The sequence below is a fragment of the Meleagris gallopavo genome, chromosome 8, assembly GCF_905368555.1.
Source record: "Meleagris gallopavo chromosome 8, MGAL_WU_HG_1.1, whole genome shotgun sequence".
NCBI classification, from domain to species: Eukaryota; Metazoa; Chordata; class Aves; order Galliformes; family Phasianidae; genus Meleagris; species Meleagris gallopavo.
The window spans coordinates 25,716,184-26,004,541 of NC_139411.1; the positions used below are offsets into that span (position 1 = coordinate 25,716,184).

The 288,358-nt window shown below is 38.5% G+C and overlaps 1 protein-coding gene and 2 long non-coding RNA genes across 12 annotated transcripts in view; 1 reads left to right on the plus strand and 2 right to left on the minus strand.

Moving 5' to 3' along the window:
• The window catches only part of LOC109368851 (uncharacterized), a 4,285-nt gene extending 584 nt beyond the window's left edge, over positions 1-3,701 (plus strand). The window contains exons 2-3 of the long non-coding RNA XR_004160582.2: positions 2,716-2,798; positions 3,445-3,701. This is a non-coding gene — a long non-coding RNA (uncharacterized LOC109368851). The remainder of the gene's footprint in view (positions 1-2,715; positions 2,799-3,444) is intronic.
• A 3,919-nt stretch (positions 3,702-7,620) lies between these two features.
• Positions 7,621-232,677, minus strand: LOC109368854 (uncharacterized). 3 transcript variants are annotated; one of them, XR_014884714.1, is made up of 13 exons: positions 232,150-232,677; positions 230,180-230,251; positions 226,337-226,548; positions 219,035-219,145; positions 88,804-88,901; positions 73,210-73,480; positions 73,005-73,088; positions 69,673-69,776; positions 23,666-23,775; positions 21,449-21,677; positions 19,566-20,134; positions 18,510-18,701; positions 7,621-12,928 (listed from the first exon to the last, which is right to left on the minus strand). It is a non-coding gene; the product is annotated as an uncharacterized LOC109368854 (long non-coding RNA). The 3 variants fall into 3 exon arrangements; XR_014884716.1 differs by lacking the exons at positions 219,035-219,145; positions 226,337-226,548; positions 230,180-230,251; positions 232,150-232,677 and adding an exon at positions 203,076-203,211 and having other exon boundaries at positions 7,622-12,928; positions 73,210-73,388; XR_014884715.1 differs by lacking the exons at positions 219,035-219,145; positions 226,337-226,548; positions 230,180-230,251; positions 232,150-232,677 and adding an exon at positions 203,076-203,211 and having other exon boundaries at positions 7,622-12,928.
• A 4,248-nt stretch (positions 232,678-236,925) lies between these two features.
• GPAM (glycerol-3-phosphate acyltransferase, mitochondrial) lies at positions 236,926-267,555 on the minus strand. Of its 8 annotated transcripts, none has more exons than XM_010714764.3 (22): positions 267,087-267,410; positions 266,823-266,911; positions 265,643-265,772; positions 263,316-263,435; positions 260,366-260,439; positions 257,969-258,082; positions 256,596-256,745; positions 255,726-255,822; positions 254,697-254,833; positions 253,617-253,716; positions 252,686-252,898; positions 252,180-252,293; positions 250,611-250,696; positions 249,525-249,640; positions 248,596-248,666; positions 247,228-247,492; positions 246,583-246,725; positions 245,207-245,284; positions 242,226-242,366; positions 241,369-241,558; positions 241,197-241,255; positions 236,926-240,228 (listed from the first exon to the last, which is right to left on the minus strand). In XM_010714764.3, the coding sequence occupies exons 3-22, from the start codon at positions 265,742-265,744 to the stop codon at positions 240,112-240,114; spliced, it is 2,487 nt and encodes an 828-aa protein (XP_010713066.1). In that variant the 5' UTR covers positions 265,745-265,772; positions 266,823-266,911; positions 267,087-267,410; the 3' UTR covers positions 236,926-240,111. The 8 variants fall into 8 exon arrangements, with proteins under 8 accessions (XP_010713066.1, XP_010713065.1, XP_085085380.1 ...); XM_010714763.3 differs by having other exon boundaries at positions 266,823-266,916; XM_085229254.1 differs by having other exon boundaries at positions 266,823-266,916; positions 267,305-267,341.
• Between the last annotated feature and the right edge of the window lie 20,803 nt (positions 267,556-288,358).

Consider the following 288,358-nt stretch of genomic DNA (forward strand, 5'->3'; position numbering starts at 1 on the left):
TGTTCTTGAATAGCAGTGACAAATTCTGATGCCGTGTAAATTCTGCTTTTGAAAGCTCCTTCCCTCTCCCACAGTTAAGCTCCTTAGTCTGAAGGAAAAGCTCAGCACAGGAGATGTGTTTTCTAGAAGACAGCTATTATTATTTCAGAAATAACTCCTGACTCAAACTTCATCTTTACACTATATCTAAACTACCGGGTAAAAGAGAAAGAAAAATACTCCTCTCCAATATACCTGTTCCCTTACCCTTTGTTGAATAAATGAACAAATAAACAAATAAATAAATAAATACAGCTGTTCTGTTATTGGGCTCAGCTGTAAAGATTCACAGGTCATCTCCCTTATCTTCCCCCTGCATTTGCTATCCCCCCGCATCTTCATTAAAGCTCTTTGGCCCTAAGTTTAATGTATATTTCCTATTATTATTTGCAAGCCATGTTGAAGAAAACACTACTAGAAATTTCTGATAATGCCACACATTTCTTTTTCTTTAGGAAAAGAAATCTGATAGGATAAAAATTTTCCAAAGAGGTTCCTGCACTAACTGCTTATTGAAGGGCAGAGATTTTTGAAAAGCTGAACTACAAATCTCTACCTGGAGCTTAGCTGTGAATGTCAGCCCACAGATGATTGTATCCTCTAGGAGAATGTGTCTAGTAATGAGTCTTAGATCAATGTATAACCAAGTTTTGGTAATAACTAAAGAATGGATAATATGTTGTTTAAGAATTGAACTGTGCTTTCTTTTTCCCCTCTGTGATTTCAATACTGACAAAGACAAGATTGTCATTTACATTTGTGTAACAAAATGACTAAAATGACCTTCATCTATTGAATATTGCTTTCAAATCCTCTAGGACCAGAGAAATTTGTATTTAGGGAAACAAACTGCTCTTTCAGAAAATAGACATTTGATGTTGCTTCTGACTCTGAAGCACAAACAGAAGTCTAAGCTATGGTTGAGATGAGCTTTGTTCTCTGCAAATGTGACATTTTCCAAATGGCATGTCTCACAAGAGGTAATTTGTGAGTTTCCAAAGAGTTTGGGGGCTGATTTTTTTTTTTAGCATCTGCTGATGGAATAGTAGCCAAAAAAATTGTATGACCATGGGTTATGACTTTGTAATGATTATCTCAGGTACCATTGTGAGATGGTGGTAAATAGAAAGTGTAAACTAACAGATGAGAAAGAACCAGGACCTATCTTTTTCCAATAAAGTTCATGTAAAAAGCCAAGCAATGCTACCAAAGTTCAAGCTGTCAAGCTGAGAAACCAGCAGAGTTCTGAATGGAGAACTGCATAGCTGATTGGTGCTGAATGATGGAGACTTGCCATTAATCTATAAAGAGAACTTCCGTTAATAGTCTGAATAGGAATGCCCAGGAAATGACTAAGAGGACATTGACTCTCCTTCATGCAAATGCTGCCTTCTTATAATAGAGCTCTCATTCCTCCTCCTCTGTCAAAAGGATTCATATAAATCTGTCATTATGGGTTAGACTAGGCAGCTGAGACTGATTTTGTGGTTTTATCTTTCTATTTTCAATAGTCCTGAAGAATTTGCTTAGGGGAAAAAGAAGAGGAGTAATTACATTATCATTGAAAACAAATATCTATTAGAAAGTAGTGTTCATTAGATCTCGCCAATCTGACAAAAGTTATTTAAACCACAAGAGCAGACAATAGAGTAGCATATCTCTATTGTTATATCTTTTCTTATTTTACTCTCTGTGTCCATACATACACATTTATATATGTATATCTTTATATATATATTTACAGAAACGCTTTCTGTAAGAAGACATGTGCATACACAGTAACACATTTAATTTTGATTCCTTGGCAAAGCAGGCTAAAACATATTCATCCTTTTCTGAAGTATTGTGAAGTAGCAACACTGACCACTGTGTTTTCAGGATAAACACAAGTTTATTAGAAATAGGAATAGATTTTTCATTACAATCTTGTCAACTGACACTGGGGAGAATATTTTGGCCAGTGAGGACTCATAATGATACCACTGCTAGTACAAACTCCAGAAATATTTTCTGCTCTCTCCCAGACACAGGCATGTATCAGCTCAGGGGAGAGTGTTTTCCCCTCATGCCATCTTCCCTGTGAAAATAAAGTGTTTTGACACACACTCAGGAAGTGGTTTGGAAATGCTGCATGGTGCTGATGGGTTTTCCCAAATCCCTTGCCTGGAGACACGCCAGGAGGGGATTGCTGTTTGCTTAGATTCTCTGTGCACAGCTGAGGGCCTGCTGAAGCTGTAATATTCCTAATGAGATCATGGGCAACGTGCTTGTCTCACTCTGCAGAACATCAAAGCAAGCTGGAAAGGTTTATTAACCAGCAAAGGAGACTCATGTTCTTATCAGTATTACAGTATATAAAAGGGTTCAGAACAGTCAAGTTAGAGAAGGGTCTGGATGTTTAGCAGCTTCTGTTCCATGCGTTAAAGTATTTTGTGAATGCAGACCTGAGAAAACAGGAAACTGAGGGGAAGAAGAAGGGGAAGAGGAAAGGTGGAGGTGAGGTTTAAATGTCTAGGCTCAAGATCACTTGATGGTTTCCAGAAAAATTTGTGCAAAACAGAATGGATTTCAATTACATACCTATAGAGTGGGATAAGACAGTAAGTACTCCTTTCATTTTTTTCTGTCGAGGATTTCATAACATTCTTTTTTTTTTTCTTTTTTTTTTCCCCTCAGTGTTCCAGTTGTCCAGATAAACAGTGTCCAAACCCTGCAGTCCTTGAAAGATTTCTGTCCTTGTCCATGGCTTTTCTGAAGAGGTGTGCAATCAAATGTAACTTCTTCTCTGAGCTTGTGTTCTGTGGTTTGAGCTCTTTCTGAACTTTACGTTTCAACTTTATCTTCCTCAATAAAGATTTGCTTTCACTTTTCATCAAATTTTCTTCTGGATTTTTTTTTTTTTCCATTAAAATTAATATCCCAGAAGCTTAGGAAGAATGTATGTTTACATATACCTGCAAAGTAGTGTTGTAGTGCAAAAATGTTCTAGCGAACGTATTTTGACCAGTCTGAAAAAAAAGACACTGACGCATGCTGTGATAAAGAATAATAAGGAAAACTATTCATACCATCACATTCTAAATGAGGTACCTAAATGAAGATTTTAATAGTAGCAGTAATAGACTTCTATTGAGTTAATGGAGCGAACTGGGATCTTGCAGAGAACTATTTATGAGAGCTGGATGTCTCTCTGCTAATGTGTGCAGTGGGAAGTTCATGAGTCCTCTCTTCCATGGAATTCCCATTCTTGGTGTTACAGAGTGGAGATAAGTACGCAATACTATTTCTTAGAAAACAGAAAAGACTTTATTCCAGAAGTTGACATCATCTGGGAATTAAGTTACTTGTAAGGATTCTATAGATGCTTAATTTTGATTTTCTCAAATGTTTTTCATTCTCTTCCAGATTCCAGTCTCTGCAGTGCCTATGCAGAGACTGCACTTGTGACTGTGATGGGACATGCCACTGGCCAATATCCAAAACGTAGTTTGTGGCACACCATGTATTCCTCAACTTCAGGCCCCAACACCCTCTCTGAATTTTGAAGAAGACAACTTATTTTCATATCCATGGTACCATATGTGTTGATGAGTGTCTGATTATAGCAACATGGATGTCTGTATGAATGAACTTACCCAATAAAGACATGACACCAAGTAATTTCAGCCATCAAAGTACTTAATTTGGCAGCTATCTGGGATGAAGATAGCTCATAACTTTAAAATGATTTAACAGGATAAGTGCCTAAAAATTCTCCTTGTTGCTGCATCATTGAGTAATGGGACAGAGAAATACATCGCTGATAAAATATAAATGACATTCTCCACCTTCAAACTCTGCTGGAATCTCTCCTGATTGTCAAAAGGATGAATTACCTTGCTGCTCAGCCTTGGTGCAATGCTGTATATGCTGGATCTGATCCAAGCTAGAATGTATCCTGAAAATCTCCTCAGAAAAGTCCATCTAATTTATTTCCCTTCTGGGATCAAGAAAATCAAAATGGTCACATTTTGCATGGTGGTTTCCAGCACACAGATATTGGTATTCCGCCCACAACATGGAGACAAAATTAAAGTTGCCATGGATTTATTAGAGGTACAATTTTATGTGGCATACTATGACCTACCTTGTCTTTATTTCAAAGTAAAGGCTTGCTAACAATCTAGAGCATCCCCTGGAATTCTTTCCGGAAAGAACCATCAGCATGTTTCAGTCACTATCTCTGTTCTTCTCAAATTGTTTGAGATAGGATCATAGAATCATTTGAGTTGGAAGAGACCTTTAAAGGCCATTTGGTCCAGCAACTCTGCAATGAACAGGGTCACCTACAGCTTGATCAGATTGCTCAGCACCCTGTCCTGCCTAACCTTAGATGCCTCCAGAGATGGGAAACTGCCACATTATTAGGCAACCTGTACCAGTACTTCACTACCCTTACTGTAAAGTACTTTTTTCCTTATATCCAGTCTAAACTTCCCTTCTTTTAGTTTGAAGCCATTTTCCTTTTTCCTATCACAACAGATTCTGCTAAAGAGTCTGTCCCCTTCTTTTTTACAGCCCCCTTTAGATACTGAAAGGCTTCTCTCAGGTCTCCCTGGAGCCTTCTCTTCTCCAGGCTCTCAGTCTCAGCCCCAGCTCTCTCAGTCTGTCCTTGTAGGCTGTAGGTCCCTTGGGTAATTTTTGCTTACTTCTGCCCTTCAGAAAAGATGAGACTTAGTCAGTAGGATGGTGAGCTCCTACTGCCTGTTAACCCTCATCTAATTTTTTAGGTCTTTTTTAGCCAGATTCTCCTTGAACCATAGGCTGATGTATCCCACCTCATTAGAAAGAACATTGCACGAAGCATGTAGTAGCTGAAGAAGGGTGAAGAGCAGCAGTGTGTCAGCGTGGGGCTGGCTATAATTATACACCTGAGCACTGTTAGAATGTGAGGGGTGAGTTAATGTTTTAACAATAGTGCATGAATCACCACCAGCACATGCTGGCTTCACTTAGAGAACTGTGAGCTGCACTGAGATAGTATTGATTTGTCTGTGTTAATGCAGAAGACTATTGGATATGGTGTTTGCTATGCCTTGTGTGAGGGCTAGAAGTTGCTTCTTGTCATCATATGAACAACGACTACAAAAACAATGAGGTCCCAGGGAGTCTGCTGCCAGCCTGAGGGAGTATCGCTGGACTCCTTTGCTTTGTTTTGTAATTAGTTTTGAATGTGCTCTGCAGAATTAATTTTAACTGGCTGAAATACAGCCCAGAAGAGCAGCCAGTGGTCTGGAAGACAGAAGTGCCAGAGTTTTTGATTTCTATCTGCTTATGTAAATATGAATGTACATGCAGATCTTACAAATGTATGTTTCTCATATTCTTAAGGATTCTTATGGCTAGCCTGCAAATAGCTAGAAAAAGTATTACTCTCTACATATTGTTTTCCCTGTAGGGGAAAAATGGGGGACAGAAGTGTGATTTTCTTTGGGTCGTAAAGCAGGTTCAAGGCTCAGGCTGGTCCTGAGCTGCATTGCCTCAGTCATCAAGTCCCTGGGAGAACATATTTGCCTGAAAAACATCATGTTTTATGATTGAAAGTCCTCTTCTAATGACCGATATCTCCTATAAAGACACAAGTCATCCCAAAATGTCAAAATTTTAAAGAAATAAAAATCTCTAAATTGGTTGCTATGAAGAACGATTTTTTATTAGGCTGACTTCTCTAATTAGAAGTTACTGGGGCTTTATCAGACCAGTACTAAAGTGTTTACTAGGGACACTGAATAAAACACAGCCTTCTGCTAATGGTGAATGTCTCCCATTATGAGTGCTAGTGTCAATGTCTCCCAGTAGTACTCTGTTATCCATGGATTTGCTACTGATTGCAGGCGTTGTTCCTGAGAGTGCAAAGATAAAGGGATCTTTCATTTATGATTTTTTTTTATTTTAGCTGAAGGAAATATATGTGGCACAGAACTATCACAGGTATGTGTATTAGTTCTCCATATAAAGGGGAGAAATCTGTGGTGTATTTGGGAGCTCTCATGATCCCAGCACATATTTATTAATACCGGCTGGAGTGCAAATCAGAAATGTTGCCTCTTAAAAGCTCAAAACAGAAATTGTAATAAAAAGAACAGCAAACAAATCAAAACCTCACACGATCCTTTCCGATCTGCATTGAGCTCTCTGTAGAAGGTTTGCCAGAACAATTTCCCTACAAATCTGCTTCTGTGCTGTTAGCTTATCTTCCAGGAGACAAAAATGTGATGACTTCACATCTGTTAGACCATTATTTTTTCATGTGTGGGGGTGACATTGCCATTCGCTGATGCACTGTAATGATGCATAATGACTTGGTGATGCAAGTGGGCTGGCACTGCTCTCTGCCACCGGGAGTCTGCAGCTGTGGCTCTGTTGGGTGGGAGAGATGCAGCTTTTTCTCTTCAGGTTTCAGTATGACATAGCAGTGGGATAATTTTAAGTGCAAGCGGGGTGTCGAGATGTCATCATCTCCTTGTGGGGCAGTGAAGACGATTTGAGAGCATGAAGGGCATATAGGAACTTGCTAATGTTGACTGAAACTATCAACCAACCAAATAAGATGTGTGCTTCAAAACAAAGACTGATGTTTCTAGTCCTGTATGTGGAAGAGAAATGGCCAAGCTTGATCTCGGTACGAGAAAGGAAAGACTTAGGAATTATTTTTAACTGTTAGTACTTGAGTGCTGCATACAAATTCAAAAGAGGGAAACAACATATTGAATAATAAACCTATTAGTCTTCTTATTGGAAGATTATGGGGATCCAAGATCATCTCACTTCTAGTCTTATGCTAAGTTCTTTAATTTCCCTCAAATTTTGCCCCACATCCTTTATGTCACTGAGCTAAGAGCAAACTGATCTACAAATTTCTCTTATGTGATTCCTACGTCTTCTAAAATATCGCTCCATCTTTCCTCTAACCTACGAAAATGAAACTGCGTACTGTCCTATGTGAGCCCATGTGAGCCATTTATATCAGTGCCTATATCTCTGAATTACTATTGCAGCTGCTGATATTACAGATATCTTAATGCTGTATGTATTAGTCAATATCTTCAATCATCATATAATCTGTGTCACAATAACAGTTGCTTTACTTCTGGGGCCAATTCCTCTCCTTCCATACTATCCTCAACTCCTCTAATGGCTGCTGAATAGAGAATACTGTCTCCTTTTGCAGCAGATGTGGTTTCCAAGGCCCTGATGGGTGACAGCTCCTTCCAAACTCATTGGCTCCTTGTTGTTTCCCTGCCTGTTTCTTAATGCAGCTCTTCTTGCCACGTCATTGCAGGCACAGAATGCACAGCTTTGCTTTTGTCTGCCCATTTACAGAGCTGCACGTGAGCACTCAATTCTCATCCCAGAGCATTCTGATACCAGTGGTTTAACAGGAATGCCGTTTGTGACTGTGTAGTATCCAGTAGTATCTCTTTTGTACTGCTTATGAGCTCTTCTATTTAAAAGTTACTGCATCTGTTTCCTCCTCTGCTCCTACATGAGTAGCCTTTATGAACATAATCTCATCCCAAATAAGATTTATTAAAAAGAAAAAGAAAAGGAAATTGAAAAAAGGAAAGAAAATGTTTATTTAACATTTAACATAAATTTATTTACATTCCTCATAATCTAAGTAGATAAAACATTTCAGCTATGTGATAAAAGAAAAATAAGAAATGCAAATAATTCACCTTCCATGAAAATCAATCTTCTGTTTATTTAAATCCTCTCTTATCATGAACTGGTAGTGTGTGCTACCATTTTCCCTGGAGAAAACTGTAGTGAGAAACACAGATCAGAGGGAGAGTTCATCACCTGCTCTGACAGGTGGCTCATCGGGTCGTTATCTTACCCATCATTAACAGCCGCTTTTCAAATGCTCAATTACCTCTTTCACAAATTGTCTTCCTCAGGTTGTAACGTCTCAGCAGAGCACATGCTATCTGGACGTCAGCTTTATCACATCTTCTTGTACATCAATTTTCCCTTTGAGTCAATTCTTCCTGCACTAAAAATATGAACTATGGGCAGATCCCTGGACTCAGCTTATCATTTGTCTGAGCTCTGAGTCTTCTAATAAGGTTTTGATTGTGTTTACAGGAGGCAGGTCAGAATTGGAAACCCTGAGCTGACTGCATCAAACTTTCTGATATTTGAAATCTGGAATCAATCTGAGGTATGAAGTACCTCTACCATCAAGAAATAACATGTAAAGTGCAATTACTCTTTGTCACTCTAGCAGAATGTAACTTGTTCTTAGTAGTCCAAAAATGCTAGAAATAAAGAAAAAAGTCTGTAAGCAGACACATAACCAGGGTAAGCTAATGGCATGACAATCTGAGCTGCATGGGATGTGTGTGTCTGAGAGCACTCTTCTGCCACTGCCTTCTAAATCGAGTGTGAAGGCAGTGGATGGCTAAAATGAAGACACTTGACTTAATGGTGCTACCTTGTTCTAGCCTGCCACAGAATAACAAGGTAATTAGGTGAGGCTGTGTCTGAGTAATAAGTAGATTGTCACTGTGGGCTATAGGAAAGAAGGCTTGTCTCACCGCTTCTCAGAAAATAGGAGGAGTTCTTACGTGGGGCTGAGCTGTACAATGCAGTGTCCCCAAGAAAGCTGGACAGGAGGAGAAGGGTCTTTACCAAGACTTCTCCTGAGATGAGCTGTTGGAATGATGGTGGTGCTGTGCTGGGCTCAGCCTTATTATCACAAATGTGCAACCAGACCAGCCTTGCACATAGGCTCATGGAGAAACCCACATCAAATATTCCTTAATGTCCGTGAGGGATGTTGCAGTCCTGATCCTAGCTTGATGAGCCACATAGGTGTGACTCTAAGTAGGCAACAGTAGCATTTCTTTTCTTTTGGCTACTATGAGGCATGCCATTCCCACAAATTGCTCCAGCAAATGTCTTTGACGTGGGAAGGGTTTAAAGCTGAAAATAAAGCACTCTGTTTTCCTAAAGGATCAGAGGGACCAGGACTTTCTGTGGATCTTTTAATGCAGTTCTATTGCCTTTACCAAAGCTAGATTTGGCAGCTATTATTATGGAGAAAGCTGTACAGCTTGCACAGTATTTTAGATTTTCAAAGCAGTCTAGGGGATTTCAGACACATATCTTCCATTTGCTTTAATATATCCTCACTTTAATGAAAGATACGTGTCTGAATCCCCCCAGCTGCTTTGGAAACCTTAGCTATAGAGTCTGATTTAAAGCCCCCTGAGATCAGGTCTCTCCACTGACGTCAATGGGCTTTGGACAGTCCCAATGTGAAGGAGTTTTCATTACTGGATGTATCTGTAAAAGGCCGAATCTAAGCCAGTTCATATTGTCACATTCTTAATTTCAGGAAGACCTTGCTTGTCACCACTAATGGCCAGTGTCACAGAGCAGTAGAGCAATACCATTTTCCAGGTGATGAACGATTAAACAGCTGCAGACACAGTGAAGTGTTTAATGCGATCATTGTTAGAAATGGATCAGGGCAGGGGTTAATGTTGCCTGAGGGACATTCATTGTGATTACAAGAGTCACACAGGATGCCCAGAAACAAGGGAAAGATTTTGAGATGGTAGCATAAAATGAAAGTAAAGGCCAGAAACATGTTTCACACTCTCTTTGTGTAATGCTTGGCTGTTTTTCTGTTTCTCTTCATCTTTTTTTTCCTGAAACATCCAAGATAAGTTTCAACTGGAAAGAGGGGGTAGGAGGTACCGGTGTTCTCTGTGATGCAGATAAGCCTTTCTGGGACCTGTTTGCTTTCTCTTTCAAGAATTTAATTTAAGCTATGTGTAGGGAAAGATTTTTCCCCTATATCAGAACAGCAGGGACTGTTTTCATTTGAAAGTAGGAAGGAGGCAAAATGAAGAAGTTTACGGTAAACACAGATTGTGTGTTCTCTGTTGTCCCCTCTCTTAGGTCCCTCAAAGATTTCCTTTCTTTTTCTGGGGCCGCAGGGCAGTGGCAATGCTGCCTGTCTCTTTTGTGGGCAGGAGCACGTAGCTTTGATTTCCATGAGCATCCAAACTTTTATTATAAGCTCCAGAAGGTTCCTGCACCTCAGAGAAAGTAGATTTGGTTATGTTGAACTCCCTGCCAGTCCTTAGAAAAAGCCAAGATTAGTAGAGATAACAGTTGTGTATTGTCAGAAGCGCAGATAAAACCTCCTACATTATATTTTAGATTTTAAGTTGTCATTTTTCCCATGAGTTTTCCCATTCTGACCCATAAGCCACACTCATCTAATGGAAATAACTGCAAGTGAGACTGGGGCATCATTATCTATGCTGAGGACTTGTGAATTTGAACAACTACAGTTCAATAGTTTTGGATCTCTTATCATCTTTGGAAACATCTATCAGCAGGAAATTCCAGGAATCGTGTCATGTCGCTGTGCACAATACAGAACAAGAACTCATATTAATTTGGAAAGATGATATTTTGAACAATTCTTATGTTTTCAGCTGTTCCAGAGACTCAAATCAAGAACCTGTACCTCCTTGCACCTCCTTGACCTATAAGCATCCCTTCCAACTCAGATGATTCCATGATTCTATGATTTGATGTTATGTTCTTTAGCTTGATTTATTAAAAGAAATATGAATCATGGAAACGGCACAAAGTAAATAAGTGAATCTTTCTGAAACTGGTGTTGTTCCTTTTCTAAAACGAATGCAAAGTCCATTCAAACAAGCAGTTCATTTCTCAGCAATGTGGTATCACTTATAGAGCATCATTTGTGGTCACAGCATAAAAGGAGTTTTCCACAAAGCTGAGAAACGATGTGCATCTCAGGAGAAATATCTCATCTTGTGCTGCTTGAGTCTGTGTGATTGTATTTCTAACGATTCACAGGCAGATATTTTGGATCTGTGAGTCTGTCTACGTACACATACGTATGTGCTTACATCTATACTTATAGTCATCTCCCCCACACTCTTATTTCAGAATACGATTCCAATGTGTGACTGCAAAAAAGCCCTCACATTTCATGTAAAGCAGTGGTAAGCTGTTAGAAAATGGTGTCATAGATTGTTATGACAGGTTAGTCAGAAAACTGACAGGTTAGAGAGAAGTAATGTATCCATCTGAAAATGCTGAAGAACTGACAAGAATGTAGTTACACATACTGTTTAGAAGTATATAGGCATATGAGAGCCCACTATAAAGCTGCTGTCTGCATTACAGTTTCTCTGTATATCTGCACTATGGTTATGTACCAGTCTCATGTATATTCTCTGGACTAGCTGTAACTTGATAAAAACTGTTTCTGTTCTGTTGGCTTATAACATGGTTATCCAAATTCATAGCAGCTGATTATTTGATGTGCTGAATGTACAAACTATCACCAAAGCCCATCTTGTTTCTGAGAGACTTACTTATTTTATCATTTGAACTAGCTTAAAAGTCTCAGGGGAGGTGTCAGATTCCCTGATTTTTCTGAGTTGTCTTTAGTGTAAGTAAGATATTTACATGTACATCTGTGCAATGTAATTTGGACCATAGCTGTGATGCCATAGCATCAAAAACTTGACTCTATCTGAATATGCTGATTTAGACGGTTCAGAAAATTGCTCATAATCTATATGTATTTTGTCCGTAGACTGAAAAACATGCTGTTAGTAATCAAAGGCAATTGCTACCCACGTTTCGTGCTGATAGCTGGTTTTTAGGTTTGGAGCCTTCTCCATAGGCCTATATATACATCTCTGAAATCAGTATGCTTCATTTTTCACTTAGCTTCACCAGAGTAGATTTGCAACTTTAGTGTTAGAAGATAGTGTCATTGCCTTTCTCACCATATTTATCTCCTAGGAAAAAAATAATAATTTTTTTTTGTGGCTGCTTGGTCTAAACGGACACACAGAAAGAAAGCAATAACATGGATATCAACTGCAGGGGAAAGAAAATACCCACTCATCAATGCTCCCTCATATTACTTTTGCTGGGTTTAATTTCAGACTATCTGATTTTTATCCCAAGTCAAATATCTCATTTCAGCTGAAGTTTGGATGGTATTAACAGAAAGAATAGCCAGAATCTAACATTTATAGACAGACTCATAGCCTTTCTTTCTCATACTTGTTTTTGTTTTTGTTAATACCCTTCCCATTTTTGGAGAAGCAGAGCCCTTTCTCAAACAGTACTGCAGAGAACAACTGCTTGGGACTGAGTCACGTGTCAGCATCTGTGCCAAGTTCCTGGTAGGATAGGGAGCACTTGAGCCATCCCATTGCTAATCAAACAATCTGGCAACATCCTGCCAATCCTGTCTTTGTCATCTGCTGCTCCCTCTGCACGCACATTCGATTAGCTTGGCATCAGTCTTCCTGCTGCACACCCAGTTTCTTTTTCCTTGCTACTAGCCAAAGGAGGCAGGGATGGACTGGTTTAAAAATCTTGGCTCATCTTAGCTGGCTTATGACAAATATATTCTCAAATTAGTCCTGCAAGTCAGTTTTTCCTAGCTAGAAATAATTTTTTTACAATAGGCTGTGACATACTTTATTTTATTTTATATCTTTCCAGCCTTTTGGTCTGATCTTTTTGTCATTTTCCCAGCCACATTCTTAGGTTTAGATTCTGAAAAGTGGGGAGAGTTTCCCTTTGAAAACGTAGAGCAGATAGGCAGATAAACCTATCTTGTTGCTTTCAGACCACAGTCACCTGTGTTCTTAAACATATATCTAAGTACTGGTAATGCATGGTAACACAGATGAGACCCAAGACTACTAATAGAAGTATATCAGTTTTCCTGAACACAGAGCGTTGTTGTGTCCTCCTCTGTGCTCCCAGAGGTTTGGCTGACTCCCCACCTCCTTGCTCTAGGGTTGTTGTTTCCTTCTTCAATCTCCTCCTTGCCAAAAAAAAAAAAAAAAAAAAAAAAAAAAAAAAAAAAGCAGGAAGAGGGTTACGAAAGCAGAAATCCCCTCGGACAATTCAAATCAAGGATGAAGAACTGTTACTCATAAAACATGGCTAGAGTTGCTCCCACATGCCAGGAAAGGTCAGTGAGAGTGAATGCCTGTGGAGAGTTTGTCCGTAGGGGTGGATAATTTTCAGTGACAGAAGATTTCCCAACAGTACACAGCAAAAGGAAAAGGGCTTTGAAAACAAGCAGCTCGTTTTCTCTTGGGCTAAGGCCACCCTGTAAAGTTTTGAGAGCACAAACAGGGCTAAAAATAAATATAAAGCTCCTTATTACATTACATTAGAAACAGGCCACACAGGTACTTAATCTCATGAGGCTGGACATCAGGCATCCAAATATCCCTATAGAAGCGAACAACAGACATCAGATCAAACCTCTGCAGCTGTGTATTTACAATCTAAAAAATGATTAGTTTTCAAAACATAAGAATGGGGTGAATCTTAGAGGTTAAGCCTTCATAGTAAATAAGAGGATTATGTATTCTTAGGGATTGTGGAGTTAGGCTGCTTTTCCTACTCCTGATGCTACCTCAGGTAATGTAATATGAAGTGACTCAGCTCATATCAGCATGTACCAATTATTTGCACCAGAGTGAATATGAGTGAAGTATGTGTAACACCAGCCCTTTGAAATTCATATTAGCAGAGATTTTGCTATCATTTACTAGGAATAGAATTTCCTTCCTGATCAGCTCTGTGCTGCACTGGCTGTCATCATCATTACCAGAATGAAGTGCTGATGGTGAAGAGCTGGATGGTGACAGACAAGAGTGAAGTTCTTGAGAGTCAAACACTGATTTGTAACCAAAAATCCTATTTGTGGAGTGGTTTGTCTGCATCCCCCTTTGAGCACCTGCTTCTTGTTGGTTATCCACAAACTGGCACCCATTCTACCATCGGTTGTAGCTAACCCTACTGTGTAAGCATGTCTCTGGCACAGGTACTGATTCCACACTACAGCTGCTTGGGCAGCTGGTCAGTTAGTGACTTCCCACCTTAATTCCTTTGCTACAGTTGCTCTGTAATGGCTCTTTAAATTGGATCATTTCATACAGTTGTCATTACAGAGATGTGCAGCCCGTGGAACTGTGACTGGCACATGGCACAGGGAGGGACGAAGAACTTTTGAAGCAGGAAAGTTTTCAGGCAGGGAGCAGTCCCAGGGAAGTCACTGGTGTGCAATGGCCACAAAAGGAAAAAAAAAGAAAGGATGCCTCACTTTAACTACGTCTGCAAAAGCAGAAACAACTTCTGTAAGGCTGTTTAATGATATAGTTCTTCACACTTGTGATATACTGGATCTCAGTTATGAGCCATTTTACAGTCTTCAAAAACCTCTATACCCAAAATACTTTTTAGAGTTCAACATGAACCAGGCAAAATAGAAAAAAACCCAATCATTGCGACTAAACAACAACGTGCATCCAAGCTGGAAATCTGCTGAGACACAGGACACAGATATAGTGGAATATTTTTATCTGGAGACTCTACTGTGATCTAAAGAAGCAGTTTTTAATTTGCATGAAAATAGTTAGGGGGTTGGCTTCATAATTAATTTCTGTGTAAGATATTGTGCTTATTATCTCTGCAGGTACACTGTACAATCTCTTAACAGTATAGTTGATTTCCAAGCATTACATTAAAGTCCTTTCAGATATTATAATATGGCAACATGTCCCTGACTCCCAGTGAATCTGGATCTATGACTGTGTTCTCCTGGACTGGGAAAACATTTTGTATTTTTTCATTATTCTTGCAAGCAGAAATTGCAAATATCTTTTGTGAAAAATGAATGTTACACAAAGGAAGCTGGCAGAGAACTGGGCTTGGAATCAGTTCTTGAATTGGGAGTCAGTTTAGTTGGCTAACTCTTGTCTCAGGGCAAGTGCATTTCCATTATAAAGAAAATATGCTGCCTTGTTTTCTTTGCCTATAGTGTGCTATTTCCCTGGCAAAAGACAATGCACTGAATACATTAAGCAGCCTTATAAATTCATTTTTTGGTAGCTTAAATTTGTTGTAACTTGGTACATTAAGCAATTCTCCACGTAGCATTGTACTAAAAGAAAAGGCATTAAAAGGCTATCAAAGTTGCTGATACAACATTTATTATCTGAAAATAATGACCGTCACTGAAAACAGATCTATTGGATTTGAGCAAACTAATCTTATGACCATCAATGAAGGCCATATTTTCTGAGGATCTATGACTTGTTATATAGACTTTTATGACTTGTTATATAGAAGTAAATTAATCTTTGAATTTCAAACTTGCAATGTGGGGTGAACTTGCAATGTAAAAGGCCAACATTCCACCTACACAGGATGTTGTTTCTATGGAAGAGTAAAATAAAGAAAATGCAACATAATATTTTCCCAGTCTGGGGAAGACTGCTTTCTCAACCATCAGTTGCTTTGAGTTTGTTTATTTGTGGAGTTAGTGATGACCATAGCTCCCAAGGGACATCTCTATGATGCATTTGTCTAGTTCCTTTTTGAAGCGATACTGCCCACTAAACACATATCCTGCAGCAAGGAGGTCCAGAACTCTTCATTGTGTGAAGTATATACTTTCCTTTGTTTTAAACCTGCCTCTGTTACGAAACTATGTCTCTTAGTTATTTTTTTTGCCAGAAGCAAGACATTTCCACACCACACAAGATTTAGCAGACTTCTATCATACAACACCTCCCCCCCGATTCATCTCTTTTCCAGACCAGTCATCAAACCTACATTCTTTTTCTTCATGCGTATGCTATTCTGTACCTCTATAAAAATGTTGAAATCCCATGAAATTACCCAGATCAGGGTGAATTCAGTGATAACCTAGACACCAATGACTTGCCCAGTACTCCAGAGTCCATAGGCTAATGAACAATGAGAGCTAACCAGCTCCTCCTGTCATAGAGCCCGGATGAACCTTCCTGGTCATAACAGGGCTTTTCTTTCCCAGAGCTGGAGCTACCCTTGCCTGCTAACATTTCACCTTTTACTGGCTGCCACTTTACATCCAAGTTTGCCTTTGAGTTTTTCACCTTCTTGAAATGTTTATTCTCGAGTCCTCCCTTATAGCAGATCTAGCATCAGGGAGCAAACACTCCTCAGTCTCTGAGCCAAAGCTTGGGCTGATAAGAGGATTCAACTCTGAATCCCTTCAGTATAAAACAAAAATGTGAAATTGAAATGTAAAAGGACTGGCTTCTAGCGAGAGGCTATGCCTTGCAGCTGTATGCTCAACACTTCAGTACTAGCAACTGCAATGAGCCTGTTGTGGAGCAGGGAGAGAGTCCTGCTCAGCGCCTCTCTGAACCAGAGCAGGTGCGATGAAAAGGCAATTTAGAAACAACGAGACAAACCCTCATCACCGGGAATGGTGAGCTGCAGTGCTTTTTATAGCAGCTGAAAAGAGAACTTTAAACCTTGCTGAGCCTGTGCCCGTCTCAGGGAGTGAACATTTAATCTGTGTGATATTTGACATTCTTTATGTAAACATGTGAAGGATCAGTCAGATGCTTTTGAGGCTGGAACTTAAAATTCCAGGGAGTTTAGACCAGGTGTTCATCCCTGCTAGCTATTGTCTGTTAGTGCACAGACAGCAGAAGTTCACTTTTTTACTCTCCCAGCAAGTACACTATCAACAGGAAGAAACTTTCTACTTCTTACACTTGCCCTGAAAAATTAGGAGCAGAGCAGGATGGGCTCCTGTCTGGATATTACAGAAAGCCACAATAAACTTTCAGATGCATTTTTTATGGTTTGAGCATCACAAGAAAGCTCTCTTCTGTAAATCCCATCTCTGTATATGGATAATTCTGTCTCTGGTGTTCATTCTTACTTTACATATTTTTATAAGAGATGGTCTCTAGATGTACAAATTTCATCTGTGACTCAAAGCAAGTATTGTATAAACACTGTAGATTAAACAGCACTGATTTAATTGGAAAGCAGCTTAGGTTTTACTGAGCAGCTGCGGAACTGAAAATCTGGCAGAAGCACACAGATGGATCTAACTGTCTCAAGACAGCACCTAGATTGCAGCTATTGTGTGGATCGTGAAATGAAGACAGTAAATGCATTGCATCCATCATTCGGTTGGGAAGAGTATGGGTTCAATGTCTTATGAAGAAGAAAAAAGCTGCAACAAATACCCTGCAGAGAAGGAACATTTTCCCAAAGAGATTTTGGTAGAAAAATGTCCCCTTTCAAGCTTACCTCATATAAAGTAGCATTTTTGCCTTCGGAAAATAAAGGATAAAGTGAAACGTTTCCTACTTTCTTTAATTGTAGAACACTTCCTTAATAAAGCTTAAAAACAGTCAGAAAATGAATGACAATTTACTTTCTTTTTGAAGGTAGTGTCTTCATTTGTTACACCAAAGGAGAGAGTGGTGCTTAAAATGAGAAAGGTAGCACTTGAAAGTGCTACTCTCAGTTATTATGTGATACAGGTTTTATGAAGACTTTAATGTGAAAAAATAATGAAAAAATGACATTTTGAAAATCAGAATATCAAAATAGTAATGTTTGGAGAGAGAAAACAACATCTTTTTTGTAGGAACAAACACAACAAGTAATTACAACACCTCAAGCAGACATAATGCTAGTAACAATATGTTGGATATTTGGAATACTTAGTCATATTTTAGACTTTTTTTTTTTACTTGGAATATTTTGTCAGAAGAGAATCTAGTTACTTTACATTATGAATGTGATCACTGCTGATCATTAAAGAAGTTCTGCCTGAAAAAATTGCACTAAGTGTAGACTTTGATTCTCTATTTTTACATGAATCAGCACTATAGAAACATGAAGGCAAACCTGCTCAAAGATCCAGTTTAAAGCCCATTAAAAATCAATAAAATCATTGCAATGAGCTTCTAGTTTGGGTTAACTCCCCACTGACTGTAAATTAAGTTCATCTGTCAGGCAGCAATAATACAGTGATGTAATTAACTGGCTTAGAATACAATCACTCCAACTTTCATTAAAAGTGACGAGTTTCTTTCAATTACCTTGCCAAGATGCATTTTGTTGCTGTTTGCTTTTTTGGTGTTGAAGGAAAAAAAAACCACAACTATTTGGTTAATTACCCTCTGGTCTGGTGATTGTTGCTATAATGGAGTCTGACTTCCAGGGTCAGGTTTGCAAATGCAGTGACAAAAGGGACATCTGTGGAGGGGGGGCAATCACAGCCATTTTCATAGCAGAGCCAGGAGCATGCACATCTCACCCAGAAGTTAATGAGAACTCAGTGCGGCATTGATTCTGCCTCAGCAGCTGTGTGGATAGTGAATGAGTATTGCAATAAACGACAACACACATTTCCAAACAGGGACAGACAGGTAAGGTGAAAATGCAGACCTTGGAGCATCTTAGAGTCTGGGTAAACCATTTCTTGTGACCTCTTTGTTCTGAAAAATCCCCTGAAAGACACACTGCTGCCTTGTACTTCAGGATTTCACTTGTCCCTACTCTAGGGGCAAAAGCTAGGACTGAGTGACAATCACCTCCTCTGCTGTGGAACATCCCTTCTCAGCAGACTCCCAGGCCATCTTCAAGTGAGCCTTCCATTCTTCCTTGTCTAAATCTTGTGTCTGAGCAGGATGACAGAGAGATGGAGAGATTTTCTCTTCTCTTAACTCTGCAATACTTCTCATCCCTGCATCTTCATGGAAGCTGCAGAGAGGAGCTGCACCAAACTGCAGTAGGGAAGAGAACAGCATTAAATAAAAATAAGACCAAACTGAGCAGAGCTACGAGGAACTTGACAGAACAGATTCCCATGGGTTCACATGAGCATCTTCAGCTGCGATCCACTGAACACCCGCCAACAGCACAGCAGCCACAGGGGCTGCTTCAGCCTGGGCTGCAGGAGGGCACACCAACTGCAGTATGAATTTTCCCTGCATTTGCTCCCCGCCACAGCTGTACACATGTTAAGGTTTACATCCCTCTCTCCTTTCATTCCCCTTTCAATCTCTTTTTTGAAAGAGTTGGAAAGCTGACAAAACTTGAAAAGAAAATCCCGTTTTCAGTTGCAGGCATAGCTATGGGGAAAGTAAGAGTCTGTTTTCAGCTGGACTGCTTTTGACCTAGCAAACTAACCACAGCTATTTCTTTATTCTTTGGAAGTCTGAGGCAGAGGATGTTTGAAAGCATGAGGGTCGCAAAGGAGAGTCACAGCACAGTGTCAGCACTGTGATATCAGCAGTTGGAAAAAGCTCTGGATACACCTTTAAGCACAGGCTTAGAGCTAAATAAATCATGGTCTAGTAATGGACAGACAAGAGGTAAGGGAAGGATTTTGTTTGAGTTGACCTGGAAGAATCTGGAGAAATGGAGCAAAGAAAAAAAAGGATACGTGTATACATTTTTAATCTATGTGAACTTATTCTGTTTTCACATTATTTAACACCTGCTTTAATATTAAAATCTACTTTAATTTTAATGAGGTAAAAATGCCATTTAGAAAGCAAAGAAACAAAACAGAATGGTTGCAGTTTGAGAACGACATAAGAATTGTCTGTGTCCTTTCTGGTTGTCCCTTCTCACCCGTTACCCACCTGCAAAAAGTCCATGTGACACACCAGCCAGCTTGTCAGTTTTTTTTCGAAATCCATTTTTATGTGAATTTTTTATTCATCTGAGAGGACTCGCTGAGATCCCCTGGAACAGTATTTGATGTATGGATTCTGATTTGTCTGTCTTAAATAGGAAGGTCTTTATGTTGTAGATAAGTTCTCCAGTGCAATACCAGCCCCTGAACTTTCCTTCAGAGGCATGAAGAAGTCTCCTTTGCTTGGCAAGATATGCTCTGGCTGGCACCTGCAGACTGCTGAGCACAGAAAAGGAGCAGACTTGGAACATCCATCCATTTCTGCAGGTGTGGAGGAGCAGAGAGGGTACCAGTGTGTATCAGGAGAAAAGATGAGGCAGTGTTTTTCTCCTAAAAAGTCAAAAAGTCTTTGCAGCTTTCACTTTTCAGCTTCAGCCTTCTGCTTGCAAGAATCCTCATTTGCAAATCCTATTCAATAGCAATTTGTTTTGATTATTTCTGTACTTTGGTTTGTGCTTACTTTGAGTCCAATCCAGAAGAAGGCATCCATTTAGCTGTCCAGGTCTGCAGTGACACCTATTAAAAGTGGGATAATAAACATTTTACCAGTTGGAAGAATTAAGCAGAAGCTGGGTTGAGTAGGCAATAACATTTTTCTGCCTGAGTAGATACCTGTAAGCAGGGCAAATAATACAATTTAGCCTTTAAACTCTTATTTATGTCTCTCTGCTTAGGATTTTCATTGTTCATTCTGTCCCATCTTTAACGTAGATGGTGATTGGGAAGGAAATGCCCTGTCAAATCTGGCTTTGCATCCAGCAAATATCCAAAGGGCTAAATGATACTCTAATTAAAATCTATTTGCTTTGAACTTCCTCTGTACTCATCACAGCTTTCTTCTGTGACCGCAGTGTATCTCTTGACTTTATCTCAGCTGTTACCTACACTGTTCCTCCTGCTGTGGGTGGATTGGTTACAGCTCAGTAGATTGGTGTGGAGTTTGCAGAGAGCAGCAGAATTTTGCATTCTGAGCTCTCTTAGCCTACAGGCTCAGTAAACACAGGGCTTTTCACCACTGAGCTCAGAGTCACAAGTGCAAACAGTGCCGGGCTGGCAGCCTGGGGAGAGGTAACCAGAGGACAAGAGGTGAAATATGCTGTGATTATTCTGTTCCAGAGCAAAGCCAATCCCATGGTAAAGCTGTGAGCTGAAGGACTATGAAGCCCTCTGCACCGGGATGCTTCCTGTGAAGTAGTGAGGGACATGTTAGATGGCATGGTGGTGGTGGGTTGGCTGTTAGACTAGATGATCTTAGTGGTCTTTCTATGAATCTAAGTGTGCTTAAGGTTATGATACTGGATGCAGGTTTGGTTAATAGAGTTACAGGACGGGCACACTGGACAGAGATGGTGGTGGTGGTGGTGAGACCCTGGAACAGGTTGTCCAATGAGGATGTGAATGCCCCCTCCTTGGGCTGTATGGGGCTGGGAGCAACGTGGTCTAGAGGGAGGTATCCCTGCCTATAGCAGGGGGGTTGGAACCAGGTGATCTTAAAGGTCCCTTCCAACACAAATTAGTCTATGATTCTATGATAAATAAGTTTTATGTGGATTCTCAGTATAAACTGAATGCAAGTAAGATCAGCATCCTTCCTCAGAGCCATCTGTGATCCAATCTTTACTTCCAAACCTTTACTGCAATATCTCCACAAAGCAGAAAACTCCTAGCAAGCTCCTGCCCCTCAGAACATGACAGTGTCATGCCCTAAAAGCTGAAACTATGCCATGCCCTACTGTAGAGACAGAGGCATTGCTCTCCCCGCTCCCCAGCATGTCCTTGTATCTGATTTCTCTCATACTTGCATGCAGAAGTGTAAGGGGCTGAGCTCACCTTCTTGCTAATTGGCTGGTGTGGGCTGGTGTAGATGAGCATGGATTGTCAGTGTGTGGTCAGTCACCCAGTGGATAATGGAGGACACGAGGAGGCAGGAACAGCTCTCACTCCCAGCCTCAGATTAATGTCAGGCAGGACTGTATGGTCACAGCCTTCAAGTCATCAGCACTTGTCAGCTCTCATGGGCAGTGAAAGCTGAGTTGCCCTCCTGGTGCTTGGAGGCCTTCTGAAAAAGAAGCTCAGAAATGTAATCCTTTGCTTGAAAACCTTCTTCTCCACCAATTGATTCACACTGTATTATAAAACATAGGATGTCATAAAAAGAATCCAACTGACATGAAGTCTTTAGCCCAAGCGCTAAAATTAATTAACAAAGTAAACATTTCAAAAGTGGAAGGCATATTGTTTCCTCCTAAGGCATTTATCTGGAAGTTGTGTTAATTCACCTTTCAGTTTCCCCCGTGTAGGATGACCTGAGGGATCTCTTCCCCTGGATAAGTTACAGATTGAAATTTAAAATTCTTGAAAAGAAAGGAAGTAAATTCCTGTCAGCACACCCAGAATACATTGGCTTTCTCCTGTTGTTATTTGCACACATAAATTACTCCATTTCCTAGGACTGGTAGATGAGCAGAAAATTGCACAGCTTAGGCACTGCTGAAAACCAATAAATGAGGTTAGTGCCTAGTTTCCTTCTGGGAAAATCCATGCAAATTTTCACACCGCATTTTGCAGTTGAATGGCCATCTGCATGAGCAGTGCTTCTACAGGGCTCACTCCAGGTGCCCCGTGTTTCTGTCAGCTCTTGCAGTGAGTCCATCCCTGCAGAGCCCTCCCTTTGCCAGAGCGGAAATTTCATTTTTCCGGTCAGCTTTATTTTCTGCACAATTATTTTTTACATTTGTCTCAGATTTTTTTTTTTTTTTTTAACAATAACAGAAGAAATGTTTCAATCCCTTCCATGTTTCCCTTTTTAGCCCTGTCCTGCTATGATTTACTGGATGCTGTTAAACAGAGATCTCTGGCTGGAAAACCCAAGGCTGGACAGTGAGCAGATGACAGTGGTGGCTGAGATTTATCGGAAAGGAGACATTCTTGTTATGGTGCACCTCATACTTTACGAGTGCTTGCCACCTTCTGGTTTGAGAAAGGATTACAATCGTTAAACTACTGGGAACCGAGAGGAAATCGACTGTAAAAACTCTGGTCCTGTTCCTTCCTAATCCCCCTAAAAGAACTGATGGATTTGCAAAATGCCATAATGCCTGTCAGAGAATTTTGAAATGAAAGGATGGATGACGCTATCGATATCCTTGAAGAATGCCCTTTAACCACTGTGTAAAATATTCAGGGAAAATACTGAGAGCAGGAGCAATGGAAAATTAATCTTAAAAGTGAAATAGGTGCAAAGCTTTCAAAAGGAAAAGAATTTTGAAATCGTGAACTTTTTTTCTCACAAAGACTTTTGCAGATTTTGACCAACCTGCGACACTTCCACTCAATTTTGTCAGCTGTAATTTGTTTTCCCAGCTTCAATGATGCCGCTTAAAATTATTATATCTGCCCTTCGTGCAAGAGGACGATGCACAGTGTCTGAAAAAAGCCACTTTATAGTCATGCTTACTCAAATAATAGGAATAGCACTAAAAAAAGTCAGAATTACCTTATTCAGTCATTTTCAATTTAGCCAGATGAGTATTTTCACAACATACATGTACTTCATGAAGGCTAGAAAATGCTTTTTCTAATGGATATCACATTTGTCTGGCTTCATGTAATTCAAACTTCATTTCAGATGTCACAGTTTAGTCTTTAAAAACCATTTATATTTAATTTACAGTGAACTTAATAGAAGGCACCAGAGTATCTGAACACATTCCAGCAGTGTATAAAGCAATATGACTAACATATGCCATTTGTTTGTTCAATTTGTTCCTTCCCAGCATGGGACAAATGGGCAGTGAAGCACTTCTTTCTGTGTGTTTTTACAATATGCACAAAGAACTATGTTTGTATTGGAAATGGCAGGTCAGAACCAATGTCCCTCACACACAGAGAGAAAAGCAGTGAGGTTTTGATGCTCCTCAGTTCTTATCAGGTCACATAAGGATTTTGGCTGGCACTCCAAAAAATGGTTGGTTGATTTCTTGGATATAACTTGACCTTGTTGATCTTCTCACTGTAGAGTACAAGCATGGCAGAGTCCCTGCTTACCTTTGCTAATCAGAGCCGATTTGCTGTATCCCTCCACTGGGTCTGTATGATGACTGTGGCTGCAGCAAGATGAGCAGCAGTCATTTGCCCACTTTCATTCCCTAAGAAGGCTGGGGAAGAAAAGCTGAAAATTAGAGGAGAGCTGCCAGGTATGGATCAATGGGATGATGTGCTGTAGAATGCCTTGCTGAGAACACATCTTTTTGGATACTAGCACAGGAAAAGACAGGGAAGAAATTAAAGAAAATGAAGCCATGACTTTTGTCAGGGCTCAGAATTGCTTCTATGCAGTAAAGAGCTGGAGGAAAAAGCTCTGCTAATTCTTTCTGTCCAGACAAGAAGGCGAGTTAGGGTCAGAGCTAGCAGGAACAAAGATAAAAATAAAAGAACAAGAAGTCTCTGAGACACCAAGAAATATTTTTACACTTTCTACACTTTGCAGCCTAAGTTCACTCCCTGCCTATCTTTCCCCAGGGCAGTGTTTGCTGCTACAGCCATTTCTGAGGGCGAAGAGCCATCCTCAGGTTTGCCCTGACCCCTCAAGAGCAGACCCATGTCCACTTTGAGGCTGTGAGGTTTTGAGAGTCAGACACAGCCTGGCAGCTTGCTCTGACTTTGCTGCATTCATTGTTATCTCTTAAGCAACATTCATCTGCATATCTCACAGTAATTTTTTTCTGGTTTTTTTTTTTTTTCTTTTTTTTTTTTTTTTGGTCATCCTTAGGATCAGTGTACTGTTTTCTTAGATTTGTTCTTGTGAATCACTTCTGCTTAGAAGATCGCTTTATAACCACTTTGAGAACACTGTGCAATCAAAATTTCATTGCTGTGACTGTTCACTTAAATGATACAATATGTATCTGCTCGTTATGGGGTTGAATGGTATCCAGATTTCCCATTGCATGCATCTGCGGACAATGTATTTAAAATTCCCACTTGGCAAATGTTTTTCAATAATGTCTTAAATAAACTAGTTTCCATGGACGTTCTTGCCAATACATTTATTAGTTCTGATCTTTGTGTTTTATCCAAATTAACCAATCATTTGTCATTCGAAATGTACAGATGCAAGGGGTCGTGCCATGAAAAAAGAAATTTTAGATTCCAGTTCTTTCCACATTTGTGGTGGTGTGGTGCTTTTCATTTTGAACATGGGACATTTTCAGAAGGCAAATCTTGAAACTGCTGTAGTATCTGTTGCCTTTCTGAGCACATGTGAGGCTCCATGAGAGTAGGTAACAGCATGGTGAAATACCATTCCCATCGCAGGAACAAACGAAGCTGAATTTATCTTGCCATGGCATTCACAACTGAAATGAGTAAAGACCTACAGGACTGTGTGCCATTGGATGGTGCCAAATACAACCTTACCTGAGCTCCCTGCTATCAGAAGGCTCCTGCTGCTTGCTGTAGCTCATCACCAGGCAAACAGATGATTTAGCGTGTGCGAGCGTAGCCATAAACTAAAAGCTTCCAGATGAAATAGTGCTCTCTCTCACTCTCAACAGAAGCAATTACAATGTAGCTGTCTGTACTGCATTTAACACTGCTACTAAAAGGCTGAGCTACTCTCAAGCGCGCAGTGATGGAGCTGAGTTTCTCTGGCTAAGAGTAGTTTTTGCACCTGCTGAACACATCCTAAAGCCTTGGGAACCTTACAGGAAGCCAGCCTCACAGAGCGTGTGTTTTGGATGTGAATACATAACTTGCATATAAAATATATACGCATTCCTTCCTTTATACACACATATGCACATATGGAGAGGAAGCAATGTCTTATTTTGCTATATTTCTAAAATAAATCACTACTTTCATGGAATATTTAAAGATTATGCTCGTAGTTCTTCTAGTATGGACTTAGAATGAATTTTAATGAGAAATATCTTATTTTCTCCACAAAACATATTCAGAATAGATAGAGTTTTCAGGAGCAAGTAAAAAATATTCAGTTTTCCCTCACTTTAATCCAAATATTTTTTGGTGTTTCAAAAGTTTGACAATACTCCCCTTCCCCCTCCCCCCCCCCCCAAAAAAAAAAAAAAAAAAAAAGAGCATTTCTCTACCAGCTCTACTGGTTGCCTCAAAGCATTCAAGTGCTTTGTGCAACTTAAAGATCAAATTCTTCATGAGATGAGATGACATCTAGAAATCAATGCCATACACATTGCACTGCCTTTGCCATGAAGCATTGTGTACTGCCTGCCCTCCTCTCCTTGACCCAAAGAGCTTTGGAATGCATAGAGGCTGAGGGATCAGCCTGTGAAACACAAGCAAATCGATGCTGGGAGCTCAGACTGAAAAGAGCTGTATGCAGTCCATATTTATGGCCAGAAGGGTGTACTAGCCAAGTCTTCCCAATCAGAGGTATGCCAGAGGTCTTAGCATTGCTCAATAAGTCAGTATCAGCCTCATAATTTGATTTTGAGACCTCGAGATGTAAGGAGGTCACCACGTCTCTAAGCAATTCATTATGTGATTAATTAACTTCAAAGCTTAACAAAATACTGCCCTTTATTTCTCACTTGACTATGTCTGGTTTGATATACTTCTCCAGATTAAAGACTTTCCCAGTATACTTCTGTACTTTAACTGTAAAAATACTTCTCTGAGATTGTCTCCTATAGACAGGACTTCTTTGTTGTTTCTGGGACTTGATGTTGTGACTCTGTAAAATGTTTTGATGTGTGATCTGAATCTGCAGGTAAGATAAGTTCAGGACACTGTTGAACAGCACAAATCCATTTTCTGTACAAAACACAGGATTAAATTCACCATGCTAGAAGTGCTGAGCTTACATACTGTAAAAGCATTTCCTGTTTTCTGAACTCTATTCTGTTTATAGAAGCCAAGAATCACAGAAAAGGATAAGTGGGTTTCAAGTAGTTCTTTTCACATTACTTTCGGATGTAACCTATGTAATTCCAAAGGCATTTGTAAAATTCATCCTTAAAGAAGCTTCCCATAATCAGATCACCCTATTGAGCAGTTATACTAATTTGTTTCCTGATTTCTAAACCCTTTTTCAGAATCCTTGTTTTCCATGTACAACATACCATTTTGCTGCTGGAAGTCTTGAAGCCATTTGTATAGGCCAAATAACCAAATGATTCATCCACAATCAGAAAAGACTTCATACTTCCCTGCTACCCCTAGATGAAATATGTATGACAATGTAGCCCCAAAGTAAAATCACTTCCAGAATACCTACTTGAGAGTTACACCTTTGCTAATGATTTTCTAGATATTGTTTAGGATTCGCTAGTTAATTCTTTGTCCATATTCTGTATTTATGATTGTTTTAGACGTTTAATGAAACTTTGAGGCAATTCCATTTGAAACACCTCAAAGAATTGTAACATAATAGATTAAAAGAAAGTATAGCTTGGGGAAATAAAAGCATAACCAGTTCTGTCCCATACCCAAGGCAGGACTGGTTGTATCTATATCTCATTCTAAGAACATTACAGTTTCAGAGACACTTTCATCATCCAATCTTGCAACCTTGTCAAAGAAAAAATTAAATTTTGTGTGACAAGGGCTTTTTTTTTTCCACGGAACAATGTTGATTGACATTAATTACAACCTTTTTTTTTATTATTATTATTTTTATTTATTTTATTTCCTAACTCATTACATTTAAAAACATCTCAAGAATCTCTATTTTGCAGTACAAGGAATTTAATCTACCCCTAGTTAGATATCATCAGGCTTCTCATCTCAAACCAAAATTATAGCTTGATTCAAACATCATTAAAAAGAGTAGAAGTACTTGCAATTATTTAATAAGCCAGGTCTTTTCTACTCTTTAAAAAGGTTAAAATATTTGTCAGCTTCTTAATCTAAAGAGAAGTTCCAAATTGGTAGATTTCATTTTATAGAAACAAAACACAACTTGGGAAATCAGGGAGCAGTTGTCTGCTTCTTGGAGGATTAGACCCTTCTTATAGTAACAGCCCACAAAACACTCCTGGCTGCTGGAAAGTGAGACATGAACAGAAAGTAAAGTCTGTTGGTAAGGAGACCAAAGCCTCAGACAGACAGAGAGCACATGAGACTACAGTACGCCTAAGATCTTGCTTTTATTATGCAAGTGTAGTGTCCTAGAGATACTTGGGTAGCCTAAAGACACTGGATTGTTTCTGAACATTTCACGTACTAGCTCTGAAACAACTTTCTGAAAACATATTTGTGTTAGAAGCCGAATGTTTTCCTCTCCCCTCTCACAATATATACTTTTATGTTTTAGTCCTCACTATTCATTACACATGTCGTACCATAAACTAGAAAACATCTAATATATTTTTGTTTGTTTGCTCTCGTGATTCAGATTGTATTTTCATGGGCAGTTTAATATCAAATTATTTTTCAAGTCCCCAAAGTGACAAACATACATTATTGTCAATTTTCAGCTTTCATATACGGCCTTCAAGACGGATAGGTGACTTAATATATTAAAAAAAAAAAAAAAAAAAAAAAGCAACAAAAAAAAAACCAGAATGTAAATTAAGTTTCTTACAAGGGAAAAGCACTAATTTCTGAGAAGGCAATTCCAGAAGTGACCACGCATCAACACAGCCAGCTCAAGGCATTTGCTGCTCCAGGGTCACAACTTGCTACTGCAGATGGTGACCCAAATGCTGACCAGGATGAAGCTAGTGTGCAGAGGAAAGAGAACAGAGTGAAAGAATGGTTCAAATTCTGTCTGTCCACAAAAAGTACCTTTCTAGATTGATATTTCTGCTGTCCAAAGGAGAATTATCAGTAGTTGCTATCAACCCACACAACCAAACCTACCCAAGTCAGCTACAGATAGGTTTAGTTGATCCTCACACTGAAAGTCACAAAGTAGGTAATAGGACCATAGTCACATAGTAGGTGGTAGGTTACAACTCTGTCCACAGCCTCAGAGTCCTGCTATGCAGGATGTGGTGTAAACGTAAAAAGGGAGATTATATTTGCAAAACAAACAAACAAAAAGATAGGACTGATGGGTAGTTCTTCCATAAAGACAAAAAATATTCTTGTTTTAGGAGTAAAATCATATCATAGAATCATAAAATGGCCTGAGTTGAAAAGGACCACAATGATCACGTAGTTTCAACCCCCCTGCTATGTGCAGGGTCGCCAACCACCAGACCAGGCTGCCCAGAGCCACATCCAGCCTGGCCTTGAATGCCTCCAGGGATGAGGCATCCACAGCCTCTTTGGGCAACCTGTTCCAGTGGATGAATTAGAATGAATTATACTCTATATTGCGTATCTTTCAATTCAATTTCCAACTGAATCCAAGCTAATTAAAATTGTTTAAAATTTATTTAGATGAATGTCAAGAGAAAATTTTAAACTGTTATTTAACTGCTCAAGCTCTGAATTTTCTGTTGAACAAAAGAATCACACTTTCTTAATGGATATGACCACATACACTGGTCTATTAAAATAAACACATTGCAATGCCTATCACATTCAAAATAAGTTCTTTAGTACTATAAACTTAATAATGAATACAACTCTATATTGCATATCTTTCAAACAAGAGGAAAAGTATGTGAATTACAGAAAGTTAGGTGGATCAAAAACCATGTAGCAGATGCATGCAGCATTGTTGTTCAGAAGTACCATGGAATTACATGTAAATACCAGAGAAATAAGATTTTTGTTCAATCATTCCTAAAATAACAAAAACTGAGTTGGAATCAAAGACAGAGAAAGCCTTGAATTATGAGGCTCCCACTGGCTGTATTGATCTTCACTGAAGGTCTCATCTCTTTTATCTCTTCAACCATAAGATCAGGATAATCTCATGTCTACATCTTTGGTGACATGAGAAGTGTTCTGATAGGAGCATTCTAACTAACACATGGAAAGGGCAAACAAAGCTTTTTCTTATCCCTGAGGAGGCCTGTCTAACTAAACAAAGACAAATCAATATATAACATAAATATCCTAACTTGTTAAATCATTCCTGAATATCCTTATAATAATTCTAATACGTATGTATTTACATGTATTTATATTATATATATTATAATAATTCTAATACATATATTTCCTAAATTTCATTACTTGTTTGCTATTCCTAACTTTGTGCTGCCTTATAAGTACATATAGATTTCTTTCTGAACTTATGGTTGACTTATAAAAACACATTTAAAATTTCAACCTTACCCAATTATTAAATTAGTTTAATACTGTAATTTCAGAGTTTGCAGTATTCCTTTCCATAATGTTTCACTATTCCCACCTCATTCCAACCCTCACTGACTCCAGGTAAAATCCAAGATATACGTGTTGATTTCCTCTGAGCATTTCTGACCATCTATATGTCTCATTCAGTTACAGCTCACATCTTAGAAATACCTCTCTTGGCCAACTGTAGTTGTGCTTACGCTATTCTGTTTCTGATAGTCCTGATGGTGATTGGTGAGACCACAGCAGAACTGGACAGACAATTGTAATCCCCAAACCAGCCAAGTGGCAACTGATTGCTATGCTCCTTCTGAAATTCACACAGTATCCATGGAAGTATAGAAAGGGGATGACCTTATTATACTCAATTGAATGTCTTGGTTATTTTAATTCTTTAAAAACCCCTGTAAGAATATATTCCATGTCTTCCCATAACTCAGTGAGTAAGCCTTGGCACTGCTGACAAAACCATGGAGGGCTATTAAATGCAGAAATACACCTCTGGTACAGGATGTCTCTCATTGACAATTTCCCAGAGGATATGAGAGTATTTTGAGACAATTTCATTGTACAGTCATCTTATTTTAAATTCTCCAAGAGGCATCTGCTATTGGCCCGTGCTGTAACCAAGAGACTGAAGTAGGTGAATGTATCACTAACATCAAATCTACTGTTCTTACATAATGAAGCTGAAAGGAGTTATTACTGAGCACCTCAGTGAGTAAAAACTTCTGTCATTGTTTTCACAATGGCATAATTTCATTACTTAAGTATAAGTTCTCCCCTCTAAACACATCAGGGTATCAGTGTTGGTACTCAGATTTATGTTGTTATACCTAGGCTGCTTCCAGTACTTAAATCACTCATACAAAGATAGCTTGGATATCTTTATAATAAAATGAAGATTTTCTACATAAACCAGTCCTGTTATATGGAGATTTCCCTAAACTGATCAGTTATGGCAAATATAATCCCAGATTTGCCAGTGTTGTTGGATTTGTAGGAAGCACTTCTTGTGCAAAATGGTCTCCTTTTGTTTAGAGATGGCACTGGTGCATCTTTTCTCTGTAGTTAGAATTCACCTACCTTAAGAACTAAGAAAGGAAGAAGAACATGCAGCTTTGGGAATGGAAAGGAGAATTAAAGGGCTTCCAGTTTCTCATAGGACCTGTCCAGACAGAATTGCAAAGAAAGAGTTTTCCAAGAGATATGGGACAACAAAGGATATTCCTGGGGTGGAAGGACAGCTGATAAAGAATTTGTGTGTGGACAAGATGTTTAAAATCTGTTTAATAACAGATATCTTTGGAGTGTAATTTTTGAAATTAATTGTATTTATTTTACCCATGTGGGAGAGATTATGCTAGAGGAATAGTGGATGTAGAATAGCAGGATCATGAATGTATTTTGATGAGTGCACTTGGAAAGAGACCTCCTCCTCTAATTTATACAGAGTTGACACTTCCTGATCAAATTTTAAACTTGCAAAGTCCAATATTATCTGAAATGACTGGGATGATGTAGAGCTGTTTCTGTTGCAATGCTCATGGCAATAATGGTGATTAAAAATTCAGACGTTTATGAATCTTAAGCAGTTGAGTAATTTTACTGAAAGAAAACCCAAATATCAGGCAACAGATTAAAAGTGCTGCTCTGCTCATGTTTTGCATTTTTTCCATTTGCCCATTGTTCCATGTTGTCACACAACGCATAAAACTCTCCAGGGAGTTTTTCACCATCCATAAAACAAGCTAGATTTTGAAGGGTATTATTGTTTAAAGAGGTGCTTGATATACGTCTCTGTTTTCCATTTCCAGAGGTAAATAAACTGTCAGTACTCCTGGAATATGGTTTTCAATATGATTCCTCTTTGGACTGTAAGAGTAAAACTGGGAAAGCAAACTTATTTTTACCAAAAAAGCTGCCTCTTTCTTCAATGTGTGAAACACTCAGACACAGATGAAGAAAAAAAATAAAGGTCTATTGCTATAAACAATTGTACAAGACCTGATCCTCCCATATAGCTTTCTTTTTTCTTTTTCTTTTTTTTTTCCCATGGGATCTGATGTTTATGTCTTTCCAAAGCAGACATGCATCTGTTACTTGAGTAGAATCCTTAAATTTATGGAAATTTATTATTGACCTCAAATGGAAGATGGCTGGGCCCAAAGTTATTATGACAGACACAACAAATCACCTGCAGTTCAATCTTAAAAAAAAAAAATAAATAAATAAAATCCTAGAAATGCACATAACAGCACTAAGGTTCAGGAACAGAAGCAATGACCACTTTCTGAGGTAGATACTTGGCTGATATAAATGTTGGCAGGAAGACCTCAAAGATAGTCTTAGAAACTGGTGATGTGAGGAGACAGAATTTCTTGTGGCAGTTTGGACATCACCTTTGTACCAAAATTGTATTTGCTACTGGATATATTGAGAAGAATCCAAAATATTTACACAAAGACCTGAGGTGCTGAAGTGTTTGGTTATCCAACAGTAAATATTTAGTATTGCTCAGCTTACTTTGGTCAGTTCAAAACATCATTTCTGTTCCCATGTCTGCCACAAACTATTGCTCTGTCTCTATCATGACTCCCACACAGCCCAGATTTCTGGTTTCAATGTCCCTGAGTTGGTCACACTGTCATATCTCTCCTTCCATCACCAATCCCTGGTCATGACCTGTTTTTCACTGACCTGAGTTAGACTTAGACCTTAGGAGACCTTATACCTTAATCTCCTTTTCTGCAGTCATCATTAATGCCTGTTTACGATCCAGGCTTGACTGTATATTAATGCTAAATAACTTGATTGTTATTCACCTATTGGGAACTCCAGTTGTGCTTGTTTATTGCCCAACTTGCCAAATCCAGTGTTGCTTTTAGATTTCAACTTCATACAAGACCATATTATTTGCACAGCATAAAGCAATAAGCGAGAAATCATAATGTCCACAGCAGTATACTGATTGGTCTACATTTTATCTTATGTGTTTGCATGACAGTAATTCACAAAGAAAAAACAACAACAAAAAACAAACGAGCATTTATCAGTCTCCTATTCACAGCTTCACATACCCCTCTCTGAGATCTCTGGGTACGAAACAGACTATGTGAGAGTTAACAGCCTTCCTTAGTGTGTATGTTGCCCATGATTCTCCACTTTCTATACACCTGTTTGCCCTTTAAATATTCCATGGAATGAATTCCTCTCCTACGATCCTAAATCCGAATTAGGACAGAAATCTTCAAACACGTGATTTAGCTTTAAGCTGTTTCGCTAAATGTTGAAATGGAGCTGAGCATGGATTGAGACAAATTGCTTACTTCTCTTGAAGAAAAAAACAGATACTTCCATACAATTTTTTTTTTCTAGCAGAATTGCCATAAATTTCACATAGTTAATATTGAAGCAATGCTGCAAAGTGATTACAAGAACTGGTATGACTTTTCAGGGACCTTTCATATTAATTGCGCACTGTACACAGAGAAAATAACCAGGCCCTGGTCCAGTCCACCTTATACTCCACTGAGGACACAAGGTTGGCTCATGTGTCGGTGTGCTTTGGGTAGAATAGTCTATAGAGCCTGAACTCACTGACTCTGTGACTAAAATTCTAACTATCTCTGACTGGAGCTAAAATCACTAGGCTCATTCTCACAGACAGTAAGAGCCCTCTCAAACTACCCTGCACTTCAGCCAGTGGGAAGCAAGAATTAAAACAGCTGGAAGAACATCATAGCAGGTGCAACCTGGGGTAGAGTCTTCGATCAGATTTTCCTGAGATATAAATATCACCTGTCCTTTTCACCCTGTAGTCATCACTGAAATCAGAGATTCTCTTTGACAGGCACTATTTAACTCAGCACGTGTTTTTTTGTTGTTTTTTTTTTTTTCTTAATTCACTCAAGCCCGCATCTCATGCAAGCCTGTATGTTTCCCTTTAAACCAAAATGAAACAATTCATTTCAGAGAGAGAAAGAGACAGAGTAGGGAGTATGGGATCCTGTGTTAAGGATCAACTGAAAATTAAAATTGTCACAAAAAACTTAGGAGACACACTAGCTGCTAAACAAAGGTGGGATAAACTCTAAGGGAATGGGAGAAAACACAGTTGTTTATAGATATATCTCTCACAATGGTGATAGAAAGTTCTGGGTAAAAATGTTCACCTTTAAAAGTAGTGTCAACAGACATAGAATGGCTTAGATTGGAGAAGTACATAGAGATCATCTAGTTCCAACCCATTGCCATGGACAAGGTTAACCAAGTTGAAATGGATGATTCAGCGCTAGGGTGAGATTCGTATCTGAAATTTGGATTTTTTTTTTTTCTGCCAGAATTTTTCATCCAGGCTTTCTCTCTGTGTAGCAGGTTAAGCCCCACAGGGCCATGCTCAGTTCCCTTCTACAATGGGATCCCGGCCTTTCACACTTCACCATGTTGCACCTCTCAGTAATAACTTCAATTGACACCTCTAAAAGGGATGGGTAGGAGCTGTTGTTGTTTCTAACTTGGTTCAATCTGAACATCATAGTTCTTGCAAGGCAGCACGAGAGGTCTGCATTGTGTTTACTTGAAAAAGATCTCTTCAGCACTAGGGACTTGATATCCCTCTACCCTGAAATCTCAGGTGACACAATCACATTTTCTGAGCTGGGAGATGGAAGATTTAAGTTGCTCTCTAGCAACCGTTCCCTGGAGTGGGAAGTGATTTCTGAAAGCAAACGCTCATGGAAGTAACCAAAGTCCTTTGTAGTCAAGTCTTTGCATGGTATTACAACAAAGAATTGGTGTTAAAACATTATGCTAAGCTAATGACTTTGCTTTGCTCATCTCTGTGGTGGCTAATGAAACATTAAGAATGCGAAGCAAATAGTGTGTTCACACTAGTTCAGGATCATACAGCATCTGAATATGCCGCATGAATTATTCACACTGTTTTTCTTCACCAGTTCCATCTATACCCCATCACAGCAAAGCTCCTTTTCTGGCCTTACCAGACTTCTCTAAAGCTGTTTCTGTTAAGCTGAGGAAAGTTTTGTTTCTAATGTGTCAAAAACATGTGAGCCAGGTCACCAAGTAAACGAGAAGTGATAGAATATTAATATGCTCAAGAAAGAAGGGAGGGAAAGGAAGAGTTGACAAGGGGTGAAAGTCTCCTTTCTCCTTTTTTATTTTTTTAGCAAAGTATCCCAAGTGTTCTGCAATTTTCTGTACCGTTGTCCTACCCAGAACTCCTTCTTCCCTTTTAATTTATAAATGAGCACCTTCTTGTCCTCTCAAAAACTCCACATAGACTATGGTACTCTCTATAGACATTCAGCACAGCACAGAGGACGCAGCATAGGAACACATCATCTCTGTCTATAGGTACGATGGGCAGAAGATCAGAGCCCAGATAACTGGAGAGCCTGTACTAAACTCGAAGCAGACACTACCTGCCTGACACAAATAAAATTTCTTCATTAATTATACTTTATATATATAATATATAAATTACACTTTATATATATATATAATATAAATTATAACAAATATACTTTGTTCAGGAGTTAGTTCTATCCCAGCAAACGTTTTGTCCAATCTCAGCTCCCTAAATTACTGTGATAATTATTATTTGACCTCCCTGAATCTTATTTCTACTTTTTTCATCCAGAAAACAAGAGGTATTCAATTTTGAGTTCAAAACCAACACGATCTGTTTCTCAGCATTGACCTGCTGTTTGTTTGTCACCAGGAGGCAAATATTTGCTGTGATTTGGTAGGTACATAGAAAGAGGATTGATAGAGAGCCAATCAGCATGCCAAATACTTTCCTATTTACTTTCATGAAAGGCTGGTGAACCTGCTTTATTTACTTTTGTGTGTTGTTTTTTTTTCATTTGTTCCCCTTTGTTTGCCTCACCTACAGGAGAGCTGATCAATTTGTCAGCATCTCATTTTAGTTGCCATTACTCCAATGAAAAAAGTGTCTCTAATTGCTTATTTTTAAAACTTCCAGGGTTTGCAGCATTAAACACGTACCAAGTCTGACAAGCTAGCATATACAGGGTGTCACAGAAAAGATACAAGTATGGGAAAAGCTACATATAAGATGCAAGTCAACATATTCATTGCCTGTGAATTACTTGAGCATTTAAGGGAAGAAATAAGAACTGCGTATGCTGAGAGGTGGAGTGATAGGGTCTTACCCTTCTACTCCCCAATAAGTCAGCTGATCCAAAGGCTTTGCTCTAAGAGAGGCTGTAAAGCCTAAATCGCTCCTTCTTGACTCCTGGAAATCAAAGACCTTGTAATGGTGGCTATAGGAATGGGAAGTAAATCTTGAGTGACAAAAAAAAAAGGCAAAGTTTTCGCTCTTTTCCTGCTGGGGGAAGTAACTGAGCATATATCACCCTGACATGGACTTTCCTGAGAACTCCAATGATGTTTTGCACCCATGTAACTTCACACTTGGCCAGCATAGGAACTAGCACACAATTAACAGTATCTCATGCAGGTCTTATTGGGTCAGTTGTTCCGTAATATATCCTTCTGATATCCTTCCTTCTCCTGAAGTCCCCAGCTCAGTCACATACCCCAAAATACCTTAATTTAAAGACTGAGATCTCTGTGGGAAAAAATCCCACCCAAGTTTGGTAAATGGAACCCAGAACCATAACAGTCTGCTTAGCCAGAACCATGTGATAGTGATTCTTAATTAAAGTCCACAGATTTTCCTTCTTTGAAACCTTTGGAATATTTTTTTGTTATCTGTACATGGAAAATAGTTCCATAAATTTGTGTGTCAGCTTCCCACTAGCCCAGTGACAACCAAACTCTGCCTAACAGTGTGTCAAGGAACACTTTTAACTTTCTGGATCGGTTTGTCCCAGCTCTCTCCTAGCTTTCCATCAAAGCAACTCACAGGTATTCACCAGCTCCAGCATTATCCTGATTTCCTCAGGTAATGCTGCCTGTAGCTTCTTTCAGAGAGTCTTAAAATAAGTGTTACGTCCCTCCATAGCTTACAGACCCTCCCCTGCATGAGAGAGACAAGCAGTGCTGGTTGTAAGATGGAACCTGTTCCAATGAAAGTTTCAGCTACTGTGGTCATACTGTCAAAATTCATATTTTGATGACGAAGAGTCTGTTTTTTGTTACAACCTTCAAAGCAGGTCTCAAAGCTAGGACCAAGGCACAAAGGGCAGGATAGCCAGCACTTCTACCTGTAGCTTTCTGCTGCATCTCTTGTTTTGGGGACGTTTCTGTGAAGTTCAAAATACAAAAACTGAGCAGATGGACCTGGAAAAAGGGAAAATAATCTGCCCTGCTGATCCTTCTTTTCCCTAGATTACGCAGTTACTGCATTATTCCTTATTACTGTACCAAGCTTCAGAATAGAGCCAGAGAGCCCAGTAAGCAGCATGCAATTATCTACTCCAGGTGTTTCCATTCCTGCCCTTTGTCAGCTATTATTCTTCCTCACCAGAGGCAGCAAGAAAGAAAGTGACATCTTTATTAGCTCATATTCAACAATTTTGATTGATAGCTACACAGTAGTGAAAGAGCTCTTTGCAACCATTCTATTTTGATGAAGGACATGATTTTAATTGTCATAGTTGGTCTTTTTTCAAACATTCGTACATTGCTGAAGAACCCAGAAGTTACTGCAGGATTAATGAACAGCGCGTTCTGTTTACACAAAATTGATGCTAGGTTAAATGGCTACATACTTAAAGAGAATCTTGGCTAATAATTGGCTAAAAACTGAAAGGAAGGGAACCAAAATTGCAAGCATCCAGGGACTCTCTTAGAAGAAAAGCTCCTTTTAGGTAGGAAATGTTTTACTGCTTTGAAAGTCGTGATCATAATAGATGGTGTTCCCATGTTTTTATGAGGACATATAATAGTGATGGTGCTTTTATACATTTTCAATGAGTAATTAAGGTATTGGACAGGGTTTTAAGCATGAGTAGGTTAATTTTCCAGATCTGCCACAGACATTTTATACAATTCAGTAGAATTCAATATTCTTTGAAGTCAAGAGGATATTTTCTATCAAATTATGTGCTGTGAGATAAGATCTGAAACCTTCACATTCAACTCCTCATTCTCTTCTTTTAGTTGCTCTGGTGCTAAGGTAGGCAGGCAGAAATAAAGGACAAAAACAGGCCAACAATGCTTGAGTATATGTGATCAAAATAAATGAGCAAATGATAATCTTCCAGTATTCACCAGGTATGTATTTAGAATAGAAATAAGATATTTCACAATTATTTAAAATAAACATTATCATTGGATTCTGGCCAATATAATGTGTACCAGTCCTATGTGATGCTACCATATATGATGGAGAATGATCCATGGCAGAATTTACACAAAACTGGGTGAAGCTTATAGTTCTAAAACTTCATTCCCTGTAAAATGACACTAGCTGGAAAGATAGATGTAGGAATACACGGAAAAGGCCAGGTTTTAATGCTGTTAATGCATTTTTTTTTCCTATATTAAAACTTAATACTTATTAAGTATAACTCTTAAACACAATTATTCTTTTGTGATAAATGTTTTAGGAGAATGGTACTAAGATTCACGAGCAGAAATTCACAAAGAACAAAAAATTTAACTTCCTGAGATGGTTTTTCAGGGAACAGTTAAATCTGAAGCAATGTTTCAAGCAATGCTTCAGTAAAGATCCTCAGCCACTGGTCAGAATTGATAACTGAAGTCAGTGAATAAAAGATCTGATGGAGCCTAATGTGAGATTCTTCACCTCCAACAAGACCAGAGAGGCAGAGACAAGCTGGTCAATGAATTTCAGCCTGGAAAAGAGAAGGCTGTGGGGTGACCTCATTGCAGCCTTCCAATATTTAAGGGGAGTTTATAAACATGAGGATAATCAACTTTTTACATGGATAGATAGTGATAGGACAAAGGGGAATGGTTTTAAACTAAAGGGAGAAAGATTTAGATCAGATTTCAGGGGAAAGCTTTTCACTGAGAGAGTGGTGAGGCATTGGAACAGGCTGCCCAGAGAGGTTGTGGATGACCCATCCTTCGTGATGTTTAAGGACAGGATGGATGAGGCTCTGGGCAATCTGATCTAGAACTTGATCTAGCAGCTGGCAGCCCTGCCTTTGGCAGAGGGATTGGAACTTGATGATCCTTGAGGTCCCTTCCAACCCAAGCTATTCCATGATGATACTTTTCTGTGTTAACTACTGCTATCTATAGCTGTTAGTAATATAAATAGTATCTATATTCATGTATAGCTTTGTTCCCCAAAAGAAGGGGCTGGGAGCTCACTGAGTGTTCCTGGGAGTCCCAAGCGAAGGAAAAATGTGGCTTAAAGAGTGTGGGCTTGCAGCTTACTAAAGCCAATTTTCAAGGAGAGATCCAAATCTGGACTTTTTTTTATTTCTGTGAAAGAGAACCGAGAGTTTCAGAGATAGAGAGAAAAGGATCAGCCTGAATAAATTTGGGGGACCAACCTGTAAAGACTGAAAAGTCATTGGAGCCACAGCCTGAGCTGTGAATATTCCCAAAATGTGAGATAACTATTTAATCTGATCGTACGTATTTCACAGACCACTTCCATCTCTCCCCTGTTATCTCCCTGTTTCTGACATTTTAGAGTGAAGTGACAAGTTAGAGTACCCCTGAACTCATAAGGATTTGAATTTGAAAGTTGATGGATTGCTGTTATTGAGCCCCAGTTATACCAAAAATGAGAAAGATAAACATGATGAAGGTTCCCAGACACTAATGTTGCCTGCTTCTAAGACAGATTGCTGATTAACATTTATTTTTGCCCAATGGCTTGCTATTGATCCAAATACTAGTCAGGATTAGGTTTAGATGCTTATCATCAGTAAAGTAAATAATTTCCTTATTCGTGCAAACACACATTAGGACTAAGCTCGTAAATACTAATTGATCCCATCAAGTCACCTACTAAATGTGTGTGTGTGTGTGTGTGTGTGTGTGTGTATACATATAAAAGCACTTCTGGAGTTGATTAAAGTTTAATTATTTCACACCCACTCAAAAAGGAGAAAATAACTATTAATGAGGAAGGAATCTTATCTAGAAAGTAATTTAGACATCACCACTACTGTTGTTAAATTCTGTTTCCCTCTCTGGTGATGCATTAGTGTCTTAATGAATCAGTCCTGTGAAATTCTAATCAGTGGTTCTCACCTAAGAAAAAGCACTTAAGCATTTGCTTAACTTTAAGTCTGTCAATACTCCTGGCAGATGTCCTAAAATATGGCTAGCATGAAAACTGAGTATTCAGCAGCTAAAAGTTACCGTCCTACTTAATGACTGTTATTTAAGCAAGAAACAGACATGAAATTCATTGCAAAATATTACCAAAAGGAACTAGAGATAATTAATTCCTGTAACACAGCCATTAATAGCATTAATCCTAGGGGAAAAAAACATTTGGCAGGGGAGAATATGCATTATGTAAGCCCACTGCATCTTATGAATAAACGCTCATTTTGGTCTTATGTAATTATCTATCAAGGGAGTCCTCAACACTCACTTAACACATCTCAGACACCTGAGGAAAGCTGGGGAAGAGCTAGCTGGGGGCTGGTGGAGCTTAAGAGTAGGAGGAGGCATGGGCTCAGAAATGTCTGTTTGCCCTAGAAGAAATCTTCATCTCATTGTCCACTTTTTTGTGTGGAGCAGTACGATCGGCCACACACTAAAGACAAAACTGTTGCCTGGTTTGCCTGTGGCCTTGAGTTGATTCTGGTATTTATGGAAAGGGACTCACAGGATGCTTTGCTTGCATGTGCAATTCACACAGATTATGACTGAACTAATAGACTGCAGTGAACTCTCAGAAGCCAACATGTGACGCTAACTCGTGTCCAATTTGAATTTGTACTTGGCTGATTAGCAGAGCCATACGTATGACATGCTTCTGTTGGTGGTGAAAGTCAGTGTATGCTGTGATGGGAGAATGTCAGCAGGCTTATGGTAGTGAGAAAGGCAGAGGTTGAAGTTCAGTGTTATTGTCTGTAAATCATAAAATAGAAGTATTGTCTTTGCTAATCTGAAAGCCTGGAAATTAGCATTTGTTGGAATACTCTAGTAAATAGACACCTGACAAAAAAAGAGCACTTTAAAAATGACCTGTTAAAACGAGGATGTTTAAAGTCACCTAGCCGGGTTTTGCTGACATTTGGCAAGTGCAGTGTTCAAAACTAACTGACTTAATCAGCAAATACTTCGTTGGATAACGGCATGTTTTTTTTTTTTGCTTAAGCTTACACGTCTCCACTGGAATGGCGCTGACCATTATCTTTCATCTTGGAAGTAAAAGAACATACCCATTACATTTATTTCTCTCTACGTCCAAACAAACATTAGTCTCCACAGAGGAGAACACAAGTGCATTAATTTCATTTAAAAGAATCTCACTTTCCTGTTCTTTACTAGCTGAAATGCTAGTGTATCTGTGAGGGTGAGCAGGGTCAATGGATGCAAGAAAGACAGCTCCATACATTTTCGTAGTCTATTCACATTCCTCAATCTCAATCTTCCTGTGAAAGCTAGCAATCAGCTTGAAAGCCATCACATTAAATGTTCAGCAGAAAAAAAGATGTAACAAATCAATACATTTGGTTATTTATTTAGCAGGCATTTCATAAACGAGAAGTCAAAGGAGGAAAGACAACATCAGTCTCCATTTGTCAGTCATTCACTATGAGCAAGAGAGCCTTCCTTCAGTATTTTCATGGCAAGAGCTCACTAGTGAGAGGAGTACGTAAAAACCTGCAAGCTGCTATTGCTGCTTTTCAGCTGTTCTAATTCAAGCCAACTCCTGAAAAAACAGTCGGTTCTCAAAAATAACTGCAGCAACAGCAACAAATGTCTTAAACTGAGACATTTGAAAATAATCTTCACTTCACTATGTGTGAAAATCTCTACCTCCTCATCTCTTCCCCCAGTTGTTTCTTCTGTTTCTGCCATACGCGTTATCATAGGAGGAAAAAAACCTACTAACATGTCCAAATTAATGCAACACTGTGCCTTGATTTTGAATATCACAGTTTGCACACAGTGACAACAAGCCAGAACTCCCCCAGGAAACAGTTGTTTTTCCTCTACCTCCAAGCTGCATCCAGGAAGAAGGGAAGGATGCAATTACTATGGGAATACAACACCACCTATTTAATATGATTATTGGGTACAGGCTGTAGGATCAAAAAAGATTTGTACTGTAGGAGGGTATGAGATATTTCCCACCGTTGATATAAGGAATTGCATGTACATGCAGCTGGGGCTTTCTACATACACTGTCTTCCTTAAATGCCACCTGTGATCAATTTCTGCTTATATTTCTGGAAAAATGAAAGGAACAAAACAGATCAGGATACCCACTATTGCTGTTCTACTAACAAACAGATGTGGATTTGAAACATTTTATACATTCGTAATTACACAAAGTAGAGTAAATTAACAAATTCATATGTTAAGAAGCCAGACATGTGGTGTGATCATTCAGCCTATACTCTGTAGATCAGAGTGCAAAGGATCTGAATTAATTTCTGTTTGAACTAGAACAGTTTTGTCGGTGCATTTGAAGCTCAGCTGTACTTACAACACACATCATCTCTCCAGTTTCCATACACGAGTGTTCCGATTTCATAGTAATAAATAAACTGATGACAGATTAAATCTGTAAAGGGATTTGATGTCACTCTCACTCTTTTAAATCAGCTGAATAACAAACATATTTTACAGGATTTTCAATTTCTTTGTCAAGCTCATAGTGCATGGTTTGGGGAGAAAGCTGGAAAGCTAAGTCAGAACTTAAGTACTTCTGAAACTAGCAATTTACCTTCACCACAGAAAACCCAATCATCCTAAGGGTTTCTACAATAGAGAATTTGTGCCTTCAAACCAGACAGAGTAGGACATTTATAAAAATTGAAAGGTATGATTAAATCACTTTTCTTGGACTATTTTTTTCTTACCAAAAACAGTTGTAAATTTCTCATATATGAGAACGGCACAGCCTGACTGCCTCTATAGAATACTTTTTGACTTCTTTACTTCTTTCTTTCTTTCCCTGAGTAAAATCCCACAATATTTGACACTATTTCTAAAAACATTGCTGGGATAAATAATTCCTAGGTGCAGGCTTTTACAGCTTCTTTATAGAATCTAAAAAGTTTACTTTCTGTAAGAAGGAATGCACCAATATTGGGAGAAAGAAATGTTAAATGTATAGAAGTTCACTCCCCAAAAAACAGCTAAAGAACTGCTACCTCATAGCTATCAGTTAAATCCCTAGTGACAGCTGAAGCAAGGATGGTAATCATCACATCCCCTTGATGTATGACAAGTTTTCTATGTTAACCAAAGGAGCAGAAACTTCAGGCTGTTTGTGAGACCCGTCCTTCTTCTATAGAAAGAAGAAAGAAGCCAGTATTTCACCAATATCCTTTTCTTTGAGCTATTTCTTTATTATATAATCTATTTCTCAAAGAAGCTGCAGTGATTCACACCAAAGATCCATCTACCACAGAGCCTAATATAAATCATCCTTACAAATCACAAGTCAAGCGACCTTACGGTTCCACTATTTGAAAAGAGTTTTAAAAAGATTGGCTATGTAAGGCAGTGAACAGGAAATATAATTCCCTGTTCTAACAGTTGTTCATCTTCATTTCCCTGTACAATCTCAGATTTCCCTGAACTTCATCCTTTCATGCATTCAGGGAATTCAGAATGGCTTGCTCTTCAATTATTGCCTAAATCTTAAACTATTCTTAACATTGCACTGTATCAAATAATCCTAATAATGTTTGCACTCTGCCGATGAAGGGTGATGCCAGAATTCACTTTCCTGTATTAGATACTCCCACAGCACTCCATTGTGCTACACGTCTGACTCTGATGAGGCAAGAAACATGCTAGACTGCTAATTTCAAGCAGAAATTATTTGTCAGAAAAGGACAAAAAGAACAAGAAAGAAGTGAGGACAAAAAAGTTCTAGCAATTGGCTGATAGAAAGAAGGAATAAGTGTAGCTTTTGTTTTAAAGCGAGCCCAGGTGCTAAAAACAGAATTGCACTGTAGTTCATAATTCTATGTATGATGATGAATGTGTACAGCAGATGCTATCCACACAAACACAGTGTACATTGAATGTGTATACCTTTTCTTTTCCTACCTTTATAGCACAACCACAGAACATCTCTGTATTTTGAGTTGTTCAGGGTTCCCTTGAACCTTGTATATTACCTTTTGAAAACTTGCGGATGTGAAGTAGCATATGGCTGCATAACTCTTTCTCCCAAAGAAAACTTGGTTGAAAGTGCTAAATAAAGATCTTTGTAACTGCTCTTTGTTTGAAACTTGACTTTAAATATCACAAAGATTTTCATAAAAAATAAATTAAATCTCTGCATGGTGAAATGTGTGAGGTTTTTTTTTAGCTTTTTAAATTTCGAATATTACCAGGTTGTTACTTTTCTGAAAATCTAGTGGAAAATAAGAGAGAAAGAAATATTTGAAGCAACCACAGAAATGATGTTTATAAAATATTTTCAAGGAGAAATACATATTGCTCAATCAGTTTTATAATCACCTCATCATCTATAATCAAAACATGACTGATTATAACCAATCTTTCCCCCACAACTAGAAGTCTAGCCAGTAGGCTGCACATAACACTGCTTTTCTTCAGACTTCTCTTATGTGAACCCAATATCACTAGAACTAACTGATATATGTCTAGGTCCATGTTTTTGTGTGCACTCATTCTATATACATCTTTATAACAAGGTCAGAATTTGCAATTGAATCACAAATTATGAAACAGCTACAGGATAATGCTTGGTTCAAAAGAGAAGTTTATCTCCAAACCGATAATAAATTGTGTCTCTAGTTTTCTCTCTTGCTAAAGAGAATTAGGAATCCAGACTTCAGCTTCTTCAAGAAATCATTGCATAGGACATCATCAAAAAATTCTTCAACCACATGTAGTTGTCTGACCCAGTTGGAAGGTTTTTCTAGAAAAGCACATCTCTGCTGGAAGAAAACATTTTTATAACTTCCAATATACATGATATATATATGAATTTATAGCCAGCTTTTTCTCACTCATCACTTCCCACACGCATCTCATTTTAGGACTTTTCTCTTAGCTTTACTATCTATTTTACTTGGTATTCACTTCAGTCTCTAGTGCACTGACAATAATCATCTAACTCTTTTCAATCTCCACTTTGCTTGGCTAGACAAGCCAAAATGTTACAGTCTTTTGAGACAGTCTACTCATCTTTCTAGAAAGAGCTACTAGGAACTGTTTTACTTTGAATGCATCTTCATGAAACCAAGTGTCTGGGATGTATGCTGCATCTCATTCGAAATTTTGGAATTTTCTGTCCACTGATACCTGCAATCAAAGCATAGTCTGTTCTGGAACATCCAGTGATGGACAGTGCTGATACAACTTTGAATTTTTTGAAATTCTAATTTTTTTATTTATCAGCTTTTCTCAAAAAAGTAGCTGCCTGCAGGGTAACCATAACATTTCTACACAACCACACCAGCTGCTAAGATACATGGCATGACTGGCTAATTTCAATTATATTCTTACACCACATTTGCAACACACAAAGCTTGCATGTTTGTTTAAGAAATTAATGTGTCCTAAGCCTGTGTATGATTCTGAGCCAGATATATCTTCATAGCAGTGATAGAATGTCTCATGACCCAGTTCCCAGCTCTAATTATAGAATGACTTGAGTTGGAAGGGACCCCAAGGATCATCAAGTTCCAACCCTGCTGCCATAGGCAGGGCCAATCAAAAAGGTGAAGTATTTTGCCACCTTCACAGACATGTTGTATACATGTTCCATAGTACCTCGAGAAGGAGCTGTCCCTAACCATCAGATAATTTATTTATATAAGTACACACCATAGAGTTCCTTTATGATATAGAAAAAAGTCCAGACATCCCAACCAAGATTAAGGAGATCAGTATGAGCATAATGTTTCCCAGTGGAGGAGACCCAAGAAGCAGAAAGGAAGCTAGGACAATTCTCTTTTGTAACTTTGGATGATATACCCTGAGGAACATGGAAAATGGTGTTTGGGAATAGCTAGAACTTATGCGGTAGGTCAAGATCTGACGAGTTCCAATAAATTTACTCCCACAGATTGTTGCCTAGCAGCCTATGCAGAGTTCTACTTCTTTCCCTTACGACAATGTTTTCTTTCTTTTCAGTGGTAAAAATGAGAATATATATTTTTTATAGTTCTTTTTTTTTCTTCTTTCTTTCCTCCTTCTCAGCAACAGATTGAGAAAGATAGTTCCCTGCAGAAAAGAGAATGAAATGTTACCCCTACAAAACCTTTGAAGAAAATGGCTTTTAGAAAGGCCACATTCCACACTCTAATTGTCTAATATTATCTCAAGGTCTAGCAAAGGGCTTGGATCAATAATAAGTTGCATGCACCATGCTAGACAGGTTAAGTAGAGTTAGAACACTTGTCAAAATACATGACGTTAATTAACATTATGAAAGCAAGTAATAATAATGCCCCATAAAAACTGCATTAGAAAGAAAGTAGAATAGCACAGGTCATGTTAACTTACAGCATAAGGGAAAGAAGGCAGCAACATTTTTCCTTTTTTCACAGGAGACTATGTAATCAGAGGCTAAAAAAGGACCTCAAGTATTTTAGGTCAGAATACCCAAGGCAATTCTATGTAAGCAAACTTGTGGACTCAAGTGAAGATCCACTATAAGTGATCGAATGCTACATGGATGTTAGGTTCACTTGGACTAAATCCTGTTGCAGTGGTTAGATTTTGAAGCTTGGGAAAAAAAAAAAAAACAACAGGGAAGTAAGGCAAAAAGAAAGGGAAAGAAGGGGAGGGAAGGAAAGAGGGAAAGAAGAGATGCATTCAACATTCTTCCTTCCACCAGTAATGAATTGTGAGCCACCTGGAAGAAAGGGAACAAAGAGGGAAGGAAAAAGAGGGAGAGACCACACCTTCAGAGTCAATGGTCTTTTTGGTGCTGTGCACACTACCCTCAGTGCCACTGATATCTGGAGTACTCAGTTCCACACTGAGCAAAACCAGAAGTAACAAAAGTAACCCATGTCCATACCAGAGTAAAATCCTGTTTATGCTAGACTGACCTGTTCTGTGACCTGCTGCTACAACCTTGCTGCTGATTTATAGCTTCTTGCCTGAAACAGCACATGAAGTCATAAAAAGAGGTGGAATTCTTTTTTTCTTTTTTTTTTTTTATTTATTCCATACTGCTGCCATTTATAGCTTCTTCTTGAATGTGTGTGCAGGCTTGTGATACAAAATAACACTAAGAACTTGACCCTTACATTATTTTCTCTTCCACTACTACTTTGTGCCACGTAGGACCCATAAAGAAATAAATAAACAACAACAACAGAAACCAACAAACTCTCCTGCCAGTTCATGATGGGCTCAAAAGTATGTTTTTGTAGAAGTTTAGCGTTAATGACCACCAATTACTCTTGGAAATCACCATAAAATTCATGAAAAGGCTGATATTGTACATTTGATAACCTCTGGAGGCCATCTACAAGGTAGAAGTGCAGTTTTAAGAGAGGCATAAACAAATTCTGTTTTTGAGAGGATGATAATCTCTGAGTATGTGCTGCTTTAGTGGGTTGGGCATGCACCATATTTACGGGTCATTACTTGTCTTTGAGAGGATGGAACTGGCATCCTTCTCTTAAAAAAGTCACTTGATTGGAAAGGAGTCCTCAAAATGGCCACCGTAAAATAATTCCTGAATGTTGAATATCACCATTAAACGTCTAAGAAGCTAATCAGCCTTTCTTTATCTAGTGTTCAGTCATACAGTCAAGGAATCCATGCAGAAAACTATTAGAGCAGCATAACATGAAAGAAAAGGGATGTATAAATGATCAATAGCCCTGTGGAGCAGTAATAATAATAATAATAATAATACTATCTCAGTGAGCATCATTTCTAGGTGGTAATTTGAACAACAGTGAAGGTGAGACTTTTCAGCATTGTAAGAACATGCTGTGATGCTGTTATTTATTGAATGATCCCATAAACATAGGATAGCAAATTGCAGTAATATGGTATCTCCTGGTCAAACATTTACAGAACTTTAAGAATATATATATTTTTAAATTTAATTATGAATTGCAGTTATCACAGAAAGTACACAAATATTCAAATAACAGATAACACAAGTTTTTTTTCAGTCACTATTGGTATCTGAGGTGGATTGTAGCTATGTGAGTACAACTCTGACTACTGTTGCTCTTGGGAGAAAAAAGTCAACAGTTTCATTGATCTGTAGGTCAGCCCCACAGTTGAGCAGATTAGTGTGTTTGATTTCTATTTATTATTACAATGCCTTGGCAAGTGAAAATTTTCGCCCTGTATTACAAATGACATCCAAAAACTCAGAGAACATGAATATTAATAACAAGGCAGGTATCATGCTGGAAGATGTAGTAAATACACAGACAAACTTCACCTTGGTATGCAAGCATTTATGTAATGACAGTTTGTTCCCCCAAAATCTGTCAGATATTCTCTCTTTTGACTCAATTGTCAGCAGTGCTTTCAGGCATTAAATGGGTTTGTTGGGAATCAGGAGAGCTGCCTGACTTCCAGCAGTCAGGTTGTTCTCCTTTTTCTGGAGGGGTTGGAGTATTGTATTTTTTCAGGTAAGCTCAGCCCTCAGGTAAAACACACAGGACAGGAGACCACAGGCAGCTCCCACTACTCAGTTATACTTATTCCACAATAACAGGATGTAAAGGATGAATTCAAGAACAACTAAGTGAGTTCAAGAAGAAAATCATTGAAGGTAACTGTAATTATAAAAACTATGTTTGATTCATGAAGGCTTAGAAATGGAAACTTTAGAAATTAGAAGAAAACTGAGGGAAAATTTCATATATTTTCTAATCTATATTCTTCTTCTCTTCTTAATGTTCCCTGAGCATTCCTGTTTGGGCAGTGCTAAAGATAGGCTGCGTGGTCATTTCTTCTTTCACAACATAGCCAAGAAGTCTAATATGTTTAGAAGTTCTTGATAAACAACTGCATTCCTCACCATGCTCCCCTGGCAGCAACGTGTCTCATAAGAGAAACAAGGCATGGAATTTCTTGTTTGTGGATGTAACAAGCTTCTATGATCAGAAGAGGAAATAACTTTTCCTATAAGGTCATGGCAGATCTCGCTGGCTTTTAGCTGTTCTGGATCATCAGTCACAGAATATGAACAACCTCAAAAAGTGGTAATTCCAGGAAGACATTGAGAGATTTTGCTCACTGCACGTTGCCCCGCATGTTTCATGGTATCAGAATGGATTTTCTGAAAAACAATTCTTAAAAAATATATATATATATATATATATATATATATATATATATATATATATATATATATATAGTATAAACAAGGATTAGTTACTGAAATCTTGTTCTGTTCTGCTTTAGAGAGATACAACGAGGAGTACAAATGATGGTCACTCAATAGGATTTAAAATATCTTTCCTTGTTGATATGTCCAACATAGGGTGTGAAAAATAACACCCTTTGTGTCAGCAAGTGCTGCGTGGGATACTGAAAGCCTGCCAGCCCTCTGCCTCTCTCTTAATTAGTGGTGAAAAGCCTCATCCCAGCCTGTCCTCACACACTGTGCTGTTCTTAACACTCAGAGCCAGGCTACCATTTCAGGCAGTGTGCTAATACATATGTCAAGTTTCGCTCTAGTTCAATATCTCTGAACCTTTTATCGATAGAAAAGTGAGATTTTTCAGAGAAGCTGGTGAGTCACTTTGAGAAACATGTTATTTATGGAGAGTTCTGCTGGGAGTTTTTCCTGTTAGCTGTTTCTCTTCTCTTCACAAAGCCATTTTGTTTGTTAACTATTAAGACCTGGACAAAAGTTTCCTGTTGTTTTTTTGTTTGTTTGTTTTAAGAAACAATACAAAACCACAGAAAATCCTAACAGAAACCCTTCCTAGAGAATCTATCACTGTCATCTGGCTTTATCTTAATTTGTAAGATTTCAGGTCAGCCTGAACTACCAGTTGAATCACTCCTGTATCAGTCATATTGGAAGAATTCTTGAAGTGATTGAGCCTGAATCTGCACTGGAACAGCTGCAAGTTGGGAAAAAATATCTGAGCTATCTTTAACTTGCTAAAACTACTAGAGACATAAAATCTAGCACAAAGCATAAGAATCAACAGGGAATTGATACTGCAACCACTAATTTTGGGTGAACTTAAGGATATATAAGGGAAAGAGAACACGGTATCTTATCTGCATAACATGAGATAGGCAGGTGTTAATCCTCTTGTTTTAAAGTTGGAAAACTAAGGTCACTGTCACCTTAACCTCTTATGAAAAAGCACAAACATCACCTAACCTTTAACAAACATACTCCTTGCTGGGGCAGCCTTCCAGCAGAAGTCCCATGCTTAATTCCAAGTGCCAGAGTAAACCTGGGCAGACAGAACATGCGGGCAGTAAGGGTGAACTGTGGAGTTGTTCTAGGAGGAGGGGTTTCCTTTGCCCCCAGTGCAGTCCCCCATGAGTCATTTGGAAGATATTAACAGTCACTTAGGCCAACCAAAAAATAATATTTATATCTCTTGTTTAAAATAGTGACATTTAATTATAAAAGAGAAATGTAAATAACTTTGAAACATCTCTAGCTCCAAATAGCTCCTTTAGTGTCCAGAATTAGCTGCCAGCTTTGTCAAATAATATATCAAATAATCACTTTTCTCCAAAGAGAGAAGTAGTAAACAGTGAATTTCTGACCTAAGCACTGCCAGACACAGGAATATTGTGTGAAAAGACAGGATACCCAGCCATGTAGTTACCAAAATCCAGCTATATGCTCTGCAGAAGGTTGTGTTTGCACACTTCTGCACCAAAACAAATTTTCTTTTGGCTTTCTTGTCTAATCTTCACATCAAAAAGACTTTGTCAGGAGAATGCAATCCTTCCCACTACCCTGAGGATCTCTCCTGTTGTATACTGCTGTGTATCTCTAACACCATACTCTGGGGCATATATTTTGTAAGTATTAACTGCTATGATACTGAGGGAACGGTAGATACGCACCCCCAGATTTAAGTTTTGTAGTTCCTGCCTGGCTGTTTTTTAAAGTTGTACTCTTATAGGAGTAATTCAGACTGCGCCTCCAGCCAACTCTGTCTTGCCCTCTCCTGGTGCTAATACTTTAAAGCACACAAAAAGGGATGTTATGTGCTACACTGGGATGTTAGGTACTTTTCATATCAGCAGACATTGGGGTAGCTGCAAGAGAGGTTTCAACACAGATTGTGACTGTAGAGTTCAGTAATTTATATAATGAAAACTAGAGCTCGAAATGGAATCAGTGGGAGATCGTCATTATCCACTGGGGACAGAGATTCAGACTAGGACTTGTTATATTTACTTCTATTTGTAATATCCTTCACAAAGATTATAATCGTATATTCAATTTTGAATATATGTGGTCTGTGGAAAAACAAACATTTCAGATTACACAATTAACTTGTTTCTTTGTAAGGAAAGACTAATTTGCAGAGCACAGGCTCAAAGTTATTTGTGCTGTTGTTTCTTAATTTTGAATTCCACATGAGATCCTATTCTACACAATGGATTTGATTGTAATCTGTCTGGGTTTGTGTCGAATCCTTCTTCATATTCATTGCTCTCCATAATGCCACAACTATGACAATGGTATTATTACAAGGTGATGAGATTGAGTGTCCCATAACGAATGAATGGCAGGAAAGCAGACAAATAGTAGGTAGGGATTAATATTTTAAACCCAAGTATAATCCTGATATTAGGACTGTTAAATGTTTGGAAGCGCAGGAGATTGGATTCTTCAGGTTTAGCATTAGACCTCATACAGTTTTTAAGTGTGGCTTCTGGAATATCATCCTTCATGGTCAGACTCAATTATTTCTACTGATTTAAAAAAAAAAACAACAAAAAAAACAATAAAACTTATTCCTATTTTCTTAGGCCACAGATTTTCTCTCTCTCTGATTAGGGCTTGCAAAACTTTGTGATTTTGTGAAAGAAACAAAATTTCCAACTTCAGACAAGAAATGTGCTATGACTTCAGTAATCTTTGGTTTTCGCACAAAATAAGGAAAAATGTCCCCTCTATGATTTCTTCTCCCTTAACACTTCTGTAAAAATCTTAAAAGTTCTCTCTTTCACACATATTCTAGCTCTTACTGAAACAATCTACGAGAAGCAATAGTGTTCCAGAAAGGTTTATTTAATAGAATGTGTGTTTTTGTTTTGTTTTTTCAAATACAAACAGTGTATGGAACAAGGGCATTAAAATGATTTGGGAGCAGAGGGGAATAGATACTGGAGCTAATACACTTTACGAAAATGGATACCACACGCAGTGTAACAGCAGTTTTGTACCCTGCAGTTGAAATCAGACAATGAATAGGAAATTGAGATTGATAGATTTGTGAAAAGAGTTGTGGGCAAGTCTTCAGTCACTTCCATCTTAATGAAACTACTCGAAAGGCTATTTTGGCTGTACTCTAGCTTTATTAAAACACATCTGCTCTTCTCTCTTTGCTACTTGAGGCTAAATGCTCACACATTAGTGAAACCACTTCCAAGACTGGTAAAAATTAGCTGCTTCAGTGAGAATATTGGTAATGGGACTCACAGATCTCAATTTGGCAAAGATTTCAGAAGCTTTTGGTGTGCTTGATGCCAAATGTTGAGTTGAATGCCTAAAAGGGAGTAAAAGCCCTTGAAATCCTAATTTCAGTAGGGTGGAAGTGATGAGCTGGAGAGTAGCCTTTCTAGGCACTTCAAAACTTGCCCTTCTGCTGTCAGGACTAAGCATGTTCAGCAGTAATCGAACCATTCTGGTACTAGAGCTGTCAAATCAGAACCTCTCATAAGAACTGAAGCAACACGCACCAAAGTAAAATATCACACGTAGAGACATACACAAAGTTTTTTCCTCTCTTGCCCTTGACACATTTCATCAACTCTCTTTCAGGCTAAAGAAAAATTGCCATTCATTTCTTGCAGCCTAGACGATGACACCTCACAGCTTCCTGCTAAGCTGTACAACTCACAGTACTAAGTAATGTTTTATCACCATTTGACAGTTGTAAGCTCAAGGAGCTTAGATCTTTAAACTCGCTTCTCAACTCCAGCTACCCTCTGCTCTTTGCCAAGCTTCTTGTACACGTGCTGACATGCTTGGCTTCTGCCCTAGACAGGCAGGATCTGGTCTGCTCTCTCAGAAATAAGCTCTCTAACTGTAGGAAAATACTGGATTTTGCCATATATTCGGTCTGGCTAGCACTAGCAATTCCTAGTTCTTTCATTTTCTGACTTCTGTAGCTCTTCTTGTTTTGGGCTCTATTTATCAATTTTTAAACTTTATGTCATTTATTCTAATTAGAGGAGAGAAATATAGCTGAAATGACAGGTAACAAAAGCTCATAAAAAACTTTTAGGTTTGTATCTTTTTGATCATCACTTCAGACTTTTCCCAAAAATTTGTTTCTTCAGAACCTATTAAGAATATCAGTGTTATTGAAGAATAGTACTGGGACAGACAGAAACCTTTTTTTTCTTCCAAAAATTAAGTGGAAAAAAAACAACAAAATAAGATCTGGTGTATTAACTGTTACAAAATGGAGAAAAATAATGACTGATCAAGCCCATCAATTCTTGGCAGGCTGATCATCCAGACAAGAGATTCAGATTCAGCCTGGGATACAGAGGACACTGAAACCCTTCTTTTATTTCCCTCCATAAAGGAGGAAATGGAAATTATCACATTTCTATCACAACCTAGAAATAGAGCACATCCAGTCATAGAATCACAAAAGGCAGGTCCTGCTTGATCAGCCTGTTACTTTTTGTGATTCTAGAACTACATCAGTGGACAAAAGAACTGGTGTCCTTGTTCACTAAAGAGGGGTTGGACCCGATGACCTTTAAGGGACCCTTCCAACTCAATTCTATGATTATATGAAATAGAAGATTCATGAAGAAAGCAGTTTTAGTGTTTGATCTAGAACTAGCATCAGCTGTGACAGGAAGAAGCAAAATTTGTCTAAATTTGTAGATCAGGCTTTCAAAGCTGTTTGTGCTGAACATCTCCATTACAAATATCACCAAATAGCATAAATACTAATAAATTCCCAGGAAAAACAGATTGTGCACCAAACCCTTCTGTACCCTGACTGGCCTCCCCTCAGAATATGTATTTGGGTAAACATATTGTTTGACTACTACTTAAAGCTATGAAAGTTAGTTTGTTTGTTTTTTCCTTTTTCATTTCATAGGTCAAGCTTGTGATGACCTCCTGAGCAAGCGTGATATTAACTTTAAGCCTTTATATAAACCATTTTTCTCCAATAGAACAAACACAGCCAACACAGTAACAAAAATACTCGAATGTTAAATTCAATAACCCAGTGTGCATATTTAGGGATATTTTATGTTGTTGACCAACACAGACACTGGAATGAGATCAGAGCAATTTTTAAAAACGTAATGTCCAATCAACAAAGACTTCTAGTTGTTGCCGACCTTACATGAATGTAAAGCCACAATTAGGAGACACATAGGCTCTGAGCCTTTATAGTTCCCTCCATGTATCCAGATTCCAACCAGGACCATTTATATCTGCCTTGTTTACTCTTCGTTATTTCTATAACTGAAGTGCAAATCAAATACCTAGTCTCTCAGACACCAAAGGGAAAAAACTTTGATTTTCTTCTGATAACAAGCAGTCAACAAAAGAAATTAAGTGAACAATACAGTCACAGGTGGGTAAACATGTAAAACTGAATATTTCTCCAGTAAGGTATAAATTCTAAACGAACTTTGTAAACGAAAAAATCTGGTGTGAGCTGTGGCAATTTTGTAGAGGGATTGAAAGGAAGAAGAGCTCTTCATAGATTGGCTAATTTTTAGAGTCAGATTATAAGCAGCCATAAATATCCTACCTGGAAGAAGCAAAAATCTCAAGATCTTTTCCGGCAAGATTAAATGGCTGACAACTGCAAGCTTGAGATTCCTGAAAGAAGTTCACAAGTCTTTACACATATGTAAGTGCAATCTGAAAAATTACATTGGCTAAACTAACGGTGTTTCGGATGTGAGAGTTCAAATACAGAAGATAAAAACCAAAGTATTTGAATTTAAAACAGAAATTCAATATTAAATTTGGAACACGTTTAAAAAGATAGATCAGAATTGTGCTTTGAATACAGTAAAAAAAAAAAACTTCCAGGGCTGGATTGTTTGTCTCTGAAATCCTCCTCTAAGCACCACATGCCATTTGAAAAGATAAACTTTTGCAAAATTGAGTCTACTAGTCTCAACAGGAGCAATAGGAAAAGAAATTGATGGCCCTTGTTTTCTAAACTTCAAAACCGTAAGACCTGCTGATTCTCTGATCTATTCAATTACATGTGGTTCAGCTGTAGTACTGAATGAAAGAGGTTTGGTGCTTTATCTATTTATTTTCCTTTTGTAGGAGAGAGTAGTTACAAACTCCAAGGCTATTATTAGTGATTTCTCAGTACAAAGATTGTAATGACCATAGACTGGTGCCATAGTTCTGCAGTAATGCTCAAAGATTCTTTGTAGACAGAGATGTTTAAAAAGGACTTTGCTCTCCACCTGTCAGTTTTCTTCTCATTTACTTGTCTAAATTCTACCGTCCTGCAGCAAATACCTCTGGTTGTGCCATTATTAGGAGCTAAGCCAATAAATGTCAATATCACTGGATACTACTTCAGTAACCTGTAGATCCAAGAAGTAAAAAGAGCCTAACAATGAAATACAATCAGCAGCCCACTGGTCTCTGTTTCTAGCTGTACCTACATTACAGCTCTCCTCAACAAACCTTATCAAGTTCTGACTTTGTTTACCTACTTCTGCAATGTGAAATACACTCTGTTCTTTGACATGCACCTTAGAATTCTCCCAAGTTAAAAAAAAAAAAAAAAAGCAGCAAAGAAAAAGGCTCCTTAAGAGTTTACTATGATTCATTATCTGACATCCAAGATGTGAAGCACCAGACTGGAAATAAGTGTTACACAAGACATTCAATGTTCAATAAAAGAGTTTTGGAAAATTTCATTTACTGGCTGAAAACAAAAATGATAAATTTTAATCTCTAATCTTAATAAAGGCATAGAGAAAAGGCTCTGAACCAATCAACAATCTCTGTCAGCATCTGTCACTTAGGAAGGAGTATTTACTTTTGCCTTGTTTTTCTGCTTTTTGGGAATGATGCAGCTAGCGTCCAAGGTATTCCATATGACAGATTCCAGCCTAACTGGCAGAAATGTGAAGAGGGTCTCTACATAGCAGTCCCTTCTCTTCTAACTGTGCAATCTCAAGACAAGTCTCTTCATAAACGGCCCATTTATTACATTTACAAGCCCATCATCTCGTAGGAAAGATCCTCTAAAGCCCTCTATTCACAGCAAAAAAACCTCTGCTAGCTGGCCTGAAGGTAATTACTTCCTAATGTTTACCTCTCCTCGAGAGGCAGCAGAGCAAATAAACCAATGTCTAGAAATGGAGGAAACCTTATCATGAAATGGAGGGAAAAAGAAAAAAAAAAAATCAAGAGAAGGAAAAAGAGCTTCAGAGCTGAGGTAGAGACAGTCGCAGTACGTTATCCTTAGCTGCAAGCAGCATGTGTGCCAAGGAAAGCACTAGTAAGGATATAATCTGTGATATAATCAATCACTTTTCTTTTTCAAGTGACAACATAAGAGACAGACTCTTACAACACTCTGACATTCCTGTTTAATTATGAATGCCTTTTGTCAGGGAGGAGGTGTTGCAGGAATGTATGGGAAGCTGGTGATGGAATCAGGGAAGCAGCATGCCCACTTTGCCTCTGACTTTTTCTAAGTCCTTGTAGCCATCATAATCCATTAAGATGGAATTACATCCCTTCCTGGCCCAAACTGCAGCATGAACTAGATCAACATGCATCTCACTGGCAAGCTGTTCAGATCCTTCAGCAAAATAAAAGACTGCTTTTCACTCCTCTCCACAAATCAAAGCCCTACAATAGCTGTGCCAGCACCTGCAACACCTTCTCCACATGGAATAGAAATTAAGGACTTCTAATTGACATAAGTTACTTAGAATCATCATCAGACTTCAAAGAAAAAAAAAAAAAAAAGACTCCACTGACAGCAAGAGATGGTGAAATATTAGGAAAAATCAGGTCCCTGGTGAGCCTTCTTCCCCAGGGATCTCAATGAAATAGGACAAACTGTTTTGTTTTTTCCTTAAGATCCTATTTCTTATAAACTTCAGCAGAGGATATGTTGCAGCCTGGGAAGGCTGCAGTAGCCACTGCCATGGTTACTGTGTGCCCACTAACCCCTCTCTGTGGGATAGGGAGTTACTTTCACACAGGTTCATACTGTTGCTACTGACACCACCCCGGAGCTGCCTAAATCCTCCTCCCACCTTGCAAGTGCCCTGAGGTATGAGTACAACAGTGCTGAGAGGGCAAGATCCACACTTCCCCTGGACACCCCAGCCTGGTGGGGCTGAACCAAAGCATCTCCTCTTTCCTTTGAGATGATCACCTATGTCCCTTTTCTCCCATCACATCTTTATGAGCTCACACAAAGACTCTTCCCATGTCTGTGCTTCCTTCTTTAAGCAGCCTTCCACAGAAAGCCCACCTGAGAGACCCTTGTGTCCATCCCAAGCACTCTACTCTGCCTTCCTCAAGCACATTCTATGCCAGCCTCTGCCCTCTGCCAGCCTCTCCTTCCCCACCCCAGCTGGAACTTTAACAAAACTCTTTCCTATCAAAATACCAGATTGTGATCACATTTCTAGGAAGCTGCAGGTCTATTAGGGGTCCACATAGCCCTATTACTGCTTTCTTTCATCCTTTATTGCTGCCTGAAATGTCTCACCCAAAGGTGAATAACTTTATGGCTCCACATACCGGTTGATCAGTGTCAGAAAAGCAAGCAGGGAAATGTTAGCAAGGTTGCCAGAATTAAGCAGGAAAACACACAGCTTTGGACTTCTAGATCTAGATTTGTTCCAGTTGTCCCCCCCCACTAATCTCCAAGTATTCAGCGAAAGCTTAATGAAGAAACCGAGGCTTGGAAGTTAAAACCTCTGACCAAACTTTGCATGAATGTCTGTATTAAGGTTTTGCCATTATCTTCTGAATTGTGCATATTTTGATAATTTCTATGGATTATCCTTTGAAGCACACGTTGATTGTGCAAACTTAATCCAAGAAAACAAAGTCAGTGTTCCATAACTGGAACATTTAAAGAAGGAAGGAAGAGAAGAATCAATTCCCTGAGGGAGTTGGGGTCTTTTTCTAATTACATTGTTTATGTAATGATGATATTTCCTACATCTCTTTTGCCAGGAAACTTGTTTGCTTGCTGGATTTGTAACTTTTTGGCCAGCTGCTTTGAAATGAAAAGGCAGATTAAAATCAGCCCACTTTTCAACATGAAAAAAATGACAGGTAAAGCATGGCTAACATGAAATCAGATATAACAATAATGTTACGGCATGCTGGAACTTGAAGTCCAACACTGTTAGGAGTCATGGCCAGAGGAAATGAAGCCATACGGTATCTGCCACGTTCCGTATCTGGAACGTGAAGAATTATTGTTCCTAGCCATACAGCTCTCTGAAACTTGGCAGATGGAAGGAGCAATACACATGCCAGCATATCTAATTAGCTCAGGGACTTCATTTCTCTGTTGTTTTTAAAAGTGTCACTTCTTCAAAGTCTGATCCAACATCCATAGAAGTGAAAGGAGGGATATTTTATTTGACTACAGTAAATGCTGACCCCAAACCTGCAACAGATTAAAGAAATATCTGGCTGCTGGCCATTTGCAGGACACAGACAAGAAAAAGGAGTGGATCAAAAGAAAGGTGGAGACTGAGCTACTTCTGACCAGTAGGTTTAAGAAACTTCTGCCCCAGGTCAGCACTAGCCACATTAACTGTGCCAGACCATTCTGGACTGGGAAGGGGTTCCAATGTGTTTGTACTTGTTGAGGGGGCCAATCTGGTAGCTGCCAAGACAGACTTTATACAGCCCAGTGTAATCAGTCACACATTTGGCTTTAACCAACTGTACTCAGGACTGCCTGCAACTAATTGATGGAGAAGGGTTAGTGACTAACCTCTGACTTGCGGCTGGATTAAACTTCTCCTGAAATGAGATTGCGTCAGCTGAGCAGAAGCATCATTTCCACTTTCATTTCTTACATACGGACATACAGGTATGTGGGAGATTACATGACTCAGAAAGTGTGACACAGGAAGTTTGTGGCAAGATGTGCTTATTTAGTTTTTATATTGCCTTCAAAAACTGCTTTTCTCCCAAGGAAAAAAAAACAACACTTAACCGGGATATTACTCAGTTATTAAATGTAGTGTCTCAGAAGGAAAAGTTATTCCTTTCTGTCCCCAGAAGGAATGCTTATCCTTTCAAGAATGATGGTAAATACCCCAGAGCTTGAATTCTGAATGGCAGTGTTAAATCTACAGCTTTGCAAGTCAGTACAGAATTCCTACTTTTAAGAAAACCCAAAATTTTGTGTTGAGATGTTGATTGGCAAAAATACCCAAGGAAGAAAAAGTATTTTGAAGAGCAGAACCATCTCACCAGAGGACTGAGAAGATATTTTTCTTTTGTTTTCCAGTTAGAAAGTTACCTAGATCAGTTGCTATCAAAATAAATAATTTAGAGATATTTTTGAATTGTTTGATTCAGGTAGAATATAGGATTCAGATGGATTTTGTTATAGAGCACAGAGCATTCTCTGTGTCTTTGTATGAGCTCCGACACAGGTGCAAGCAGGTTTGCAGAACACCCACACCAGAGAGCCTCCAAGCTGCAGTGCTGCTGCCCACCCAACCTTCTGAGAAATTCTAGAGCACTACTTAACTACAGAACAGATGAAGCAAGATCAGTTTCTTACTTGAACTGAAAATTACCTGTGCTTCTGAGATTGAGTTTATCAGCATTTGTACCAAGGTGTGTGGCTCATTCTCACTGAAATACAGCAGAAAACATTCTGAAAATCTGTCACATAGCAAACAAACAGCTGTGCCTGGCAAAATGATTATGAGAAAAAAAATAGAAAAGCTTCATCCTAACTGCACATTATCAAAAGATTGAACCATGAGTACTTACTAACAACCTGCAGCTATTTTGTAGCATCTTGATCTTTGAGATGATGTTTAGAATGTATTATAGCCTCCCATTTCAGTTAACATACTACTCTTCCACTGATGAAACTGCTGAGGAGATGTTTAATATCAAAAAGCAAAAGCAATATTTTACTGCCAGAGTTTCTTGAAAACCAGCAGAGGAAGTTAATTATCTGTTGGTTAGGAGAATTCAAGTCTTTAAGATATCCCTCAAGCACCAGTTCCAGGAATCTCGCTCCATTCCTTTGGCAGTAAAGCAGCGATATCTCATTCATAGGAAAAATGAATTATAGAAGCAATCAATACAGTGCGGCCCTGCAGTGGCCAAAGACCAGAACATAAAGTTCTATGGACAAGGCAGAAGTGAGGTCATCAGTGCTCAGTAGTGGGATGTTTGATATTTTGATGCTACTTTGAAAAGTTTAGTTTATATTTATAGAACTTTGTACTAATCAAATGTGAACAGCATCTGAATATATCAGACAACATCAAGGGTGGTGATCTGTAAGTCACAGCAGCAGCCAGGATAACTGAGTTGGTGCAATGAAAGATGGCATATATGCTGAGGGAGGACATATTTTTAGATGTCACCTTCTCAGGAAAGGGCCTCAAACAGCACAAATCAGACAAGAAATTTTGTCTCAGCTTATCAACTTGAGTGATTAATGGTGAACTGTGGACAGAAGCGTATTGTGAGAAAGTGCTGGTCTGGAGAAGTTCTATTAGTGCTATCAAGTTCTGGGACCTTCTAGAAGCAGGGGCAAAGGGAACATGTCTAACAGACAGCTTGCCACTCCAGACCTACCTTGTGTGCCTGTAAATCACAGGCTACAATCCACATCTCTGCCAGTGTTGAAACTGAGTTACCACATCAATCTGAAACTCAGAGGCTTAGGAGTTATTAACCCAGGCATACCAGTACAGTAACATGGCTACAGGCACCTGAACATCTATCTGGTCAGATGAGAATGTAAGTGAAGATATGGCAGCATTTGACATGAAAGCGCAGCCACAGAACATTGGATAGACAGCTCCCACTGTTGTCTACAACGTTCATCGCTTTTGTGAATGTGTCCATCTCCATTCCCTCTTCTCAGCACCAACAGTACTGCTGCTATCATAGCATATGTTATGACCTCAGTTAAAGAGAAATTGCACACTGAACTGTTTACATAAAGTAGAGTAGAAATGGCTATGCAGGACTGTTTGTTGCTCTAAAAACAAACAAACAAAAAAACAAAAACACAACTGAAAGGACTCAAAGAATCAAGATATCATCGTGGGGACCTGAACTAATATCTATACTCCAGATAGAAGCGACATTATACAGTTCTATGGCATAGAATTGAAATATACTGAAAATGAAAAGAAAACTTCAGCTTTGAAATCCTCAAACATCTTCTCATTCTGGGACACTGAGTGGGGGAGGAAATGTTTTCAACATAATGTGCAGCGTGGTGCAACAGAAATTGCCTTGGATTGTAGGAAACACTCTTCAAGAAAGAAATGGAATTTGAAATATTAAAGCATGAAGAGGAAAAAACCAACAATAAAAAACAAAGCAGAGTCTTAATTATAAATTTTGAATAAGACAGCTCTCTGGCTGCTTTTGTTTTAATGTAATTTTAAAGCAAAGTCCTTCAAGTACTGTGAAGAGAATGTAAATGATAAATCAGATGACTCCTTAACTGCTGTAATTCAAAGACATTTTACATTTTCTGCTCAGAACATCTTCTAGTTCCTTATGTATGTATGCACTGATTAACCTCTGCAGGGATAGTGGAAAGAGCCTAACGAATAAACCCAATTAAGTATGACAAAAGCATTTATCAGTCCAACAGTACATCATTTCTCTTTCCTTGGGCAGTATATATTTGATTACTGCAGGATGGAACCATTCAGAAAACAAAACAAACAAAACCAACAAAAAACAAAACCCAGCAGGGCAGTAGGGTTTCAGAGCCACTTGATTATTAGGCAGACTGGTTCATCTGTACAACAGGGCTCATCTGATGTCTTTACAGTTAAGCTGTGACCTATAGTACCAGTTCTCCCAAAGGCTCTCTTATTCTTTGTTCTTTAGAAGAGTTAAAAGCTTGGTTTTCTACATTAAGTATATGCATGGAGTACCACAATTACTGCCCATCTGTAACAACATCCTATTGCATGGAACAAAGCATATGAGATTGAGGAAAAGAATTCTGACACTATTCTTATCACTGTTTGGAGATGTGATATCTTTTTCCTCTTTATAGTATTCCCTTGGACCTAGCAATTTTTTTTTCTCCCTAAAAGACAAGAAGAAGAAAGAAGGAATAGATAAATCCAAGTAGAGAGCACTACATATGCAAAGATTAGCACCAAAGTAAGACTCAGCTTCCAGAAAATCCCTAAGGTTTCACAATGAAGACTTCCAGTGAGGATTGCAGGTTAAATTTCATGACAGAGGAGCATAAAACAGTAATAATGAGGATAAAGTCTCCTGATATATGAAATAACTGAGAACTAAATAAAACATCCAACTCCTTTAAGTTTGCTTAAATATCAGCATTTAAGAAATTGGACAGCAGATGGTAGAACTCCTTGTGCGCTTCCAGCCAAGGATATGCAGGTGGTCCTAAAGGGACTGGATCACATACAGGGAAAAGCAATGCAGTTAACAGGAAAATTTGCAAGCTACAGGAGTTCCTCTACCAAGTCCTAGGGAGAAAATCTAAATCTTCTCTGCCTTAAGCTGTCTCCTACATCTGTGCTGAGAGGCTGAGTCATGAGTTCATTAAGTCAGAGCAGAAGTGACTGGTGTGATCAAACAGCCCAATTGATTTTCATGACGTTATGTTTTTGCTTTAGGAATGACTGTACTGAAGCCTGGAACTTCTGATTTAAGTTTGGATGCTTTGGAAGGCCTGGCAGAAAATTAACAACTAATGTGGGTGGCTACAGCTGCTAAAGAAGCTGTCCTGACCACAGTGACTGCACCATCTTCCTCTGTCTTTAGATATCTTGAAATCCCTTCAGGAACTGTGGAATTTGCATATTTTAAACACTTCATACAAGCAGAATCTGAGTTGGCCCTTAAGTCACATTCACAGTCTAAGCAAAGATAACGCATCTTGCTTCTGCCTATAGGAGATTCAGGGAATGTCTTTTTTCTACAGGATGCTCCACTGTGTGACCAGATGGTAAAACTTCTGTGAAGGAGAGTATTTAGGACTACTCCCAAAGCATACTACTGGAGGCTCATTTTAAACAATGTCAACAGATCTAACAATGAAACAGGAAGACCCTTCTCCATCATAACTGTTTCCCACCAGATACAAATTCTCCAAACTGAGTTTCATGAGTTACATAGAGCACATCTGTTAGAAGACTTTGTAACTTGAGAGTACGTTTTGTACTGAATGAGATATTGGATTGATTTACAGACCTTTTTTCCCCTCCAGAAGTAAAATGTTTTCATAATTGTAAAATTTCTAAACATTGTTTTTAGATGAGATTTAATAATTTCAGAATGCATTAATTTACATAAAATAAATTTGCATAAAAGTTCAGTTTATCTTGCATTACATTACCTGCTATTTATAGTGAGAGGTCATTTTTAAATTAGAACATTGATTTTTTTCCCCCTCAAGTAGCAGATATTAGATAACAGTAATCTTTGTTCCCACTTTTCAGTAGGCTTCTTGAGTCCAGATCCTGTTTTGCTCCTGCAATATTTCCGTTTTGATGACAAGAGATAATGGCATTATGTTTTGCCAGAGAAGTTCAGGTGGGATATTAAGAAGAATTTCTCCTCTGAAGGAGTGGAGGGGCACTGTCACAGGCTGTCCAGGGAGGTGGGGGAGTCACCATCCCCTGAAATGTCCAGGGAATATGGAGATGTAGCACTGAGGGACATGGTCAGTGGGCAATGGGTTGACAGTCAGACTAGATGATCTTAGAATCTTTAAGGCTGGAAAAAAAATCTTCAGAAGAGCATTTAGAAGTGATACTTATGGCCACCCATATTCCAGGGATCTACACATGGAGAGTAGCTGGATGAAAGTGAAGATTTAAACAAAAAAAGAAAAAAAAAAAAAAAAGCTTAAGGAACGTAATGATGATCTCCACGCATTCAATAGACTGTAACAAAGAAGTGTGCTATCCTTTTTCAGAGCATGTAGTGAAGCTGCCAGTCTTCAAATCTTTGTGGGCAAGCTAGATGGGCATCAAACAGTAATGCTACCAGAACAGCCAATTCTGTCTGACACCAAGGAGAATTTCATTAGAGGAGCTCTTGAGTTCAATTCTAGTCCAAATTTTTTTTGATTTTGTCTCCTAGAGAGGATCAGGATGTAAGTTAACTCAGAATAAAATTCAAATAAATCCTGTGTTCAGTACAGCTACCCTGGGAATGAGAAGCCAAATGGACTCTTGACATTTACAGCTTGCTACACAGATCTCTACCCATGTAATTACAAGGAAAAGTTGTATCAATTGAATTTATTTCTGGTTTTTATTCTCTTGGGCTCATATGTGGGGAATTGGGGATTGGATCTTAGTACTTTAAATGGAAAATAAAATAATTGTGATTTTGTTCTTTTTTAACATCTGTTCTTCAATTACACAATAATATTGTTGCCATGTTCCTCTCATGCACTTCACCTCTGCAAGTTGTTTCAAGGGCACTGGGGCAGACTCAAATCTGAGCACAGAAACGATGTTTATATCTATACACAGATTAAAGCTAAATGTCAAAGTAGAGAGGGAAGTATGCTAACAGGTAGGCATTAAAAAGTAATAACCAAAGAATTGCTTGGAGCAGGTTTCATTGAAATTCCCTTTGTGCTGAAATGCAGACTTCTGCCCTTTGCTCCAAAGGAAAAGAAATAAAAATCAGTGAGTACTTGAAGAAAAAGAATAGAGAATTTCTTCATTTTATCATAACAAATATGTTCTCGTTTCTTAGGCAATGTGAACTGAAGAACTTCCCACAAAGATGTAGTATTAAATGCAGAAAAAAAGTTATTTCTACATTTCACAGAAAATTTCAAAAATAAAACTAGTTGTTTTATTCTAGACTACAATGATTTAAGGAAGATGTGGTACAATGTGTGAATGCAGACACAAAGAAACAGAAAGTAGGATCACAGGGATGGCTAATTTACTTTGTAGCATTGAAGAAAGGCAGCAAAGGAACACAGAAATTGGTGAATGAGTTGTTCAAGACGAAATGGGCAGGAAGTAGAGCAAGAGCGGGAGAAAAAGAAGTAGAGGAAGCCCTACTGAAACAGCAAAACCTTAATCAGAAATAGTCAAACCATCATCAGAAGATCTAAGAATGCTTGAGCAGCATTTATATTTGAGGTATCCTCAAATATTCCTGAGATATCTATATAATTTTCCTGTTTAAGAGAAACCTTTCAGAATTTTAAGATCTATTCACCTCTTAAGCATGAAACAGCTCTGTAATAGGAGATACAAGAGCAGGTAAGCTCACACTGAGGGGTGTTTATTAGAGGAGAAGGGTGCTGGGCCTATGTTTGCTAAATATATCCACTCTCAACACAGGAGAAAAGGAAGGCTTGCAATCAATAAGCTTTCCTGGCTCTAAAGAGCAATTCTCTTCTCATTGCCCTGGCACAGGATTTCCTTGAGAACTCCAGCATGAAACTTAGTCTTACTGTCCTAATTTTCCCCCCCATCGGAAAACATCATCAGCTATTTCTTCTATTTATCTCTAGTATTCTAACTAGAAAAAGAAACCTGCAACACACAAACATCCTTTCTTCCACTGTAGTTAACTTGAGCACTATAAAATTCAGAATTTCTGGCTTTTGAGCATTCAATTATCTTTCAGCTTTTCACTGTAAACACAAATACTATGAATTTTTTTCCCCCTAGAAGATTGTATAATCATAAGGCTTCAAAAAAAAAAGTCAAAGATTACCAGTAATAAACACAGAGCAAGACTGATGGGATTTTAATTTAATTTCTATCTACTCTAAGGCATGAAGCTGTTATTGAGAAAAGCTGCTAGGAAACCATCCAGTTCAGCTCCATATTGATGGAATTCTTGATCCTAGATCTCCACTTCTCCCTCTTTCCACCTCCCCTTCACTGCTACAAATACATCCTCTAAAGAGCTAAGCTTTTACTATAAAAGTAGTGTTTTCAGACAAGGGATTAAAAGCTACTGCAACAGAAAAACAGTTGCACTAGTGCTTCCACAGTCTTTCAGAGAAAGAGAGATTTCCTCTCTAGTTTTTGGTATTTAATGGGTAGGAGTTGAAATATCATGAAAGCTTTCTATATCTAGGAAAGATCCTGAGTTATCAGCACACAAATTGGACTTATCATGGCTATGCTGTGAAGAAGCAGCATTAGCTTTTTTTTTTTTTTTTTTTTTTTTTTTTTTTTTTTTTACTTCAAGGCAAATGAAGAAATATCCCAAAGTTTCTTTCAGGAAGATGCATCTATACAGATAAACAACTTTTGTAACAAAGAAATTCTGAGATACTTCTAAAATGGATTGGTTTGAATCAGTGTACAGACTACTGAAAACTAAAACTATAACGGTAAGGCTGTATTCTTGAGTTTGTTGCTTGATTTATGAATTGAGTATTTTAATGAGAAGTGTCAAAGCAAACTCAATATTGATAACTTAGCTCTAAGTACAATACTTTTCCAGGATTCAGAAAACACAAGTTCATATTTTTGGTCTGAATCATGGGCTTGTAATGTGATTTCTTAAGCTAATACTGTAATCCTGAGGTTATTTACTTTCTATGACACATCTTCTGTTTCAGTGAGAAATTCCATCTTCGGTCAAGTTGTTAAATGATATTTTCCTACAAAAGACTCCAGTACATCAATTCCATATGTAATAGCATCTTTTGACCTTCTGTGTCAACTGACTGGCCCCATTCTGACTCTCTAGCTGTGCGAAAGGTCTTCAGGATTCAACTAGGTCAACCAGTTCAGAATTCCCCATGGGGAGAAAAAGCTCAAAATAGTAGAAAAGCATTCCTAAAAAATTAATCACCAAGCCCTTCATAAAAATTACTAACAAATGCACTAGTTGAAATTGTGATTTTTGGTGGGGAAGACATTTCTCCATCAATTTCTAGAGTTAGCTCACTTCATGTACCAAAAAGATACCAGATACAGAAGTAGTTAAAGATGTACACCATCTTGATCTAGAAACTGTTGATAAACTTGAATAGATGCATTTGCATTGTACTACAGGGTTTGTCTTCCTTGACATTTTAGAAAGGAGATTTATTTTTCTTCTTTTGAAATCAGACTATACATGAAAAGTCAAACTTAATCAGTAAAGTGATTTAAATTACTGAAGAATAACCTTTGTTCAGCTTCTCAGTTTGACCATAAATAGACTGCTGTGTGATCAAAGCAAGCCAAGGAATGGTCCAGCAGGTCGAGGGAGGTGATCCTCCCCCTCTACTCTGCCCTGGTAAGGCCTCATCTGGAGTACTGTGTCCAGTTTGGGGCTCCCCAGTACAAAAGACAGGGATCTCTTGGAAAGAGTCCAGCCGAGGGCCACAAAGATGGTGAAGGGCCTGGAGCATCTCCCCTATGAAGAAAGGCTGAGTGAACTGGGTCTGTTTAGCCTTGAGAAAAGAAGACTGAGAGGGGACTTGATCCAGGTTTATAAATATCTGAGGTGTGGCAGCCATAGTGGTGAGGCCAGTCTCTTTTCAGTGGTACGTGGAGACAGGACGAGGGGAAGCGGGCATAAGCTGCAGCACAGGAAGTTTTGCACGAATGTGCATAAGAGCTTCTTCACGGTGAGGGTGACGGAGCACTGGAACGGGCTGCCCAGGGAGGTTGCGGAGTCTCCTTCTCTGGAGATATTCAAGTCTCGCCTGGACGCCTACCTGTGCGACCTGGTGTAGGGAACCTGCTTTGGCAGGGGGTTGGTCTTGATGATCTCTAGAGATCCCTTCCAACCCCTACAATTTTGTGATTCTGTGATTCTGTGGTTGAAGTTTCACGAAGAGACAAAGACTATAATAGAGGAGGTAGTTATATTCTGTGATAGCTCTTATCTAAAAAGTAACTTTATTTCATAAGCTCATTGCTCCAAATTCCCCTGTAAACATCTAAATGAATGTAAGTTTTAGAGGAATTTTTGCCTGTTTACTTCAATCAAGCTTTCATTTCAAGCAGGAGTGCCAGAAGTTAAGCATGAAGAGCAGCAACACTGTTACTTCTGAACTTAGCATTTCTTCGTAAGTGATTTGAAACAAAGTTGTGTTTATACTTCTACATTAATTTAAAGGCTGATTAATCAAAATATTTGAGTTTCTTTTTTTATGTATTTAGTAACAAAGCTGGTCTAAAAATAACATTTCCTATGAGATTTGTACTATTAAGTCTTTTTTTAAGCAGTGAAATTGTTTTGCTTCTTGAATTGCTTAAAATTATGAGCAAATAAAGTAAGAAAACTCCTAACAACTTGCCAAGGTTATAATTGCAAGATTTTAGGCCTGGAAAAATCATCATAGAAACATTAAGGTTGGACAAGATCACTAGAATCATCTAGTCCAACAACTGTCCACCCCACCATGCCCACTAATCGCATCTCCACAGTTCTTGAACATCACAGACAGTGACTTCACCACCTGCCCATGCAGCCTGTCTCACCACTCTTTCTGAGGAGAAACTGTTCCCAGTATTCAACCAGAACCACCCTGATGCAACTTACGGCCTCTCAATCATCACATACTGCAAGCATATCCAAGATTTAACAAGTGAATGGCTATTTATGTTTTCTTTCCCAAACTCTATCCTGCCATGTAACGTACAGACAGAAAACACACTGTCCTGAGATTGCTTCTTCCTGAATTTACGCCAGTAGTCAGGAATGTATAGAAACTAAAAGCTGTGAAAGAGTTTGTGCTGATTTCTGAAAGAAAGCATGTGAATGGATAACTCCAGGCACAAATCCCAATATAAAACATTACAATCCCAACAGCAACATTACAAAATCCAAGCTTTTGTTAGAAAACACCAAAACCAAGCTTGTCTCTGAGGTGTTGATTGAGACTCAAGTATGCAAAGTTTCTTTCCTGGGTGGGTGATCAAACACTAGAGCAGGCTCCTTAGGTAGGCATTTGATATCCCCTTCCTGACAGTGTTAATGAGGTATCTGGACAATGCGTTTATTAATACACATCAGCTTTTGGCTAATCCTGAAAAGATTAGGCAGCTAGACTAGATTATCTTTGATAGACCCTTCCAGCTGAATTATTCTATTTGGTGCTATCTTTGAAGGCATAATTTCATTTTCCAGTTTCTGGCAGCTCACAAGTCAACCGCTCACCACAGCTGCTTAAGAGACACACTTATCCACAAAAACCAAAAAGCAACAAGAAGCCAGCACATCCATTGGCTTTTTTAGACTGTAGCACTTACATCATTGTCACCCATAAGGCAGAGAATTAGACATTTTTAAGACAATCTAGATTGTCACTGAAAGCTTTGAGAAGAGTTTCTATTATATAACACACTAAAATACAGAGACTTTTCACAGCACTCACCAAACCAGAAATGAAGACTGTCGTTCAGACCATCCCAGCTATTTTCCAGCAATCGGCACACAACAGCTAAATGAAATAGCTGATCCCTCAGAAAGAGCTCAAACCTGCAAGAGAACTTTTGTATTGATTTGAATTCTATGCAGCTGATGTCATGCAGTAGGAATCTGATTAGATATGATATTCACCTGTAGGATTTGGAAGGCAATTTACCCAGGGTAGTAACACATAACAATTTCTCAGTATCCTTTTGATCAGATCACCAAATATTTTAGGAAAACAAACAAGCAAACAAACAAAAAACAATAAACAACAGCAAAAACAGGAAGATAAGACTGACAGAAGACGACAGTTATATTCACAGTTCAAAGGAAAAAATAAATGAATATCACCATCTGCTCAGCTGGGTTGTACAGTGGTAGGAAAATCTATAAGAAATAATGGAGATTTTACAATAAAGCATCTGATCCAAATTCTGCCTTTGGGTTCAGCTGAACAAAAGACTCACTAGTACAAAATTTCTAGAGAAGAAGCTTTCTCTCCTCACTTCATCTCAAAAAACACAAAAGTTCTGGACAGGCTTAGTGGAGAGCTCTCTAATACTGCTAAGTAAAAATAAAATGCTATTTTGGCCTTGATTTCAAAGCAGCAATGAGTATTCACATTTCAAGGCTCTTAATGAACACTGTTCTTCTAAGTCTAGGGTATCTAGCTAATCACAGTTGTGTGGATTTTCAAGGAAATCATGGGAGACCACCATCAGCTCAGGAAGGAAGGCTTTGGAAAGCCCACAAGAGTTCTGTGATTCTGTGGTGTGTGAGCAGCAATGCTCAAGGAGGATGGATTTGGTTGCTCAAGCTTTTTAACAAGAAACGGGTTCTCCAAACAGAAACAAAGGCTATTGAACAAGTTCAAAAGATTGTAAAAGGGCACTAATCCTTCCACTCAATACCAGGTCAGTGTATGTAACTGAATGAAGAAAACCCTGCTTTGTCAGAAGGTGATATTAACATGTACCATGACCATGGATCATCTTCCTTAGTATACTTGATGCTTCATAACAGAAGCAGATGTGGCAGATGGCTCTATTGCTGTGTTTCTTCAGCTCTAAAAGAAGCAGAAAAGTTCACAGCTGTATCAAAAATCTTTATCCATCCCTAGTTTAGGTTGAGTCAAGTAAATCTCCTTATTACTGAAATTCAAGAAGTTAAAAAAATATAGAATGACCAAGCATATGCTTTCACTTATCCTCCTTCCTGAAAAGGAAATTGGTCAGATGAGTTTCTGGGGTGAAATAAATAGAAAGTACATTTTGAACATACAGATCTTCCTGTGAATTCTTTATGGGAAATTGAACTTTTTCCATACAGAAGTTGCTTGCTTAGTAAAGGTCTTGTTTATAGATTGTAAAATACTCATGCAAACATAATAATCTCTGAGTTGTATTTTCAAACTTTGATCCATTTTCAGCATGGGAAAAAAGAATGTGTGAAAGGTTTTGATTAGTGTTAGAATCCTCTTAATTCTAAGAGCATGGAAAAGTACTGTCACTGTTTCTTTTCATTCACTTTGCATTAAATCTCAGGAGTAGCATATTTCTATTATTTTTTTCTGAAGGCTTGAACACCAGTGTTGATTTTTCTGTTGCATATATTGCACATTAACACTTCTATGATTCTAATTCAATATTATGTGATCTGTAAATATCCTCTGAGACTGACACACCAGAAATTGAAGAAAACTGATGATCACCTGTATAAACAAGGTAGAAGAAAGTTGAGCTGAAAATTTCCTGGTCATGACAGAAACTGCTTTCTTAAGAAAAGCATTTTGAGATATTTTTTTACTGCTCTGGAAACACAAGCTTTTTTATTTTCCTCACATCTTCCTCTTGCATTAGGGCTGCTATTTTTTCTGTATCTTCTCAAAGGCAGAAATTGATCCTGAAAGAGTCCATAAATCATTTAACTGAGAAACCAACATGCACGTATGGAAAGAATTATGCAAAATTCAATTTTTTGGTAATATCTGGAGCAGACATCTAGGATGGACTACATTCAGAGCTCTCCAGATGAACATTATAGTTCAAGAAAGGTTTGGGAAAAATTATTCTGCAAGAGACAATAAATAAGTATTGAGTGCAGTCATTTAAGTAGTTTATGTTTCAACCAGTACAGAAAGTCACTATTGAGAAAGAAATCATTACCTAAACTCAAGACCAGAATTCAGAAATAGGGAGCATTTAAGTTCAATGTCACAAGTGTAAGCCTGGAAAGAACCAACTGACTTCTTTGATTTGTCTGCTAGTTGACAAGTATTCATATAAGAAAACGCGGGTTGCTGCACAACTCCTTTCTTGTGGATGTGCGTCTCTCAGTGAATGGATACTAAGCAATTTAAACTGAGATTTTATATTGTCTCCTTGTGTAAATGTAAAGTTCTCCTGCTGTTTTTCTACCTTTCCCACTTACAGCAAAAAAATGCTGCTGATGACTTTTTGGGCTGCTCCTTTTGACTGAACAGGAAGAAAATGTAGGAACAAAGTATATTGGTAACTCAACTCTTCTGGTATGTTTGGGAGAGGTTGGTTGGAAGTGTTCATAAGACATTAAGATTACATGCAGAGTAAGCATGTGTGCCTTGCTTTGCTAAGAAGTTGAGCTGAAAACAGCCCTAATATCCACAACTGGCTTTAACTGGTGTCTTTATTTGCTGTCACTGAATAGGAAAAAGGGAAAGAATGGAGTGGACAGGCTGTATCTATCACTTGATAAAGAGATACGAAGAAGAATGCAGAATTCATATAGTTTCTGTACCACAGTGGTTTCCTAGTGACAATTCCACAGATTGGAAAAAATCAGCAAAAACGATAAAAACACCAAAGCAAACCACATATATCTTAGTATCCTAAATGCTCTCACTGAAATACTGGAGGGATTCTTAGGAGTCTGACGAAAATTCGAGAGCCCTGTGCCAGGGACCAACCTCAGCAACCAAGCAGTGATATGAAAAAGCAGAGTTGAGCTGGTGCACTGGGCAACTCTCTCCTTTTCCAGTAAAATCTGTTTATTCATCAAAAGAAAAGGCCACAAGGTGCCTCCAGTGACTTTTCAGTTGGCTCCTAGTGAATGTCGCACAGTTTCATCTTCTGAATGACAACACAGATCACCACTGTGCCAGGCACCATGCCCCATGTTTGCCTGCAGGCTGCGGAGTTAACAGGATCAGAGCCCAAGGCAACAGAATGATTTAATTCCCAATCCTTGTGACAGAAGACAAAGCTCAGCCCTTTCCAACCCATTCTACAGAATGAAATCAATTGAATCAATAGCTACCAAAGGATACTCCTTCAGACAGCAATCACAGCACCGGTTTGCTTCCGCAGCTTGCAGACTCTGCTCGAAAATGATGGAGGATTGCTGAAATTCAAAATAACAACACCTTTGGTGGGCTGCTGTGGTATTCAACTGGCATTGTGTCTGAATAAAGCATGCAGGAAACCACAATGAGAAAGCCAAAGCAATCGAGAGTTACACATACCACTTAAAGCTCCTCTACTGCTGAAGGAAGTACACGGTTTCTCCAGCCACTTTATAATGTCAGCTTGCTCTGTTATAACTCTGTGTCTCAGAGATGGCATCACCCCTTGTTCACCAACTTCTCTGCTTCTGGTTATTTTAGCTGCTTTGTGTGTACAGCACCAAGTGGTTCATATGATCCTAAAAGCACAGTGGCAACTTCAGTTTTGTAGTCCTGTTGTCTGCAACTGAGATTTGTCCTGTTAGCAGGCTGTTAGGTAATAAGAAAAACACTGTTCCAGATAAAGAGAAAAAACAAAAAACAACTATAATCAAAATTAAAATAAACTTCAAAATTCCAGCACAAGGGTGGCATTAATTTTCTGTACACATCTTGGGGAATCCTGATATTCCATCACTGAAAGATCAGAAACAACAGCAGAGCCCACTGTACAGACATATCCTGCATATGAAGAAGTAATAAAAGTAACACTGAGCAGATGCAGGTCTCTATTAAGTGTTTCCCTAAACCTGGGATCATTCAGACCTTACTCAAACATTGCTTGTGACAGCCACAAAACTCAGATCCAGAACTCCCAGGTCTAACCTGTTTAGACCCCAGGTTTTCACTGTCATTAATGTAGAAACGTACTTTTCTGCTCTGGTTTCCCTCTTGTGCTTTCTAATTTCTTATGGTGTTTATGAAATGACTCCTTCTCATACAAAAAGTGTGACTGGTTTTGTTTATCCTACTTATTATATGAGAATAATTTGCAGGCTGTCATTTCATTATTAAATTTGAAAGGAAAGCAAACAACAGAACACTGCAAAACTGAATGTTCCCAAGTGAAAGCAAACCCATTTTTACCTTATGCATTTAACCAAAATTCATCATAACTGACTGCAAGCAAAGCTTGTACCATCAAATATCAAAACTAGGAAATGGCTTCTCCCTGCTGTCATCAAGATCTGCTTTCAATGTTAGGTCTACCTCGTCTACCATCCAAAGATTGCAAGGAAATTTATGATTCAGCAATGAAATCTTAATTGCTTCCTCTTTATGTTGATCTGTTTTCCTGGAAATACAATTAATTCTCTATGCTGAGCCTTTAAGAATGAAACAAATTATAGCTCCTGTTCACTTTGGCAATGCAATCACTTTTAATCAGTGCATAATTAGGATTTAAACAGTATCAACCTGTCCTTGTTCTAAGAAGGTAACTGCGCTTAAACTTCAATTACTCCTAAATTTAAAAATCAATTGCAAATAAAATGTCCTGCTGCTGATGCTAAAGAGATTAGAAAGACCAGAATACATTCACACAAGAAGCTACTCATGTCAACACAATTGCAACAAGCAGCTGCCATAATGTAGGTAATTCAGCTGTAATGCAATATTAAGGCCTTTATCTAATCAAAGGCTGAGGGCTAAGGCTGTCAAAAATACAAGACACCTCAAAAAGCAGATTGTTATTGTTTTGTATGTGACTTTGACCTGTGCAAGTCAAATGAGCCATTTTGCTTTAAGAAATTAATTGCAGTTTGAATGCTTGAAAATCCATTCTTTTACCTCAAAATCTGCCTATAATGAGAGGACAGAGCAGTCGAAAATCAGCTGTCAATTATGATGACTCTAAAGTTTGAAATAATAAGCACTTTATGTATAAGTTTATCACTGTGTTTTCAAGAGGCATCAAGGCAGAGAGTGAGATTCACGCATGCCAAACACAGCACAAGCACATGTTGAGATGTCTGCAAGGCATCTGGGAGGATCAATGGGTGAAGCCTGGGATTGAACTCAGATTTCCAAGCCTCGGTTTTAGATGCCCAACCCTGCCAAGAGTGCGGGATGATAGGCTCACGACTGTGCAGTGTGAGACTGAAGAATCAAAGTTGTTGGAGGGAGTTGGAGGGAACTGCATTCCTTGTGGGACTGACCCTGAGCAGGACTGCAGGAGCACAAAAGTATTCAGCAGCAGACCTGGACTGAAAACCTACACTGCCCTTCACATGGAAGGGAGGACCATGAGACCTTCCTGCCCTAAGCAGCAGAATGCTTAAGGAGGACTTTAAATGCACATTCTAATTCCTGGATGGAAACTGCATCCCTTCAAAAAGAAAAAAGAAGGAAAGAAAGAAAGAAAATTTCATCACGATCACTTACAGTACTGTTACTTTTTAAAGATTGCTTCCAGATTCTCTGTCTGGGGACTTGACTTTCATGTCACCATGATGGAAATTGGCAGTGAGATACTAGATGAAGTAGAAACTAAATATATCGTATACTATAATAGAAGCATGGCAAACTCTGCATGGAATTTGTCTCTTCAGCCACTCAGGGTGAAGGACAGGACTTGTTTTCTGTTCAGGGCATGACTCTGATCTATGTCCCTCCCAGAAACCTTTTCATTTTCTTTGGAAAATGAAGGAAATGGCACATGGCAGCTACATCAAGACCAGTTAGCACAGCAATGCTCTGGTAGCACAAGAAAAATCTTGTTTTAGTGAGTATGCCCCAGGATACCCCAGTGCTCTGATGTTCCCAGGTGAAGGTAGGACCTCTCTTCACCTCAAGTATCTTTTTTGCATTTTCCTGTTTATTCATTGACAAATGTATCAACTCCAGTATATTTTCAACTTTTTTTTTTTTTGAAGCAGACAGCAGTGATACTCCGCCAGATCTAATGGAGCGTGTTGATGGAAGAGCTGCTAGGGGAAATTCTCAGAATACCTCTAATGGTCCCAGGAATAGAGATGAACTACTGGGACTGAGTCTTAGGACAGGCTACACAAAATGCTTCTGGGAACAAAGAAAACTCATCCCCTTCCTCATCTCCACACAATCACAGCTCTCACTTGGACTCCCTGATATACACCCTGGTGTCTGCTGTCAGTTTTTATTCATCTTTCACTGAGACAATCTCCCACTGAGACACCATTACCTCTGTGCTCAGTTCTTTCACTGAAAGTCCCAAAATGAAGCAAGGCCTGACATCCTACAGCATGTGAAAGTGAAATAAAAATGTTATTTGCTTTGTTCCTGTGTGACACAAGTGTAAAAAGTCCTTATCCCTCCCTGTAGTTTGGTCATTCTAATGTGATCAAGTACCACTCAGCACCGATTATGTGTTAGAGGCTGCAGCCTACTGGATCAGAAACTATCTAGAAAGACATGATAAAAGGCCTCAAAATAATTCAGGCCAGGTTTTTTACTTCGTCTTTGAGCAATTTCTTTCTTCTTAAACTTAATCAAAGGTAAGAAATATAAATCTTCCCTAGAAACCTGACAGGTAAGTTCAAATCTACACAGCTCAGCAAAGATGTGTTAACTGCATCCTGGTTCAGTACTAAAGAGGAATCTTTACATGTATTCAGGAGTCTGTGGCACCAAACCTAAGAGTTTGCAGAATGGATTCAGTGCTTTAGTGAAGACAGAATGCATCTGCAGCTGTGCATCACAGGTTGAAGGGAAGTGTGTGTGGAAATACAACCAAATGGTGCCTTGAAGCTGGGATGCAAGAAGCCTCCCCAGATGAATGCCAGTTGTTACTGACTCAAAAGTTTAGGTAACAAGGGCAAAGAGGAAATACTTCATGCTAGCTGAGGTGAAATTGCAGGCAAGGGAGGAGCAATAGGGTTATTTGATCGCCCGCCAGTCTTGTAACAGCAGAGCATAATGATCTCTGAATTACATAGCTGACCACACAGCTTGCTCTGCCTGAGAGCAGTGCCAGACTGGGATTTCATGAGGATTCCCATTCTCAGATATACTCCTTCTTCTTTGCAGCTGAATAGCTAATTATGCCTTTTGTCATAAGATATTTTTTTCTGGCAAATGCAATCGCCTGACTTTTTATATCTGCTTTGCCATTTGACATAGACATTAAAAAAAAAAATAATAATGTCATCGCTGAACTTCCTCATGCTGTCTAATTAGACAGATCCTAGCTCTTATTGCTAATGTGATTCTGAGCATTCTGCAGAACTGAAAGTCTTTCTTTGTGCTTTTAGATTAACCAGTAAGTTGGCCGTTGATCAAGGTCAATGATTCTTAGCCTGCTGACATGGAAACAATGGCATTATTAGGAAATGAGAAAGGTTTCCCATGTGGGAACTATGAAAATGGCTCTCCACATCACTAGCAAAAAACTGGGTAATAACATAACTCTTTGACAGCATTTAAAACAAAACAAAACAAACAAAACAAAACAAAACAAACACATACACATTCTGATCCCAAATTGGCATGGAAAAAGAAGTGATTTGACATACTTCTGACTATTAAAACTACTGAAATATTGCCATTCTTATTGGTATAGCTGTGGTGTTGGCTTAACATGAAAGGCACTCAGACATGAGAGAGGGTGGTGAAAAAATGAGACTGGAATACATCAGACATTCCTGTCAAGATTATCATTTGTGGCACTATTCCTCTTTAAGATACCAGTTCTGTGTATTTTGGAATTAGTAAAAAACCTTAAGGGCATACTTTATTTGGGCATTCTGAGAGAATTTGGTTCACAAGGGAAAGAGGACATAAAAGTGTCGCGTTGCAATTTCCATTGAAACCATTAGACAAGCTTGAATTCTCTTCATCAGGCCTTGGCTAAGTTTTCTGCCCATTTCCACTGTTTTCTTCCTGTGGCTCTGACACACAGAACCTCAACTCATCACACAGAGAATGAGGTGATTATTTATTAATGATATTTCATGATAGTTGAACTGGTCATCCTGGCTCCCACGTTCAAAAGTGTTTGAATTTCCTGATAACTCTTGAAAAGTGCTATTTTTCCTCTTAGTTTCTAGAGGTAGCTCTGGCTGTTTTCTCATTAGGCTCACAGCAAGAAATAAATGAAACAGGTGACTGGTACTGAGATTTCAGTTCTGATGGGATTTCTGCTACACAGCGAGCTATAGCTGCAAAGTTAAGTATGTGCATTTAGGTGAGAAAACATGAAATACATTGAATAACAAGGGTCAGCTGACTTCACTGGTGAAAGGAATGACTCAGTTATGACATGTTTTAGTGGATTTGTCTTTTGTTCATAGCATCCTTTAAGGGGTTTGGATCTTACACTCTTGTGATATCCTACCACAAGTCTTTCCCACAGCATGCCCTCACAACTTCTAATAAAAAGGCATACAAACTTAAAAGACCAAATCTAATTCTATTGCATTTAATACAACTTTTGCTATTATCTCTAGGGGAAAATGGATTAGAAAATGGAATCAAACAGATGCCACGTCCATACAGAAATTAGAAGCTTCCTTACTATGTGGTTTTTGATCAGACCTGAAGTTGCTTTGGAGATACAGAGCACTGCAAACACATGCTTGGTGTAAATAGATTATTTCACAAAGAGTTTATTCATAATTGCATTGAAATTACTGGCAGTATTTTTAACAGCCATTCTGGTTCTGATGCTGCTTTGAGAAATTTATAAGAAAGCATAGAGCCTCAGATAGTGTGGTAGGAACTCTTGATAAAAATCAAGATCTGAGGCTGTGTTCTATGTCTACAAGGATAACAATGGCATTAGAGATTATTATTATATGCTATTAAAAATGTCAAAATGTCCTTCTTATACATATTAATGATAAATTGTTACTAATATACAAAGATATCCTAAATTGAGCATACCTAAAGTGAGCAAAAAAAGATAGGAATGCATCCAAGAACATCCAGCCAAGGTTCAGCAAAGAAGCTGTCCTTAAATAGTGAAAGACATCATCATACTTTTGGAAATTAAGACAATTAACAGTCAAGTGAGCTATCTGAATCCAGACTGTGTTAGCACTTACAACTTCGGATATTTGCTTTTCCACAGTATTAATATTTATATATATGTTTAAATATTTGCTTATTTATTTATTTATTTATTTATTTATTTATTTATTTATTTTAGCTGAAAAAATAACACTTGGGGTGACTATTTTTTATTTATTATTTTTTACCTGGATATTTATTCCTTTTATACTTCACTACGTTCAGTTGTATTATCCATTAGTATAATGCACTTCTTCACTGTGAAGTCTTTGGACATGCTTCATTATTTGCTTGAATAGCACAACTGCATTTATCTCAACAACTGAAAATGAGTTTCTCATCTTACTCTAGTTCTATGTTTCATTCCTGACAGTAGTGTACTTGAACCATTTTCATTGAGGTGGAATACTGGGAGACAGCAAGATCTGATTCTTTAAGTATATTTATGTTAATGACATTTCCTCATTTTCAGCAGAGCTATTCATTCTTTTCTCTAGTTTAAATGAGAATCAGGCCTTAAGTGTGACCAAATTCTGAGTCTATTGCAAGATCTTTCTGTTAAAAGAAAGGTTCAGCATCACAGAGCTGAAGTTCACTCTTCAAGGAAACACAGCCTTTGAAAGGGGATTTCCTAACAGGTTTTCCATTGCTCCATTGATACTGGATTTCACAGATACAAAGTTTAGAAGAAATCATTGTACTGAGTTTGATCTACAGCAGTACTGTCCTATCTGGAGAAAAATCCAGAATTGAAAGTTCAAAACGGTAGTCCCAGCTACTACCTCAGACATCCCACACCTACAGGCTGCTGATAGGGTTTATAAGCCCTACAGGAATTTGGGCTCATCACCTTGTGGCTTTGCTCACATTGTGCATTGTCCAAATTTAGTTATTCTGAAAGCACGGGTCAAAACTGGAAAGCATTTGTAAACAAAGACCTTTCTTTGCCCTTCTGCGGGGAAGGTTGAATGGCCTCAGTGCACTGCAAGCTCTCTGTACTTACTGTTCTTTCTATTCTTTCCTCTCACTTCAAAGAATCATCTGAATTCAGAACTGAGTGGAAAAATGGCCTCAGACTGGAACATCGTGTAAACCCCTGCTGAGACACTGTGCTGAATACTCTGGTTAAGGATGCCCATGCCCAATGCACTGAGCACTAGTAAATAGGCAATTAAGGTTCCCAGTGAAGGCCTGCAAACAATATAATACTACTGTACCTTTTATTGCATTGATCAAATACAATCAGGCTGCTACAGTAACAGGAGAAACAAAGATCTATCCAGTTTGTGGAAATAAGGTCTTTCATGGTATAATAGACATTAATTATGGTGTGTTTATTAAATTAGTCACTTCTAATTAAGATGACATACAAGGAGTGTATTTTATGTTCAGCTATTGTCTAGGCTAGGAAATGTACCAAGCAAAGGGAAACAATATGCTTCTTAACCAGCACAAGCTGATACAGCCATACTGAAAATCTGTAGGACTTTGCAAACTTACCACAGGGGAGACTTGCCATTCAAATGCAGATCTCCTTTTCTGCAATCTCATGCAACACGAATCTGTCACAAAAATGTCTATGGGAGTGGAATTTGCATAAGGTTTTCTTGCTGCTAATGGGAATCTTGGGTGCACAAACGCTTGTCATTAGTGCCGGAAAGAGCAGGCTGAGCTGCATGAATAGAGGTAGTGTTCTCTGGGAATGTGATGGGTTGTCCCAAAGGGGTCTGAGCTGCCAGCTGCTTTTCTCCCGGATTTCTATTACAGGAAGGCAACTTTTAGGTATTTGAGGGGTAAAAAGGAGGCCCTTTAAAAGTGCTACTAGCAAGCAATAGTAGTGTCCATGTGTACTTGTCCTTGAGAACTCCTCCTGCAGGGCCCACAGCAGAAATGAAGAGATTATTACACATCATTTACCAGTCTTCTGAGCACGTGCTAATACAGCATCATGTGGTTTGGTGAGTGCAGGACCCACAGGGTCCTCCCAGAGCAACAATTTGGTTCCCCATGTGGGCAGAGAGGGGGCAAGGTCATCTGAGGAGCCTCACAAGAGTATCCCGAGTCCACGGCTGTAAAACCACCTCCCTTTGTTCAGGCAGTTCTGATTTTCACTGTTGCTCTCATTGCTTCTCCTTCAGTGGCCTTTCTGCCCGCTGTGCCCCAGGTCTAGACCTTGAAACACTAAGAATAAATAAAAGCCAGGAAACTAAGATTTTGTCCACATGTGAGCTATGACCTTGCTGGACAAAACACACAACTTCTATGTATTTTCATTTATTTTCACAGCCTGCACCATTCCTATTTGATTGTAAGGACAGAGGGGTTGGCTGTGTTTTCTGCACTATGATCTTCTCTTTCTGTTTTAAGTGAAAATGGAATCCTACCGATTGGAATTTCAGGATACTTCTCTGACATAAATAAATACTCATTTCAGACTATATACACATTTAGGCTGAATTGTCAGTTCCTGGGTACCACACAATATGAAATGGTATAAAAAAATGGTGTCATTATGAGAAAAAAACATTACTTAGCAGATATGTTTCTGAAGTGAAAATGTCAGCACTTTTCAGTTTCTTCATTTTCAGTGAATCAGCTAATCAGTGCTGGCAAATAAAATAATCACACAGTAGCTAGACTAATATAATTTAAGCATCTTCGAAGAGATGGCGCTGGAAGGGAGCTAATCAGCTACTAACTGCTCCACAGTTCAACTAAATGTGTTCTGTATAAAGACTTGCAAATTGATTTGAAATGCAAGGGGATTATAACAGAAATACTGTCAAAACCTTGTCAGCAGAAAACTGTAGCACTAGAGATCTGGCTGTAGCCTGACAGTGAGACACCTGGTAGATGTGACAAGGCTGCAAGGTGTCTGTAAGCTTGAGACTTGTGAGCAATGAACCAATATAAGCTTAGCAAGTGTTACTGTGAGCCTGCTGTGAGGAACAAGGCAGGGAAAATCATATCTTCAAATTACAAGTTGCCCCGTGTACTTGCATAAGGTGAAATATACGGCATTTATTTCATCCTCCACCTCAGATAAGTCTTTGAGTAAATGCATAAATGCTGCTGTGGTGCCTCTCTCCCAGTAATTCCCAATTTTTCACTGAGGTGCTGTGTGAAAGTCAAGGGGAGTTTTGCAAGTCCATCCTTTCAGGTAAATATAGGAGCTGAGAGGGCAAACAAAGAGAGAAGGTCAGCAAAGTGGAGAAATAGATAAAAAGTAAGTTCAGCAGCCAGCTGAATGAAATGACTGTATCTTCTGTCCCATCAGCTAAAACTCCAAAGCTTCTTGTTTATGCTAGCACAAGTCCCTGAAACGATTATGAGAAAGTCTTTGTTCAGCTATATGCCCTAACACATCTATTATATGATGGGATTTCTGCTGAAATAGTGAACTTTGCTATGGGTGAAACTGAATTACCACCTGCACATGCATCATTACCAAGAGCATAACAAATCACCTTCCTAAACTGATAGACCCTTCAAGTAAGTTACGGTCTTTCTGCCTTGATTCATGTTTTGAGATAGTGCTTGTAAAGCACATAAGTAAAACATACTTAATTATATTACACATGGTGAAAATCAATTTTCATCTGAGCATCCTGTTATCCCATTATTAATGATTCTGAGAAATACCTTTTTTTTTTCTTCAGAATATACAAGAAATCTTATTATCACAGTTGCTCATTCCTCTATACATCTTGCTGGTGATAAAAGACACAGCTGTCAGGAAAAGACAATCTGAACCTCTTGTATTAATGCTTCAAATCTCACATCTTAAATGAAGATTTTTCACCTTCGGCAAATCTCAAGAAAGGAACTTGTGCAGTCATTTCCACTCAGCTGAGGATGATAAGAGACAGTGTATATTTCCACATAATCTGAGAAAAATGAATCTCATTATTTTTGGTGATGTAGCAAAGAAGTAATGACCCTATGGGATCTTATTACTTGGCTGAAAAGTGAATTAGCTTTGGCATAACCATCTCGAGTGAATTACTCTAATGATCTGTTTCCTAACTCTTATGGGTGATCTCATAACAATGCTCTCAATCTGGGAGTATGCAGGAGAGCATAAATTGGTTTTGTTTTTCAAACTCCAACTTCATTTTCAAAGCAAATCCCTGAGGCACTTTGCCATAACTATTGCTAAAGGAAGCAGCCATTGCTATGGGTGATGATGACACCTCCTGTGACAGTGATAAAACTAGGTCAAAGAAGATGCACTCCTATATCATGACACAGACACAGAATTGAAGATGACCCTGATACGAAGGAACAGGAGCTATTTTCTTCTTCTAACTAGTTAACTTGGTTTACCAGACAGGCTGAAGGAGTTACAAAAACATATATTTATTAGAATCTTAATTAACAGTATTCAGGATTTTTCATTCCTTGGTGGTCAGAATGGAGTGCAATGCATAATTAACTAATTAACTCATTTCTGCACTGCCTTGGGGTACATGAAGATTCCTGCAATGAGGCTGACTCACTTAGGGTCAGTGAGTTGCTACCTAGCAGTGAGGCACTGGCTCAGGTTTCCAGAGAGGTGATGGTGTCTCATTCCCTGGAGACATCCAAGGTCAGGCTGGATGGGGCTCTGGTCCCTGTTGAATGCAGGGGAGTGGGACCAGATGGCCTTTAAAAGTCTCTTTCAACTCAAATGATTTTATGATTCTATTCTATGAACTCCTTGCAGATTGGTTCCATGCCTCCATGTCCTGGAGTCTCAATGATACTTGCTAAGTTTGTGTAATGCTAATCAAGGCTCTGATTGGAAAAAGACATACCAGCATTTCTGCTATGCGCCCTAATTACTGTACGTTATAATGTGGGTAAATACACAGTTGCAACACTGGGGTTTTAATTAAGCAAGATCAGGACTGATAAGTTTGCTTTAAGCTGGTGACCACTGATGTGTTGCACACGTGCCCCAGGCTATGCTCAATCCATCTCTGCAGCTCTCCCTCTATGGGGTCTTGTTGCTTTAAACTGTTGCTTGTTACAGAATCATTGGTGAAGATGAGGCTCCCCCTGGAGGTTAATTTTCTGGCACCTGTGTAAAGACCAGCTGTTGGGTGACAGCCTGTCAGGTTTTTAAAACAACCTAACGCTAAAGGGCAGAAACAGTGTGTCTGACAGCCGTAGCAGCAGCAGCTTTGCCAGGCAGCCCGTACAGCAGCCGAGTTGTGAGGTACTACAGCACCATATGCTGGCTGCCAGAAAAATTCTGCAAGGAGGAATGAAATTCCAAATTGAACATGATGAAAACGTGGATGAAATATGTGCCTCTAGCTCCCATCCTCTGCATGGCCCTAGAAAGGGAAGAAGAAATGTCTGTCGTTCAGCTGCAGTTAGCACATCATTTGCTGGCTACAAACAAAACAATTTTTTATCATTCTGATCAAGGAAAAACTGGAGCAAGGAGTGAGAAAATGGCACAGCCAAGAGCAGCCCATGGCTCAGCCCCACAGATCTTGTTCTTCTGCATCCTGGGAGCACCTCAGCTACCATGCAACAAAATGATATATATGCAACAAAGTGATACAAATACACCTCTCTTAGGGCTGAAATTTTAACAAAAAAAGGCATTTGAAGAAATGGTGTCATTGGGTTCCAGGTCTGCATGGTGCTGAACTCATCGCTGGGCAGTATGGAACTTGGTCCTTGTGCCTTAGTACTTCCCTGTGGGTAACCACAGGCCCACCAGTGTGCATCTCCAGAGAGCCAGGCTGTGCTGCTGCAGCATCCAGCATTCATCCTGACGTGTTTGTTAGCCCTCCAGCTCCTCTGGCAGGAGCCAAAGTGTCAGCCCTACGTGGCATGATGCTGCCTAGTGCTGTTGCACCGTTGCACAAGGAAAAATGCACCTAATAGTAGTACTTAGACTAAAAGTTCACTAGCTTGGGATCATGCCTGTCACACAGGCCTGATGAAAATGCCTAAAGAAGTATATTATCACTGGGTAAACCTACTAATTATATTTTTCTCTTCACCAAAAGTCAGCAGTTCCTGATCCAAAGATGCCCCTTCTCACTGTGAATTGTGATGTAGAGAAACCTGTGGGTCAGTTAAAGTACACCAAGAACAGCTCAGCAATGCTCTACTGACACAAAGAATTTGACAACAGTATGCTAACCTCATGTTTATAAAATTAATCCTCATACAGATGGATTTACTGAAGCTGAGATGGCTCAGGTCAGTCCCTTGAACAGAGCTGTCAGGATTTGCCACGATAATAACCACAGCAGCTGCAACAGCACAAAGGGAAGGCATGGAAGTGGTTGCTGAATTGCTCCGTGCAGGTGTATGTACACCACCTGCTTTTTATGGATGGGAAGAAGAGCTCATAGCCAACTGGTTGAAAAGACAGACAATAAGAAGACCCTCAAGCAGTAATGTGCACTATCTGAGCAGTCCAGGTTTGAAATGCTGGCATTTTTCACAGCACCCTGCTTACCTGCATGGGAACAATAACAGTGGAAGCAGTCATTTGAAATAGCAAGGAGCAGCTTTGGCACTGTAAACCTGGATAAAACTCAAGCCATTTATTACAGCAGCAAATGCAACCAGAGCTGTGACTGATCTTCAGCAATAAAATCTGATTTTGCTTTCGGTCAGTCTCCCTGCTCCTGGAATGTTTCCAACAAGGTCTTCTTCTTGAGGAAAACAGCGAGACACTGACATAAATTCTCTGTAGCAGATTCTGCTAACAAGAATGAAACATCATTTTGGCTCTAACAAAGGGTGGAAAAACATGTGAGACTCTTTTGCCTGAACTATGTGTTTATCTTCCTTGATAATGATACCTTTGGCAGGTGCTATACAGTACAATATCTTGTTCATGGCTGTCATGCTGCCTTGCTGGGGAGAGCAGTTGAGTTTGTTCAGGGCTCGGACTTGCTGAATATATTTGGCAAGAGTTTTCCTGTCAGGACACCTGGCCTAAAGTTATGGCTTGGATCTTTGTTTTTGCCTGTGCAAAGCTGGGAAGGAAATGGGTTGGAGAAGGGGTGGCCTAGAGGAGATTTATGCAAAGTCTTCAACTACGTGACGGTGGGTAACAGTGAAAACAGAAGCAGCGGCATGGACAACAGGCAAGGGCTGAAAGGTACATCAGGACAAGCCTGGAACAAGTGCCCTACAGAAACTCAGCCATACAGACTTTGAAAACCCAAGTGAGAAGCTTAATGACAACTTTTTTGAAAGGATAACAAGTGAAGGAGATGAATGTAGCCCCACATGCAAGGAAAGGTTAAGAAGCAGCATACTTAGTAGTGGTAATTCATTAAAGCTGTAAAGTGTTCTTGCATGCTAAATGTGAAGAAATCAGTAAGTTTTCAATTCCTCTTTTTTAAGGAAATAATCTGTTTCTCTGCTCTCACATGTTCACATCCTATGCACCCTGACGTGCAACAAGAGAGAATATTTACTAAGGAAGAAAAATCTATACAAGTGAGGCTTCTCTCTGCTTGGTAGCTTCATGACATTCTGAATTCTGGTCAAGACCAATAAATGTTAACCAGAGTTCGGTAATTTTCCCCTAAACAAAATAGAACACCTTTGTTTCTACAAAGTTCACTACAAGGATTTTATTGGAAGAAAAAACCCTAAAGCTCTTTTCCTTATGAATAGTCTTAGATCTGAGTGTTTCTGACATTTTTCAACTCTAATTGGCCAGCCTACTTATTGGGCCACATTCCCAAAGAGTGAGAATTCATTCCAAGCACAGAAGCAGAAACAGCATTTTTGCTGCTTCTTTTGTAACTGCACTAAACAGAGTTTCAAGAAAACATCTTGTTATTTAATATGTGTCCAATACCACCACTTATTATGGTGACTCAGTAGGAGATAAGGCTGTTTCAAAAACCTAGGCCATCTTTTTCAATAGAGCAACCTACGTGCAAGAGGAGCAACTAAATAAGCTGTGCACTGATTTCAAAGAAGTCAGTCAGCAAGACTGATGTATTAGGAGTCATCCACTTTGTCTCATTAAGTTGACTCAAAATGTGACATGACTATTCATCTTTTCTCTCATCTACCTCTGAACAGCTCTATTACTTTCATTCCTATTGAAGCCCTTCTTTAGTTTTTCTAGCTCTTGAGCTGGTCATTTTCTACCTACATTTCTCCATTTAGTTATTCTTGTCTATCATCCAGGGATTACTTTCTCTTGTTCCAGCAACTGTGGAGTGGAAGCACACTGTTCCAGGGCTGTAGAGTGGAAGCACACTGGAGCTGACACCTAGCTTTACTGGTGTTTAAAATTGAGCAAACCCAGCTACTATCTTGGAGTTCTATACACCGTAAATAATAAAAATGAAACTATTCTTTGACATTGAAAATATATATGGAAGCACAGATTACACATCTGAGATAGAGATACAGTTCTTTTAAGGGCAAAAAAATTTATGTCAGTGTCTCACTGTTTTCCTCAAGAAGAAGACTTTGTTGGAAACATTCTAGGAGCAGGGAGACTGACCGAAAGCAAAATCAGATTTTTTCCTTTTTTTTCCTGATTTTCTTTGACCTCATCTCATTACCAGCTGTAGAATAACACACCCAGTCAGATGCACATTCAGCACAGCATTGCTGTGGAAGGACTGGCATATTTCCTGTAGAAAGGCAGTCAAGTACCAGCCCATAGGTGGGGAAAAAACTACTGCAAATCTATGAGGTTGAGTGTTTCAGTGGTCAGGAATATATGGCTGTATCTGTAGGCACTGACAATTAAACACACCCCTGAGAACAGCTTTCCTATTTTCTCCTTGATGCCTCCATCACACCAGGAACTGAGTTGAATTTAGAGGAATGTAAGAGGGGCACTTAACCTCCGTATTTCATTTGTCAGGTGAGAAATGATTGATAGAGCACTCCAAAGGAATGGAGTCAGAGCACACTGTGTTGGCCTAGCATTTGGGAACTTCTCAGGCTCATTATTTCCTCAGTTTCAAAGTATGTGCTTTACATACAAATGGGCTAAGTGACTGCAAGCAGAGTCACTGATGTGGGACAGCAATGCAAACGTTTGAATATTTTCCAGCCAAGGTATGTAACTCTTCTATTTGACAGTGAAGTGAATATCAATGAGAATTCACATACTAAAATCCTTCTGGGGTAGAGAAAGGATAGAAAAGGGAACAGATTTCTGTGGTTTTATATTTTTTGTGTTCAACAAATTAATTCATTACTATGCTTCAGAGGATGCTTGATTAAATGTTTCCCAGTGCTGCTGTGGCCATCAGTTTTGCTGATGCCCAAGTGACCACGGTGAAGGTGACTCTGATTCATACAACAGAATATTCAATGTTGCAAAAAGAAAAAGAATAGCAGAGTTGACATTCCCTCTGCCTTTCCAAACCCTAGCTGCCATTCATCTCAATTTATCTTCTTCCTCTCCTTACTCCTCTCCCTCTTCTTCTGCAGGTTTCTTTGGCACACTTTCACTCCAGTTTACAGTTTCTTTTGTTTTGAGGATAATCTGACCACCTTCTAAGGGAGTTTGGGAGATGTAACTGAATGGATAGAAAACTTGAGTGGCTTTGTTCATATGAAAAGTGAAGATCAGCCTTGCCAGCGTGCACTACTTGTTCTGGAAAGTAATAATGACAATGAGGAACCTAAAATAATCCTTGCCCCAACCACGTGCACATAGAGTGTGGCTATAAACACTGTGCCCTGACATTGGGCATACTCAGGTAGTTGGGTTCCTCTGGTACTCAGAGGCTGATCTTTGACTATGTCAAGTTTCTCTCGTAAAAGTGAATGAGTTTGCTGGAGGCTGTGCTTGGCGGACAGCCTGCCAAGATGTGACGAAAGCCAATATTTCTATCATTTGCTCACCTTTTTTTTTATAGCAAGGTGCTGATTTCTATCAGTGTTCCCCTTCAGTGCAGCACCTTGTGCATTGTTGATGATCTCAGCCGACACCCTCACTGATCCTGTAATGCAGACCAAAAACTGTATCAACAGCTTGAAAGAGTCTACTCCATGTCAAATATCAGGCTGCTGTAAATTCCCAGTTCAACAATACCTTCTCTCATTTCCCCCCACTGAAGATCTTCAACAAATACTGCTTCTAACTGCCTTGTAATTCTGGCAAAGTTGTATACTCTTGTTTTTCACATGATTCTAATTGTCCGGTTTGCAGGCAGCTCCCTGTGAAAATCTGATGGAAATCTACTTCCACACAGAGTAAGATGGCTCCTTGGTGAAGTTCAGATAGCCTGAGTCCTTGATAAAGCCTATTCACAGAGGGAATATATTCTGTCAGAGTAACAAACAGTTAGATATTAAGCTTTGTAAGCTTTGCTGGCCATTGAGTCTGCTATGGAGGAACTGAACACTGAGAAAACAGAACATTTTTCAAAGGTGTCAAAGTGATTCAAGAGAGTGTTAGGACTCAGCCTCCTGAATCATTTAGATCTCCTTGAAAAATGCTACCCATTAGATGCAGAGAGAGGAACCTTCTGAGGATCTCTCAGTCTTTATGCAGAGAGACAAACTCAGCTTGTGTGCTTTGGCAGAGCTCCAAAGGAACAGAAACACGGGGAAATCTAGGGGAGGAGCACGACACAGGAGACCACATGAATTTTTTACCACCTCTACCACTGTCTTGATGAGGCCTTTAAAGTACTCACAATGCTGTTTGGAAAAGCTTCCTGCCAAACAGGAGGAAGAATGTGAACTGTGTTTTTTTTCCCCCCATTATTAAGTTAGGCAGGAATTTGCCTGAAAAAGATTAAAACATTATTTTTACTCTTGTTATACGCTTTCTTAATCTAAAAATCGTTCTTTGCCTAAACTCATTAAAATAAAATCCAGTCACCTGAGGAGGCTAATTTGGTGTCAAATGCTACACTGTCAGCAGGGTTAAAGTGTTTCCTTGTGTTTGCTTATCTATATTTTGTATTTGTTTGCTTCAAGCTGTTTCCTGGTGCACTCCACAATAACCTTCCCTACCTCTCTTTGAGCTCATGGTCTTCAGAAGTCTACATTTTCTCTTATCTTTCATTGCAGGTGAATCACCTCATCATTTTAGCTGGCTCTGTTCTGAATTCCCTTCAATTTGCCTCCTACCATTCAGAGCTTGCCTGCACTGAACAGAATTTTCTTAAACTTATTACTACTCTAATTGTGATACCGTTTTTTTCTTCACTGTGATGACATTTTTGCAGTTTTTTTTCAGACTGACCTATGAAAAATCACTTGGTGATCCACTTCTTCAATGATAATCAGTCTTATCTATCTTACCAGCATGTGCCTGTGGATTTGCTCTAAGTGATTAAAGTGATATCCCAAGGATCTCCTAAATGTTCCTCATTTGATTTTCAACTCCATTTTCACTGTTATCCTTCAGAATGAGAAAAGTCCAGCACAATTTTTTGTTTCTCAGAATGACGCTGAGAACTTCTGATTTTTTTAATGCTTCTGATCTTTGATGCACAAAAAGACTGATAATTTGTGCCCATGTAATTAGAACATTCTCATTGGCTTGGAATGTTGTTATTCACCCTACATAAATCAGTAGAAGTAGCAGAGCTTTAATTCACTTCATGGTGTTTCTGTTATTAAGTGAATTGAAGATCAAACTTAACAATAGACCCATTTTTTTTATACCAAAGCATTTTTTCCTCTAGAGAAATGAACAAAAATTCTGGTGTGCTATCCAATAATTCACTCGGCCACAAGGTTTCTATGTGGCCATAAATCTGGAACAGGAAGATCTGAACTTTGAAGGGCAGGGAGAATAATGATATGAAAAGGTCATGGCAGAGAAAAAAGGATTGGATAGGTGCAGTTAAATTAGTTGCGATAAAATTAAAAATGTTATCAAATTTTATGCTTTGGGATGTGAACACCAGCTGGACTCAGGAAGAAGTTCTTCCTCTGCCCAAAGAGTGACAGACATGTTAGTTTTATTTCAATTGGAATAAATGGTGACACATCCACAATTTTTTATCTTCCTTTGCTGAAAGTGACCTTGCCAGTGCTCAGACATTAAACAAACCTGTGTTACTTGTCATTTAGTAATTCCCTTTCTTTGATAGACTCTGCACTCCTGTACAAGGGAAGAACAGACATCAGTCTGGTCCTGGTGTAAATTCTCAGCAGCGAGGATACTTTCACACCAGTTTACCAAATTTCAAAAAAAAAAAACATATATTTTTGTGGCTGGTGAAGAGAACAAAAACTGGAGGAGACAAAGGAAACATTACAAAAACAACTTATTTCAGAACAATGGAAACAAAACACAATATAAACCCCAAATCAAATATTTGCAGTTGCCTCTTTTTGTTTCTTTTCTACCATAAACAATAATGAATAAAATAGTCAGACAGGAACCATACACTCCCTCAAAAAAAGAGAACCAAACACATTCACTGTGCTGATGTAACTAACATAAAAGTGATATAAAGACACAGCAGCCACCATTTATTTTCTTCTAGAGAGATGTTTTCTTGCGATGGAAGCCAATTAGAGTTTTTTAGTGTTTTTCTCTGAAGAAACATGAAAACACCAGAAATAACATTTTTTTCTGAAAAGAAACAAACAGCGTACAAATATACTTGATCAAGAAAGACATCTTAATGTACCTTCAAAAAATTGAGAAATAGAGAAAAAGAAACTGCTGTGGTTTTCCAGAAAAACATTTTCTTTTCTAAACACATGTACAATTTAGCATTAGAGTTCTGCAGTCATCTTGTTCAGAGTGTTCCTCTTTAGAGTGTTTGGTTTTCAAATAATAGTATGACAAGCATGACAAGGTATGTGCAGAATAAAATAAGTCACACTTCTGGCAGTACTGCCAGATCAGTCAACCTAAATAAAATGAACACAGAATCATATAATTACTCAGCTTGGAAAAGACCTTCACGATCATCAAGTCCAATCACAACCTAACCATACTACCCTAACTCTAACAACCCACCACTAAATCATATCCCTGAGAACAGAAAAGTAGCTAAAGCCCAACTGGGCCGTTTGCTTCCTTTTTGTTACACAGAAGTCTTTGTATTTCTGACACTGGTAATTTTATTCCACAGATCATTTGTTCGCACAGTTGCAGCTGTGACAAAATATCTTTTGAGCATTCCTCCTTGGGGGACACCTAATGTCCTCAGGCGGCAAAGGTACCCTTGCAAGGCATTCTTTGCCTTTTGATCCAACTTTAAATGTACTCATCAGTACAGTATTACTTCAGTTCAGCTCTTTTGAAGTTATCTATGTAAATATAGTCACAGAAAAACAAAACAAAACAACAAAAAAAAAAACAGACAATGAAACCCTTAACTACAATCTTGACATCAGATTTTTATAATCTTGTCTCTATATTTCAAGATATTCTGTTTGCTTGTCCAGCACTGACTACTATGGCAGTGAGTGTTATCTACTATGTTAAAGGAGAACTGAATCAAAGTGCTTTCGTATGTTACACTTGACTGTAAAAATTTATGTATCTGGTTGTTGCAGTCAGGGAGTGAAATCATTTATTTGTGCTATCAGATGCTGAACTCATTAAGGTACCCAGGTAGCTAACCTTGGAACTGAACAAACTAACAACATAGTAAAAGCAAATTGAAGGAGAAACAGTACAGTAAGGTAAGAGAAAAAAAAGCCAAGATGTTACGAATGTAAATACTTCTCAGTCCTTCTGCAGTATTCCTTATATGTATTCTTTATGTGTATTCACTGGTTCAAATGCAACACTCTACTGATTGAAATCATATGGAGCTTACAAAGAGCATAAGCCCAGCAAAAACATCCCATGATTACTCTAATCTGTGATATAGAGCTCTCTGCAGAAATACAGAGCTTTAAGTGGCAGACATTAATAGTAAGAAAAAACCCATATAATTTAGAACATGATGTTTTAACTTTTTTAAAAAATAGTGTACGGAATCCTGAAGGTCCTCAGAAATAAAACCTAATATATAAAATTCATATTTTAGGGAATTTTTCAGATATTCATTATAAATAATTAGAAAATAGATATCTACCAGGAAAAAAAGTCCTAGATTCTGAAGCTCTCTTCTGGGCTTTCAGTGCAAAAATATTGGTGAAAATGTAAAATGGTAATAATTGTTTAAGCCCAAGCACATTAATTTCTTTTGATTTTGCATTTTGGGCTCTTTGCAATGTGCTTGGCTGATTTACTCAACTGAATTCCCAAATCTTAGCTCTGTGCAGACTGTGCTTTGAAAAAACAAGATTCATCTGATGTATTCAAACCACAACACCAGATAGAAGATTAAATCATATGATATTTTTATAGTTTTCATTTCTAATCTTAGGAATAATCTAGAACTTTGGCTGCGATGGGAAGAAAGTAATTAAGGCCATTTGCTTCAATCTTTCACATCCTCGAGACTCAGGTTAGAAACATACACATCTATCACAACCTGACATGTTGAATGAAAGAAGAAACATGGGGTTGAAATCTTTGCACAGTGGATATTTTTAACTAGAGAATAACACAAAATACAAAGGAAGGTGACAATAAAAAGGAAGCACACAGAGACTGTCAAGAGCATGTCAAAGTTGCAATGTCTATGACAAGAAAATCAGCATGAGGATTTTAATTTTAAATCCTTCATCTTTAAGTCTTAGCAGCCATTACAATAATTCTTAAATATGTGATTAGTATGCTAGCTAAAGATTAATAGTCTTTGTTTAAAAAAACTCAAAGAAAAGCTCACTGATAACTTCCCAGGGGTGGCTACAGTCCCTGGAACAGAGTTTTAATGACGGGAATTATTTGGAGACATAATAAATCTGGCCCTGTTGCTATTGGCTTTGGATTTTAAGGAGCAGATGACACCCTGCTGCAAATTATCTTTTAGATTCTCTTGGTGTTTAATTAATTTGACTGGAGACAGTATAGGCTTTTGGTTAATGGTATCATATAGCTCTCTTGTATGACTGCTTTGCTGTTAAAATTTCTTTGACTTGAGGGCAATTTTAGTTAGACAACAGTTAGGCAGACTGTTGAGGAAATCCAGATGGCTGCTTTATAGCTGTTCGAGATGCCATGTTGGTACTAAAAAACAGTGACAGTAGTTGCAAAAGCAAAATTTCCCTTCTGAAGATGATGTTCTGCTTTATATCAGCGAATACTCTAAACTGCAGGCATCCATCTGACAATACAAAACCAGTTTAAATGCAGTTGAAATCCCAAACACCCACTGCAATCCAGAGATGTCAACTATTGCATTAATTTCACTAGAACGATAAACACAAGAGGGTCAAATCTTTATGGAATGCTCAGTACATCCCTGCAAACTAACAAAACTCCCGATATTTGAAATCTTTGAAACTTCAAGTAACAAGGGATGTTGTTCTTCCCTTTCAACTTTGGGTATATAAATTTTTTTTTGTGATGCTGCCCCTTTTTGACAGTCTTCCTTTGTAAGGAAGGTGGCACTGATTGTCCTCTTTCAAGATAGCCAAATTGATCTGCTGAAGCTGTTGCTGCTGCTATTTCATGAATATGAAAGAGGTTTTTTGGAGGCAAAACAAGACAAATGCCTAGAGACTGAGGAAGAAAGAGCAACAAAGATAAACATGCTGCTTCTGTTACTTATGGTCTTTGCTTAAAGTGTAAGTGGGAAATGGATTCTCCACATATCCTTATCAGCTGCTTAGAGCCAGGCTAAGATATGCTGCTATCAGAGTACTTAGGAGATAGCTGCCTCACAGATTCTATTTTGTTGAAACCGGGTTCTTTTTGTTAGCCAAAGGCACAGAAGGAAGAAAGGAATAAGACTTGGAAAAAGGAAGAGCACACAAAGAGAGGTGTGTAGCTGTGGGAAGATAAGTTATGCTCCAGGTGAGAAGCATTTGTTTTATTTTTGTGGCACACTTTGGTCAGGGTTTCTCAGAAGGTCAGAGAAATAAAGATTGAGTACTACTCCAGCGGGTGCTGCAGTATCCAAAGCTTGCAAGGAGGGCAGAAAAGGTGGAGAAAGTTATTTGTTTCTGCCTATTTGTTCTGTTGATCTCAGCAACAAATTAAAAAGATCTCAGCAGAGGTGCTTTCTCCATCATTCACTCAGCTCAAAATTCATTCTGATGATGCATCTGTTTAGTTCAGGGATTGCCATTATTTATCAGTAGAGCCTGAGTGATAAAATGGTACCAGCAGATTTAACGTTTGATTCTGTCCCTTTTTCCATCTTTAATTTTAAGCATACTTTAACAAAAACATGTTTTTTTTAAAACTTGGCAAACATAGTGTATTAAGTCTGTATAGCACATTCAACTTTGACAACAGATACATTTCCTTCTGAAACTCTTTCAGGAACATTTTCCTTTTTAAACCTCATTTCTTTCTATACACTCTCTTTATGCTAAAAAACAAACAAAAAAAAACCAAAAAAACAAAACAAAACAACAACAACAAAAAAAACGGAAAACCCAAGTGATGCAATGCATTTAATTTGTGCAACTAGAGCTATTGATTTGGCATCCGGAAGGAATTGATCACCAGATTCATATCCTCTCCTTCATTAAATTAACTAGTCTTCCATGTCCATACTCACTAGAGACAAGTCCACATGAAGAAATATATTTTCTATTAATTCTGTATAGAAAAAAATCAATGTAGTGTCCCAGAACTTAGTGCTGAATTTCATCTTATTCAAGTTTATACAAGATCTCAATCCTTTATATGTTGTGACAGTATTTTATTTTGCACTCACTGATGCAATGAAGAGAACAGAAGATGAATGATGCCTGAATGAGGCAGAGCTTAAATGCTCCGTCAGCATCTGAAGTGGTTCTGTTCTTAAGGTTCTCTGTCTTTCTCTCTGAATTCTGGGGGATGTCTGTGGGGTGCTGGTGTTATGCTGTAGTACCTTATCCCATATAGCAGAAGCACTATAGTACCAAGTCCAGATATGATGAATTCATTCATTTTAACAATAGTTGGACTTGTCGATGAAGACAAATACAAATGACTCTGGTAAGAGGATGACAACCTCTTCCAGTTTCTCATCAAGAGAAGTGGGTGCCCCATCCCTGGAGGTGAGCAAGGCCAGGTTGGTTGGGGATCTGAGCACTAATCTGGTGGGGGTCACCCAGCCCACAGCAGAGGTTGGAACTGGATAGGCTTTATGGTTCCTTCCTACCTAAGCCATTCTATGATTCTATGAATACTGGAGGGTTCTCCAGGACTCACCAACATTGTTAACTGTTGTGATATTCACAGCAGTCTTTCTGTACTGAAAACCATTTCTAACAATGAATTTATCAGCCTAATATACGGAAACTGTGTATGAAAAGAACACAACAGAAATTTCTCTTGGGGTAATGCTGATGATACATTAGGTATAAACAACACTGCATTACTCTAAACTCTAACTGAGCAGGATAATTTTTCTCTGATTCAATAATGCAACTACTTCTCTATAGCATGTTTTCAGTGACAGCAATTTTCTGAGCCAGTAGTAGATAGCTCTACATTTCAGACATTTAGGCTGTCCAAAGATTCTCCATTTCTCATATCAGATTTCTGAAGCAGTGAGGCAGGTTTCCTTGCAACCCAGCAGCTAGTTTTTGATGCCAGGACTTCCAATAGGCTCAAAAGTGTGAACAGGGTTGGACAGCAGTTGACTACACTTAGATTAGCTTAAAATCATCACAAAACTGCAGCCTGAGGAACCTAATGATAGCAGTACACATGTTCTGTGCTAAATATCTCATACTATCAGACACGTTTTCTTCAAACTCATCTCTCTTCCTGCCCTTTCTGCTTCTTTCCCAATCTCCCTTAAGCTAGATGTCAAAACAAACAGTACTCAAGTAGGAGACAAACATCTCTCAATGCTCCAGAATGCATCTCTTTTAATCTGGGAAAAAATCTTATATGAAAATGAAATAGCAACCTAAATCTACAGAGAGCTGCTAAATCACTTCTATCTTGCAGCTAATATTACTGTTTTAGAAAAGTTCCACAAAGGACTTCAGACAGGTACAAGGAAAGTAAGCTAAAGCATAGACATTGGGTTATTCAAGCAGATGGTCAAGGTCATTCTGAAGAGTTTTTCTATTTTTCTGTTTTTCATGTTCTGTGAAAAATCAATATTCCTCTCAGATATGTTATATGGTACATTGAGATGCATAGAAGTAGCTTTGCACTGCGTGTCCCCGACACTCTTTGAAGCTGCCAGACTTGGATAGAATTCAAAGTAACAACAGATTCCACTAGAAAGACTGAGTTAGAAACTTCAAACCAGATCTAATTCCTTCAGCTGAAAGCAGTCGACTTGTTTCTTTCACTTGTTTTTCAGGGCTATGGTCAACCCTTTACACGGACAACAAATTGGACAGATTGAGACATCATGTTCTGACCACACAATAGGAAGTGATTGCTGCAGTGGAGGTGGAGATATTTGAGATTGGACTGACCTCGTGAAGACTGAGTGACTCACATCACTGGAAAAGGGAGTGGCCCTTACCAAGACCATAAGCAGTGTGTGTGCTTGCTGAATGTTTGAGCACTGAAAGATAGAAAAAAATAATAATTGTAGAATCACAGATTCATAGGGCTTGGGTTGGAAGGGATCTTTAAGATCATCTAGTTCCAACCCTCCTGCTATAGGCAGGGATATCTCCCTCTTAACCAGATTGTTCAAAGCCCCCTGCAGCCTGGTCTCGAACACCTCCATGGAGGGGGCTTCCACAACCTTCCTGGGCAATCTGTTCCAGTGTATCACCACTCTCACACTGTTTGCACAAGCAAATTGCCAACAGCCTGTACTGCTCTTAAGCATACAGAATCCATGACTGAGTTGACATTTCCATGGTGCATTATAATCCATGGTTGCAATATAATCCTCTAGTCCTGCTGAAACCAAGAGTAAAGAGATGTCATTCTCACATTACATAACAAAACAATCTGGAAACACATTTCCTTTCTTTTGGTTTATTCTTCTTTCCCTGATCAATATTTAATATAAGATCAGAAGTTAGAGGAAAAGCATATTCTTACCCAAATAAAACATAAAGGATATTGAAATCTTATCTCTTCCTTCTAAAAGAAGACTTGAAAAAACATAAAAACTTCCAGAAACTGAAAATCCCCCCAAAAATCACATTTTGACTAATTTTATAAGGCTATTTTATCAATTGAAAAAAAAAATTAAAACGAAAAGCAAAGTAAAAAGTACCTTCAAAGCATAAGAAATTCTGCAAAGGTTTAGTGCCCCAAAATCAGGCTGCGGACATCAGCTTATTGAAAGAACTGGCATGTAAAATTGAAGGCAAGGTGCCTCAAGATCATTTGTAATTTTGACACAAAATGGAATTTTTCAGATGAAAGCCTCGTTGAAGTGAATATATCTTGACAGACAAGTCAATCAGGGACTGACTATGAGCACTGATGTGATGCCAATGTGAGAAAAGTTGATGTAGATCTGATGGACTGTTCTGCAGCCCAACATGTATTATAGCATACAGAACCTTGTATGCCAGATGTCTGCTGTAAATGGACTCCTGTCACTCAAGGAAATCTAGTTCCAGAATTGCACACCAAAATATATCAATTTCATTTCACCAATTTTCATGTTGAAAATTATTAACCTCATCTCTTTAATGTAACATATTAAATTTCATCGACATTTGTGAATTCTAATCTAAAAATATTCCCAAATCTCTGCTCTCCTCTCAGATATTATTGCCCTTTGAAGCTGTATCAGCATCATGACATTTCTGTGGCAAAAATAAGGCAATAGATCAAAAAAGAGATCAAAAGACCATAGTACCTTATTAATTAAACAGAGATGTCAGTAGACCAGGAGGCAAAAGAATTTGCTTTCAGTCCCTGTGGCAATGAAATAGAAATGATTCAAGCACGAGTTACTATGAAGATTTAGGTATGATTTTCTGTTGTACAAAACAACACATGGTTTAACTGTCTAGTCAGAGCTCTTGGTAATTTTGCTGTATTCTGACTCGTGTAATACCTTGACTGAGGACACAGAGAGCTAAGGGTTCTCTCATGGTTTGGTATACGATCATACTTACTGCAAGCCCAGCTAACAGCATGGAGGCTAGATTTGCTGTGAAAACTCATTTCCCATCATCAATTATTTAGAATTTTGGCCACCATTTGGAGATAAATTTTTTACATGTTAGGTCTGTCTGCCTGGGCTTCCAAAACTGACAGACTGTGGATAGTTTCAGCCAAAATGATTCTTTTGTCATTGCTGAAAACATGGTGAAGAGAAAACATACTACACTGGCTTTATTGTAAAGGATCCTGATCTTCTTTTCTCTAAAGTGACCTTTCCCTCTGCTCTGGAGAAGACATTTACATGTGAGAACAAAAGAAACTCTTTCCAATATCTTTCGTCATTCCTGTGAAAATAGTCCAAATCTGATCAAGAAATAAAGCTTAAAAAAAAAATAAATCACACACCACCTATTCTCTGAAAACTCCATATTTAACCACCATAACCTTAAAAAATTTCACTCTCCTTAAGCTCTAGTCCAAAGCCTTGGAGATCTGCTCACCACATTGTGGCATGCTGAAATTTAGCATACCTGTTCTGTGCAGCTTGTTTCTAAAAACAACTTCTGAAAGACAGTGTATATTAATTTCAATAATGCAAGTTGTGTATGAACTGCAAATTGGTAGGAATTAATGTGCTGGGAGAAGCTGTTTATAAAATGATAGTATAACACATGCTTACATGTGTTTACTTGGCTTATTTCATGGGTGTGTAATATTTTGGCTTGCCTGTGTCACACTGGGCAAAGACAAATTATTTTGGGCCACATAGTTGCTCCAAAAATAATGCCTCTGATTTATTTCCATGGAAACTACAATACATTGAGTGCAATAAAACAATTTGATAGAGCAAATTATCAGTTACAAAACACTATTTTTCAGCCTAGTCATCACCATCAGCTCTGCATTTTCACCAGTGATGAGTAAGAGCCTGCATGCTGTGCTCATACAAGTGTGCACCAGCAGAGGTTATCCAGTGTCTCCACTGCTGAAATGCATAAACCATTGCCTCACTGTGGTGACATCCACTTCTTGGCCTTCATAAACAAGCGTTGATGAATGTCAATGGGTGCCATTTCTTCTTCAGGAAGGATTTCAGTGCTGTACCTTTGCTTCAGATGCACTTCCGAGTCAGACACCATTTTGTCAGACTGCCCCCCTGCTACAACCTGTCACATGGCAACAAAGTGTACTGGGATAACAATGGGAAGGTTCAGCCTCTACCAATATAATACAATAGGAGGCATTACTTTTGGAACAACCCTTGTAAAATATTCAATATTGATAACATAAAAGTAACAAAACATTCAAATTGTTAATATTTTTTTCTTAAAACCTTAAAAAAGAGAGGAATAAAAACCTGAAACTACTGGGATATTTGATCTTTTCTTAATGAAACTAACTCATCACTGAATGCTGGCTCAATGGCAGCGGCTGCAATTCTTAGTGAGGTCTCAAGGTGTTTATCAGAGATTTCTGATGAAATTTTACTCTTCCTGTACTTCATCCTTGACAACTGTTCACAAATGTGCATACTGCCAAAAAGCGATAATATGAATAGGTGTGGTTATGAAGCAAAGAATATTTCTCTCTGGCAAGAGAGAGCTTATGAAAGTCTGGTAAAGAGACATGATCAGATTTTGAGTTGAATATCTGATTGGAGCTCTATATATTCCATTTGAAAATTTGCAGGTAATGTATTTATATCGACTGAGAATTGTGTCACAAACGTAAATTGATGACTTTCTGGCAACTGAAACCTATTATTTAACTCCCTTATCAAAACAGAAAGCATGGCTGTGGATTCTTCACTGTTCAGAGCCCTGTGTTTAGCCAACATATCAAAATGCATACAATTACTTGCCATCACTTGAGTTACTACTGCCCTCTCCATGCAGTGCCCTGGGCTGCTCCATGGTGCTGAGCTGCCACATATTAACAATCCAGTTGGGCCAGGCAGTGGGTTGGGCATCCCTGGCTTTTCTGATAAACGTGATCAAGCTAGGCTAGAAAACTTGCAGATATTATACTTCTCCAGTATCTTTTGCTTTTGTAACAGATCTCATATAAATCAGCTTAATGAAACCCTAATTAGGTATCCAGGATTTCCATATCTGTTTGCTCTTTGAAAGAAAGCACCTGAGAAACACAATGGCCAGTGACTATCTTGCTGCTCCTGCTTTATGTTAGCCCACTAAAATGATGAAGAACCAGGATCCACGTTAAGTCACTCAGTAGCTTAGGATAGATAGGGGATGGGCTCATCTAGAAAACTAACAGCAGCAATTAGCTGGAAACTTGTGGGATGGAAGGAGTTGCTGGCTGACTTCAACAGAAAATGTATTGTGGGAGATCAAGAAAAAAATCATTTCACTCTGGAGGAAGATTGGGAATTTCTACAGAAAGCCCACTTGCCCACATAAGGAACTTTTTAACAAACCACAGAAATTAAATGCAAGACAGCATATAAGAAGAGAAAGAAGGCCAAGAATATGATAACACTGCTTCTGCAGGACTGAAAAAAACTCTGAAGACATCCAGCGCTATAAGAAAATATTCAAAATGCACGATAACATCACAGGAAGTGCTGAATGGGAAGACAGCATGGTGATGGATGACATAGGGAGGACTGAAGTGCTCTCAGCCTTTCTCACTTCAGCATTCATAGACAAAGACTGCTCCTTACTTGCAGATACACTTGCACAACCTAGAAAGAGGCAGACAACCATCAGTGTATGAGGAACAATTTGGGAGGCTGTCAGGCTAAGTGGCAATGACTAATCACACTGTAAATTGAGTCTAGTTACTTCACATTAGTGGCATACTTTTGGCTCCGGTCTCTTTAGTAATTTCTTCTGTAGGCTATTTTATCTACAAGAGGAGGAAAAGTGTAAAAGAGAAACAGATAACACAGCTGACAAGCATTATGTCTACTGAGCTGGAAAAGACCTGTTCCTGCATGTAGTACTCTCAGCAGGGATCATGCCTACTCTATGCCTATGGTAACTGAGGGCCTCCAAGAGCACAGCTGCAGTGCTGTGGGTACAAAGAAATGCTCATCAAATGCTCATCTCTTCCCCTCTGTCACTGTCTCACAACCCCCCCTTCTCAAAATTAAAATTTGAATTGAAAGCTCAAAAAGTGTCAGGGGTTACTCATGCAAATCAAAGGCCAAAGAAACACCTAGCAACCTGACCAGAGTCATAATGTCTGCATTAATAAAAAAAAGCCAGTCAAAACCAATGATTAAGTCATTAGTTATGAAAGCTCTTCATGTTCTAGGAATTTCTTCTCTGCGTGGAGAGCAGTGTGCTACACTGAATCATAATGATGTAAAAAAAAACATTTTGAAAGCCACAAATTTGTTGTAATTCAGCATCTGCCTTCAGCAAGCCAGTAGCGTATTTCCTAAAGACAGGACCCCACAGTGCTGCTCTTTCACCTTAAAAACTGCACCACTAAATCATCCTACAAACCAGTTCAAACTCCAGAAGTTAATGGGCCCTGGAGTTACTTTAGTAGGAAACCACCCTCAGAGATGCTGCCTCTATGGGGAAGAGGGACAGAAAGCTTCATGCAAGGAGCTGTGAACAGTGATTTGTTATTTGACAATAACAAATGTAAAAATTTATCTTCCATTACAAGAGGAGACAAAATACCATCCTACCTTACACAATAAAAGTTAGATGTAGCTGAGCAATGACTCGATCTTGTATAGCAGAAGTGGTGTAAACAGAGTTGCAGAGACTTCTCTACAAGCTTCTCAGTGGATGAATAATACTGCTTTCCAAACCAAATGTACTGCATGCCCTTGGAAATAGAGCTGTAAGCATAGCAAGTGGGAGCATGGCTTATTTCATAAGAGCAGATGAAATATTCCATTATCATAAGCAAGCAGAGAATTTAAGAAGTTCCAGCATGAAAATTTCCAGTTGCACACGATCAAGAAACACACACAAACTCCCTGCTGATGACTTTCGACATCACATGCCCTCATCCAGGGGCAAATACACTACCCTCAAGACCTAGGGAGTTTTACAAATAAGGTGCCTTCAGCAGTTCTTCAGCCACTGCCGGTTATATCAGGAGATTACTTTATTAAAAGGTCTTATTTTCAAAGCAAATAGATGCATTTAAAATGAACAAAGAGATGAACAATAGGGAAAAGATTGTGAATGAGGTCTGTAGACAAGCAGAGCGTTTCAGGTCTGCCATGAAAATTTAAAATGATCTTTAAATAATGAATCAATAAAAATACAAATTGATATTCACGTTATCCCCAAGGATACAGAAATGACATTAACGCTAAGAATGTTTTATTGCATTTTGTTTATAAATTGGAAGGCATCTGGATACCTATGCTGCCATTCAGTTCCCAGGAGAACCTCAGGAGCACTTCTTGCTGACAAGTTGTGTTTGCAATAACAGAAACTTGCCTTGATTTTTTTCCCCTTGTACCTAGCTTCCTACTGTTTAACATAAAGACACAAACAGAACTGTGGAAAAAGAATTATATACTAATTGTCTTGGCCAGATGTGCTCATGTACTCAAGAAATTCTTGTGCGGATTTATTCTTTGCAGCAAAGGAAGTCTAAGAAATGGATTTTGGGAAGCATCTCCGCAAACCTTACTTCCTCCTGTCAGTAGCCACTACAATTTTTAGAAGGATGGGAGAAGTAATGGACTTTAAATGTTTGTGAGAGGGGTGTAGTTGAGACTGTGATGGAGAAATGTGCCCAAATTTTGGCGGGCACACAGTAATAATCCCATCAAAACTGTTCTCAAAGAATTCAGACTGCATAGATTTGGAAAATTTGTGGCCCTAAGATGCAACATAACTCAAAATTCTAGTGAAAAAAACACCAGAAGCTAAGCCTAGATGCTCACAGTGCTGATCATTTACAAGAGATAGGCAGCATAACCACAGACAGAACATGGCAGGGAGGCTGAAAAAATTTCTTTCAAATAGACGCACAAAATTACTTCTGAGCTGTTATGTAGCAAATGTCTTCCTTACACCCAGCTGCACTGTGCTTATTTCAAATGCAGTCATTATTTGAACAGTCAAAGTTGACTTAAAGAATTTTTAAGAAAGGTAGAAAGGATGACCCAGGGAACTACTGACCTGTCAGCTTCACCTCTGTGCTGGAGAAGATCACAGAGAAGTTCCTCCTGGAAGCTACGCTAAGCCACATCGAAGAGAGGGAGGTGATACAGGACAACCAGCACGGCCTTACAAAGGTTACCCAAAACTGTGGTGGATGCCCCATCCTTGGACACATTTAGGGTCATGCTGGACAGGACTCTGATCGATCTGTAGGTGTCCCCATTCATTGCAAGGAAGTTGGACTAGACCATCTTCAAAGGTTCTTTCCAACTCAAACAATTCTATGATGATATCAAAGTAAAATGAAAAGCTGAGGGTTCAAATAGAGACAACGTTTGTTTGTACTTAAGTACTGTGCACTAGTTAAATCTAATAAGAAAGAAACAGTCTGTTTTCCCCTTGCAGTTGCCAAAATATACAATATACAAAATTTAAATTTGAAATATTCCTTTTCTCAAGGAAGCATACGTATCTATTTTTTTAAACTACCGTTGCTGACAGTTTAGATCTAGGAATTTAATACTGAACATATTTCAACTTCTCTATCTTAGGTCAAATAGCCAGCTATTTGCATTTAAATGGATTACCAGTATATATTTCTCGTTACTCTATGTACCTTTCATGTAGTTGTTTGATACAAACATTTCTACTGATTCAGAATTTTAGTAATCAGGGCAGGAGACAGGTTAATGTACTAAAAATTAGACTTAATGCCATCCCCACATGTATTATCACACTGGTGTCAAATCCTACTATGGAGCACCTTGTCTCAGCTTGTTCATTTCCTCTTCACATAAAGGAGGTTTGAAGGATAGGCAGTTGTAGCACCTTGATATAGTACAGATACCTTATAGAAATGTAGTCTAACCTTCTTGTCTTCCTGTCTTTAAAATGGGGCAAATCACTCTCACGTACCTCTGTCCTGCTTGAACAACTGCTGCAGACAGGTGCACAAACATTACATATCTTAACTGGGTTGTTATGGGTGCTCAGTGGCATAGGTTGAAATGGGCCTTGTGGAAGCTGGTTCCGAACTGCCTGTTTTTTTCCCAGCATGCTGGCAGCACCACACATTGTCCTTGGCATGAATACACAAAATAGTTTGTCATCTCACTGGTTTTATTTCAAATGCGAAAAGGAGATTTATGTTAGATGTCACTGGGGAAAAAGGAACACAAAATAAGCAAAAAACCACTAACCCCCCACCCCTTTTTTTTTTAAACTTACATTTACACGCTGTAAAAAAACACCCAGAAAGGCTGAAGTCTCTCCATATCTGGAGGTCTATACACGCAGATTAGACACAGGTATCTGAAGCACTGGTAATGGGGAGGGAAGGTCACAGGGAGGTTGTACTAAGGTGAAAAAAAGAAAAAAAAAAAACAGCCTGGGGGCTTTTCAGGGGTCTGTCCAGCCTTTCTCCCAAGACTTTAATGATTAAGCGTTATTGCTGGCTGTTTGTGGTAAACCCTCAGGGATCACTCACACATCTCTTTAAGCAGAAACATGCATCACTGGAGGAGATTACAACATCTGGAGGAGATTGGTGAGGCTATATTGATTTCTTATCCTTAAGCTGTGACCACCAGGTAGGCTCCAAAAGCTGGAAAGAGTTGCTCTTCTATGACTGACCCCTGCTCTTACTGGGGCTCATAACAACAAGAATAATTACCAACAACTTGGCAAGTCCTTCCCTGCATCTGATTCCACTTGACCCACTTGTACAATTGCAGATAAGAGGAAAGATAGACACATAAACAAAAACAACAGAAAAATATGAGTTATCTGGGAGACATGTTCACGTCTCCAGCTGAGCAATACTCAGTGGGAGATTTCTTGGCCAACACTCTGATGTCTGTAAGCTTTCTTTGAAAAAGCTAAGTTGCCCAAGTCTTCATGCTATGCACATTTTAAAAATCACCACCCGAAAGATTTATGGAAGGGTGCAGTGGCAATTACTTTTCTCTATTTGTTACTGTGGAAACATATTTTGTGGCTGGCGAGAGCTATGAGAAAGATATTGAATGAACTTCTGAGAAACAATACTTAAAAATTAAAGCTGAACCCTGGTTTTCGCCACTTCAGAGGGCTGTAGCCTCAAGGCAGCTGTGAAACATAAGGGAGTCAGCAGGAAAGCCACTGAATCTTGCTGGGGTGGATTTTGTACTACTAGCTCTGTGTCAAGGGGTTGGAAAATAAAGGCAGAGTCAGCTAATCAAACCAGTGCTCTCACAGCTGGAGAGCTTTGCCCAGAAGTGAGTGCAACACAATGGAGAGTGAGAACATGATGGTAGTAACTCCTGCATTCTTTGCAAATACTGTCCAAGCACCACAGATGCATCACATCAAGCCATGAATACTTTGTTCCTTTTAAAGTACCCTTTCAAACCTTAGGCTTTCCACCAGCCTTTAGTTGTGCAGCAGTATTCAACTTCCCAGAAGTTTGCTGGAAGATATAAGGACAGATCTGGATGTGCAGATGGGTGACAGCAGCAGCTTTTGCTATAATATTGGAACACATGAGGCAGTCAGCCTGAATGCTGCTCCTCCTGGCAGCAAAGGCATTTGATTAGATGAGTGTGCAGCTGACTGTACTTTGATTTATGCACAGACTGCTGAAGTGACCTATAGTGAGGTATCTGCTTAATTTTTAGACACTACAGAGCTTGTTCAAGAAGTCTGTCCAACTTGTGATAACTCAATTACCAGTAAGTGATTAAAAATTGAATGGGCTTGACCTGCTTGTCTCAATAACCCCTAATCTTCTCTTCTAGAAATTAGATTTGAAACAGGGCCAAACACAGCAGGATAATAACTTCTCTTTTTTTTAATTGTTAAAATAAAGTTATTATCTGTTCCTCAATTCCACTGATTGGGCCAAGCATGGGAAATGAATCTGGTGAAAACAGAACTAAACAGAAAATTTCCAAGCTGAATATTGCTAATGCCAGGGGAAGTAGAAATGTTTATAAAGCATCATACTCATCTTTAAATGTATTTTTGATAGTTCGGATTTAATTTTCCATGACTTTTCACTACAGGTTGATTAAATTGCCAAATAATAAAAATATAAACCAAACCTTTATTTTTCAACTTTTTTCCCCTTTTTAAGCTCTGAAGATGTTTAAAATTTCTCTTCTTCTTCTTTCCATCTGAATTAGCAGTAAAGTTCATCCTCTCTTCCTCTCACCTCATTACTTTCTCCCTAAGCTCCCTTTTCATCCTTATGCTTATTTCCCCACGTCATTCCTTCAGTAAAGAAACTACTTACATTTATCTTCACTGCCCGAGGTACAACACAGCAGCATGGTGCACTAACACATCTACTTCTTCCTTGGAAACTGTTTGCAGTCCCTCTCTAGGACTGCAGAAAACAGCCTGTACAGATCCATGAATGCAGCAATATAACTACATTTCTCAGGTCACACCTAGGGGAAGGAGATATTAACAAAACCACTTGAAAGGGCACATTTCCTCACGTGCTCATAAGGCATAGGGCTTAGTGGGGCACAGCTTATGTAAATATATTTTAGGCAAATTATCCTGTCATTTGAATCAGTGTGTAGGAATCTTTTACTTGATTATTAATTATTTTTGATTTATCTGGCTGTCTCTGGAGGAGGACGAGGCTTGCAGAAAGCACTTGATTCCAGATGTGATCTATACAAAAGTAGCAGTGACAAAAGCTGAGATTTGTGCATAGAAGTGCCAGATACTGTGAGTTTATTGCTTACTAAATCTGATTTTCACAGTCAAAAGTTCAAAAACTGACAATAAACTTAAAAGTTGCATCTTTAAACTTATTTATAACTTACAGAAGGAGCATACAGACTCTTGGTTTAGCCTCTGCAAAGTTTACAGCAGGCAGGAGATAATAAAATCTAGACTGAACTCATATTGCCGAGAGAATAATCAAGACCCATATGTGTCAGTGGCTGTCAGGTGAGATATTTTATACCTCATTAGTGTTGGAGCAGTTATTGCTTTTTCTTCCTTCATGAATAGACCATGTGGTAGCATGCCTCTCTCCTAAGTTCCTAGACAATTTATCACAGCAAACCTGGTTATAACAGAAACAGGATTTTTTTTATTATTATTTTTTATTATTTATTTTTACCATAACCCTTTTCCTTTCAACATTTGCTTCTAATGAAGCATGCTACCTAACTAAGTCTAGATGCCTATCAATCTGTTTCTCATATAGCCTACTCTCTGGTCTGGGAAACTACTCTATTGTTCCCTTCCCCTCAGACCTCCATGCTGGTGCATGTCTCACTCACGGCTTCGCTGTGCCTTTGGTAAATGCTCTTGGGAAGAGCTGTGGCTCTGCATATTCTCCTCCTTCTGAAAGCCGAGTTTCTTGGAGCAAAGCACTGCTGAGCAGTATTTACAATTAAAACATCAAGGATTATTCAGGTTAGCAGGTCAATATCTTCCCAGCTGAGAGTGCTCTCCTGATGGGAGGTCAACACAGCTGCTCTTCCCTGAGTTCTGAATCAGAATATTTTTAACTTCAATTTTGTCTAGGGGAAAGTTTCATCCATTTGTTTGTGCAGAGATGGTTCACATCTCATAGATGCCATAGTGTTCTTGTGTAGCCCAGAAGCAGAGGCAGGGGAAAACAGTGTCCAGTAATTTGGCCAAAAGACAAAGAAAAGTGAAGCAGGATTCCTTAGCCCAATAGTTATGCATAGTCCCCATTCCCAGAACTACTGATGAGCTTTACAATAAGTACTCATTTCTTTTTAACCCCACACTGAATGCTCCTGAGCCACATGGCAACCACTAGAGTTATTTCAGTAAAACTGACTATTCCTTTCACTCCGTTACTATTTGTAGAAAACCTGATCAGTTAAACATGGCTAAATATTGTTTTTCTCTTCTTAAAAAAAAAAGTTACTATTACACTGAGTTTTGAGCAGAGGGCATGAAATTCTGTAAGCTTTAATTAATCCACTGAACCATCAGCTTATTCTCTACTGCAAATTCTGCCATCTGCTACCAGTCCATGCATTGATAATTAATGTCTGCTATAAGTTTTCTTCCCTGACATTATCTGATTAGGTAATTGGTCTATGGAACAACATGCGACATAATGCATTATTGCTCTATTATGTGTGATCTGTTTGAAAGCACTGAAGAATGCACTAATACTGTTTTGTTTTTATGACTCATACCTCAACCAATACCCATCAAGAACACGACAAAACACTTCACAGAAGAAGTGGGAAAACAAACAAACAAAAAATATGAAAATCATGTCAATAAGCTTATGCATGAGTACTGTTTATTTCAGAATAATTTGTAAACAAGAAAAAATATGAGCAAGAAAGCACCCAAACCTAACTCTCAAGAGGCATGAGTCAATTTCAACAGTGATCTATGGATGAGAAATGCCCCTTCAGAGAAGCACGGGGAAAAAAACAACTTGTCATCAAGACTCAGGGGACTAATAAATCAGTGGAAGGTAGGGTTGGGAAAGAGAGAGAACAAGACAGCACGCCATTCTTATTCACTCGTGTAAAATGCGGCTGCTCCTAAGGTTACCTCTGAATGAAGCTTGGGAGTTAAGTGAGAGAGGAATATGCAGCAGAGGGGAACTGAAACAAAGCCAAAATTTCAGCACTGTTAGGTCTTGTGGCCACAAAGCAGACTCTCAACATTTGTCTGAGCAAAGTGTTTTTATACTTTCCCCATCTCTTGGCCTCAGGTGATTACAAAAGACTGATTTTTATTTTGCATGAGATTCCCCATGTGGGGCAGAGGAAAGGTTATCCATGTGAGCCTGAGGCGCATGGAAACCACAACAAGCACAAAAAAGAGTCCAAGCTTAGTAGGCTGAAGACCTCACACATAATAACCGTTATTTCAAAACACAGAGGTCAGGCTTCATTGAACCAATTTTACATGCCAACAGAGTATCTGCATTTGAGCTGATTCTCCCCACTCCTTTTATAGTCAAGAGAATTCTGCCCTTGTGTTGGCAACACATTTTCCACCACATGTATCTAGAATCATTTGCAAAATCTCTGCCAATTCAACTGCAGACTTAAGACTACATATCTTTCAGTTAAGTTTCAGTTGTGGATAATGCTTTCTTTGTGGTATGAGTGCTTTTCTCTCAGCTCCTCCTAATGGGGAACACTCCACAATGCATTTTAATATGAATTGTTATTAATATGAAAATGTTATGAATGAAATGAAAATGTTAGTAATATGAAAAATATGAAAAAGAAAGAAAGACAAACCTCTTTTTAGTATTTGTTTTCTTTGGTAATTGAAGAGAAAAGAAGGGAGGTGAACTTAGCTTAAACATTCACCTCTTTTCACCAGTTAAGTATTTGTTCAGCAGTCCTGAATTTCTCAGTCCTGCTTTTATCTTCCTAAGTGATGCTGATTTTTGTATTCAACAACTTTCCCTTCAAATCCAGACCCTTAGGCATCACTCTGCTTTTATTTGTTCCACCACAAATAGCAGATGAGCTATTCAGCACTTGTCAGGTTTGTTTGTTTATAGCTTCAACCATAGAGACATATGACATTCACCATTGTCCAGGATACATCTCAGGGATTTAGTAGTAGCTAAAACCATTCTGGTGTTGTCTAGAATAATCACAATTTCAGTTGTTTTTAATGATCATGACCTGCTTTCACTTCTGCTCCCACTCATTTCTCTTCCTATCCTTTATCTTACCCCAACAGCAAATCTAGAGATCGTCCATGCTTTCCTCTTCCCCCTTCTGCTACTTGCTGGTAATGCTTCTCCTTACTCCATGCACAAGCAGTAACTTCTCTAAACAGGCACTTTTGATACCTTTGTCTAATGGAAACATTCTCAGACCTCTGTCTAAATATCTACTTTTCATGATTTCTTTATTTTGCAAACAGTGGGCTATGAAGTAGATTTGACTGAATTACAGTCCTTGATCTCTTGGATTGAATTTTCCCCTCCCTCTGCATCAAAAGTATAGGAATAGTCCTACAGGGTAGGGCCAAAGTCCTCATGGTCCTCCAAAACTGGGCAACAGCCCATGGCCATGGAAGAATACATCAAGAGAGCACAGAGCTGTACTGAATATCCTCCCAGCGCTCTTATGAAGACTTTTCTGCACCAGAAAAATTTTCTGTTATTTATGCCATGTCATATCTAAAACCTAAGGCTGTCAAATTACAAATATTTTCTCCAAAATGTCTCAACCTCTGATTTCCATTACTCCTAATCAGGATGAAATCCCTCAGGATTTCTTCAAGGAAAAGAATTACAGGATGAAGGGGAAATTCAGGTTTGGGAATCTCTAAAAGTCCCCCAGGGTTGCATTTCAGAGCTTCAGGTTTTCACTCTAGCTTGTTTTACTGTATAGCCTTTCCAATCTTGTTTTGCTCCTCTATTTATGTTAACTACTTTGTCAACACAAACACTGCTTCTGACATCACGTGGTGAGATGGCATACAAATTAAAGCAGTCCATCTTATTTTTGTGAGTATTAATGATAGCTGCTATTTAGTATTAGCTCAACCACTTTTCTCTAACAAATCAGGGCATCTCCCCTTGCTGGGCTGAAATTGCTTGACACTTAGAACAAACTATCTGCTTTGTAGCTGAACTCTGGAGAGTATTGACATCATGTCACTTCAGCAATCTAATCTAAGTGAGGATTTAGAATGAGCTTCCAGGTAATCCACGAAGAGTTACAGAGACCTCATTTAGAGGTTTGGATAACCTTTCTTGGCTCTTTCAAGCAAATGATGAGATTCCATACTTGGGGATCTAAGATAGAGACCATACAAAGAAAATTCGAGTGTACCAAATGTCAGACTAACTTCACAAAATACAAGGTGTTCCATGTGGGAAGGCACATTTTAGTCATCAGCAAATGTCCTTGGTAATTTCAAATAGAAAATAAATTTCAGTACTGCATACCCCTGAATTATGATTTCAGAAGTAAAGCACTGCCTTTCAATGCTTTTTTTCCTATTTATTCCATAACCTTTCTAAACTGAAAAATTCATCAGAATGTACCTTTATATAAAGCAATTTTACCATGAAAAAAAGACTTTTTTTAAACATCTTTGTCCAATGAAACTGTTTTTTAGCTTTATCTTTTTTATAACAATTTCGTAAACAGATCTGCTAAAAAGAGAGAAGTTAAAGACAGGTTGTACTACTTCATTTCTTTTTCTCTCTTTTTATTGGAGGCAGAAAAGTGGTGGTTTTTTAAACAGCAATAATAAGGCCTTTTACTGATCCTTTGTAGAAACCATTATTACTCAGTAAATTTGATGATTGCACAAATATCAATTTCTCTAGTGCTTGAGTTAAAAAAAACTCTGCCTTTTGTCTCATGTCCTTAGTTTATACTAACTTCTTAAATTTTGATTTTTTTCCCTCTTGCAAGAGTAATGACTGAATGAAAGAGTTAGAATTCAATCTCTGCTTTCATGACTAGTATTTCCCTTCGGTCATCTCACTTAGACCCTTCAAATCACTTTTACAGATGATTGGCTCTATCCTTTTACTCGACATAGGATCTTGGGTAGAATTTAGCCAGCCTGAATACACTCCGTAAGGAGCTAGTAAGCATAATGTTATCAACATTGCTATCTGTATTACCACAGTGCCTAAGGCTCCATCTGCGGCCAGGGTCCTACATATGCCAGGCATCGTATACACAGAAAGGTGCAATCCCCCTAAGATTGCTGCTTAGAGAATAGAGTTCTTATGTAAACAGGTACCGAAATTAATTTGGTGTTATCACTACTGGTATTTCACTGAGACTACAAGCATTTTTCAGTGAGAAAGGTCACAAAGAAAGGCAAGATAAATCTACAAATAGAGTAGCTTTCTCCATACCTACTCCATTGTAATTAAGATGTTGATTTGGGGGGGGAGGGAAAAACATAACACTTGGGAATATTTTATTAATTATTTTTCAGCTTGAGTGCACAAGGTTAAATGTAGCCTCAGGCAGCTTTCACTGATGTGACTCACATCTCTACAATGTCAGAGCTCTTAGTGACGCTAACAGACTCGTATTTTTTGAAGAACAAACCATCCTCTGGTGTATTAATTAAACCCAAGCATACCCCACGGAGAAGCAATGCAGAAATCACAAGTAGCTTTGTACAGTAAGTTAAATGTCTATAATACCTGTGGTTTGATGACTGCTGAGCGTGAAATCTCTCATTTATCCACAGAACATGGACAGCAAGGATAAGAGCTTAGTGTTTCCCCATCATGACCATGCCTACAGTGTGCACAGGTGCTGGTCTTGACACTAGATCAGTACTGGCCTCTCCCATATGAAACATAGAATAGCTTAGGCTGGAAGGGACCTCAAAGAACATTGAGTTCCAACCCCCTGCCGTGGGCAGGGTTGCTGACCACTAAACTAGGCACCAGGTTGCTCCACAGATGGGCAAAAACAGCCAACAGGTGACTTTCTTATTTCCAATCATAGCAATGTTTTATATTAATTTTCATACATATCCTAGTGGGAGTCAGGAGCATTTGTGAACATACTACTGGAACATGTTTACAGAAAAAAAGAATTACGGCTACCTGTCATTAGAATTGCAGCTATTATTTTTTCAATGCTTGCTGAGCACACAAAGATATTTTCTTTGCACAAAATAAAATATTAAAAAAATAAAAGCCAGATCTGCAACCAAAAAGCCACAGCTCAGAACAGTTTATACTTTCACACAGAATTGCTGAAGTGCCTCAGAAAAGCTGTAGCTCAGTTTCTGCCCATCTCTTCCTTCAGTCTACACCCAGAGCTCCCCTAGCTGTTGCGTGACCCCAGTGCATACAGGTGAGTTTTCTCAGTTCTGTCCTGTGCCTCTTCGAGGGTAGAAAATAGGGTGTAGTGGTGGATTCAATCTACCCTGGATAATTGTATAAAAAAAATATTTCTGGCTGCTGAACAACACCATCTTCTCTGCCAAGTTTCTGTTTGGAGGCTCACAAGTTGATAATTCTAAAATTATCAGCAAATGGACACATCTAGAAAACGTCTGTTGAACAAAACGAGAATAAAAAGATGTGTCAAAAATGAATTTTCATCAAATCCTTCATAAGAAAAATGTCTTTTTGAGAATTTCTGAAGAGACTCTCAGAAAGAACAGTTGACAGCAGTTCTGTCCCCTCTGTAACCTACTGTTCTTTCGGAGTTCTGAAAAGCACATTGTTTTTGATATTTTGCAGATTTCAATTTGGAAATTTATAATTCTCCAGATTTTTTTCACTAAATTATAAAGTTTTCTTCCTCTTTCTCCAGTGCAAAATTAGACATTGTTGGAGAGGTTTGGAAATCAGACTTGGCATTTTTGTCAAGTTACATTTCAAAAGCTGAAGAAAGTCTGAAAAGTTGCAGAGAGATGAAAAAAGAAAAGCAAGCTAGGAAAGCTAAAATGAAATCTAAACTTGTATGGATTGTATGAATATTTATTAAACAGCATTTCTTCTGAGAGACTGACATTCTTAAAGATTGATATTGTGAAGGAAAAGGACAACAAAACCTGATATGTCAGAAAGACCTCTCAGATTCCTTGGGTGGTTAGTTCCGCAGTACATTGACAGCTCACAGGGTTCAATTTAATGTGACAGAAAGAGGCATATTATGAGATCAAGTACACAGATCTCTACCAGCACCAACAGCTAAATTCAGTTTCACTGAGATTCTGCAGGCAAAAATAATGTTTGGGAACTCGAACCAAAAAAGTTGAAAATATCAAGAAATTCTTCTTCACAGACTTGTTTCACCCAATTCATTGATCATGTGAGTGCTTGGGCCCAAGTTTTGTCCAGACTTCTGAGTAATCTGCCTTTTGATCAGACCACATAGCAAAGTTCTTATGTCCTAGGGTTCAGGGCCTTAGGGCACAAGCAGATTTGCCTCAGAATTGGAGCCCTACACACTATTTGATAACCATTTTCCAAGCCTCAATGATCCAAAGGGTAGTTTTTGCTATGATATCTAAAACTTCTACTGGAGTATGCAGTCATCCTGATTGACACAGATTTAGGTTATGCTGAATGGTTTAATGTTTAAATTATATGGTGAGATTACTTTTTGCAAGTGGAATAGCATGGCAAGAAAGTTTAAAAGAAATCCTTTACCATGTACTATTACAAATCTCTCATTTTTGTGGCCAGAAGGGTCAGCCCTTCGGTGTAGTTTGCTCAGATATTTGAAACAGTTGTTTCACTTCTGATAATAACCAAACCTGCTATCAGCATTACGTAAGTTTTGTAGAATAGATGTACGTGCAATGATGTAATTCAGAATGATACAGATAAAAAAGTGCAACTTTGGAGTAATTCGAATGGATGGAGAGTAGTATAAAAATCATAAATATCTGTAAAAATTCACAAGGTGGGATCCTAATGGAAATATCTTCTCATCCCCTATGTCTTTGCAGTGTCAAATCCAACCCAGCTCTTACACACACTTCCTAGCAGCTCCCTCAAGTGGCCATAGAACGGAGCTATCACTGCAACACGCAGCAGAACTACCCACAAGTGCCACGAGCGGCTTTTGGCTTTTAGAGCTCTCCTTTCCATCACATTTACATCGTCAGGACCACCGGAAACCCATTTTGAGGTGTATCAGATGCAAATTCAGGGTGAGGTGGGCAACTGCAGTAAAGAAGTACAGAACACAAGTAGGAGGGACAGGAGAATATGGATCCAAAAACAGATGAATAGATTGAATTTTGCTAGTTGTTTAAAATGTTTGCTAAAGGCTATGGATAGATTTATCTTTACCCCCCTGAAGCACAGGCTTTTTGGAGTGAATTAGTTCAGAATATTTGCTGGCCTCCACTCAAAGTTCATTTCTCCTGTTTTTTAAAAAAACATCATCTTTACAAAAGCAAGCCAGACTCCAAATAAACAAGAGTGCAGTCAGGCAGTGTTCCCAGGGCATGCAAGGAGTCACGACTCAGAGGAGCTCTCGTTGGTGTGACATTGCTAAAGCCTCCCAGTGAGAGAAAGCAGAGATCTTCAGATCTCAGTTGAGGTGTGAGGAAAGCCAATCTTTTGCATTTCCTTGCCTGTCTCCTTCAATTCTGGCTCACCCGCAGGACAAGGATTTGCTTCTTACCTCACCTCTTATGTAGATCTTTCCTGGAGATGTTGGAGATGGTTACTTTGCTCCTGCAAAAGCTCCCAGTTTTTCTGTTATGTTTTCAAACATGCTGTGTTCCTGCTCTGCCAGCCAATAAACAATAACTAATCTGCAGTTCAAACAAAAGATTGATTTATGGAGGGGAAAGATTGAAAATCCAAGCCCTGGGAAATACAGCATCGTTCTTGAAGGAAAAAAAAAAAAAAAAAGGGGGGGGGGGGGGGGAATATGCTTCACACACAGTGATTAACCTTGCTTCATTAAAGAAATTATGACAGTTTTTACATGTAGAAGATTCAGTTTGTCTACCATTGGGAAGCACAAATATAGAGTTTTGCCTTGGGTGAGTTTTTTTGTTTGTTTGTTTTTAATATTTTAGGTAGAGTCTTTTCTCCTTCTAAGTGACTTTCAGTTAATCTAGTTCCCTAATGACTATCTTTTTCCTGATGCACAATAAAGGAAAGCTCTGAATTATCATGAGTAGATTGCCTCAGGTTCCTAAACCAACTCAGGTTGAGTTTGAGCCAGTGGCTTTCAGTATTACATAACTTGTAAACTCCTTATAATTCTCTAAAAGCAGTACCTCCTCTTTCCTTCTCTGAAGATAAATTTAGTACCTAAACAAAAGGCTTTTCTCAACTGTGTTACACAGATTCCTTTGTTCACACACTGAAACCCTCTGCTATGCATTACCTGGTAGTCTGTAGCACAAACATATCTCTGTTTTGCAAAAATGAACTCCTGGTCTTCAGTCCTTGAAAAATATACTTGTTCTACCTCTTCTATACAATTAATAAATGTACAGTTAGAAGAGTAGAGTGGTTAGGATGCTATTTTACAGGTTTATTATTAGAAAGATTAGTACGATGGAAAGAGACAATCAAAAACAAAATGCTCACCCCTGTCGTAGGCTCACAGTAGAAAACTCCAAAAGGAGAACTCTCCAGAAAGAAATCCTTCCTTGTTGGCAGTCAGCCCTTAAATGGGGTCTAGGAGAGGTGCAGCCAGGCTCCACCCTTTCCGGTCACACAGCTGAATTGCCTTCACCTGCGCTCCCACAGCTGACTCAGTCCTTGCCTTAGGTGATCAATCAGTGGTTCAGGCTATGACTCAACAGTTCCCCTACACTCCTGAAACATGGATTCATTGCATTTTCCAGCCTCAAAACCTGATTATGGCACCACTAACCTGTTAGGTCAATAGAACTGACAGGTCTGCACAGGTGTAACACCAGAAGCAAATTAATCCCTTTGTCCTTGTCAAATCTATTTTCAGAGCAACCAGAAGTTAGGCTGCATTAGCAACTTCAGACCAGGACATCAGTTCACGCATACTAATCAGATACTGAATCTATTTGGCAGATTTTTTGTGTAATGGGAGATAAAATCACAGAGCTGAAATTTATCAACAATTCCACCTTTAGACTTCATTTACTTACTAGTTTTCTTGTATAATATTGTGCATTACTTTCTCTAGCCCTGTTATTGTGGCAGGATACGAATGACGTGACGTATTTTTAGAAATAGATACAGCTTGCTCATCCAGCATAGAACTAAGCTATGAATTTTTGAAAATCGTTGACCATCTATTACATACGATCCTCAGCAAAGGGAGAAACAAAACACCCTTTTTTCATTTTCTCACTCATGGCCAATATCCAACAAAGCACTCAGCCACGTGCTCACATTTCCTGCTGGCCTGGGGGTCTGCCTCCTGGATAGCGCTTGGCTGCACCAAGGAAGGTACATTATCCAGCACCACAGTAAGACAATCAAAGAGAGGTGCTTAAATAGTTGATTTAGACAACTGGAATATGACAATTGTTTCGAGGAATGGAAATATCCTTTATGTGATTATCCTATAGAAATCCAGAGGCTAATGGGCTCAGAGACTTTGTTCATAATGGGAGGGACATAGTAGGCAACAGAATTGCCTCAAAGCACATGACGTGATAATAGAAAATTGCTTCATATATGGCATTTCTTAAGTACTCTGATTATCACATTTTAGAAAGTTAAGCATTTGATGAAAACCACTGGATTACAAATTGGTGCCAACAGCATCTAGCTTTCTACTTCCACAGTATGACCTGCTCATTATGTCCCATTAAAAGGGTAAAGGTAATGGATTCATTTTTGTATCAGCTATACTCTTTGATTTTTTATTATGTCTACTTTCTAGCAGAATAGACTTATACTGAAAAATCCAAGAACTCTTTTCAGTTTCTGATCTATGAATGGCAGGACCTTCATTTTCTGGAATTAATACTAAAAAAATGACAGATAAATTAATTTTGCTCACTAAATATGATTATCCCAATCTAAACCACTAAATTTGAACACTCCTAGACCTGGAAGTTTGAATTTATATTGAAATCTATACTTAATCTTTGTCAATAGTCCAGATCCATTTTCTAGGTGAACTAAAATCACCGCTTTTCTATCTTGGTGATTTGCATGCATCACTCACTGAGTAATCATAGTTCTGGTTCACATGCACAAATCTGTATCTCTTGCACTGGTATTTATTAACACACTCATGCTTCGTGTTCATGTTCCTAATGCACGATATATAGACAATGAGAAAAATGCTGAGGAGCTAACTGGTAGTTTTCTGGGTCCTGAAATTAAAGGCTATTTCTAAGGTATAGCCTTCTCCTCAGCATCATGTCAAAGGAAAGAAAGAACAGAGGGGAGAGAAAGCACCTTCTAGGGCTCCTGAAGCTTTTAATTGAATCAGTGATTCAGGAAATCTCATTCTCTCTTCTGCTTGCTCTGAAATGAAGGAGAGACAATGAGCAGATTTCCGTCAGTCAAACAGATGCTCTCTGCACGCATTTTTCTGTATATTGGTAGCTTCGATATCACAATTAACTTTGTATGATCTGATGCTAAAGACACTAAATGCCTTTCCTGTAAAAAACTGAAAGCTTTCACTTAAGCAAAAATGACTCCTGTAAAATCAGTCTTAGATCAATACTTATCATGAGATTGCACTGGCAGTAAGCTTTTAATTGATCAAGTAAGAATATTTTCAAGTTGTCAAAATTATTTGCATTACATGCCAGCTTAGACTGAGCAATAAAGCTTCTGTACTAGCACACTGTGTACCTAGTTGTGATTAATGGTACAGTTCAACTTCGTATGTCTTCCTGTAATATGATTAAGAGGAATAGGCTGTTAGATACAGTTCAGAATGAAGATAAATGCACCTTTTTAGTGAAACTTCAAGTCTTAGAATAATTGTTTATTTAAAAGGCATGGGGGAAAAATACTCTTCAGATAGCTCTGCAGATGCTGCATATTGGTCTAAATCTGTACTTAGCCTGATTTATATCATAGCAGGACATGGCTTAATTTTTCATACTTGCAGTAGAAACCAGTGCTAACTCTATTTTTCCTTTACATCTCTGTAAATAAGATGCAGCTCCATCAGTGCAAAGAAATTAACACTTTTGTGCTTCACAGTGCAAAGCCTTTATAACTCTCCACAATAAAGCTGAAGAATACATTCTGCTAAATTTATCTTCCTTGTAATTTCCCTCCGCTTACTCTTCACGAAGTAGAAGTTTATATTTATACTGCTAAAATACATATGCTTTATATATACAAATGGGAAGATGGCAAGACATTTGCAAAAAAATGTAGCAGATCTGCTCTTCTGGACCATGAAATAATTCCCTGGGAGAGAAAGTAGGGAGGTACTGTTTCAAAAAAAAACAAAAAAAAAAAAAAAAAAAACCCAACCAAATATACATAGGTGGATAGTTGAATTTGCTGGGAAACAGCTTTAACTGATATAACAATAAAAGTATTCTTGATCTCAAACGCTGTGCCTGTTGTATATCTGTGACCAGGGTTAAGAGGAGTTCAGTGGAGGTGAATTTATTTAAAACCCCTATTTAGGAAACAAGATTCTTCTTTTCAGCCCCTGGTCTGCTGGCTGCAGTATCCCATGCTTAATCCAAGTGGAATTGTTATCACTGCTACTCACTATTATTAGGGATGCACCAGGATGTGCTTTGTCCTGTGCACTTAACATGACATGGAATAGCAAAATTAGCAAATCCAAGATCACAGTGTTCAGGTGGTTTTCCCTCTGTTGTTGGTTTCAAAAATATTTTTGTAAATGTAGCCACAAATTTAATTTTCAAAACTGCAGGAAGGTACTAATAGCAATAGTACAATCATAGTCTTTAAATAGGTTTTCCAGATTGTTATCCTGCAGCATAGGTTATATATAGTGACATGAAAAGGTGGATTCTTAATGTTGATTTTGAATAACTACAAGACGTATTTCTGATCTGAGAATTAATGGAGAAATATTTTCTGCACTGCTGGTAATGAATGTAAAGTAGCTGGGGGAATTTTGGCATTTTCCCTTCATAAGCTTTTTTTGCCAAAATTTTAAATGCATATATCCGAAAACTCCTTTGCAATATTTTTTAAATACTTAAAATACAGCTTAGAATAATAGAATCATTAAGGTTGGAAAAGACCTCTATGATCACCCAGTCCTACTGTCAACCCATCACCTCCATGCCCAAAAACCATGCCTTTCAATGCCACATCTCCACAGTTCTCCAGAGACGGTAACACCACCACCTCCCTGGGCAGCCTATACCAGTGCCAGAGAACTTTTTCCTAATATCCAGCCTAAGCAGCTTTAGAAGGTTTTAATATTAAAACAAACAAACAAACAAACAAACAAACAAACAAAAGTTATAAAGCCCATTGTTTGAGAGGAGCCAATAGTAGCTGCCAGAGATATGGGTGCTTCTGAAGAAGCTGTGAGAACCTCGTTGATATGAAATAACCTCTCCATCACATCAGGGAAAGGTATGAATTGGAGTAGGCAAGAGATAAGCTTAAGTCTTGGAATTAAAGGCTTAATATTCCTGCCAAAGTTGTTATCATCTGATAACTTCAGATAGATTTTTAATCCTCTTTGCTAATTCCAGCAAATTCCACGGTCTAGTAACAGTAATTTTATCAAATGTCTCATTTGGGAGCTATAAGCAATACAGAAAAAATGCACTCTTTTCAGCCTTTCTGCACACTCTCCCTATACATAATTATGAATTAAAGTGTTCATTTCTGATCTGCATCCTTCTTGTTCTCTAATCTCATTCTAGTGCTCTGGGGATGAGATAGTCTCTTGTCTACATGGCATATAATGCGCTGGGGAATCCACCATAATTTAACCATAATTTAGGAAAGCCAGCGTGATATTTTCTGCATTTTTTCCTGCTCTGTATCCACTATATTACAGCAGATCTGTGGCTGTCCTCCTAAAAGAATTCTGTAGGTGCTGAAATACTTGATTTTAAAGAGTCTTCGGATTAACTAATGGAAGAAAAGACACTGATTTATTACCTTCACAGAAATGCAGCTAGGGAAGTTCCTCAGCTGAAAATATATAGTGCTGAGGAGACTATTAAGGGGAAGTATCACAGGTGTTTGACCTGGACTAGAACCCCTGTGTGAGACAAGCTATGGGCAAGATAGACCATAAGTTTTACCCAGTGTATCACATAACCTCTTTGCAGCATCACATGTACTCAGACAGAGGCCAGAGTCTTAGATGACCAGATATTTTGCTGTTATAAAATTAGCACAGCTTCATTTCCTAGACTGTATGATGGTCGTTTACATGTAGTGAACTGGATAGAGTGGAGAGCAGTGAAGATAGGTAGCTTAGAATCCAGTACGTATGGTCTATAGCTGTCAAATTCAAGTAGCAATGAAAAAGTCATGGACATGATGCCTGTCTGTCTGGAATTTATATTTGTGTATAAGATCATCAAATACACAATCCTTTATGGTTGCTGAGTTTCACTTACAAAAAAAGACAAGAAGACAAGTATACCTCACCAAGGTGACAAAGACCAGAATTTGACCCTTAGTTGGGGAAAAGGATTTTCCTTTTCATGAAATCCTTCTGTTTAACATTTCGGAGCTTTTTTATTCACAACACAACAAAACTCAAGCCCAACAAAAAGCTGTTACATTTCCACAGAATGCAAAACTGGGATACAGTCCATCATCTAAAGCTAAGAGTCATCATGATGCTAATGTGATGGTAATGACCAGAAGTTGATTAAAATTACACATTTCTGTAATGCTTTCAACATTTTAATCCACATATTCCTGTTAGGAGACTGAGAGTTAATATTAAACTCCACATGGTACATTCAAATGACAATTAGTAATTCAAAATTTCTAAGTGACCAGAACTGACCTCACATACATACAGAAAATAAAGAATAAAATGTTTAGGCAAATGCATTTTACAGAAAGAAGAAAAAAGATGAGGCAATTAAAGCTGATGTTAAAAGTTAGCCTACAGACAGCCATAGCTGTTGGAACTGGCAGGTAGGATAATAAGGGAGAAAAGTTTAAAGAACTTCATGAATATGAAAAGCTTTCAATTGCTTCTTATATTGGCCTACAGTGTGACGTAAGCCTGGACATCATGAGGACTACTACATGGACAGGGACACCTTGGGGGACACCTGCTGACTGCAATGGCCCAGGACATAGCTGGCATTGTGAGGGGCTTGACATCTTCAGAGAGAATGGAGTCTGAGACAGGGAGAGAACTCCGGAACAATTAGCTTCCACCATGATTATTTTGAGTTTGCAAACTCTCTTATATCATGTGATGAATCCTGATACGTTGACCAGTGGAAATGCTCTGTTAGCCTCTGTTAGCTGTTTGTTTCACCTTTGAAGCTGTTGACAAAGCCAACCAGTGACCAGGGAAGGCTGTTGCTCACTGACATCAGTCTAGCTGGTCAGCTACCTATGTTACCTCATCTGCAGCTGGCTGACTTTATTGTGTGACAAGTCCCACAATTCATTCAATCAAGACCTTGATTCATACAACTCATTCGATCAAGACACTTCTGGAAAGATTCTTAGATATGTGAAAATGTCAAGAGACTGAAAATTGACTTCCTTTCAGCGGTTTGCCTCTTATTGTTACTAAAGCGACAATATTTTATTTCTAATCTCCATTTATTATCTTTTACTTTCTCTCTTCCATTTATGCATTATTGTTGGAATCTACTTCACAAATTAAACTGTTTTACCCTCCCCCTTGCCCCCCCATTCAACTCCTTATTGCAATCATTGTTTCTTTCCCATATCTCACAGTAACCAAGGAGGAAAAGTTTGCATGTCTGAGCATGAGAGAAGGCAAAGGGCATAATTCCCACAGGTTTACTGCAGAAAGAAGTGCATTTTTCCCTATAGGAAAGGCACCACTTCCAATTCTTCTGCTCTGTTAGCCATTCCATGGGCAATGAGGATACAAGGATTAACAGGAGCACAGAAATTTTATCATTTAGAAAACTGACCATTTAAATCAATGAATCTTTTAAAAACTTTTTATCTTTTTTAATCTCTCTGCATAGCCTAGAAGAGTTTAGTCCTATTTGTTTTCTTCTTTTGAAGCTATTTTGTTACAGGTTATTTCATAAGCATCAGCTTTTCTCTTTCTCTTCCTTCATAAAGAAGCAAGCAACAAGAGAGGAAATTAAAAAACAAACAAACCAACAAAAGAAACAAAAAACCTGGCAGAAGCAGGAAAGAAGAAGCTTTCCCTATTTGAAAGAACACAAAACTACCACCACCAATTAAATTCAAATGTCATCTCAAGTTAGGCGCAAAGGATTGAGCTATCAATCACCAAAAACTGTATGCTTGCAACTGCATAGTGTAAAAAAAAACATTTCATCAATTTAGTGCTGTGAACAACCCCACAACCCCCCCCAGCTGTTTGTCTCCATGCTATTTACTGGATTTAGTACTATGAAACCAAAGGATATTTTGAGCAAAGCATATTTTTCTAAGTTTATTTCAAGATATCTAACTAGGAGTATTGCTGCAGGATGTGTGAAATAATTCTTCTACTCCACTTAGTGGAAAGAGCTGCAACTCTAGAAATCTGTTCAGCTTCAGGAATAATATTGTAAAGACAAAGAGCTACTGGAAAGATGACAGAAATAAACCCACCAAAATTGAAGGTTAATTAAAGGTAAACATTTGTCAAGATGATCTAACTCTGGAGCAAAGGAATTGAGAAACTACTCTCTTTTCCTTCCTATATATTCCTATCAGCTCATTGAATTTTGTTCTAGCATGTGCTGGAACAGCCCTGTTAAAAGAGCTAAATTGTCCATGTGCTCATTTCAAAATGCAAAGTCATTAAAATCTCTTTGATTTGTATGTATGACTTATTCTAATGAAGATTCTTCATCATTACTATTTTATATGAACATTTGATAGATGTCAAATTTTTACAGTAAGGTCTTCTGGTTGATGATTTAGATAATAATATAAATGTAACATATTGAATAATCATAGAAGACTAGCTATTACAAAGTTATTAAGGCGAAATAAAGAAGGATTTTCAGTTTATGAGAGAAGTCTAGAAAAATAATCAAAAATGAAAAAATAAACTTTAATATATTCTTCACATATCTTAAAATTCAATGTGCCTGGTGCTCGTGAAGGAGAGAGGACACCACAACTTCTTTCTGCCCCAGTTCATAAAAGTACTACACCATACTTCCAGCTAACCTTTTCTAAGCACTTTGGGAAACACAAAGTTAAGCATAAGCTCAAGTCTTTCTTGATTAGTGGTAACAGACCAACCAGTGGCTGAATGGAGACTTCAGTGGCAAACAGCACTTGAGAGCAGAAGGGCTATACCACTCCAAATCATTTAACTGGATATGTCTAATGACAAAGACCTAATGATCTCACATCCTGAAAAGAAAACATAACCAGATAACAGCTCAGACATAGCCCTGCATTTCAGCTCATTAGCAGAAAGGATGTACTAACAAGCACCTTTGCGTTTCACTTGTGTGCACATTGCTGTGCATGGTAGTAATAGGAAACAAGCAGAAGTGGCTGCAACAATAGCTAAAAAATGATCTTATAACTGAGAAAAACATTGTCTTAGCACTGAGATAAGGATTTGAAGTCATGTTCTTAAATGAGATCCTATGATTTGGTCATTCAATCTTCCTGTTCAGTCTGGAGGTATTAAACAGAATTATTTGCAAGAGTGGTTCTTCAGCCTTTCAGAAAGGCTTTCTCAGAAAATAACTGTGCAACAGCTCAGAATATCTAAATTAGACTAAAGGAATCTACTTGCAGAAGTGTTGAGCTCTCTACTGGATAATTTACCCTAGGTTAATTAGCTCAAAGGCAGCCTGTTCTGATATTCAACCTATTCAAACACTAAAAAACACAACAGCTTCTAGTGTAGAAGTTATGCTATAGTACTGCCTTTAAAACTTACAATATTAAAAACATAGCCAACCTAATCTGAAAAAACACAACATATTCTTTAAAACACAGGAAAGACAGAAAGACAGACTTACTAAAAGCAAGATACAGCAGGACTATCTAGTAAGTAGTGATTAATTTCTGGTTCTCTGATTCTGTTACCTCTTTTGAGTACATCTACTATTTCTTGCAACCAGTTTTGTAAAGAAACAAGTGCAAATTCTTGAAGATGTATTTGATAAAACTTACACCTTGGTGATATTTCTTTATCTTATAAGTAATCCTTTTGTTCTGCTGAAAAAAACCAAAACTCTGACTAAATACAAATGCAGAACTCAGAAGCATTATATGGTTGCTGCATATTAGACAGTAATGCTACCAGAATGCTGACCCAGGAAAAATATCTTTGTCATTCATATTATTTTCCATGGTATGTAGTCCAAGTAATAAACATTTTCTCATTTGCAGTATCAGATGTGATTCACTAATCTAGAAAATTAGATTTCTGAAAGAACACAGATTATACTTGCCAAGTACCAAAAATCGATCAGAATTACTCCATTCTTTTTAATAAACTTTCTCCATGTAAAAACAATTCAGAAGGAATTGATATGAATCTATATATATAAAAAAATCCTATTATCATTCATTTATTCAAATAGAGATCTTAGCCTTAATTAAAATGGAGCTGCAGAGACCCGAGGGGATAACATATGCATAAGTCCTACAATTACTTATTTATTGTTTTAATTAATTATTTATTACAGAGAGTAATTTTCAAAAAGATTACTGAAATGTAATTAAAGCTACAGTGGATTCAGAATGAAAAGTGCAAATATATAACGCTGTCATACAACAAACTGAAATCAAAATCATTTCAGTGCATGCTAATGTATAAGCAATACTATTTCTTCTCTCAAGGTGGTTCTGTGCAAAGACAGGAGCTGGACTCAATAATCCTTGAGTGTCTCTTTCAACCTGGGATATTCTATGATTCTCTAGAGGTGTAAATATCTGGCTACACACACACAAGAATGATGAGAAATCAAAGAGAAAATGAAATTCTAGATAAACAAGGAAATGATGATAAGAAAAAAACATATATCTAGCCTGATAGTAGCCCTCCTCAACAAGACTAATTTATACTCATTAAACCCAAACCTAGCTGCTCACACTTTAATAGTTTGGTTGAGCAATTCAGTTCTTCCATTGGGTGAACGTCGAAGGCTCCTTGCACCCTTAACATGGGAATGATGGCACAGGGTTGAAGAACATGGATGTAGTTCTCTTTTGCTCTCTGTGTGCTTCACAAGAGAACGAAGCTGGGCTACTAGACTTCTGGCCAACAACAGCAGAGGTTAAATGGTGGCTGTGAACTCATGATGGGAGTTCAGATACCTCCACGCACCTGCTGGTTTAAGTGGACACAGACTTCTCCAAAGCCATTTGGACTGGAAGATCTCTGCACTTTATAGAAATCGGGGACCCTTCAGTGAATATTATATATTCAATATTAAAGATGCTACAATAGTTGATGTTATTTGGGGACTCATGCAAATATGGCCTCAGATCATACTAAAGCCCATACTGTTGTGATCTACATTAACCAAGTCTGGTTTATACTGTTTTTAAGGAAGATACCCACTGATGTGTTCTCACTATGGCACAGTCAAACCATACTACTGTTACAGCTCAAGTAATTTTATTATACTAAAAGCTTAGTTCAAGAAAAACAATCCATTCCTTTCCTCAAGCATTAAATATACATTAATTCTAATGAAAGATGAAGCCAGCTGTTGTCCTTGGTTATACATAGACGCATGATAATCATTGCCTATATTGCAAACTGTATACAGATGTAAAGGCAATAGTATTTAGCTACATGGTCTACTGAAATCTTTTTAAAAGCGGCTTCCTTTGGGATTCTACTGAAACCAGGCCAAGCAATGCTTTGTTGAGGAGTTCAGTAAAGAATAAGGGAGAGTGCATAATAAGTTTTAGTGAACGGGTTGCAGCTGCTTCTTTTCTTGTTAAGCATTCAGTACAACCACACTGGGGAAATTGCTCAAAAACTTCATTTTATCATGTTTACTACTTAAAAAAAACATACACTATCAATGCCACAGAGTTCTCTATGACTTTCTGTTCCAGTCTTACATCAAATTCACAAAGGCAAAGGTAAAAATATTATCCATGAGGAAAAACATCTCTCATGGAAGAGTTTTCTGAGATATCTACAGCAGAGCTTCTTAAGGGTGAATCTTGCAGCTTTGCTACACAGACATCACTGACTATCAGTTACAAGAACTTTTTCTTTTGCTTACAGTGACTGAATGCTAAAGTAGAAAAGATACTGAGATATTTGTCTTCGCATCTTCCTTAGCTTTAAATGTCTCTGTAATAACTAATGCTATGAAATTGAGTCACATTATATAAAAACATGAAAGTATTTTCTGTATTAAGGTAAGAGTCGTAAAAGTATAGTATAGTCCAAGTGTGCTTAAGATAAACTGGCACTGAAATTGTAGCATCTCTTTGTGCAAGTTGTTGACAGATACCATGAAGACTGGAAAAAAAATGTGTGAACCTGATCATAGAAGGTGAAGTGCATGCTCTGTACCAGGCTCTGATTAGTACAAAATACTTTTAGCTTACTGACCTTACTGAAAATTTGGAATGAAACAAAGTAAGAAATAAATCTAGTCTGGTATGCAAAATTTTGATGAACTTATGGAACATCCTGCTGGTGAACAAGTGAAGTTTATGGCCATATGCTCAAGTGGTCTCCAGTACAAATACAACAAGCCTGCAGCACTGCCAAGCAATGATCATGTAAATTTATGTTTCTGATTGTGCTGGGTAAAAATCAGTAATGTTGCTGAAGATCAATCCGGTCTCCCAAGGAAAAGAAGTAGGCAGAATAGCATTTTCTTATTTTTAGCACTGTTGCTGTTCTGTCCTTTGCTTTTGTTTGTTTATTTAAATTGCTACACTTTATATGCCTGATGTTGAACAGTAACTGTGAAGACCAGTCTGAACACTAAGCTGAGTACTTGTTGTCGACTTGGATAAAGCTGGAAGATGAGAAGCATGGCTTATTTTCTAATGTCTGTGGACTATGGATCTAGCAAAAGCCGATGAAGAGTTAATGAAAATTTGCTTAGGCCTGAAAAACCTGCAAGAACTGGAAACATTCGCCTTCTGCTTCTCTTGGGTGGAAGTGCAGGGTCAAACAGAATGCTCATCCCTGATCTAAGCAAACTGGAGACTTAGAGCCAAATAAGTTTAAGTCCTGGACTGGCTAAGCATGACACCTCTCAGAGCACAGACTGGGAAGAACTTTCATGAACCCAGGATGACACCAGAAGAGCAGTAAAGTACTCCCTAGTAAAGTACTGTTTGAAGCATTTGAGCAAATTCATGAAGAGGTACAGTAATAAGAAAGGAATAGATGAGATTTCTCAAGTCTCATTTCATTCCCATCTGAGGAATTAGTGAGGAAAGTGATGCCAAACCAAACTTGGTGGAGATCCAGCAAGGCCTGCATATTGATAACCACGGTGCTCAAGATGGCACACACCTAGAAGTGTTATGAAGTAATCTGCCCAAATAATCTAACCCTATGATGAAAGGTTTACCTTTTCCTTGAAGCAATGATTTCTCACTTCTGTTTCTTACTCATTAGAATTCCCTGTAGCATTGTGATGGATGTACATGCTTATCTAAATGTCATACCAGGAACAGAGGGATTTTTGGTTCTCTCACTTTTGTTTGTTTTACTGAATACTGTCAATTTCTTCAAATCTATCGTTTCTTTACCTCTTTTGCTACATCTGCCTTTTTTTTTTTTTTTTTGTAATATCACTTAGGGAAATCAAACAGCTCTCAGTACTATCAATACTGAAATGGAACAATTTAATTCTCTTTCCAGACTTTTTTTAATCTTTCTGCAGTGGAATATTTTACTGCTACTTCAATTTCTTTCCTCCATTAATTTTTTTTTTCAAGTGCTTTTTTTTTTCTCAGAAAATAATAAAAAGAAATGGAAGTATACATTTATGACTAAACAGGAAATTTAAGTTTCTATGAAGCTACAAAGGCTGCCAATAGAACATTAAAAGAAAAAAAAAAAGAACCCTTCCTCTGTTTCTTCTTGACATTCAAAGTGAAGCATTCAAAGAACAGAAAAATCCAAAAAATAAGCAACTCAATCCCTCTCAAAACTGAACTTGTGCTACCGTCCAACATAAGTGCATTTCTAAACAGCTTTCCTTTAATCTATATCCTCAATGATAACATGTAAAGAAATAAAATTTAATATTCTCATAGGTTCAAATCTTCTTAAATGAATATATCAGGTCACATACAAGTTCATTTGCATCCATCAAGAACATTTCATAATTTATCCAACCTTTCTTCCACAGCCATAGTTCAAAAAAGAGTAAGAATAAGGCATTAGAACATGAGCTGAGACAAACTAATACCCACCACTGATAGAGAAGTATTCTTTAATAAAATAAAATCTGAGAAAGAAGAAAGGGTTAGGGTTAGGCTTAGGGTTATTAAGAATTGAAGAAATTTCTAAAGATGCAGTGCAGAGAAAGCGTTCCTACTGGCTCAGAAGAGATAATTAAACTGATTATTCTCCAGTTCTATCTCCCATGATTCTACATTTCAATTCTCAGATACAGTGACAATGAATGAAAAAGTCTAAAAGACTGATGAATAAGATTGTGCTGAGAAAAGAGTAGCTTAGTGCTCTGTTATAACCCAGCTGCATTCAGGTAGCTGCTGAAAATTAAAATGTAATATTAATAATTCTCACCTACCTGTCTATGCATAAAAGTGATTCATGAACAGATCCATGTTTCAATCTATCAGCTATCACTTACTTGTGGGTTGTAAGGTTTTTATGTTGTTTTTTTTTTTTTTTAATCATTCAGTCTATTGGAAAGATGCCAATAATCAAAGGTAATTTAAAATAAGAAAGTTAAGATTCATAATTAGACTTTTTTTAATCAAAGATGCAGCTTTTACTGCTGAAGATATAAGAATTCGCTATGCCAAACTTGCACCATGTGTGAATTGCTTGCAGTGTATTACTCCAGCAACATTATTTCACAATTGAAACAAGGCCAAAGATATATTGAGCTTAAACAGAAGGATTGTGTTTGCAGTACATTATTAGATGGAGCCCTTTCAAGGATCCTGAGGCATTTCAACAGAACTTAGGTGCAAATTAGTCATGGTCAGCAAGGCTCTCAAACAGCAAAGAAAGACATTTGATAAGTAGCTTAAGATGTAGCAGGTACCTCAGAGAATTTCTGGGTATTATATAGAGCACTCACCTTTTACCCTTTGCATCTTCAACAGAAGCAGAAATAAATCATGCATTTGAATATTTACATATTTGCAGTAAAAAAGGGAATAGCTTGATATTCCCAAACATCAAGCCCAAAATGAATTTTTCTTGTATTATTTACCTGTCACTTTAACTTCTGATTGCTCTTTTAAATTTATTTTTATAATACACTAAATTGTCTTGTCTTTGCTATCAAGAGGAACTAGTTGGATTAGAGAAGAGGCAGAGGAAATCTGAATAATTCTGTTTTCAAAAGCAAAAGAAGCATGCAGAATTTCCATTCCATTTTCATTTCTGAAAAGAAATTCCTTTTCTTCCTGGTCTTGACTGAGAGGTCTTTTATGACAGTGGTAGGTTCATGACAAGATTAGGTAAATTGTTCTGGAGAATCTGTAACTGAGTTTGTATGCATTGAGTGGGTATTTGAGCACCATAACAATTGGGAGGTTTGTTTACCCTCTATCCCCTTTCACATCAACAGAGCAACCAAGCACTCTGTAATCTTTTATAAGAGGTGAATTCAAAGGAAACCGGATTTTAGCCCGCAGAGGTAAAAACTCAGAAGCCCTTTACCTGACTTAATAGAATTTTCTTAGCTCCTGTAGCAAAGAAACACTCCCTGTCAGCAAGTAACCCATGCTAGAATGAAACACTTCTTATATTAGCTTTTATAAAAATCTAAGCCATAAAACCTGGCTCCTTGCATGCTACACTTTACCTGTGTGACTAAAAGCCAGTCTGTATACACAAAAATGACAAAGAAATGAAAAAAATTCCAAAAGAGGATACTGTTATAACATCAGGCTCAGTTTCTAGGATAAAAAGTCTTCTTACAAGAAATAACACATAAAAGAGCAAGAAGACTTTAAGATACAGGTAAGACAGACAGAAGGTAGATTTTTGTCTCAGGACATTGAACTTGCAAGAATTGTACTAACACATGACAACAACCCTTGAACATACTGTCTGGCTGTAGAGAAATGCTGGCACCTAAAATGTCAACTTAGGACAGGCTTTTCTACCTCAATGGACCCTTCTGTATCTCTCATTTCTGTTTTATATTTAAGTTTTGTCTTGGAGATTCTAATATACTTTAAACAGATAACCAAGTAATGCCTGGTTCCCTTGCCTGGGCTACTTATATTAGATAGTTCTTGGAGTAACAAACTTCTCCATCTCTACTTGGCAGTAGATGGGTGTTTATTTGCAGTATATCCAACAGACTCACTGCCTGAGAGCTTACAAGGAGGACCTAAAAAGGAAACCTTCAACTGCTACCTAAAGTATGCATCAGCATTCTTCCAAGAAGACAGAGGACTTGCAGGTTGATCAGACTATCATCATAGAGATGATAGAAAGAGAATGAAGTTATTTCTCTAAAACACATCTGTAGCTTCAGAAATTGCTGCCCTGTTTCACAGAGCTTTAAGGACCATGATATTTATTTTATCTCCAGCAAGATATCCTCCAGTGGAACTATAGAATACATGGAGACAAACTGAAGAAACACCACAAGAGAACTCTGAATCACCACAGATTTTCAATATAATTGTATTTTATGGAATTATCTCTGTATTCTTGAGAAACATTTTTGTTGCAAGAAGCTTCTTGTTTTACTTCTCTGATTAAAAATAAATAATTATGTAACCCCTTAGAAATTGAACCATCATAACTTGAAAAAAACAACTCTTCCTTCATCTGTTCCATAGCATATGAAAAGGAAGAGAAAGAATGAAAGTGGTGAACACCAGCATGGAGAAAAAGAAACTAGAACACTATGTAACATCTTCCTCTTTGGAATGGCTGAACATGAGAAGTACTAAAAATAATATTATGTTTACATAGAAGGTATGTGGGGCATTATGCTTGGGAAAAGCTGCTCTGAAAGCAGTTAACTAGGTCTGAAAACATTGAATTCTTCAGAAACTGTGAAACGGATGAAACTGCTTAAGAGGCATTTTAGCCAGAGTCTGATCAACACCGCTCCCTCAACTCTGTTCTGCACATGCTTTTTCAGCTCAGCTTTACGCTGCCAAGGAAGTAGCTAGAACTGTGTTAAGAGAAAGCTCAAAAACAGACTTCTTCCTTCTGGATATTGTAGAATTTACATCCACTTCTAGTGACTTATTCCTTGAAAATGGGCAGCTCCTTATGGAATATTGTGCTCACATAATGATTTATGTGAATGGAAACTTCCTTACTGCTTCAGTAACATCTCTGAGAGACAGTGAAAGATAATTCCTGAACAAGAGGCCACATCATTTATTTTTAATGTTTTCTGTAAGTTCTTGCACAATAAATAAATAAATAAATAAAAAGCAATATTTCAAAAGACAGGAAACAATTTCAAAAACAAATGATCGTATGCTTCTGTTTGAGGAAAACATCTTCCAGTGGAAAAATAATTCAAAATTTTTTCATTATCTTTAAAACATATAAGAACTATATAATGAAGAAGGTAAAAAAAAAAAAAAAAAATCAGGGCACTGTCTCCCTTGATAATCTGAGAAATATCATATGAAAATGCTTGAGACTGTCTTACTGGAGTTTACTTTACCTTCATCATCCCGCTAAGACTCTGCAAAACAAAAAATCACACAGCAAAGGAATTAGCAGATGTTTTAGACCCAAGATAGATTGCTGGGACTCTAATAGAGTATAGCACTAGAGAATGCAATACTTTGGATCCAGGATGTCTCATGTTTCTGAAATACTGTTTTTGCTGCTGCAGAGTTTCCACTCCAAGTAGAGCCCTTAGACTTCTCATCTCACACTCCCACAACTTATTATTGCAGGCCTCCCCTCAGCATTTCCCATTTTCTTCTATTCCTCAAGAGCCTACCTCTCTTCCTGAGGCATTCTGTCCCTACATTGCTTTCAACTCAGCCTCAGACATGTCCCTACTCATGCCAAATCTCAGCTTTTCCAAATTCTTTGCTCTGGTAGAAGAGCTGGTGCCCAATGTAGCAGGTCTGTTTAAGGATGCCAGCAATGACCTACTAAAATATATGGACCAGAAAATGAATTAGACTGGAAGACATGACTTGCTTTTCACAAATGCAGGTAGTTATTCATATGCATATTGTATGCTAAGTTTGTCCATATGTTTATATTCTTAAGTTTTGCTTCCATAATAATCTCTTTCATAATTCATCTAGTGATTAAAATTGCATGGAATTATTCATAATTTGCTACCTGCTCTGTCTTTAAGGAATGAACTGTACTTGCCCTTTTCCAATCTTCTGGGATTTGCCTTGTCATCCTCAAACTCCCAGGGCTAACCACTAATAGCTCTGTGATTGCTCTACAGATTATCAGGCCTGTGAATTTTCTGTCCCACCATCCCAACAGTTTAAAATGGGAACCAGGACATCTGAAAAACTGGAGAGCATAGTTGGCTTCTGGCAGGTTTTCTGGCACTGAATTCTTCATTAATGAAAACCAGCTTCTAAATCAGTGCATACAGTAAGTTCAAGCATCTGAAGAAAAAATTAATTAGCTTCTTATTTGTTTAACTAGCCAAAGTATAATCCAGATAGGCTTGGCAGTAGAAGTACACCATTCTTCTCTCATATTATTTTTTTTTTTACAAGTGAATGCAAGAAGAAATCATTGAAGTTAGAAAAGCTTATTTTGCTATTCTTACTTGAATAGAACCAGGGAGGAAGAAAACAATTACATGTCAACATGTCATCTGCCCCAGATTACTGGCTGGCACTTTTATCTTTCTTGCTTATCTCTAGCAATAGCTAATTGGTAACTGAGTTACATCTCAGCTATATAGAAAGAAGGGCAAAATCATTTTGTTCTGTTGGCTGATGTTTTTTTATTCTTAGCCTAATGCTGACTAAGGTGAGATGCCAGTTAATAACAGACAAGTTGGAACTAAGGAGGGCAAAGATTGGAGCCTGATAGAAAAAATTTTGATGCATTTTTTAATGCAATAATTGGTAGTTAAGTAAGACAGAGTAAGTCACTAGAACCATTAGCAGTCAGCAATATTCACTCTCATTCATTGTTGCATGTGATACCAAAGAAAGTTCTGCAGTGTAAGCATAAACCTTCCAAAAAAGTAATTATTTTTACTGCGATCTGTACTTCCCTGCTTCCCCATGGAAAAGTAAACAAAACCAAACCAAATATCTCAGATGAACATTAAAAACTGCTTTCCTTTGCCTCACAAGATTCAAACAAATGCTACAGAATGACAATCGTGCACTGACACAGCTCTGTCAGCACTACTGGCTTCACAAATTGTCAAATGACTTGTGTTGTATGTTCTTCTTAGAAACAGATCGTGAGACACCATTTTCCCTATATTATGGGAATGGGGGAGTGAGAGGCTGCGTGAAGAATAATCTCATCCAGATATAGAAATAAAAGTGTGCCAAGAAAAAAATTAAAACTTCCAAAGCAAATTGGTTTGTGTAACGGAAAGAAAAGAAGAAAGAGATGAGTTAGGGAAAGAGTTTGGAAAAATTCTGATTTTTTTTCCCACAAAGTTAACTAAAAAGGGACCAATCTGTCTTATAATGAAATCAACTCTCATGTATATTCAACATATGTGCTAATTTTATTGTTACCAACCAGACCTAGATATGTTTTGATATTTTCGTATTTTGAAAATGTTTCTATTAAGTTTCCTCCTGCCCACAGTTATTTTTCCAACACAGATGAATGGAGAATTTGAGAACAGAAATCATTTAATAGAGAAATAGTAGCAGATGACAGTAATGGCAGAGTACATCATGGCCAAGTTTTCTACTTTGCTCTGAACAGCATCAAGGAAATGTGATCTCATCATTTGTAAGCATGCATAAGGTTAGAGTGCGAATGTAACCAGCATTAGGAACAGGGTTTATGTCTGAGACTGTGAGAAGCGAGGACCTAAACCTACATCTTTGATATCAAAGTCTGTGACGTGTTAGCAAAGAACTGATTTTAACTGTTTCTTAAGGGAAAAACACAGTTCAACTAGAAATCAAAAGAAACAGTTTGGGTAAAGGAACTGATTTGGTCAAAGCATTTTTGTGCGTGTGCAGCTGTTTCTTGTTGTTGTTTAAGATGAAATGAGTGCATTTAAATAGCCCCTAATAAAGCACAGTCTTTTGTTTCTGTTTTTCCCTTTCTCTTATAAGCAGTTATAAGCAATATACCAGGAAGCATAAAACATTCTGTTCCAAAAGATTCAAAATTAAATACATATCTTTTAAAGATTTATCTCTCTACAGCTGATTTGAGGATTAATTCTGTGTGGGAGAAAAATACCTTCAAGATCCTTCACAGAATGGGATTTTTAATTACAAAATGGCTTTCTGGCAGAGTCCACTGCTCAGAGCTGGTAACAAAACACCAGCTTCCTTAAAATTGTAGTTTACTCACATGCTGGAGGCTGGTATTACTGAAATACAAAACTGAGTAGGGAACTGGTAAGAAGACACAATTTCTACCTGGAAATATTTAGGAAGAAAATACATCTTGCTTGAAATAGCACTGAATACTGTGTGGTTTGTTGCAAATTCCAGAACTAGTGCACAGAGTGAAGATTCAAATACACACTCAGGTGTTTCAGCTGATTCCTTAGTCCACCACTTTGCAAGAGGACTTCATTGCAAGGGCAAGCCTGTCCTGCAAGAGACACAGTCTCTTGGTAAAGTAACAAAGCTCCCATTGGCTCTGAGGAATAAATATGGAAACTTTCAACTTAAATGGGTAATAAGAGTAGAGCTGAGCAGATGGAATGAGAAAGCCAGCGTGAGACGTTTGCAGAGCTGGCACATAGGTGGTTCCTGCTTGGAGAAGGGGAGCAGAAAAAGATGAAACATCGCCCCTAGTGCTGGTAACCCTGTTCCATAACAAAAGGGAATCACAAGCATGTCACAGTTCGTGCTCTTAGATGTGTCTGAAGGCTCTCCTATATCTCCTGTAGCAATGTAAAAGCTCAAGTACTTCTCTAGGGTCTTGTTTGAATGTTAACTTTGTAATGTATAATAAAACACTAAGGTATTGTGGAGGGATAAGGAGCAATATATGTTTGCCTTTTCCTGTAAGCCTTATGTGAGCCATTTACAAGCAAAGTGAACACCAAAGCGTTGCTGAATGTTTAGTATAGACAGGTCAAAAAACAATCTTCTGACATCGTGAAAGTCTGAGACCATTTGAATGAAATTGGAGGGATTTGCCCATTAGGATTCAAGTACTGAATAACTGAGTTGGGTTTTGAGAAGCTGTGGAGGCAATCAAAGGTACAAAAACAATTACAGCCAATAACCACCTTTAACTTAGTGAAGAATTTTGCTCATAAACTACTGATTTTTGCTTGCTTCACCAAAAGCAGTTCACTTTTAAACATTATTCAAAAGGTACGATAAAACACGACAAACGGATTAGTGTCAGTTGCGTCAATTTGCATAACAGTGGTCCCACCTGAGGAGGAAATATCTTTACCTTAATGGCTGTAGGAACTGAAAAGTCAGAACTTGAGCTTTAAGAAGAATGGAGGAAAAGAGTGTGGAGGGAAACGAAATCATTAGAAACAGCACCACCGAGGGTGGCAATTGCCACAGTTCCACAAACTAATGAATTTACAAATGCCAGAAATACTGTGTCATATGATTGTTATTATCTGTTCTGATTCTAAGCTTCAGATGGGTTTAGCCACAGGCTACATAAACTGAAACCACCTCCCTTATTTAGCCTTAGAGCTGAAGCTCCAGATGCCAGAGCAAAATCCAACAGGTATCATGAATCATGGCTCTTAATTCAGTTTACTAATATAAAATCAAACCAGTTGCAGTTTATATTCCCTGCAGTAAATCAATGCACTGCAGCAATAACCAGACTCTTCAGTCGCCACAAAAATTCTCACCCTTTCCAGCTAGCTGTTCATTACTTATAAATGAACAGAAAGTTATCGTCCCAAAATTAATCGTCCTTCCCTTCTTAGGGGAAATATATATATATATATAAATGACAGAACCAACAGCAGCTTAGCTCAGGACACAACATTCCCATTTTAATAACCTTGTAGCCAATATCAATTTAATGCTATCTGTCTTGAAATATTCCTCTTTTAGGTTTATCATATGATACTGCTTTCCTATAGGTTTAATATATTTGAGATTGGCTTTGGTGTCCATTATGTTGCTAGTTCTCTGTACTTGTATCCTTTGAAGCTTGCTGTGTTTCCCGTCTTGCGTCTGTCACATAGCTGTCCATAGCCAGTCCATTTTCTGGATGTGGCTATGCTAATCTAATAATATTATGGGATGCACGGTATCATTCGTTATTATGAAGAAGATCCACTTTCTTCCAGAGAGAAAAATATTGTGACCAATCATAACTGTCAATGTATGCTTACTTGGCAAAATATCTTGCAAAGTTTTAGGAAAGAAAAGATTTTTTTTTTTTAGTGTGGATATTTTCAACTTACAATATATTTTTATCTAAGATTATTAATCCTGGGAGCACTCTGATGCCTTTTCAAACAGATTATAGGAAGAGTTCTTTGTTACACTGGAACCGAATGACATTTGTTAGGCACTTACTGCTTCTAGGAAAAAAAAAAGAAAGAAATTATTTCCTGTCTTGTTCAAGTAGCTCTGGACTCAATGACTGACAGAAAAATGTTTGAACTTTATTTTTGGTTCAGGATCTAAGTTTTTAAGGATTATCTATATGTACAAAAGTAGATTCAACATCTCTAATCCATGCTTATGATACAATGGGGTGATGTCATTGCTGTGTATTATGGTGTGGTGGAAATTGTTCTTTTTGAAGTATTACAATGATGAGGACTCATCTCAAAGCCATTCTGCCACTTTGCTTTACCACCCATGTACATGAATCTAACAGTCAGTATTCCCTTCCAGCCCTAAGTCAACTATGGAAAGTCTCAGATACTTTTCAAGAAAGATGAAAAAGTGGAAGGACTGAGCATAAGATGTAGTGACAGAAAAGACTATTACCATAAACTGACTTGATCATTCTTTCAAGGGAAAACTGTTATTTCTGATTCATCTGACTTTTCATAAGGACCTCTTGTCCTTATTTGAGGCCCTGAAGTGATGAAAAACTAATTGTACTTACAAATAAGTTGTCCTAGCAAATATTTGCACTTTATTTCTGGATTAAATCCACCTTCAAATTCCAATCACTAAATTATCTTACATCTTTACCTCTTTCTATCATATGTCTTCTCTCCACATGAGTATTTTAAAAATTGTTAGTCTTTTCTTTACAAATAATCCAAAGACCAGGGGCTTATTAATCTTTCTTTTATAAGGTGCCCTTTATATATCTAAAATCACTGCTATTGCTGAGGCCATACAACCTTACCAGAATACCTAGGGTATTCATCACATTGCTACTGCACTACTCAAAAATGCCACAAGCTTCAAATTAAAATCCCTTTTCCCAGTAATCTTTTGTGATGCTCTGTGGAGCTCCAGAAGGTTTAAATGCTGACTGAGGAGTGGGTGTGAGGGAGTACAGAAATTATCAGGAATTACACAAAACTGAAAAGCCATTGCAAACAGAAAACATCCGCAAGCCAGTATGTGTGGTCCACCTGCACTTGTAGGGGCAAAGATAGGAGAACAAGGCAGTGAAGCAGTCCCATACCAGTAGTTCTCCAAGAAGAACTACTTTATGGGGAAAAGGAAACTGAATGTATTGGTATGAAGGCAGTAGAAGATAGTTGTGTTCTTAGTGGAAATTTATATCCAGGAATCTCACAGTTATAAAGCAGAAACACAAGAAACTGGACCTATGCAACTGCTTTCTTTCAGAAAAATATATCCAGGTCTTACTATAGAGCTAATGTCCAAATGTACTGAAAAATGACTGTAAAGAAAGAGATGAATACACATCCATCCATACAACATTTGATTTTTCATAGGGCATTTGTATTTGGATACTTTTGATAATAGCATTAAAGAATTGAGAGTTACAGGATTGGAGTCCATCAAGAAAACATATTCTTTGGGAAACACCAACTCAGTTTCTGAAGATCTAGTTTGCTTGCTGCAGAAAGAAATGTTTAAGGTATGCTTTAGGCAAGATCTACAATAAAACGTATGGGGAGTTATAATATGAAAGCAATGGCATTACAGGAGACTTGACAGCAACAAATCTATGTGCTGAAGTCTTCTCTTCTTGAACCCCAAAATCCTCTTTCTGCGCCACAGGTATCTCTGCCTTTACTTGAGGTCCAAGCAAGTCTTTTGTTCTAAATGTAGTGCTTTAGGACCAAAGTAAAGCAGGCAGTTCAAAAGAAAAAGGCAATTTTTAAATAGATAATCAAACAAAATTCTCTGGTTTAGCAATTAGGTAACATCTGTTGAAAGGAGAACACAGTCTTTTCCATTTATGATTTAAATATGAACAGAAGTGGAAGAAAATAGGAACTTATGGAGTTGTGCACGCTCCTTTCTCCTTGTCTGAGACTCGGTGCCATCAGATCTGGCTGTCATGTTTCAAGTGCATCTAAGTAGCTCATAATCCTTGCATACCTCAAGGGCAGCCAAGCTCTTCTGTCATCTATAGCTAATGGATATGGCTTTGATCTGCAAGTAAATGTATCCATCTCCTTTCACCAGTGTTATTTCAGTGGCTCACCTCTGTGCTATGACACAGGGACCTTTAGGGACTATTCTGATGTCCTTCTGATTTCTTCACATACACTATATCTGACAAAGTAGAACTGCATTTCTCATTGGTCACAGTTTTTCTACCTTTTCTTGACTGATTTAGAGCAAGAAAGATTATACAAGTGCTTAAAATACTAAATAAGATTGCAGCAATTTGTATCTTATTAAAAAAAAGCAAAACACACACACACACAAAAACCAAAAAACCAAAACCCCAAACAACTAAAACAACAACTTATTTCTTAGAAAACAAACAGCATCCTAAAGGAAACTGAGAAGAATCAACATACACTGGAGAAGAATCATCTGTATGATTTTTTGGGACAAAATAATTCATAGCTTTATTTAACAGAACAACGTTTTGTATAGTTGCAACAAGTGAAGCAAGACCATCTAGAATTTCTTATTAAAAAGTAAAACGAAATAAAAAAAAGACTGCATCTACAAAACTCCTGATCTGCATTTATGCAAACTTCTCATCTGAACAGCAGAACAACAGCCATTTATTAACTCAAATAAAGTAACAGATTAAAAGGAAACAAACAAAAAAAAACAAGCAGCCAACAAATCAAACAACTCTGGAAGTTGCAAGAGGTGAACAACAGCTCAACTGAGCTGTCCTGTGCAGAAGGGACTCTGCTCCCCATCTCTCCTCACCAACCTGACAGCAGAGAACTAGCCATAGATTGGTTTATGCTTGCGCACAGCAAGAAAATCCTATTCTGAAAATATCCTAAAATATCATTCACAATATTGAGCAAAAGAGTAGTTACTGGGGCTTCATGTAACACTGCAATTTTATAAAGGGTGTTTACAATCATAGTAATAAGACTTCGTTCTTGGAATTCTAGCTTTTGGGTTTGGAAGCTGGACAAAATGCCTTGTTTTACTAACGTACTGTAAATAAGTAGTCAAATAAAATGCCTTTTTTCATTATTCTGTGCATTTCAATGGCTTGTAAATATATTTCAAACATTTTTATGGTGCTTGAGGCTGAGCACAACATCATACGACTAACAATCTGAAAAGTCATAAAGGCCACAACAAAATATTTTCTAGCAGATAGCTTTGAGAGGTAGGTATGCGTGAACACAAAAGTCTCCATCAGGTTATTGTGAACGCTGCCAAATCAGTTTTGTTGATAAAACATTTTATTTCCTGAAATAAGAGATGCATTCTTTCTTACCACAGCATGTTTCCTGGGTTTTATAAGTCAGTTTATCAAATGTAATGTGTAAGCTCACTCCACTGCAAAGGAGATGAGATGCGGATGAAAAGCAAAATAGTTGAATGTGAAGAGGAGGAGGAGAGGTAAGCAAGGTGCAGGGTTCAAATGCTTGGAAAATAACAGCACAGAAATGAGAAAATATTTTCAAGGTACAGAACAGATTGTCTTGTTTCTTATGCCAGGTGAGGACATTGCCTCCTCTCTGGAACTCAGAAAACATTCATGTGCTGCAGAAATGGTGCTGAGCAGGAGTCATGCCACTGCCATGGTCATCTGAAGTGGCTGTTCTTCCCCTTGTTTTATTCCACACTGAAGCAGTTATAAACAGAACATCTCTCAGTCTTTGGAGTTCTGAGGATTTCCAAGTCTCTTTCCTACCTAAAACCCTATCTAACTTTTTACTGAGAAGAAGGAAATGGAGAAGAGGTTGTAGATGCCTCCTCCTATGGCCAACGCTGACACTGCTCCATTACCTCGGGGTTAACAAGGAAAGAAAATGCAGGAGGTTTTACTATCCTCCATTAAAATGCTTATCTCCTGCTGTGTTGTGAATAAATGAGCTCATTCTGAAATTAGTCACCACAGCAGACAGATTATATAAAAATGAGGTGCATGAAAGCTTTTAGTACAGAAGTGAGCAGAGATGGGCTTAGCTACAGGTCTGAGAAGCAACCATTCTCTGGGATAATGCCTACACTGATCTGGGAACACAGTGTCTTCAGACTGGGGACTCGTACTTCTGTGAAACTGCTTTGAAATTCTTATTTTACACATGAGGCCAAAACAATATTCTAAGTTTTATCATCTGAGAGGATAATACAACACTTCACCCAGCACTGTTGCATCTGAACACTGCATGAGCTCCATCTGAGCCCAGCACTAAACAGGTTGCTGGTAAGAGACCCAGCCCTCAAAGGCAAAAGCTGGAAAATCATATCACACAATATCTGTTTAGACAAATGATCTGTAGCCATTGCAAGGAAAAGGTCAGTAGGTTCAAAGCCACGCAAAAATGCCATCCCTCAAGGAAAACTTTAAAGAGCAAATAAGTGGTAATTTATAGATCTTTTATTTATATATATATACACACACACTCACACACACACATACATATGCGTGTATATAAATATATATATATGCTTTTTTATGGTCAGGAGGCAAAAATCAGTTTGTTCTGTAGCATATCACTGCATAGGATCATGACTAGAAATAACAATTTTAAAAGATGAAGGTTTTCACATGGAGGTTGGTTTTGTAGCAATAAGAAATAGTGCTCACACTGCAGGGAAAAGGGTGGTTGGCATTAATGCATTGCCATATGAAATGCAGCCTGGCAAAATAAGGTCTGCAAACTCCCCTTGTTAGATGTGGAGAGGGGCAGGGGACAGCATCCTACACATCCCTCCTAAGTAGTACTCAGGAATTGCTGACATGAGCACTAAGGACAGTTTCCCGCCTGAGCTCCACACAGATTGTTCCAGATTTAAAGTTACTTGGAAAATAAGGAAGATAAATGGAAAGGGAGAAACATCAGCAGTGAACAGCAAGAGCAATATAGTAAATGTCTTGTTACTCTTTGTTTTGTTAGATTAAGTATGTTAAAGGCTGAAGTAGAACTCATTGGCCTTCATTGACTTCAATGAGCTTTTCATCAGCCCCTTACTGCAAATGTGGTTTGCAATGACAAGGAAATCATAACAGCAGTGACATTATATAATTGCATTTAGAGATAGGATATGGCTTGGAAATATCTTGTATGCCTTTTTGTAAATATCTGATTGAATTAAGCTGAATAAGCTTAAGCTGTACCTACAAATTATAAATATCTTGCCAGAGCAGTTGACAATTATTACATGACCTTGGCAATAAGAAAATCAAGGCCATATCAGACACTATTCACTATTCACTCATAGTGAACTATGAGTCTCAGAGTAGGGGTCAGGGGTGTAAATCAATACAAGTTCAAAGATGTCATGAGAATAAGGCAGATGAACACCAGCTAAGAACTTGGGCTGTTCATGATGATCCCTTGCGTTGTAATCCATCTCCCAACAAATCAGCAACAAGATTCCAGATTTGTGGGAGGCATTATCAGACCTTGATTTCAAAAGGTTCCTTAGGAATACAATAGAGGTGAGTCTGAATTCTTTTCCTGTCTTTTTCTTTGTGTTTTTTTTTTTTGTTCTTGTTTTTTACACTTTTTTTGCTCTTTTACATAGAAGTACTTCGGCAAAGTGGTTCCCATTAGATAATTCTGCAGGATCTAAAAGCCAGGACCTTATGTTCATAAAAACGTTCATAAAAAGTTAAGTACAGTACACTCATGGTCATGACAGAAGTATCTGGAGTAATATTCAGCATCAAAACTGCCTGCAGAAAGGCTATGTAGACTTCCCAAAATAATTGAGTGAGAAAAAATAAAAATAAAGAATATATCATATTACAATTGCTAGACCATTCTTACATCCACAGAAAAGCTGTGAGACTGTTACCTCCATTCAACTGAGTAATTTGAGAAAGGCAACCGGCTCATTGCATTTATTGACTCAGCAAAGATTTTCTTTGATTCTTATGGATTCAATTTTACCAAGTACTTGTGTATGTATACAAGATAAATGACATGAAATCTAGTTCCTTGCTCCTACTACTGGCATCAACCTTATCATATAATTGAAATCACGTATTTAATAAACTGTGTGTAATAATGTGACCCTCTGTTTGTTGTAGGTAGCTGACCTACACATCACTACTGTTGCAGTTCTCAAGTGATCCATTTATGATCATTCGTTCTGGCCTTACTCAACCTTAAGTCACTTCTCTTGTGTTTATCTCTTGTATTTTCACATTCCTTCTCAGACTTCCCAGAGTAGTCATTATGTGTCCTTAGTATTTTTGAGCATGATAGGCTCTCAGTTCATCCTCTCAGAATCCCTGCATCTGTTCAGACACATTGGTGGCTCCCATTCAAATAATGTTCAATAAATACACTTGAGTTTTCCTTCTAGCTATCATCTCTTCTTGGTGCCATCTGAACTAGTAGCAAAAATTCTGATTGTAAATCCCTCCTTTCAAGACCTTGGTACTTTGCTCTATTAAATTTTAATTCACTTTTATTGCTTCAGTCACCAAGGTCATCCAAATATTCCACCATGTTGTTTCAATTCCCCGTATTGATAGAGCCTCAACAAATGTATTTAAAACCTTTTTATGCTTTGTGCCAAGTTTATTAATGGAAACATTAGCCAGGGCCTATGCTTGAGGAATTCAATATTACTATCCCCTCATCCCAATAGTTTCCTTCCCAGATCAAATTGTTATTTCCCTTGTGCCACAACTGATTCCCACCTCCTCCAGTTTTAAAAGTTTGTCATTTTGTCATTGCCCCAAGCACCTAACAGAAGTAACAAGCTCATCACTTATCAAGTATATTGGAGGAAAATCCTTTACTTAATTTCTGATCGTTTCTTTTGGGTAAATCCTAATTACGTTCACTCATTTTTAGTTTACCTTGAATTTGCTCTTCAAAAATTATTCTGCTACATCCATCATTGAAAAACCTGTTTTTGAAAATGTTTTCATTTACAGAGTGTATATGGAGTCCTCATTTTGTATTTGTTTGGCACTCAGGTATTTTTGTTTGTTTTTTCGCTCGTTCTCTTTTTATTTACTCGTTTTTGCCTCACTGTTTTAATGCCACAGTGGTCTAGTGAGGTCCAAAATGCATTCATCTACAAGTCACAAATCTCGGAAGAGACTCTACAAACAAATAATCACATATCAACTTTCCTTGCTACATCTTCTCTTTTGACTAGCTCAGAAGAAATGGAAGGAGATAAATAGGAATTTTACCTTCCACAGTTAGATAGGTTTAGGTAAGCAAAAACTTAAAAAAAGTCTAGAGCAGTATTGAATCTAAGTTGGCACTCTCCAGGATTCCCCAAACTTCCACATAACCAACACAACGTCATATATGAAGACAAGAAAATCTGAGTGATAACTACTGACTTCAAGAAATAGAGACAAATCTGTAATGGACACAAATATACAAATGGCCTTCTGTTGTTGCTTATGAACCTGAATAATTCTACCTTCCTGAAATTCCAGAATCCACTTTCCCAGTGAATTTATACATAATGCAACTTAACACAGCAAAAAGTGTTCTCACTGACTTTCTTTCAAATCTGATCTACCATACTCATAAAGGTGAAAAATAAATATGTTTGGGGGCATTAACAGAATCAAGCAAAATAATGTGTTATTTTCTGAACTAGAGAATATACTCAGTGCATGCTAACACTGCTGTAATTTCATTGCTGTCAAGGGTATTTAAACATCATATTTATTACAGCAACTCCTGGAGAAGCTCTTCCTGCAAATGAAAGTTAGTTCTGTGCTTAGAATAATAATTTCTCAATAATGTCGAAGTAGTGTAGAAGACTAACAAATAAGAGCTAAACACAAATTACACAGGAAAAATGGGGGTGAAAAGGAGCCTCTTAGTCCAGAACTTCGTTCTGCCAACAAGATGTGTTTTGTTAGTTGTCAGTGCAACTAGCTGAGAGCCACACATCTTCAAGACATTGGCAACCCTACTCTGTTATGAATCATGAAACTACTAATGAAATCTTGTGGCTGAACCCTGCCAGAAAACGTCCTTCATACTAGTGGATCTGCAGTTTTTTAATAGTATTAGTATTGCATAAGTCAGCCAAAGATATTTTAATATGATGTTTCCATTCCATGGTATTTTGAGCACAAGTGGTCAACTTAACATGTTCTATATACTGAAAAAGCTTTACTAGCTTTTCCAGTCACAGTGCCAGATTGGGGAATGCTGATGTGGAAAGCCTCAACTGCTGCTTATAACAGCTCCTGAAAGTGAAGTTATTGCTGAGTATTCCAAGTTTGACAGAAACTGTAAGATGGCAGAAATTATCTTGATTCATTTCTCAGTCCACACATATTTTGCAGGCTTGACTCCCAGGAGTAATTTGTAGCCACACAGATGCTCTTACTGACCAATAAGGATCATTCAATTGCACAGCCAATTCATGAGCTAAGAAATCCTCTATCCTCTCATAGTTCTGGGTCATTCATTGTAGAAAGTGTTCATTCATCTATATCACTTTTCAGGGTCAGGTCCAAAGATTATTAATCATGTAGTATTTTACACAGGATTAATTATTTCTCCAGTAACCTCAGTGATACAACATTTCTGATTCATTTTAAAGGAGTTTCAGTTGCCCTATGGTCTTAATGGTTATATACTTTCTAGATAGTCTTGGACAATTAAGACTGTCCTGCAAAAAAGAAACTGCATAGGCTAGAATCTAGTTTGTTCGGCCCTTCAGAACCATGTTTTCAACTAAAAATCATTGGGTTTCTTTACACAATAATAATTCTAAAGTCTGATTTCACATCTGCCTGTATGAAACTGGCTCTTAAGTGACTCTGCTATTAAGATAATTTTGAGGATAAAACCATTTGTACTCTCAAGCTTTATCCTTAGGAAGACTGGCAAGCACCCTGACTTAATGTTGGCACTCCAATGCCTGTTCTGGCCACTTCCATCCAGTTCTCCTGCCTGGTGATCAAAGCCATGTGAGCATCTTCATAAACTGATCTTGTGACTCCTTATATCTCCTGACTTCCGCTGTTTTCCAAGGCTGATCTTAAATATAACAGAGGCAATAACAATATGATGCCTACAAGTGACACATTAAACAGCTATCGTAATGCATCTGTCTATGCTGCTGATCTTATACAAGGAGTACAAGCATTAACAGGAGAAGATGCTTAGGTATTCCATATCCCCACAACATGAAGCAAAAAGCAAACCTGACATGTGACTGATTATGTTACTCTAGGGGTAATTGCACAGCGAGTCTAATCACTGGAAGGTTATTCTAATTTTTCTAATGATTTTACAGTATGCCTAATTGTGAGAAGAACAATTCCAAGTGTTGCAATAGTGTGGCAGATCCATGCTGAACTGCATGGTAAAGAAAGAATGCACAGAGTTTGCAATGGGGCAGGAAAGCATCCATTCTTATTTATGGTCTTAATCTGGTAAATTGGGAACTAGATTAGGAAACTCAGATTTCTGAAAGTTATGTAGAAAACAAAAGGAAGGAAGAGAAAAAAAAAAAAGTAGAATAATCTGGACAAGGCTGAGGAATCATAAGCAAATAGGAAAAGAAGGAAAGTTCTTTAGCTGTGACTACCCTGCAGCATCTGTTCCTATAGCTATAGCCTCAAAGCAATCCAGTGCAGGGAAGGCAAGGGAACTTATCTCAGCATGACTGGGGCAGAGATGCCAGGGAAATTAAAAAACCTGCAGTGAAATAATTTGCACATTTTTTCTTTTTCACAGTAAAGGAGCACATCAAAGTTCGTAAATTGAAGAGAAGGAAAAGGCTAGGATGAAAATCACAAGGCACAGATTTATCACACAGAGGTCTGGTGAGCCAGATGTAGTTTTTAAAGCATTAATGAGTTTACTCTTTCTTCATCACCTCTCTCACATCCACTTTGTGTTCTCACATTTCAGATGCAATTCTGAGATTCCTTTTAACACAATGGAATTGAAGGAGTGAAGTTCTGCTCCTGACAACAGAGTCAGAAAAGACATGTTTTGCACAGGAATATCATATTGGATATTGGTGGGTGTCATATTTCTCATTTTTATAATCATTATCATGCATTTGTTCAGTGAGATGCTCTACAGTTATTGCCTGAAATCAAGGTCTACCAAATATTCATTTTTCATTACAGAACAAACCATAATAAGAAAAGACACAATAATAAAAACAAGCCTGACAAATCTAAGCAGAGAGTAGATTCAGGAGAAAAGTACAGTGTCTTACTGAACTTCATTGATGAAAACTGAAAAAAAAAATCAGCCTCTGAAGGGTCTGTGCTCAGTATGAAATCCGATCAGCTCACACATGCACTGACTGGTAAGAGTCTATGGGGCACTGTCTGTATTTGCAGCTAAACATAATTCACCTATCATATAAGGAACTGGAGCATGACAATACTATAAGTATGTGAAAATTTGAGAGAAAGTATGATACATATAAAGTATGGATTTCCTCGTAGCTGGTCTTTCCAGTTTTGAGGCAAAAAAGGTGTAATTCATTCTCATTCACTTCCTGCATTCATTCGTTCCTTAGACAACATTTCTTCTATGTTTTGAATTCCAGCACCTTCCCAGTTTGTTTTCTATTAACACAACTAAAACATTCTCTAGATTATTCTGTAACTGCTTGCAGAATTTGTTACTGCTTACATTTTTATACAAATTTCTTTTTAGTAATGCTTTGAACTTACTTGAGGCTTTTAGTAGATCTTTTCAGTTCCAAATGTACACATTTCCTGTTGATATCATTCTGTGTGCATGCACAAGGTAAATCATAACTGCTATTTGTAAGTTTGGGTCAGTGGTGAGACTTTGACCTTTGGGAAAAGCCCAATTAAAATCAGCCTTGATGACCACAATAACACCTGTATTTGTCATGCTTTACTTTCAGGAATGTTAAGTAGATATCTCCCTGGGTAGTATAACCTGTGGCAATATACATTTTCTTCCTGAACAACATTGAAAAATATTCATAGGATTTTTCTTCTGTTCCTGGGAAAGCAACAAATACTTACTTGCACTCCTGAAAAAAAAAAAAAAACTAACCAGTAAGGACTTAAGCTCCTACAAAGTTATTTCTGATGCAAAATCAGGTTCCTCCCCCAGAAAGAAAACAAACAGTAAAAAGGTAAAGTAAAAAAAGTAAAAAGTAAAGCAGTTTACCTGGTTTTGTTTTTTTTTTTGTTGTTTTTCTTTTAACTGGTATCAAATAACCAGTAGTTAGGTCAGAAATTATTAGAACTGACTTGTATGGATGAAGTACTGTTCAGCAGCCTTACTTGTAGACATCCTCTGTCACATACACACCAGCAGCAACAGGTCTCCAATTATTAACCCTTTTCTTCACATTCACATCATCTCTTCAGCATTACATTCTCATTGCTTTATCTCCTGCCTCTTTTAGCTTAACAAATATCTCATTTTGTCAGGGTGTAGTAAGGACTCTTCTGAAGTCTATCAAATATCTACTTCACAGATCTACTGATCCACATGAAACATAAGCTTGGAAAGTTAAGGCAGATGGATTTAGAACAGGGGGCAGATTAAGAGGGCACTGGAGCTGTGTAATCAGAAGCAGAATCCCTCAGCCCACGGGCACTTGTGCAGGTGGAGGATTTTGTTTACTGATATATCTTTCACTATTCAGAAGTTACTTCAGAGCCTGACTCTGCAGAGCAAAGAGTTCAGGCCACTTCATGTGTTTCAAGTATTTTTCAGTCTGCCACTGTCACTGATACATGTCAAAACTTGGCTTAAAATGTTTTTGTAACAGGCATGAAAAGAAACGTAAACAGCAAACTCAAGTACACTGATGCAGTTTGTCTGCAGTCTTTTATCATTTTAAAGGCATCGGTGTCTTTTGCTGCTTCCTCTATACAGTCGGAATTATGTTTGGTGTCCAAAATGTTGCACTAAAACAGAGAAAGAAACAGAATTTCCTAAAATTCTGACAGACTCCAAGTAATCAACAAACTGGAAATGCAAGCAGGGACCTCAGTTTTCCTTTTAGATCCAAGATCAGATTTTGTCAAATAAGTGACATTCAAGTATGCAGATACAAGCACACTTGCAAATCTGACCTGCATACAACAAGACTAAGTCTAGTCTCCATACACTGTGTTTTCTTTGTGCAGCTCATTTGGAAAGTAACACTTTTGGGTGAAGGTCCAAAATCATTTGGTTTGGGTCCAAAATCAATAGAAATTCACAGTGGAACATCACTAGAATAGGAGACAATTATGAAGGTAAGCTTAACTAAGCATTGCTCAGTGGGGAAAATGAAATTGCTGCCTAGAACCATGCATAATTCAAGTCTGATATTTTCAGTTTCCTCTAATAATCAAATGAATGCCTATGAAAACATCAGTACAAGTAATACCTTACATTCAAGGAAAGTAGCATCTCTTTCTTACGAAGGCACCAAAACCAAGGATGGTTTTAGTCAGTCTCTTTCCGAGAACAGAATTTTCAGTCTCTTCAAAATACGTAATGCAGATTCTGTTTCTGCACACCAAAGGGCAGCACTCAGACCTCAGGGAGCCCATCACCAGCAGGGTATCAGGAACCTGTCAGCATAGAGATCAGAAGACCAGCCTTCCAGAAATAGGAAAACAATCATTTGTTCAATTTACTGGTGCAGATTTTACACCAGAAGAGGGAAGACTAGAGCATCTGCCTATTCCAATCTCTGGGTTTTTGTGAGATATTTAAACTGGCAATGAACAGAGCACTAGATGGATGGAGTACATTTTTGCCATATAAGCCACATGTGATGTGCCTAACCAGTAAACCTGCATTGAGGTGACCTCATAAAGAAGTGACTATCCAAAAAAATAACAACAATTTTAAAAAGTAATACAATGAATGTATGTATGTATATACATAAATATATACAATGTATATATACATGACCATGATTTCTTTATGCAATCAGACCAGCTCTTGTAGGAAATAGGATAAATGAATTTCAGAATTTTTATTCTGGAAAATTTTCAATATTTCATAAGAGAAGGTCACATTTGGAGAGAAAAATTCTGAATTTCAAATTTTTGAGGATTGGCAATTGATGGAAGCAATCTCAAATATTCTGAGCTCACAGCTAAATAAATGCTGTTTGGAAGTAACCTCGGGAGTCCAGCCTCTCACTGTAGATGAAACTGTCTCAAAAATATCCACAAATTGATATAATACAACTTTTCTTATTCAGATATCCCATTATTGCTAGAAATGACTAGGATATGAAATTGTTTTTTTTCAAAGCTTCTATTATCTCGCAACTTGAATATCTCAATTTTATTAGGAGCTTAGATTCTTTGTAACTGACACAAGGTAAAATTTAATTTTTATATCTTTAAACCAAAATACTATTTTCCCGCAAATTGAATAAAACCTCCTGTAACAGTTCTGGTCATAGCAAACTGCTCACAAACCATCTGCAGACATACTCAGATGACCTCTTTGACTAATAATGGCAATAGATACTCATGTTTGAGAACTTTCTATTCTATCTGCAGAAATTTTTTTTTACAAAAAGGATCAAAGTAAAATGAACTGTATAGAAAACTAGAAGTGGGTTAATAATTTACACATATGTATTAGTTTTTTTTTGCCCATTCATAGCCTATAGCACTACCATCTCCTATTTAAAGCAAACAAAGGTGTCTATTACCCAGATGGTTTTGGATTAATATGAGTCTCTACAGCCATAAGCTATTGTACCTACAACAATGTAGACTGCACTGAAGCAGCACTGACTGCATTACATTATTTCCTGATAACAATGCTCCCAATGAAAATCTCTGCTGGCTGACAGCCCATCCTCTCAAGCTCCTAGTGGCAGCTCTCAAAATAGCTAGCACAGCCCCGTGGAGGAACCACGAACAAGTTGCAATGGAGATGGCAGCCAAAACAAAGAACAAAAATGGACATTCAAGAGGACTGAAAATATATGTCACACTTAGGAAAAGACAAGGCCTCCAGAAAGTAAAGAAGACAAAAATCAGGGTTACAAACATAGCTGACCAAGTGAAGGAACTTGAAATTATACCAACATACATAAATAAAAGGGGAGCAACATCAGAGTACGAAGGCCTCTCCACTGTGCCTTTTCCAATAGGAAATGTATACTATTATAAAGCAGCAGTGGCCAGATTCGTCACTGTGTTATTCCACCTCTTCACTGATGTAAACATCAGCAAGAACAGCAGTAGCTAAGGGAATTGCACACCCTCAATTTTCACTTTTCTCCTGGATGACTGCATAACACACTGTTCCCAGCTACTACATTATTTAAAACATCATCTGCAAACACCTGGAAACATATTTCTTGCTTCAATTCAATCACTTGCCTTTTATACTGTCTCCTTAATTTACTGGCATAGGAAATAATAAAGGCTGTCTTCCCAAATGACTCCTTCAAATGATTTGAAATGACTCCAGTAATACGTTACCTCAAAACCATTTTTTTAAAAATAATCATTTCTGTCTTTTACATTTTAGGATGTAACAAAAAACTGTGAAACTGGAAGTGTGTTTAGAAGCTGCACTTTTTAAATAGTTAATGACATTTTGTTATGGTTAATGGAGGGAAACTCAGGGGAACCATAATGGCCGGTATTCTGTGGTATGACTTTATGAAGTGGAATATATTCTGCCAGAAAAAATTATAGTTACGCTTCTCTATTTAAAGGGGAAGTGGTCTCTGGGGCACAGCAATTCCTAAAGGAGCTTAAAGAGGTGTCAGAGGAGCCTTGGTGAAGCATCAGCACTCGGCTGAGACCCTTGTACACACTTCCACGAGCCCTTCCTCTCCAAGCTTAATAGACCAAATCGTGCACGTCTCGATGAACACGTGAGAGATTTCTCATGTTAAGGAGGATAAGGGAACATGTGACCCCATTCTCATGCTGTGTTTTTTGGAGTAAAACCCCATCTTGGAGGAGCTACAGGGTCTAGGAGCATTATGAAGTGGCTGATGGTCATTTGCCTTGATTAGCGCAGCAGTGGGTTTTAGGGAGCAGTTCTCCCTAAAGTCTGTTCATGCTTCCTGCTTGGGCTGCATCTCTGCAGCTCTTCCGGCCAATGGGGCACATGTGCAATCCTGAATTCACCTATGATAAGCTCAGTGAATTTCTGGAAGGCCCAGAGGCTTATCCTAGCTCAGCTGATTTTTCTGATGCAGGACTAAGAGATCTCTGCCCTTCTCCTTCCAACATGGTAAGAACAGCAAGCCACCAGCCTCTCACTGATGGGAAAGAGGTACAGGCAGTACCTATATCTCAGCCACTACAGCCAAAATTAGTAAAGGATATCCAACCCAAACATGAGATTTCTATGAATTGCGCATCAGCCACTTTTGATGACAGCTGCACATTTTCAAAAATGTCTTCAATCAGCAAGCCTCTGAGCAACTACTTGTTCTGGAGCTCCATCTAAATTTTGGGCATAGATCAACTACTAACTTGTGCACTTAAGAGACAAGAACACCTTACTCTTCTGTCAGGAAAGCATAGAGAGTAAGCATTTGTGAAGCATCGCAGCAAAGGAAAAGTTTATATGTTGGTTAGCACCACAGTGCTTCTTGTCTACAGACCCCTCTGTGTCACTGTCATCTGCCAAAACACAGCACTTCAGCCACAGCATCTGCATGTGCAGAGAGCAGAGAGAGAGGACAAAGCCATGTGTATAACTCTACTGCCAGTTTCTTCTTCAGACACTCTGGCATGCACAAAGCTTTGGAATCGTGGTCACATATTTGACAGCTCCTCTACTTTCTGAGGCTGCTAAGGAGAGTCTCTGTGACAAGCACTGAATTTCAGTCTGATCACATCAAGAGGAAGATAAAAGTGTATCTCTGGCCAGAACTGTCAGACCGATGGCCCAGTTTTCAGGTCTGCCAACCTAACATAACATCTTGAAATCCACACAATCTGATCACCGTATGGAAATGACCTGAACTCAGCGGTGCCCAACCATCTCAGAATAACCATAACGAAGTGAGAAAGAGGGAGGCGGACAGCTAGCAGCTAAATACTTATAAACTTGAATATCTACTTAAAAGCCTGAATTTATAGCAAGTACATCTGAAAAGGTTTGTTTATATTGATGTGGCATCGAACAGCACACTGTCTTCTTTTGACTTTCGATAAATACCATAGTACTGACTTCGAAGATGCTTTGGTCTTAACTGGGTTTAGTAACAGATCTCAGATAGAAAGGACTGCACTGATCAGCTAAACTTACAAAGTAAATTTATATTGTGGTAGAAAACTGCACCAAATCCTCATCTTTACAGAAAGTAGAACAAGTTTTGGAGCAAGTAGCTGCTTACTGTGCAGCCCACTATTGTGTTTCCTTATTCTCATGCCCTGTGCTTTACCTTGAGCCAGCTCTAGCACAGGCCGGATCATGGAGTACATCAATTCAATCTACTCAAGCAGTATAAAACTATCTTGACAAAACGAGTCATTTAATTAGGACAGTGAGGCAAACAGGTCCTCCACGTACACAGGTACATTCAAGAGCAGAGGAGGGAAAGAAATCTCACTCTTCAATGTCCGCAAGCAGTGATTTCTGCTCAGCAGTTGCATGGGTCCACATCCCAGGCCTTACAGTAGGCACTGTAAGAACAAACAGCCCATCATGCCTCCAAAGATATTCGTGCTGACAAGGCAGACACGAGAGGGATTAGGAAAAAATAATGTTTGCAGGAAAGTAATTCATCTCCTGCCATTCAACCATTCAATGATAGAACTGACTACAAAGAACTCTTACAAATCAGTGTCTGAACAAAGTTATTATCCTTTCCCTCAAATTTATTTCTGCATTTTGAGGAGATATATATTTGTTGCATTCAGCCATCTCTTTAAAATAGCTTCTTCTTGTTCATCTGAAGCATGGTGAAAATATGATGGCTGTGTTATAAGTCACACATCTCAGCCAGCCAAAGGCTAAATGCAACAGAATACATGCAGTAAAATTTCAAGTAAAACACTAAAAAATTTGAGTTGCAAAGAAACAAAGCCACTTCTTTTAGTGTGGAAACTCACCACCTTATTCTTAAATTCACAGAAGACATAGTTTGCAGTGAGGGAGGCTGGTTCTGTACTTAACAGAAGTCTTTCCCACGGAAATTAACGGTACATCTTTAGAAATGGAGAAATTTTAGAAGAGATGCCATAAACCACCACATAAAATAGATCTCAACAAATATTTCCTGTTCTTTCTCTTGTGGAAGGGCTATAGAGAATTCAACACAGAGATTTTCCAAAAGCTAAATTTTTGAAACCATTCAATGATCATTGTTGACTATGATACACAGCACTAAGCATATCCCTGGCCCACCTAAGAGGAAAATGCTATATAATTAAAATTATGGGTTTGCAGCTTTGATGAAAGGAGTTGTTTTGCCCTTGGGCTACTAAGGAACGGCTGGGTTTAGTAGCATTCAAAAGTGATTTAGACATTTATAAGGCTAATGAGGGCATCCGTGGTTATGTAAGAAGGAATAAACAAAATTAACGCTATAAGCCATCATCCTTCAAGTCTAGAAAAAAACTTCTCTGTAGCAAACTCTTCTATGATGACTTGAAGTAAAACCTTGATCTTAATATTACTCAAAATTCTTCCAAAGTAGCCAGGATTTTCATCAAACTTGCTTAATTGTGCAGCTTCCCCTAAATACGTTAGGTTATCTGTCATCTGCAACGCTATTTCTTTCTCACAGCTTCTGAAAATAACTGGTATAGCTACAGATGAGCAGCCAGTTAGACCTTAAGTCTAAACCAAAATGACAATTGCTCTGCTCCTTCTATCTTAATTTTCAAGAACTGAAATTAAATATTAGCTCTGATTAGGAAATAATAGAGTGCTAGTCTTGTCTAGCTCTTGGACTTTCACAGTCTTTGGTACGAGAGAGCAGAGTACAGTGTGTTCCCTAGCATACTGCATCATCCAGTTCCTAGGGAACAGCAATAGATAGGTGCTGATTTATTCATGGTGAAGCTCTGTTCCAGTCTCACCCTGAGTTTCTTTACATTGCCTTCGGTGCAGGATCTCTGAGAGTCTCCAGCACTGCCTGTTATGGACCACTAGTGCTCACTAGCATTTTGCAAGCACAATTCTCCCAGCTTCATTCTCCTTTCACCTTCTCTCAGTTGCTCCCCACAAAGCAGACATGCACAAAATCCTGCTGTATTCTCCTTTCTTTTCCTTTGGTATTCCACCTCCTTTTCCCTCTCACAGATATGCATATCTCCGTCTTATTCTTTCCCCAGCAATTCTGCCTCCAGACAGGTGCAGTGCTTGTCCTACCAGTGCTGCTGAACATAAAACTACAGGCCTCGTGCGGGATGGAATCACCTCAGCCTTCCTGTGTAAGCCAGCAGATCAGTGGGGTGCTCTCATGCTGTAACAGAGCCAGATGCTGAAGTATCCCTGCTTCACTCATTGATGTGTTCAGTTGCATACAAGGTGATGTCTCCAGCAGCCTACACAATTCATTGTGATTCTTCGCTGTTGAGAAAGGATTGAGATTACTCCTTTGATGTTTGCCAGGATTACATTACTTCTCTCGTGCTACGGAGAATGACTACAGAGCGTATCTAACAGTGTGAGGAACTGCTTGCCTGGTGTTGCTGGTGACAGCATCACCTCTGTAAGCCATGCATCATTTGGTGCATTGTGGAGGGGGCATTCTCCTTAATAAAGCACTTACTAAGATGATTGACTAATCAAGAAGTGAAGTGGCATATTGAATTAAAATCATCTTTTCTTCCCTCATACTTAGACTCTCTGTTTCTTCTGTAGAGGTAGAAGAAAGAGAAATTCAACTGACAGATAACACACTTAAGTGAGATCAAGGGCTGAGACAGGAAGTAATATGTGCAGTTGCTGCTTAGTTTCTGCATAACAGTGAGATGTGCATGACGAAATACTCATAAATGCTGCAGAAGTTGTCAGTTTTTACTGAGTAGCATCTTCTAAGACATCTTGTGCAAATCAGTGCAAAAAAAAGCTTTTGAAGTAATAGGTGCTCATTACTCTTGATTTTCAAGGAATTCAGCTTAAAACCTACTCCAGCTCTTTTGTAGAACTAGGTTTGCCATTCCTGAGCCTTATTTTTTGGTTTTTGAAATGGAGGATCTCTTAGCCTAACTCCTGAAAGACCTTGAGGGTGTCCAGATGGGTGCTGTACTACTTTTCTTTCAGTATCCCACTAAATGACCACCAAGAACAACCATTAACAAAAACCGCTACATTAAATAAGATATATCAACTTAATTTTTGCAAAAAGCTGAATGAAACCATTCATTTCCTTTCAGGATGTTCATCTTATATATACCATCTTCAACAAGCTTCATAAAAGCTACCCTTTTGTACCTCCTCACGCTTTTGTCATGTGTATATTGAAGTTACACTGTATGTACATTGCTGAATATTCTTCAGACACATGCCATAAAGAATTAACATCTATTGACTGTTGCTGGCTACAAGTGATAACAGAGATATGTTAACTCCTCCCTTTACTGTGAATGAGGTTGGGGTGAACTGACCTGCAGAGCAGCCAGAGAGATATCATCACCACTAGCCAAGACAGATCCAACAGAAATATCATGCCAGTTTAATGGACAAAATGTAAATAATTCCTTAGAATGGGGAAGATAACTGGTCTGGGATAACTCACAAACTGTTTTGCACTCCTCTCACTTTTTGCAGTATGAAGTGCTCAGTTCTTTGAAGTTACCTTTGTTACACAGGCACTAGAAAAACAAATCATAGAATCATAGAATGGTTTGGGTTGGAAGGGACTTTTAAGATCATCTAGTTCCAATCCCCCTGCTATAGGTAGGGACACCTCACTCTAGAACAGGTTCCTGACAGCCTCTTCCAGCCTGGCCTTGAATAGTTCAGGAAGGAGACATTCACAACCTCCCCGGGCAACCTGTTCCAGTGTCTCGCCGCCCTCACAGTAGAGATTTTCTTCCTAATATCTAGTCTAAATTTATCTTCTTCCACTTTAAAATAATTTCCTCTTGTACTATCACTACATGCCCTTCTAAAAAGTCCCTCCCCAGCTTTCCTGTAGGCCCCCTTCAGGTACTGGAAGGCTGCTCTAAGATCCCTTTGGAGCCTTCTCTTCTCCAGACTGAAGAGCCCCAGCTCTCTGTCCTCATAAGGGAGGTGCTCCGGCCCTCTGATCATCTTCATGACCCTCCCCTCTGGACCTGCTCCAAAAGCTCAGTGTCAAATAATCAACACAATAAACTTTTTTTGTTGAGGTAAGGCAGCATTAGCACTGCAGTGAGCAAATCTTGCATGAAAAATTCTTGTGAGACCAAGTTCAAAGACCTATACCAATACCTCAGGGTGGATGCAAGGGTACACAGTTAAACTGGAATTCAGTTTTGAGCCTCCCATCCAACAGAGATGCTAGATTTTTGTCCACTCTTGCCAGGAAACAGAGTTGTGAACTAGAGCTCATTTGCACTGTCACACAGGATTTACAGAAGTGGATCTAATATTGTAAAACCATCTTGTTTTTACAGCTGGGTGGCACGCTCCCAAGAGTGCATAATGAATCACAGCTCTGCTCCTTCTCTTTGGATGGTCATAACTTCTCTGTACATCTTCCAGTCATGTAACAAGACCTCCCTTGAATGGAATTAAACACAGACTTCCTTTTCACTTCAGATATGGAAACATTTAACTTCTTCCCTTTGTTTTGTACAGAGCGTACATATTTCTAAGGGTATGTCAGTGAACTAGCACTGGCTATGCCTTCACTTCAAATTACATTCAACAGAAAGAAATAAAAGACTAACAACTCCACAGACATTTTTGCTGTCTTGTTGCCAGAAATACAGTTTCTTCTCTGAAAAAAAAAAAGTGCTTCTGCACTTTTATCTTTGCCTGCTATATCTTCCTGTGTCATCTGGGTCAAGGAAAGAGGCCAAAGAATCAGTAATGAAAGAGGCCAACTGTTTCCCCCGCTTCTTCTTCTTCTTCTTTTTTTATTTTTTTTCCCTTAAAAAATATATATATGCCTTGGATTAACCCCTGTAAACTTAAGCTGTTCAGATGTCAACTACACTGGGAATCAAATATGAAATGGAGCAGTCCCTCTTTGGCTTTCCACTTGGCCACTTGTTTGGAGTTGAAATGCTCAGAGAAAACCTGGGCTAATCACTGGGTAGGACGTCTAGTATTTCAATTTCTGCTGATTAAAGCATTATAAAGGTTTAGAAAAAGCAGTCAGAATTTATCTTATTTTCCACCTTGATACTTGTTTCAGAATGTTTCTGTTCTTCTTTTTATTTTTCCCCACCATTCTTGGCAATTATCCTGTGAAAAAATATCCCCTTCCCAAACACTTAGCAACTGATATGGACAACTTCCCATTGTCTTCCCTCATTCTGCACTATCTAGGAATCCCAGTCTCAGATGCCATACAATTCTACACAATTCCAGAGAACTTTTGCAAGCAAATACCAGAGCATGATCTTTTGATGACACCCAAGACAAAGAGTTCCTGTATGCAAACAAAATAATTCAATAGATTACCAGTCAGTGAAAATATTTGAACTGGGCGGGAAAATTTGCTTTGGGTTCTGGAGTTTCTTTTGCTGAATACTAGGTTAAATATTAACCAGTTCAACAAATAGTTTATTTTTTAAATCTTAATAAAAGTAATTATTAAGTAATGCACTTTGTTACTTTCAGTCTTCTTGGAATACTCAAATTGGTTTATTAACACAGCGTAAATATTTCTAATTTTAAAATAGTTTAAAGAAAAAGAGATTCAATCTTATAGAAGTCCTGTTGCCTTAATTCTCTTGAATTATAGTGTGGAGTGTTCTTGCTAATATTTGCTTTCAAATTATGCTTCCTAATGGGCATTATAAAAGTCCTGTGTTTGTTTGTACATAGAGATTTTACAAGGCGCAACAGACAGTACCTGAACAAATTGTCTTTGGAATCATGCTGATTTATGAGGGATCTCAAATAGGTTAACATTTCTAAATTACCATTTTTTGTTCAGTTTTGACAGCACCGTAAACTAAATGTATTTCTCTTTCCTAACCATACTTTGGAATATTAGTTGGAAGCTGTGCATAACCATCAATGTAATTATTACCTTTTTTGAATCTAGTAAGGGAATTTCCAGTTGAGTGAAGGACCTTCTCCATTCCTCCTGAAATAAAATGCATTTCCTTTGTGTTTATAAAATGACCTCCTTCCACAGAGAGCTACACCTGTACCACCAAAGCAGCACCTGATCTGAATGGGACTTGGCATCTGCCTACATCCATGTGCAACATTGTATGTCTTCAGGGATTATAAGCACAAGCATTGCATTAAGCAAACTGGCAAAAGCACTGTACCAAATTGAAGCCTGCTTGTATTTACAATGTTCTTAGCATTCAAATTTCTGCCACTTATCTCCAAGGACTTTTAGAATACTTAAAATATGGTATTAAATGGGGATCTTCATTAGCATGTATATCATGTGCAGCTTCTGCTCAACAGTTGCTTACAAATTAGATGTAGCAGGAACTGTCTCTGACCTTCAGTTAATTATTTTATGTCACTACTGAATTTCAAGAACACCAGAGGGTATCTTTTAGAAAAGACCTGCTGAATATTTGAGAAACAGCAAAATGACACAAGGTCATCCATTTAATAGGATAGTATTAGCATCCTGTTCTGAGAATCAGAAAGCAATCCCCCACCCAGCCCCTCTGGTCAGAGGGCAGCAGTGAATGACTCATGGGGAAAAAGAATAATTTTTCAGAAAGTTTCACAGCCCAAACTTTAACAGATCATTAAGGATTTCATTCACGAGAACCCTGATGATAATCTTGCTGAGTTGATCTCTGAATCAACAGAGCAGAGACAAGTTCAGTCAGGTGAGAACTTCTCAGGAGATACAGTAACTTTGCAAATTATGTTTACTGGCACACTTTGTCTGGACTGCAGCTTCTGAATGTGGTTTGCCTTGATTGATCCATTCAACATGTAATTCATTAGAGAAGTACTTATCTAGACTCTACCAAGTCCTAGCAGACAGTCTTCCACCACTGGCTACATAGAGGAATTACATCCTTGCTATATTTCTGAGGAAACTCAGCTAATCACTTAAAAATGTTATAGTAATGCAAGTAATTGTAGCAATAATTGAAGTATATTAACTTCATCAACATTTATTTGACTGCCAATATAGTTGGAATTTGTCTTTTAAAAGCTATTCTATATTTATTTGCCCTTATTCATTTCCTTTAGTTCATTAACATGAGAGAAAAAAATAACACCCACAATTATGCAGCATCACAGTCAGTTCAAGAAAATCCTAAAAAATTAGCTGGGTTCAAGGAAACATGATTGGAAGGGATGAATCCACATTCTTAGCAGATTAATACATATTTATGAAGACATGAAACAATCCAACTTTGCATTTAATTGGAGTTTATATATTCCCTCCAAGGTGTTTGCATGGGTGAGTGGGACTGGCCAGGAAAAAGGAAAGAAGTGATCAGGAACAAACACTCCCCTGTCAAAAACATAATTCAGGAAAGAGCTATATAGCACTCTCCTCTAATTCTCCATCAAAAAAGGTGGAAATTACAGTATTCAGCTGAACCCAAAGGCAAGTTGCTCTTCGCAAGACTGGGGAATGACAGTGATATCTGAGTATGCTATTTCACACAAGTATTTTTTTTTTTTGTCAGAGACAGACATGTTCAAATGGATCTATTTCCAAAACACTTTCATTCTTTCTTTCCTGACCTTCCACCTGTCAAAGATTTATCATCATGAAAAGACTTGATGCTTTTGTCAGTCACTCCACCAAAAAAGAGACCCTCCTTAATTACTGCAGTCTAGGTGAAAGAACCGAACCAGAAGCTTGGCAACAAAAGATTAGAATAACATTTCGGCAAAAAGAGTTAGAAATATATATATATAAAAGTTTTCAAAAGTTTCAGAAAGCATTTTCTTACAACAGCTTCAGAATAGTTCCAGTTTGGCTTGTTTGAATCTTCCTTTGCTTGAACATCAGCATCAAGAGACAGAAAAATGATACTGATGTCTGCAAAGCTCACAAACCAAGGAAGGCAGAAGCTGTACCCAGCTTTTAATATCAGCATGGAAGACACTGCTGTTTTCATGACCATGACCCAGCTGAGAGAGCAAGAGAAATCTCTGGACCTCATAGACTGTGGAGCAGCCTCCAGGATGTAGACATTGCCTGCTGTTTCAGTGCATAGCATTGGACCTTGAAAATAAGTGAATATTATTTCAGACACTAAAAGTTTGTCAGTTCTCTGCTGTGCTCTGACAGGCAAATACAAAACAATCTGTTACGCATTCAGACCTACCTCTGAGACACCATATGACAGAAATTATATTCACTCACACACATTAAGCAGAAAGTGATGGGAGATTAATGAATAGAAATGAAATAACTGGGGGGAAGGCACTAAGGGGGAAAACACTGAAGTTGTGATGGTCAAAGCTGTGTGATATGTTTACTGCTTAACATCTAGTTAAATTCTTGTGGTATTTTTTAAAATCTTAATAGAGTTTTAAGCTGCGATTCACTGTATAGTGAAACGACTCCTAGAAGACCCCTAGAGCCAACAGATCAGAGCACACAAGATACAAGAAGATGATGTTCCAAGATTGTGCATGTTTTTTTACTTCACTTTTGCTCACCAGCAATAACACATGCTTTGGTGTGTGAGGAACTAAGCATTAAGTACATATTCCACTTACGTGTGGCTTTGCAGCACAATAAATTTAAATTTCCTACACTGACACATGACGTTTCAGATGTAATTATTTATTTTAAAAACTGCATTCAATTGTCAAGTTTTTCATCAGAGAGAGCAAGCCTCTTACAACAGAGATTTGGATTTTGAAATCACAAATGTGGACAAGTATTCATAGACATGATTTGCTACACTGAGACTTATGTTATGTATTTCCATACAAAAGAATTACATGGCCAAAAAAAAACAATTACTAAAAATGAAAGAGTTATTTCTAAAAAGCAGATACTGGCCTGGAAAAAGGCTATGCTGCTTGAAGTGTGAATTTGAGTCAGCTTTTCTTCGTATAAATAACCTTAGATTTGAAGTATTATTTGTAATGATAAATTGCACCATATAACAAAAGATAAGAAGCAAATTAGTACCAAAGCAGGGATTGAACACCAGAAAAAATCTCCACAAATCTGAAAATAGTTAAGGTACAAGAAGGAGCGTGTGCTTACACGTTTATTGACAAAAATCTCTTCTATTACCTGACATCTCATCACTGGGAACAAGGAAGAGGACAGAAGCATTGAAAATCCAGACAACTAAAGTTTGTTTTCACGATACACATTCAACACATCTAGGTATTCCCATATCAGTGGGCCTGTTCCCCTACCAGCTTACAAATGCAGGATCAATGGCACTCAAACTCTACACCCCTGCACTGCATGAAGTTTCTCACTGCCTACAGAGCTTCAGAGCTCAGCAGAGTGTTTCACTGTTACATACCCACAGTTGTCTGGTTAGCTGAAAATGTTTTAGATACATGTTTCATTACATACAGAATTAATCTCTTAAACCAGGAATTAAGAACACAGAGAAGGAAAAAGAGAGATGCAAATGATAGAAATCTGGTCTGAAGAACTTAATTTAGCAGAAAATAACTCACAAAAACATTTCCTACCAATAAAAAAAACAAACATTCTTCACAGATTGAGGAATGTGAGAAATAAATGTTGACTGTTCTGTGCTTTCATCATCTAAAAACCAAACAACAGAATTCTCTATCCTAGCTTGATTGCACAATATATAACTGTCCCTGCATCTGCCAAAAAGCCACTTACAACTTAACTCAATGTTCATAGATGTTATCACTGCAGACAAAAGCAAGGTTGTAAGAGGCAATTTTCTGAAAACAGACTAACAAAGCTGAAGGATAAAAGAAAACCTTTATTCAATATTCAGAGAAATTCTGTAGTCATCATGAATTCATTAAGTTTCCCACCTGCTCCACTTATTTCCTGAAATTTCTTCTCTAACCAACTAGTTCTAACTTAGATACATAACTAGCTAGGATTATTACTAGGTGTAATGCTTCATACATCCGATAATTTTCCAGGGAGCACTAGGCTTTCCTGCAGATAGTAACCCAGCTGTTCCAGCAACCCGGAGGACAACCTACTACTGAAAAGAAAGTCCCTAGAACTGATCCTGGTGCATCTCCACGTCCTGGCATGAGAGGTTTCACCTTTCCATCTTGGGGAAAGAATTGACAGAGAAACTGTGGAGGAGCCTACAGGAAAAATAACCATTTTAGATTGCAGTGAGCTACAGCTTGCCTCCTCTCACTAGACATTTATAAATACCTCTGTTTGTAAAAGTGAATATCAAGAAGAAAGGAAAGAAGGGCAATTGCTCTGCACTTCTACATTCAAGCTGGCATTCAGAAGCAGACAGAAGTTGCCATGTTTTCTGGTCCATTCTCATTTTGCAGCAGCGTGGTCCCTTAGGTCTTCATCTCCTACAGAGACTTTGACTTTCTCTGCATGCCTGGGCATAGAGAGAAGCCACATTATGGGACTGTGGAGTCTGACCTAGCATCAGCTCCATTCTCATTGCACATGAAAAATTATTTGCTTAACTCTGGAAAACCTTTTGTGTAAAATAGGACAAAGGACTCTTCATGAGGCAAATCTGCATGGTGATCTTCTCACCTTTGCATTAAGTGTTGGGTTGAAAACAAATATCCTGATTTCCTGGTGCCTCACTACACTGTTACTCTTAATCCTTTAATTAGCGATCCTCTGCTGGCTTTCTACAAGGCAGCTGCTCCCATAACATTACTACTTGAAACTCCATCATACCTAGAAACCTCATTATTAATGTGGGAGTTTTGCAAATGCAAATAAACAGACATTTAGTCGAGGGTCAAGGAGAACCTCTAATGCTCACAAGCAACAGCCAATTAGAAGATATTTAGAGTGAAGAAGAAAAATGCAAATTCTGCATTGTGCCATGGGAAAGCTCAATAAACAAAGGAACTTTCAACACCAGGCGCCCTCAACTTTTCGTCAGGTCCTGAAAGCCTTATTTTCTGCAGAAGGAGGTCATAATTTGTGTCAGCAGAGCCTCCATCACATCGAGCTTTATAGCAGATGCGATCCATCTCCATCTTTGTTCAGCTCAGGATTCAACACACAAGACTCAAAAGCTTTGTTGCAGGTGAAGAAAGGATGTTTGCAATCTAATAATGCAATTTTTATTACTCAGCAGTAAAACTCTTGAGAATCTACTGAGGAAAGGTAGGCATACACAGCTCAAATTAATGTAGATACTTGCTGAGAAATGCCTACTGTCTGCTGGAACCTTCAGATCTCACTGTGGTTTAGTAAACAAAATTGAGGAACAGAACAGAACAGCTCTGTCTCTCTACAGCCTGGAAGCAGGACATCAGGTAGCTGAGAGGAGCTCAGGTTTGAATACTCAAAACTAGTGCATTCATTCACGTCTTCATTCCTTACCTTGCCCAATAAAAAGCACCACTTTCTAGACAAATGATAACTAGATAGTGGGAAGGGGAGAAAATACAATGATTGCTCTGGTCAAACAATTAGGCAAATTCAGGTTTTGAAGAAGGAATTCCTATATGTATGCTAGAAGTGGTCAGCAGGTAAAGGGAGACATAGAAAGCTGACAGAAGAGATTAATCAGAAAAGCCATGTAGTCATAGAAAGTCATAGAAAATATTCCTCAATAGAACACACAGCATACATGCAAGAAAATAAAAACAAAAATATAAAGATGCATAACAGTAATGCTTTCCAGCACAACTTAACAGGAGCCCTCCAGATAGATTTTCAGGGTTTTAATAGGTCTAAAAAGATAGAAAGGCAGAATTTTCAGATAATTTACTAAGAATGCCCCATCAAGCATCAGTCTGAATGTTTAGATGTCTTAATACTTTGAAAATCCCTTGTAACTGAGCAATTCTATTCCAAGATCATCTAGAACAACTGTACACCCTGTAGGCCTTGCAAGAAAGAGCATCTGCATCTGAGCATTAATCCTAACTGTTTTCCACAGTGGGACAGAGTCTACAGCTAGATGAAGTTCTTATTCGACTTTTGGCTAAAAGATTGGCCAGCATTATCCTTTAAGGCTCAGAAATCCACTCTATTTGTAGTGAAATAGTAGGCTCCGTGTTTTGGTTAGTTTTGATTTTCTAAAATTTCTCCACGTTTTCTGTCAGAAAAGGAATGGCCTGATGTTTTAAATACTTAACTGAAAATTAGAAGTTCAAAATTTAACTAGAGTTTGGATTCTCGGATATCCTTCGGGAGATTTTCCTAAGATTTTGTCGCCCCAGTTACAAATATGAAGTTGAGTTCAATAGGCATTTGCTGGTTTTTGTTGCTGTTGTTTTAATTTTGATTGTTTCCATAGAAGCTAAAAGTTAAAAATGTATTTCATTCAGCACATTTTTCTTCTTTCAATTTTTTTGTCTTCATAAGTTTGATTTAAATGAGGGGGAAGAGAAAGGAATTTTGAAACTCCACTCCAAAAATTTAGTTTCTAAACAGCGTTAACTAAAGTTAACAGCACTGCCAAAATAGTGAATTTTTAAACATCAAAATAAATGTTTTAATATTTACAGGGTCTTCACAGTTTATTTTCATGTTAAGCTTTTCATGTAATGTGACTCAACTCACTAAGTGCTTCTAGTCCTTATGACCTTATGATGCTGACATTTGCTTTTTTTTTTTTTTTTTTTTTTGTAACAAAGTTTTTGTTTCCTGGGGAAATGTCCTCCACGTCTAACTGTGAGAAGCTGCATTATTTGTCCATGAATGCAATAAAAAATACTAACAATAACATGTCTTTGCAAATACAACTCAATCTTTCCCGTACCTTTTGTGTGCACTGCAAACCCTCTTGCTATTCATCAGCTCTGGGGCCCCAATGTCATGCCTGCTGGCTAAAGTGTACTTGGTGCTTATTCTCCTTTTATGTATTTGTACTGTGCTCTTGCTTTTTCTCAAGTCTGGAGTGACTCATAAAAGTGCTGTTCTTCTGAGATTACTTAGGGGACAGAGAACAAGTTGGAGTGAGGTATACTCTAGATGAAACAGATGGATTAATGCATCATATGAGAACTGAAAATAAAATACAAATCAGGGCTACTTTAACAGGACACCATTAGAAAATGCAAACTCTTGTACTGGAAAAAGTTCAGTTGTGCACCTGTTGAACACTAAGAACCTTATTTCTATGCAGCTAGCTTTGCTCTCCTGAGTTACACTCACATTTATCATTTCCTTGTAGTAAAGAAAAATCATAAATGCACATAAATTACCACATCTGCTTTCAAGCAGTGCAGTATCCACAAACACCAAAGCATGAGGACTTTCAGTAGATGCACTAGTTCTAGTTGAAAAACAATCAGATTGTAAGCATCTTTATGTGCCATAAACGTTGTACATGCACTCTAAGATATTGATACAGACACCTTAATGGAAAACAGCAAATCTATGAGTTAAGCTATAAGCTCAATAGTGATGGAGTTGCTCAGCACAGTGCTCTTTTTCCAAGTCCGAAACACTTTGCTGAGCAAGAAACGGTTTGCTCACCCCAAGAACAGCGCAAAGAATACTTCCAGCAACACTGTGCTTTGAGTTCCCCAAGCAGCCCAGAGACTGGTTTCAGGTAGCTCCATCTGCTCTAAGTTAATTAGGAAAAGCTTGGAGAAAGTTGACACCTCTCCTCAGTCACTTTCCTTTCAGAAACAGGAGATACAATAGGATGGTAGTGGAAAGATTGCTGTTACCAGTATTTGGTGGTGAAGCCAGCCGCCACGTGTTAGAAACTTCCCTTCTTCCAGAGGATTGGGTCTATCAGCCTCAGGCTCTGCTGGAGACAGAGGCACTGCTCTGCTTTGCTCTCAGAGAGAAATTGGCTAAGATCAGCATCTGAAGAGATTAATAATCCCTTAGCCTTTATTTCTGACCGAAGAGGAAATCCTTATGTGACTTTTGGCTGGATTAGGGACATTTTTCTCTATCAGCACTCAAATCTCCAGTTTACTCAGGTCATCTATTAAAACAGGTTGCCTGTGAGGGTGCCATTGAGGAGGGAAGAGCCAATTCCCATTAAGATCCTTATGTTAGAGAGCTAAACTTCTGACCAGTCAGTGTCTTTGTAAAGAAAGGAAAAAAAAAAACCAACTCTCTCAAATCTTGTAGAGGAGTGGGAGAAAATCTGGAGAGACGTTACAAGGGAAATATTTTGTTTGTAAGGAAAGGAACACTGGTGACTATGCCTGCAACTATAGGTGTCCTCATTAGATCTTCCCTGAGCAAGAACAAGTGAGAGACATCTTTCCTGCATTGCAGCAAAGAGCGCAACATTAATATTACAGCACTAAATATTAAGATTTAGGAAAGCTGAGAACATTTTTTAATTTTTCTCATCAATAACAAGATGGCTGCCTGCTGTTTTGCCTCCAAAATAAGCCATATCATTACCAGGTAGTCTGACACTTGTGAGACCATGTCCAAATTTACCATTCAAACCAGCAGCTTTATTTTTACCTAAAGGAAATGGAAAAATAAAGGAACTGAAAGACAGGTAAGCTGCAGTTCCTACTCTATATAATAATAGCTGCTTTTGCATACGTAGGATCCAGACTAAAAATAAGAAGTTTCTTCTTGGTTCTACTCTTTTACGTTTATGCTTACCAAAAAATATGTGACTAAATGTTACTTCTAAACATAAGATAACAAAAACTAAACCAGAGCTTCAGTCTAGCTGTACATGTTTCTTTAGCCCTCATCCTCAAATTACTTTTAATCTGGTAAATCTTGCATATCATAGAAGTAAGGACTTAACATGAGGCTCAAGTTCTTTTGAGGTGCAATGTAACACTACTAGACTTCAGGAAATTATGAGAGCTGCTAGAATTCAGGGATTTGGGGTGCTGAATGACTAGTTGTTGGTAGATTAATTCACTGCCTCCCTAGTTCAGGAAATATTGGAATTTTAACTCAGACTATCAAAGATGATAACAACAGTAGAAAAATCTCAATTAACTTGAAAATTTTTTTATCCCTATTTAGGATTATAATCTCTGTTGTATTGCTGACTACTGACCGTTTTAGTTTTAGGCATTTAGGAGATGCTTCTCTCCCTGAAGTGGGGAGGGCATGGGAATGGGTTTTGCCTGTTTTGTATTTATTTGTTTTGTATATTTTTTTTTTTTTTAGGGTACTTCTTGTTTCACCTCTGTCCTTCAAAAATCTTCTAGTTAAGTTCAGCTACATAGCACAAATTACAAAATGTAAAAGTTGAAGTTTACCTAGACAGAAATTCCCAACAATAACTCTATGCCAGACAACACAAGCCTCTTGAAGGAGAAGGGTCTATATCTATTAGTGAAATCAAACATATAACAATGTCTAATGCTTGGTACCAGAATCACAGACTGCAGCCAAATAGCTCTGATTTCTTACTGCTGAAGCCCTAAAAGCACATTTTTGAAAAGTGATATATCTGTCCTGGAGCTTATAATCGTACATACCCACTGTGAAAACTGAATGAGTCAAGCTTTTAGGAAACAGGATGCAGGAACATAGCTCTTCACTGGTGGAAAATTGAAATGGTGAGGCATTAGCCCTGCAAAAGTAAATACTACACAAGAAAACCTGAATGAAGGCTGAAACAAAAACTGAGAGCTTATTTCAGAAATTACAGAAATGACGGCAGTCAGTAATGACGTAAATCTACAGGGATGAGGGGATTTTTCTCTGAACCTTTTTGTTTGCTGTAATGATGTTTTCCTTTAATGTACAGCAGAGCTTTCATACTGGCAATTGCTAATATCTCTGGATGAATCCTGATGACTTGTATTCTTCAGGTATCCTGGGGTCTTATCTACTAGCATACCACACGTTTAAGACAGATGCAGAATTTAACATCCATTATACTATCTGACAAACAGTAAATAATGTTTGTTTTGTTTTGTTTTTAAAGACATTCTGGGGTAGAAGAAAGATTTGTGTTCCTTTTATCAGCAACTTGATTAAAATAATAAACAAAAGCAGCTTCAAAAAATCACAAAGCAAACCACTTTCTATTTTCAATCTGTGCATTTTCTGGCAAGCAAGGATGCATGACAAAAGAACAAGCCATGTTTTCTTTTGGGGCAAGCTGCAAAATAAAAATTGCAACTTTTTTTTTCCTTTGAGCAGAAAGAGAAGTACCAGAAAGCTAGTGTTGATACAATTTGAAGTACTGAAGAACTGAGGTGAGGAAATGAACAAAAACAAACCAGTAATCTGTACCTTTACTCAAATACTATAACCAAAAAATAACCAGGTAACATTCCTCTGAAAATCCACTAGAAGAGCTTTTGCAGTCTTCTACAGCTGAAAGATTGTGTGTTCAATCCTATGGCTGTAAAATCCTTCATGTGCTCAAAGACAGGACCACATAACATTATGAAGCATCTAAAGAAAAAGAGAAATCCTATGCTTATACCTTATCCTGTACCGGATAAGAACTTGTCTACATGGAACCACAACAACTCAGGTCACTTACTACTGTTATTTTCTTTCCTCTTAGACTAAGAAAAACTAATTTTCATTGCTAGTGAAAAGAAATATATCTGCCTACATTCAACCTGTTGGAATTGTTTTCTTCAATAACAGAATATTTGCATAACACTGTCTTCCCTGTCAGATTTGCAACAGCTGTGGGACTTATTAAAGCAACTTTGTGTTGAATATTTAACAGCGACTTGACTAGTCATCTGAAAGGCCTCATGGGAATCAGAACATATGTGAGTTAAGGCAGATGATTTAAAACACATCTCCGTCCAAATTTTGAAATCAAAATGCATTCTCTGCAAAAGAGAACAGTCTGGCGAGCAGGTAAACTGTCAAGGAACCTGAGCTGATAGGTTTGTGTAATTTTTCTGGTTTAGAACAAAGGCTGTTGAGGGATTGCAAAAGCTGATGCACTTGACAGTGTTACAAATCCTTTTCTTCCAGACCAAGCCACTGTGAGCAACTCTATAGCCGACTTGGCTTAAGCCTCCTCCTTTCTATGAAGATACAAGATTCTTAGCATTAAACATGAAGATAAGTTCTTACCAAGACAACTATAAGAGAAAAGGACCATGTGTATTTTCACTGTTATTGTGCAACATTTTGTCACAAGTAGAATGAATGACTTGGCTACACGTGGAAATTTCAGGACAAATACAAAGCTAAAAACCACAATTTTCTATGGAGCAAACAGTTTGGAGGAACGTGGAATTCACGTTCTGGGAACAAGAGAAGTCTTTGACATTGCAACAGCCCTAAGCCTTAACAGGAAGATTTGCAAGAGGGTAAGAAAGAGTCATTAAACATGCTGCTTTGAAATCTGGCTGGATATATCCTGTTTGTTATCAGCAAGATCCTCAAGAAGGGAAGCACCTCCCCAGGAAAAGGAGTCAAGTGTCAGAGAGGAGATTTCCCCCAAAAGGCTGTACAAATTGAGAAGCCAAAGGTTGAGAAAGGTCCTGATGGTGGCTTTAGGGATAGTGATGCCCTGCTAAGTGCTGGGCACTGGACAGCACAAAGAAGAATGAGGAACGAGAGAAAAATGAGAGACTTACAGTTTGTTCTCCATGTAAGAAAGTAATTCCAAGTCTCTGGGGATCTGACTAAATAGTTTAATCACTTCAAAGCCTTTTTCCAAAGCATAGCCTCTACCCATTTCCCTTGTCCCCCTACCAGGTAAAGCAATGATACCAACTCCCCCCCTCTGCAGATGTTGGAGTTCCCCCTGACATGCTCTCCCTGCAAGCTGTCTCTCCATAGTTCTGTCTGCAAGTCACTGCACTGGCATACGATCAAGCACACATCTGTGCCCCAATTATACATTTTATCAGCCACAAAGTCTATCCAGATGGCAGTCATCTACTGCCAGTAATCCAGTTCTCCTCCCCAAGCAAACCGACGACAAGCCTTCCCAGTAGTCTCTTAAAACAAAAAAAAAAAAAACAAGTTAAAAATAAATAAATATATATATATACACACACAGAGAGAGATATAATAGGCACACCTGTTCTTTGTCTTGTTGTTATTGTGTTGTTCTTTTCTGTGTTCATTAATAAGTTATCTAGGGAAAAAAATAAATTAAAATCTCTATCACTGCTATAGAACACAGTCATTTGGTTTAAAGTCATACTATTTACAACTTTCATTACTGATAAATAGAAAATACAGTATCTACACCTCCTTGTTAGGCTAAAAACAACCTTGCTGTGAGAATAAGTATTTACAGACTTTGCCCTTGCCTTCTTGTAACTCCTTCCAGCTTGGTACTGGTGATGTTAGAGAGCTTGTAAACATCCCTCCCTTCTCTTTCCTCCTTACTGCAGGAATTTCTTCAGCTGCTAGTGCAGCGCTTTTCTAGGTCTGGCTGACTTCTAGTTCTTGTAATCCTGTCATCTCTCCTTTTGGCAAAGTTTTAAATGAAAAAGAAAGTCCTGGATAACACACTTTTGGTAAGTTTAACCTGTTGTGAAAAGTTGCAGAACTTTGGAATCCATACCCAGAGGAAATGAACAAGCAGCATTACTGCATAGCTTTCAGAGCTGTGCAGCACCATAGTTGTGCTGATCTTCTGGTCTCACACACCAGAAACAGTAGTAGCTGAGGGCTTTTAGACGTGCACCCTCAGAAGGCTTCCTGATGATACAAAGCTGGGAGGAGTGGCTGACATACCAGAGGGTAGAGAAGAACTTGCTGAGGTTCTACAAGGGCAAGTGTAGAGTCCTACACCTCCTCAGGAATAACCACACATCAGTACAAGTTTGGGGCTGACCTTCTGGAGAGGAGATCTGCAGAGAAAGGCACATCCACATCCTGATGGACAACGGGATGACCACGAGTCAGTAGTGTGCCCTTGTGGACAGGAAAACCCATTGTACCCTGAGACGCATTCATAAAAGCATGGCCAGCAACTTGAAAGAGGTGATCCTCCCCTCTGCTCTGCCGAGGCCAGACCTGGAGTACTGTGTCCAGGTCTGAGTTACTCAGCTCAAGAAAGACAGGGAACTTCTTGAGAGAGTGCAATGGAGGGCCACAAAGATGGTGTGGGGCCTGGAACATCTCCTGTATGAGGGAAAACTGAGAGACTGAGACACGTCAGCCTGAGGAAGGCCAAGAGGGGATCTTATCAATGCCTATAAATACGTAATGGATGACAGTCAAGTGTATAGGGCCTGACTTTTCAGCAGTACTCAGGGATGGAACAAGGGACAGTGGGCACAAACTGGAACATGTAAAGTTTCATCTGAACTTGAGGAAAAAGCTTATTTATTGTGAGGGTAATAGAGCACTAGATTAGGCTGCTCAGAGAGGTTGTGGATTATCCTCTGGAGATAATCAAAACCTACCTGGATGCTTTCCCATGTATCCTACTGTAGGGAACCCGTTTTAGCAGGGGGTTTGACTACATCTCCAGAGGTCTCTTTCATCCCCCTATGATTCTGGGATTGTACACAAGATCCTTGAAATTATGTTCAACTCCAGAAACAAGTTCATTGGCTCAGGTAGATGAAAAAAGATGCAATTACTCACAACCTATGAAGCCACAGAGCAAAAAAACACTTTCCTCTTCTCTAGTTTAAAACTCATTATAAGGGTCACATAGCATTTCGCTTGGGAGATCTCACGGTAGCAGCAGATCTTCAAATGTGTAAATACCTGTGCTAAACCAACTCCTTTGGGATTCTCTGGCGTTGAGAAACAAACCACAGAAGTGACTGTCTCCAGGAATCTCAAAGCTCCTATTGGGAAAAAGACTGCAGGGAGTGTAAAGGATAAACAAAAAACACTTTCTGAATTCAGGTATGCTTGGCAGCACTGACAGGTAGTAAAGTAGTGTCTGCAGAGTAAGCAGTGAGCTGTTGGCATAGGCACCCCCATACAAGCACCAGAAGCATCAGAGAAGTGGGTCCTCTAAGCAGTTCAGAAGTTGAATGTCAGGGTTACACTCTTGAAGACTTGAGTTTTCCTTGTTGAGTAGGATTCATAGAATCACAGAATTGTAGGGGTTGGAAGGAACCTCCAGAGTTCATCAAGTCCAACCCTCCTGCAAAGCAGGCTCTCTACAGCAGGCAGCATAGGTAGGATTCCAGGTGGGTCTTGAATATCTCCAGAGAAGAAGAATGCACAAGCTCCCTGAGCAGCCTGTTCCAGTGCTCCAATAAGTAAAGAGCAAGTGTCAAACAACTGAATACTTAAGAGTAACGCAAAATTTAAATAAATGCACAATAAAAAACAAGTTACAGAAACAGACTTTTTTTTTTTCTTCTAGCCTTGGAAAAACTGAGCACCAGAGCATTTCTTACTAGGGTTTATTGAAAATAATGAATCCATTCTTTTTTGCTGTTTAATGAAGCTGACAGTACCACACTGAAAATCATTTTTCTCAGTACAATAAAAATAGATAATGCAGAAGTCTCACCAAAACCACATATCAGGCAGGCTACAGCTGCCTAGTACAATAATTTCATTTCAATTTGGAGAAGATAAGAATCAGGATATTGAAAACCTCCCAGAAAGTTTAGCTCTTTCATTTCTGTTGCTTGATTTTCCATGTCTGTATCAGTATTTCAGGATTCAGGTGCAGCAATTGCTAAGGGAATAAGTGCCCAGAAGTTCAGTTTTTGATGTAAGCAAACTTTGAACTCCAGAGAGTAATAGGAACAGTGATGGAAACATCAGAGCTAGAAGTACTATCCCAAAAGGTCTCATTATAGCTGCTAGGCAGCCCAAAAAGCGGAAGGAAGTACTGTGGTTAAGGCACAGAAGCAGTCAGTTCACACCTTCCAGATTGTAAAAGAACACGTGTCTGGGCAGCTTTTAGTATTCATCCAGACATCGTTGAGCTTGTGAAAAGGAGAGGCTCCATCTCCAGTTGCCCAGAGCACAGCTCCTCCGTGCGAGTAAGGGTTTCCCAAAGCCCAGCATAGCTACATCCCAAACTGCTTCCATAGCATGTACCAATAGCCAGTCATACACGGGCTTCAGAGCATCCCCAGATGGTTTGATACAAGGCACTTCCACTCTACTTTCTCAGCACTGAGGCACAAGGAGATGTGGGTGAGGAGTTGCCCCTCCTCACGTGGCCTGGCTCTCACATTATAGATCTCTACACTCTTCCACCTGAGCAATAGTGTTTTCCCTTTGAAAGCTTCTTAGACATTTTCTGACTTCCACGTTTAATTCAGCAGCATATTTTAATAATTGTTTTTTTCTAGGCAGGAGCCTTGAAATAACAAGTCCAGTAGTTTCTAACTCAGTATAAGCTTTCCCTTGATACGTTCATGAATCTCAATACTACACAGGAGGGTAAAATTAGCATAAATTGCTGAAGAATATTCAGATCATTCAGGCTTCTCCAGTAGCACAAACTTTACAGTTTGAAGAAGTTTTCTTACTAAGGTATACTTGAAAACTATACTTTTCTTACACTTTTCTGAGAAAGAAAGGGGGGCTAGAGAGACTTAACCAACAACTAGGGGGAAGGAAAAAAACACAATAACAGCTGCTTGAGTCAAGAGTGATAGAGAAGTTCCTCATCTCTAGTCCCATATCACTAACGGAAACCCCAAACTGCTTTCACAGATGTAATGACTGAGAAGTTTGCCTTGCATATTTCAGTATGCACAGAAACATAGATGCAGCAAGAGAAAAGGTTGCTTAGAACAGATTTCCATCAGTGCCTAGTTAATTCACTAGAACCAGACTTCTGGAAAATCTAGAGAACATATAAATAACTGTTGTAATCCAAAAGGGATTGCTTCCAATGCATGTCACTGCCTTCACGCTATGCTGTTGCTGGCAGTCACTTAAGCCACAAATGACAGTGGAAGTCAACGTCACACTACGAAAAGTTATCTACTTCTAAACCACAAGAACTATCTAAAACACCCAGTTGAAAAAAGAAAAAAAATAAAAAAGAAAAAAAATAAGCTGCGATCTCCATTTCCCTAGGAAGAATAAAGTTCCCCAACATCCACCAGTCAATTTCCCACAGAACTGCTCACTGATGGCATTTATGATGTGGTACATACACATTGAAATTTCAACTAGTCACATTTCTGTTTAATTAGTCCTAAGAGCACGCACCTGAGGGAGAAAGTGAAAAAGTGTATTTATTTCTTGATTAAATTTTCCAGTAATCCAAAGCGTTATCTTTATGACTCTTACAACAATCTTTTATAAATAACCTAAATAATCAAAGCAAATTCTCCAAGAACATGACAGTTGAGGCTTTTGCATCTTTCAGAAATAAATCATATTATCCTGTACATAAAGATTGATAGATAACACTCATAAACAATAGAGACAAAAACCCCTGCAAAATTTAATGGAGCATTTCAAATGCCTGGTTAGAAAGCTAATTTTCAGACTAGCAGGCCACAAGTGGTAAACAAATTCCCAGCACAAAAATGTTTCAGATGAAAATTGCAAGAAATGAATGATGCTTATTCATGGCCACAGCAGGCTGAGAAAATAATAAAGTGAATTTTTTTCCCCTCCATACTCAACCCAAGAACATCTGATTTCTAAATCAATAGCTGTCTCTAGCCAAACCAAAGTGCCTGTAGATCTTCAGACAGGTAATTACAGGTATTGGGTAGGGAACAAGCACATCAAGGGATGTTTTTCACCTCAACCTTCTCCCATTTATGCTTTATTGTAGTCTACTGGTTGTTTCATAGATCAGCTCTGGGAACAGATTTTGTTTACTACCAGATACAATATAAAGAAGAACTGATAGGCTAGATACACAACTATATGCTTTTTCAAACCTTTGAGGTTCATGGTTGAGAAGCGGGAAAGAAAGTTTATGGTTTTATTTTAGAAAAACTGAAATGTATTTTGGAAGGGAAAAGTGAAGATGCCATCTTGACGTTTTGTAGTTTTTAGTCTTTCACATCAAAAATACTCCATAAGTCCCTTCATGTACATGTTGAAAGGGGTAGTGCATCCTAATGAAATGCAATGCCATAACATCACAGTAAGCAAACAATTTATTCCTCCATGAAGATCCATGGCATAAACTCAATCTAAACCAGTATCTAATGACTTTCCATTATTACAATAAGATATTATTACCTGAGTATTTAAGGAATTGACTAAGTTGTTCCCTTATTTCAAGTTCTTAGGGCTTTAAAAAAAAAAAAAAAAAAAAATCAGCTGAAAACCTAATAGTTTCTTTCTGTAAGTTTCTTAAAATCTTTTAGATTCACTATGCTTCTTTCGATAAAGAATACTTTTTTTTCCTTCAAATATGTATGTAATTATGTGTACTGCAGTTAAAATACTAATAAAATACTAATTCTGCTGTCAGGATACTCACTGCCACAGCTGTTCAAGACAGTTTACAAGACCTATAAATCTTCCTCTAGTTTCCTTTGTAGGGCACGAAGCTCCTGCTAAGCCTTTCTTTGCAGAGAAGCAAATACAGTTATAGGACCTTCCTGAGATGATGGTACTTTGTACGAGAAGGATACATTTAGTTGTTTCTGTTGCTCACAGCTCTTCTAGGCAATGAGTCAAAATTTGCATTTCAACAGAAGTGGGTTATTGAAAGCCTCCATGCTTAAAAACTCCTAAGTAGGTTTCTGACTATTATTTAGTTTATTTAAATATATTACTTCCTCTACAGCCTCTTGTTAAGAGATACATTACGCTTCTTTTAGTTGACCTAAATAATATCTGTATTTTTGCACTCAGCTGTAAAACGTTACTATACTAAAATGAACGTGATCATCACCTTTGCAGGGTAACTGCTCCGTCCCCTTTGTGCTGATCTGATAGCACAAAACTGGCTGAAAGTGCCTTTTTAAATACTCACCTGGAAACTGTGGTTGTGTGAAGCAGATTTTACTGTGCAGGATAATTTCTTCTAATAGGTATATGCAATGTAAAGCTTATAGTAGTTGTATGGCTTCTCTAAGACTGTAATTGCATATGCTACCCTGATAACAAAGGCAATGCTCCCAGAACATCCAGTGGAGAAAGTGGAAGGGCAAAGAGGATAATTTTGCTGTATAACTTCATGTAGAGTTGCTCCTTAGCGTGAATTTGCTTGACAGATTAAGCATTGCTAATTTTTTTTTTATTTGCTTTTTTCTTTTTTTTTTTTTCAATTGAAGTTTCCTTTAACCCAACTCCGATCTCTCTAACAGAATGGGGGGTGGAGGATGCATCTCTCTTTTAGAGAGATGATTGCTCTGATGCCAGGTGCAGTCCTCTTTGCTCAGCCCGAGAGCTGCAGCTTAGAGAAGGTTCCTAACCATTAGCTCAATGGTCAAGAGAGCAATTCAGTCAAACCCTGAGCTGTGAAGAGCACTTGCAAAATTTTCCTTTTGAATAAATTATTCCCACTAACAAAATTCTTCATGCTGTCTTTTTTAAGAATCAGCATACAATCCAAGTAAGGGATACAACATGCAAGCTTTTTTTTTTTTTGTACAACTTTACCTTGAAAGTAAAGCAATGGAAACATGAAGGTCCTTCACTGGGAGTAAGAAAACTGCAGTGGTTGCTAAAGCAAGGCTTGCACGTGGCACCAGGCTATTTCAGAAAGCAGAAAGTTCTTAGCCGCATGGTTCTGAGCCAGGACCACTGAGAAGGGGAAGGACACAGCAAGTCCAGGAACAGCCACATATGTTCCCTTATCTTAGCCTCTTGCACTGTTTGTCATCTCTTACTTCTTGCACAGACTGCATTCCCCATCCAAGCTACTTTCTCACCTTCAGTAACTGCCTTTACATGTGTATGTTTTTCAGTCACCAGGTAAAGCAGACATTAGAAACACACTGAAGCATTGAGGTTATTCCCATAGGCTGCAACAAAATGTATTCAGAGTTGTCAGGTTGATTATCAAAAACCAATAAGGCTTTGATGAATGGCTGGCACAGACATACTAGAAAGAGCAGCTACTTTCTGATGGATTTTGGTGCAATAATGAGGATAAGTGCAGGCTTGCTGGGATAACAAGCAGGAATCACTCTCATAAGCCTCAGCATCAGCTTGCTTTTCTGACTCAGGGTGAGTGGCAGAGATGAAATAGAAAGCATTTTTTCCTCTAAGAGGCCTAACCCATATCATCCCACCTACACCACAGGGGAGGTTACAACCCCATGGCAAGGATGCCTGGGCAGTGGGGATGCAGCCATCTCCTGCACCTCCAGCTGAACTCAGAGGCAAAGAACAGCCCCATCTGGTAACAGTCGATCTGTGGCTGGAAGCATCCCTCCCAGAATGCTCTTGCAGCATTCCAGCAGCAGGGGGACTTCCCCTGCTTCTTTACCTGTACCACACACACCAGGGGACCATGGCAGAGTGGTCTTTCATCACAAGAGATCGAACCCCACTCACTTGCTTACTTCTGCAGCTGCATTTCTGACCTGCGCAGTAGCAGCTGCACTCCCTGTTCTGTTTAATCTTTAGTGGAATAATAGATCTGTTTTCTTCACAGATATGTTTTATATGTAAGGACAGTCACTTATAACCAGGACTGAGCATTCACAGGCCAAAGGTGGTTTGTGCATGCAAGTCCAGAGGCATTGACTCACGTTGAAAATTAATCCAGCCTACAATCTGCAGCCAATCTAATGTAATAAACAAGTTTCACTTGTCTAAAGCAAAGCTTCTCTTGCTGAATTACCCTACTCTAAATGTACGAAAGCCTTGGCTGCTGTAATAGTTTATTTTTTGTAAATGATATGAAATGGGGCTGATTTTGGAGACTCCAAAATCCTTTATTCTTCTGAAGAAATCTACCTCATGCGTTGTTCACATTCAGGAAGTCTCTCTTGAACCAACACACCTAAGTTTCATTTACTTTTTCCTTTAGTTCAGAACTTCTCTAACTATAGCTGCAAGAAATTAAGTACGACATCAAAAAAAAACACAATTTGAGTGAAATACTGAATAGCTGACAGTGTCTGTACAACTGTCTAAATTTATGAAAGACATTGCCACTTTCTTATGCAGTTCTGTTTGCTTTTTTTTTTTTTAAATTAGGAGACATTTCATTTCCATAACCTTTTATAACAAAAGTCTACTGAGCTGAGACATTATAACCGTATTTGCAGACTGCAGGTGACAATTTCTACAGCAATCTTCTAAACCAGTCATTAGATCCCCATTGACTGAATGCAGAACAGAGAAAGGTAACACGAACATCCAGCAAAATATTTTGTTTTGTTTTAAACAGTCCTTCTATACTTGTATCCCATATCCATGCATATTTAGGTCAGAACACCATAGGCTGTTATTGCTAAGGAAGGCAAACAGACAATAACCTTTAGGGGTTCAAAAATAGAACTGCTGTTTGCTCCACTGCAAGCCAGAGATCCTTAAAAAAATGTGCATCCATGCGAAGAAAATACAAGAAAAACCTCATGAGCTATCACCCTAAGAATTGAGCAGAGCTAAGAAAAAGGCTGCAGAAAACAGGAAGCAGCTTTCCTTAGTTCAAATTACTGCCCTTTTTCCTGAGGGCTGATTAAAGACAGCTAATTTGGATAGTATCTGGGTAAAGGACCCTCCCTGAGACCTGCAAATTCAGTTGTTACTCTCACCTCCAGATTCATCCCTAAACTCTACAGAATGGGTCTTCACTGGCAGCTTATGTTGCAGAAGGATAGCCTGTCTTCGCAGATGCGTTTTCTCCTGGAAAATAATAGGGCCTCTCTATTGCCATAAAAATGTTAAGGATTGCACCTGATTGTTAAGGATATCTTAGAACTTCATGCATAAGACATGAGTTTGAAATTAGCCGCAAGAACTTCGTGTGCAGAGCTACTGTAGTAGCAAAACTTCATTTTTACTTATAAACGGAATTGGTTCTGTTGTGCAAAGATGTCAGTGTTTCCTGCAGCAAGGTGGTGAACATTACTGGCTCCAATTGTTATTCCACTGACATAAATAGATAGATACCTAGATTACTGAATTATAGAAGATAAGATGATTTGAAAGTGTGATTTAAAAAAAAAAAAAATAACCTCTTACCCCAAATCCACAGACTTCTTTCATTAAAAACTGGCAAATATTATTGAATCTCAACCTTGTTTTTTTACTATTTTATACAACCCCAATTAACTGGTCTAATAGGACAGTGTTCTAGCTGTTTCTAAGTTACAATGGAACGTAACCTCCCTAGGCCATTTTTAGATTTTAGCATATTGTTTATATGTTAATTAGATCTTATTCTTGCTGATTTGCTATGATAATGACATCTGACCTCTCAATCTTTCCCGCTCATCTCTGAGAGACTGAATCTAACTTTTTTTTAGCAGAGACATAACCCAGTCTATAAGTTATTCCTTACTGTATTAAATGATTTTGCCCTGTGACAGTACAACACTACTCAGAAGGGAGGTGAACCAATACAGGGACTACTACACAGAGTACTTGGTGCCTTCCTGCATTATCCTCCAGATTCTCAGTAGATAAAGATAGCTTGGAAAACAGATCTAAGGGTGCATCTCATGGCTTGGCTATACTAACCAGATTCCAAATATAAGAAGTCTCTCTCATTATTTCTACCTCCTGCAGCTTGACTTAATCTATCCCTAGCAGGTCCCTGCACACCCACTCTTGGTCAGGGCTTAGTAAGCACTATGGGCTGACATACGTTTACAAGAAGGGCAGCAGGAAACAGCCCCCAGAAAGACATGTTTATAGCTCAGTGAGTGACCTTTCAACCAAACAAGGGCAATTGCTCTTCTATATGCTGAAGTCAGTATCAACAGCCATTTGTATGTTTATTTAGTGTCAATTGACTCATGGTTAGCACTTCATAGTGTTATTTCATTACAGAGAGACAAGCAATAATTTTTTCACTTCCAGCAAGTCAATCTCCACACAAGTCACTGGTAGAGATGTCTGTCCAAAATTCAGTCTGTATTATAGGGCATTGAAACCACTGGGTATTTTTCATCTAGGTTTATCTTTGTGTGGTACCTGGCAATTATGTGGCAGATTGCTTGATATGCCATAGGATATCTAGGCATAACCTAGGCAACAAAGCAGGAGGGCCCCTCTACTTGCCTGTATAAAAGAAAAAAAATAAATAAAAGTAGAAAATGATTACCAGCATGAGCATTTCTACTTATCCAGAGGAATGACGACAAGGAGAGAATTGCCTACTACCAAAAAAAGATTTTAAGTATATACCATGCATTCATTAGCTTTGTTTACTCAGGAACAAGGCCACGTAATTTAGTAAGTTACATGGAGTGTAATTGGATGGTTACTACAAATATATTCTTCAGCTGAAAGGTCCAAATGAAGGAGGAAAAAAATAATGGTTCTCACAGAGGTTATTTTCCAACAAAATAGAAAACAGAACAAGGGGAGGTTGGTTTCATTTTTCTGACTATTTACTACCTACAAACTTTCACTTTTCTAGTACAGACCAACTTTTACCAAAACAAGTCAATGCTTCAATTTTATAAACACTGACAAGAAAGAGTTCAGCCCTTTTAAACACAGCTTGTACATTTACAAAATTAGAAAACAGAACGTTCTAGTACTGTTTTTCTCTAACATTAAAATAAGGAAAGTAATTTCCAGTGAAGCTTTCAGCTTGCTTGAAACCAGATGACCATGCAGCTTAGGTCAAGAACAAAGGGCTGTGTTCACTACTCAGGAGATGGAGCAGAGATGTTACCAACAGATTGATGTTGCTGGAGCATTCACAGCTTTCTTTGACCTCTCCTGCCTGTTTGCCTCTTCCACTAGGATCTCACCTACAGCTCTCTCATTCTCTATGTGTGCACATAAGCAGCATACTGCAAGCAGATGAAAAACAACCTTATTCACCTGCAGTCAGATCGGATGCTGGATGCCCTGTTTGAGCAGGAGCAGAAATTCAAAAGAACAGTATTTGAGTTCCTTTTATAATGTTAACTGCCCAGGAAAAGGCATCCAGTCACTACAGTTCAGGGTTTTTCTATTAAAACATTACCCTTATGCATCTCCAGGAGCTCAAATTATATGAAACCAGAAAATTTAATTCTTTATTCTTCAAACATAGAAATTAGAAATTATGTATAAGATGACAAGCATTTCTGGCATCACTAATTATAGAACAAAGTCTAAAAATAAACAAAAGTATTTTAAACTCAAGGACAATGCCAACTATTAACAGAATTATTATTTCCACACACTATAATTACTGAAAAATTCAGTTCAAAAAGTCTAATGAAATCTAACCCTTATTACCCAAGGGTTTTTTTTTGTTTGTTTGTTTTCCTCTGCCAATTCCTAGCTTTGTTTAGCAGCAATCAAAATGTTACATTTTAATTTCTGAAAGGTCAGTTCCTGGGCAGGACAGAACTTCACCATTAAATTTGCCAGGGCATCAGGTACATTGTTTGTGTAGGTCATCTGTGATATGACTGAGAAGGCTCAAGATTACAGACAGAGAATTTTTAGGCAAAGAGAAAAAATAAATCATTTTCTCTTAAGAGTTTCTAGCTGGCAGCATGATTGTGCTGTACAAAAACATACGATGCTCTCCCAAGATCAAAGAGGTTTAAAATTCTATCCAGCTAATCTCACGAACATCAGGTGGTATCGCTTAGTATAACCTAAGCCTCAACAATGTCTCAAACCCCTGGCTATTTTGAGTAGGGATTTTAAGTGAAGACAATTTCTGTCCTATTTTAAAGAAGGTCAATAATCTGACAACACAACAGGTCAGATAGGACTTCTGAGAACTCTGAAATAAAGGAGATGACAGAAGGGTTTGCAGAGTCAAGTAGCCTCTAAGAAAAATGCCAGATGAAGTTAGACAGGAAAAGATCCCACAGCTCTGCAACTTATAGTCAACTAAGAGGGACAATATTATTTAAAATTTTCATGAAGCTAATGAGAAGACTGGGGAAGCTGAGGAGAGAGTGTGGAGACCACAGTTTTTTCCCTGTTAGTCAAAAAGATTGAGAATTAGTTGAAACTGTTCTGCTTAAAAGCTTGCTTATATCAAAGATTCTCTTCCTCGTTCCCCCTACTCCCAAATAAAAATCATCATCTGGCAGAACTTTCTGAAACTTCTTTCAAAATTTCACTGGAGATGAGCAATAGAGACTGATAATGGAGATTTAAATTTCCCTTAATTCTATGATGTGGAATGTACAGAAGGACAGTATCTTCTGTAATTCACCAAGATTACTATGATATACCATTTATTAATAAAGAGCTTTGGGTTTCAAGTATTTTCAAAAGATATTTTCTCATGAGAGAAACACATTTTTTCTGCTTTCTATTGTTTATTAAAAAAAGGCTAAGCCACTGGATTCTTGATTTTCCACATGCCTAACAGCTACAAATGATGAAGTATGTTTTATATTTACTCTAGTTAGCTGATTAAATAACTTTTCAGCAGCTAAAGGCACAAAGCCAGCAACAGTCCTTTCAGTGCTTTGCAGCAGGGAGGCAGCATAATACACTAAAATCTGAACACAGTTTAAGTAATCACCTTCTTAGACCCTAGACCAGATTCAAAAACATTTTGCTGTACACTTACACAGCCTACTAGTGCTATACTTCTAGATTTCTGTTACTAAAACAGTACTTGAACTTACTTCTCCAGACATGACATAGGCATAGAGATGAGGAGCTGAGCTCACTACTCAACTTTCTGCCAGAAAAATAAGAAGTGGTAATACTTGGACCTAGGTAATTGGTCTACACAGGACAGTATTTTTCATTATGCTTTGGAAAGAAACATGCAGAGAAGACAATGACATTATCACCCTGACATTAGGGGAATGAATTAGGAACAGAGAGGTGAATAAGTTAGTCTATAAAAGGAAGCTTCTTGACATGATCAGAACATCCTCTTAGTGTCGAGTACACATTCTCCACTCACTTCACTACCAGTACAATTTACTTGAGAGTAAAAGTACATTTTCATGTCAGCTGGCAGCAAAGATGATTAATTTTTGGTGAGTAGTTTTTCCAGCATCTACAGTCACTTCTACATCAGAGAACATATTTAGAATCAGACTGAGTATTTTCCCTTTCAAATAGATGTTCTGCTTCACATTGATTCAAGCAGGAGTAGCGCTAGGAAATCCCACATCATATGGCTTAGAGAGTTCAAATAACACTGAAATCTGGCCACAGGACTGGAGGTGGGGGGGGAAATGAAGAAAGCAGTGGAAGATTGTCTCATGTTTTAAAGAAGTTATAAGTTGTAAAAGCTGTTTTCTACTGGTATTTGAAAGAAGAAATTTACAAGTAAAGAAAGTCAGTCAATGGCTTCCCTAGTCCCTTGCAGACAGATAATATTTTTCTGTAACTCAGACAACTATTTTCCCTTATCACTATCACAGTAACTTAGAATATTTTTCTCCACTTCCAAAAAAATATTCATCATTTATAGATATTCTCTCAGTTGTTTCTCTTCATTCCTTGCTAACAAGATTCCCTCCAAATCTCCGTTTCAGGATTTGTGAAGCTTTCACATCATTCTTTGCCCAAGACAATGTTAGCTTTCTACATCTGTGTGGCAAAGATGAGTTCATCCTGAAATGAATTCTCAGTTCAACTCCGGCATTTTAAACCCGGTTCTTTATTCTCAATGTATTTCATAATATAAACCACTTTTGTTCAACTTCTTTATTTCCAGGTGGCAGGAATATTGAGCAAGGGTCATTCTGTTCCCATAAAGAAATGCCCTCAAAAGATGACATCATTCAGACCAGTTAGCAGTCTATTAACTATTTTCTAATTATATTCTTCTCTTCCTTTTCCTGCCTTTCCTGAGGTTTCCATTTTCCCAAATTTCCCTCAAAAAAACCCACAAGACTTTAAAGTTTTGACCACACCATTATGGTTTTTTTGTTTGTTTGTTTGTTTTTTCCAGAACAGTTCCTTACTCCAAAGGAAGGAGTAGCAGTCTGAGCTTATTTCTATATCTCATATTGATGATGTGCTTCTTGTTAGGAACTAGAGAAGTGTAAATCGCTGATACGAAATTCACTGCATTCCTACTACTATCATCTGCACAGATCAGCAGCTTTGTACCTCTGCACCAGTTGCCAGTGGGGTCTGAAAGCTGCCTTTCCCTTGGGGCACTCAAAAGTTGCCTACATGGGAGGATCATAGCAAAGCTTGTTAGAAAAGACATTAAGCATAATAGTTATGTTGGAGATCTGTCCTTCAGTTGCATCTGCCCTAGAGATAGAAGATCTAAATTTCATCTTCTAAAAAAAAAAAAAAAAAAAAAAAAAAAGAAACATGGGCTGTTTCACTTTTCCCAGAGACCACCTACATGAAAAAAGTAATTTGTGTATCTTTTCACAAAGAAAAGTTCTTCCCCTGTGAACAGTCCAACATACTAAAGGGGAACACAGTTAGCTGAGTACCAGATTACCAGACTTTTATTTCAGGGACTTGAAGAGAAGGAGTTTGCATGTCCATTCTGTTAAAGATGTCTTGATGGATCTTACATCCATGACCATCTGCTTTTTGACACCACTTATGGCTATTGTGTTCAAAGCAGATTCTAAGTATCATGCACTTATACTGTCAACACTGCTATTTATGAAGTTATTTGCTTTCAAGACCTCCTGTATTATTTCATTTCACCTCGAAGTTCTTGCCCTGAGCAAAAGTGTAATTCACAGTCCTCTTTCCTGAATAACAATAGCTAATTTCATGCCTATCAATGTGGATTTTACAGTGCAGGGAATATTACTCCGTGTTCATTGCTTTGTTTTGCTAACAGAATTATTTTTCTAGCTTTGTTCAGAAAGACAGGATCACTCAATCTTTCCGCAAGTTTTAATTTCATCTTTTTGAAACAACTTCCAATTCTCTTTTCACTTGCTATGAACATATGGCTTCCCGCACTGCAGAAACTGATTTTGCATGCTTTTCTTTTTTTAAACCATCTTTCAACATGTCATTTACATAATCAATGATAACTTCGTTTCTACAAAAACCTCTGTTTGAAACAAAAAGCTTTCTTTTTTTTTTTTGGAAGGATACTATTCTACAGCATCCAGGTTATTTCACTTTCTATATTCATCAGCTTCTGTAACATGCAAATTAACCTCTCCCAAAAAGAACACACAAATTGCCAGGCATACAATTTGACAACAACAAAAAAAGTATTTTACAATGTGTACTGCTTTCAATGTTACTAATAATAGTTTAATAACTTTGTAGTTGCCTTCATATAGAAATCTTTATGGAGCATTCCTAATGTAGGCACTGGCTCACCCTCTTTTAAGAACTTGATTTCTTTCCTTTTGGGAATGACCACCATGTCTTTTTACCTCCCTTTCCAGTAAGCGCAGTCTGCTTTTATCCAGCACCAATACGAATCACCTGCTCTTCAATGAAGTATAAAATCCTAGTGGGAAATGGAAAATAGTGGAGGATGGGATAAATTAAAAACAGCTAAAAGGATAAACACTAAAAGAAGCAGCAACACAGGCTGCCTCATACTTGATGCTGACTTTTGACCAGCTTTCTGTAGAAACCTGCTTTACTTCAGGTTTCTGAAGGATTTTCTTGGGCTAGTTCAGGTTTTGGTGCTTAATAAGGAGATAGAGCTTTTTTTTTTTTTTTTTTTTATTGCAGAGCATTGGTGAGCTCCACAGTGTTTCCAGGAAAAAAAAAAATAAACATGTCATTGTGTCCTCGCAGCACTTGCGGCCCAGATAAGGAGTTTAAAACAGAGTCAACCTCTACTCTCCAGTAGGGCAGCTAAAGCACTCAGCTGCAGTTACAGCATCCTTACATCTTTTACAACTCTTATCAGCACAAATCTAAGCCAAGATATGTTATCACTGCTTGCTTTTAGTTACTTTTTTATCTCATTTCATATGCTTTTCTCTGCTGCTTAGCCATTAACTTTTAAAAACTGCAATTGGACTGTTTGAAAAGTGACCAAAACTGCTAACCAAGGGTGATATGATGCCAGCCAAGAAGTAAAAATCCAGAGTTTGCATTCCTGACCTTCACAGCAGGGAGTAATTTCAGAAATAAGTACTTAGTTCTTAACAAGTGCCTGAAAATGCTCTGGGAATCACAGAATGATTTGGGTTGGAAGGAACCTTTAAGATCATCTATTTCCAGCCCCCCGCTATAAAAACAGGGACACCTCACACTAGAACAGGTTGCTCACAGTCCCATCCAGTCTGGCCTTGAATGCACTGTGCAACCTGTTCTAGTGTCTCACCACCCTCACAGTGAAGTATCTCTCTTTCTAATACCTAGTCTAAATCTATCTTCTTCCAGTTTAAAACCATTTCCCCTGTCCTGTACCTAAAAAGGACACGTAGCTTTCCTGTAGGCCCCTTTCAGGCAGTGGGAAGCCAAGTGATGCATTATATTGGAAGCAAAGAAGGAGTAGCAGAGCAACCATACACCTATTGTTTCAGTGTCTGCTTCCTTTTTATTCCATCAGTATCCTGGAAGCACAACTTTAAATAGTTTTGGAAACAACAAAAACTCAGAGAACTTGTGTAGGGGAACAGATCTGAGAAGCCACTCAAAGAAGTATAAACTTGCAACAACACTTGAAAATTTCATCAATTTTGTTTCTTCCTTCTTAAAAGTCATAATAAATGCATTTAAAAATCATTATAGTGAATTTAGTTTTCTCCTCCTTAACGATCTTTACAAAAACCTTAATAGCATCCCAAAAAACTGCCTTTAAGTTCAGAATCCAAAGACAATAGCAATACTCATTGGCAAGTTTCCAGCTCAGTGGAGATGCAGAAAATGTAATGCATCTTTGTCTTTGTTTCTTAGGCATATAATCTCAGCAGACTTATGTCTGACTATAACAGCCAGCTTCAGTCTTTCTGCAGAAGTGCTACAATACAACAGCTTGAAGATAAAAGAGGGAGAACAGTGAGAGGTGGAGGTGCTTATTCAAAGGAGTATTCGTTTGAAGACAATCATGTTTTCCTCACATACTGATAGGGTGACGTAAAAAAAAAAAAAAGGTGTTTCTGTGCAGTCATCTCAGATTTCTGTACCTTTATCAGACAAAGTAGTCATGTTCCTGATGGAACAAAAATGTTTGTTTATGCTTTAAGAGCAAGCCAACTGTCCTAACTCATGGTAAATAGTAACAGATATTATGCTGTATGTTAAAGCACTCTGTTCATGACTTTTTTTTGCTGCTTAAATTTGGAAGTATATGAAGTGAAACGAACATCACCAAGAGCCAGGCTGTAATCTCCTCAGAGAATGAAATCCACTGAAATCAGTCGTCAATGCAAGCAATCCCCTTATACAGACTCCATTACAACAAAATTGCTAAACCTCTTTTCAACAAAGAGTAGTTCAAGCTAGTTAAAATGGGAGTGCTGGGTGAATAACCTTTTTATCTGTAGCCAACATGTGTCAGATAAATTGAGTGACCTGAATGAGAGGCGCTACCATGAATACTTCCAGAGCAGCAAGTTGTTGTTCCCCACCATACATGACCAAATACACTGCTGGATCACACAGCTCCAGCACTTGCATGGCTCCAACCAATACGCATTTCATGGGTGGTGGCACAAACAGGAAGGGCAGCATATGCAAGTAGGTTCACACCCTCACTGAATCCAAGCCCTTCTAAGCTTTAAGGAGGAATACACTCAAGGGATTTTGTTCATCAGCAGAAACCCAGAAGCTTCTCACAGCTCACAGGGCTTAGCCAGAGTCCACTCATACATCAAGTTTACTAAGCCACAGCAGGAGCTTTAGGATTACATCTACACAGCTGAGGAATTAAGTCCTCCCTACCCCATGAGTTCCTTGCTACAAATACTTTCAGGATACAAGCAAGTTTGTAACTGGCAGAACAGTCTTAGCCTTGTATTCTCAGGCTGTATTGAAACAGGAGATAAGAGGAGGAGTTTTCAACCAAGGTTCAGCCATTTCATAATCCTTCAGGTTAATTCCTGGCTGTGCTGGAGATGGTCAGGAATCCCATAGCTTTTATAGGGTCTAGTCTTGCAAAAAACTATTTCTTAAGAGTCCTAAACTTCTGGAAGCACAAGTATGTATCTGCAAACTTTATGGGAAAACAGAACATGAAATTCTAGAGGTGTTTTCCAGAATAGCATGAACCAACAAGAAAATTGAGATCAGTTAATTTGTTGGCACATTATTTTTTGTTTATATTCTTCTACAACATGAGATCTTTCCCATCTGTACTGCATTTCCCCTTCCAATACCATACTAATACTCTGAAATTTTTTCACAAACTACAGAATGAATTCCTCAGAGATCCTCAAAACCTCTGCAGTTCACGGTGCTTCCCAGCTGGGTACAAGCTCACTCCTCAGCTAGTGGCTAAGTTCCTTACCCTGATAAACGTCTTGACACAGCTCACAACCATAACTGCATTTAAGTGGCTGTAAAGCATAGGTATGCTGAAAGATTCATCTTGGCTCCTAATCCCCTTTCATCTCCCAAACCCTCACCTTGGTTTAGAAAACAAGGATGTCCTTTCCACAGCTTCTTTGGAGCTCCCGTTGACACACCTGCACTTCAGTGCAAACAAGACTATACACTGACAACAAAAGCCAGTCATTTTCTCAACTTTCTCCTTTTCAGCTTCCAAGCTTTGCTGTAGGAAACATCTTCTCTCTTCCTCACTTCACCTATCCTTCCAGCTGCCTCATCCCAGCCTGCTCTGTCTCTAGAAAAAATAACTGCACATATCCAGCCTCACCACAGCTGCCTGTAATCCTGATGGACAACACTGCTGTGAAGAAATGACAGCTTTCCTCTTTGAGACAGATTTTCAGTCTTCATTCCCACTTAACACTCAAAGATGTTGCTAAACTATGCAAGCAGTGCCAGAAAAAGCAAAGCGTTCTGCACTGAGGAGAGTGCGCAAATCTCTGCTTTTAGAAACAGTCTGAGCAACCTACATACACGTCAACACACAACTTTCTAGCATCTACAGATCAATTAGTTACCTACACAGTCTCAATTCCCACCCAAACAGAAGCTCAGCAATTCGGAGAAGAGGCAGTAGGATGAATCTTTTTAAAACCCATGCCATTTAACTTGCAATTTAGCAAGCATTAGATTCAAACCACTTTTCCAATTGTTAGCTCTGCATAAAGAACGTTCAAGGATTTCACATCATACAAGTTTCTGTTGAAGAGGTCTGCAACTGAATTATCTTCTGCACAAAATCCAGCAAAGTCCCATCTTAGCAGCCTCATACCAGTAAAAGGAAACTCGGTATTTTGACAGCAGGTTTTGTTTACTTCCCCGCCCTCCTCCCCCCAGTTTCACCTGTATAGATTGTACAAGGAAAAAAAGAATACCATACAGGATATTCCAAGTTCTGCTTTTCACCCAAACTCATGATTTGGCCTTCATACTCACAGGCAAGGGTTAGAAACAATGTAATAACTTTATTACTAGGATATTTTAAGAGTGTGATTGTGAGGCTTTCCATTAGAAGTAATTTTGATTTTTTACTGAAGAGACCAAACATGTATATCATAACTGTACAATATCATTTCCACTTGCCTGTGTTTAATTTTCTGGTGCAAAAGGTCATCCCACCATATAACCAGTGCAATTATAGTTGGATATAGCTTTATATTTTGAAGTCTATTTTGTCATCCCTACTGCAGAGGTATTAGACCAGCAAGAAGCCTACAATGCATACTAAGACATCACACGATGAATCATTTAGGTTGACGAGCCATGAGGCTGTTACCAAAGAGAGAAATTAAGAGGCAGGGCAAGGGAGACAAAGTGTATCAGACAATCAGATTTGAAGAGATGAAAAGTAACGAAGCAGAGAATCAGAAAAAAGGTGAAGTATTGTCAGAACTGTGTTATTGATTAAATATCATTCTGAACACAAGAGCCATTTGCTTTTCTTCATTCTGGGTGGCATTCACATCACATTAAGCCAAAAAAGATACATGCTTCAGTGCTTCACAGATGTGAAGCATTGTTCATTCACACTGTAAATATGTGACTACTGAAAGCAAAGCTCTGCTTCAAATCTCATCTAGAGAGAGGCACCATAGCATACAAGAACCAAAGCTCTTGGCATTGGCAGTCTGTAATGCCAGTAGGATACCAAGAGAAAACTGATTTCCAATCTTTTAAGGACATTAATTAGTTGAGTTGATTGCCAGAGTTCCACTTTCAGTGCATTATAACCAGGAAACAGAACCTTTAGTGATACAATTAACTTAGGTATGTGAAGTCATACTAGTGGTGAAATACCAGGGAATTCAGTTTTAACAATGATCATATGCTTAGCAAATCTAGAAACAGACTTCCAAAACTATGCACATGGTCTAGCCATTGGCAGCTATACAGGTGGCAAATATAAGTGCTCACTGCTCAGACAACACCTGCATGCTGCTTAATGTATTCTCACACTGATCACTTACAGTACATTCACCAGGCTGGGGAAACCATGCTCTAAAGCTAACTACTTCTCTATTTCAAGAGATGCTTAGAGAAAAGCATTTGTTCTGAATGACCAGTTGTTTGATACAACATCACTTCAAAGTAAAGAAAAAATTCGTTTGTATTTTATTTTACTTTTCTAAATTAAACATCAGAATGACAGCACTGAAGTACCATAGGCCTACTTCTATTCTTGAGCTGGAATGGCTTTACACCAGCAGCTCTCAACAGGCTCAGTATGTTTCTTGTAGAAGTGCAGATAATGAGTGTTTAGCCTGCTTTGATCCCCCAACAAGTAAAGGGATGGAGAGAGCTTTCAAAGCATAGGTTTCTCATCACTTAAAACTACCCTCGTTTAACACTCCACATTTCTGCAAGTGCTGCCATGCTACCCAAGGTGTGCAAATTGATGCAAACATACCTGTAAACCCTCAATCTGAAGCATACATACTAGTGCAAAATGAACTGTAGCAGCAAAGTAGTAGAGTTTATATCCATGAATCAGCAAATTGCTGTCTACTGAGGAACTACATTCGTTCAACAATGACGGATACCCACAGCTTTATTAGGAAGCCTCAAGCACCAATCTCACCTCACAGCTCACAGATGTTCTGCTTGACCTTTAATTAGCTTCCATCAATCTGCAGTTCAAACATCTGTGGTAAATAGGATTGTTGCTCAAGTTGCCCAGCTTCAGCTTGCTACTGATTTCTCCTCAGAAGACTTACCCTCCCTTCAGCTTAACGGTTCCCAACATATATTCTGCTTGAAAATAACATAGTGGGGGGAGTGAGGAATATTCAGGTCATTTTGGGTTTACTTCAGAAGAAAAGAATATGGCAGAACCTCAGAGTTCCCAAAAACAGAAGGGCTACTCTACAGTAAACTCTGAGTTCATCTTAACACCTGTTACTCTTCCCAGACCAATTCTCTTCAATGACTTTGAATGGTTCTAACACAACATTAACTTGCAGTAGATGACAAGTAATAAGAGGAATGTACTGGCTTTTGCCTACAGTAAAAGGCTTAGGTCCTCCTCTTGTGGAAGAAGGAGACAAGCACACTGCTCACAATTGCACAGTGAAGCAAGATGCTGTTAAAAAAGTCTATGCAGCTGTGTAACTGGTGCTTCCCAGAACAGTGCCCACAAAGCACCTCATTGCGTATCTGCCCATGTATTCTGTCTCTGGTTCTTAATCAAAGCTTAATCACCAGTTGCCTCCAGGCTTTGCAGGATTACAAACTCCACTATCACACTGCCTGCAGTGCACTGCACACTTATGCAGGTTTCCTGGGCTTGGAAGAAATATTACAAGACCTGCAAGGTGCAGTTTGGGACAACCACTAAAATGTTTGATGTGGTGAGCTGGTCATCCAGCTGGTCCTGGAGGTGAAAACGGCTAGGTAAGGAGATGGTTTCCTTTAACATTATATTCCTTGGCAATTCTAAGAGCTATTACAATAGAGATTGTAGAAATAACAAAAATAAATCTCATCCCTTGAGATTCAACAAAAGCATGATATTCTATACCAATAGAAGACAAATACTATCACTTCAGTTTGAATAAAACTGTACAGTATTTAGAAAAAATCTGACCCTGACAAGCAACCAAAGCTTGTTTAAGCCATGCACACTACTAAATTGAAGAGATTTAATTAAACTCACAAAGGGGAGATAATTTTGAGAAGTACTTGTTTCCAAATCAGCCAATGGATCTACTACCATGGAGAGAATAGTTTCTTGTTCTTTGCCTTTTTCAAAAGCAGAAGAGATGGAATAGGCTGCTCAGAAAAAAAGATACGTCACTCAGCACTGTACAAAAGATGAACCCTGCTTGAAAAGAGCACAATACACTTGACAAAAGGCAAAGACAAAAAGAAAACTATTAAAGATCAGAACTTAAACATTCGAAGCAAGCTCATTTATTAGGCAGGTAATTATCAGCTGGATAAGAGTATTTAGTGAATTACACTGCCCTCTGAATATGTAATTTGTTTTTAAAGTACAAGGCTTATCGTGAGGACTAACATGTTTTCCTAGCCCTTTCTCACCCATTGAGCAGTGTTGTGTACACTTCTGATGCTTTAACAAGGGAAAAAGTAGTAATAATAAAACAATGTCATTTACTATTCTCATTAAAGCTGGAGAAAGAAGGGAGATGAAGAGCCTTTTATTTTGCCTCCCCATCCTCAAATTCTATCAGCTAGTTTACTGTCAATCCACTGGGCTGTAGGTGTGTATTTCCAAAGAAAAACAAGCAATAACTTCATAAAATAATGAATCTACTTAGAGTCTGACTATGCAGTTGCTTCTCACTAATTAAATATGTTGGCAGAGGCAAAATTATATGGAGCTAATTTAGTTTGTTAAAGATTGTTTGCATTCAGGATTAGATCATAAATGAAACATTGATTTCCATCTATGTTACTCAAAGCACTCAGAAAAACACATGAATTAATATCCACAATTATGTCTGCTGATGAATGTTCTAACATTAAGGGTGAATAGACACTAACCTACATTCTTGTAGTGGAATCAATGATGTGCAATATTATCATGAAATTACAGCAAACAGCCAGAGTCTTCCTATGTGAATTTACCCTCTCCACAGCACCTTCCTGTCATAGCACAGACATAAAGTAGTCATTTGCTTTAGGCGGAGAGCACAAAAACAGAAGTCTTTTTTCTAGGACTGCAGTTTGCTTATAGTTTACATTTGCATTCAGTTGCCTTTTCAAGAAGCTTCAAATGTTAAACATCGAAGTCATTTAGGAACATCACATCCAAATGCAATTTTAAAAAACAAAAGATCATTTTGGGAAAAAATTTGCAAAATTTCCCAGATGAAAATTCACCAAAAAGAAAGGCTTTGCTCTCTCCTCCCCTTCAACCAGAATGGCATTTTTCAACAAACGTTCACTCTTGCCAAGAGCTGCCATCCAGCTCACAAAGCATACCTTTTTTTTTCTATGTACTGCCAGATGAATGATTGATTACTAAGGTTCCAGCTATAGACTTCCTAGTGCCAACAACATAATCACAGGCTGGATGTCTACCCCACAGTACCCATGCCTTTGCAGCCACACAACAGTCATATGTAGGAATAGAGTCATACTTTGGATGCCCTTGGGGTCTTTATTATTCCCAGAATTTGCAAGATGAATTTATGTAACGGTATAGCATATTTTCCAGAAGTTAATAGGAATGTTTTCTAGTAGCTTCCACACAAACCCAGAAGCTAAAGTTCAATGAACTAGTGAAATCCCCAAACATTTTGCCAAACAATAGTTTTGGAAAAATCAGATGTTATTCAAGATGTTTGAGTAACATCCCTGAACTGCAGAGATATGTCAAAAAACAGATATTTTTGCTTGTAAACATTTTAGTCGCAACAATGAAATCTTCCCAGAAGTATTTACTGAAGTCCTAGTTTAACTAAAATACAGTAATTCACATAACTGAGACTATCTCTACAAACCTCACAGCCCGTTAGCCAGCTAACACAGTAGAAACACTTTTCTTTTACCCAACTAGAATTGAAAAATATTTTTGCTGGCAGTGTGTTTCTGACATGTTCACTTCAAATTACTGGAAGATCGAGCTTTGAACAAGGTGGTAATTTCATTATGGCTGCCCAATAACAGTATTACTAAAATTAAACCTTTAGTAGAATATTTTTTGCAAAAATTGCATGAAGGCAGCAATTTCTATATTCTTACCTTAATTTCATACTGCCTTCCTTTGCTAGTCAAAATTTCAACATACTAGTAAGATTTCAGCTTTCAGCTAAAGGAACACTTGTACAATTCCTAGCTCTTTTCATTAAATACAGAGAAAATCAGCATCAAGCCATGAGCACGTGAACTACTGATAAAATGCATTAATCTGCACAAGGCTCATTTTTGAAAAATCACACTGCTTGCTGTTCAACTTGGTGTCTAAGTCTAGGTTCACCTTCATTCTTCACACTTCAACTTTTTCCCTCCTACAGCAAAAAAAAAAAAAAAAACAACAATAGTTTTGGTCTTACTGGTTTCTTACATCTGCTACTGAGCCAACTGCAAATTTATTCATCTTTCTACTGCAGCCTCAAAGCACATCACAGTTACTGAAAGCACCCCACCTTGCAAAAACTGGATCACAAAATTGACAGAGCAGTTATAACTTAGAGAACTAGAAACTGAGCCCAGATGTCCTAGATCACCAACTAGTTTTGAGAACAGGCTCGTTTTCCTTTATAACATCGGTGTTCTGTTCAGAAATCAGTTGAAGCTGCAGTCTTGCGGTCTTTGCTTCTGCACAAGATGTTCCAAAGGTTAACAGTACTTAAAAGAACAGACTAAGGATGAATGTAGGGAACAATGACAGTATCATAGCTCTTGACTTTTTTTATTAGAACACAATGAAAGTGAATACTGAAACCCTCACAGGGAGAGAGATCTCCCCTGTAAAAAGCACAGCAAAGCAGGGAACCCTAGGCTAATTCTGGCAGACCTGGATCAAGTATCAGAAGCAGGATGGTAGTGCTGATGGTTGGTAAGAAAATGTATGATCATCTCACTGCTGAGAGATAAACAGTTAGGTAGGCCATCATTACTCTGCATTCATTACCACTTACCACCAGTAGATCAATCCAGCCTCCAATTTACACTACTCAGATGCTTGTAACAAGTTTTCCTAGTCTTCGCTATTATAACCAGCTAAGTATCATTGACAGTGGTTTGAGCTGAATTAGTAGTCTGTTATATTCAGTCCTCACTAGCATTAATTTTATCAACTGTACATGATTGTTGGCCCCCAAGACTATTGGTAGGGAAGTACCGATTTAAAAATAGTTTGGATCAAAAAAACTATTTGCTGACATGCTACATAGCTGGGAGTTGCAAAATTAAAGAGTAGAATAAGTATCAGCCAAATCTCATTGAATCTTCTGTCTCTCCTTCAAAGACATTTCCACGACTTTAGCTTCTACTGCAAAACAGAGCTTTTCAGTGGGCTCTCTGCATCTCCCAGTTTGAGTAGAATTTACTCCTTATTATAAGGATATGAATTTCTCTTCCAAAACAGTTAACAGTTTGAGACCTAATTCCAACTCTTTGAAGTTATTACAAGACTGTTCTGGTGAGATGGAAAAGCCTGCCTCTCCCCTAACACTCTTTGACACTTTTACTACTATATAATAAGAACAAAATAAGAACAATGAGGCATACATAATTTAAAACTGTATATTGAGACAAAAAGTAATCAAAACTGAGTTCATAACTCACAAAACCTCTTAGGAAGAGGATGAGAAAAATCAGAACCAAGCTCTGCTGTAATGAAATTGCAACTGAGCAAATAATGCAGCTATACAAAATCAGTGAAGTCTCAGCTGCAGAAAGATAGCCTGGTAGCTCATTCCTTGCTGTTATTGGAGTCAGGAGGGCTGACAGTTCAGCAGTTCCTCCACTGGCTCAGTACCTTTAAATGTATGCCCACCTCAGTAAGAATATGGAAACCTAGGAGTCTTAAACTCTTTTAATCCTCATTTTCAATGGCTTTATTAACTGGGATGGAATTATTATTATTTTTAAAAATTGTATCAAATATTCACTTAATAGCTATAACACCCAAGTACATAGATTCATTCAAGCCTTTAGCTTCCTGCATGGTGAAAGCTGGCAGAAGCCACTTGAACACAGAGAGAAAATGAAATGACATAAGCAAAAAAATACAGACAAGTCATCCCATCACAGCTTCCTAAATTTAGGTTCTTCCACTCCTCTCTACTAGTTTAAATTATACTGCTTTGAATGCCAAGTTTCTAGTTTTATTTTTTTAATACCTCCTCTCTATCCTAGATAAAGAATGCCTTTAAGGAATGGTTTTTCTATTGATTTTTAAGGAGGTTTAAAGGTAGGCTTGCCTTTTCTCCAACCTCTTTATGCCAAAGAGATTAAGGTTGCGCATATTTACGGACCTTACCATGAAATATTCTTAAGTTACAATTAACACTATATGGATGCGAGGGGTACTCCTTAGGGTTCAAATTCATGTTCTACACATTCTTGTTGTCTTTAACGACAAGTATAGCTTAAATCATGCAACCAGCCTTTTAATTTGGAACCACTGATTTCCCTATGAGAAAGATGTCAGAGGCTTCTAAACTTACATTCATGGTTGTCCACAAACAGCAGGATCTCCCTTTCCAGCAAAGAATCTGAGGCAGAAGGAAGTAACAGTAACGAATATTTAAAACCTTTACTCAGTGTAGAATTTAAAAACATCATTAAAATAACAAGTTACCGCTGGTTTTCTTTATAATGTTTTGGAATTCACTCCTGTGAGAACAGGAAAGTTATATGCTCCAGTAAGATTAATATTGGTTTAACAGATTAAACTTACTAAAGACTCCAAGTTTTCTTTAAGGGGTTAGAAAGAAAAAAGATGCACTCATTCTGAGTGCAGTTTTTAAAAGTAAATATATAACTGATCTTCACCGTACTTAGCGGATGAGATAGCAGTGAGGATTTACATCCTGGTTAACTCACACAATGTATCCAAACGTAGCAGTACACTGCACCAAATTAAACAGAAATCATAGCAAAAGTAGAATGGAACTTCAAGAGGTAAGGCTAGAGACCTTAAGTGCAACAATTTTATCCTCAGCCTATTGAGTTCTCTAACTGCTCTGTTAAATCAGACAAGATTAGATCATCTACACTATAGTACTGCTGGACTGGTTATCATGACCTGAACTCACCCCTCCTACCTTGTAATACCTCACTGGTGTGTGTAAATCCAAATCCTACATGCTCCCAGCTCCCTACGAAGGGAAGGAAGACAGAAAGCTCACAAAGTGTTCAGAGTGCATGCCCCATGAGCCACATATAGAATTATGAAGACAGTGCTCTTAATTTGACTCTGATAAGCCTGTCTTAGCAGTTGCTTAGTCTCAGTATTCCTTTTGCATTAGAAATAGCACACCACAATCCTGAAAACAAACTTAAGCTTGATAGAAACCCTGGATACCATTTAAAAAAAACAGGAAAATGCCATTCAGAAAGATTAAGACTGAGTATTATTTACCTTCTAAAAAGTTTTTAAGTTAACAGCATCATAGTTGTATCAGGCACATTATTGATATTTGTCTGTGCACAGTATCTTTCGTATTTTACAGTGTGATTTCATACTCCAATATCTGAAGTTACTTTGATACAGAAATTCAGAACAAACTGTTATTCAGGAACACGAATTATTTCAAGAGTGATGTTGAAGACCAAGGAATCAGTCATTCTAAATATGTACCAGATACAACAACTTCTGCTCTTGATAAGCTATAAGACATTTTTAAGACTTTAGAACCAACTGATGTTTGGTCAATTGAATGCAAAATTATGAAGTGACACATGGCAAATTATGTGGTATACCTTGCAGAAACTGTAAGAGGTGTTAATGACTTTCCTCAGTCAGTTTTCAGTTTGATTTTATAATACACCAACAGCCCACTAATCTCCTGCCTTCAAGTGAGAAACACAGGATAAAATATTATTTCTGCAGAATCGATCCCTTGTTATACATTTCAAAGGGAATTTCTCTGTAGTAGAAGTGAATCCCCAGTGATACTTCTGCCACTTTACATAAGTCAGCTCAGTACACATTGACATTTTGGGCAACAAGGAATACTATTCAGTCATCCAGCATGCAAGTCACCTTAATTTGATAGGCCTCTAATCTGATCTACTCGTCCAGACTCTATAATGGATGAAAATAAAAGGAATTTCTCAATGGAGGTGTCTTTCTATTTTAAATGTGTCTTGGAGCATCTTCTAATCTCTGTTGACTAAAGAACCTAAAAGCCTAACTTAGACTGTCTTAAGTAAGATTTCAACAACTGAAATTTGTTGTTGTTAGCATTAATAGTGCTACTTACATCAACTAATTTTAGCTACCAGTATGAAAATAATTAGCATCATGTACACACAATTGTGCCCATTTAATTCCTGTGACAGTGGTAGTGGGTTTATTACCAGTAAATCTCTCTCTCTCAAAAACAAAAAGAGACTCAAATTGAAAGGTTATTATTCTAAAAATCCTGTTTCTAAAGGCTGGCTAGATTGCTCTTCTACAGTTCTCTATTAGCATGCTACAAATGGAAAATTGCAAGTCCTCTCCTTTGTTGGACAACTAATGAATCTGATCTGTTTCAGTCTCTGGCCTATGGCACTACACAATTTTATTCCATAACTCTGAGTGTGAAGTGTTACTCCCTGTGCACCTAAAAACCCAGTCAACACATCCTGTGGGAAAGAGGAAAGTGCTAGCTGCCATAATTACAAATACTTCATTGTTATATTACAATATGCTTATTTACATAAATGCCCTCTATTTATCTTACTGGATCAGCCCAACCACAACAAAATTTGCATTTAAATAGTACTACTATAATTGACATCAAGTACCTGGGCTTATTTTCAGACTTTTATTTCCATGCATAACAGGCAAGAAAAAACTTTCTCTACTCAGAGAACAAAAGATCAGTAGGAGATAATAAGCTGAGCAATTTCTCAGAAGTTTGTTTATTTAAGGTCTCCAGGGGCCCTGTGCTTTTCCCTTCCTTAAAATATGTTGGCAGTTGGCAGAAACAAAATTAGATTCATGACCTTACACCATCTTTTAACAAAGACAATACTTGCTTATAGATGGCATTCCTGAGTAGAAGTGCCACAGGCAAAGATGTTTATACTAAACATCAAACGGCACTAGACACTGCATTCCTTGATCAGGACAACTATCACATCCATGATCATAAAAAGAACAGGAATTAAAAAAAAAGAACAAGTCAAACTTGACTTTCAGTGGAAGAAGACATTGTTGATTTAAAACTCAGATGGCTGTGGAAAGTGGTACTGCATCTTCTCCTGGGAGTGTCCTGCTGCAGGAAAGGGACTGGGTCATACTTCATGTAAGATATGAGAAAAAGCAGAACTTCCCATCCTTCACAGAGGACAGCAGCCCCAAAAAGAGACAAGAGGAATAAAAAAGGGGCCAAACCCCACCAGCTGCCAGAATTAGAATAAGTCTAGAGAGCAGCTTCCTGCATTCAGGCAATTCAAGAACACCCCCCTCTGAATACCAATTTGCAATGAATTAATAGTCTCACTACCTGAAAGCATCACATAGGCCCACATTTTGCTACAGAAAAGATGCCAATTATAAACCACTCTGGCATTTCAAAACATCTGAAACAAAAGGAGGTAAAGAAAGTTTTTTTTCCTGCAGGTCTGGAATACAATGTGAATGATTGTTGGGATGAAGAATACGAGTGCAGTAATGATTATGGGATAATGATTGGTTTGTTTTGGGTGGTGGTTGGTATTTTCCCCCCTACAGTTTTCTTCGCTGCATTTCTCTTCCATAAAGCCACAGAAGCATATCACTGCTACATGACAAAACTTCCAAATGAAACATTAGAATCAGATAAAGAGGTAATTTTGAAAAGGACAAAAACCATAGCAATATTCACAAAGGAGAAAGCCTGGGAGGGTGGGGAAGGATGTACGAACACAGCTGAGCTGCTTCAGCTAGCACCATTTCCCAGAGCACTAGCTCACAGAAGGCAGAGGGGGTGCATCTCACTGCCTGAAGGTGAGGCTGAGCACAGCTGGTCGTCAAAGGCTGAGAGTGTCACAAGGATGGGAACAATTAGTAATTTCTAATTCATAATACTCCACATCACAGCGGTTGCTCAACATCTCCTAAAGCGCTCAAGGTGAGGAAGGCAATCTCAGAGCAAGGAGTACACAACCTTCAGACTGATGCACAGGACTTTTATACAACTCTCCTCTGTGTTAGCCTCACTGTCATGTGAAAACTGGTTTCTCTGAACCAGAGCGATCTGTTAGCTCAAATACTTTAGTACCTGATGAGGGGAAAATGCCTCGCAACCTTTAAGTGAATCCAACCCCAACACCCTCAGAGTATCAACAGCATATATATATATATGTTTGAGTTCTTATTTTTCCTATTCAAACAACGAAGAACTTTTCTAGAAGATACAAAGTTTCACAAGTAAAGATCAACTGGAAAAGGTTTCCAAAGACAACCCGAAAACAAACATTTACATTTTTGCAAGAAGTTTTCTAATTAAGATTTTATGAACATAAAGATGCAGACAACACTTACAAGGCTTAGTCCTCAGACGAACCTGAAAATCTGAGAAGAAAACATCAGAATACATTTTTCAGCCACTTCACCAATCCTAAGAGGATCTGCCTTGCCCAGCGTAACAAGAACTACTGCAAGGGAGCTCTAACATGAGCCCTCTTGTAATTGTAATAACCATTTTTGGAATTGCTGCCTAAACAGGGTGCACTGGAATGTACTGATTTTCACTGTGTACCTGCTGAGCCAGAGACCACACAAAAAGCAGCATTTGCTCATCTCTTCTCTGTAGCCAGAGCAAGTAGTTGTACAGGTAGTCTAGTTTCAAGGTGTCAGTTCAGGAAGTCAGCTGTACTTCAGTGGGAAGAACAAATGAAAGCTAAACTGAGGATAACTCTGCATAACTTTGTTCCAGTAAGAGTTAGAACAACTGGTATGAAAATGAAAGGAATGGGATAAAACAAGAACAAATCCACACTGTACAGCTCATCAGATTATCACATATCCCAGACACAAGAAGGTAGGTAAAAGGGTCAGTACTCAAGAGTAAGATTTCAGCCCCAAACATACAACCTAACAAACAAAGACAGCTCTAGGATGATGTTCCCTGACATTTAAAATGCCAGCTGTTCCTTAAATATCACTGGGAATCTGACTCCAGTGACCTGGAGTCAAAAGATCTGTAAGACCTCAGTGTAAAATGAAGTTCACTGAGGACAACATTCTGCTCTTATTATTTTGCAGTATAATGTTCAAAATAATTTAAAAGGCCTTTTTGAATGTGACTAGTCTAGTTTATATTGTGTCTTCCTATTAGGAAATAGCATCTAAGATACCAGAAACAGAAAATTAAGCCTCATTTATATGTCATATTGGTGTTAAAACACTTATTTAATTGAAACGTAAGGCCAGTGAGAGTATCAGTGTTGCCCCTTACCTCTGTGAGAGTCTGTTACATTTTCCACCTAGCAGACTTTATCAAGAGCTAGACTCAAGAGAGCCTATGTTGGTTCAAAACAGTTTCAACAAATGCTTCATGTCTTTTATAGATGGTCTAGTTTTTCAGCCACCATCTTAAAGGTATCTTGTCACTCAAATTAATGCAATTTCTATCAAAGCCAAAATAGCCACTTAACCACCCCGCTGCCTACTGACCTCTGTCAGTTCAAAGTCCTACTAAAAACTATGACAAAAACAAATATTCTCCTCTCCTGTACATGATTCAGTTTTACAACTCTTTTTTACAAAGCCCTTGTATCTTTCAGCTGGGATGCTAATGGGTGCAAGAAAACTGTCTGTCTTGTTTCCCTGAGTTACTGCAAGCCAATGTACTTGTCAGTTCTGACAAATACAGTAGTGCTTTTTTTTTATTGAGATATGGAATTCAGTTTCAACTTGAACTATTGTGCATTCAAGTCCCCCATCTTCCCACTAGTCACAATGAAATGACCCATTAATTCACTCCAACATTTCAGGCTAGGTACTATGGAATAACCACATCAAGATCCTGAGTCTCCATCAAAAGGATGAAAAGCCTTTATGTGTGTGTGTGTGTGTGTGTGTGTGTGTGTGTGTGTGTGTGTGTGTGTGTGTGTGTGTGTATACACACGTATATATAAGCTGATGATTTTCACTTTTTATAGTAGAGGAAAAATGTTCTCTACAGACAGTGACCACTCATTTAAAGAAGTCTGAGATCATCATCTATTACTTACCTTAAAAAAAAAAAAAATGTAAATGACCCTCATTTGGTCTGTTTTCTTTCATCCAGCTATAAAAAGTTCACTTCAGATTTGTCCTTCTGACATAGTGAATTCAAATGACTCCCTTTTGGCTTTGAGAATTCTGTTCTCTTGTATCATGAGTTAAGACAACACAATCATGAAACTTTATGTAAACGTGAGCGTAAGCATTACACCCAGTAGTAATAATATATTTCCCAGTTTCTGGATCTCATCCTCATTCAGTATTTAACCAGTGTCAAGTTATCTTCAACCAGACAAGATCCTAGTGGCCAAATCATTTTTCTGTCACTCACTTCATCCCCTGCACATTATGTCCTGTACGCAGGCTGACACCTCACTCATTTTCATACCATAAGAGTCCCAAACACTCCAATCAAATCTAATATCTCTATGTGGTTGATGGCAGGACTTTGTACTGCTAGCACCAGTAATTTTGCTCATCTCTTCTGTAAAGCACCTAAATTTCAGCCTGATAAAGAAGAAATCCCAAGTCTAATGTATTATTCCCACAAAAGTATGCAGCTTTGGTCTGCTGAAGTGCATTGAGGAATATGTAAGTTCCACAAAAAGACGCCTTGCGACAGTTTGCATGAACTTATGCACATGAAATGTGAATCTTCATAACTAAGGATTAAACCATCAGCATTATTTTGTATCACTTTAAGGACCCTGGATGCAGGAAGATGACAGCCATACCATGGTTGAGAAAGCCAGCCTCTTTTCAAAAGGCAGTTGCAAAAGCCAATGAACAGCCAAGGTATACCTGCACAGATGCAATGAAGAGAGACATTTGAGAATTCTCTAATCTGTTTACATTAAAAAAGAAAAAAAAAAAAAACACCCACCAAGGAAAAAAAAACACCCACCAAGGAAAAAAGTCATTTTAAATTCCAATTCCAGAGATTTCACTCAGGGCACAGTGGTCCCTCAGTAATTTTGATATTTGGGTGTTGTGAATTCATCCTCTGAACTGCAGGCATTCTTGGAAGGCCTCAGATCATTCAGCAAACAGGCCTCATAACTGGGAGAGCAGAGATTAATATCCCACTGGATATTAATTAACTTGCAGTTGCAAGCCTTCGTAGCTCTGAAATAGTTTTTGTTGTTGTTTAGAAAGCAGAGCGGTACATTTTCACTAGAAGTTGTCAGAACTCCTGCATTCCCTATTTCATATTGCAACTTTCTTTCCTATATTTAGGTGGATTAAGCAAATAAGAAATGCTTTGCGCCTGGCAAAGGCAACTTGAAACATACTGATTCAGTCCAGACTGGTACTGAAAAGCTGCACAGTAGGATGTGCATCATAACAGCTCTGCCACAGTGGTGTCCCCAGGCTGAAGCACAAAAAAAGCAATATTTCTGTACTCATCAACACTGGGGCTGTACACATGAACCTTGTTGTAAAAAAAACAAAAAACAAAAAAAACTTGTAGTGCAAATTACAGAGTATAAATCTGACAAAATTTGAGTTGAGCTATTGCTAGAAGTAATGAATGAGAGAATTAACATGACTACACATGGCGATGTTAAAAGTGCAGCTTTCCAGAGGAGGAAGATCTAGAAAGCTGTAACACTCACATTCAACTCTAAGGTCAGTTGAAACTGAATTAGGAAGTGGTTCAGGTGGGCAACTGCTGAAAAGTATGATTGCTTTTCATCATTGCTTGAGCGAGGCCACTAGAAGAGCATTTCCTAAGGACCTGACACTGACCAGGTTACACTCCTACAGCAGCCTCGTTGGTAATGGCTTAACAGAAAGCGCCCTCAGCCTGTACAACTGATACTAGAACAATGAATAGCAAGATTCTAGAGTAAAAGTTCAGCTTTGTGATTGCTAGGCAGGCTGGAAGAGATTAGGCTCTGCAAGACTGTCTTTTAGGCATCTTTTCAGTTAGAGAATAGCTTCTGGTATTACAAGTGCACTCTTTGTACACAAGTTTTTATATCTCCATGAATTATATTTCTAGAGGTAGCGAAAGAAAATCCAAAGAAAGCACATTGATTTTTTTGAGTTCATTTTTCAAGTTCTGAGAACAGTTTCTGTAGTTTGCTACACTGGCATCAGCCTGTTCCTCAGAGTTACATGACTGGTTCATCCCCAGTCTGAAGCTTTTGAAAGACCAAACAGCCCAGATGAATTGCTCATTTTTCTAAGCGATTATTTGGCTCAAGTAATCTCTTCTCTATGGTTAGAAAGATTTAAGAAGTGAAGCACAAACATTAGGAAAAATTTATTCTCAGGGAGAACAGTGAGGCACTGACACAGGCTGCCCAGGGACGTGGTGGAGTCACCATCCCTGGGGATGTTCAAGGAACATAGAGATGAGGCACTGGAGGATGTGGGTCAGTGGGCATGGTGGGAATGGGCTGATGGCAGGACAAGTAATTTTAGTAGTCTTTTCCAGCCTTAATGATTCTATGATTCACAGTCACAGAAGCCAGGAAGAGCTCAATGTATTTTTTGTATTTGTATATTGCTTTATATTTGTAGTACATCAGAAGCATGAGTGACACCCTACACATCATACCTATAGCATGAAAAAGCATTAGTGAAGAACGGAAAAATATCCAAATGCCTTAGAATCCACTTAGGGTGAAAGAAAAGCACAATTCTGCAAATAATTACAAAGCACATGCTTAGGCTCTACTACAGATGGAAGGTACCCTGCACTCAATAAGAGAGAATCAGGAATATATTTACAGCTATTTAACCAAAGCTTGATCATAAGACAGCAATTTAAGATTTGAGATGGCAAAGTACACTTGATTATTTACAGAGATGGTAGGGTTAAACACACTCATACAGGAGGCCCTCCTGTTCAGTCTCAAGGTTCAGAGTTAACATCTTTTCTTTCTAAACTCCTTCTCAGAGTAGTCTACATGCAGCTGAACCCACTCCTCGTCCCAGATTTGGTCAACAATTGTTGCCTAAAAGTGAAGGAGAATTTCCCATTTAATCACAAGGTTCAGAGTAGACCCCCCGATTTCCAAACTCCTTGAACCAGAGATAAGGAGGCCTGAATGCTGCCAAACTCACACCTAGTCATGGACTTGTCAACAATTTAAGTGATTACACGTGCACAAAGATACAATCTTAGCAAGGCTAATGAAGTGTTTAAATGAATGTAAGTCATTCAGTGAGGATCTGTATTACTAAGGAGTCTCTGCTCTAGTACAGCTATTGCATTTTCTGTAGTCTTCTAACAGAAAAGCACATTTGAAGTCAGAATCCTTCTCTGCCTACAGTGTTTCTCTCTGTCAAACAAGCATTTACTCATAAACAGTCCAACTTTTAAATCTAGTTCTTTATTAAAGTGTTATAAAAACTGTTCCTCTTTGCCCTGTCTCCACCCAACAGCTGTCAAAACCTCAAAGTAAAAGCAAGCAAATCAGAAATCAACTTTTTGGTAGTTTGCAACTACTTTCTTCCTGCTCAGCACTTCCTGCTACGCACTTCCACTTCCAGCCATATCAGAGCACAAACATCATCCTTTCTTCACTTCCATGGCACATCCCTACAGTTTCTCTTGCCTCATTACACACGCAATTGGTCTGATGTTAGTTTGTGTTCCACAGATAATTATGATAATGATTGTTAGATGAGGAGCAGGATTTTGGTTCATTTACGTTACAGAAAAAAAGCAAAACATAAAGATGATTACCCACTTCAAAAAGCTTGGTTAGAGACAAACCAAAAAAAAAACCTTCTAGTAGAGAGGTCTGAAACATGGCCTCCATCAGTTCCATAAACCTTTGACTTCCCATTTACACTCATTTCACAAGGATTTTCCTGTGCTGTTTAGTTCCCTAATCATTTCCCTATTCCCCAGGTTTTGTTTGCTTGCTCATTTTTAGCCTTAAAGAATGCCACCTCTTGACATTACCAAGTATCATGGACCGTACTAGCTCCCCAGTGTCAAACATTCAGGCATCAAATAAGAAAGATCTCTTCTGAGTTTCCCTGGTTTGTGGTTCACAATCAGTCAAGATTTACAAAGCCTGAAATAGTTCATTTTCCTTAGGATGCTGAAAAGTTCCTTTACATGACAAATGTGGTCTGTGCACATAGTAGCTTGTCAGCAGAGAGAAAATAAGCCTAATTCCTACTTACACAAGAGAAGGTATAGCATCTGTCAGTAGTTTAAAGTTACCCATTTGAGGCATATTTTTTTCCCCTCAGCATATCAATGTGTGGAAGAGAAATACTGAAGTTAGACAAACTTCTAAACCTACTCTATTATCAGTGTCTTATTTATATCAAACCTCAGATTAAACGCAGTTACTGTGCATCTGCTGGTTAAAGAAACATTAGAAATGTTTCTAAGTCAATCTCTCAACTGTGATCCATGTGACCCTTAGTAGGCATCTGGAAGTGATGCTTAGGTACAGTACAGCAAGCTACTCACCTGATCAGATACAAGCTCCAGAAGTCACAGCTTTGTAGTGTTTTACTTGGAATTGTGCTTTATATTTGAAGAACAGATATCTAGAATAGCTACAGAAATGAACTGTGCTGCCAAAACAGCAGCAACTGCAGTCTCAGAAGCTCTAGCAAATTGAATATAGCTGTTTTACATCCAGTTTCTCAGCCTTCCACCTCTTGTGAGTCTGCGCAGGCATATATTCATAAGCTTTGCAGAGTTTAAGATTACTGCACAATTTTCTTTCAAACAACTGCCTGAAAACAAGAGACTGCTCAGCTACCCAGCTCCACCTCTCAGACCTGTACAAGGAGTCTCAATGCACAGCTGACAGTTTCCATGATGCCAGTATGGAACAATGTGGCAATACCCTAACAATGAATGTTCACAAGAATAGGGCATTAGAGCTAAGCCCTTCATTCCACACAGAGCCAAGTTTGTCCATACATTTTTTCTATCCAGATCAAAGAACTATATCCTTCAAGCAAGCCAGTGGTGCTCATCAAGTGATATAGGTAGCAGCTTAGACCTACCTACTGTACCAAACCTCATACTGCAACTCATTTCCTGCTGGTTCTCAGGCAGCTATTTGTCACAGTACTGTCAGAGGCCCCCATTCTGTAAGGTACTTCAGCCCATGATTATCAATAGTTTAAAGCCAAGTACAATAGAACTAATGAGATTTCATCAGCTCTTAATACTAGGTTACCTAGCATTGTTTTCATCAAAGGTAAGTCTGTCTGTGGGAATCTGTGAAATACCTGCATGTTCTCAGGTTTCTCTGCTCATTCTCTACCACCAAATTTAAAAAGATCAATCATTTTTTCCTCTAGTAAAACCTGATCCTTGAGCCCAACCTACTCATGACTTTTCTAGCCTAAAGCTACAGTGATTGCTTTAATCTCTGCTAGCTCCATTCCCTCCTATTAGTAATACTGGGGAATAAATTTGTTTTAGCAAACAGTAACCAGGACAATTCTTATACCAGTCCAGGAAAAGTTGACATTATATTTTCCTTTCCTGTCTTTATTATTAGGAAACCCTAAGGCCTAAGAGCAGCCACAACTGATAGACCAGAATAATTCTGTGAATCTGCCATACTGCATATCACCTAGAGAGACTGTTTTCTGGAGATCTAACTCACATAGTCATTCAAGGAAAGTGGGGTAGGAGAAAGACTGGAGGGAAAAAAAAAAAAAAAAAAAACCTTTTCTTCCTGTTTCTTGCAACATAAATAATGGCAGAGAACAAGAGACATCCATTTTCTGTGTAGACTTCAGTCCCCAAAGGCTGGTTGAATTTCTCCCTCTTACTCCCACCATAAGCCTTGTACTTCATTTTGAAGTTAAACCAACCTCTGCCTTGATGCACTACAAAAACACAACCAAGCATAGCAACAGGAGCATACTCTACTTCATATCTCTCCAAAACACAGTATACCTCTTGGGAACACACACCTCAGGCTGACAAGCTTTCGGTGCTTTCTGCAGGTTCTCCAAGGAAATACTCACTTGTTTTTCCACCATAAGTTTTGCTACACTCAGTTCCCTTGTTTTGACTGTATGAAATCTTCCCCTTTATGACTTTTCAAAGTAGGTGGAGCTGTTGCCTGTAGTAACAAGGTCATAGTAAGACTTGTAGTACCTCTCACTGGTGAGAGTAGTTAACGTCTCTTATCAGGGCTCAGCTCCACTGTTGCAACTCAGCTTCCTTCCAGCTCAGCAGGGGTCAGGTCTCTAGCTACCCCTTTCCCTGATGCTTGCATCTAAGTACTGCCTCCTCATAAGAACTGAAACAACTGATTTTAGACACAACCAAATCCTCAGTCCAATTCATTATGCAACATGAGGGAAAGCAATACAATCAAGGGGCCAAAAACAGATGGCAGAATATGCAGAAGCTGCAAAAGAAATCCAATGTATTTTTATGCTGAAGTGCACTTTTATATGACGAGTGATGCAAACTGATGAGATAGTATCTGCAAGAAAAGTGCTTATGTTCCTATCTGCATGATTTTCCCCCTCCTTTTGCTGATCCTAGGGAGATATGGTCAGCCTTGCATCCCCTATTCATTTATTAATAAAACATATCCCAGAACATCAAGTTCCTTCTTACATGAGGCCATCTAGCTGTTTGAATCTCCCTGAGGCCACATGTTATCAGCTGGAGCAAGGGACTCTGGACCACAGTGTGAAATGCATCTAAAGGTTACTCAATAGAAGTCTAACAAAGTTATGTCCTAATGTCTACTTGCAGATATACCCATAGATATACCTTAGGCCATGATGACATTATTTAAAACTCATTGAATCATAACCAAGACACTTCACTATTTTACAGCTGTGACAATTTTGAACAAAGAGGAATAATGATATTTTGGATTACTGCAGTAGCAAAAATTCTACAGCAGCTCCTCAACAGCAAGCAGAAGATCCTTGTTTGCAGGAAGTCCAGTGGAAAATACGGAAAACTTTTTTCTTATTTCAATGGAAAAAATAATTTCTGAAGTTACTTGGAAAAAAATTCTTTTAGCACTAGAAGAAAGCTAGGAATACGCTAAGATGCCTTCACAAGATCAGGAAAAATGAATGTGTCCATACCTTCGGTGTTCATCTAGAAATACTTTACATCAAGACTGTAGAAAAATAAAGTAATCTAAAAACAGTTGACTACTTTAAAGCAGTACTGGAAATGGTTGGACTAAATGATCTTAGAGGTCTTTTTCAGTCTTAAGTATTCTACGACTCTATGTGTCTGTGGCACTGAGTGAAATGGTTTATTGGGCACAGTGGTGATGGGTTGGCAGTTGGACTAGATGATCTTTATGGCCTTTTCCAGGCTTAATAATAATAATAATAATAATAAGATTCTACGCCTAGTAACAATCTAAACTTTTCATCCCCATACCCTGGGATCAGTATGCTTGAGAATAATTAGCAATAAACCAGTATAGAAACTTAAATCCTGGGTTTTGAAAATAACAGTATTTCATAGAATCACAGAATGGTCTGGGTTGAAAAGGACCACAATGATCATGTAGTTTCAGCCCCCCTGCTAAGTGCAGGGCCACCAACCACCAGACCAAGCTGCCCAGATTCACATCCAGTATGGCCTTGAATACCTCCAGGGATGGGGCATAATTGTATTTCACAGAAGCAAGGCAGGTGGGGGTGAAGTGGTCTGAAAAACCTGCATCTCTAAAGATAGAAGATAAATCTCCTCACTTATTTTTCCTACTTTGACTCTAAAAAGTCTCAGATAGTCAGGTTGCCACTTGAAATAAAGAGTTATTTTTGATTCCCACCAGGCTAGAAATATTATTAACCTAGTATTTCTGATGAAAATCATGCTCAACTATTCAGGGGGAAAAAAAAGTGTCAGAAAAAAAAGAGACATTTATGATTCTCAAAAATATTCAGATTCAAAAGCAAACCTTAGATTCCATGCCCTCCGATACTGCCCCGTAATAATTTTGCAGTGGATGGAGAAAAGAAAAAGCAGTTTCTCCTATTATGAAGAAATGCAAGTGACAGAAATTACTTCTTAAAAGCACGTATTTAAATTTCTTTAGCTTTCTCCAGAATCTAGCCAGTAGTTTAGTAAGATTAACTATTGCACCAGAGCCAAAAGCAGCTCCACCAATAAGCTAAGAGATGAGTGCTAGCCATTGCAGAAACAGTCAAGTCCCAAGAAGCAAGATACAGATGTCTCCAAAATAACTTAATTTCCTTGTACTCCCAACACATCATAGTACTAGGACCATTCACTGGTGGCCTAGACCCACATCATTTGCACTGACAATATTGCACGACAGGGATATAAACCCAACGTGCAACTTCAAAGTTAGCAACACTGCTCTGGGACAACTTTCATTTTATGAAAGATGAGACACTTCCATCCTATGGGATGTTATAAACTGTACAGCACTGATGTCACACAAAAACAGACTTTTCCTAAGCAGACTTTAAAGTGCCCCAACCATCCCATTGGGGACTGTTCATTCACACTCTTTCACACACTGTACAAGATTCCTGCTCTTGGCAAATTACAGAATTGATCGAGTTCAGAGGAAGGTTACTCCATAACAAAACTCCATGTAGAGACAGAAAATAGAGCAGCAAAGTTTCAGGCAGGTCACTGAACGACCCTAAGGGAATTGTATTCTTTCCAATTTTAGCACTGTGGAGTCTATCCATTATTTCACACAAGCAACATTGGTTTGACAAGATAAATGCCAACATCTGGTATTAGAAACTTTCATGGAAGTCTTATACATTGCAAAAACTATGTTTTGACAGGACAGGGTCAGCGGGAAAAGTCAGCAGTGCTTCTAGATAAGTTAACAGGAAACTGTCCCACGAGGAGAAATGATGCCACATCGCTTTAGGCAAGAGAAGAACTGCTGGCATTATGATCTTGAAGTAACTCTGAATATCATTATGTCTATCTTGTTTCCTTGTGCCTCCAGTGAGCAATGTACAATAAGCTTCAGTATCTTTAGATAGATCTTTAGCACCACCTCATTGCTCGCGTACATCCAAAGCCTCTGAGCAGCTAGGCACAAAATGGCAAAGAGTTGCAACATTTAATGGCAGAAGGCAGCAGAGTAATGCCAGTCACCCTGGCAAATCATTCCCACCAGCACAGCAATAGAGTTGCTTAACACAAGACTTTACATTTATTATCCATACTTTGCATTATTGCCTGCCTGCTACATACATAAAAACTTTAGGCTTTGCTATTTGGCTTTAGGGGCTGTTAAACATTTCCTGTGTCACTTCCCATGAAAGAGTCTAAGTTGTACAAACACAGATACCGATTCATACTTGTTGAAAGACTTCACTATAATCATTTAATTATCTTTTGTACTAATTAAAATACAGTATGCTGATAAGCTGACACCATAAGAAGCATTAGCTTGAAACCTTCTAAGCAATTCATCATATTCCTAAACTATGCATGCATGTTTCTCAGCAGAGCATCTCCTTTCTAATTTAAAAGTGAATTAAGCATTGCTGTGTGTCTGCAATTCAAAGATAATTGTGAGACACTTTTCCTGCGTTCTTGGGTTTTCAATTTGCCATTGCAAAAAGAAGTTTAATGGTAACTTTAATTCACTGCTGTTCCCCAGGCATCCCTAAGGGGCAGGCCACAATGCCAGCTTCTCAGAAGTAAGCCATTACATGACTTGCTTCCTACAAAGATCAAGATGAAGAATAAATATGAAATGGAACATGATTAAGAATGCTTTCATCAAAGGAGCATTTCCTACAGGATGTTATTCAGAAAACCAAGTGTCTCGATGAAAATGAAGAGTGAATAATAACCCCTTGGCCAGACAGCAACAGCTATCTCTCATTATGATTACTTCCTTAAGAATTAAGAAACTCCATCAATTATCTGCTCACTGTAGATTAGACTGAAATAAAGCATACCAGGCTGCTTAACACTGAATCACAACATTTAGTTTACCACAAACATGTACCTGAATTCCCAATGAGTTGGATTAGAATAAGGAAAGAAAGGCTTTTCATGATGTAGTCCATTGGCCATTTTCTGATATTAAAAGCAAGGAAGGTCACCCTCCACAGATTTCCATATTTATTTATTTATTTCAGTTCCTCAGTACATAATACTCTTCAGCATCTGCTTTCTGTCTCTAGAGGAGAAAGGGTAGAAAACTCATCTGTTTGTGATATTTATGACAGGTCATCAATCAGAGAACAGCAAAAACAAGAATGCAAGTAAGATCCCAGCACTAAATTGTTGCACGCCTGTAACAAACCCACGTAACTATCATCAGAACATAGGTGCCACCACTTCCACTCACCCATATGGTGGTTGAAGACAAACAGCATCATCAGAAGTCAGCCAGTCTGTGTGAAAACATTTAATCCAGCAGAACTCAGAGTTCAGACCACAATTCAGACAAATTTCACCTCAATTTCTGTTAAACGGAAGGAGGTCACTGTGGGGGAAGGAATCTCTGCTCTCACAACCCCCAGCCCCTTCTGTTTTGAAGAGAGTGCACAGAAGCAGTGCTAGAAGTATCTGGAAAGAAACTGCCTGCACATGTCGTGAACCCATTTTTATCACTGGTTGACCTCCCTATTGCCATAGAGCTGCACTATAAGAAACAAAGAAAGTTCTTATTGGCATTCCTGAACATCACTGCAAAAATTTTGTGTAGTCAAGAGTGTCAAGGTGTTAGGTGAGAGGGCTCCAGATCTTTTTCAGTAAGTACTTCAGTTAGACTTATCTCACTCCCGCACCTATGCGGCTAACCTGTTGCTCTTCCTCCAGTCTGAAATTCTTCAGTTTCTTTGTAGTAGTACTTAACTCCTTTAAATAAGCAGCAGCATTTTGTTGTACACCAGAGCATGTGTACCAGGGTCCTTTATCAGAGCTTCTGAACAATTATACAACACTCATTACCCAGATGGAAGAAACTAAAAGATGAACAAACAAAAGCTAGTCTTGAAATCAAGGCAAACAGAACAAAAAACAGGAGAGGAAGGTCAGAAATGAAGCCCTCAGCGGAAGAGTCAATAGAATTATACATCAATCACCCATTCAGTGCAGGCAGAACACAAACATCACTGTCAGCACCACCACACTGCCTTTCGGCTGCAATCAACCCCCCTGAAGTATACCTGAGTAGAAATAGTTTATACATCTCCTCAAAGTACAATCAAGACCTTAATGGTCCCAGAGATACATGAAACTCAACCTTAGTGTTTGAGATTGCACAGGGCAAGGAATTTAGTTCAAGCCTCTTGCAAATCAGGAAGAATCCGAGTAACTTTGGTATTAACATATAGACAGTCTATGATTCTAAATGAAGGATATTTAGCCTGGTATAATTTAGGTAATGGATGAGAACTGAAAGAGCTCTTACTGCTGGAGTCACTTAGAGTGAAGTCACAGTGTATGGAAGAATTCTATGTAGAAATATGGAGAAGTCTAAGTTCACATGAAAGAAACCCTTGCCAGAGGGAGATAAACATATCTTAAACATTCACTTAAGCACACATTCCTAAGTCAGATCTGACATGCATGGAAGAGATTTTATCCAGAGTAGAACTCTTAGTTCATAGACAAAGTGAAAAAATCTCCTCCAGCAAGTTAAAGTCAACCTTTTCAGAAAAAAAGACACGTATGTTTAGTGTAATGAAGTCGTCACATAATACTCTGAAATTTGCGTTGTACATTCCCACAAAAAAAAGAAAAGCAGGACAGCCATTATTTGCCATGTTTTTTTAGTATAAAAATGAAAGTAATGAGTGACAGAACATATTTCTACTTGTTTTAACCAGCTGCAGTTTCCAAATGACTCTGCAAAATGCCCACAAGACTTCCAGCATGTATCTGGAAGTAACAGACATTTCAACAATAAAAAACAAAATAAGCAGCAAGCACTGTGAGATGCAATCTTTATCTTCATGTATATTATTTAGGCCTAATGTTATCTAATGAAAGGCATTTTCTTCTATGCTCAGTCCAAGACTATGCTCGGTAGGCTAGCATTACTCATGTCTCTCTTTGAAACACAGCTGGCTCTGCCCACACTTGTCCTCCTTGCATTCACACAGAACAGCAGTTTCAGTGACCATTAGCTCAGATAAGTCAGGAGAAAGAGGTACAGATCTGTGGTGTGTAAGAGAGGAGAGCTCTATCCTACACACTTGTTCATAAGACTTGAGTATTGCCTTATTGCTCAGTTTTCCTTGCTGAATCTTCATACAGCCAAAGTTCATTGATCACACAGCAGCGTTTGTTAGAAACAAAAAGCATGTTACTCATACAGAGTTCTCTCATTCAGCCTTACCCTCTCCAACACTGTATTTTTCCTATTTTAGCCTAGCACAGCATTTCCCTGAGACTGAGCATAAGGCTGACATTTTTTATTTTTAATTGATTTATTCATTCTTAAGACCACTTGAAATGTCTTATATTAAAAGCAGCGTCATAATGCAAAAACAACTTTCTTTTCCCTCCCTCACTCTGGGGAAGGCCCACTCCTCAGTGAGTAACATGCTCCATTTATCACAGCCTGCAGACAGCCTTGCTACAGGGCTTGGCTGTATGTGGCAGCACCCTACTGACTGCTCTGCAGGTTGCAGAGAAGTGCAAGCATGTAATAAATTATGTCCAATGTTTAACACAACTCCTTTCATCTATTAATCATCTGAATAGCCATCTTGCAAAAGATGAAATGCAAAAAACATCTTTCAAAGTACACCTGATATTACGTATGTAGTCAAACAAAATCCTCTGACAAATATAACAAACTTGTTGATAAAACGAAGGTTTTATTTGCTTATGAACTAATGATTCATTAATGCACTGACAAGAAAAGAATTGTCATTCAGCATACAAGAGACAGGAGTTTCATATTTTGCTTTGTTTATTGTTTCTAGCACATAATAGGCATTTTATCAGTAATTAAGTAATTCGTACTCACTGAGTTCTCCATTTTCTGACAAGTGCTTTATTACATTCTTTGCTATTCAGGTCCTATAAAACTTAGCCTATTATGTTTTACAACCAACATTCTGAAATTTGAATAAGCTGTCTACCAGGCCCAGCAGTCAGCATTTAACTGCTCAGTTTGCCAGTCTCCAGATCAGAGCTCATCACATATGTTGCACCATCTTCTCCTTCCAAACAAATGTCTAAAGTCACAGTTGAAGAGTGACTAACAATAAAAGAGATGCTGAAGATAGAAACAATGTTTGCATCCCTGGTTAGCAGCACATTTGCATCTCTCATCACAGTCTCTAGGTAAAAGGCTCTGTAATAGTTTGTTTTCCTTTCTAAGAGAATAAAAGGATGCAGAACAACTAGAGCATCTTATGGCATTCCTGATACAAGCTTGGCAGTTTGATTCCATGCTTTGCTAAATAGCATGTATAAAGGCTCCATTTGGGAACCCTGACACAAGGATCTGAGAGGGTCAGAACTAGATGCTCATCTACATTGCCCTGAGAAGGTGCTGACCAGCACTCTTATTAAAAAATATTTTGCAAAGGTTCAGAACCATACTAGGGAATCTCAATATAACTACTCTTCCTGAGTTAGGACTTCCCCAAGTTACTGTTGCTTTCAGTCACTGTTCTGGAATCATACAGAGAGGCAGATATTAACCCAACAAGAAGGTGCTTACAATTTCTGTAGACTACAGAAGGCATCTGGAGACAAGAAGATTCTAGTTTCAGAATCTTTGCCTTACGGAAAAAAAATAAAAAATAATAATAATAAAATTCTCTATGCTTGAAAGCTTTGCTGCATCTACCTTCCATACTTGCTAGAGCTCTCCAGTAGGCTCCAATATCTCCTCTGAGAGAATCAGCCTCTGGCATATACAACACAAAGAAATCAGAGCTCTAAATATGGTTCTACAGCCTGTAGAAGGTTAGGACAGCTTCTGGAGAAGTTTCCATTTTAATTGGGAAAGAAACAAACCAGATCTGTATTTAACAACGTAGAAAACATAAGTGTATGAGACCTTGCAAATTACTGTTTTGAAACTAAATAGATTTCCAGACTAGTCATTCCAGTGGATTCCAGTAGCAAAATCTAGTTTCTACTTTTCTTCAGGACTAAATGCAAATTAGCTGCAGCTCTCCACCATCACCTAGCCAAGAGGCAATACTTGCAACTCAGCCATTCAACAACGTTCTGCAAACATAGATTACATACATCTCCAGAAGAGTACTGAAGTTTATAATGCTTATGGGCACATAAATATAACCTGTATCACAATGTGAATTAACTTCCCTTCTGCCCCAGCAGGATGCTGTAAAGCACTTACCAGTGAATAGGCAGCAATTCCACTCTGAGTCCTTACTATACAGTTTTACTTGCAAGAGTTCTCTACTCCCAGGTAGCTGCATACTTTCTTCTTAGGCATCACAAATATATCCTGTAAAAAAAAAAAATAAATTCTGAGCGTCCTGTTAAAGACAACACAAGTATTTCCACAGATTTCTCTGAGCTTCAGAACTAAATAAGCTATAACAATTATTGCACCTTAAATGTAGCTTTCTTGCAGTCCTAAGCACCTGTGAAAATGATTCCATTGTTCTAGAACACACCATGAGCTCACACCCCCACCTGCTGCCAGTTAGATTTCAGATTAAGCCTCAAGTCCATCACCTGCGAGAGCAGATCTTTTTCTTTTTGGTATCCACCAAGAAATTGTCATTCTTATTTATGAGTTTATCTATATAGTAAAAAATAGCTCAAGTTTTTTTTAATATTATCATATTGAATCTGATTGTTTTTAGGGCCAATCTCCATGTTTTATGTAAATAAGAACATTCTGTAGGAAACAAAGAAAAACTCCCAAAATTTTGTTACTAATCTTTTCTCAACTGGGATCTCCCCTCCCACTCTCCTTTTCATTTAGCTTCCCCTTTAGTTTTTCCTCATGCTTTCTTCTAGAGAAACCTTCCTCTAGCTCTTCATTTCACCTTCACGTGTTTTTTCCTTATGATTATTTAACAGAGTATTTAAATATTTCATCCTTTGTCTTATAGTCAGAATAAATTGTTTCACATTCCACATTGAACATTTTCTTTGATTAATTAAAACACACGTGCAGGAAGTTATACAGTAATTTTATAGCTATTTTCTACTAAATGGCATTTTGTGTCCTGGATATTATCTGGCAAATGTGCAGTTCATTTAAGAACTACGAAACAAAGTTGAAAATTAATATAAAATGGTTAAAGTTGTAGCAGTGCCATCATTCAGAAGAACATTTGTGACACACTACGCGTTACTCAAAGAGCATGGCTTTTTTTCAGTTTGTTATTGCTGCTGCAGAATTTAAATACAGAGCATTGCTTTGATGATATGACAGAAATGCATTAGGATGCCTACATGTTGCCTAAGTGGATGTAGATAATTCAACATAATTTAACAATAATTTAACAATCAACAGAGAAAACTGAATGCAGAGCAGGCCCTGGTGTGTTGCTACTCCAGGTGCAGCACATCCACCCATAAACAACAGCCATTGGTGTAGTGGTGAACCGGCAGCACATGAAGCACAGCTGAAGACTCCAATCCCTCAGGCTGAGTCTGTTTTTAGGAGAAACATATTATAAAGCAGAGGAATATCATATTTCACACACTGATGATAGTGATCATTTTGCTCCATGTAGGCAAACAAATGTCTTCTTGTTGTTGGACGTGGACAGGTCCCATATCCATCACTTCTAAGCTGGAATTCTACAATGCCATCACCTATGGTGTTTTAAACATGACACTGCAATGAAAACAATTCCCTGTACATGCTTCACTTCCTGTTTCCTTGCCTTAGAAAGGAACTAGTTTCAGTGAATGTGTAACGCACCCTCTGTCTAGCCCTGATCTCCTCAGGTCTGAGCAAAGTCCCAACTGCCCCTGTGGTTCACAGACCAACTTTCTAGCTCCAGCCTTCCTCCAGAGCTGTTCATTCTATTCTGGGCACTGCCAGCATTCTCATCTGCCTTGAAACTCACTTTTGGATAAGGAAAGCTGAAGAACGTACAAAACCAACCACAGAACCTGGTTTTGGTTATAGAGACCATACAACATGTGTAATCAATGAATGTTCAGATGTCATAATTATGAAATATACCAGAGAGCTTGGCTGAGCAGTTGTCATACCAAAAGAGAATAGATAGAATGCTTACCCGTATACTGGGCTCGCTATGGAACTCCAGAGCAGAGGATCTCCAGAAGAGATCTTTTCCCACTGGTAGTCAGCTCTTAAATGGGTCTAGGAGAGGTGGAGCCAGGCCAGAATTAATTGCTTTCACCTGTGCTCCCATGGCTGACTCATTGCTCACCTCAGGTGATCAATCAGAGGTTCAGGCTGTGATTCAGCAGTTCCCATACAAAACTTTAAAACTCCAAGGCTGGCCCCATTTGGGCAAACAGAAAGGAGCAGAAACAACCAGTAGGTGAAGAGTGGATTAAGTCAGAGACCCAGTTATCAAGAGATATTGTGTCCAAGTAGACTCTGACCACATGCACAGATTTCCAGCTAACCTATTCCAGATGTTTTGAATAAGAATATGATAAATTCATTGCACGTGGAATTTCATGTATAACCACAACAGTTACAGTCTTGTTTGTTTGTTTCTTAATTTCTTTGGTGGCACCTGTTGCAACTGCTATTAAGAAAACAACAGGATCAATTCAATGTTTTAATGAGCAAAGGAATTAATTTTGAAACAAATCACCCTAATTTTCATAAGGCCCAAAGATGCAAATGAACCTGTGACAGAGATTTAGTGTGAGTTCCCATTAAAGTATTAAGTCATATGTAGGAATCTACTGTAATTAAAGACAAAGATTATCTTTCTCTGCTATGAAATGATAATAAATAGCCTGCGGCGACCAACTTACACAGCTTAACCTTCTTATACCTATAATTTTCCCCTTATAAAATATATGAGAGAAAACTCAGAGCCACTTCCAACAGCTGCAGCTGGCGGACAAGCAAACTTGTGTTTCTCCACTGCTAACACAGGGGCCATCACCTGAGACTGAGGAGCAGATTTGCAACATTGCAGGAAAGCTGCACAAGTAACACTCTGGCACTGAGCAAAAAGATATGTTGCATTAATTCTGCCATGGAAGAGCAGAACTTTTGGTGCGTGGTATATCTCTAACAATGAGATAAAATTTCAGTGAGGTGAGGAAGAAAAAGCAAGTACACTTCCATCCCTCTAATCCTGCTTAAAGTTATTTCGTTTTGTCCCTATTCTAGAAATACCACCTTTAATTTTATGATCTCAGCAGCTACTGGAAATCTCCCCCAAATACATGAGCACTTGCTGGGATAATTTTTTGTCATGTTTTATTTTTTTCATATGTATTAGTAGATAATTATCTTCTGTGCCAGATTAGATGATCCAGCTAATCGCTCACAAAAGCAGAGAGTCTTCATCTCTCATCATTAGCAGTCAGTTAGTTCACCAGCTGACTGAATTATTGCTCATAAGTACTTTTGGATTGATTAGCTCTTGCAGGATATTTTGAGCTGTTTGAATCAATGTGCATTAATTTTAGCTTCTTAAAATGTAAAACATCAGAGTATTGGGCACACACAGAAATGCTCTATTCTATCATCTTTTGTTCTCTTTTACACGGTTACTTCTGATGCCTCGCTGGAGTGAAAAGCCTGTTCCAAAGTATCTAAGTCCAAATATATGGGTAATTAAGGCACAGTTAGATCATTAACATCTCTGAAGTTTTCTCACAGAACTGGAAGGTAAATCCAAATTATTCCAGCTTTCTTTCCCCTATTTTACATGGTTTCTATCAAACAAAAACTTATTTATTTTGTTTTGTGCAAGACAATCTTTGCTTGGACATGAGAACTTTTTACTAAATTAATTTAAAAAGAGACAAACCTACATTTTCCAAATGAAGACTTTGCAAAACAGAGGAGCATGTGTTCTTGTATCTCGCCAATGGCAGGCATATTGCAGCAGATATCAAGTTAGGTGGAACTGGTGATAGTCTTGATGGTGGGTAGGCTTTGCAGAGGGAGCTGTATAGGCTGGATTGATGGGCCATGTCCAACCACATGGCATTCATCAAAGCTCAGTGCTGGGTTCTGTACTTGGGTCACAACAACTACACTTGGGCTTGGGGTAGAGTAGTTGGAAAGTACCCAAAGAAAAAGGCCCTGGGAATGTTGGTCTACAAGTTGGTTGAACTTGAGCCAGCTCTGTGCCCAGGTGGCCAAGTTGGTTAATGGTATCCCAGCTTGCCTCAGAAACCATGCGGCCGACAGGATAGGTGATTGTCCCTATGTACTTGGCACTGATGAGACTGCACTTCAAATGCTTTGCACAGTTTTGGGTTCCTCACCACAAGGTCATTGAGTTGCTCCAGCATGCGTGCAGATCAGAGCAATGAAACTGGTGAGGAGACTAGAAGACAAGTTATGAGGAACAACTTAAGGAATTGAGGTTATTCAGTCTGGAGAAAAGGAGGCTGAGGGGAGACCTCATCACTCTCTGTCACCAACTACATGAAAAGAGGTTTCAGTGAGCAGGATGTTGGTTTCTTTTCTTAGATAGGATGCAAGGAAATGGACTCAAGTTGAACTAGGGAAAGTTTAGATTGGACATTAGAAATAATTTCTTGATGGAGAGGGTGGTCAAGCACTGGAATAGGCGGCCCAGGGAAGTGGTGGAGTCCATCTCTGGAGGTATGCAAGAGACATGTGGACATAGCACTGAGGGAGGTGGTTTAGCAGTGGGACACAGTAGGTTAAACTCATGGTTAGATTTGAAGATCTCGAAGGTCTTTTCCAGCACGGATGATTCTATAATCCTATGATTCTATATACAGATATTTCATCAAAGCTGGTAGACCTGTATGGGTCAGGGGTTGGAGGATACAGTAACTGTTCTCCACTCTTTGCCAGTGACTTTCCGGGCATCCTCAGGCCTCTCTTGTCTCTAAAATTACTGATTTCATTTACTCTACCTTATCACATGAAAACAAAACTATTTAACAATATATTACAAGGAACTGACATCTCAAAGAACGTTTTGCAAACCTAGACAAAAAGATGCAAAATAAATATCAAATATTATTATTTCATGAACTATTTCCTATGGAATGAGGAAATACTCAGATTGTAGGGATCAAAAAATTCACTAAGCCTATTTAGGGCCTGCCATCAGTAGCATGATTCTTTTAAGGGCTGTTGTATTTTTTTTTCTGAGCCTTTTAACAACAGTCTAGATTTTCTAGAAGTAGCAAAAAGAAACAATTCTATTTTTAAAACCTCAAATGACAGAAGATCAACATGAAATCTACAGAAATACAATTGTAATATTAGATTTTTTCAAGAATGAATTCAAAATTCATCCTTCTGACCAGCTATTAAAGAAATGCATTTCAGTGTTGGAGATGAAACCTTATTAATTTTTCCCAAGATTTATTCTATTTCCATCACACTACAATGAGTGTCTCTGAACATCTCACTTTTTTTTCAGCAGCTTCCAACAGTGGAAACTGACAAGATACAATCTGAGTCATATTTTTGAAGCACACCTCATAAACGAACACGCAGTACTGCCACATTGGATGTAACAAGCTGAAGTAGTTAATTTTAGCCTTCACTGAGGGCATTCAAGCAGATTTGACAAAAGCTACAAGAAAACTGCAACAAGGTATCCAAATATTCCCATTCTCAATTCTCATTCCAAACTTCACCTGAAATGTTGCTTTAATAATCACCCCGGTGCCTCATGGCAGTAATACCCAGTAATGCCTCTAGTATTAGCTGGACACTCCTAGAAAGAAGCATTCTTTGCAATGTGTTAAGCACTATCGGGGAGACAAGGTGGCCCCGCAGTGAATAGGGTATCTAAGCACTGCCAAAGTTAAAAGATATAGTGCTTGAACAAATTTACCCAGCATGTAGCCAAACGGGTGTTTAATTTAAGACATGTAACCTGGAGCAGATGGTGGGTGGGAAACACGCCACTGAAATACAATTGTCTAATGAATTAATTAAAAACTTCATTAGCAGATGAAATTGAAGACTTGTAAGTGCCACAGTGGCTCAGTAGTTATGAAAACAAACATTTCTTTCTTCTTGCTGGCTGCTGGTATTCTCAAGTCCCAGAAGGTCCTGCCAGTGCTCACTCCTGGGGACTTGCGATAAACGTCAGTAGTTTAAATATTAGTCAAATGGGATGTTCAAAACCACATAAGGGATTTGCACGTCCAAATTCCATTAATTTTAGAAGAAACTGAATGCTCCAAAACCTTAGAGACCATCAAGCATTTTACTCTTATTTCCATGCCCATGATTTCCTTTCATTTAAGGGTTTTGATGAGAAATGACAGCGGAAAAACACTGATTTATACAGCTACTGCTGGAGAGAACTTATCACTACAAGCAACAAGACATGACATTTCTTTGTGCTTTCTAGTTACTACTGGATGCTGTTTGTAAAAGTGATTTTTCAGAGACCTCTTGGATCTCTGTTGCAGGTGACACATGTAAGGAGGGATGATAAAGGATACATGTGAAATATGCTATAAGAAGCTACGAGATAAAAGTTTCAGAGCTCTTGCCTATGGCAAGTAGAAGAATCACATGGCCAAAGTTTAGTGATTCTCAAATACAGCAGTTTATCATTTTTGGATATTTTGTCTCTGCTTGTTTCCCCCAAGGCAGAGCGCTATTAGAAATGAAGCAGTTTACAGTACAAAGCCCACACAACTATTTGTGTTACAGATGGTCCAAGACATCTCTACCTTCAGATGTTTATCCTAATGATTGAGAAGCAGGGGTGTTCAAACTTCAGATTTTCTTTCAGCATATTCTTGAGATGGGGATTTTTCAGGCCAGCAAAACTTGTTACTGAGCTGCCAAGTTGATCCTAAGAGACTGCAGTAATTCACTAGAACCACTGTACTTTTGTCAGTCCCACAGCAGATTTAAAGTGATAGTTCCCACATAATATGTGTATTTTCAATGTGTCCCAAGGCCTTGCACACTGAAGAAGCTCATGGGGCGGGGTGGCTCTCCACATTGCAGGTCTACATGAAGCCCACTGCTTTGCTCAGTAGAGCTGCATGTCCCCTCCAACCCTGCGGTCATCCTGCAGGTAGTGATATTTCAGGGTCAGACCTCACTGAAGCCTCATTGGAAGACCCAGCCCTCACGGGTTTCAGTTAGATGCTTTCAATATGCCACAGATGAGCAAATCTGAGATGCATCTGAGACGTTAATTGACCTTAGCAAACTGGTATTGTAAAGTCTCTGAAAGAATATCCTCACCTCCTGCCCTCTTTCTTGTCCGAGTGCCAATAACTCTGCTCACACATCTTTCCTCTCTTGGGGTCATTTCATATAGCACTTTCAGATGATTCCCTATACAAGCAATATTGTGAGAAAAAACAGAAACCTCTTTTCTTTATGAAATTTCTAAACAGCACTATATTACAGAACAAATAGTAGTAAGATATCTGTCTTTCTACCACACAAGCTCCCTTGCAAGAGGAAGGATTTGAGATACCTCCAATGTCCTGGACCATCTGCAGAGTTTCCCACATGCACAAGCCCAGGAGGTGATCCACATACCTGCTGAACAAGCGAGGAGAAAAGAACATTCTAGGTCCTTAGGACAGCATGATTTTCAGCAGGGTGGTGCAGTCATGGCATGTTATCCAGCAGTGCTGCAGCCCCAACACTGTGCAGAGTCTGTCCCAGGAGCTTTGGTTCATGGTCTGTTATTGTAAAGCAGTGCAGGGATTCCTGCAGCCTTTTAGTCTGATGAAGTGCATCACGAGTTTCTGAGAAGAATCAAATGATAAGAGAACAACATATTTCTGAATTTAAGCTCTGATTTTAGAAAGAACTCTCAATTCCTTCCTAAATCTGTCTTGAAGTAATGCTGCTTTAGGAAATAAAAAGTCTTACAAGGTATCACCGAGGGTTACGAGACCACAATGCAGCCTACAGAAGGGGATTAGGAGAAACTGCTTGCTCCTGCACATGTAAAATCATTGCATGCAGGGCACATCCACACTGCCCAAATCTCATTGTGGAGCGAGAGCTGGTTCCTACAATGCCTCCTTTGACTGAGTCTCACTTCCTATTGTTACTTAAACCCTTTCCTACTACAGAAATAAAGGATAACATCAGCATTTGCTTAAAAAAATACTCCCAAAGCTATCTGGGACTGTGTGATCCTGTGGGCCCCCACACTGATAAGCACTCTGTGAGAAGATATACCAGAGACTACACACTTCACCTGAGCTGTACAGACTACCAGACTGTTTCATGCTCTTTCATATATAAAGATCTAATCCAAAGGAGAAGCTGCAAAGCAAGAATAGCAATGTAAGGGCAGTTAAAAGAGAAAAGAGGAAGGCACAGTGCCGTAGATAAAAAATATCATTGCATATGGAAAGGGCAATAGTGCACTCCTGCATACATCCTTATGAAAGGAAGGAGATAATTGAGTTAAAGTGAATTGGGAACCCATTGCAAGCTGGCCAGAGGAAGTGCATGCCAGTATGCGGGAGAAGCAATTCATGCAAATGCTAACGAGCCTTTAAAACTCTTTGCCTCACTGTATCATTTGGTGCCATGGCACGGAGGAATACAGATCATGAAATAAAAGTTCTCCTACATTTCAGTTGGTGTTCCCAGCCACGAACTTGGAGACTGAAAATAAGTTACCTCATGGCGGGGCTTCTTGGGCTGGTGTGGTAGCACGTGGCCCCAGCAGCTGTCAGACAGGATAGCACACACCAGGTTTACCTCCAGCAGGACAAATCCTCCATTTCTGTAATTCACAGAAACTGGAGTCCTGCTAAAAGCTGTGCTAATAACCCTACAATAATTGGCTTTGATTCAACTTTTCTGAGCAAACAAAAATATTGGGATCTTGTCTTTCCTGTGGAACCTGATTCCTTTCAACGTTTTGGAGAGGTAAAGAAGGATTAAAGTCCTCCCCAGGGGGATTTTGTAGGTGCTATAACACTGCTGATGTCATTCAAAATCCTTCAGGAAGTATTTACAACAAGAACATGGGAGATGAAAGTAAGAGAAATGCAGGTTATGTGAGAATGCAAGCAGGCTGCAACCCTTCTGAGAGTCTTAAGACCGTGCTGTTTATCTGAGTCAAGAATCAATTTCCAAAGCAGCAGAAACAGCAAGCTTTAACTTGTGATAAGCAGAAATAAAGCTATAAAGAAACTATGATGACAGGTTTATAATTTGCTATATTAGAAATGCAGTAATAAATGTTTTAAAAAACTGCTTAATAAAGTTTTGTTGTGGATATTCGATTGAAGTAATCCAAGAGCTGAAGCAGAACCCAACATACTCTTACGAATCCATAAAATGCTTCAAAGGATCTCATGAGCAAAACCCTAGAAAACAAATTTGAAGTCTGAAGCATTTATTTTACAGTTCATATACTAAGGCAGAACTGAGGTTTTGTAATGGCAATGCTGACACATCATTAACTACAGGGGCAGCTGGGCATTTTAAAAACAAAAAGAAGGAAAAAATGAAAAGAATGCGCTGGCCTGTTATTTTACCTCGAAGCAGAAATCTTAACTCAGGCAAATACAAATAGTCGAAAGCATTGCTCCAAACCTACTTTGTATGACTGAAAACTAATGGTGCTTTTCAAAAATTCCTTCTGCTGAGGACCAATTTATAAACCCAATGAGCCACTCCCAGCGTTGAGACTTACCATCAGTGCTATTTGTTTCTCCACAATACACTTTTCTTTCCTTGGTGTTTATTTGGTGTTAACTATATGGACTTGCTGTACAACAAACACAAAGACAACAAAAAAACTTGCCAAGACACACAGAACTAACAGAGAATGAAAGCAAAGTTTACCTAATAATTAACTATGTTTTCACTTACCTAGTCAAGTACCAATAGTTTTCCTGCACTCAGGTTGCATACAGGAAAACAACTATGAAATACGTTGTAGATATCTGAATATGTAATTGAAATACATTAAAATATGTCAATTCTCTTATTTTATAAAGCAATCATTGATTGGGTCATCAAGCCAAGAATAAACAAAATCATTGAACCAGGACCAGAAACAAATTCTTCCTCCATCGATTTTCATGCAGTGTACCTTGCATGAGCTAATTACAGACTACTTTCAGGCATGCTGTAACTGCTTCAACTTTGCATATTTGACCTATGTATATACTAATATGTTTTAAATTAACTGGCATTTCCATGCAAAGCCCGTGCAATTTTTTACAAGGGCTCCTCAAAGGAAGTCATGCAAGAAACAAAGCCAGCAAACTCACAGCAGATTAAAGCTCAGTTCCTGAAGTTTGTTCCAGTTTCCAACATGTAAATGAGAAAAGTGGAAGTTGGGAGGAAAAAAAAAAAAAAAAAAAAAGCATTATTTAGGTTGGGAGCTGGTGGTGACCTCCAACACGACTCCTCCTTACCTCAAAGCAGAGCAGACTTAAGACAGATTTCTCAGCCTCTTTTTGCAGTCTGGCATTTGACCTCCGAGAACAATGGTACAGCAGCCTAAACCCTTGCTTCAGTGTTTCACTGATCTGTCGCCTTTTTTCCTAGTATTCCATTGTTGCAGCACCTGACCATTGCCTCTTAAGCAGTGTACCTCCCTTGAAGTAGCCAAAGAAGAAAACGCACAGAGGATGTAAATTGGGCACATTATTCCAGTTGTGGGCTCCTGAATGTCCAGCAGAGGGGAATAATCACCTGCACTCCTGCTAACTCGGCTTCCCATGTGTTAACCTAGTCCCTTGTAAATTTCTGCATAAGGCTAGTTAGTGACACTGAGAAATAAAGCATGTTTCTACCACATTCTCTGTACCAGCTGAAATTTTACAACATTTCGTATGTGCCTCGTGTATCCACTATATCTCAAAAATGACTGAAATTTCAAACACAAACAAGTTTTGTTCTGTACTTTAATTTCCTCCTGGTCTGCAGTCATCTTACTAGAAATCATTGATAAAGGTAGATTTAGAAGACACATCTGCAGAAGTCCACCTGGAGAAACAATTAATCTAGTGCCTTCCCAGATATTTGGAAGAGAAAATGTGAATAATGAGTAGGAGATGAGAAATTTCAGTAAACGACTGATACCTCTGCGATTACTAAAAGTCTTCACTCCGAGTTACAATTAAATTAACTGAAGTCCAAACCCAAACTCTTCTACTGGATGTGTTATGCATTTTATCTAGTGCCTGATACGTATTTCGCAGGCAGTTTGCCCTTAGCTTGTCTCTTTTAGTGAGCTTCTGCAGTTTCAAGGACTGGGAATATCCTTGCCAATCCTTCCCAAACAGCAATATCCTCTCTCTATATATAGCTGTGGCAGCCCTTTTGCTGCCTAAAGATAGCCTGGCTTCACCATCCTGCACACAGTCCCACACTGCTCCATGGGGATCTCTTACTCACCGTGCTCCTCCATCTTTCATTTCCAGCAGCTCCTTGTGTCAGCATCGCTCAGCATGCAATGGAGTCTTAGGTCTGGGAAAGAGAAGAGAGAAAAGAATGAGCTTTTTCCCTTTAGGTTGCTTCCTTTCTGAAATCCTAAACATAAATAAAGTTTACCCATGAAGGCAAGATAATCTCACAAAGCAAAAAAGAGAGAAGGAAGAAGCATATGGGAAGAGAGGACTTCATGCAGTCCTTCCTGATCCAGTCCTACTTTTTTGTGAGGATGAAGCGATACTGGGTGGTGAGGTCTTGGCACAGGCTGCCCAGAGGAGTTGTGGGTTCTACATCCCTAGAGGTGCCCAAGGCCAGGCTAGATTGGACCATGGGCAGCTGAGTTGGCGGGTGGCACCCAGACCAGGGAAGGCAATTGGAACTAGATAATCTTAACAGGTCCCTTCCAACTCAAGCCATTCTATGATTCAATTATAAAGACAAGCCACTCATTTTTTTTCCTCCAGCCCAGAAGTTTCAGGTGGGTGTTATGTTTTTGTTCACTGAGCTGTTGTCATTTCAAATTGTTAGCAGCTTCTGGATCCTCTCATCTGATGGATGAGGCAATTCTGTCTTTACGTAATTCAGAGAAGCCACATGAGGCTTAATTAATATTTATAAAGCAGTTAGGATGCTCAGTTGAAAAGGATGATGATGTAAAAGCTTTACAAAAACACTCACAATTTTTCAAGTTCTCCATAGATGCAAGTAAATTTATTTTCCCCCTTTGTTTTCCTACAGCAATTCTGTCCCCTATGGGCTGTGTGGAGATAATCAGTGCCTAGAAGCCAATAATACAAGGAATTTAAGAAGAGAGAATAAACTATTTATACTTGGATGGTAATCCACGATCACAAAACCAATTAAACATTATTTCCTGTAAATTAGTGTCCTGTCTTCTCCAACCAGCACCTCATCATACATCTTCCCACACCTCCGGTCACCTGGTGTGTGCTGCTCAGCCACAGAACTTGAAGCAGCCAGCAGGTCAAACCACACAGCAATGATAATACATCTCATTGTTACATCTGCATGTACCCTGGCTTGTGCAAGTAGGTTGAAAATGCCTGGAAAAGAAGACAGACATCCCAGCTGCCTGAAAAGCTGCCAAGCACAAACCCAAGCAGAGCAGAGCAGAGCAGACTGGGGCTCTTGAGGCCTCTTAGTGATGTCTGGCTTCTACCTATGCTTTGTTCTTGCTAACAGCTGCTGATGCCAGCGAAGAAATCAAAAACTGTTTAACTGAGGCTGGAGGAAGCTGGAAACCTTCCCACCCTGCTGCAGAACAGTACCGAAAAGATGCAGTAGGCATCACAGTGAGAAGGGAGGCACCGGGTTGGAAGGGATGTGTTACAGCTGGCAAACAAAAGCACCAGTTAGAGGAACATCATCACCCATAGGAAAACACGCACGATCATTTTTTTCAGGTCTCATCTACCACGCAGCAAAATTATAGAGAAAGAAGTTGTTTGTGTGCGTGTGTATCTCTGCTCAACCATACCAGCAGGAAATGCCTGACAAAGCGGGCTCAGGGCGAGCCGCGTGGGGATGGAGGGCTGATGCAGGGCAGCGTGAGCAACGAGGCTGCCCTCCAGTGGCCGCATTGCTATATTTTATATTAGGGGCTGGGTTCTCCGATGTGGAAAAAATCCTTTCCGACTTCGGCTTGTGTCAGTAGCTTCTCCTCTCACCCACGGCTTATGGGTCCTCTCCTTGCTGCTTGCTGTTCCCCACCCCTTCCAAATTCCCTGCCTGGGGGCTGCCCAAATCACCACAGAGACGTGAAGGCTTCTGGGAGTCCCTTGCCAGGACAATGCAAGCGAGCAGGGGCAGAGAAGGCCAGTATTTGTCAGCAACAGGGCTGACGTCTTATAAAACACACATGAATTTCACCTCCTGTGTCTGGACATCAGTACATAGAATCACCTGGTACTCACATTCAGTCAAGGCCTTGGAGGTGCCCTCCAGCTTCAGGAGAAGGATTCCATCTCTTGATGAGGTGAGCTGATCCAGCAGGCTCTCCCAAACACTCCAGGACAGTTCTCCTTTCCAACTACTTGCAGAAGGCCCAGTTCTGCCTGCAGCTGTATGGGATGAGGCACTCTGATGAGAGTCTACATCCCAGAAGTCAGATCTGGGATACTTTCAAAGTGATGTATGCTCAGGCCTGGACCTCGAGTGATGGCTTTGTTTCTTCAAAAAGCCTGTTGGAAGGTTGCAGGTGGATGAGGAGTGAAGAACTCTCTCCTAATGCTAATTCTCTCCTGAAGCACCAGGAACACCACTTCAAGAACTTGTTAGTGTCAGATGCTGAAGACAGACCGACTTCTGCGATTATAAAAATTATCACGTCGACAGATGAAATCAGCTCCAAACTATGTTTTCCACGTTTTTCCATGGAAATATTGCATTTGGCTGCCGAGGAAATTATGTTTTGTTTCTAATGGAGAGCTTGAGGGCTGAGGTATGGCAGTGGTGGTGTCCAGGCCCTCCCCCAGGAAGCGTAGCTGTTGATGAAGCTCCATCACCATCTGCTGGACATTCTGAGGATGGAGCTGCCCTCATCCCTGTTTACTACCTGAGTGCCAAAATCCACCCCTAAATTTTAATTTCCTTTAGGAAAGATAAAAATGCTGGGGGCTGGAGGGGGAGGTTAAGCTCCTTAACTTCTTGTTTTCCAGACAGAGGGAATTTTTCTACCTATGGGCAGAAGCAGTAGCTGTGCAACTCCTTTGAAAAGTGTGGTTTTAATTTCATTTTATTGTAGCCCAGGCACATCTGAGAGAGAATTCTTACCTCATAAAGTACAGCCTGAATGCAAAAAGCAGCAAACAAGGGGAAGAGATATTTTCTTAGGCAACTTAAACAAGCAAACAAACCTAACGGTCCCAAAAATCTGGTTTGAATTTTGAATGGTCCTGTGTGGAGAGATGAATTGTATTCTAAGATCCTTGTGCGTCCCCTCCAACCCTTTGATTCTATAAAATCACACCCCAAAACTTCTCTATTGTGGTGCCAGGTACCCAGTTGTCACCAGGAGCTCCCACATACCCAGGACTTACTGTCCCAAAGCCAATTTCCAGCTTACCCTGAGTTTACAGCAGGCCATGAGGATATTGCAATAGCAATGTCTCAAGACTGCTGCATCATTTAGATCTGACTCCTTAAGAAGCAAGGCTTTAATATGAGATAAGGGAGTTTCAGACAGCCTTGCTCAGACTGATTTTTTAATGATTGAAAATTACAGACAAGCTGCTCCAAGTCCTTATCAGGCATTTCGCTTTGAATTATTAATAATCAATTCACACTTAATTTACTTATTTCAGAAAATGAAGTACACGTATCATGGGTTCCAACATTTTTCATTTTTACTGCGTTCTGTATCAACAATGGGATAACTTTATATAAACCAATTATAAGACAAAAAACACAAACAACTTCCTGTGCTGCATTCTCTCTCCTAAGTTTCTGGAGTATAACCACAAACAGCAGCTTTAATATCGCAATGCTTCCCTGCTTCAGATTTCCTTAAATTACAACTTAGGTTAATGATTAGTACAGAGATATAATTCTCCTAATACGTAAAAGAGTTCTCCCAGATTCTTCTATTCTGGTTAGAAGGGACAGAATAAGCAGTTGTTGAAGAAAGAATGAAAGCAGGGCTTGTGTTTAGGGTTGGCAGGGAGGGAGAGATCAGGACAAAATAATTTAGGAAACATGAGCTCAAAACAATGTTGGTAAATAATGCAATTCTTATTCTACTGTGACTACTGGCTCCTCACCAGAGTCTTTGTTTCAAATTAGAATGAAAAACTGAGAAGTGTCTATTTCCTTGAATTAGACAGTTCTGAAAATGTTGGTTTTACAACGACACTTACCCTTCCAATTATGGCAGAATCTAATCCACAGACCGTGGAAAAGAAAACTTAGAACCAGAATTCATTCTCATTCTTTAATAAGTTTCAAAAAATATTGCTCAAGCAACGTGCCCACGGATATGGCTTCCTCAAAAACATAGCTGCTTTGTATAGAATGCATTTCTCTGAGAACAGCAGAGCATTAAGACTTATCTTGCATAGTCATTCTGATCATTTTCAAAAATAATACATAACAATTAGGAAAGTAAGTGTTACTTAATGAGTCAAGGTAGTTGAATGAAACATCATAAGCATTTCAATTGAGATTGCTTTGTTGAAAGCTTTTATGGAAAACATTTTCTCAAAAAAGCTTGCTCTGCCTTCACTTTCAAAGTCCCAAGCTGAACAAACCCAGTAAATGATGCAATCAAATTCTTTCACAAATGCCTGATCAAAATAAGGAACCACGTACAAAAATGCAGATGCCTTTTAACACATCGACTTTTAAGAACAGAGGATTTGCTGATAAGAGAAAAAAAACAGATGGAAATATTTATTAATCCCAATAACAAGCATATTCTAGAGGACCTTACTCTTACATTTTAGGGCCTCTGTTGGAATGAGGAAGCTGCATCACCCATCTGAGCAGTAGTGCCTGTTAAGAAGCAAGGATGATGAGAAGCACCTGGACACAGGAATGATTGCAAGTGTTTGAACCTGTGGCAAACAGGAAGAAACAGCTGTGGAAAACAGAAGTTATAAATGGCCAAAGGAAAAGGTTTGCAGGGAAAGGTGCTGAACTGTAATAAACACGTTTAATTAAGAGGGAATATCAACACTGAAAAAGGGTTTTTAACAGCTTTCTGACAGGTAGTACTTAAAATTGTCCTTCATCCTATGGAGACAAGAGATTGTCTGATTGAAGATGCTTAGAACCACTGCTAACATTTGGCTTCAGCTGAATTAACCAGCACATAGTCACAATACATAAGTATTAATGTAGCCACAAGGCAAGCCTATAAAATTTTCCAGCCATGCAGAAATGCTTAACTAAAGAAGAAAACCAATCCATCACCCCTTCCAGAGCCTCACTTCACAGCAGAAAATAAATTCACAACTGTTAACAGGCCATGGTGAGTACATTACACAGCAGCCATCATGCTGCACAGAGCTCGTGCAAAGAGGCTGCTGAAGTGTTTGCTTGAGGTCCTGGAAAGACTCCCAGAGAATGCACAATGCAGAAATAGTCCTGCCATTGATTCTGGGGCATTTATTGAACCTGATATCTTTAGGTAGGTACAGTCAGTGGAGCCTGAAGTCCTGAGACAACACAATGGTCAAAATTGTGGTAAATCAGGAAATGCCACTTGGCTTTAGCTTTTCCAAAACAGGGGCAAAGTTAAACTGTAATCTGCTAACAGATTGCAGAGTTAATTTGTAATTTGTCATTGCAACCTGCCAGAAACAGTCTGGATGGTGAAAATCTTTAAATCTTTAGCCCAGTTTCCAGTCACTGGGGATTTTACAACCGGTGGGATGCTCAAAGGCAAAGGTTATCATTCATCCATCCATTCTGCTCACCTCCATCACAGCACAACAGGGACAGAGGCCACAAACTCCACATACATCAGCTTCCCCAGGCCACCTGTTTCAGTGCTTCGCTATGCACATTATTCATAGACACTATTCCATGCATTTTTTGTTGAAGTTTTGCACTGTATACATACAACTAATATCTATACAACAATTAATTTATTAGCTTCTGTTTCTAGTACTGTCAATTGTTATGACACAAAGTCTAGAAGTCTCTTCAGGCTTTATGGTCTTTGTGATGATGCTGCCCGTGTAACAAATGCAAAGTGTAATGAAAATCTGTGAAAGATTTAGAACAAAATGTTTCAAGTAGCAATTCAGACCAAAGCAGATCTTACCTTGAAAACACAAGGCAGCTGAAAACTTGGTGTACCATAGGAGAGAACAAAGCAGAGAGCTCAATTCAAGTGATCCTTCTAAATAAGCCTGACAAGCTTTTATTAGAAGAAAACTGAATTAAGCAAAAACAGGAGATAAATGTTTTATCTGACATTTGGGATTTTAGAAGACTGAGAAATAGGAAGACATTTACACAAAGAATAACACATAAGGTCATCACCAATAAAAATTGGGTTTTATTCAAGCTATTCACTATAATTGAATTTGTGTTTCCTACCTCAGCCCCGAGTTGTCAACTAATTGAACTTTGCTTGCATGTGAACATTGCTAGAGGCCTCTGAAAGAATCACTTGATTACAACTTCTTTTCTGAAAGGTGAAACAGCATTCCTCCTCCTTGATTTAAGTAATGATCATCTATGCAGGTTTTATTATATTAAAGCCCAACTCCAATTGATTCACATTTGCTAGATGCTGTCAGAGTTGCTGAAAGGGACCTATTGCTCTCCAGGTCAGCTTGAACTCACTGGATGAAGGGAGAATCAGTAGAATCAGACTTACAAATAGCCCAACCCTTCCTGCAAGGCAAAAGGAACTCTTAGAATCGTTAAAAAAGAAGGAAACCACACAAGGATCCTCCAGAACATGGGGAAAAGGCAGCTAAATGGCAGCTCTGCTTTGTGATCAAATATAAAGTGAGTCAGAAATCAGGATGTCACCTCAGCCAGTTTTTTAAATGCTTCCGCTCTAGTAAATACTCTGGTAGAGATTCCTCTCAGTCTCAAGCTTCCATGTGCACTCTAATGAAAGCTTTTCATAGTTTAATTTCAGTCCCTGCAATAGGATAAAGTTATCAAAACAATTATTTTAGCAGGTTATAAAAAAAATAAAGGAAAAAAGACACACCAGAAATACTTACTAAATGTCATATTAGCAAACAGTTTAATTTATTAAAATGACTCCAGAACACCTCTGTGCTTCTACAATAGACAACAAGTAAAACGTGGTAACATTCACAGGGGAAGCAGTACCAGGCTTATAAGCACAGAAACAAAACAGCAACAGTATCTTAAAACCCCTCCAGCTCAATGTTCTTTAAAATCGTGATTCTGAGTACTTCTTTGCAGAGCAGGGACCAGGTAAAGGCAAGTGTGTGTATATGCTTCCTAACCAAAGATATGTGAAAAAAGCCCTATGCTGTCAAAGAGAAGGCAGGTATGCCTTACAGGTCACTGTGAGTAACATGTCAATAAGCTCACGATCCCTGGGGGGCTGTGGCAGCATGGAAATGGAATTCTGTACTTCCATTGCTCTAAAATATAAGACCTATAGGATACACGTGGAAAGATTACATTTCACATATTATGCAAGACCCTGACCCCAAAAGACCTGCATACCTGATTAACATGCCCATAGAATGATGGTGCTTGTGTAAGTCTTTGTTAAGAGGAGAGTCTTAAAACACATTTGTACTAATTCAGAGTCTATCATTTCTTCTTTACTGATTAACTTCACCAAGGTTAACTCAACCTGGTATTATATCAGCAAAGGAAACATGAGAGGTAAATAAAGTCAGAAGATACTGAAGGTGTAAATAACAGTGCAAAAGTAGTGGTTGTTGTTTTTGACTGTTACAGACAGACAATTTTTATTCTGTGCTTTATTTCCAGGGAAAAGCATAGTTGTTGTGTGTCATAATTACATGCTTGCACATATACACACTTGCTGCAGAAAGCAAAGGCTTCCAGTGGCAGATGACTCCTAGTACATGATTTTTCACGTGCAGCTTTTTCATACAAAACCAGTCTTAGAGGTGTATCCTGCCTCTGCATACTAAAGGCATTCATTAATGTGTATTCACATGCATAGTACTCTATCCACTCACTGACTTTTGTTAATCAGATTTTCTCTTTTTTTTTTTCTTCCTTTTTTTCTTTTTAAGGTAAACCATAAGTTAGGTTTAGTTGCAGCACCTAGCCAGAACACTCCAGTGACCTCAGTGCTCCTGGGGTTAATGCAATTAACACATCAGTTGGCAGAACAATCTTAACAAAATGACTCAAGTTTTGTTTGCTTCATATTGCTTCATATGTAAAAAATTTTATTTACAATCTTCACTGTTAATACACTTCACATGTACTGAAGTGTAGTAACCTAGGAGACCTTGTTATTTAGAAGCACCTAGTCTTTTAAAAGACTAAATGGAAGCCATCAGCAACAACACTGTATGAGCATTCATTGGGTTAACAGACTGTGAACAATAGCTAGAATGAGCTGAAACTTCTCTAAAAAGCTAGCAGACTTCACAAAAGAAATGATGTGCCTTCCAGTCACTATCCTGCTGAGACAGCAGGAATGCATAAAAACAAAAGCAATTCTACAGTCAGTTTCTATTCACATTAATGTAGCTTTGGTTCAGAAATTCTTTAAGTGTTGTACAGCACCTGGTTTAGTGACAGAACACGTGTCTCACAGTGCTAACTGTATAATGCTAACAAACTATAAACCATAGATTTCAAATATTAATAGCATTTAATAAAAAATTTACAGAAATATTCTCGTTGATAAATGTGCAGTACAAATGCAAGCTCCTTGGCCACAAACTCAAGATGTGTGCGTCAGTTTTGTGCTGGCATAACAGTGCAAATGCTGGGATTCAAGTATGCTTTTCCATATTTATGTTAAGCAACAGAGATTGACATGAAAAACTCGGAGATTTTCTGCTCACAAGGCCATGACATGAGAATCAAGTGAAACAATGCAGTAATGAAAGTATTGATTTCCCTCATATAGAAAGCAATCTACGTGAGGAAAACACATTTCATAAGCAAGCCAGTTTCATGTACCACCAAGTTATTGCTTCAGCTAGATCAGCTGTACTGAGAAAACAGGACTACAGCTTTCAATTTAAACTCTTCTCACATGAAGAGAAATCTACAGTGCAAGTCCTCCATGCAAAACGACCAAACTGCAAGACTAAAGTCCTGTTTCATGGGACAGAATTACTCATCAGCTTTCAATTATTCAGATCTCTCTCTGAATTTCTTTTCTGTAAGTCAGTAAAAACAGAGACTGAAGGACACTGCTTATGATATTTCTGTGTTTCTAAAGGCTACTTCTTAACACTAACTTAGGTCTGCTCAGCTACAGAATATGAACCACTGTTTTCCAAACAATTGTTGAAGTTATTGATGAAATTTTTAGGGTCAAACTTAAAAAATTATTTCACCAAATCAAGTTTTTACTCCACTTTAAAAAAAAAAAGATCTGACTCTTCACTAATTAAAAATAAAATCTTTATAGCTTTTCTCAATTAAATAATAATCTAAGATTTTACAAGATATTCACAGTTAGAAAACTGGCTCCTGACTTTCATCTGCCTGAAGGACAGACGCCACCATAAAAACAAAAATGCTACTCTGACATTCTTCATGACAGCAGTGATCAGTGCAGTTTGCCACTGCACTGCACGGCTCAAATAGTGCAAGGTGTGCCTGCTGACATTTCTGACAATCATCTGCTACATGCTCATTATTCTCGGATGTTTGTAACTGTTATTCACATTAGAATGTTGGCATTTATGTTAGCACTGATGCAAAACTATGGCTTTATCCATGAAGTATATATCCTGCCTAAACAAGATTTTAGATAACTTTTTTTTAAAACAATAAAACTGGATTTGAATGAAAGTTACTTTTTCTGCTATAAGCTGTGTTGCCACTAAACTCAAGATCTCAGGGTTAGCTACAGATCACAAACATTTGTATTTGTGCATCTGTTACCATTTTTAAAAGTGGATTTATTTAAAACGTAACATCGATAAAACTTCACTCTCCATTCTAAATCTAATTTTAATCATTGCTCTAATTTTTTGCAAGATGTTTTATCACTTGTATCCAAAGTGTCATCTGAGTATCAGAACAGGATTGGAACTGTAAGAAACCCATAGATGCATACATAAGAAGGCACTTGTCTTCCAGTAGTTCAAGTCAGAGAAGGCCTTACCCAGACAGTGGCACCTTAAATTTCTGAAGGGTAGCAAATGTCCCCAGGATTTGATACAGTCTCAAAACCTGCCTTCATGTCCCTGGACAAAGGTGCTGTATGTGTTCTATAATACCATGAAGCTCATGATGAATTCCAGTAGTTTTTGCCTGTTGCGCTGAGGTAGGAACGTAGTGCTAAGCTCCAAAATAGTGTCTTTCTTTTGATTTGTCTGACTGAAAACCTGAAACACAGCACGAATACAAATAATTATTATCACATTCAAGTAATCACATTTCTTAAGAAAAAGAAACTAAGAAAAAAGTAAAGCGTGTAGTAAACATCCAACTCCATCAACAGCAAGGGACTAAAGAGGCACTCAAAAAGCACCTACATTAAAAAAGCATGCACTTGAAAACAAGAAGTCAGATGCAGTGCTGAGCAGATGCCACCTAGTTCCATTTTCCTGACAGCAGAATAGACCAGAATTAAGATGATACACTTTTACCATAAGTTACCCTATATGCTAACTATTGTTAGCTTATTTAAAGACCAAAATGTCTGTCTAGCAATACTTAGCCCAAATACTGGTGCTTTTCAAATTACAATCCTAAATGCCTTGGTATCCAGGATGTCATGCCATTTTGGTGAAAGAAACTTTTCATTTGCAAATTCTCTATAAGCAGTCTAAAATTTGAAATTTGAGTGGGAAAGTGCAAAAAACTGCTCCTTTACTTCAAAAATAAAGAACACCTGTATCCTCGTGGTGGGCCTTAGATGTCCATTACAATGGTGCTCATGGAACATCAATCAGCGCTGGGATGAACTAATACTTCTGGGAGATTTGAATAGTCCTTCAAAATTAGCTGTCATTAAGCAGAGCAGAGTTCTCTGCCTCCTACCATTGATTGTGCATCAAGGACACGGAGCAGAACAGAGAACAACACTAGCTGGGAATAAAAACGACTGGTTCCCTGGCCATCACCTAGACAAGTTTTCTCAGGTGCAAGAAGTGTTCTGTTCTGTACCATGTACTCTTTTCCTATGGCCCTGAGCTTTAAGAAAAGCAAAATGCTCAGAATACACAATATGTTTGCACAGATAAATTCACAGATTTCAAACCAATGTTGCAGAGATTTTATGCGTTGCCAGAATCGTGCTCCTTATTAAAATGAAATGAGGAATCTTCAACTCTGATCACAGAACACTTACCCCAATTTCCTTAAAGACTTTCACTGCATTTTTCACATGACTGTATGTAGCACTCTCAGCTGCAAGAAAGAAAACACAGATATAAACAAATTGGAATTGTATTTGGGCTATCCTGATGCCAGAAGATGAGAAAGAATCAAACACAGTTCCAAAGACAAGCTGTTTGACATACCATACACAGCAACATTCTTCTCTGTCCTGCTTATTAAATGCCTGTGTAACTTTTGAAGGTATTCAGACTCTGAAACAGGACCACTAAAATTGTGTACGAAGATGACAGCAGAGCTATATGCCTCCAGTAAAGGTCCCAGGAGCCTCTGCAGGAAAGTGATGTACTGCTGGTGCTCTTGAGACTGACTCACCTAAGAAAGGGAAATAAGAACTTAAAAGAGAGACCAGCAGAAATGAGAAACAACCCACACCATAGTACATGGCAAAACATCACAGTGCACAAGACAGTGCAATGTGGAAGCATAGCAAAAAGTATTTTTCCATGGGGGGCAAATTAGGTATAATGAAACAATGCTATTTTTTCCTCCTCCAGAATATTAGTGATGTAATAGCTATTTTCCCAAGATAAAACTGAAGACGTTATACTGTTCTGCAGCCAACAGAAGCGTTGCCACGTATTCCTAAAGATGGAAGTATGTTTCCAAATTTTCCAAACAAGATATCCTAAATAGGTTTGTATCAGTTCTCTGAGAAAACCAGTTGAAGTCTAAAATCAACATGATCTGTCCATGAAGTAAGAATAAAACAGTTAGAAACCAAGATACTCAATCCTCCAGGAGGTTTCACGACACTACCATTGCCTTTCCACTGCCCTATTGGAGTATTTGATGTTTCTTCAGCTGTATTTCCCATGGGGAGGAAAAACAAATGTATTTTACCAACTGCAACAAAATGCAACAAACTAACATTGGAACCAGAAAAAAGGGAAAGGTTGTATCATTATCTCTCCTGAACTAGTGAAGCAGTTTGTATTTCTGGTAACAGACCTCAATGTTACTAGTCTTGGGATAACATTACCTTCAGGTAGCAATCTCTTTGCTCTTCTCCAAAATCACTATCTTCATCTTCTTCATCACTTCTCCAAGTTAATGGTTCAGGGAGTTTTTTATTCCACTGCTGCTCTGTAAGACTGGGACTAACATCCTCCTGATCATCCTGCTTAAATATGAAGATGAGATGATAAAGAGGCAATGTAAATAAATAAAATAAGTTTATTGTATAATCTCATCCAGCCAAATCAGTCCTATCATTAATCATTATTTAATGAAAACAGCCAAGATTTAATAACAGACAGGGTTCATATAAGCAGAAGAAAATATTTTTTTTCTGCAGTTTGCCTATCAAATCGAAGAGAAAATCTCTGCTGTAGTGTAGTTGCAGCCTTGCAGCACCTGTTGCCAAGAAAATGTTTACAATTGCATTAGGATAGAAAGTTGAGATGCTGTCTGTATGTGGACGCTGCTCACCTTTGAGCTACTATTACTTTAAGGACATATTAGTTAACTGTGTTTCACTGCATTACAATATCTGAAATCTCAGTTAACACAGAATGCCCCAACTTGATATTTTTTAACTGTTAGCTTTCTGCCTCTTTAGTACTCATCCACACGTGAGATACAGACTGGAAAATAATGAGCCAGTTTCAATCAGAAAAGACACAAAGTGTTTAAATCTTGATTGAGACACTAAGCCCCTTCTACCTGTTGTGACGCAGTAACTCCGTTCTGCTAATCACCCTGACAAGCAGCATCCCAGTTTAGCCTACAAATACCCCACCAGTAATCCACTTTCAGAGCAGGGCATGGATTTACACTCATCTAAGACCCAGGCAGGTATCTTAGGTAAGCACGTATTTCAGGCTTTTGGGACAAGTGCGTGATGGCAATATTACCATGGTGAAATTTATCAACCTAAACTCCTTTTTCTTCACAATATTCACCGTTTGCTTCTCTTCTGTTAAGGAACAACATTAATTTCAGTAAAATCTTTAACTAATGAAGTGCTTTGGAAAATTGTAAAGCGCTCTAAAGTTCCATGGCAAGTTAAAAAAAAAATAAATAATAATCTTTCAAGACAATAAGCACAAGCAAAAACAATAGATGTCAATCTACCTGAACAGTAATTTAGTTCTATTGTGAAATAATGCAAGTATGTCACAAGTTCAGGCACACAATAATTAAAGGTGCAACAGAAATACTCCACCTGTCTGATCAATATCTGATGCAACAGTCAATTTTGACAATGCATCTTTATAAATGAATTTTAGAGATAGTGAAAATACACTTTGAAAAACAAGGGAAACATCAGTGTCCATCACTCATTGTTCACTTTCCTCAAAGTAGCTGAACAGAAGGATTTGCAAAGGTCAGCAATGCTTAGTCAATGAGAAAAGACCCTCCATACAATCATTCTGCTTAGAAATACAAATCATGCAAGATTAAAAACAAATGAATAGTAGACACCTTATTACTGTTATAATGCCATGACAAAAAAGAAGTACTTATTTTTTTTGCCACAGAAGCCTGACATTATTCCAAATGTTATATTCTAAAAGAAGCAGAGGCCAGAAAATAAGTTTAAGAAAATACAAAAGAGAGTACTATGTGTTGGGATTGTTCCTCATTTTTAAAAGCAAACACAAGGATCACAGAAAAACAATTAAAGAAATAAAAAGCCCGGATCAATTAAGCTCAATTGAACAGGAAATTTACTGATGTGTTAAAGTCAGTGGTAAACTTAAAACATCAGAAGTTATAGAAATTAGCTACCCCTTTTAGAGAACAGACTGTAAAAATCCACAAACATTTCCAAGCTGTCCCAATTCATGAAACAATCGTTGCTTACAGTGTTTGCACAGATCATGGACATTCTTAATGTTTTTAACAGAATTAAGTAGGTATAGAGCATCTCTAGGTTTAAGAAATTCAGCAATGGAACATCAACTTTTTAAGTATTCAGTGTGGCATTATTGTTGTGTGTCATATAACACAGGTGTGTATTTCTATACCACTTATGTCATCTATATCCCAGCTATAAGCATCTAAGTACCAGACGCAGCAACAGAAACTCAGAGAAAGCTCAGACAGGTTAAATGCTTGAGGACACAGAAGTGTTTACCTACTGCTATTCACACCTGTTCTCTTGACCTGCCCCCAGGCACTGAACATGCAGGTTTCTTCCTAATCCTCAGAGCAGCATTAATTTTCGGATTTATTTAATAACGATTGCACACTAATGCCATGACAACACATCACACTTAAGATAAAAAGCACTCAGTAGTGACAACAGAGGAGGAGAAAGTTAGTTCCTTGATAGTCCCAGATATTATTACCCAGACGTAATAAAAAAGGAAACACATATCAAAAGATATTAGAGCAGAGTAAAGGCCCTAAGCAAGTATACTAAAAGTAGCCTAAACCTCCTTTGAAAATGGAGGGCTGCAAAAAAGAAAGCAGCCAAATATGCTACACTCCTACACCACTCCAGATGCTCTTTGACTTTTTGCCACTTGTTCCTGGACTCCAAGGTCTGTTTGCCACGTCTAAGAAGCAAAGACATGGTGAGTCAGCTGGCTCCTGGTCCCTGTGTTTCTTAACATCACCTGCCTCAAACACCAGGCAGCAACTCCAATACACCACTGAAACTTCACAACAAAAAGATCTGTTCTACAGGCTCCCGAAGAATAGAAATTAAACTTCTGCAAACCTGTACTAGAAATCCAAAGGGCTAAAAAATAAAAAAAATCCCCATTTCACAGGGCAGTATGTCACCTTCAGTAGGTACAGTGACATTACACACATCTGTAGCCTCAAAATTTGACCATAACCAAATACCTGATGCTTACAAATGCAAAAATCAAGTAGCATGAGGCCTGGACTTGTTAATTTGTTATGCATCTTAAGTAACAACATATATTTAGAACAAGACCAACAACTAACAAACTACCTACAGTTAGTCATGTACAAGAAACAGCACAATCAGTATCTCTATCACCTTACCTCAGCCACCAGAAGAATACCATATTGTATCAGCTTTTCCACTGCTTCATGGCAAACTTGATATATCAACTGACAAGGCTGCAAAACAGAAAAGGAAATGCACTAAATAAACTATAATTAAATATCACATCCATTAAATCCATTATAAAAACAGCAGTTCCTTGTTCTGTGTGCTTTTTCTAGATACAGCAGCATTACTCCTTTTAAACAAGTCATTCTTCTACCACCCAATGCATTTCCCTTTCCATGTAGTCAGACAAACATAAAATATTACAGTGAAAGGAGATATTTAAAATTTGTCCATGTTTTCAGAAAAGAAACACTACTACACTAGTAGGAAAAAAATGAATCAAGTATTAAATAGGAACTATTTAAGTTAAAAAAAAAAAAAAAAAGGAAAAACACAAACTCCAGAGCAATGAAATTACTGAAAAACTCTACCAACCACAAGAGCTTGCCTTATGTTTCACTTAAAAAGCAGAAGTTAAAAAAAAATATGGATGCAAATTTGAGAGCTAATTCAAGAATTTCTAGAATCTCTAAGCAACCTGCTTAGAGATATGGGAAAAAACCATACACCTACAATATTCAATGCTGTACAGAGCATCTTTCAACATCCAACATTCTGGAATAAAACAAAAAAAAAAACAAAGCTAAGCCGTGTTTAAAATTGTCACTAAGTATTAGGTGTGGCACCATGGGACTCTTGCACAACTATGTAAATTAAAATTATCTTTACAATCTGGAGTCTTAGTTTCCAGTGTTGTTTCAATCATGCATGCAAACTCATATGAGTTTGGTACTCTCAAAGACTTAGACCTGTTTAAATGAAAATATTTAAATGGCTTTGGGGAAGTGCAGATAAAAACTGTGATGGTCTCACGACCTAGGCAAGACAAAAGCTGCTAGAAGGCACTTAGAAGTCCAACCTGCAGTTATGGGAAGCTACAGAGATCTTCTTTCTCATGAAAAAGTCTGATGGCAGCATTGTAGAAATGCTGCAGGTTTGTGCTGTTTTTCACTCACTCAGCAGCTGCATGAACAGAAGGTATGCACCCAGTATGTACCCCTACATGTGACTGTGTCCTATCCTGCTAAAGAAACCATCCAGCAACAAGAAAGAGGCAAGTTAATTCATGTTATCTTAGATCATGCATCTTCTGGATGAACTATTCTGATGCAACTACACTCATTCAAATGTATTTCCTTGAAACAAGTGGAAACACATTATTTTTTCAAATGCTCTTCAACTTCTTACTTTATCACTAGTGAACATACCAGAATCAAGACAATTAAAGAAACCATTCATTCTCTTTAAAGCAATAAAAGCATAAAAAAGCAATAAAAATTTGATAAATGAAGACTTAGTTACTTACCAAAGATACAGTAAATTCATTAGAAAGCAAGTAGCACAAGCTGGCAGCTTTTCGGACAAGGTGCTCTTGACTAATCAAACTGGGAGAAGCACCATTGGTACCATTTCTGAACCTCTTACTCTGAACTGCACGAAGGCTGCAGGCTAGAGCAGAAACAAACATTAGCAGAGCTTTCACAAAGAGTTTTACAACAAAGGAAACCTAAAAACTTTCTTTATGTCTATTTTTATGCCTATAAGCAGTCCAGTATCACATATGGAATTGAAAAACAAGGACAGAAATTGCCACTACAGCTTTTGTGTTCAATTTATCTCTAGTTGAAACAAAATTTCATTAAAATATTGCTAAACAAAGGCAAAAGTTCTGCCACGTTGGCTCAAAACTCTGTCAGTGCCTTGCCTAAGGTAGTGACCAATACATGAATACTTCCAAGAAAGATAAAGGAAAATGGGAAAAAGGAGTTAAAACACTCCACACAAAAACCAATCTAATTTTAATATTGTCTTTCTTAGAATAAACAAAGGGTTACGCAAAGAGAGAAGAAATAAGCTTTAGTAAACAGTACAAAAAACTGGGGGGGTTGTGCAGATACTTTGAATTCACAGGTCACAGGAAAGTCTTTCCATAGTAAACCCCAGCTCGTACCAATGACTGCCTCCTTAATGAATACGTGAAGAATTCCATTGCTGTAGAAATTGAGTTCAAAGACAGCAGGGATCGTCGTGCTGGGAGTGATGAAGAACTCGTTGTTTCGACTAGTGTTTGTGATATTTACACAGTTCCCCAACAAGTGGATGGCATGCATGACAACATCATCTGAGTTCCCTGAAAATCCCAAATCGAAGTCACGGGCTAAGACTTCTTCCTTCATGGAGAAGAAGTCTTCAACCAACCTGGAAAGATCAGTTCCCTAGAAATAAAAACAGAATCACAAAATAAAATAATGTTCTTTTTGCACAAGAGTTTATTGTAAATCACATATATGTAGAAAACACATAAAGAGACACCGATTTTCAATAATCCAAAATCCACCAGTTATATTATAAATCCTTGTTTTCACAGATTTTGCTGAAATGGAGCACGGTTTCTGAATTACAATTCCAGCCACAAAACTATTTGAGAATGCAAGATTTTCTGTTTGATTCTTAGTCCATTTCACAACCAACAGGAACGTAAGTTGTTCTTTAAGAGGATGTGTTAAGAGTTGTCATACTTCCATTACCTCTACCACAAAAGGAAATATCAATTATCTGGAAATACTGTAAGTAAAAGAATTTTTTTTTTCAAGTGGTTAGAGACATGAGGAAGAGCTTTTCCTTAAGCATTTGCTTGGTGTGACGGTTTTTTGTTGTTTTTTTTTGCAGTGTAGATTCAGACCACATAATACAGTGTTTCTTTCATCCCTTCATTGTAGGAAATTGGAAAGACTGGACTGATGGGAGTAGTGATTCCTTTGACTGAGAAAATTACACATCTGATCGATATTCTTCAATGTGATCTCAATTCATGTGCAGTAAAAACTTCAAATTAGAGGCAAAGGAATTTCAGACAAAATGTATAACACACTTGTAGGAGAAAAACATCTTCCAAGCCCCATGCAAAAAGTTGCAGTTAAACATTAGAATCATCCTGCCAACATGGTAAAATATTCAGGTACCAAGGAATAGCAGAACTCATTTGAAAATTAACTGAAGAGTTGCTACCCTATTCAATGATAAATGCTTTCAAATGTCAGGGCTCAAAAATGAGATTTTAATAGAATTGAACCAAGCTCGTGTAGTCTTCAAAAAAAAAAGTATAATTAAATTTTGGATTTAAAAATCTATTTTCACATGGATATTTATTATGATCTCCAAGCATTTACTACTAATCAAAACATTAGCATACATGAAATCCACTTTAAATACACGTGTCTTCTCTTCTTAGTAGCAAGCTATAGTAGAATGCAATCTATGCTTTCAATCAACAACTGCAAAGTGCTGTTAGGGCGTTTAAGCAGCACAGAAGCCTTACCTGCCTATGTCTGTACAGCAGCAAACAGGCAACAATGTGGGTAGACATCACAGCACAGGACTTGTTAGCAGCTAGAGGTAAACAAGACAAAGTGACTGTGGGACTTCAATAGAATGAGAAGTTCAGAACACCTTTAGAAGTGAAAAATTAGCCACTACTTTAAAAAAAAAAAAACACAGCAACAGTAATACTGGCATAGAACTGTACCTTCTGAATAAAATACGAAGAGTGCTTTAATAATAAAAGAGTATGAGCTGTAGAATTTCAAAAATGCTTTGACACTACTCTATCTCAGCTCTTACTACTTCAGCTCCTTCTAGCAATACATTAACCCTACAGAAGTACCATAATGACCAGGCACAATTCTGAAGTGTTGTAGGCATGTAAAATATTAATGTAATCAAACTACAATAATTTGAACTAGGAAGCCTGAGTAAAGCTCAAGCATTTACTAAGCTAAAAGTACTGTTTTGTATACATCTCAAGACCACAAATCACAGACATACTAACTGAAACACATGCCACATAGCCTATAAGCTTGGCAACACTGGTCCATGCAGACAGAGAGCATGTAACACAAATTACACCTGCAAGATACTATCATAGCTTTTTCTGTGGTGTGATAAGAAATCAATATGTCAACAACAATTAATTCTAACATTCAAAGTACATCAAGTTCAGTACACTGGTGCAACGAATACACAAGTTATCAGCATAAACAGATAGAAAGTTTGTACTCGACCAGAAAGCCAATTTATCAAAAACTGCAGAGGGAAGGAGGAAGGCAAAGGAGTGAAAGCTGTCAAGAAAGCATCTGAAGTCAGGAAATGATTGCCTGAATGCCAGGAATTTGCATTATCAAACAGCAAGTTAGTTCATGCAATAAGCAAAACAAAATGGGTAGCTTATAGTGATACTGAAGCACTTACTGAATAAAATATGCTCAGCCAAGTTGGCTATCAGCTCCCTTCTGTAGGGCTCACTGGTTATATCCCTGGAGTTAGGCAGTGAAGCCTCAGTACCTTCATCCACAGTATCATTAGGTCTGAATACAAAACAAAAATTTGCATTATGACATCGATTTTTTTAAGATACATTAACTGAATTACAGTGCAAAAAATACATGATGTGTTTTGGTAACGGCACTAAAATGTTATGCCTAACAAGCTCCACAAAACACTGAATATCTACCAGCTTTTCCCATTGAGCAACAATCCAAGATAAAAGACCATCTAATGAAAAAGAGCTACGTAGAACACTTGGCTTTTCCTATGGCTATTCATATTGCCACTACATCACTGTACTCCACAGCTCTTTTTAATGAATATGGAACAGAAGTAGATTAAGCCTAGAAGGCAGTTTTCAACTCAGCCACTCTATAAACCAGAAATGGTCTTTTGTATGGACCTACAACCTTCTCAAGATAAATAAAACATGTTGTCTCCACCAGGACCACGTGGGTTTGTATGAGGCAAGGAAAGGCCTTCACAAAAATGTACATTTTTATAACAAATGCAAGAAAAACTTTTCCTACAAGAAAAGTTTTGCATTTCTGAATGAGTCATCTGTTTGAGCAAAGGATATTCTCAAGACCTCATTAGGAAGAGTTATTTGGTTTGGATACATACCAAAATCCATCTGAAATATTCGTGGGTTTTAATAACATACTCTTCCTTTTTCACTGTGTCATTTTTTTCCTTCAAATTATTCCTTAAATTTTAAAATTAAACCATCAGAGGTCACTACAGTTTAAAAAAGAAAAAAATGCCTCCTGGAACTTATTTAGAAAAAAAAAAATCACCAGAAAGAATGTAACTCTTAGAACAAAATGCACAGTAATAAACATCTAAGATTTTTGTTTGCCTACACACAATTAAATTATCCTTGGGAAGTTCAAGCACCACTTGAAACGTATTGGAGAATTCTAAAAAGACAAAGGAATGCAAAAAACTAACAAAGAAAAAAAACAAGCCCAACATGCCCTCCCTCTGCCCAGCAACCAAAAGACTGTCTACCTCGATGGAAGTATAGCTGGTAACAAAGCTTGTTCAAGAGAAAGAGGAGCAGGCACAGGTTTTTGACTTTGGCTGTTCACATATTCCTGTTAAGAAAAGGATTAATATTTTTTGTACTTTTTTCCACCTAACTTCACTTCTGTATTTAACTGATAACATGATTAATATGAAAAAGGCAATCATTCAAAACTGCAACTGTGATTAAAAACAGCTCACACTAAAAGAGCAGTAATAAGGTTACAAAAGTGACAAGCTTGCATGAGTTTGCTCACTTTTAATGAAATGGAAAACTTCCTAGAGCAAGGAATCCACACTTGGTGAAAAACACTGTAACAAAAACAATGCATAATCACTGTCAGAATCTTGCTGGGAACAAGTCCTTTGAGACTAGCTTCTCCATGATTAAATTAATGAGAACTGCCTTCATTAGCATGAATGAGAGCGAAGTCTAATACCCATTTAGAATCAACACACAGATTACAATTACTGCTTCACACTACTTCCTTTAAACATTGGGATAGGAAAAATTTCCATAGGTAAACATGACTACAGAAGCTCTAGCTGTAAGACATCATAAAATTAAAGCACTCAGGAAGCAGACATTGTACTACAAACTTGAAATTCTTGAATTACAAATTTCTCAGAAGCCTCTCCTTACAGGTTACCATTTACATTACTGTGCTTTTGGGACACTGTGTTCTTCCAGTTCCTACGAAGACTGATGTGGGAAACTACAGAGCCACTTGGCCTGCTGGTCAGGAAAAGTTCTCCCAGGAAAGCTACTTAAAAGACTTTCACAGCCAGCTCTTCCTCTTCTGTTTCTAATTCTGTACTCACAGAGCTGCAAAAGCTTAAAATTAACCCTAAAAGCTCATTTTCTTAGAAAAACCTGCAGTGATACAAGCATGTTAATTTAAAAATGATGCAGTTATGCTTCTGCAACTCTTGGTTAAGGCATACTGATAAAATTTAAGTTACTCTTATTTTATTTTTGTTGTACAAGAATGAGTACGCATACAAATGAGAGCTGGCAGAGGTTGTTAGGAAAGTACAGAGATCAGCATTTCACTAGATTAACAGGGCAGATAACCTTCTTTTCCTTATACTGATCCAGAAGCAATTGTTAGCTCTCTACAAGAATAGCCTGGAAGTGACCCAAGCTGCCCTCCTTGTAAGTGAATTAATATCTTTCCCTACTACAGTAATTATAATGCAGTGCAGACAGTCACAACTATTTCATGCTGTGGTAATTGAACCCTCTAAAGCTCTCCAACCTACTGCTTTTCTGAGAGAAGTAGGGCAGAAAGAGGAATGCCTAATTAATTTGAATAATGTTCTCTTGTTGTTACAGCATGTTAATCTTATTAAAGTCACTCTAAAAGTAAGCTATACCATAGCAGAACACAGACTACTGAAATATATATAAATTAAGTGTAATACTAGCAGATTCTGCAAAGAAATCCATAAGAATTTAAAAGCGAAGGCAGTTAGCATTGCATAAGTGTGTCACTGCTGAAACAGCAAAAACATCAAATCTTCAAAAAAAATTCTTCGAAATATCAAACTTACTTTTAAGGAAAATGGTTGTGCAAAATCTACTCTGACACATCCATAATTCTTCCGCAGCATCCTGAAGACTCCTCTCGCTATACCCCAAAGACTTTCATTCTTCTTAGGCTTGCCCTGGAAAACATGAATGGTTGGTTTATTATTTTTTTTTTCCAATTTACAATTATAAAGCTGTGTTTAAAATCAAACTAGATTCAATAGACACAAGGGTAAAACTGCTGATATGCTTTCTAACTTCAAGTAAATCTAGAGAACTATTGTTTTTCCATATGAAAAGTAATACATTTAAATGGTTATATGTCATGAATTGGCACTTACAAGTATGTAACCCATTCTTCAGCAATCTCCATCACAGAGGTTTTGTGATTCACAGCTTTACACTCTTCATCACAAACAGCAAGTGCATGTGACAGAGAACTGCTCGCACATCATTTAGCTGTGTAACAGACTCTCCCACATATCAATAGAAAATCCCCAGGCAAAACAGGTTATTCAATTGCCCTTACCAGCTGTTCACTGTTATAGTGACCTTCAATTATGCGATCGTAGGAGATTCCCACAGGTATAATTAGGACATCAGGAGTAGCATTTGAGAAGAGAGCATCCACTACCACAGACAAAAGACCTGCTCTAGGACCGGATGTCTTTCCACTTCGAGACCGTGTGCCTTCCAAGAATATTTCTAAAAACTGTTGCTGTCTCAACAATTCTTCTATGTGCTGAATATGAAGAGATTGAAGAAGAAGAAAAATACATATCTTCATATACTGCTAAGTTCACATTTGAAACACATTGTTCCTCATCAGCAATCATTCTCTCTTAGAAACCCTTAGAAAGACCACAAGTGTGACTTGGCATGAATACTTAGAAGAATAAACAATAATGAATGCCTGACACAAATCCAGACCAAACTGTTATTTAATTTGCATGAATATACAAGCAGTATAAAGCCATTCAAGAATATCTCTAACATCAGTTGATTCATTTGAATTGCATATGTCTCTTCTTCAGGTTCCTCAGAACATCTCATCCTCCAAGATGAAAACAGAGCTATTCTACTCAATTGCACAAAGAAGCACATCAACACATCATAAACAGAGACTTCCATTAAGTAAAGAAAACTGATGTAGATATGCCCCAGTACAAAAGAAATCAGGGAAACAAGGCTTAAATCTAGTATTCATCCAGAAATCTTAATTCCATTTCTTTAACAAAGGTTGCACAAGGTGAAAACTTCATCCTGGAAGGTACTGGGCATTTCGTTCTCTTTTACATCATGCATTTAAGTCTTGATGCAAAAATGTACTCTGCTTATGTAAAATGAACTCTAAACAAATTCAAACCCCAAAAAACCCTCTCCCAACTGATGGAAGTCACTCTCCCATCAACCACCCAACCCAAGCACTATCCATGGACACACAGGCAAGAAATACATACCACATACAGCAAAGCTCTATAAAGGAAATCCTTCTGACCATCAGGACTCTGATCCAACTTTCGACGAATGAAAAATCCTCCTAGCTTGCGGATCAGTGTGCTACAAAATCAAGAACAATTACACTCATGGGTTTCAGTCCATAGGAAGCTACTACCCACTCGGTGCAAAATTCCTAGCACACAACAGAAACTGAAGTTACTATAAATGCATTAATCTTTTCATAGATTATGGGAGCACATAGATATTTTGAATGAAATAGGCTTCTCTACACTGACTCATTTCATTTCACTATATTAACAGACCACTTATCCACTGTAGTGAACCTGAGCACTGTAAGTCAGGGAGTTGTGACCCAAAGAACAGCTTATGTGAGCAGGCCTTTATGCCCATGTTGTGCTGCGTATATGCCCTGGCTGCATGATAACCTCAGCCAACTAATCTTAACAGAGGAGCATGCAGGCAACTCCCACTCCCTACCAGCAGTTACACCATCTGCGTGGACTTGTGTTAATCCAAAAGTGCACCAAGAAACCCTCATGAGAACATCCTTTCATACTGGGATAATAAGAGACCAGCACCTACTGGTGCATAACATCCAAGACACCCCCCTTCTTTCCTTTGTATGCTCCACAAAATCCAGGAGCTCTTCGGAGATCAGTATCCCCAAACACCTGCTCCCTGGCAAAAATTGCATAGAAGACCAACACAATTTAAACACCGAACAAACTGGAGTAGTTTCCCACAAAACATTATGCACTCAGTACTGTCACTGCCCAATAGCTGGTTCATTAAACTTCATAAGAAGTTCCACACATTACTCACATATTAGTCTTTTCTTAGTCACTTACTTGACAAGAAATTACTACTCCTTACCCCACTTAGGTTATGGCAGACTTTATCAAAAGGATTTTGTGATGGTCTCTCTCTGAGAATGCAATAGGAAGCAAAAAGTTCTACTAATGTGCCCAATAATCCTCAGATTCCCTTATGTGTGGTTGTAAGATATACTGCTCAACTGGTCCCTGACAATCCCCTCTTTTTCAGATAATAAGAACTTCCATGCAACTTATTAACTTTACCTGAAGATGGGGATGTTGAGGTTATTCCCTGCAGCAATATAGGGTGCTTTGATGTTATGGCAGAAAAGTATGAATGTAAGGAGCAGGTAATCAATGTGAGATTTATGAACAGGCAAGAAAATAAGAGGCAAATTCATCTATGGAAGGGAGAGAAGAAAAACAAGACGACAGTTGATTAGAAATGTAGAATATTACTCCTTTTTAAAAATCCATTGTTGAGATTGCTATCATATTATTAGAAGAGATGGTATTTTTCAGTTGCCAGCATTCAGTTTACTTCTGGTTTTCATTCAGCTGTGGTAATGCCAACACTTTTCTGAATTGTATTTCGATGGACCGCAGTTTTCAGTTGTGTGCTTGTGAGAAACAATGACTGATAATCTTCAAACTCACAGCACTGATACAGCAATTAATAAGTTTAAAGGGGCCATTGTCCAAGTGTTGCTATTTCTTTTCATAAGACATCAACAAAAAGAACCTAATATTGGGGTTCTTAAAAACTGTAATCAAAAGGTTAAAAAAAAAATATTGGCAACAGTTTTTTTTCTCTCTTCCATTTATCTAATGTATCTTTGTAGAAACAAATCCTGCAAAGAAAGAGTCAATTCATTTGAGTGTAAACAAAACAGCAGTTTTAGGTGGTGCTTTTAATCAACTTCAGAAACAATTTAAAGCCCAGCAACAATTTGACAGCACAGAAGGCTCTTGATTTCTTAATTGTTTTCTACTCCAAATTAAGGCAAGAGTAATTCGGAAAATCCTAAACATACCTACTAATTTAGTACTGTTTGTCCAGGCATAGAAAAAGAAATTATCCTGGATGGAGGTTATAAGATAATCAGTTTTATAGTTAAAATTTGATCCTGAAGCAAAGACAAAACCAGAGCTGACATAGTATTTAAGGTTACACAATTCTGTCACACAGACTTAGCAGAACCCTTCTGAGAACAGAAAGTGCTATAAATGTAAACACCAACAGAAATGAAACTCCATCAAAAATCTGCCTAAACACTTTCCCATCCCCCTTACCTCCGTTGCTGCTTTGACCATTTCTATTTGACCTCTGTGAACCTGAATATTCCAGAAAAAGCTGTTAAATAACTTCAGTAACACCCAACCAGTCAACCTGAAGAAAAGAACAAACATAATTCAAAGACTTTCACTCATTGCTACCTTTATTTTTACACTGCTTCCATATGACTGAAGATAAAGCCAAACAATTTCATTATTTCACACTCAAACAAACTCACTGTGAAATCAAGTTGCTTAACAAGTCTTCACCTATCAACTAAAGCTGTGATTAGTTACTACATTTGTGTCATAATTACAAAAGGCTGAAAAGTTGCAGCAACCACAGAGGCTGTTCAAATTGCAGAGACTGCTTAACATATGGGGCAAGTTAAGAGGTCCTACAATTAATGGCAATAACTAAGCTGGTGGATAAGCACATTAGGTGACAGCATGCATCTCATTTTGTGGCAAAACAATATTCAACTTTATTATAAAAGTAGACATCACAGTAGAATATTATATGTAAGATAAGACTAAAATGCTGATAACTACAAGCTATAATATTCAATGGGTTACCAGAAAAACATTGGTGTAAAGCACTAGAACCAAGCCTAGCTTCAGGAAAAAAAAAGTTTGTATTTAATTATGTAATTAGGTTTATCCCTTGAAAAAATAGAGGGCTTTTGCTGCACCTGAAAATGAAGAATATCTACCCTTTCTCTAGTTAACATCAGAAAAGTTGTTTTTATGAATAATGTCTTATTATTTATGAATAATTATTCATTATTTATGAATAATACATTATAAGCTCTGCTGGTACTACACAGAGAGAGGCTCTCTCTTTTGTTCTTCTACCCATCGACAATACTGATGAGCCATTTTCATTACCTGATTAAAGCCGGTGACACATTTGCTACCATTTCCTGAAGAATTTTCCTAGCTTTTTTTTTCACTTTGTTGATAGCTTTAGGATCCACCTGAGCAAAGCTACCTGGAACACTTGGCTCAGAAGCTTCATCTACGATGGCCTTCTGTACCCTAACATTAAAGAAGTAAAATTTATGAGACAGTTGTGCAACAGAAGAGTTCGAGACAGACAACAACTACTGGAAATGAGCTACTTCAGCAATAATTCACAATCATAAAAGAAGAACCACACCAAAGACTTGTGTACTCCAAATTCTCTACCTAATTACCTCTAATTCAATACCAGTAAGCTCCAATTGGAAAGGGGGGGATGACAGATATATGCCATCAAATTTGACCACAAAAAATAGTATGTCCACACTTCATAGGTACCCACACTAACTGATCATTGACTTTTAGAAAGGGTTAACAAGGTTAAAAGTGCAAAAGAACACATGAAATCTCCTCTTTGGTGGACTTTGCTTTTTCTGACAATTTCACTGACCTCATCACAGATTTATGTAGTTGCAGTTTTCTACTTCTACAATATCTTTCCCTTTGAATTCTCAGTTTCTTATAAAAAAATATTACACAGTCTGCTTTCTCCATTTAGAACACATACATGAGCAATTACATGGGCTAGTACACAATAACTGTGGCACAAGGTAGCCTGCTTTGTTTTTCAAAACCAACATTATCATCTTCAGATGGGTCTTGAACATTAAAAATTCAAGAGTACAGAATGTTAATGCAGATGGTGTGTAGCCTCCAATAAAACTAGACATGAGGAGAGGCATGAGGCTCAGTTTTCCTGTGTCCACAGAAAATGGATACCTTAATAGCAAGCTGATCAAAGGCTCAACACAGCACTTGAAATGCAGTATGAGACAGAAAACAAGCTCCACAAAGTAAAGAGCAGGAATTTCATCACTACAGTCTTTTTCCAGTTTTGCCTCACACTGCCATCATACTAGGGGACTCTGAAATTACACTTTCCCACTCTTTCTGAAGGACTGGTAATTTTTGATAGCAGCAGTATAGCTGCAAGTAATAGTGATTTACTTGAATTATATAAACAGAAGTCTGAAGCATTTCCACATAGCAGTTTATTTTTCTGTGTACTGAGTCTGCTGTCTGCCCATAATGCATTGTTTATTTTGAGATTAAGAATTATAAATCTCCTCCTATTATTCAAACAGAAACTGCAAGCTACAGTTCCGAAGTGCTGTGCTAAAGAGATTGTATCTTCTGATATTTTAAATAGACTAGTTTTCAAAGCCTGCAGTTTCCAAATTCTGACACATTATCATATGATTTAAGTCATACAAAAAGCAGTTTATTTTGCATCAACTTACCTACTGCTATTCAGCACATTTTCTGTCAGGTTCTTGGCAAACATTCCCTTATGAGCATCCCTCTCTAGCACAAAAAGAACATAACAAAGTCGTCTTGCAAGCCACCCTCTGTACCTACAAAACATGAAGCATGTTTGAGTGTCACTCTCATAAAAAAGAGCTTTAAAAATGCCTAAAAAAGTACCACTTAAGAAGCAAAAGCAGTGAAGTTCTTTGAAGATCTACTTAAAAACTTCTGTATTCTCTGTACCTTAGATCTTGGCCAGCTGAGCATCTAGTATTGTGCAATACTCTTTCATTACCTTGCACATGTGGAAAGATTTGAAGCTTACTTGCACTTCACTGCTGAAAGATCTCCACGAACACAGAACATAAAATTGTGAGAAGCTGTTAATTTGAGAAAGAAGCAGGTTGCTGAGGTCAGGTACAAAGTCTGGAGCACAATTGACAGAGCCTGGGCTTTTCTATCATCTGTCTGTACCAAGTGATATAGAAAGCACCGCTGAGGACACAGCAGAATGGCAACATGGGAAGAGATGCACTGCATAAGGCATAAGAAACTACTGAAGCATTCAAAGCCTATCCTTTTTCTCCACTTGTGTTTACAAGAACTCTGTTCTTAGGGCTGGCAGTGCAATGTAATGTGCTGCTCCAGTGGTTGACCCAGTCACAGACAGAAATGCTGCAGGTAGCTACTGCACTGCCATGCCACTAAGGTCTCACCTGCCTGCAGTCACCCCAGCTGCTAATGCTGGCAGTTCAACTTCCCTACCACCTCTCAGTGTGTTTTATCCGTATTGCAAACAGCTATAAAAGATTAGAAGAAAACTGTATATTGCAGAACACCCAGCAGTCTGAGCACGCATGCCAATCCTACTGTAATTAGGATGACTGTACATGCACAAGCAATCCACACTGCCGCCTAACAGTTATACAAATATTCAGACTGTCTCAAAGGACCAAGAATTTTGCTAACCACACTGTCAGGGAAGTAGACTGCTGACACTGTTCTAATTGCTCTTCCATTTTCCCCTTCCCATCTGAGTCTGACAGCTCTATCAATTTTTCTAAAAAGTAAAGTGAAAGAGGTATGCTTCTTTCTGACAAAAGTTTTGGTAACTAAAACAAATTGCAAAAGCCCCAACTATTGGAGGGATCTGCCAAGACATAAAGGCTCCTATACTCATTTTAAAGTTTAGACACAATGTAGAATAATTAGAAAACCTGTTTTCCAATCATAACCTGTAATGACAGGAGAAACAACTCAGAGCAAATCCCGTCAAGATACATTATTTTGAATAGAACCTGGTTCCAAATTACAGAACTGACACAATCACATCTCAGAAAAAGGATGCTGGTGATGTTTCAATAAGCAGCCTAAGACCAAGAAACTGTTACTGTCTAATCCCAGGGACCTCAGAACTTCATTAAAATAATCAATTTTCAGACTAATGACATTCTAAGCTAGAGGCATTATTTCAGAATAATACTTAACTCACATTTTCTTGCTCTTAGATTTCTAACTTAAGAAATTTTCAAAATCATTCAAGGATGAGACTTTGGAAACTAATCTTAAAAAAGTTAAACCTCATCTGAGTTACTTTTCTGTATTCTAAACTACAAACAACTCTTAAAAAAAATAATTAATTCAGAATCGAAGAAAGAACAGTCTCAAACATTAGCTTCCTGCCTCTCAAGCACAGCACAATACTGCCTTTCTTCCACTCAGACACTTGGGCTCATTTCTTTCAGGCTGCTGGCCTCTCTTTGTTTGCTCTGACTCCACAGCAAACACTGCAGAATCTGCTTATGCTAATGATTACTGTAAAAACTACAGCAAGCATTATTAACTTTCCAAAGAACAACATTAAAATTTTTGTGTAGTTCCAGCAACTTCATCCCAGAACAGAAGACATATTTCACATAGCAGAAATATACAAAACCTTGCTTAGGTCACATACACCACCCTTCAGAAGCTACACACTACCACAGTCTAGCAAAACATTTTCAGATTTAACTATCATTAGTAATAGTAGTCAAAGCCTAAATTGTGAGCCAGACTTGCTCATTATATTAAAATGCTGCCTGAAGTCATTCTTCAGTGTGGGAACCAAAAAAAGCTCCTCCCAGCATTATGCTACAGATGCTGCACTGAAGGGAAAAAAGGTTTGTACATCCCTTGTGTTTTGTGAAATAGGTATGACCTTTACACTCTTTGCCTATTACCCCAAAGGACTTTGTTCAAATGCACACAGCCAGATTTTACAAGTATAGACCTTTCCTGAAGCCAGCGTCAGGTCCTGTATTTCAGAACAACATGTATTCACTCAGTCTGGACTAACCCAAAGATCAGAACACACTGAATTCCAAAAGTAAAAGAAAGACTTGTTACATTACCTGGTGTGTGTTTCATTGATATATATGACATTACGTAGACCCAAAGAAGGAATACTAGCATTGAAGAAGTTATCCTGAAAAACCAAGGAAAAGAAGATTGCATGACTATTTCCCTTTGTAAAAATGGTTGTGTTTTCACATTCCTAATAATAATACTGCAATGTTTTCACCTCTATTACAATCAAAAGTCAAAACAGAGAAGTGCTGAACTTGCTTGCAAAATATACATAAAATGTTTTGAAATGGAAATAAAAATCCAGAAAGCCACCATTCCCAGTTCCAGTACTTTCAATGTAGTCCCTAGGTTTTACTGCATACAGAAAAAAAGAAACGTGTTTTGGTTTGCTTTCTTCAAGCCATAATTTTTTACTAGTTTCTGATGTAACACAAATCAGACTTACCTGACTTCTGCTGCAAAATTGGCAGTGGGTCTGATCCATTGCTACTTTATTACTGGTGACCATCTCTCTTCTTTGTTATCTTGTTTTTGCCTTTCTTGAAATGCACATTTGCAGTGGTTTTATCTATTTCCTCTTGGCAATGCACCGGTTTTATAATTAAACATTATTTGGACAGAAAGAAACTAATCTTTTGGACAAGATTCTTACTTGGAAGGTGAAAGCTCAGGTCTGCCTGCCAGGGAATATTTGTTTATCCAAAGTGGAACTATTCCCAAACTCATCCCAGCACAGCTGATAGTCTGGCATCTAGAGTCCTTATGTGGATTAAGTTTGTTGTTCGGGCAGAGCAGGAGTGTGAAGGTGATTTGCCATGTAAGCATGGATATCCTCACCCTTGGGCAGCTGTTACGTGATGCCTGATATGCGGTCCAGCTGGATGCCACAGGCTGCCCGTCAAAAGGCTCATGGTTCTACTGATGGGACTTAATGAATCTCTGGCCCAAACAAGAGTTCTGTATTATAACAAGCCCTGATTTGTATTTTGTTTAGAAAACACCATTTGCCAAACACTGAAATATATGAGTGTTCTATGCTACCTGCAAATCAGTTGCACAATACGATGGGAGCAAATGCTCTTTGGCTATATCTTAAAACACTCCTGCACAGGGCAAATAACCTATAAATCATAACTTCAGGCACTTAAAAGGAAACTTTAAATTAATTTCACTTTCTTATAACATGCACTTATAATGTTGTGTGGCTCTTAAAGTTACATGAAACATTCAGGCAAAAAAGGTGCAATGATTTGTTCTTAGTCTCCCAAAAAATACTTAACAAATCCAAGGGAATAACAGAGAATGTGAGTCCATTCCAGTGCTCTGCCCATTAGGTTCCAAAGTCGCTCTGTGAAATTCACCCTCCAGGTGCAATGTCACATTTCAGCTTTTCCTCACTTAGCTCTGCCCTGATCCTATGTCAGGTAGAAAATGTTCTGGGAGACAAAACAAGCTCACACCATCCCTCCCTGCAGCACCAGGGAAAAGCTCAGCTGCTACACCACCTCCTATCCTTCCCCCCTGAGCCCCATCCCACACCTCTTAACTTCGACTGCTTGTAGCACTGATCAATATCACTCTTCAGTGAGAGAATTTCATTTAGGTAAGGCAGAAAACTAAGACAGCCAGAATAAATAAATAAATAGAGCAGTTTTCTACCAGGTTAGTAAAATTAATCAGCCACAAAACAGCAGGAAGAATGTACAAGGGAAAAGTCAGCTCTGCCACTTAAAGAACCAGCAAGGTGTTAGTCAGGCCCAATAAGCAATTCCCTTTCTGAAGGGAATTAACTAAATATAGTGAGAGTAAATGAAACATCTGGAGTCTAATGAGAGTTTGTTGCTGTCTGCATCAAGAACAGTAGCTTCTTCTTGTGGGAGAGCGCAATAAAGGACTCAATCAGATCCTGCCCCTTTCCTAAGTGAGATCTCAAGACAGGTAATTTCTCATTAAATAGACAAAATACAGAACAAGATTTCTCTTCTTTAAGTGGAATTCCCAAGTCAAGAGGAACAGCCTAATTACTAAATATAAAAAGGTCTAAGCTAAGGATTACTATAGTTTTTTACAAGTCAAAACACTTAAGTGTCTGTTCAAAGCAGCCCCAAGTCTAATTGCTTGTCTTGCTGACCATCTCACCCACACCCTTCACAGCAAATTTGGATTTCTATCTCACATTTGTTTAACACTGTAGCAGTTTTCCATTTGGCACAGTAATACAGTGAAATAACAATTTTTCCTTGGTTCAGGGAAAAGGCAAATTTTCATTTCAGCCCAGCCAACTATGAAGCTCAGTGCAGATGTAGGAGAGTGCAATTTAAAGCCTGCAGTGTACATATAGTCAAATTAGGTGATGAACTGGTCGCAAACTACATCAGGCCACTTATCATTTTACATCTTCTACTTAACAAAGCCTCCTCAGCACAGTTCAGCAAAGCTCACACTTTAAATCAGCTGCTGCAATGCCCTTAGAGCCATCAACTTCAGGCTGCTCCCAGCAGACAAATATTCCCACTATTGTAATCAGCTTGTGTTGCGAGGATGGCCAGGCAAGCCAAAAAGTACTTGGGTGCAGAAAACCAAGCTGTTTTCTCAAGCACAGGATTGATTTCTTCAGTTTTAAAGAGCAGTATGGTATCAAATGTTTCAATAGAAATAAGTGTACTAAAATTAAACCTTAGCACTTTCATAAGCACCAAATGTCAATTACTAACCTAGGCACATTTTTTCCATACAATTTCATAGTGCTAATTCTAAAGAGCTGCAGAGTTTGGGGCAAGAAGTAACTACTGGAAAGAAGAGACAAAATGTCACAACAGATCTGTGACAACCATTAATCCCGTAACAAAGAAAAAAATAAGCACAAGCAAAGTAGAAAAACTATATTCCTTTACAAATCAAGAACATTCTGACCTTAATTCTGAAGGTAAGAAACTACATTACACTTCAACTATGCATTATTGTCAAACATAATCCAGCTCATAATCTTCTTACCCGGCTCTGGGGAGTGCACACGTAGCAACATCGTCCCACAAATGGCCTTTTTCTGCTCAGAGTCTCCTTCCATTTTAAAGTGGCAGATCGGAAGAGAGTAGGCCTAGAGTTACACTCTCCCTGCAGAATAAAAGGAGACTATGTAAATATCCAGCAACGTATAAACAAACACTGGGTATTTGAAAACTTTTCATTAGAGGAGCTGCCAGACACATGCACACAAAACTTCCCCAAAAATTTATCTGTAACTAACACTTATTTTTCCAAGATTTTTCCTAAAGTTTATTCTATCATCTCCAAATGATGTCATTTTAAAAAATAAAAGCAAAACCAATGCGTTGTGCTTAGATATCTTAAGGACTGGAGCATTTGTTTATTTAAACATTTTGTGTGTCAGCAATAACTCTTGTGAGAAACAGCAAGAAAACTGACAACTGAGAAAAGGGGGAGAAGTTAACAGTAAATTACACACTTAACGTAAAGGTGCTTGTAATATCAGCAATCTATTTCAAGCTTTTAGTGGACAACACCCTGTAGAATTGCAATTTGAGTACGCACCAAACACAAACCCTGCTGACTCTGTAAGCTCTTCTTCAGCAGTTTTATTGAAAGCAATGTGGAAAAGGTACCACTGTGCCATTGTTAGGAGTAGATTACAGAACCGTAAATTCAGAAGAAATTATGTTTACAGAACACATTCTGTTTGTTAGGACTTAATGAATATATACTTAACTAGAAGTTTGACAAAGCCTGCATTAAAGACTACTGAATGTTTGTTTGCATGAGCATCAGGACCACCGCACTCAGATTTTCTAAATAAAATATTGTAAAGTTTTTAACAAAAAGGGAAGCCACTGAAACAAACCAAAACAGTACATTCTAGTGGAAGGCAAGTATGGTAGAACCAGTACCATAATCCAGCATTGGGCCAGAAACACAAATATAGATCATCATCTATCCAGCTAGAAAGCCAGCCCACTGAGAGACAACCAGAAAGTCAAAAGTAACACTGAAGATGACTGAGAACAAAAATAGGCATATGTGACATTTGGAAAGCAGTATGAATATGAAATTATTCCAAGGTTAACTCTTCTATCTGAAATTAATAAGCATCAAAATCATAAAGTTCCAATCAGTCCCTTCTCTATCACCCTCAGTAATGCTAATTCCCTGTCTCCATCACTGTAACAAAAATGTCTTCCTTCTGATGCTTCCAAGCCTGTCCAAACTTTCTTACTACCTTCTGACAACACCTCCACCCTATTGTTTTTGCTTGAGTTCATCCCTCTCTTACAGACCTCTCAGTTACTGCCACTTATCGGAGAATGGCTGGGTTGGAAAGGACCCAAGGATCATCACATTCCAACCCCCTCTGCTGCATGCAGGGCCACCAACCTCCAGATCAGGCATTAGACCAGGCTGCCCAGGGTCCCATCCAACCTGGGCTTGAACACCGCCAGGGATGGGGCATCCACAGCTCTCTGGGCAGCCTGTTCCAGCACCTCACCACTCTCTCAGAGCTTCCCCCTGACATCCAATCTAAACCTTCCCCCCTTAAGCTTGAAGCATTTGCTATTCCACATCTAGCTAGATACAAAATCCAGCCAATGAAACATTTGCCCTTTCCCTCAACTCTGATTATATCTTCAACCCTTCTTCCTTACCAAGTTCAAACTCCTCTTCAGAACAGAGCCAATTCCTCCTGACTTATGCTTCTATACAAATGAGCAGCACGTTCATCCCCATGTGGCTTTTTGCTTCAGCTGGCCCTCTCTGCTCACTCCCTGCTCAATCTCCTACAAATCCCAAGACTCACTCAACAGAGGACACAGACTTTTCATAGGTTCCTTATTTATACCCACCAAGTTTTCTCTGCTTACTGCACTGCATGATTAGCTCCAACTATAACAGTTACATTACCTTGCATCTTTAACCTCTTGGTCCTTTTCCCTTACACATTTAAAACAAGTACATCCAGCTCTCTGTATAACCTCCTGTTTGACATCAGTCCCTTACAAAATGTAATTCTGCATGTTTGCTACTACATAAAATGATGAATAATGTCACAACAGGACACTATAAGACTACAAATTGGGATTGATGTGAAGATTTTCTCTTCCAAGCAGTCATTAGTTGTTGGAGCAGCTTTGGATTGTTGGTTCTTCTTTACATTTCAAAGTTCAATTAAAACCAAAACCTGTATAATGCATAAGAGGTGGTATCTTCAAAATGAAAAAAAAAACAACACAACACAACCTGCCTTCAACTTGAATTAAAAAAAAAAAAAAAAGGTAAGATGACTAGCTACATTCAGTATTTTTACTTACCCATTCTTCATTGGAATGCTTACATCTACTGACACTGCACTCTGCTGAGGTGGATAAATAAGAAACATCAATTGTTCCAAGCGACAAAGCAGTTTCATCCATGACACACGAGTTAACAGAAGATCAGATGCTACAAAATAACAGATAAATATTTATATAAATACAAATACAGACAAATGTAAATATTTACATAAATATGTATACACACAATTTCAGTGACGGGTATTTAACAATAAATTAGCTAACAGCTATTCCTGCACTTTTCAGTAGAAGTTAAATACTGAGGAAGTTCATTTAAACTTCGCCTGATCGAAGCACATCAATCAGCTACCAGCTGATTTTCCTCCCTCTGCTGTTATTCCCAATGCAGATCAATGCAGTCTCTTCATGCTTTCCCACTGTTCTTCACTGTGTGACTTAAACCAGCTGCAAGGTTACACATTTCACTCACACTTTCAAAAGTTTACCATTCTCTTACACTACGTAACCTCGTCCTTTCATCATCTGCTTCCAGAAGACACCTATTACCTACACCAAATTTCACTTATGTTCTCTCCTAATCCCATCTCACAGTATATTTTATGTACCGGTCTAGCTGCAGTCAAACCAGTTTGCAAACTCCTCAGTTGAAGGAGTGCTCCACACATAAGCACGGCCCCACTTTCAGCATGCTGGTGCCATAAGTGACATTACACACCTGCCGGATTGAAACACTTTAAGAGTCTAAGCTAACTCAATTATTTTGAAATGGAAGTTTTATCTTTCCTATAATAAGCAAGGCAAACAATTCTCCCTCTCCAAACAAACAAAAAAAAAAGCAGGCCAAACAGAACAACTCAGCACACTGTACTGCTGATCTGCAAGTCAAGAAGCAGCGCAATGTGTAGACAAGAAGTGTCATTGAGAAAGGAATCCCAACGTTTCCAACCAGAAGAAGTATCAGGCAGCAGCTGTGCCCGCCCTGCAGCCATCCTTGTACCACAGCCAAGCTACACAGCAGTCCGGAGCGAGGTGTTCCGCAGGACCGAGGCCCAAGAACTCAGCATAGCACCCTGCCTCCCTGAGCACCTTCCCAGCAGGCACAAACCTCTCCCCCCACCTCCCCGTCCCACACGCAGCTCTCCATACAGCCGCAGCCCCGCACGTGTGCGTGTCGTTACAACCTGCGTGTCGTTACAACCTATGTGCGCAGGGAGTCCTCTTCCTCTCTGCTGGCTCCTTAGTTCTATTCGCCTCTTTCTTCACATCGCTGCTCAGGCAAACCAACACCTAAACTACGCGATAAATACAAAAAAGGGCTCACGAATATCTGAGCAGCGACAACGAAACACGTCCCCAAATTATGCTCAAGGTGACCTTGGCTGCACCTGCGCGGCCAGCAAGCGAACCAACGCAAATACACGATTATAGAAGCCGATCCGAGCGGCGGGAGCTCCATACGTACCTCCGACAAAATCCGCCCTTCCCAGCGCCCGCTCCGCTCACGCCGCCACCCGGCTGCAGCCCGCCATCCCCGAGACCGGCTATCAATAACACAGGGCGCTGAGCGTGGCACAGCCTGCGAGCAGCCGCACAAGGGGCCGGCCCCGAGCAGCGCCGAGCTCTCGCACCGCCGCCCGGCCTCCCCCGGCCCGCCAGCCGCAACTCCCCGTCCTCCCGCACCGCGCCAGTCGGTCCTTCTCAGCGCAACCCGCGCTCACGCTCCCGGCGGCACGCTCCGCGCCGGCTGCCGCCGCCGGCCCGCCCCCTCCTGCCCGCCCCCGCCCTGCCCTGCAGTGCCCCGCCGCCGGGGGCAGTACCGCGGAGCTCTCTGGCTGCAACCGCTGCCCCCTTGCCGGCGCCGGGCCTGACGCGACTTCCTGAGCGCCCGCCGCCATGCTGCGCGTTGCGCCCTGCTCAGCCCCTGCCGGCAGCGCCGAGCCTCGTCTCTCGAATAGGAGCTGCTGGAAATAAAACCCTTAAAGCAAACAAACCGAAAATCGTGTTCGTAGGGGTGTGCAGCAGCTCGGAGCTGTTGAAGTTAGAACCATTGCGGGAAATTCGGGATAGGTATCGATCCGTCTCCCCGGCCTTGCGGCACTGCCAGTTTGCCTTTCACTGAATACCAAAGTAAATGTTGATTGAGATTGCTGCATGCAAGCAAACATGGGATCATCGTATATTTTGTCTTTGGCGTTGCTGGGCTATTTAAAGTCGCTGGGGTGTAGGTTCGAGCTATGTGCCTTTAGGAAGGCTGCTGTCTGCATTGTTATTTATACGGAGCAGAACAGGTACAAAGTAACACATCGCATATTCTATTTACTTTATTTTTTAAATTAAGCCAGGGAGGGATTCTCTTTGAGCAGACCTCATTGCAGCCGTCCGGTATTTAAAAGGGGAACCAACTTTTTACAAGGATAAACAGTGATAGGATAAAGGAGAATGGTTTTAAGCTCAAGAAGGGAAGGTTTAGATTAGATGTAAGGGGGAAGTTCTTTACAGAGAAAGTGGTGAGGTGCTGGAACAGGCTGCCCTGAGAGACTGCAGCTGCGCCTTCCCGGGAGGTGTTCAAACCCAGGTTGGATGGGACCCTGGGCAGCCCGGTCCAGTGCCAGATCTGGAGGTTGGTGGCCCTGCCTGTGACAGGGGGGTTGGAATGCGATGATCCTTGGGGTGCCTTCCAACCCAAGCCATTCTATGATTCTGTGATTCTAGATGCCATTTTGACCTTACTACAAACAAGAACTACCCAAGCTTGTCACACTGAAAGTGCATGAGATTTGACAGAAACCCAAACTACATGCGTTCGTGAACTTCCCCATTTTCCTGTTTCTCCCATATCCAGGAGAATATTAAGTATTCTTTTCAAAACAAAAGACCTGATGCTTTCCTAAGTGCATTCTGCAGCTTATGGCCCAGAAGAGATTTAGGACCTCTTTAGCAAGCAAAGGTGCTCTGTTTGTTGTAAGGCAGGCTTTGGAGTTTACAACTGCTTTTCACATCACACTTTAATAATGTGATCTAGTGAAACACTCAGCTCTTGTAAGAAGATTGTATTTCTGCATAACATGCAGAGCAGTGCTTTTGAACAGCATACAGAAAAGCACCATTTCCTAAGATCTTGTATTTTGTATAGAGAAAGGACAGTCCTTAATTGTATTTCTTACAGCACATTCACATTCTGGAGTTTTCTCCCAGTTTTCTCATCATCTGAGCCAAGAATTCCAGATCTGATTAGTGTCTGTGTCAGTTCTCATGAAGGAGAGTCAGTTCAAACAGTGCCAGACACCCACTTCCAAGCTTTGGTCTTCCAAAGGTCGTGTTTTGTGGCCACTTGTGAATTGCCAGCCTCTCACTGACCAGCCTCATAACAAAGCGTTTGACTTCACACCAACTTTTTATGAGCTGCTTTAGTGGAAGTCAATGAGAAAGAAAGAGCAGAGTCTGCTTTTTGTTGTGTTTGTGAAAGCTAAATAAATTTGTAACTGCTTTGCAGCCCATACTGGGTCCTGTGGGGAGTTTGTCCTAGGCGGGAAAAGCACACATTGAAATAAGGAACGCTGAACAGTACTGAAAGGGAAATTCAGTGTTACGTTGCCTGTTTTTGTATCTGTTTTTGCATAAGGAGCTCATCAGAGTGGCAGGCAACATTCTGATGTAACCTGCAGCCCTCACCCTGATTGAAGCATCTTGGATGAGACCACGTGGTAATGGGAAAACCCGGAGCTGCGCCTGAGCAGGCAGAGATGATCTAAAAATCACATTGGAGGAAATGATTCAGCAACTGGATTGCAAGAAAACTGAGTGAGACAGAGATGGCAAGAAATACTGAGTTGAAGAAAATGCATTAAATGTAAAGGTTAAAATTCTAATTAGCATCATTTAATCATGTTATTGCTTCATTGCATTTGTATTTTTACTTGAGACTCTACTAATAGGTACTTTCCGTTATAAAGAACTGTTAGTATCACTTACACACAATTTTACCTTCTCTAGGTATAGAATTGCTTTCATTTTCTCCCCTTTTTCACAGTTTCCACTTGTCAAAATATGAGATCAAACAGTGCACTTAGTTTCAGCGTGCTGTAATGTAACTCAGAGTAAGCTCCCAGCCATGGAGAGTGAAGTGCTGGTCTGCATCACATCCCTACAAACAGATGGACTGAATACAGATCTTTTAACTTGTTGTTCCATTGCACACATCCTTTTACGTTGCAAAAATGGTTACTTGTTTGATGTAAGTAAAACAATACTGGTTTTATCATCATTTTACACTAGTTTGTAGAGCATATGCTAGTGTTTATGAGAAAGCTGTTTAGGGAGTTCTCTAGGCTGATTTGTAAAGAGTAGTAAATAGGTGCAGTGTTTTACTCACACATAGTGATTGTAATAATAAAAAAAAAATTGTTTCTGGTGTGATTTTAAAGCAGTGCTTTTGTTTTTCTAACCTTAGTAAATTCTTGGCTTATTGTAATATAAATCCAGAGATAGTTTTGTCACTCATCTGAAAAGGATAAAGAATTAGTGCAAAGCAGTTGCAGTTCAGCAAGATCCTTTTGCAGGATACACTTGTATAAATCCTCAGGCTTAGTGGTAAAATCTCATTCAGTATTCTGTGCTTGGTGCTGATGTTGTGTTGCCGTGGAATCAGGGAAACGGGGAAAAGATTGGAATGCCCTGAGGGAACAATCTTTGAGGGCTGTATGTGTGCCAGAAAACTTAAATACTACTAGGTGTCACTTCCATAAAACAGGGACCCTACCTGGCTTCCACTGAAGTTGATGTGGGCTTGCCTCTGATCTCAGTGGGAGCGGGAGCACGCCCGAGTTTTGCAGTGCATCTTTTTAAACTTCTTACACTGAGGTGTTTCTCTGCCAGTGAGGCCAGCGAGAGAATTTGCATTTGATGGCAAACCAGCAGACCCCTGGCACTCTGTGAATAAGCTGCAAACCACCTCGTGCATGGCAGCCTGCAAATGAGAACGAGCCGAAAGGGTTCATGTTTTGTCAATTAATGATCAGTTTTTCCTATGTTCACATTCCTCATGAAGCATCCAACGGAGCACAGCAAAGCACCTGTTTGCTGGAAGATGCTGGTAGGAGGTAGGTGTAGGGCAGAGGGAGCTGCTTTGTACATGGGGTCTACCCCTGCTCCGTGCTTCCAGCTCGCTTTCAGCGATTCCCATGATGTCACTCCTAGAGCGGAGACATCTTCACAAAAGAGTACACTGCATCCTCTTTAAAAAGAAACTTTCAGCCCAGGGAATGCTACAGAAGTTAGGAAACCAAAAACTGCATGAGGAGGGAGAACAGATACAGACAAAGATCCTTTGTTTGCAGTGACCGAGCTTGACCTCATGTGACTGTGAACAATAATGAATATGCAATTTGGCAGTCACAGGACTCAGTGTCAGCAGCATTTTCTTTGGTATAAAATATACTGAGAGCATTTGAGACTGCCAAATGGCTATGAAATAGACTGATAAGAGTGTACGTAGAAATGGCTTGGCTATACTTTATATCTCCTTTCAAGACAAATGATTTCTTCTCATCTATTTTATCTCCCTTATCTTGAGAACCAGTACAAAATTCATTAAGAGTACAGTGACTGTCTCCTGTGTAATACAGCACATTGTGTTTCTGTAATTTCTTCTCATTCAAATATCATATTTGCTACTTGAAAAGATAAAGGCGTTTCAGCCCAAGGTGCTCCCTGCTTTTCCCTTGATTTTGTAACTCATGTCATTACAAAAATGGTTTTTGTTCTAACAGAAAGCCTTGTTGGATTAAAACCAGTATAACTAAGTTTTAAACTTACAGACAACATAGCACCATTCATTTATCAAGCAATAACACACATACTTGTATTACATACAGATCAGAAAATCTTAAGTATCCAAATGAATTTGCCAGCATTTTTAATTTATGGATGCTAAGTGGCAGAATTTGGAATAAGATTCTCCTCCTTCCCCCCAGACCTTAAGCAGCTTTCTAGCAAAACAGTGCAAACTTTCCTGTACTTATGATGAATAAGGGGTACATTTTTTAAAAAGTAGTTCAGTTCTGTTTTTGTTTGTTGAGAATATTTGCAAAGTTGATTGTATTTAAGAGTTGACTTTATCTGAAAAACAACAAAAATGAAACACTAATTTATTATATATTGGCCCTAAATACTGTGGGATTAATAAAAAAAAAATATGCATTTGTAAATCATTAAGTATGTGTGAGAGACATTGGTTATAAAAAGGATAAATAGAGTTTTGTGTTTGCAGATATTCCAAGCTCCACTAATGGCTTTATGTCAAGCCCACAGGACTTTTACTTGTTGCCCGATCTCCACAGAAGTCAAGGATAAGCTCAGTTGCCTCTCGTTTCATAGAATTATAGAATATCCTAAGGTGGAAGGTACCATAAGGATCATAGACTCCAGCTCCATTCCTTACCTTTCCAAGGATGCAGTTCTGCTTTCTATCCCTCCAAAGAAACAACCAAGAAATGGAAATAAATCCGAGAGTTGAGGGGAGTATGGACCATTTTTGGGAGGAAAAAAAGGCATAGCATAAATAGATCACAAAATTGTGATCTTATCAAACTCCCTGTGACTCATCCTTGAGGGCTGGCAAATTGCTATAACATAACCCCTAATTATCGTGAAATGCCAAACTAGCCTTTCATCAGTGTCTTTAGAGGAGGTGATTTTCTCTGCTCAGGTTGGCTCTGTTCTGCAGCTCTTGACTTTAGAAACACTTTCCACATCTTTCAACCCACAGGAATGTGGATATTAGAAGTCACGAACACAGGTGGGTCTTCAGTACTGAAAAGCCTATACAACAGATTATTACATGAGGTTTCAAATACACAATGTCCCACTCCTTCACTTTAGTGGGGATATTTGTGTTCTCCAGCCTGGAGCTGGGAGTGGACACAATCCCAGATTGTCCACACATCACAAGGTATGGGAGAGGCACTGGGACTGCACCAGCAGAGTATAAGTTGTGGGGGCTGCTGTGTGGCTGCTGGAAGAGGCTTAATACTTCTGCTGTGAAAGGCACAGACACTTGTTGTGACACTGTTAGAACTGCTGGATGTCTTTTGCAAACACTTAGAGAGGTCTGACCTTACACAGTGATCCTGGCACAGACTGCCATGTGGGTTCCTTCCAACTCCAGATACTCTAGGATTCCATATTCCAATGAAGGTGTCACAACCCCAATATTTTCCCGTCTCTTGTTTGATTACCTGCACTGCAAATGAGCGGAGCCATCTCCCAAATGCAGGCTCCTCACAAACCCTTACTCAATTTACCCAGGCAACAAAACGGGTTTGCTGGTTTTGCTTCTGCAAAACAAGAACTAAAACTTCCCATAATTGTTCAGACTTTTTTTTTTACATCAGTTTCACCAAAAAAATACAAGATCTCTAGGCTTCAGTTTATCACATATATATCTGTTACTTTGCATTTTTCTATGTAATTACCAAAGTATACCATAAACAAAAGGTAATCTATATATTCTGTTTCAGCACCACAGAACTGACTAAGTACCCTGACAAAAGCAATTTTATTTCAAAAAGCCTTTGGTTTTTTCTTTACACTAATCTGGCTATACCAGTTGTTACATTTCAATTCTGACACTCAAATCATGTTGAGCAATTTTTCCCACAGCGTGTTTCCCAAACTAAAAGCATTTTTTTCCCACTTATGTGTCTCTTGAAGCTGGGAACTGCAGCAAATATCCTTGTTAAAGTTCTGTAACTTTTCAGTGATTAAATAACAGATATTCAGCTCACAGCAGAATAAAATTCTGCTTAGGTTGGAGAGTGATTTTTTTTTGTTTGTTTGTGTATGTGTGTTTATTTTTAACTGTTTGAAGCATAAGCTAATAATTTTCCAAGCTCCTTATACTTTCGTGACAGAATAGATCTTTTATGCATATACCCTAGATTGTTCTTGGATATTCACTTGGAATAGCAAGTTCTTGAAAATAGTATTTTCTCTTGCAAATAGATGATGTTTTTGCAATTCTCGCCTTTGCACTTTATGAAAGGACATTACATATGTATTAGCTTTGTATTTGTACCAGCCATTGCTTCATGAAAATTATATGGCGTGCAGCATTACAGGGTGATTCCATCAAGCTGTTTGTGGGGTTAGGACCAAGTCACTCCACAGGACTGCCAGATTTAGGACCATATATACCTAGTTTATTGTTACTGCTCTTTTCTCTTTGTTTCTCTCTCAAAAGCAGAGGTAAAGCAGAATTAGGTTTTGGAGGGTTTTTGTTTACATGTAGTGAGAGATACCCCAGCATCTTGCAGATAAAACTGAGCTTCTCCACTCAAGCTTTTTCCAGCTTTTCTCATGAAAGAACTTTCTGAGCATTTTCACCTCTCAGATTTGTTTTTGCAGATAGCTAACATTCACCATTTCTTACATGCATGTGTTTAAAATGTGATAATCAAGTTAATGAATTCAACAACAAGAAAAACTACTGGGAAGCACTGCCAATAAAATGGAGATGAAACACAGGAAAAACTGGATGTTCATAGTGACCAGAACAATAGAAAAGGGTACAAATGCAAGAGCACACCAAAAACAGACATAAATTGTCTACAAGTTTTCATTACCATCAGTTAGAAATGACAAAAACCAACCAACCAACCAACTAACAAAGCCAGCCTCCTTGGGGTTTAAGTTGACCACACCATGAGTGTAAGCCACCAATGTGGTGCCACATGAGAAAGTGTTTCCCACAGTATTTCCAACACAACCAGAATATATTCCTGCATTATTTGAAAAGTGACATTACTGGGGAAGGTATAAAACCTTATCTATAGTACCATTTTCAGTGCAGCTGCCATTCTGCTAAGCAGATGACTTCCCACAGTAAGAGGTTCAGAGGAGGGCTAACTCTATGGTGATTAACTCCAAAGCAACAGTGATGGAGAAAGAGGCTCCTTTCTAGAAATTCCTCAGGGAAAACACTAGACAGGGAAGAACGCTTCTGTGAGATATGAGGTTATATTGGCACAACTGAGAAAATGAGTAAGCACTGGCCAGATCACAAACTGGAAGAGGGTTCTATACAGTTAAAAACTAATTTCTGGAATAGCCTTCCAAGAGAATTTTTGGGCAAAAAAAAAGCAGCCTCTGCTCAGGCATACATTATGGGATCATCCAGATATTTTTGGACATTCCTTGTTCATTTTTAGCTCCTCTGGTAGATCATTAGTGCATCTGGGCCAGGATGCACCATCAGTAATCCCAGAATTATGAAAGATGGAGTAAAATCTTTTTTTTTTTTTTTTTTTACACTAGGAACACAAGTTGCAGCTATAAATATCTTAGGTACCATACTTCAACAATATTTCAAGCTGTAGCATAGTTATCTGTTCATGATTAACCCTCAAAATGAGAGCCAACATATTTTGAAACATGACTTATTTTCTAATCTGGGTCTTGTTAAATTTCACATAGCCCAGGTCATATTGATCTGGAGAGAAAGTTATCACTTGCAAAATCTGGAAGTAGAACAATAAATGATCAAAGAACCTGAATGCCATTTTGTAATTTTGTGGTCAGTAGCACAACACACTCTCTCCCCTTCTCTCTTCCATCTTTCTCTACAGGAGACACCTATATAGGATGGTTTCTGACTACAGGTGTGCCACATCTTATATTCACATGGTCAGCTGATATTCAGAATTGAAAAAGCTCCACGCAAAGCAAAGTGCATTTGCAGTGGACCACACCAGATTATATGTGCTGATGGGGCACTCCAGTGAAGAAATGCCTTAAATCTAACTTTTGGGATTTGCTATTAGGCTTCAAATTAATAACTCAGACATCTTAATGGGAAGAATTTAAGTGTTGTTATAGCTGGCAACATTGCAATCACAATCCTTTTAGAGTACTTCTGATTTAGATTTAAATACTTGTTTTGCTTTTCTTAAACTAAATTCTCCCCCTAATTTCAAGTGTCTTCAACCTTCACCATTCCAGGCTAACATCTGTCTTTAGTGCAACTGCCAAGACATCTTTAGACTCTCTTTCATCAGTGCAGATACCAACTTGGCCTAAATAAAATCAGATTAAATACAAGAAAAAAAGCTAACACATTGGGTGATGTATAAAATGCACCTCCTCCCAAACAAACAAACAATCAAACAAACAAACTCACCTTGTATCTTGACTTCTGGTGTCTTTTCTGTCTATGTGTTACTGTGTTTTAGCCAATTTAGCATGAGACCCTTGGGGAAAATCATAGCAGCACAAAAGCCAGAGGTTAAACTCCTACACAGAACTTCATCACATGTGTAGCATGTTACAGGATGACTACAGCTGCATGCTTCCCGAGGTCTCTTTTAACTTCTATCGGCCTTCTGTATTAATCAAGCATTTAGCTTATGTAGAGATGATATTAATGAGTGTAAAATTAATTCCACTGAGAGTAACCTTTGTAACCATGCTCACATTATCAGTGGTGATTTGTGCAGGATACCACATGGAGCTGTAATCTATGCATCCTTTCGTAACAGGCATTAAGAAGCAGTTGCACAACTTAACACAAACACCAACAGATGAAAATCCATGGCACAGACAGGATCTTGAGTAACAGCCAAAGCAGTGCCAGAAGGCAAATTCTACCTGCAGGAAGTCTTTTTCCATGCTAAATGCATCTCAAGAAATGCTCTGAATTTCAGTGGCTCGTAAGCAGATAGTCCATTTGCAAGCCTTAATGAACATTCTGCCAAAAAGTTGTACTTTATCTTAACATTTTTGCCTTTAAAACCCTGTTAATACAAACTTTGGCCAACACTGACACAAAATGTGTGTGCAATTCAACTCATATCTTTATTGACTGCAATAATAAACTTTTGCTCTAAAGCAAACAGATCATTAGCAAACATATTGTTGTGCACTGTGGTCTCTTGTGCCTCACTCCTCCCATGCTCCCATTCTTTCACTTGCTGTTCACATGCTTCAAGTTTGGTATGTGAGCCTGTCTTGGTGGTGCCAGGGCCTTGCAGCTTTCTCAGATATAGTACAAGAGTATTTATTCCCTAAACAATTTGTCCATTTGTCAAAGCCCTTCAAAGCAGATTAATCATCAAAAGATGCTCCTCTTGAACAAGGTGTTCTCTCAGATCTGTCTTGCTGCAATTTACATCCAAGTCAGTTGTGCTTGAAAACACTATAATTATGTCACTCAAGAACATAATTTTATTATTTTGTCTTAATGAAATAGTTCCCTAGGTGGTTTCTACCACCTACAGATTGGAGGACAGTATAATGGCATATAGACTTCTTTCCTCCCAAGCAAAAATCACACCACTATTATTTGCAAAGTGCCATTTTATCTCTATGTACTGCTGCATACAGACTCAGTATCTATGAGTACAGAGAAATCTGTGAAAATTTCATGAAGGATTTACTTACTATCTTCTGATAGCTTCCTCACTAAAATTTTTTAATGCTTCTTTGTACAGGTTGCTCCAGAGTTGTTTGTCATCTACAATATCCCATTTGTGTTGCTTGGAATTAGCAGATAGATACCATTCTGTAGGTTTATTTCTAACTGGATTTTCCTTCCTTGATTAAAAAGTAACAATAATGGAACACACAAAAAAAAGATGACTGTAAAGCAGGTCACAATTCTAAAAATAAATAAAATAAATAATGAAAAAATTAAGCTGCTCTACTCCAAGCAATTCAGTTCACCTTGCCTATTGCAGGAGACCTGCAAACCGTGAATTTCCCACTCCTCCCTCTGCCTGAGCACTGTATAAAAAGACAAAATAGACAGTGTCTTACCACATCTGACTGGTGCTGCCAAATGTTTGGTCATAGATAGGGGCATAAATCAGATCTGCTTGGATGAAACATGATTCATATCTAGGGGGAGGTACCGAGGAGACATGCCAGGGATTATCTCTGCCTCCTGCTATTTTATCTTCCTTGGTGAGGCATTTATGTGGCTCCCATTACTATGCCTGAATATACCAGAATATAGAGCTATTCTTACAACACCCAAATAGGGTGGAGAGCTTATATAGGTCATCCCAGGCCAGAAGTTTGAAGCAGAACACATCATTACACTGGCTTCACAAGCAGTTGATCAATAGAAAATGGTAAGCAACCATTTCTGTCTAAATCAACATGTAGCCCCATTCCCAAAACATTAGTGCTACCAAAAATGCCATCAAGAATTCCCAAATTGGATGCTTTCTTGGAAATAAACCAATAGTTGTAATGAACTGGTGTTTGATTCATCACAGCTTCTTCTCAAATGCTCTTAAGCTATGGCTGTCAAGGTAAATATGTTTCAGGACGAGACTTCTAAAAGTCTATTTTAGGTTTTCAAAGTTAGAATATCAGAACATGCTTTAATACAGACTTATACATGAAATTAATTGGAAGCAAAATGTACTTGTTTACATGCATCAAGAAGCTATCCCTAAGATATATTTTATATGAATATGATCTTGTTGGTTTACTGAAGCCAGCTGTGAGGTTTCTGCATAGGACAAAGCTGTGGTGAACATCTGCCATGAATGATATAAGTTCAGGCTGATGACTGACTGACTCCTGTAGCTTCTCCTGTAAAGGAACCACTGCTGGCTAACACCTCATACACCCCTTAGTCCATAACCTCTATGCAGCTGCTTTGACATAATATGGGAATTATGTTCTTATTTATACAATTTATGATTCCCATGTGATACCATACAGCCGTAAAGCATTAACATATTTATAATTATTGTTATCTCTGAAATGGACAAATGCTTACCTACCTGGTAGGATGTTGGGAAAGGCAATTGTTATTTAGAGAGGCCCTTAAGACTGCTGAATGCTAACTCCTGACAGAGACATGTTTGATCCACTGACACTTGTTTAACAAACACCCACGACATTGCCCCTGCAGTCCTTACAGCTTCACAGCCCTAGTAGCCAAGAGAAATAAGCAGGGCTTAATTGCTCAAATGTAATAATGGGTTTGGACAACGTTTGGCAATGAAAAATATGTCCTCAGTGTGTTGATATCTTTTTCTTTAAGACATCTATTTTTCCAGTTTTACTTAAATATTTCATCTCATATCAGCCTTCTAACAGAATGCATTCCTGTCTCCCATCAATTTGTTGATGTCAATGTGTATTTGTGCTCAGTGAGCCTGGTTATCAGTAATTTTTTTTAGTCACTTAGTTATTATTCTTTGTTCCAGAGTCATGACAATATGTTGGAGGTGCCTAGACAAAATCCTCATGACAGAAAACCTGTGACAAATAAAGGTACTGAGAGAAAAAATACACAAGAAGAAAGTACCGTGAAATTCCAGATGCCAAAGACACTTTCTGCAGCAGCACTATTGCAGCAGTGCAGTGAAAGGAGTTTTCAGCACATATTCAATAAGTTACTATTTTTACTCTTGACAATTTGAGCTTAGTTGAAAAATCAGAGGCCTCGGGTGGGAATTGATGGCAACAATGCTGGACAGTTTCACACAGTTCACCTATTCAAATGCTTTCTGGAAGCCACAGTCTCCACATCTCATATCTCCATGCTGAAAAACATTTGTGGCTATTTCAACTGCAATCAATATGAGTTTTAAGATCAATTCTATACACTAACTTTAACATGTTGCAGTCACATCTATGAGCCAAGCAATTCTAAAAAGTTCTTAACAGGTTTTAATAGTGTCTTGCACTGGTAAGGTATTTTTGTGTGAAAGATGGCAAGTTTCATATAAAGTTAGCCTTTATGGGAATATTTCTTGCAGTCCAAATCAGATTTCATCCAAAATGAGAAGTATTTTTGACCCAATCACTGGCTGAAAAATGATGTTGGCCTAGAAATATTGCAACATTGCCTCATAGAGTTGGAGAATCAGCTCAGTTTGACAGTGGTGTCATTCTGTTTTAGGAGAGATGTAATTCAGATACTTCCTGCTTTCATTCTCTAAAGCATGCTAGGACTCTTGGCTAGGCTACACGTTGTGCAACACCCTCTCTGGCATAGTGCATCTTGAGAAAGATCTTGAGATAGAAGATCAAAATGTATCTTTCAGGTCTCCCTACAGTATTTCTGAATAGGCATGCATTCCAGGTTTCTCTTTAAGAAATCTTTGGACAAATCTGTGAGTGCATACTAACTTGTTTCTGTTCTCTTTATACAGCACAGCACTGCACATACACATGACAATACATCCAGTAAGCTCAGCTGTGCAGGGCTGTTCTGGGGCAGAAAAGCATAAATAGATAGTATCGTTTAAAACTCAAAACCTGGCCCGTCAGCATTTGTTCAGCTGATCAGTTCTCTTTCTGCAGGTGAATCTTGCTGGTGCTGAAGGGTCCTGTGAGGATCCAAACTGCAGAAGCCATGGTGCAAAACTTGAAATTCACTTCCAACTCATTCATTATGCATGAAATGGTTTCAGTTCTCTTAACAGCCAAGCCTACATGGATCATACATGGGAAGAACGAAAATCTCTAAGCATTCGACATGAATGTAACAGTAAAATACTGCAGTAGATGTGTATCTGCAGGCACCTGCACAGTAAGTGGGATGAGCTGGTCGTTCTTGCTGTGCCATGCTTCCGACCAGCGCTTTCCACAGAGAGGAAGTGGGGCAGAATGAAGGCTACAAGGAGTTCCCACATCCCACATTTTTACACCGCATGTCTAAATATTCCCAGCAGGTCTTCAAAATTACCATTTCAGCCCCTGGATGTGTATAATGGAAAGACTAAAACTCAAACTGCAAGGACCATAATATGCAGTAAGAAAGAAATCTATGCATGAGTAAGAGGAAGGAAGAAATAGTTTCACTCTTCACTATTCAGTGCAGATGAAAATCTGCTCAATGAATAACGTGGAGAAGGCTGAAGTGTGTTGTGTCTTTCCATTTTCCATGACCCCAGATAACTAACAATTCTAACAATTCACTGAGTGCTTTTGCTAATTCGCTGAATATTCTAATGCAGATTTTTCAGATTCTGGTTCTATCTATATGCATTAAAATATTCTTCAACCTGCTCTTTCTGTTTCTCCTACCACAAACTTGGAATTAATTTTGCTAAACTTTTGGACGCAACTAGTTTTCATTTGGAAGCCTCGAATAATTGCACTTTTTTATCATGTGCTATCTGATCTCTTTCCCTGTTAGGTAGTTAAGTTCCAACTTTTTTCTTTAGTTTACATTTTCACTAAGGAATCTTTTCTTTTTGCTTTTATGTAACCACCCAAATATATCTCAGTTTAGCTTTCCAGGCTGTATTCCTATATTCTTGGCCTTCATTCTCATCCTCAGTTGTATCTCCTTATTCCTACTTTTCCTACACATGGATTTTCAACTCACAAAAGTGATCCTGATGCAGTTTTGTCAATTTTGGGAGAAGTATGTAGATACAGCTCACTCCAGATCAGCAAATTTAATTTTTAGTCTTTTTCAAATGCACCCCTAAAATAAATTTGGTCATTATATTACTCAGAGAAATCCAGTTGCAGCTAGTGGTATGATTAGTAGATATGCAGATGAGTGGAATAGATTTGGTGGTAATCAGGTGAGAAAGTGTGAAGTTACAACAAAGAAAAACACTGTGGGTTCTTAAACTAGAGGAGGATAATCATCTGGGATAATACTGCTTATGTTGTAAACACAATATTGTAACCATAGCTGTAGCCCAAAGGGAGTTGTGATTCTCTTTACCTGGCCATGTGCTAGAGCTAAAAGGGACCAAACAGCCCATAAGTACAGGTGTTGCTCTGGTACACTGAGAAGGGATGATTATTTTAGTTTTTTTGTTTGTTTTGGTGGATTTTTGTTTGTTTTAAAGCATTAATAATGCAAAACTGGAATGGACACCTAGGTCCAAACAAGTTATGCAAATGATTTGCCACTCCCTGCTTTCTCTGCACCTCCTAAAATATAGAAAAATCATCCTAAGTCATACTTAGCCCTACTAATACTGAGAGATTACTGAGAGGCTAATGAAAAGCTGACCTAGACTGAAGGACAAATGTACTGGGTGAGTTTCATCCAGCTAAGCTTTGACATTTATATCTGTACCTCAATCTGGAAAGAAACATTCATTTCTAGAGCACAGTTCATCTGATCCCAAAGTAGATGACTCGAACATTCAGATGCATCATTCTAACAGCCTCTGAAGGAGCCTCCTTCTCTGAACTGAGCACAAAATTAGCTTGAGATAGCTAGCCCAAACATAGGCAAACCACTGACTTCTAGTGCTGGGCAGGGAAAGCCCCATCCCAATTGGCAAGCCTTGGCAATACAATACAAAGCAAGTAATTGAGTGTGTACAGATGCACAGGGCTAGCATAAAGCCCTGAGATATTTGTATTTACCCATTAGACCAGCTCTAGGAAGTCAAAGCTAGACATGAAAACATGAAACTTTAAACAAATTCAAACTGAACTTCAAAGGCTCAAACCTATTCCAGCAATACTTTGCAACCGGGCTCCGATCTTCCCTGCAGGGCTGTTTCAGTCCTGAAGCAGATATTAGCTTCCCACTGAAGATCTCCAAGGATCTAGTAGGGATGGAGCTAATTATAGGTAATCTGCTGATGCATAATTAAATATGCTCACCAACACAACTTGCAGGCTATGTGGTATGTTCTGCTTTACCAGGTAAGAGGATCTGACATTGAACAGTAATAAATACCAGCCTGGACTGCAGGAGATTAGTGATTTGAAGCACCTGTTGTGTGACAAAGACATCCAAGCCAGAAGGCAGCTCAAAGAAATTCCCTTAAACAAGAAGACCTTGCCATGTATGTGCTCAGAAATACAGGTCTTCATTAATCACTATTAAGGAATAGTTTTCGAATATTTACTTTTTACTAGAGACCAGAGGAGGAGTGGACGTAACCGTAGATCCACTCATAGTGCTTGATGTGCTACAAATATAGTAAGAAGAGACAATTCTTCCACTAAAGAGACTGCAAGCTAAAAATACAAGGCAGAGGCTGAAGGGCAGCCAAAGGCACAGGGCAATATGCTGTGCCTGTGATCACCCAGTTGGTTTCTGCCCAAGGGTTGCTCTCAGTTCCTGCAGCACTGTTTGAATACAGCCCAGAGAGAGACTGCAAACATGAAAAAAGCCTCTAAAGACCACTAAATAGAAATTGCATGGAATGTCTTTAAGTTAATATAAAGCCAAAGATGTTGATGAGTGCAAGACTCCATGAGTTGCTGGCTACTTTTCTGTAAAACAAATGGCAGAACTTGCTCCTAAATGGCAAACCCTACCAGCACTGTCTGAGGATTGATAAAAGCAGCAGTGGCATTTATTGTGAGCAGTCTCAAGTTGAATCAGAAGAACCTCGAAGTTCTTTTACTGAAACCATTCTACACATCACCAGGTGAGCTTTAGAAGTACAAGCCACTGCAGAAATCATTCAACTGGATGTGCAGGCCTGGAGAGTGGCTTTCACTTACAACAATATTCCCAGAGCACCTTCATGCTGAACATAAGAAACGAGAACACGTTCTATATAATAACACAGAGGCTCAGCCATGGAACATAACTGATTCTGTTTTCTATAACTTAAAAAACCATAGCTAATATAAGAATGAACATACCTTAACTGCTGAATCTTGATGGGAGAGTCGAGATGAAATTATGACCTCTGAAAAGTTTAAACCACCATCAAATAAACCCAAAGCTCAAAAATACACAAAATACCCCCGTAAGCATGGCAAGTTACAAACAAGTCCAAAGCGTTCTGTTCAAGTCACTCCTTCAAGGTTGCCATCAAACGTGAAGCAGACAAATGAAAAAAAAAAATGCATAAAAATACTACCAAAAGAATTCAACAAAGAATTCACAAAATCCAGAGAAACATTGTGTGACTTCTGATTTCCCACGACAGGGGTAGTACATCAGGGTATACCTGAATGTAACTGGTTTTACCCTAACCCATGGACTACTCAATGTATTTATGTTTGGAATCAGTCTGCTAAGCAAGGCAAGAATAACACAGTAATAACAGAGTATAAATCAGTTTCCTTGGCACCAGGTTCTAGATAGCAATAACCTGCAAATAACACATGACTCATTGGTAATTCCCTTTCATTTGTCTGTTTAAAGGGAACAATTTGGAAGTCCATACAGTCAGCTGTCAGCTGCCTTTTCAGATAACCAGTTTGTGTAGGTACCAGGGCTGAGGCATTCTGTCCATTTACCAAGTTTCTGAGCCAAAATTATCAATGAGAATTTTTACAAGAGGATGATGAACATGACACAAGTATAGCAGCATCCTCAGACTAAAAACAGCTATTACATAACAGCAGAGCATAATCCGCAAATGAATCAATCTCAGTTTTACAGGTGGGAGAGAATTTTTCCAGAAAGAAGGTGGAGGGCAAATTTGTTTGGAAATAGTTAATGCCTACAGTTCTAGGATGATAAAACCTAAGCCACTACTGTTGGTTGTTTCAACAAGAGGAGTAGAAGATAAGCAACCACATCACACAAGGCATTTGATTTTGATCGAGAAACGTCTTCGTTTTTAGCCTTGTTTTTCACTCTTGTTCAGTTCCATAAGAATAATATAGGGAGTAGAAATCCAGCATAAGGAAGGCAGGTGGTGGATACAACACGCTTCCAAATACTGCAGAGTTAATTATAGGCCTGGAATCACACTCAATTGATAGTGTGGGACAAATAGATGCTGGGGTTTAAAATTGCTTGCTGCTATATTAATGTTACTTTTCTGGTCATTAGAAGACATGAGTCAGAATTGAGCTACCACAGGAATGACAAACATTTCAAACTTGAAAGAAATGCACTGGTCTTTCCTGATGAAGATCCATCAGGCAATAAGGTGATGAAAATGAAAGAGAACCTTATAGCAGATCAAATATTTTTCTTAATCCGTGCACGTTATTACATATCTATTAGATGTGAATAGCACACAGCCCTGCAGGGCACAAAACTGATGAAGTCAGATCCACTGTGCAAGCGGTTCAGAAAGCCCAGACCTTTCTAAAGCAGAGAACTCAAGTAAGTAAATCCTCCCTGTTGCTGCAGTGTTGATTCAGACATCCGCAGGTGGGTGCCTAGCTAATGGGTGTACTTACACCCACAGCTGAACACACGCACGCAGGCAGGCATGCACTTAGGTCCTGATTCAGAACAATGTATCTTCCCTGCATCGTACAAGCACTATTCATGCAGTTTTTCTGGTGTTTGTGCTGATTTGACGTCCCAATCTTATTATTATTTTTTTTTTCTAATTCATTTACCTTCACTTACCTGCTTGTATTTCTTTTGCCTTTTGATGTTTTTCAAAAACAAATGAATGCTATGCAAAAGCTGTGTTAGTGCAATGTTTGTCCAGCAAGGTCAGGAAGATGGCAAAAGCTATCTGGCATACAAAGATGGGGGAGAAGTGCAAACAAGAGCAGTCATGCCAGACTCTTTCAGAAGCATAGCCAAATGCAGGGTCAGAGAGACCAGAACAGCTCAGAGCAGTCAAACTGTTCTATCCTGAGCACTGCAGCAAGGCACAAGGGGCACGCATGTGAATCATCACCAATCTCAACAGACTAAAAATATGCTTAAATTTTCCTTCATGTTGTGTTAGGAAGTTTTCACATCAGATGCAAGTATTTACTTTGTCTAGCTCTCCTAAAGATCTCACTTACTTTAGGGCATAAACAAGAACAGGATGCAGAGGCTATTTTTCTGCTCCCTTCTGGCTCCTAGTTGGCTATTTAGAAACTCATTAACTTCCTCAACAGACCTTGACTCTAATTAGTGCCTGGACTGACCACCCTGCCCGTTTCTCCTTCACCTCTGCCTCTCAGAGCCCTCCACAATGATTAAAGGAAACCATATTCCTTTTCTACAATTTTCTACAGCTGCAGTTTCTGGAGCTGACAGGATCTGCATGCAACTGCTGAATTCAGTTCTGCCTCGCAGCTTACCAGGCCATTCCAGAATTATCCAGCATGCTTTGACACCCTAATTCTTCATGTGTACATAAATCTTAAACCCTTCTCTAAGCCAGGCTCTGTACTTTCCTTTTCTTTGCATTTTGTACAACAGAATCTGTTTAACTGTGATTGAAATGTCACCAGGGCCAAATGCAGCATTCATGCCAATCCTGTAATCTTTTACACCATCAATGAGAGGGAAATGAACAAAATGGACTCATTCCATCTTCCAAAATTATAATGTATTTTTTGTGTAGATATGTACACATACACTCCACAAAGGGAACAAAACCAATAATAACACACACACACACAAAAAAAAAATACCCCACCAAAAAACAAACAAAAAAAAACAAACCAAACAAGAGGACTCTGTGTGTTATGTTCAGTAAGTATGGGAATTCAAAGAAAATCAAAATGAAAAAAACAAAATGATAGAAGTTATGATTGCAAAACATAACCATGGTGTTACTCAGGCATTTACACAGTTTAATACATGTGGCCTTTAATGCAAAATATTCTTTATTTCCTGAGTTTCTTCCAACTTCTCAGAAATATTTTGTTTATTCAGAACATCTGTGGAAGAAAACAAATGCTGCCATGCCATGAAGCTGGTATTTTTGGATGATTGGACATGGTTTCCACCACTGCACAGGCACAGGTGCACTCATTTTCCAGCTCAAGCCATCCTCTTCCTATGTAACTCTAATAGTCCTTACTCACTAAAATAAGAGGAAGTATTGTTCTTGCACATGGACTATTAAAATAGTCAGTCCAAAGGCTATAAACTAATAATGCTATCCTAACAGGTCTCTGATTACTGTAATTACTGTAAAGGACACCTAAAGACTCTTATCTTATTTTGGATATGCACAGACCTTCCATTGGCATTACAGGAAGGCAGACTGAGGCCATCACAATTCATTATCATAATTATATATTAATGATAACCCCAGAATTTTTTTCCAAAACAATGTTTGAAAAACATCATCTATCACTATAACAACAGAAATCCCAGCAGGAGTAAGGACAGCAATTTCCTGAAGTTATCACTGGCTACCTGTAACAAATGAAATTATAATCAAGAGATTTCTCAACTCAAAGTCAGCCTGATGAAAATAATGTGATGTTTTCATTTAAAGTATTGTAACAAAACACAATGCCATGAAAGCCAAGCAATTGCTTACCATCATAATTAAAAAAGGCATGAGACTACAAGGTCTATGTAATGTAAGTCAGAAGCCTATTAAAAACCTTCCTGTTCTGGCATCCTTACCTTGAGCAGTCACTTATTTACCATGCGTCAGCTGCAGACATAGTCAAATGACTGATTAAATATTTCCCGAGTTTCTATCACTGTTTTCCTCATGATTCCGTATATACACACTCAAACCACACTTGCTTTTTTTTCCTGCTTTCCCATATTCTCATACTCTCAAACCCAGTTCTATGCTAAGTGTCCTTTGCTGGACTTAATTGTATACAATTTCCCTCATGTTCTCATGCCTTATCAGTATCTTTAAGACCAGTCTTCAAAAATACATTTCTTGAATAAGCAGACATTTCCCTCCATCCTTCCAAAGTAAAAGTTTCAGTTTATATAATTCCTGAGATAAAAGATATCTGCTTCAAAGACTTCTGGGGGTGGGACAAAGGGGACAGATTTTTTTTTCCAAAACAAGCAGTGCTTCCAGCTTTGTAAGCATAACTGATCAGAATTCAGAATTTCCATCCTAAAGAATACTGTAATATTTCCACATTCATTCTGTGCAGAATTTGGATGGAAAGCTAAAATAATGACTCTAGAAAATACTGATGTATCCATGGGATATATTTTCCCCATGGAACAAAACACTGCTTCCTTAGCAGTTCTCATTTTAAAACACCACAAGGGCTGTAGGTTACCTTTGGAGTATTCAGTGCTTTTCAAAATGGCCCTCTCTGCCAGTATTTTCAGAGCAATTGACCTCAGAAATTCTGGAGGCTCTCCGTACTTACAGGATGAAGAACAATTTGAAGAATAAATGGCAGGCTCTGTAGCCTCATTGTAAAGCAGCCTCTCTGCATGCAAAGTAGCTCCACTGAAAAAAGTACTTTCTGAAAGATTAAAAATAAAAGCTGTTGTCCATGAAACTCAAAAATTTATTTGGCAAATATAAATGGAGAAGCTTCCAATGCTGATGGCAAGAGTACTATCAGTTTTGCAATCCTGAAAATCACATTTCGATTTCTAAATAACTTGTTTTGAAGATAGGAATTAGCCATCTAAATCACCTAGATCAAGTTTTCTGTTTATTGGTTTTGTTTATTTGTTCTTTTTTAAAGATATTTCAGCATTGAGTCTCAATAGAATTAAAATTTTGGGCAATAAAGTTGAAGATTTTAATAGAATAGCTATGTCTTTTCAAAATTAGAGCATACTGGCTAAGAAGAAAAAGCTGTTACTATCACAGTAGCCAACCACATAAATAAACCATCGGTGTGATTGATCTCAGTGGCCTTTAACTCTCATGGCTTTTTTCCCAGGCCTAGGACACTTTGTCCAGTATGTTAAATAGAAAAGATAATAATTATTGTAGATTACATGGCTATATATAGCACTAAGAAACTATTACAAAGGCATTTCACCATAGAAGAATTATCTTGTCCACTAGTCAGGATGCTCCCAACTTTGATGTAGAGATAAGAGGGCAAGAGGGGCTGCCCCATTTCATGCATCCTGTGCAAAATGTGAGGCAAGAACTGGTCTGCATCAGGGAAGATCAGCGCAGGTCTCCTTCC

Coding starts and splice junctions, on each gene's coding strand:
- GPAM (XM_085229256.1), bottom strand. CDS start 265,744: ATGGATGAAACTGCTTTGTCGCTTGGAACAATTGATGTTTCTTATTTA. Junction 258,083..260,365: donor ATCAATGAAACACACACCAG/GTAATGTAACAA, acceptor CATGTTTTGTAG/GTACAGAGGGTGGCTTGCAA. Junction 246,726..247,227: donor CATTAAGGAGGCAGTCATTG/GTACGAGCTGGG, acceptor TTTCTGCTCTAG/CCTGCAGCCTTCGTGCAGTT.